We start from the raw sequence: 237222 nt of genomic DNA, 5'->3' as shown, positions 1-237222 counted from the left end.
AAGTAGGCAGCTATGCCATCATTGTGAAGAATGTTGGTGTACAGTGATGTAACATCCATGGTGGCAAGGATAGCGTTCTGAGGCGGTAGTTAATGTTGCGGAGTTTGTGGAGGAAGTAGATTGTGTCCTGGAGGAAGCTGGCCCTTTGTGTTGTGAGTGATTTGAGGACTGTTTCCCAATATTCCTTCAGTGAGAGTGCCATGGCCAGATATAATGGATCTGCCTGGGTTCCCTTGTTTGTGTGTCTTGGGAAGCATGTAGAAGGTCCCTGGGGTGGGTTCTTGGGAGATGAGTTTTGTAGAGTTTCTCTTGGAGTTGTTTGGGGAAAGATTTGATGATATCCTTAAATTCCAGGGTAAGTTGTGGTGTAGGGTCTTCTTTGAGTTCTTTATAGTAGGAGGTGTCGAAGAGTTATTCGTTGGCTTCATTTGTTTATTAGAAAGTAATAACCTATTATAAACTATTTGGAAGCATGGGTTGTGACCTGAGGCACTGACAATCTGCCACTCACTCTTTTGAGTGTAAAGGGGAAAGTATATAATTAAAAATGTGATTGTACATTAAAAAACTGCCTTTTGGCGACAAAGCAGTGAGCACGTACGCACTGCGATGTGAGTTTTGTCAGGAAAAATGCCCCATTTTGGCGACAAAATACTTCCACCCCATGAGAGACTTTTTTCTTTTCCCTTTGTTGATAATAAAGGAAAGAGCCACTGTAGACACCACACCTGTTTTAATCGCTTTATTTAGCCTCCAGGAAGTGTCCCACAATGCCCATCCTGACCATTCTTGTCAGCAGTTTGAACTCAGCTGGCCTGCAGCCAGGTAAACAACCATCCGCCCCTCCCCCTTGCAAGCCCCAAGAATTTTAAATTCCATTTCCTGCTTGCTGGTTCGGCCTGGGGAGGTCTCATCGCGTCTTCCCAGGTGACCATGGCTGGCTATCACACCAAACACTCTCCTGTCTGGACCACCATGGAGCTGTTAGATCTGATCAGTATATGGGGAGAGGAGGCTGTGCAGTCCCAGCTGCACTTGACCCATGGAATTGGGATACCTATAGGCACATTTCTTGAGGCTTGTGCAAAAAGGCTGAGCGGGACATGCTGCAGCGCAGAGTGAAGATAAAGGAGCTGAGGCAGGTGTACCATAAAGCGAGGGAGGCAAACTGCTGCTCCGGTGCTGCACCTAAGACCTGCCGTTTCTCTAAGGAGCTGGAAGGTATCCTCGGTGGCAACCCCACTTCCATCACCAACAGCCCCCGGGGATACTTCAGAGGGAACAGAAGCAGCGGAAAGAGGACCTAATCCGGAGGATGAAGTTATTGATGAAGAGGTGGAGTTAGACGAGAATGTGCAGCTCCCGGTGGGGTCGCCCGGTGGGGCAGGCAGCCAGGAACTTTTCTCCCCTCCTGAGGTGCCTAGCCAGTCTCAGCAGCTGCTCTCCAGCGAGCAAGAAGCAGGAGATGAGACGCCTGGTAAGTAGCTGTGGCTTGTGTAGTGCAGAGGTAGGTTCAGGGCACAGAAATGTGGGAGGTTGGCTGTGTTTCTGTGAGCTGGATATTTCCCTGGGTAGCTGATCAGTACGGTGGAACAGGTGTTGATGCACGCCGAGCTATCGCAGGAATCCTCCAGAGAGATCTCCAGGAAAGTTTCCTGTGGGTACTCAGTAATCCTCTGCCAGAGGTTGCGTGGCAGTGCAGCTTTGTTCCTTCCCCCATTGTAGGACACTGTCCCACGCTATTCGGCAATCACTTGTGCAGGGACCAAAGTAGCACATAGGTGAGCTGCATATAGAGCAGGACGGAAGCTGCAAGCATGCAGTACATGTACCCTGGTTTCCCTGCTTACCCTCAGCAGTGACATGTCTGCTAGAATGATCCCTGCCTATGGAAAAGTTTGGGATAATTTTAGAATTAGTTCCCTGTAAAGCTGTACCACAACCCCTACAATGTCCTTCTGTCCAGGTGCAGCCCCCTCTGGTCAACACTCAGCATGTTTTGTGTGCTTGCAGAGATGTGTGCCTGGCAAGGGTCAGTGAGAAAGTGATTGGTATATTGCAAAAGGTGCATATAAGTGAAATGTTTCAATGCTGTGCGTGAATTTAACAATCCTGCTTCTGTGCATTGTCCCCTGTGCTTCACCAGATGTGGCCTTCAGGAACACCACACACACTCTTGCCAACCATCTCCACCAGATAAGAAAGAGGCCAAAACACAGCAAAGAAGACATGTTTCGGGAGGTACTGCAGTCCTCCACTACAGAGAAAAGGGAACAAAAGGAGTGCTGGGAAGCCGAAAAGTAGGATAGAAAAGAGAATCAAGCATTTGCTAGGGACGCAACAGAGTGGATGATAAAAGTAATGGAGGAGCAAGCAGAAATGCTCACGTCTTTAATAATGCTGCAGAGTGAGCAGGTCCAGGCTCAATCTCCACTGCAGCACATGCACAATTCTTTACCAGCCCCCCTCCACTCTGCCCACACATTCCTTTCCACTTTCTGGGACTCCTCAGTTTCCTCTTCACTCCACCCCCTCACATAACTTTCACGATGATAACTGGACCTACACACAGTTGTGAGATCTGCCCTTTCCCAGTCCCTCCTTTCCCAGCAAGCATCTGTGTTTTGGTGAGTGTCACTGTGCTTTTACTTGATCAATAAAGGCAAAGTTTTATAATGGTAAATCATCTTTATTTTGTTTTCTACAAATTCACATTGCAATCACTATGAGTACATGTACAGGCATTTTAATCATTTTTTTACTGGGATATGTGGCCCCAGATGTCAACATAGCCCCCTAGGGGAAAAAAATGGAATGCACCATGGAAGCAACTCTAAAAAAGATATACATTACTGCTGCTCATTGTCAAAGTGCTTCCTCAAAGCCTCCCTGATTTCAATTGCTGCCCTCTGGGCTCCTCTGACAGCCCTGGTATCTGGCCGCTCAAACTCAGCAGCCAAGCATCCTGCCTCAGCACTCCACCCCTGAGCAAACATTTCATCCTTCACAGAGATTATGCAAAGTGCAGCACACAGCTATGATCATGGGAATATTCTCCTCATTAAGGTCTGACCTGCCATAAAGGCAACATCAGCATGCTTTTAATCTGCCAAAGCACATTCAACTGTCATCTGGCACCTACTCAGCCTGTTGTTGAAACACTCCGTACTGCTGTCCAGGCGTCCTGTGTAAGGTTTCATGAGTCAGAGCTGTAAGGGGTAAACCGGGTCTCCCAGGATCACTATGGGCATTTCCACATCCCTCACTGTAATCTTGTGGTCTGGAAAGAAAGTCCTCGCTTGCAGATTTCTGTATGGCTGGTGTTCCTGAAGATGCGTGTGTCATGCACCTTTCCAGACCACCCTGCGTTCATGTCTGTGAAACTCCCATGGTGATCTACAAGCGCCTGCAACACCATGGAGAAGTGCCCCTTCCTATTGATGTACCTTGTTGCGAGGTGGTCCGGTGCTAAACCTGGAATGTGTGCCATCTGTCGCCCCTACACAGTTAGGGAAGCCCATCTCTGCACAGCCGTCCACTATTTCATGCATATTTCCCAGAGTCACAGTCCTTCGTAGCAGGATGCGATTTATTGCCCTGCACACTTGCATTAATGCAGCCCCAACTGTTGACTTCCCCACTCCAAATTGATTTGCGACTGACCGGTAGCAGTCTGGAGTCGCCAGCTTCCAGACAGTGATTGCCACAAGCTTCTCTACCGAGAAGGCAGCTCTCATTCTGGTGTCCTTGCACTGCGGGGCCAGCTCAGCATACAGTTCCAGGAAGGTAGCTTTACGCATCCGAAAGTTCAGTAGCCACTTCTCGTCATCCCACACCTGCATGACAATGCAATCCCACCATTCAGTGCTGGTTTCCCTAGCCCAAAAGTGATGGTCACCCTATGCAGCTGCTCTGTGAATGTCAAAAGCAATGTAACGTTGCTGCTATCCATATCATGCAGAATCATCTTCCTCTGCCAGTAATTTCACAATTAACTGCAGTACCAGGTGCCCTGTCCTCATGACACTTAACAGAGCATAAAGGAGAAATGCGGGATCCATCCCTTCTCATTACAGATGTTGGGGTGCACAGCAAAGAATGGCCATTGAAAAAATGGCATGAAAGAAAGTCAGAAGCCAATGGAGGGCAAGGACACAAAGCAATGCATGACAGGACATTTAGCATGATCCCAAGATGCGCCGTGATCTGCTCCGCCTTTCCACAACACCTAGCGACAGAAGGTGTCACCCTGCACTATGGGACACATACCCACAATGTATTGCTCACACTGTCGATGATGGTGCCCCCAATGCGGATGATGTGCCGCCAGAGGGGGCTAGTGTGAATAAGCTTTTCCGATTTTTATCAAGTCGACTTTTGGGTGTTGATGTAAGTGTAGTTGACAAAACTGGGTAGTGTAGACAAAACCTAAGCCAGCCCTGGTGACCCCATTCAAAGGGGATTGCAACCCACTTTGGGGTCCCGACCCACAGTTTGAAAACCTCTGCTCTAGCAGGTTAACATATCTTGTCATATCTTCTGTTTAAATGAACAAGATTTATTTTATCAGCAAACTCACCCTGGCATCTGAGAGTTAAGATGGGTTATTTCCTCTCATCTTTATTCTCAGCAATTAAGAGCTTTAGGTCAAATGATTTCCTTAGTAATACACTAGCCTTCATTGGGATTGCACTGGTATAATTTGAGGCATAAATTGGTGAACATTATGTTTATTGATGATTAAATTGATGTTTATTAATGATTTAGTTGGGGTTGGTCCTGCTTTGAGCAGAGGGTTGGACTAGATGACCTCCTGAGGTCTCTTCCAACCCTGATATTCTATGATTCTATGTTTCTATGACTATGCTGGGCTGGCAGGTAGAAAACACTATATTTTTCTTGTAAACTTTGCAAATTTGATCAGTGGTTACTGAGATACAGTAAAGATTGGGACCTTCAAGCATAATTCATTTCATTCATCCATAGAGTCATTTTTCAGAATAGCATCACTCTTCAGACAACCTGTCCTAGTCCTAACATTTTGTTATGAACTAATGAAATTCTATTGCTGATCACTCTTTGAGACAATATGAAACCCTGGATTATGCTGTCCATCAGTGCCAGTCTGCCAGGGTCATCTTTATTGATCTGGGAAAACAAACTCCAATCTCAGTAGCTGACCTGACTTTTTAAATATTTGCTATGGCAATAAGCCACCATGCTGCCTTTTCACTTTTTGTAGAGAGGATTGTTGTGCAAAAGCCAATCTATTCCAGTCTTGGACCGCAAACATGTGATTGTATGTGCAACAATGACCCCCTGTGTAGTCTGCTGAGTAATCAACCCTTGTGAATTTACATGCACTTGCGGCTGTTGACGGCTTTTTTCTTTCTGAGACACTTTTAAAAACAGAGGTGAAGGGTCTAATAAAGGAGAGCAAAGATGTATATGCCTTGCTTTCTAGGCTGGCCTGACCTGTCATGAGGATTCTTTATCCATCCTAATACCACCTCTGGAAAAGCAAATTGAAAGTAGAAATTTCTCCCTTACTTCAGCCTACCACAACTCATTGTTATTAATTCATTCTATAAAGTTAGACATGGGTTTTTAACCTGTGTGATGTGAAAATCCCTTGCAGAAGGCAGTTGTTTAACACTGTGTGCACATCTGCTCCACTGAGGACTAGTCTGTCCCCTCATTTCCCTTCTTCCTTACTTTTGGAAAATATGTCATAAAAACATTCATCGGCCTTTATTGAAATCTCCTCCTTCTTTCCCTCCTCCAAGATCGGAGGAAACGCTCTTCCCAGTTCAGAATGGCCATTTGCGGGTAACTTTTTTCAGCGTGTTTCACTATTGCTAGCATTAACAGGAGTAAAATGACCGAGTCCCTGTGCAACGTGCTGAAAAGCTTGGCATGACTGTCAAACTGCAAAGACCCTGGCTGGACATTTTGGCTTTTTATGCTTATGTTCCTTCTTTAATTTGAAAAACACACCTCTTGAAAACGCCCATTGACTTATTTATAACAAGGTGCCTCTAAGTGTCTGGCAGTGGCAATAGCAAAGTATTGCCACTGGTTTGACTAATCCCCATTAACGGGTTCCAAATGGGCTACACTGACAGCTCAGCTTGAGCTTCTATTGGTTTCTCCACCACTAATTATAATTCTTTTAGGGCTCAACATTCAAGAATTTAGCAACAAACTCCCTGAAGAAAGTACCTATACTGAAGGATGGAAGCTTCACCTTCAGAGAGAGGTTAGAATGCAGAGGTAGAAACCTCACATCCTTATTGCAGTATTTACAACCGTAACACTTCTGAGCGGCATGTTTGTCTGCTGCAGTCCGCCTCTACAAGGATCCTGGGATGGTGTTTGGTCTTGCAGTGTGCTAGGACATGCCGGTAATAAGGCTGGTTTCAGATTCCCAGAGGCACTGAGAAGAGCAGGCTGGCTGAATGTTCTCCTGGGGCCCCAGATTGGAATCTCACCAAGGCGTGGGAGTGTTAATGCCAATCTGTCTCTCAGTAAAACACACCTGGAGTGTATTGAGAAAAAAGTTGTACGTGCAGGGGGCAGTGTGGCACTAGGCATTCCTTTTTCATTCAGCCTGTGACCCGCCTGAAGGGATCTTAGCACCTTTCCTGATACTAAGATTCACACAAATGTAGGTGGCTCAAGACCATAGGCGCCAACTCCATGGGTGCTGAAAAAAAAACAGTGAGTGAAGCACCCACCGGCCACGCCCCCAGTCAGCTCCTCCCCCATCCCCCCAGTGCTTCCCCTGCCGACAGGCCCCGCCAATCAGCTCCTCCCCCTCCCTCCCAGTGCCTCCTGCCCACCGAGGATCAGCTGTTCAGCAGCATGCAGGAGGTGGGGGGGAGCGATGGTGGAGTACACTCAGTGGAGGGGGCGGTATAGGGCAGAGCGGGAGTGGGAAGAGGCAGAGCAGGGGTGGGGGCTTGGCAGAAGGGGTGGAGTGGGGGTGGGGCCTGGGGTGGAATGGGGGTTGAGCACTCCCCCGGCAACCTAGAAAGATGGTGCCACTCCTCAAGACTGCAAGTGAACAGAGAGCAAAATGAGAAAGCAGTGTTTCAAGAAGCCAAGGAGAAGGGTTCCCTGAAAGCCTCATTAGAATCAGTCTGGTTCTGAGAGAGCTTTGATTTCCACAAGGCTTATCTTCTTTGCCAGGACACAATCTGCAAGTTCTAAGTTTGTTTATATTTGTGGGGTGGGGAACAAGTGGTGTATTTTTGAGAGAATGAATTCTCTGAGCCATGTCTTTGTAAGGAATGTGTGCAATATACTTTTCATAGCAACAAAAAACTGACAAAATAAAGGCCTGGTCCAATGTCTGTTGAAGTCAATGGAAGGTTTCCCATTGACTTCATTGGGAATTGGATCAGGCCCTAAAACAGCTGAGAGGGAAAAGGAAATGCAGAAAACACTACATTATACTGCATGATGATAGTTTTATAAAATATCTGTCTGTGTTAAGGTCTGTGGTTCTTAAAGTGTAAAGGTGCTGTGGGTTATCAGCAGAACAAGCAGTGCTGACCTTCTAGCTCCTGCGCTGTTCTCTGACCCCTAACATTACCACACTTTCTAAATGGAAGCGATGTAAGGAGACGAGGAGGATGTAACTGTTCTCTCCTTAGCTCACAGACCTACTGTTTCCCCTCTTATCTGGGCAGCACTGCGATTCTTCTGTACCTGAGCAGGAAGTACAACTTGCATCCAAGAGTTTTTAAAGAGTTGGCTGAGGAGCTCTCTGGACTATTGATGTTGCTTTTCAATAGGTCTTGGAGTACTGGGGAAGTGCCAGAAGACTGGAAGATAGCTAATGTGCCAGTTTCTAAAAAGGGTAAACAGGATGATCTGGGTAATTATAGGCCTGTCAGCCTGACAGCAATCAGCAAGATAATGGAGTGGCTAATCATAGAATATCAGGGTTGGAAGGGACCTCAGGAGGTCATCTAGTCCAACCCCCTGCTCAAAGCAGGACTGATCCCCGACTAAATCATCCCAGCCAGGGCTTTGTCAAGCCTGACCTTAAAAACTTCTAGGGAAGGAAATTCCATCACCTTCCTAGGTAACGCATTCCAGTGTTTCACACCCTCATAGTGAAAGTTTTTCCTAATATCCAACCTAAATCTCCCCCACTGCAACTTCAGACCATTACTCCTTGTCTGTCATCTGCTACCACTGAGAACAGTCTAGAGCCATTCTCTTTGGAACCCCCTTTCAGGTAGTTGAAAGCAGCTATCAAATCCCCCCTCATTCTTCTCTTCTGCAGACTAAACATCCTGAGTTCCCTCAGCCTCTCCTCATAAGTCATGTGTTCCAGTCCCCTAATCATTTTTGTTGTAATAAGGGACTTGATTTAGAATTAAAGGAGGGTAATGTAGTTAATGCAAATCAACATGGGTTTATTGAAAACAGGTCCTGTCAAACTAACTTGATATCTTTTATGAGATTACAAATTTGGTTGATAAAGTTAATAGTGTTGATAGGACATACTTAGACTTCTGAAAGGCCTTTGACTTGGTACCACATGACATTTTGATTAAAAAACTAGAATGATATAAAGTTAACATGGCACACATTAAATAGATTCAAAAGTGGCTAACTGATAGGTCTCAGAATATAATTGTAAATGGGGAATTGTCATTGGATGCGTGTGTCTCCAGTGACGTTCTACAAAGATCAGTTATTGGCCCTACAATGTTTAACATTTTTATTAAAGATCTGGAAGAAAACATAAAATTAGCACTGATAAAGTTTGCAGATGACACAAAAATTGGGGGAGCGGTAAATAATGAAGAGGACAGGTCCCTGATTCAGAACAATCTGGATCACTTGCCAAATGGGATGCAAGCAAATAATGTGCATTTTAATATTGCTAAATATAAATGTATAAATCTAGGAACAAAGACCATATGCCATACTTACAGGATAGGGGACTCTATCCTGGGAAGCAGTGACTCTGAAAAAGATTTGGGGTTGTGGTGGATAATCAGCTGAACATGAGCACCCAACGTGACGCTGTGGCCAAAAGAGCTAATGCAATCCTGAGATGCATAAATGGGAATCTCAGGTAGAAGTAGAGAGGTTATTTTACCTTCATATTTGGCACTGGTGTGACCACGGCCGGAATATTATGTCCAGTTCTGGAGCCCACAATTCAAGAAGGACGTTGATAAATTGGAGAGGGTTCAGAGAAGAGCCTCTAATGATAAAGGATTAGAAAATATGCCTTATAGTGATAGACTAAAAGAGCTCAATCTATTTAGCTTAACAAAGAGAAAGTTAAGGAGCAACTTGATCGCAGTCTATGAGTATCTACATAGGGAACAAATATTTAATAATAGACTCTTCAGTACAGCAGAAAAGGGTATAAAATGATGCAGTGGCTAGAAGATGAAGCTAGACAAATTCAGACTGGAAATAAGGTGTAAATTTTTGACAGTGAGTAATTAACTACTGGAACAATTTACCAAGGGTTGTGATGGATTCTTTTTAAAATCAAGATTGGATGTTTTTCTAAAAGTTATGTTCTAGGAATTATTTTGGAAAAGTTCTGTGGTCTGTGTTATATAGGAGGTCAGTCTAGATGTTCACAATGGTTCCTTCTAGCCTTAGAATCTCTGATTCTTGCCTTGTGTGCTTTGGTTTGTTGGCAGACTTCCTCCGGAGACATTCTTGCTTCTGTAGATCTCTTGTTCTGGGGACCTCCCCAGAGAGAAACCAGTTTAGCCTTTGTAGCAAGTCATGGGGCAAGATTCCCTACTTAATCCAGGCTGCCAAGTACCACTCCCCGATTTGGTCATTTGTAGTTAGTTTGAGTATTAGCAGCACTCCTGAGTTCCATACAGAGCCATGAGGGGCATTTAACGTCTTTATTTTTTTAAGTGCTCCCACATTTTTAAGTGCCTGTGTGAGGTTAAATAGCTGCATTTTGGGGGTGGTTGTCCATATGTCTTGTGACCATAACCAGCCAATTGGTGAACATACAGAAATCCATATTTAATATGTGTATATACAATATACATACACATACAAATCACTTACATGGTGCTATGATAATACAAATTATAATAAAAAACCGAGGAGTGCTTGTGGCACCTTAGAGACAAACAAATTTGTTAGTCTCTAAGGTGCCACAAATACTCCTCGGTATTTTTGCTGATACAGACTAACACGGCCACCACTCTGAAACAAATTATAATGATGATGCCATGTGGTAAACTACATGCACCTGGCTCTTTTCTCCCTCTAGTGGTCTCATGGAGAACAGCAAGATCATGCAGGAAAGCCAAGAGTCTTTGGGAGATTTGGTATGTCTCCTCTTAGAGGGTAAATTAATGAAACCAAACTTGTAGGGATCCTAGCGCTCCACTTAAATTAAAAGGTTACTTCACCTACTAAGTAGGAGCAAAAGACAGTACGAGAAGTGGACTATGAAACCTGATGCATATGCTGCCAGCATTTGATGTAAGGATATCTGAGATCCACAGATTATTCTCAGAAATGCAACAGAACAACATCCAGCTGTTTGGAGGATCCCATTAAGTCTCATTCTGATTGCTGATACTTAGAGGTACAGAGAAATAGAGGATTCATACAGCTGGGTTCCAGATTAGCTCTCCTGTAAATCTATGGAGCAAATTGTGCAGTTCCCCATTTGGTGATGACTAAATTTCATTGCATGTGTATGGAAGCTAATCCTATTCCTTCCTCCTCATGCAGATGGTGATTCCCCTATTCACAGGAAAGCCAATACCTTTACAGAAGCTGCAGGAGGCTTTGGATGAGCTGAATAATTCCCTGAAAAAGTTCACAGAGAAGTTCCTGCAGGACAGGCCCTTCATTGTGGGCAGCGAGATTTCTCTGGCAGACCTGGTGGCTATCACAGAGCTCATGCAGGTGAGTGTAGGAGTGTTGTTAGTGAATTTTCAGCATCATGAAAAACTGGTGTTGTCTATACTGCCTGAAGACCAGCATGTGGTGCTGCTGCAGTTTCCCTGGAGATGGGAAGGGGGGGGTTGATGCAGCACCACATGACTGAGAAGGGAAGCAGGATTCAGCTACCTCACAAAGATGGCAGATGCTATAGAAGAGTCTGATCCAGTGTAGCTCTGCCCTGCCCCCAAATCCTATGTTTTCATTCATGTCGTTCCCTCCTCATTACAGTTTTCTATCCTTCTTGTGAAGAATTCAAATCCTAGGAAGGATAAATGAGGAGCAATGGGGAACTGATGTTTAGATTAAAATAAAGAGCCCAGCCCAAGGGGGGGCAGGCTTCCTCCCCAAGTAATTTCCCTGCTCTCAGTCTGCAAAATACCAATCAGTGACTTCACAAAATACAGCATGTAAAATGAAGTGGCTCCCATATGGATCCATCACTTGCCTGGAGTACTGTGTTACAGCACTTTCCACCTCTCCTCCAGATGCTTTACGGGGCAGCACTGCCTCCCTCCAAAGAGCAGGTCACCCTGCAGATAAACTTTTGAGAGGGCAAGAAAAACTGCTGATGCTGCAATTCTGATCTTAAATGATGATTTTGTGTTCTCTCATTGATCATGCCTTAGTGCATGTGAGAACTGTTACAGCTATTAAGCCAAACTCTCTGCTGATGTAACTTCATTAGCTTCAATGGTATTATGCTGCTGGAGAAATTGGCTCATTATCTCCTGACTTAACCTCTAGTGGCTGAGGTTTTGCAATAAGCACCACGTGAATTGCAATGAGGATGTACCTCACCCTTCAAGTCAGGCTCAGACATTTAGGTGCTGGAGCAGATTGAGGATGACACTGACACTAGTCAGCAAATTGTCTTCCTACTTGTGGCAGATACATGGTAATCCAGGGCAGGATTCTGCTGTGCACAGTTACTTGAAATGAATCCCTCTCCTTTTCACCATGTTTGGCTGTTGTGTCTTTCTCTCTTTAAAGTCCGTAGGTGCTGGTTGCAACATCTTTGAGTGCTGACCCAAATTGGTGGCATGGCGCAGCCAGGTGGAGGAAGCTGTGGGGAAGGAGCTCTTCCAAGAAGTGCATGAATGGATCCTGAATGCACAGGATTTGAGGAAAGTCCAGATTGACCCACAGATGAAGAAGGAAATGAAACCTCTGCTGCTGAAGATGCTGAAGTAGGAGGAAATGTGAAGTATTCCCTCACTGCTAGACTTTTCTGAATGTATTTCTAAATCCAACCCCCAAATTCCCCTGTTATGTGCAGTTACCCTGTGCCAAGAAGAAAGAACTTTCCACAGGTTTCACTTGAGTAGTGGAACTTTTCCGCATGTTCTGTCTTTATCCTCTAACAGTGAACCACTGAAGGGCACTTTAAAATTAGAACTTTTTTCCCTTAACCATTGCCTTTTTGTCACTTGAAGGAGACAGTGTGTGGTCCCCAGGAAATTCACCCATTACTATCTCTCACAGGGCTTCCTCGTCGCAGTCCTCTTAAATATCCTCATGCTGACTGTCAGCTTCTCTGCTCCTTGACAATTTTGAAAAACTCAAAAAGAATGCAGACTTCTAGCAGAGAGTCTTCAACCCCTTTCCACACACATGCTCTGGATTTCTCTCTGTGAAAGCTTACTAATCTCTGGGACATTTTAGCTTCTTTGGGCAGCACACGTTCTTATTTTCCTCTCGTCATCCTGTAATTGCCAGTGCCACTCTTCACAGAGAAGTGACTCATCCCTTGGGGAATTTTCTGTTCTAACCTCCTGTGCCCCATCAATCCAGGATTTTGTGCTCTTAAAATATTGCTAGAAATAATGATGCCATTGGACACCCAAAGCAGTGCACTTTCTGTGCAGTTGCATGCCCAGAATACCAGCCATCAGGTGTCTTCTATCATGGGAAGTGCCAAATCTTTTGTGCAAGTCTTGGAAATGCACTGTCTGATATGTTGTTACTGCTATAAAATAGAAATTAAAAATAGAAACAAGCATTTACTGTAGCTTATTCACACGGATAGAACAGTCTTTCAGCCAGACAAGTAACTCTGGCATTCACAGTAATGTCACTGCTTGTGCTTCCTAGACAGCTCAGCGCAGGAGTTGTGTATTTTATGTACCGATATTTTCTGAATCTGTTTAGACTATATCAGACATTTACCTCTCAGATTCATCAGCTGCCAGTGTGCGTCTTCAGAATATTGCAAAGTATACGTTCAAAATAAAAATGCAGCAGTCTTCTGTCTTTGAGTGTTTCATTATCTTTGCTTTTAGAAGATCTGGGTTTGAAATGCCGTCAACTTAAAGCAGAGCTTTGTTCCCTTCTCCTACATACACACTTTCCTTCCTTAAGAAGCTCTAGTTAGGGTTAGTGGGTTTTGTTTTGTTGTTAAATGCCCTAATCTTCTGGAAGTGTCCATTTTTACTGAGGTTTTTCCACTCAAAAGCTGTACATCATTAACTCCCCATCACAAAATTCAAACCATGGGCCAGTCTCAGATTTTGTAGCTGAACTTTTTTATAATGATAGTGTTACCCATTATCACAATTACCACTTCAGCATAAAGAGTCGGGTATGATAATATATATTATAAATAGCCACATCAGTTGGACAGTAACGTGGGAGACGTAACCTCTAAAACAGGCTTCTTGGATTTTAGCAACCACACATGGAGCAGCTGTTAGTGAAAAAGAGAATATTTTCTTCACCCCATTTCTCCATGTGGAATATCTAAATAAGACGAGATATTGAAGTGAGAAGAAGCAATGAACACATGGAAGGCAGAGAGCCCCAGCCAGCTGTAGGCCCATCAACCCCTCTATCCATCTTCCAACAAAGAGTAGAAATAATTCCCCAGTCTTTAGGGAAGGAAAAGCAATATGAAAAAGGCTGCCAAAACAAGAGAAATTAAGTATCACAATAGGTTGCATTCACGCAGTCACATGCATATTATTACAAGCACTCTGTTAGCTGGTAGGGTGTGATAAATCAGTCGTGCCATGGTGATCATGCTGCCCATCAAGACTTACTGTTACATTTCAGTGTTCAGGTTATTAGTGTGTGTATGTGTTTTATGCCTTTCCATCCCCTCACCTCTATTGTCCTTCTCAGGGCATTCAGGGTGCGAAAAATAAACATTTGTTTCCAGCAGACAAATGAAAGCCAGGGTAAACTCCACTGGCATATTTCCATTTGTGGCTTTGTTAAGGACACCCTTGATCAGGGAATTGCATGAAGCAGGTGAACTGCCTTCCTGATAAGCAATCCATATAGCCTGTTTGTATACCTTGCCTGCCAGTGTCCCAGGAAATGAAAAGAATTGAGGGTTTCCTTTTGTCTTACTCCTTTCCCTGGGGGGCATGGATCAGCGTTCACGTCATGCTCCGGGTCAGTACCTGGCCCAGGCTGGGAAAACTAATGATCCAACCAGCGGACCAAATTCAGTGATGAATCCTGGTCACATGCCACTAGAGGCACATTGCACGTATGCTAAGGCAGACTCCAAAATTCCCCTAGCAGAATCAGATTTCTCTGCCACGTGGAAATAAATCTCACAAAAATCAGGGCACCAAATCCATTGTACTATGTTTTATTGCACGATCTGGTAAACAGGACACCCAGCTTTGGAGGCTGGGGAACTGCTTTTCCTGTCCTGTCTGGGCAGGACCAGCGCTGCCTACTAGGCAGCATCACCGTGACAGCTGGCACATCCGTGGCTGTGGCAAGGTGTTCATAAAAGGCCAAAGCAAATCTTCCCCCCCATCCCCACCCCCAGTCACCGGGAGAGGAGCGAAGGTGGGCCAGGTTGCCCCTGCTCCGCTCAGGGATGGTCCCCAAGGACCAAGGGGTCAGGGCGGAGAGACAGGCAGAGGAGGGTGTCTCCAGACGCAGCCAATCGCGAGCCCCGGCGCTCGCTCCCACCCCCTGCTCTGCAGCCCGCGCCGGCCGCGCAGGGAGTGACCCAGCAGCCCGCGCTAGCCTCGGCCATGCCGTTCCTGGAGCTGGAGACCAGCCTCCCGGCCGCTCAGCTGCCCCAGGGCTTAGCCGGCAAGCTGTGCGCGGCCGCTGCGGCTATCCTGAGCAAGCCCGAGGAGGTGAGTCTCCTGCCTCGGCGTGCGCAATGCTGAGGCCTTTGGGCCGGCCGCGCTGGCTGCGTGCGCCCTTGCTGCCGGCTGCCCTGGGGGAGCAGCGGGGCCTGCGGCAGATGCGCGGAGCTTGTCCCTGGCCCCGCACCCCCTGCGGGGTATGGGCTAGATGAGAGGGGGTCCTGGTCTAGGAAAGACAGAACCACTGGTCTGGGGTCCCCCTGTGGGGGCCGTGAGCAGGTTGCGGGGGTGCCACCAAGTAGAGCCAGCCTTGGGCTCACTGGGGCCCAGGGCAGAAAGCCAAAGTCCTGCTGCATGGGGCTGAAGGCTGGGACCCTGCTCCCCGCCACCTGGGGCTGAAGTTGAAGCCTGGGCAATGTAGCTTTGCGGCGGGCCCTGCAGCATGGGGTCCCGGACAGCTGCCCTGCTTGCTACCCCCTAGTGCCGGCCCTGGCTTTTCTATGCAGAAAACTAAGTTATTGTGGCACAGGTGGGCTGTGGAGTTTTTGTAGCATGTTGGGGGGAGGTGTCTCAGAAAGAAAAAGGTTGAGAACCCCTGGACTAGGGCAAGGCAGGGTTCCCCTGGGGTGCACGGGGTGAGTGGCCCAGGGCACCAGCGCCTCCTCATGACACACACTGCTCATATCTGTGAGGCTTGTGTCCTGTGTTTCCTTCCCTCCCATGGCTGTTTCCCTGGGTGTGCCCGGCATGGCAGAGGATAAACGTCACGGTGAAGAGCGACTTGTCCATGGTGGTTGGAGGCTCCGCAGCGCCCTGCGCTCAGCTGTTCATCTCATCCATTGCAGTGGTGGGAACTGCGGAGCAGAACAGAGGGCACAGTGCCAAGTTCTTTGAGTTCCTTACCAAGGAGCTGGGGCTCGGTGCAGACAGGTGAGTGCAGTGCAGGGAGAGTAGGAGGAAGGTGTATTCAACAGGTAGAGGGGAGTTTCATACAGCGTCCCAGTGAGACCCAGCTCAGTGCTGTGGAGCTTCACTAATCAAGGTTTGTGTTTAAGTACAAATAGGGGAAGCTTACAAGAGGCCTTGGCAAGGAGGGTCTCTCCTCCAGTCCTCCTGATTTCCCCCCCCTGCCCTGTCAGTAATTTCCTGCACTCCTTAGACTGGGCATCTTCCTTCTTGCTCCTCTCCTGGCTTTCTAAGGCTGAGCCTAATTGTGAGAATGCGGGGTGAAGTCCCAGGTGTAGTCAAAGCAGAGTTACCCCCAAATGCCCTGAGAGCCTGGTGGCACATGAGCAAGGATTTCAGAGTAGAGGATTTAGAAGCAGAGCTGCATTGGAGTGAAACCAGAGAAAGAAGAGAGATGGCAATTGAATGTCATCATTGTTAGGGCTGGATGAATTGGGGGTTCCCCTATTCTGGTACTTAGCAGCTCTGACTCCACATCCCCACCATGTCACATAAAGCTTGCTACACCATTAGTCATCCTTGATCCAAATAACTCCTCAGTAGGGCTAATTACTGTCTTGGCTGTCAGAATTTATTTAGTACAGGAAAAATAAAATTTATTTTTTTATTTAAAGGCCAGACATGTCCACCATCACCCATCAGTGCCAGGTGGTAGCAAAGGGGTTAGTTTGCCTTTCAGGTGGATTTGTCAATCTTTTTTCTCTGCCCCTTTCTCTCTTGTTCTCCCATTACTCCAACAGTAGCAGAGAGAGAAAAACTCGCTCCATGTGTATTTCATAGCTCTGGGGAGAGGTGAAGTCTTATTTTTCCCTTTGTGTTTATATGGAGGAGAAATTGTCTATTGAATTATTTATGACTAGCAGAAATTTTTTTTAAAAAGTCATACAACAGAATAAGAGAGAAATATTAACTAGGTTCTAGGCCAGTTGCCTAACTGGCTGCCCCTGGAATCCTGCTGCTACTAGGTCTTGCCTCCTAGGCAGTAAGGCTGGTAAACAAAAGCTTGGTGGACATGGATGGTGGTTATACACTGGTTATTTTCAAACAGCTAAGGGGAATACAGAAACACAAATAGGGCAGATGCCTGAAATGAAAAGGCAGTGAATTCCTATGGTTTCCATGTGACTAAGGTATTTTCTACTTCTAAGAATAGCTCTAAATTCAGCATTCTGTGTAGCTGCACCAATGCTGGCACTGTTTGAGCTGCAAGGATAGCCAAGGACATCCAGGACTTTGCACTGACTGAACTGGGTGGGGCGTACTCTATTCTGACCAGGAGTAACCCCATTTAACATAAGCAGCGCAAGCCCCAGTGCAGCTTTCTCTTCTCTGTGTTTGGGGTCAGCAGGCGCTCAGATACAGCAATGAGAATTTACATATACAGCAATGAGAATTTACATATAAGTACCTTGGATAAATAGATAGTTAACAGTTTAACTTTTTGCGGGTGTGGACAGGACTTTAGAACCCGTTCACACACTGTCCCATATAAAAAAGCCTGCTCCTATTACAGTCAGAGCGTTTAAGTCCCGACCACTGAGAGCTATGTTTAATGGTGTGTTTCTGGGTTGTTGAGAGAACTTACTGGAGATAATGTTCTATTATAAAATAATAAGCTTTCCTTTCCTCCTCTGTTCTCTCCTCTTTCACACGCAAAGGATTGTTATCCGTTTTTATCCACTGGAACCTTGGCAGATTGGCAAGAAAGGAACTGTCATGACTTTCTTATGATCTCTTCAAGAAACCCATTAAAAAGAAACCCTTGCGGAGGAGGGCACAACCCAAGGATGGCCAGCTCTACCTGTTTATTTCTATGCAAGATCTGATATGTATCCTTCTGCACCTCCACTCATATAGTTCCTTTCTGTTTCTGCTTCCTATGTGCACACATCTCCAAAGCGGGGCTTACCAGCCAAACTCTTTGACAGTAACAGTTGGAGGTCTTTGTCTCACACCTGTCTTGTGGCCCAGAGACAATGCAGTTACCTATGATCTCAAACAAAACTTGAATTGTGAGCTTTGTTTAGCTGGAAGTTTGTTTTGTCATCAGCAGCGTCATGATGGCCTTCCTTATTTGGATCCAGTTAATCCAAGTTCTGTAGTCTTTTCCTTTAGCAATGAACAGTTCTTTCTTTCTGTTGCGTGACTGGCATCATTGATAACTGACAGGGGAGGTTCTCCAGTTTTGTTCAGCCCGAGGGCCGCTTTGCAAGAGAAAGACAGATCCTGTCATGTGCCAGCCTTTCCTCTTCCTTGTGAAATTCTGTTCTAGGAGTCCCTGGGCCATAGCTTGAGACTTTATGGGGTTAACTTCACCACCAGATAGAATGCTGACTGGGACCATGTCCCTGTAGACTTTTCTACACCAGAAGTCACTAAAAGTTGCTTATTAGTCTGGCAATAGGCACTAAACTAATTCATCGAAGTTAGCCTACTCGCTGCCAGTGGAGGGCAGAGAGAGTCAAGGGGACCTGAGATCTTTCACTTCCAACTTCTGTGACCATATCTTCCATGCTAAACCTCCTACCCCACCCCCATTTCTGGGAAGAGAGAATATTGGTCTGAGGGAAGAACCTTTTAACTTGTATGGGGTGGCTGGGCTAGGGCTCCTTTCTAATCTCCTGCTCTGAGCTCTGCTTCACTAGGATCATTCTCTTGCACTGGTGGATGTTCCCATGTTCAGTCTATAGACTCCTGTAGTTTAATATCAGTGTGCATATTGTGCACTGGGGTATGTGTGGAAGAGGGCTACTTATTGCAGAATCATTTCATACCCTAGGGTGTGGAGCCCAGGAAATTGTTTTAGAATCATAGAATATCATGGTTGGAAGGGACCTCAGAAGGTCATCTAGTCCAACCCCCTGCTCAAAGCAGGACTAATCCCCCATCTACCAGATCCCTAAATGGCCCCCTCAAGGATTGAACTCACAACCCTGGGTTTAGCAGGCCAAAGCTCATTTTGCTGGTTCTGGTAATTGGTTTCAATTCCTGTAACTTGCCTCCTTGTTCACAGTACTTTTCCTCAACCCTCTCACTACAGTGAGCAATATCAGAACACTTTTTCTTTTACAAATGCTTTCAGTGTTCTGTGGGTGGTGGAGAGGAGCCACGGCCTTGCTACATCTGCTGTAATGCCCATTCTCTTAGTAGGGGAGTTTTCCCCTTGGCACCCTTCTAGTTGGTCACTTTTTAACTGGATTATACACAATATTTTATTACAAAAATCCCCTCAACCCCCCTAGTTATCGTCTATGGGATTTTCTTACTTTTGCATTTCACTCAGCAGAGATAATGAAGATAGAGTTGTCAGTTTCATTTTCATTTGTAGTCACTTTTTAAGGTCCAAATCCTGCAAACATTTAGGCATATGAATAGTTGCACTGAATTCATTGGGATTACTCATGTGAATAAGTGTTTTGAGGGTCAGGATTAAATCTTTCATTTTCTGGTTCTGATGTACCACTACAGTGTTTAATTGTCAGGTATTTACAGCATTGCAAGGGAATAATTACATTTAAAAATGAACTAATTTCCTCTTTCATTGCTCACAGAATACTTTTTATTCCATTAGGTTTTGTAATTTTTTTTAAACACAATAAAAAACTGTGGGTGTCAAGTTGGAAGTGTCTTTCATTTATTCAAAAATAACTGAAACCAATTAGGTTATTCAAAAATAATTAAAACCAAATGATTTATTAATATCTGAAGCTAGTTACTACACATGCAGCATAACTTTCTTCCATTGTTGCAATATCACTGTCCTCTAAATAAAATCTGCACTAAGTGCAGATTTATGTGTTAGTGTCATGAGTTGGGTGTTTATCTGGTCAATAGAAGTTGTATCAAAATATTTTTAGTGTGTGTCGATTCACTAGATTATCGCAATACTTTCACTCTGTTTCCCTTTCTCCTTGTATCTCACTCACTCTTAAGCACAGTTGTAGATAACACAGCTATCCACGCTGCCTATGTTTATTTTTCTCATGAGATCTTTTCAATTAAATGCTTTTAAAACTAGGATAGTAAATGAAACAATTGTGTATCACTGAGCATATGACCAGTGACCTTAGAAATCCGTTTGTCATGGAAAAAAAGCTGAATTTGCATTTTTACAAAGAATCTTTAGTTTTTACTTTTTGTGAAAAAATAGAATTAAATTTTACTGCAAGTACTTGTCACTTATTCAGTGTGTGCAACCTCCTCCTCTTGTGGTTAATTTTTGAACACGCTTTATATTTACATAGCTAAACATATTCCAATAAACTGCTTCCAGCGTTTCGAGGTTATTCAAAGGCGGGGGGGCGCTTCATTTTTTAATGTATCTCAAATTTCACTTCAGCCTCCAGATGTGAGTGATTAAAGTTATGAAAATATGCCAAAAACTTTAAAAATCACCCCAAAGACTGTCTCTCCATTTGGCAAGGACAAATTTCATGTTGATGGTAATGTTCTGTCTGTACTGTATGCAGCAAGGCTGTAGATTACATCGAAGGCAGACAATTGTAGAACACATGGAAAACGATAAACATAAACTGAATGAAAACAAGACTGAAACAGCAGGTCCATCGACAACAGTAAAGAAACAATGCATTGTGACTGGATCATACCAGTGTTTTTGTGCATTTAAAAAAAACTAATTTTCTGAAAATATACCATACAGACAGAACTATTTGGTATGTGTATGAAATACAAATTGCAATGCTGTTAATTTTCTTATAATGATTGATGGCACTGGTAGGCTTCAAACTCACTTAAAAATTGTAAATATATCAAAATACTGTGTTCAACTGTTACGTATATATATTGTGGCTCGGAAAACTAAAGTTCAGCATTTCACTTTAATCATGGAAAATGTGGATTTTTATGTTTTTTATCAGAGAACTTAGGGAAGTTTACTAGGGAAAACTAGGAGCCCTCCATAACTTAAAGCTTAACTGATCCTATTACTACCCTCTCTCCTGGCAGGGGGACGGTACTGCCCATGTCCCTATGAGTGGCTCAAAAAAGTGGAGGTGAACCCTTTGTGACAATCTGAGAAAACCCAGTAACCTCAATGTTAGCATTACAGAAATGTAGCTTTAATTATGGTTTGTAAAGGACTTCCCGTCTTGGAGATGACAAGTTTTGACTTCCCTTAGGACAATCCTGTTTTTTGCCCTATGTCCCAGCTCGCCTTGCTGGCTTCCTACCACTAGTTGCTTTTAGAGGCTGTTTCTCCTTCGTTGCTTCTCCCATTAGCTGCTTCCTGGCTTTGCGTGTCTCATTGCTATAAAAGAGCAGGCACAAGAAGAGGCAGGAGCCTCCACACACTCTCCAGCTCTCAGCAGCAGCTTCACTCCATTGCCCTGGGGTGTAGAGATACACAAAGGAGTGGAAAGGGGATAGATACCATCTGGAGGAATTAAAAGTGGGGAAAGCTTGGGAAGGAGGTTGCCATGCGAAGATAGCACAAGAGAATGACTTCTGAGCTCGTTCCAACTGCTGGAGGGGATTGTAGGCGAGAGGGCTCCCTGCCCCCTAGAAGACAACAGATAAAGGGGGAGCAGGGCATATTTAGAGGAGTGGTACGTTTGTGGGAAGAAAGTCTTGGGTGTTGGCGGGAGTCTCAGTAAGTTCAGACAAGCACCTGAACTACCATTACTTTGGTTTCTCCAGTCACAGACTTTCTGTGCAATGTTGACCATCTCTTTCACACTCCCAGTATGTCTGTGACATTATATTAGTGACAAAACATCCGTACTAATGCAAAATCATAAAGCAAGCTGGGGCAGGGAACTTTCTGAGAGCTTCGTTGCTCATGGACTTTGCATCTTTTGTAAGATAGCAGTTAAAATATTAAACCAAAGTGAGTGAAGGGCTGGGACAGATTGGTTTTTCTCAGCCAGAGCCCTCTTACCATTTATTTGGCTCTGGCCAATGCAGGGGGTGGAGTGGGATCAAAGCAACTGTTATGAGTTGGTACTATAAATCACTGTAGGCTCTCCTACTCCACTAACTGCTAGTGCTGAATGTTCTCTATGATCATGTTGGCTAGGGAAACAGCCATTTAGCTCCATTTCAGAGTAGTAGCCGTGTTAGTCAGTATCCGCAAAAAGAAAAGGAGGACTTGTGGCACCTTAGAAACTAACAAATTTATTTGAGCATAAGCTTTCCTGAGCTACAGCTCAATGTTTTGGGGCTTGAGGAGGAAACTGGCATAGGGAGGTTATGCAGGCCCCTTAAATCCACAAACTGAAATAAGTATACAACCCTGCATAGTACAGTATAGAGAAACCAAAGGAAGCTGTAAGCATTTGTTTACGCTGTAACAGCCCAGTTGCTTAGATCTGTTACTCTGGGTCTAAGAAAAGCAAATGTATCAACTGCATAGTTCTCAATAGGAATTATTTAAACTTCTGTTCCCCCAAATTGTCGAGCTTTTCTTGTACACAGCTTGCCAGACATCTGATCCCCAACATCACCCAGCAAGAGATCTTTTTACAGTTTCTAAATATTTCAAGCCTTGAACGTCAAATAATTTGGCTGCTGTTTCTAAGGGTTAGTGATCTTTATTGGATTGCTCAAAATCTCTGTACTAACATGTTTGTATGTCCAAAATCTTAAACAGACTGATTTAAGGGCTCCAAGATAAATTCTGAGATTCTCAAGTCTTTGGGACAAGGATTGTGTATGTATTTAACCAGCACAAGGGGCCTGATCCTGTCGAAGACCTTTGGACACTATTGGGATATAAATATTAAATAATAACTTTTGAGTTACAAGAACAACCATGTGGGGAGATTGCTTTAAGGTGTATGAATATCCCATCCCCAATTATCAGTTTATACAATAGCTGGTGGTGGGGATAGTCTGCTTTCTTAAACCTGGAGTCAAAGATTTTGAGATAAATATGTGTACATTCTACACAAGGGGAACTATTCTTTATATCACTGAGGGTTGGAGATTTCCTTGTAGTACGAGGTGGCATGGCTGCAGACTGATATGATTCCCTGAGATTTCAACAATATAAACTAGAAAGCAATATAAGTCATCTACGAAAGCTTCCTCCATACAAGCTCTCCAAATGCATCTGAAACTTGACTTAAAACACCCCTGCTATTCCAGATCTGTCTTCTCTGCCCATCCCTGAGATGTTTCTGTAATAAGCACAAAATGGGAGACTACAATAAAATATTTTAATTTGACAAGCCAGTTTGAACTCAGACATACATGGGTGGCAAGCCAATGCACTAACCCACTGCTCATTATCTACACAGCCTTTTCCACATTGTAAACAAATGCCCATTCTACAATCAGATTTGCAATTAATATGTTTTAATTGTAAAAATAATATACAAATGAAAATACCAAACCCAGACTGATGAAACATATTAATTTCTCCTTACAATCATGTTCTTAATAGGTTTCCTACATCACCCTGCCAGCATACTTCAACACAAACCCATGACTGAGAGGGTACTTCAGTCTCCACACTTTCAGTCTTTGGGTTCCACTGCAGGTTGTCAACATGGATGCTTGGTAGACATGTCTACCAGGACTGACAGCATCAGCTTATTCCACTTTGGTGAGCAAACAGCTATCAGATGGTAACATCTGGTCACTGTAGTCCAATGATCTGCTTGACAGAGTCTCTTCATCCTATTACCAGTCCTCTACTCTCTCCAGAGTCTCCCTAAACAGATATCTTCATTCTCTAATAATTTACCAGATGATTTTATCATAAAATCATCACTTTAAGTTTAGTGAACATATTTGATACACAGCTACAAAAATGCCTTTTAGGGGAGGTTCATATTCTGAAAAAGATCAAAGATCTAGCACCAAAAAATGACTAAAGCTTTGATGTGTATGTTTCAGCTGTATGCATCCAATGAAGTGACCTGTAGCTCAGGAAAGCTTATGCTCAAATAAATTGGTTAGTCTCTAAGGTGCCACAAGTACTCCTTTTCTTTTTGCAAATACAGACTAACACGGCTGTTACTCTGAAACCTTTCAGCTCTTGTTAGACATTTGACTATAGGGTGATTCAGTGTAATGCACAAGTTATGATATGCCCTTTAGTGACCATCAGAGTAACTTGATAAATTGCTCACTTTGGTTAAAGTGATTGTAATTAACTGGACTTTGATAACTTATCAATTGTTCTTCATGTCCACAGAAACTAGGACAAGAAGTAATCAGCTTAATCTGCAGCAAGGAAGATTTAGGTTAGATATCAGGAGAAACTTTCTAACTAGAAGAGCAGTTAAACTCTGGAATACATTACCAAGGAAGGTTGTGGAATTCCTGTCAATGGAGGTTTTTAAGTACAGGTTAGACAATCACCTGTGAGGGATGGTGTAGGTATACTTGGTCCTGCCTCAGTGTGAGAAGAGTGGACTAGATGACCCCTTTCAGGTCCCATCCAGCTCTATGTTTTTTATAATTCTATAAGAACAAAGCATCATGTTTATTATTACAATCCATTTACATAGTGCTCTAACTCTACACAATACTATATACATATAGAGCAAGGGCTTGTCTTCATTGCAATGCTTAGCTTGAGATATAACTCAGGCATTACACCCAACCTGACTCCAGTTCATAGACAAAAATCTCTACCTTGAGTTAAAGTGATGCTTTAAACTTGAGCTAGCTGGTCTGTCAGGTGGTATATGCTATTAATGCGGTGTGGATGCAGCTACAGCTCAAGTTAGCACAATTTATCAGATGCTAATCCAATCACTCTTTGCTGCTATCACAATCATTCTCTGCAGGTGAAGTGTGATGCTGCAATATGGCCACTCTCCCTTGAGCTTAGCTAGCTCAAGTGGAGTAACTTGAGCCTGTAACTCAAGCTAACTGGTGAAAACTGAGCAATTGACAGGGAAAGGATTTTTACTCACACTTTTTAAAACTCTGCTTTTTGTTAGCACAGATTTAACTTAAGTAAATAACATTTTGGAGAAAGGACAGTTTTGTTAAAGATTCAACAGCTCACTTTCAGTTAAGTTGTGAGAACATACAATAAACACTGGAATGATGGGCTGGGGAAACAGGGAGGATTGTGTAGTTGTCTGTGAATACATAGAATAAAGGAGGGCAGCTGAGAAGGACTGGAAGGAAAGAAGAAAACTTCAGTGTTTGAGAAAATGAGTTTCAGATGAAGCTAGGCATCCATGACGAAATGTCAGAAACGCACCCAGAGAGAGAGGACTGAACAGACCGCTAGCACAGAGAAAAGGCAGTAGTTGAATGCATGAGCGGTAAAATCCCAGAGATGGGATATAAAAATGAACCTGATGGGCACTGGCAGAAAACAGACGGCAGCAGGAAGAAAAGCCAGGAAAGGAGATAGTGAAGGAGGGCCAGCAACATGCCGCAAGCAGCACCAGGGCCCTGGTTCAACAAAGCGCTTCGCCGCTGCTTTACGTTAGGCATGGTTATGTCCAACCCCTCAGGCAATGCCCTCAAGCTGACGTGTGGCTGCTCCAGGCCGGGGGGTGAGGACGGTGCAGGGGGACGTGGCGCGCTCTGGAGAGAGCCAGGGACACAGCACCTGGACCGATTCGGTGATTTAGACGCACGGTGACAGGAGCTCCAGCCGGGCCGGCTCTGGTCAGTCACTGGTCGAGCCCCGAGGCCGGGCGGCGGCGGCGGGGCCGCGTGACGGCCCCGTGCGCGCGCGGGACGGGCTGACAGTGACGCGGTGAGAGAGGGAGGGCGGGACGCACCCCGACGACACGAGAGAGCGGGCAGGACGAGTCATGGGACGGTGGCTCCCGAGGGCCAATGGAGGGACAGCACGGCGCGCGCTAAGGTCGTGACGGCAACGACGTGCCGCGGTGACGGCATCATGGCAGTCTCCGACAACGGGGTCCCGTGACGGCACCCGGGGGTCCCGGAAGGGGCGGGGCGGATGTGGGAGGCACAGCCCCCGGAGTGGGGGGCGTCACTGCGGGAAGCTGCTCCGCAGCCGCCTCGGCCCCGCCCGCTCCGGAGGCAGCCGGGCAATCTGTATCCAGCATCTCTATTGGCTGGGTAGGGAGCCGCAGTTCAGCCAATGAGCGGCCGTTGTATTGGCCTGCTGGGCTCCAGGGGCCTGGGAGGAGGTTGCCGTGGAGACTGCAGGTGAGGCTCCCCCCTTCCCTGTAGAACGGACTCCTCTCAGCGGCGCGTCAACCCCCCTCTCCCCGTCTTAGGCGGGCCGCTCTGCCCGCCGTTTACCCAGCCGGCCCGGGCTGCACGCCGGGCTGGGGCGTGGGGAGCTCTCTCGGGGAAGCAGCGGGGCCGGTGCCCGTGGGGGGGGGGAGTGCGGGCTGGTACCTGGCGCCTCTGCTGAGGGAGCGGAGGGCCCAGTGCTGCCGGACACCTGTATGGAGAGCGGGGGTGCAGCCCTGTCCCCGCCCGGATGGGGGATCGGCATTGTGCGGGGAGGAGGTGCCGTGGGGGAGCGATCTCCGTGGGCCAAGCCTTGCTTACGTTAAAGCTCCCCGGATAATTGGGGAGCCCTCTAGTTCCAGAACCCACCGACGTCCCAGTTTCCACGGAGGGGCCCCGTTCCGCCCCTCTGTCTGCAGTTGCCTCTCACAGGCCTATGGCTGGATGGAGCCTCCTGTGACGATTCTGCCGGGCTCTTGCACCCTTTACAACAGGGTTTCTCAAACACTTGGACGCTGAGCTTCTTTCAGGAAATGTAACAGATCTTCCCCCTCCCCTTGCTAAAAACCTACCCATCATCATTTATGCATCTACCTCTTCCTCTTCAGTCACTCCCTCACACCCGTGCTCTGGAAAGTGGCATTGTGTACACGATAGACCGTGAAAACGATCCCTTTAGCATGTGGTCAAAAACTAGTTTTGGAAGAATGAACTTTTCTAAAACCTAAATCTAGTAGAAACACTTTTACAACTTTTTTTAAAAAGTCACTGAAAACTGCTGACTTTAAACAAATATTTCCTTATAGCGTTTGACACCTAAACATAACTGCAATGAGAACCTACCGTGAAACTCACAAGAACAATGCAAAATGAAAATGGAGCATAAATAGTTAAGTAAATTAGAATTAGAAAATTATTTTGGTTTTAATAATCTAAGGAGCTGTGTGAAACAAGTAAATTTATTTTTGCAGTACCTGTATATGGTTTTTAAGTTGGAAGGCTTAAAGTAGCACTATTCTATTAAGTGTCTCTGTCTAGACATAAAGTTTGCAGGTGCCTAAGGCTTTGTCTTGCACATAAAATTTGCTTTAATTGTACTGGTATATTACGTATACTGGTATAGCTAAAGTGGTACAAGCCACTTTCTATGGATACAGTTATACTAGCGTTAAAATGCTTATACTGGTATAGTTTATTCCTGTAGAGTATTATTTTGCTATAAAATAACTGTGTCCGAATTAGGAATTGTACCAGTAAAAAATCATACCCCTAACTGACATAGTTATGCCAGTACAGAAACTCTGCTTTCTATTTTACTGTATTTCTCTTCTTCTGTCACCATTTGACTGTACTAGAGCTAAAAGTAACTTGACTCTTCTTTAAAAGTTTCTATTTGAGCAAAATGCAGAATTAAAATTGTTGCCATCCACATATTTTTCTTTCGCTTTGGTTGGTCTAGTCCAGGGGTCACCAACGCGGTGCCTGTGGTGCAATGGCACCCGCCGGGGCAGTTGTGTGCGCCCGCAGGACGCTGCACTGCCGAAATGCCGCAGCCGAGCGCGGCCGCCGGAGAACCGCCCACCGAAATGCCACCGAGAAGCGTTGCCGTATTTCGGTGGCGATGCTTCTTACCACTGCCGCTTTTCCCACAGAAAGGTTGGGGACCACTGGTCTAGTCTCTAGTGCAATATCAGCCAAGCTACTGAGTTCTAATCCTGTGTCTACCAATAGGGTGACCATATTTCCCAAAGGGAAAGTAGGATACCATGTGAGGCTGGCCTGAGGATCCCTGTCCCCAGGATGGGGCTGGGGTTGACAGCCCACACCCTGTTGTCGCTTGCCCACCAAACATTCCCTTGGGGGCATGCTCCACTTTTTTGTTAAAACTGGGCATTTGTCCTGTTTGTTTGCTCTTGCCCTCTGATGATCAGTTGACAAGAGCAGATGGGACAAATGCCTAGTTTTGCCAAAAAAGTCAGGACATCTGGGATAGAAGTTAAAAAGGGATCTGTCCCATCCAAAATGGGATATGTGGTCAACCTATCTATCAATGACTTGCTGTGTGAGCTTGAGCAAGTCACCATGACCCTGATTTAGTCCGGTTCTTAAGTATGTATTTAAACTTAAGCTCAAGTAAACTTAAATACTTACCTAACTTTAAGTATCTCACTGAAATAGGGCCATGGAGCCCAATGTTTTTTTCAGAGCTGGTGATAATTTAATTTGGAGTCATGGATGTTCAGTAGGTGAAAATTGGACTTTTGGTTTCATTAGCAATTTAAAAAAATTAAAAAAAAAATTGTTTAAGGTCAGTCCAAAAATGAACATTTAATTTATTTTTTAACAAATTTAAAAAAAACAACTTTTTTGGGTAAAACAAAATATTTTGTTTTGAAATAATCAAAACATTTTGTTTTGAGCATTTTAAAATGTTTTTGAATTTTTAAAAGTAAAAATAAAGGAAATTTAGAGACAAAAAGTTTCAGACTGAAAATTTTGCCCAGCTCTAGTTCTGTAACTTCTGAAAATCAGGCCTCTGTTTCCTCCATTTATAAAACGGGGAAATTACGTGCATGTCTTGCAGGGATTTTGAAGCTTTGTTAACTAATGTTTATGAAATGCTTTGAAGACGTAAAATACTTTATATTATTGTTCAATTTTCTGTATAATTTGGATGCAAGTGATAGAAGTTTTAGTTGAGGAGGGAAAATCAGTGTGTGTGAACCAACAAAATGTGATCACTTCTGAATGAGTTAAATTAAAGTAAAAACATGCTTTCTTTACACGTGAAAGTGCTCATCAATGATATCTGAATTCATTCAGCTCATAGTTCAGCACTCCCACTGCTTCCTGCTGTGGTTAATTCTGGAGTTACCTTGCTATTAATATGGTCTACAATATAAAAGACTGTTTTTAGCCTGCTGTGCACATGTCATTTTTTTGTATGTCTGCTGATGTGAGGGATTTGTCTCATGGCAGTGAACATTTAAAATAAAACATGTACAAATTCCTTTCACGTTCTTTTGCCATTACTTGCATCATACTTCAAGAATTTAATAGAATGAAAATTATAGGTTTAATTTAAATGAAAAATAACTGGTTTTAAATGTGAATACCAGTTTTCAAATTTTCTATCAATGTTAAAATTGCTAGGGATATTAACCTCCCTCCTTTCAAAATGGAGAAGTTTTTATCATAGAAGTTTAGCTTCTTTTTGTTGCCAAATATTTACTTCATAGACCTCTATGGGTATGCAGCTCTAAAGTCCTGCCTTTGCAAGAGAGATGAGAGACACTGTGTTGTCATTGGCCCACCTACACTCTGTATAGGGAACGTTTTAAAAAAAAAAAAGTGCTCCACTGATACTTGCACTAGTTCAGCTTCGTAAAAGTTAGCAACAGTAGCTGGGAGCACTAGTATAGAGGGCCTGCCAGCTTGCTTTGAATAGTAGACCAATTGGATGTGCTCTGAAAGAAGCCATGATGGCTGCCTCCTCTGACACTCAGCACCAGGACAACTTTTTCCTTGATTTCTGTCTTGTTCCACAGACTCTCGTTGTGGGAAGGGCATTGGGTTCTAGCCCCAGAAATGCATCTGTGAACAGGGATTCTGGTCTTGTGCTGCTGATACAGGGGCAGGAAGTCAGCCCTGCTCTGAGAAGGGACTTTTTCTATAATTTTAAAAAATGATGCGATGGTGCAGGTAGACTATAGCAATGCACCGCAAGGAGGCAGAATTGAGGCTACACAGGCAACTTTATCTTCGTCATTGTCTGACATTTAAAGGAGTACTTGTGGCACCTTAGAGACTAACCAATTTATTTGAGCATAAGCTTTCGTGAGCTACAGCTCACTTCATCAGTATGCATCCGATGAAGTGAGCTGTAGCTCACGAAAGCTTATGCTCAAATAAATTGGTTAGTCTTTAAGGTGCCACAAGTACTCCTTTTCTTTTTGCGAATACAGACTAACACGGCTGCTACTCTGAAATCTGACATTTAAGTGATTAATGTGGCAGCCTTAACATTCGTTTAGTGTAATGTTTTTGGATGTTCTCAAGAATATCATATCTAACGTAGGGATTATCTTTAATATTACTGTTACAGTACACATAAATCTCCAGCTGACTAATGTACCATAGTTATAAGTGCATTGCAAATATTCATTTTTTTCTAGTGTTTAAAGTCTTAAAAGCAAAAAGAAAATAAGGAACAATTGCATTTCCTTTCATCTTAATTATTTTAGAACTTTATTTACAATTGTTTTTAAGATTGTTATTGTCAATTCTCATTTATATTGTAAGGTGCTATGACGCTTGTAAAAATTTCCAATTAAATTGTTAAATAATGATTATATGTTTTTAATAATAAATGTTTTCCATTTATAGTAAATATAATTGCAATCCCTGTTTGCTCTTCAGACCTATGTGACTGGCCCTCCACCTGACTCTAGTGGGAGAATCTTTCTGAACATGGTAAGGTGGCAGTCCAGCACAAGCTGCTTATCAGACATCTTGGTGGTATGGCTCTCTGAGAGAGCAGCGAATTCTCGGTGCCACATGTTGCTTGAATCCTTTCATGTGTTTGATGTGAGAAACCAAAAACAATTTTCCATATTTCCTTATCCCAAGACTTAGCCGCTCTCTGTGGAGTGTTAATTGGCACAACTAGAACATTGCATTTTCAGTAATTATCCTTGTAGTGATTGGTAAATTAAGGAGCTTCACTGTAATCCATATGTCCATTCTACTGGCTCCAGGATTCCTAGGGATGGTTTAAATGTCCTCCCCTGCCATTAAAGGAGATTCCTTTGTCTTGCTTGTCATATTCTGCAGTTAGTGGGTTGATAAAGTAACCATTATATACTGAAGTAGTAATAATTTCTTACATTTGCAGTGCTAACCTGGGTTTTATTGTGAGATTTTCAACTAGAGAGAGAAATGATAAAAATTCTGGTGGCAAGAGTGAGATGAGGAACTGAGCCAGATATGAATTTCATGTATGTAACTGTTTCTTGATTCTCATTCTTAGATCCGAATTGCAGCATTGAATGCCAGCTCCACAATTGAGGATGAGCATGAAGGTACCTTCAAAAGTCACAAAACACAGACAAAGGAGGCTCAAGTAAGTAAAACAATTTTAATAATGTGGAAAATTGACATTGAATCTCTTCTGATATGTTCTAATCTCCCAACATTGGGTCTGTTCTCTCGTAATTTTTGGTTCTAGGGGGAAGAGCTACATTAATATTCTCATCTCCTAAACTCAGCCCTTAGCATACCATGACTCTACTGAAATGGGGTACAGTGCATCTGTGTGGCTTATTTGTGAGTAGGCTGCATTAGTTTAGGAGCTGAGTTTCCTGTCTGCTTACTGAACAGATGAAGAAATATTAGCTGTTGAAAGAGAGAAGTTGCCTGACTCTACTTTACGATACAAACTGAAGACATTTTGATAGGAATGATCTCAGTGTTTCAGCTTTGTGAATCATTCCAGTCATGTTAGTTAGGTAAACTAAGCAAAGATAATCTACGGAGGCCAAGTTCAAGGTGCTGATTTATCTGGCTGATTATATCTCATTCAGAAATATAATTATAATTCATTTAATTATAGACAACTAATCTGAGCACAGTTTGTTTCTGTATAATACTCTCCTGATTTACTAAGAATGTCTCATGGGTACAGATTATTGCAAGAGAAAACATAAAGAGTGTGTATTTTTAATTGATCTTGCAAGGCCTTACACTCAACTTGGTGGCTTTTCTCTGTTTGGATGTAATGTGATAACTTTTCAATACTGCAGCTGATCAATTTGAATGTTTCAAGAATGATCTAGGCTTCAGTAGACAGAACCTTATTGACCTTGGTGAAAATCAAAAGGAGAAAACTGGGGACAGCGGGAACCACAGGCATCTTGGTTAGCAGAAGTAGCAGATTAAACCACCTCTCTAATTGTTTATAGACCAAAGATCTTGTTGATGGCAGCTGTCAATCTTCCTTCTTCTCCAGACATCTAGAAAGACTTATGTTCAGTGTTGGAGAGGAGTCAAGGGTTGTGATACATGTAGGTACCAATGACACAGGGAAAGGTAGGAGAGAGATCCAGTCTAAATTTGGCCTCCAGGTAGGTTAGAGATTAAAATAGAGGACCTCCAGGGTGGCATGTCTCTGATATGCTATCAGAATTGAGAGCAATGGAACTGCTCATGTGGTTCTCTCAATATAAATGAGATGGTGCTGCTGGCAGGGCATTCTCTTTGAGAGATCCTTGATTTTGGAAGTCCCTTTCCTTGGTCTACCAGAGCCCAGGTTTGTTAACCACCTGAGCATGCTGCACACCCCATCCTTTTCCGCTCCTCTTTGTTTTGCCTGTTGAGGAGGCAATGAATTATTTAGCTAACATTATTGATAAATCATCATATTTATCAGATAGAAATATTTAAAAGAAAAGAACGTGTATTTATTGTTAAAACCTTAGATTTTACAGCTTCACTTAGGCCTTGTTCATACTGTTTATGAAACCATTCTAGCAGCTGCCATATTTAAGTAGAGTCGTTACTAGCAACAACTGAATTAACTTTCCTGACCAGTGTAGACTGGGTTTTTTCTATTGTAAAACTATGCTGAATACTAACCACTTTGACAGGTAGCTTTTAGTATGGTTTTATAACTAGATTCACAAAAAATATTTTACAAACTGCAAAGGTGATAGACTCCTAATAATAACAACTGCGTTTAGCCTGGTTACAACTATTGGACCCAATTCAGAAAAGCCTACCTATTCAGAGAGGGTGCTTTATTGTTCATATTAATGAAGAAATATACTTATTCCATTGAAGCCCAATGGGACTTAAGTATGTGCTTAAAGTTAAGTATGTGCATGAGTGCTTTCCTGAATAGGATTGACAGAAATGCTTTCCTGAATAATGGCCATGGTATGCACATTGTTTTAAGGCTGTATTAAACCACCTTCCCCCCCACCTCCCTTCTGCCCCCCCGGCAAATTGCTTTTGACTTCCACATATTTTCTTAAAATCTCTAATTTTATTGCAAGGATTCTCCTTGGTTGTTCTAGTATTTTTTTCTTTTATTTCTGAAGACTATTAAATAAAAAGTTAATAGAAAAATCAGTAGAGAAAATCCATTATATAAATCTTCTCTTATTTAAGTGTTACTTCTGCATAAGAGTTGTGATGATTATGTTGTTAATTTTGTTACTTTGACCCACAGGAGGCAGAAGCTTTTGCTCTGTATCACAAAGCTTTGGACCTTCAGAAACATGACCGATTTGAAGAGTCTGCCAAAGCTTACCATGAGCTGCTTGAGATTCGTCTTCTGCGAGAGGTCAGTGAAATTAGCCACATCTTTACTGCATTTTGTGCTATTCCATTGTGTCTTGGCCATGGATGACTCAAAAATGTAATGCTGGTTGTCAGTTGGCTGGTTATTTGCTGCTGTTTATCACTAGTCTAATTCCTGATGTCAAGGGTACATTTGTTTTGTTTACCATTTTCAGGCAGTTCTCTCTGGTGATGAGAAAGAAGGGTTAAAACATCCAGGCTTGATGTTAAAATATTCCACCTATAAAAATCTAGCGCAATTGGCAGCACAGCGAGATGACCTGGAGACAGCCATGGAGTTCTACTTAGAGGTACAGTACAGTCTGAGTACAATATGAGAGTCTCAATATTTACTAGTCTTGCTGAAGTAGATGTGAGAGACCCTCACCATATTTTGTATAAATGATTTGCATTAGGGCTGTCAAGTGATTAAAAAGATTAAGCGTGCGATTAAACAATAATAGAATACCATTTATTTAAATATTTTGGATGTTTTCTACATTTTCAAATATATAGATTTCAGTTACAACGCAAAATACAAAGTGTAGAGTGCTTAATTTATATTTTTCTGATTACAAATATTTGCACTGTAAAAAAACAAAAAATAATATTTTTCAATTCACCTAATACAAGTACTGTAGTGCAATCTCTTTGTCATGAAAGTTGAACTTACAAATATAGAATTAAGTACAAAAAATAACTGCATTCAAAAATAAAGCAATGGAAAACTTTAGAGCCTACAAGTCCACTCAGTCCTATTTCTTGTTCCGCCAATTGATCAGACAAACAAGTTTGTTTACATTTGCGGGAGATAATGCTGCCCGCTTCTTGTTCGTAATGTCACCTGAAAGTGAGAACAGACATTCTCATGGCACTGTTGTAGTCTGTGTCACAAGATATTTACATTGCAGATGTGCTAAAGATTCATATGTCCCTTCATGCTTCAACCACCATTCCAGAGGACATGTGTCCATGCTGATGACAGGTTCTGCTCGATAACAATCCAAAGCAGTGCAGACAGATGCATGTTCATTTTCATCTTCTGAGTCAGATGCCACCAGCAAAAGGTTTATTTTCTTTTTTGGTGGTTTGGGTTCTGTAGTTTTCGCATCGGAGTGTTGCTCTTTTAAGACTTCTGAAAGCAGGCTCTACACCTCTTCTCTGTCAAATTTTGGAAGGCACTTTAGATTCTTAAACCTTGGGTTGAGTGCTGTAGCTATCTTTAGAAATTTCACATTGGTACCTTCTTTGAGTTTTGTCAAATCTGCAGTGACAGTATTCTTAAAATGAACATGTGATGATGGGTCATCATCTAAGACTACTATAACATGAATATATAAGGCAGAACGCTGGTAAAACAGCAGGGGACATAAAATTCTCCCCCAGTGAGTTCAGTCACAAATTTAATTAACGCATTATTTTTTTAATGAGCGTCATCAGCATGGAAGCATGTCCTCTGGAATGGTGGTCGAAGCATGAAGGGGCATACGAATGTTCAGCATATCTGACACGTAAATACCTTGCAGTGCTGGCTACAAAAGTGCCATGCAAATGGCTGTTTTCATTTTCAGGTGACATTATAAATAAGAAGTGGCAGCATTATCTCCCATAAATGTAAGCAAACTTGTTTGTCTTAGCGACTGACTGAACAAGAAGTAGGACTGAATGGACTTGTAGGCTCTAAAGTTTTGTATTGTTTTGTTCTTGAGTGCAGTTATGTAACAAAAAAATTTGACATTTTTAAGTTGCACTTTCACAGTAAAGAGAGTGCACTACAGTACTTGTATGAGGTGAATTCAAAAAGCCTGTTTCTTTTATCATTTTTACAGTGCAAATACTTGTAATAAGAATAATATAAATTGAGCAGTGTACACTTTTTATTCTGTGTTGTAATAGAAATCAATATATTTGAAAATGTAGAAAAACATCCAAAAATATTTAAGCAATTTCAATTGGTATTCTGTTGTTTAACAGCGCAATTAAAACTTCGACTAATCACAAATAATTTTTGAGCTAAATGCATGAGTTAATTGTGATTAATCGACAGCCCAAATTTGCATGTATTGTGTGTATGTTTAGGTAATAAATATGGTATTACTTGCTCACCTTTTCAGTCCCAAAGAACAATAGTGTTCCATCATAAACCTCAACTCTAGCAAATACAAACTATATTAGGCAATGTGTACAGACACACACATGCATGTGTAGACATGTGTATATGGTGTGATATTTTTGTTTTCTAGGCTGTAATGTTAGACTCTACTGATGTCAACCTGTGGTATAAAATTGGTCGTGTTGCAATAAGGCTAATCCGTATGCCACTGGCACGACATGCTTTTGAAGAAGGGCTCAGATGTAATCCTGATCACTGGCCTTGTTTAGATAACCTCATCACAGTCTTGTACACGCTCAGTGACTATACAAGTAAGTACAGTTAGTTTTTGTATAATTTTTCTTAAAATATGCAATTCAAGTAAAAATCAATATGATCAGAACAGTACAGTGATGCAGTCTTTCAGACAATATCTTAAACAAGCAATGTATTGAAATTATAAGACACTAATGTGTAAGTTTTTCAAGGTAAAGTACAGTGATTTGTAACCGTTTTTAATTACAGGAAAAATCCCTATCTGCTGCTTTTATTTATTGAAAACCATCATTGTGCTCATTTATTTTTATTCAGTTCTTTTCTCTTTTAGAATTCCTATGACTTTTTTAAATAATGGAAATAAAATTAAGTTTATATCATTTTATGTTACAAGGGATCCCAAACAGAACACACAGACGAGGGGCAAGGAAACAAAAGTTCCAACCATGGATATTGAGTTGAAATGCGTTTTGTCCCCTGGTCCCCCCAAAGGATTTGCTTTTCTGTAGGAAATGTTTGAGGTGGACTATGAGCAAGATCCTTTTGGGGGAGGAATTTCTTGAATTCAGTATCCCTGGTTGGATTCATGAGTCTGGATTCAATTAAAAATTCACAGAAACAGCATTTAAATTGTTTGTTAAATAAAATAATCTTAAATATGTTGTATACATAAAAAAACATTTTTATCAAAAATGTTTTGCATTTAAAACCAGCTGATTTATTAAACAAAGGAAGTATTATCTGCAGTTAGTGACTTGAACTGATTATCTATGGTCTCTAGGTCCTTTAAGATTTTAGAAACAGGAGATCTCATTCTCTCACACCTAAGTTTTATTCATAGAGTGGAAGAGGAAAACAAGCCTTTACTGGTTTTTCAACTCCCAACTGGTTTCTTACCCTTGCATGAGCTAGTCATTGAGCTGAACTAGTTAAATAAACTGAGGAGAAGAAAATATTCGCTCTGCAGCACACTGTTTTCCTTCCTCTATAAATAGAACTACAGTACAACAGGATACTCTCTAAGCTGGTTCCATTGTAAATATTGATCAGTGTGTGGTAGTAGTTTAACTATTAAGGACCAGGTAATGCACTCCATGGAAAAATACATGTAAGGAAGTTTGTGTTGTAGCTTGTGGAGTTTCTGAGATACCTTGTCAGTAGACAGGGTTTCTGTGGCCACAAAGGGAGCAGGGGACGAGGCCCAGCACCTGTGTAAATGTCTGAAGATCTGTGAGGAAATTCCACAGAGGACCAGGGATCCATACTACTTCCTGAGCCACTCCCTTTTTTCCCAGCAGCACAGCTTCCTTAGGAGCTGCACCTTACCGCTCTACCCACCTAATGGGAAGATAAGGTGGAATGGGTTTGTGCAAAAGTTCCAGCTGATAAAGTCACCATTAATTTCTTCTGGAATTTTAGCAAAGGATGATGCCGTGAAGAGCAGCTATCCTTAGACATGCTTCCCTCCAGAAGGTCACACAACTCCAAAAAACCTTTGGAGTACCAACTACATGCTGTTTCTGAGGAAATTTCTCTGTGATCTCGGAAGTTGGAAGATGTAGCATTAATTCCCCTCTCTTCTGCAATTTTAGTCCATAAGGACAGGATATCCACGTCTTCTATCCCCTCTGCCTCATGCAGCAAGAGAGATATGGCCCTGCACCAGTCTGAAGTTATGAATGGCACTCTTAAACTCTGCTTAATCAGATAAAAGGATGAAACAGCAAACATTTCAATTAAGTTCTTTTTTAATCCATACTTTTTTTTTCTGATGGGAAGATGTTTGTCTCTATGCGGAAGGACATTTAATTCTTTGGGTAATAATCTATTCTCCTCTGCCCCACAATACTTAAAAAATATCTGTAGGATTTAGAGTGAAAATATGATCTGGAGCTGTGATCTATTATACATCAGAGTGCATGCAAGAAGCTTCCCTGTAGACCTCTCTCTCACTCTCATGCATGTTCTTTGTCTTTGTTGTCATTTCTAGCAAGTTACCTCCAGGATTTGAGTATAAAACTACAATATAGTTCATAGTTATGGTTAATTATGCAGCAATTGATATAACTGTCTCTCAACTTTCAAATTCAGGTTTCATGTGGTAGATGAACCAATACAAATTAAGGTTAATAGGTGACTCCAAGGTAAATTAGAGATGTAGGGCCTGATCCCGTCGTCCTTCCTCATGAGAATAGTCTTAATGGAGTAAATGGGATTACTCCGGTGAGTAAAGAATGCAGGATATGGCCTTTCCTGCTGTAATGCAATTTGTAATGCAGTGATCATGATAAATGCTGAGGAATGGTGTAAAAACACTGAAGGATTCCTGTTTTTCAGAAATATGGGGTTTGAAACCAAAACCTGATAAATGACTTTGTTAAGCTGTTTAGCAAAGTTGTAGATTTGTTTTTAGGGGCTAAAACTTGAGAATGTGGGGTTATGATTAGGATGCCCAGGTAAGTTATTTTATTTGTATATCTATGTGTTTAACCATTTGCAGAGAGAATTACAAATCAATGATTGTCGAAATGTTTCATGTCCAGTTGAAGATTTTAACAATCTTGTTAGTAGTTTATATTTATCCCAGAAGTGGGAACTTTTGAATGATCCAAAGTGTCAAATTGCCCATAATTCTTATTTCTGTTTCCTCTATTAGCATGTTTGTATTTTATCTGCAAAGCTCTGGAGAAAGACTGCCAATACAGCAAAGGACTGGTATTGAAGGAGAAGATTTTTGATGAGCAACCTTGCCTCAGGAAAGACTCGTTAAGGATGTTCCTCAAATGGTGAATCTCATTCTTAGTCATCCTATAGTTCTTACATTAGAATTTTAGGATAGAAGTAGTTCAGAAAGCCTAGTGAGGTCCAACATTTTAAACTAATATAATTGTACCATGTAGTTTTTGTCTTCTGAATAAACCTTATTGCTGTGTTAGGTACTATTTTCCATGTTAATTACTTGTTGCAAGAAGAAAATTCTAACTTTTTCTTTGTAGTGTTCCAAAATTATTTTAATTCCCAGACTTTTTTAAATTCCCATTATTGTGTTTTGCTTTTATATATAACTATAATTGAAACATGTACATCCACCTCCCCTGTCTGTTCTTTTCAGGATTTACTTTCCTAATTGAAATCACTTCTTAATTACCACCTTTCCATGGCATTTGACTTGGGACCAGCTCTAGCTGTCCCTGAAATCAATGTAAAGACTTGCATTGACTTCAGTGAGAATTGTATATGGTTATTAGTTTTGTAAGCTTCTGTCGTATCTGAGATGCAAGAATCCTGTAAGATTATGTGAGCATTTGGATTATTTATTTCTGAAAACTGTTATTGAAACATTATGGTTGAGATTTGTTGTTTTTTATTTATTTATTGTTTATATGAAGTTTGGGGTCCCGTTGTGCTAGGCATTGTACAAACCTATAGTTAGAGACTTCCCCCTTCCTTGAAGATTTTATAATCTCAAAGGTGGGAGAAACAGTGACACAGAGAATTGAAGTGATTTACCCAAAATCACCAGCAGATCAGTAGCAGAGCCAGGTCTCCTGACTCCCCATCTAACATTGTGTCCATCAACAAAACTCAAGAAATTGAAAATTAGGATTTTAATTCAACTGTAACTCAGTCCCATTGTGCATCTGTAATATTTTATATTCCTGCGCATGTGGATAACATCATTGCCTTAATATGTGTGTGCTATGTGGATGAAGTAAAGTGGAATGTGAATCTTGGTGCACATCTATTGATTCTTTGGTCAGACATGCAAATAGAGTTTTTCACTGTATCAGCACTGTACTCTACACAGCCTGCAAATTTTGAAACATGAAGTGTGGGGGATCATCTGAAGGGATGCAGATGTGTATCACTGGCTTTCTATAGTATCCTGAGAGAGTCATTTTAAAATTTCATTTTTTAGAGCATAGCAAACTCTTGAGTGCTCAGCATCTGAACATGTGAAACTTGATTTGAAAGTTAATTTTTTGTGGACATACAGTTACAGACTCAAATAATCCTAGGTAGTTAAGGTGGAGTGTGTGTACTGGCAAAGAGCAGAAAGGCTGCCAGACCTATTTGGGCTGCTGATGCATCTTAAGGTAGAAGTTTAGTGTAGGGATGGCTTTATAGCTTGCAAGGAAGGAGCTAGCGAATCTTAAAGGAAGGACAGTCTTGTTTTTGACTTGGGCTAGATATAGAAAATAAGGGCCTGTGACGTAGACTTTTGGTTGGTTAGTTACTTAGGCCATGATTTAGCAAAGCTTTAAGCACATAAATTCAGCAAAGCATTTAATGATAATTTTTTCCCCACAGTCTGATATTTCAAAAACAATGGAATAGATATTTTTCAAACTCTCAAAAAATTCACTTCTGGACTGAAAACATGCAAGAGAATTTTCAACCCTAGATGTTATTTTTGCTGAAACTTTGAGTTGCTCAAAATGGGACCCTGGAACAAAAGGAGTTTCTCAGCCATAACAATAGCATTGCTGTAATCGATCTCACTGCTTTCCTATTCATTTCCCACTTTTTAGAAAGTGAAAGAGGAGAATCTGCCTTGAACCATCTAATTTTAGAATGAACTGTGAACAAATGTATATGTGCTTTTATATGTGATTACTGTTTTTGTACCCTACATTAGAGGAGAATCTTAAATTAATCTCTTTGATATTAAAAAAATAAAACTACCTATGTTGTCTTCCTTTCTCACCACCTCTCAGTGACATGTCGATCCATGATGTGAATGTGAGTGTAGCTGAAACAAGAGCAATCATAGATGAAGCATTGGAGCTACGTAGAAGGAGGCAGGCTCTAATGGTGCGAGAGAGAGAACCAGATCTTAAGCTTGTCCAGCCAATTCCCTTTTTCACGTAAGTCATCACTGTTTCTGTTTCGGAAAGTCATGGCCATAGTTCATTGGAATCTCTTCAGCATGTATTTTTCCTCATTACATGTATTTATTTTTTTTAAGTTTCAGTAATCCATAAGGAGTGTGGCTCTGTTCATGTTTCCAGATTAAAGTTGATACATACCAGTTAAAACATGCTGAAACAAAATTGTGGTGTGAACTAGGAACAAGTAGCTAAATTCAGGATATCTTCACAACAGAAAATTTGAAATTTTCCTGCATTGATTGGTTTGCATCTGAAATTTAAAGCTTTTTTTTAATTTATGTTTTTAATATTTTTACCATTTGGATAATGGGGATTTATAAACTAATTACTATTCTACAAAAATGTTCTATTGTGCATTTGGATAGTCTAGGAATTCTGTTAGAATACATTGTGTGTTTTAAATACATGTGTTAGAGACTTCTGTGATCTTATTTAGGGCCTGTTTCTGCCACCCTTATTTGCACTGAATAGTTTTCTCTGCAAGTAGTCCAATTTCAGAGCAAGTTACTACTAATTGTATAAAAGGCTGACAAAATCTTGCCCTTACCCATTGAGTATAATGCTAGACCTGAAAATTCATATTAAACTGGGTTAATGTTTTTGTTTTTGAGGTGCAGCAATTTCCTCTGCAATGAGTGGTTTCTCTTGGGGTGAAGCATATCGTGAGCTCCATTTTCTGTCTATTATACTTAAAGCCATTGTTGGGAACAGGAAAATTAATGACTGTGATAATGTTAATCCTACTCTTTGGTTCAACAGTATGTTCCAAATAGGAAGCAAGACCCATGAGACATTTGCTGCTGAACTGAAATCTCTAGGGGACAGGGTGCCAAAAATCGTATTCTCCAGCTTTTCTAGTTGCGTGACAGATTTTGACTCCATGAGGAATCTATTCCTCTTACACTGATAAAATCGCTTTTGATACCCTCAGTAATTCTAACCTTCTATAGAAGAACATCTTCACTGTAATTCCTACATCCTGCAGTTTTTAACTGTAATATAGAAGGTTATGTGGCAAAAGCTAATGAATAAATGGATAAAATAAGTGTTTGTGTTTTTACATGCAGGTGGAAGTGTCTAGGAGAAAGTTTACTTGCTATGTATCATCACCTGACAACATGTGAGCCTCCTCGACCTAGCCTGGGGAAGAGAATTGACCTCTCAGAGTACCAAGACCCAGTCCAGCACTTGATTCTTTCTCCTACCTCTACTCCTGTCAGTGTTATCCAGCCCAATCCTGTCAGCACTAATCCAGTGGTTACAATGAGTGACCCATTATTAACTTACACTCCAATGACACCCAATTTTTCCGGTCATAGTGAGAATTTACTGGAACCAGTAATGCCTATAGGTGAGCAAGGTACTTTAGTCTACAATTCCAGATGACACTGTTGTCTTTGCAGACATAAACGAGACTGGAAAATGTCTGTTGTCTTTAGAAATGAGTGTTTTCTAAACTGTCTTCTAGCTGATCCAATGCATTTTCAAAGTACGTATATTCCAAGTCAGAAAAAGAAAAGTTCAGTCATATAAAGCTGTGATAATCTGTAAAACAATTACTTTAAAAAAGAGAAAGCTGTCTAAATGATCTAGGAGGTACTGGATAATGATTAGCTCTGAGTTCTATCCATAATTGATTTTCTATAGCACTCATCACTGTAGTATTTAATCCCTTCTATTCTTGACTGTGCTGCTGTCTCATGCCTCAGTTTCCCCATCTGTAACATAAGGATAATAATGCCTGGGTGATATGTGGCTTAATCTGTTAATATTTGTAAAGCGTCCTGAGGCTGTCAGATGGAAGGAGCCATAAAGAAAAAAATATTATTACTATTAAATAAGATCAGCTGCTTGGCCTGTTTAATTCTCTGCCTTCATATGTACTTATTTGTTTGCAAGATGATATTCATATTCTCAGATGTTCTAAGGTATATACTGTGTAGGGAGGTGTGCGTGTGTATATCTATCTATCCTATCTATTGCTATTGTTCACAAGGCTACCAGTCTTTGGTTGATGTTTATAGGAATTTACAGGTGTTAGAGCGCTAGCCAGAGTCCTATGTTTTCCTTAAAAACCACAAAATTGTGCTGAAACTTAGAAGATTAAAAGAAAGTATATTTTAAAAAAAATCAGGTTTTCAAGCAGTCTGCTTCTTAGTTCTGACCCAGAATTTACATGCATACAAAATGTCATGAGTATCAAACTTAATTTACTTTGTATTCAAATTAAAAGAAGAAAAATTAGAATGTGAGCTATGCATTTCTTAATGAAGAGATGCAGTCATTTTTGCACGTTGTAATAGAATGAGTAGATTTGTGTAAAAATAGTAAAATCATAATGCTTGTTGTTGTCAGGGCAGTCCTCAGATTCCCCATCATGTTTGGTCCTGTAGAAATACAGTGTAGGGTTCCCTATCTGCCTTGACTCAAGTTACTACTGTGACTCTTCCTATCTGATATTTGCTATTTTTTTATGGTAACTGTTCTGTGAAACAAAACATGACTTAGGCCTAACTGTAGTTTGATCAGTGATAAATATGGTTCTGTTTAAGGGGCTACAAGGCCAACATCAAATATAAGCTTTGAAACCTGGTCACTAACCAGACTGCTGTTTAAATGATTCTGTTCCCCTTTAAGTTAAAAGGAATTTTGCCATTGTCTTAAGTAGGAACAGAACTGGGTTCTTGATGTTGCCATAGAATAAAGTAAATTTAAAATATATTTCATAAATCACCGTGATACTAAGCAACATTATCCATTGTGTGTTATTTGGCAATTTGAGTTTTGAAAACGTTTGATTCTGTTTTCTAGGTGACACAACTGTTAGTGATAAATCCAAGAAAGGGGTGAAGCGGAGGAGAATCACAGAAGATAGTGGTGAAACTGCAAAAAGGCGGTCTGCTCGAGTCCGAAACACCAAGTGTAAAAAGGAGGAGAAAGTTGACTTTCAAGAGCTGTTGGTAAAGTTTCTTCCTTCAAGGTACAGCAGACCTTCACTTGCAATGAGAGTTGTTGTCATTATGTGAAGACCACAGGCTTTTTTGTTGACCTGCTGGTTATCCACCCAGATCCTCAGAGGTACTGGACTCATGTTGCTTATTGACAGAAATGTGACTCAGTATCTTTTTATAAATTGTATTAAAACTATTAAAAATAAAACTGTAAAATCAATAAAGCAACAAGTTAATCTCAGTGGTGGATTGAATTAAATCATCAATTTAGTTAAATCATCAGATTAATACAAAATATAACCAATCCTTATACATTCTAAGGAGGTGGCTATACCATTTGGTTAGAAGTCACAACTAAAGAGTTTGACAAAAGTCCATCAGTTCTCTCATTTGAATGGTTAGGTATCTCAATATCGAAACTGAATTATTGTCTAACATCTGGGGTACAACCTCAGATCCAGTTATCAAACTTTTCCTCCTTAAAATTCAGTCTTGTGTGGTGGCTAACCTTTACCCCCTTCCCCTCCCACTCCCAAAAATGAGACACATTATAAAAATACAGACTGCTACAGAACAAGAGACATTGGACAAGTAGTCAACTTTGACCAGAAATGACGGATGACAATCTCAAATCCCTTAAGACTTCAAGACATAGAATATACTCTAATGGATAATTTTTATGAGACAGTATTTAGGACTGTTTATCTGAGGCACTTTTCTTTCAGGTGCCTTCCTTGCTTGCGTGTTATGGGTGCTCTCACACACATGCATGCACACAGCTACACTTTTCATTTCCACATCCTAAAAATAAAAAGTCTGAATTGTCTGGGTCATCTGCCAACTAATAAGAATAACAGATAAAAACAGAAAAAGGAAAAATAATGTATTAAGGTAACGGAATTTGCAAACTCCTTCAGCTCTCACAGTCTTCTGGACACTCTTAGTAGGAGCTGGAACTGTAGTCAAGGAATTAAACGATGATGTTCTGCTGGCAAAGTGCTTCTCACTAGCGGGCCTCCTTCCAGGTGGGAGTGGCCTGATTATTGATGTCATGAATTGTTCTCCTCAAGTTGTTTAGTCTTGAGGATTCTGAAATGTCAATCTTTCCTCTGGTGTCTTGGAACCCAGAAGATGAGAATTCTTGGCCTTATCCTTGATTCTTACAGTTTATAAACTTTACTTACTCTGTCTTACAGTGCCTCCCTCAAGGTCTTTGAACAAGACATGTGCGAGGCCTGCCTTGCAGCCATGTATCTTGATCCAATCAGGTTCAAATGAGGTCATCCTTAGCCTCAGTTTTAGGAAAAGTCCTGTTTAGATCAGCAATTTTAAAAATACTCAGTGTTTTACATATTACACCGACTAAGTCTATGACCCCCCCCAGACACACCCCCAAATATAAAAAAAAATCTGGATGAGACCACTTGAGGAAGTTGGTATGGTCTTATCCTGGTAAAAGGGCATTGAGATGACATTGTCATTAGTTTACAAAAATTTCAACACTAAATTCCTGTAAAAATAGCTGTTTGGAAGGGATGTTCTTCAACAACCAGTCACTCAACATTCATTCATGTGCAAAATTAAAAATAAGTTCAGATTTATGATCAGTTTCATCATATCCATTTCTCATTCTTGAAGCAAGGCAATTAGAATATTTTCCAGTTTCAGAACTGGGTTTTTATAGGTCAAACAGCTAGTCTTCTAGAATCTATGCCTTGATAGAGAAAAGTAACTTGAAAGTAAAGAAATGCTTTTTTTTTTTTAAGTTTGTCAGGTATTCTCATGTAGGTTATTTCTCTCACTGTTTTTTCTAGAGAAGAAGCAGAAGCAAGTCATAAACTTTTTTGCATAGTTAAGAAGTGGGTATGATTTACACTGTATTGGGTCTGTATGGACCCCAGTGTCATTGTCAACAAATCAGATCAGCGTTTCTCATTAAATCCGAAGGCATATTTGTTTTTACATTGATTATTGATTTGAGTGGGATGATTTCAAAAACAAAGATCCTTCTGAAAGGAAAATGTTAAGTTGCATTGCTAAAAGGGTTTGGATCTGCTCATACTTAAAATAATAATGCTGATAACACTGTTTTTTTTTTTTTTAAAAACAATTCCAAATGTTGTGGAGTAGTCTTGTCAGTTTCTGAAGCTTATTTGCTAGGATTTGCTCTTTTCTGTAGGCTGTTTCTTTCCATTTTTAGGGATAGCATGCTTGAGGCTTTTTACTCTGATGAAGTCTGGGAATAAATTTAAATTTCTGATGATGAACTCCAACTAGGATACTTCCATTGTGAAAATATACATAACACCTACACCCGGCAAGCTATTTGTTATTGAAAATAATATTCAGACTCTCTCAAGTACTGTTCTTTTACTTGTTTTCACCCCTTTTCACCCAGGCTGCGGAAACTGGATCCAGAGGAAGAGGATGATCCTTTCAATAACTATGAGGTGCAATCAGAGATCAAACAAGAGAATTTCCAGCATATTGGACCACATAGAATGTCATTTGACTCTACAACATTCATGGAATCTGGTAGGGACTTCAGCATATCCATTTTTCTACTTGTTTTCTTTTTTCCCTTATGTCTGCTTTTTTACTCCCACTTCTGTTTTTTTTCTTTTTGTGCACAAAAGAATGTTATTTTAAAGGATTTATTTTAATACATCAGTTGACTGAGCTTCACTGTATTAATAAATTATTTTTGTTTTCATTGGGCTGCTTATTTACTCTGTGTGATCTGTGTTGTGTGCATGATCTCATTTAACCATTTCAGTGTAGTCACTTTATTCTGCATAAATTCAAGGCTACTCCTGCAAAAGGAGAACCACTGTGTCATAAAGGTGTTATGGGTGTTCTTTATGCGAGATGTATGCTAAATGTCACAAAGCATTAAAAGTAGTATTCTCAGAAGCGAGGCAAGGAATTAAATGTGGTTAGTTTCAACAAACAGGTCTCTGTGCTCATCTGCTTTCCAGAGAAGCAGGATGTTCATGAATTCCTATTGGATAACCTGAACAATGGTGGCATCCTAGAACTGATGATGAGATATCTGAAAGTAATCAGCCAGAAGTTCCTGGTGAAGTGGCCACCTGGCTTGTCTGAGGTGGTCCTTAGTATCTACAATAGCTGGAGAAAGCATAGTAGTAATTTGCCCAACCCGTTACTGAGGGACTGTAGCAACCAGCACATCAAGGTAAGGAAACGCTCTATTTTTTGAGCTTCTTAATTTACCACATCCACCGTATATTACTCTGTGTGTCTTGAATGTGCTGCAGCCTCAGCTCAACCCTTAAAAGCAGAACACAAAGCTGTGTGTGCACCATTTGAGATGCAGGAGGCAGCTCCAGACACAGAGTGAAAGATCGAATTATGTGTAAGTACTGTAGGACGTAGCAATTTAATGACAGAAACAACAGTGCCAACTGCAGTGCACTCAAGTTGTGGGGGGGTTTGGTTTGGTTTTGTTTTTTGTTTTTTTTAGCCAATCAACAGTGCTGCACAGACCATAAGATTTTTGGGTACAGAGATTTTTGAACCCATGTCAGGAGCCTTCACCCTCTTCAGATGGAGCTGCAGTTACAACCCTGGTTACTGTGGAAAAAATGTAAAAATAATTTTCTCTTTAATCCACACAACCACATCTGTAAGAGCTGTAACAGAACATCCAGTGTTACTAGGAACAACTCATATCCAGTTTTGTTTTTTTTTATCCACCCATCTTTATGCAGAAAGCATTAATGAGCTGGCAAAACTAGCATATGTGTTCATTCTCCTTGATTCCTACAATTTCTTGAGTATTCATCTCAGCCTTTTGATGTTTTTTTTCAGATGTTCTAACATAAGGTATTAATGATGAAGCAACTTAAAATGGTTATATTTTAGGTTGAGGATGTTGCTCTTTTTCAAGACTGGGCCAACTGTTCCCTTCTTATCTTCTTCCCCACTAGATCGTCTTATCTTCTCATAAACAGACTTTTTTCATTCCTTTTTCCAGTTGTAAAAGGCCAGGGGAGTCTCTTTAATCCTACTGAGCATCATAGAAAGAGGGCAACCTCCTTTCCTTAGACAGAAGAAAGCCACGATGGGTGTAGGTTGGAAATGGAAATCACAAAAGAGGATTAATTAGAAAGCTTCCTTTCAAGTGATTTGTTAACTTCTTTTTACTTTCCAAACAAGGTTCTTTGTATTCTTCCCTGACCTTTTCATACCTTCATTGTAGGATATGATGCTGATGAGTCTGTCTTGCATGGAATTACAACTTGACCAATGGTTGCTGACGAAAGGGAAGAGCTCTACAGGTGAGAATTGGTTTTTCTCTGCTAGCCTATTCTTACAGTGTAAATTAAACTTGTAAGAAATTTTGTGAATCATTTATTAGAATACTGAGCTGTTACTTCTCCAGATGTAGGTCTGATCAATGGATGTGTACAACAGTTCATCTTTTTTTTTATTAGTGTTTGTGTTAGAAGGGTGAGCTGAGTGTTTGCAGCTGCTGCACATGGAACTGTTTGCATAGGGAGAATGTGATTTTATACTAAACTGTAATAAATTAATTTACAGTTTCCCCTCGAAATTGCCCTTCTGCCACTGTGAACGGAAAGTTTGGTCCTGATTTCCCAGGATCCCATTTTCTGGGGGACTTGTTGCAGCTCTCATTTGCATCCTCCCAGCGAGATCTGTTTGAGGAAGGTTGGCTGGAGTTTGTGGCTCGAGTGTATTGGCTGAAGGCTCGCTTTCTAGCACTGCAGGTTTGTTTTCATTTTGAGTTCAACAAATAGAATTTTTCACACTTAGCACAGTTTTTAAACAAATGGACTTAAGAATTATTATAAGCAGTTGAAGTGGTGGGTCTATGTTAAGTCATCAACACATTGGAGTCAAGTAATTCAGGAATAGCTTGACCTCTTTGAAGACAAAGTAGAGGTTACATTTGTCTATTTTATTTAGTTTCATTAACTGTCCCTATGAACGTTCAGTAATTAGATGCAAAGGATCTGGCCAAAATCCTTATGCATTGTACCAGAATTCAGTCATTTTGGTACATACAAGTGTTTAAAGTAGTTTGTCTTCTGTCCCCAGAAATAAATTTCAGCTGGAATTATAATGAACAGCTGCAAGACACAAATTCACTAACAGACTGAAGCCTGGATTCTAGCTCGTAGAATCTGTAATAGAAGCCCAAATAGCATGTCCAAAATGCAACTGTGCATTGAGTCAACATTTATATATTGTGATTGATTCTTTTCTTCCAATGGAGCTTGATCCTTCTGTTGACAACAGTTATTCATTTCATGTACAGATTTTCAAGCAGTTTGTCCTAGACCGATTGCTCAAGTAAACAGTCCAAAGAAAAGTTATTTATTGGATCCCAGACTTCATCATTATTTTATTTCAAGCATCGGTTTCTTAAGGCAGCGAAGAAAATGTTTACAGATTGTCTGTACTTAAGTCTAAACTTTTGAGAAGAAAAAAATGTGGGTTTGACTAATCAAACTTTAATCTTCAATTGATAACGTACTATATCAGTTGATTTCATATACACACACTGAGTAATTCATTTCCTTTTTATTTTCATATCTCAAAATCCTTCTTTAAGAAATCCATCTAATGAAAAACTGGATTGTTCCATAGAAAAATTAGTGGGGACAGAACCTTCTTCTCATTTATGAAGTATGTTTAATCATTTTATACAACTGAAGTAGAGACTCCTTTAAGTCATTTTATTTTCACTCAAAAATAAAATTTCTTTAAGTTAAAAGGATCTTCTAATTCCTTTTTCAGGTGAAGACCATTCAAAATCAACTGTCACTGCACAGTCCCAGTAACAAAGAAACATATAGACTAGACTGAAAGATAAAATTTTTATGATTATGACACACATGTAACTCCTCTGTTTCACAATAGATCTAGATATTTCAATTAAAAAAAACAAAGATGGAAGTAGAAGGATAATCTGAAACATAAATATACGTTTGGAATCAGAACCAGCTCCGCTTAAACTGAATGCAGGTTGTCCAGTCAAAATGTATTGATCATCTTTATTAAACAGACTGTCTTTATGGCTAGTGCTGTATCTCTTCAGCTTTAGTGAGTTATATTTTCTCCCTCTACAGCCTCTCTTCCTGTCCTGATCCTTCCCTTTTAGGAAAACTCAAATCTGTTTAAGATGAACAAAGTGGGTTGTTCACAGTTTTACTTTCTCTTAACTAGTTAGCTGTACATCTCAGTAATGTTACCCAAATTTATGGTTCTGGTCAGCATAAAAGGAAGACTTACTTCTGGATTTAATCTGCCTCCCTTCACTTTCAGAGAAAGGGAATGTTAGTCAATTTATACAAATAAATTTTCCTGTTATGTAACTTGAATACCTAGTGTCCGGTTTCCTCCCCTTTTCCCCCCAGTGGTGATGAAGGTAGCAGGTAGAATAGACTGGTAAACTGTTGGTGATGACTCTTTTGGTTGATATTCTGATTAGTTAAGTACCCCCCCAAATAATTTGCCTATCTCTCACTGACAGTGTACTCACAGAGTTAGTGATTCAACATTGCCTAGCTGCTTTTGAAGAATCTCAGGTAGCATTGTGTGATTTCCTCAAACTGTTTCCACAGGGTGACATGGAGCAGGCATTGGAGAATTATGACATCTGCACTGAAATGCTGCAGAGTTCCACTGCACTCCAAGCCAAAGCTGGCAATGAACACAGCATTGTGATCCGATTACCTAACCTCCATGTTGATTCTGTTGTTTCTCTAGAAGAGGTAGGGATCAGTTTGTTTGTTTGTTTGTTTGTTTGGGTTTTTTCTGTTTCTAAGTTCATCCAAAATTGAGGATTCCAGTCTACTTAGTGTGGTTTTGATACATTTCTAAAGAAGAGCTAAGTCTTGTGAGAAACTAGAGATTTTATATGTGTGCGCCATTTTCTTGTTTACATTCCGTTTTCCTTTGGGCTGTAATGTGATAATTCTGGAGGGAATCTGAGATAAAGATGCTAAGGGACACGTTCCCTTTGGGGATAAAAAACACGTTTTATGATTTAAAAACAAACAAAAAAAACTAGTGCGGCTTCTGTATCAACAGTGCTCAGAAACAATGCCGTAGCTGCAAGATTCATTTCAAAATTACTAGCACTTGCCCTGATGGAAAAGTAGCATGTATAACATCAGTAGCAGCTGTCTTAAAGTGAAGAATATTTTTACAAACCAGTTTAAAACCAATAATGATTGTGTTTTATAGTTAATTGATTTGAAAACCATCCTTCCCTTTTTCAGTTAAATGCTTTCTTTATCTATTACTGGTCCCTGCACAATTCAGTCTTGCTTAATAAATAGAATGAAAAATATTGCTATCAGGGTGCTGCATATACAGCTGTTAGTCATTAGACTAGAGCTTTGTTTCAGAGGGTTTCTTATGCTTTAATTTCACTGTTCAAATGAACTCTTGCCTTCAGCAGTCAGAATTTTCCAGTAAAACATGCAAATGAATTTATAAATAAAAAATTAGACATCATTGTTGTTTTTCTGTTACTGCTTATGGGGGAGGGCTTCAAACGCAGGCAATGCCATCTGATGATTGCTCTTTCTCATAGTTCATCAGAAAAAATGTGAGGTTTTGAGATTTATGGCTTAAATACAAAAAACGATAGTACTAATTTTTTAAAAAATTAAATACAAGTTGGGGTAAGTGATAATGGTTGGAAGCTTGTCTACTTTCTTCCTTGTCGTTTCTCTTCCTTCCAGTGCTGTAAATTTTACACATCCTACAGCTATAGTTTTGTTGTTCATAAGAAAAGTCAGTCATTTGCACATGAAGGTGAAATGTAGGTTGGATTGCACTATTTGTGACTTTTGCAGATTGACAAGAACCTCAAGTCTCTGGAGAGATGCCAATCTTTGGAGGAGATCCAGCGACTGTATGAGGCAGGGGATTACAAGGCAGTGGTGCATCTGCTTCGCCCAACCTTGTGCTTTAGTGGATATGGTAGGGCTAAACATCTGGAATTTGTTATATCTATACCAGAGAGACCAACACAGTTACTTCTGCTGCAGGTTTGTTATGTTTCTTTAAAAAATGCTGTTTAGTGAGGTTTTGAAAGCCCTGCATCTGCTTTATTTCCAAGAGCAACATAAAAAAGATTTGGAGGGTTAGTGTTAATGATGAATAGCGTTGACTCCATTTAAGAACCAAAACATGGGGCCAGTGTGTGTGTGTGTGTGTGTGTGAATCCACTCTCTATATATGTGTAGAGAGAGAGAGTGGATTCACCCAAACCTCTAAAACTGATCCAGGTTCAGTCTAGTTTGAAAACTTTAAGACTATATAAACTTGAGTGAACTTGGATCAGTTTTAGAGGTTTATTATGGATGAACCCACTTTACCAATGGCCTGCTACTAGGACTTGGAGTTTTTGTTGCCCTTGACTATTTATATGGTGGCTCCCAAGCATCCTATGCACCTGAAAGTTGTTGGCCAACTGGGTGTGAGGCAAGAAGCACTGGTGTGATAACTTCTCATTAGTCTGTCCTGCTTCATAGTCAGGTTGCTGCACCAGCTGTAACCTCCAGGGTGGCTTCACAGGATATTACAAGAGTCCAACCTAGAGGTGATAAAAGCTTAGATCACCATGGCAAGATCCTTATCTAACAGAAAAGGGTGCCAGATATTGCCCAGCCATAGATTTTTTTTTTTTTAAAAAGTTATTGATCGCTGCTGCAATCAGGAAGTACAGGATAGGAGATTAGTCTAGCAAGATCAAAAGATTATGCACTACCATGACAATTAAGGGACAGATGTCCTCTGCTGAGGGAGCAGGATGCAGTCTGTCAGTTCCTTAGTCTTTCTCTGTGCTGGCTATTTTTACTGCTAGTTTGACTAGAGTGAGCCTGGGCCAGTTGCTTTTCGTCCACATTCCTATTTTGTTGTGATCGTGGGACATCAGATCTTGTTTTCCATACTCAACAAGAAAGAATCTTAGAGCTGGGGATCATAAAAATACGTTGGGCATTGTAACCTTTATCATTGTAGAAACATAGCTTGTTTTCTAAACCAGCAATAAAATAGTAGCATGGCTCCACAGTGACTCAAACTCTGATTCTGTTGAACCTCCATACACAGCAGCATATGGCTAGAGAGCAAGAGGCTCATTGCTGCCTCTTCCCTGCAAAATAGGCTCATGTAGAGTCTCTTTGTATTCAGAGAATGGGACTCAGTGTTGCTTCCCTGATGACACTCAGTTGAGGAGCATGGGTTCTGGGGTCTCTTGTATTGTCCATTTTAATGCCACATTTAGAAACTTCATACTGAATTCTCAGTAGAGTAAACATGAGCTGCTAACTGTGTACCTTCTTCCATTCCCCTTTCCCCTTTATTGTGCTTTTATGCTTTGAAATAAACATTAGATCCATATAAAAAAAATTTTCATGTTAACATTCACTAGGATTCCCTGCTGAAACAGAAGGATTACAGACAATGTTTTGAATGCTCTGAAGTTGCCTTGAACGAAGCAATTCAGCAGATGATTAACCTGACAGTAGCGTCTGCTAAAGAAGAGTGGGTTGCTACAGTAACACAGCTGCTCATGGGGATTGATCGCTCACTGTCATCAGACAGCAGCATCCTGAAGGAATCTTCTGTAACGCTGAGCCTCATTCGACTAACAAACAACCTCATTCAGGTAACCTGTTCACCTACACTAGCAAGCAGCCACTGTGCACGACAGATCTTTTTTAGGCATGATACAGCTGCTGCCTGAATTGCCACCCACTTGCAGAGTCTCTCTTGGGTTACATTTCTGTGTGGGCTGTTTCCTTTCACACTCCTAGTTTTCACTGCAAGATGTCGGATGCATTGAGAATCTCTTCTGAAATCAGTAATGGCTGCTAATTCTGAGCACTGTGTCTGCTGAAATGAGCAAGGAATAGTAATAAGGTGGCTCAGGAAGAAGTACTGCTGGCTATGACTCTGTTTCTAGGGGCAGCACTGCAAGGTTTGGTCCAGCTGGCTGGGCGGGCCCAGTTTGTTTGTGGCACAGATCTTGCTGCATATTCGCTGCATGTGCCATTCGCATGAGGGATGGTAAGAAAGATCCTATGAACCTGAGGAACAGGGTACATACAGTCAGTTGGTGTTGTTGGTATGTTACATCATTCAGCTGAGATTCTAGTAGCTGTGGCCGCTGGTTAGTTCTTTAGATTCTTATACAGATATAGGACTTAAGTCAGAATTGGGAATCTGATGATTATGAAGGGTATTTTCATCCTCATTCCTCTTTTCCTTCCTCTTAAGGACAGAATTAAGTAAAATGATGGTTATTACCTCTTTCCAGTTTTAAAATTATGGGTAATATTTAGCCTTTTTGTAGAAGTTCTGAGATTTTGAAAACTGTTTACTTTTCTCCTGAACTTCTCATTTAAGTGCCAGAATTGTAAACTACTTTCAATATTATTTCCTCTTTAAAGACCCAAGCTTGATAATTGCTATCTGCAACATTCTGAGTGCCCTCAATTTTCATTAACTTCAGTGGGACCTGAGGTCACTGGGCACCTTGCACAATCTGACCCTAAGGTTTTAGAGCAATGTGCACAATGATGCCTGTATATATTTGTTCTTATCTGTGAAAATATTTATGGTATTACAAGAAATTTTTGCAAGAAGTGGCACTAAGGGTAAGGCTATTACAGGGAAATTGCAGGAATTTCTTGTAATACCATAAATATTTTCACAGATAAGAACAAATATATACAATTTATATGTGTAAAATATATCTCTAAGTGTAATATAATAAAATAAAGAAGGAATTTCCAGAAGTTTTAGAAACACCTGTCATTGTTTCAGTAACTGGGGCTGTTACCTTGGAGTAAGGTTAGGGCTACTGTTTTATTGATGGGGCATTGTAGTGCTCGCCAAGAGGCTCTCTCCCCTGAGGTAATTTGGGAGTGATAAATCAATTTCCCATTTTGGGTGGGGGGAAAGGAAAAATCAGAGAATTTCAAATTAGCTAGAGGTAAATTCCTTAGCAAAAAAATGGTTTTGGTTTATAGTAGAGGGTTTTCCAGAAAGTTTCTAATAGTCTCTGAATTTTCTCAATCTTACATAATTTCAAAAAATTGTCAAAATGCTAGCTTCCTATTTATTTTATGCCGAATTGATTACTTCTTTTTTTGTTTGTTTTTAATTGCTGCTTGATTGTCAGGGGGTTTATTTTTTTAGTTACTGATTAGACAGTTAAAATTGTGTAGGGGGACACACTCATTTTGAAATAGATATAGCTGTTGGAATACCTTTTATGTTACAGTGGAGTTCTCCTTCCAAGAGATTTTAATATTAGAAGCCAAGAGTTGGGTTTTATTTCTTACATTAACAAAAAATAGAGGTGATGATAATACTCTCTTATATAGATCTTTTTATCTGTAGCTCTGTGTCCTTTACAAAGGATTGTAAATATCATTACTCCCACTTTTCAGTTGGTAAAACTGAGGCACAGAGAGTTGATGTGACTTGGGGTATGTCTACACTACAAAATTAGGTCGGATTTATAGAAGTCGGTTTTGTAGAAAGCGGTTTTATACAGTTGATTGTGTGTGTCTCCACACAAGTGCTCTAAGTGCATGTAGTCAGCGGAGTGTGTCCACAGTACCGAGGCAACCGTCAACTTCCGGAGCGTTGCACTGTGGGTGGCTATCCCACAGTTCCCTCAGTCTCCGCCGCCCATTTGAATTCTGGGTAGAAATCCCAGTGCCTGATGGGGCTAAAACATTGTCGCGGGTGGTTCTGGGTACGTATCGTCAGGCCCCCGTTCCCTCCCTCCCTCCCTCTGTGAAAGCAAGGGCAGACAATCGTTTTGCGCCTTTTTTCTTGAGTTACCTGTGCAGATGCCATACCACGGCAAGCATGGAGCCCGCTCAGCTAACCATCAACGTATGTCTGCAGGGTGCTGGTAGGCATGGTACTGCATTGCTACACAGCAGCAAATTGTCTTTGGCGGCAGACAGTGCAGTGGTAGCCGTCATCGACGTAGTCCTGGGCACTCTTTTAATCGGGCACCTGGGCAAACATGCGAGTGACTCAGCCAGGTCATTTCCCTTGTTTCGACTCGTGGCGATTCAGTCCTACCAGCAGTGCACTGTGTTTTAACCTCCATCCAGCAGAAGATGATGGCTAGTCGTCATACTGCACTGTCTTCTGCTGAGCACCCAGGAGATGATGATGGCTAGCGGTTGTACTGCACAGTCTGCTGCCAGCAAGATGTATAAAGATAGCTGAAGTGGCTCAAAACAAGAAATAGACCAGATTTGTTTTGTATTCATTTTCTCCTCCCTCCCTCCTTCCCTCTGTGAAATCAACGGCCTGCTAAACCCAGTTTTGTGTTCTGTCCTTGAGGTTTTGAGTTCTATCCTTGAGGGGGCCATTCAGTTTTTTGCAAAGCCACCCCCTTTGTTGATTTTAATTCCCTGTAAGCCAACCCTGTAAGTCATGTTGTTAGTCGCCCCTCCCTCCGTCAGGGCAACGGCAGACAATCGTTCCGCGCCTTTTTTCTGTGCAGACGCCATACCACGGCAAGCATGGAGCCCGCTGAGATCACTTTGGCAGTTAGGAGCACATTAAACACCACGCGCATTATCCAGCAGTATATGCAGCACCAGAACCTGGCAAAGCGACACCGGGCGAGTATGCGACGTCAACGTGGTGACGTGAGTGATGGGGACATGGACACAGACTTCTCTCAAAGCATGGGCCCCGGAAACGTGGGCATCAAGGTGCTAATGGGGCAGGTTCGTGCCATGGAACGCCGATTCTGGGCTCGGGAAACAAGCACAGACTGGTGGGACTGCATAGTGTTGCAGGTCTGGGACAATCCCCAGTGGCTGCGAAACTTTTGCATGCGTAAGGGCATTTTCATGGAACTTTGTGACTTGCTTTCCCCTGCCCTGAGGTGCAAGAATACCAAGATGAGAGCAGCCCTCACAGTTGAGAAGCAAGTGGCAATAGCCCTGTGGAAGCTTGCAATGCCAGACAACTACCGGTCAGTCGGGAATCAATTTGGAGTGGGCAAATCTACTGTGGGGGCTGCTGTGATGCAAGTAATCAACGCAATCAAAGATCTGCTAATATCAAGGGCAGTGACCCTGGGAAATGTGCAGGTCATAGTGGATGGCTTTGCTGCAATGGGATTCCCTAACTGTGTTGGGGCCATAGGCGGAACCCATATCCCTATCTTGGCACCGGAGCACCAAGCTGGCGAGTACATAAACCGCAAGGGGTACTTTTCAATAGTGCTGCAAGCACTGGTGGATCACAAGGGACGTTTCACCAGCATCAACGTGGGATGGCTAGGAAAGGTACATGACGCTTGCATCTTCAGGAACTCTGGTCTGTTTCAAAAGCTGCAGGAAGGGACTTTATTCCCAGACCAGAAAATAACTGTTGGGGATGTTGAAATGCCTATATGTATCCTTGGGGACCCAGCCTACCCCTTCATGCCATGGCTCATGAAGCCATACACAGGCACCCTGGACATTAGTCAGGAGCTGTTCAGCTACAGGCTGAGCAAGTGCAGAATGGTGGTAGAATGTGTATTTGGACGTTTAAAAGCACGCTGGCGCAGTTTACTGACTCAGTTAGGCCTCAGCGAAACCAATATTCCCACTGTTATTACTGCTTGCTGTGCGCTCCACAGTATCTGTGAGAGTAAGGGGGAGACGTTTATGGTGGGGTGGGAGGTTGAGGCAAATCGCGTGGCTGCTTGTTTCGCACAGCCAGACATCAGGGCAGTTAGAAGAGCACAGGAGGGTGCGGTGCGCATCAGAGAAGCTTTGAAAACCAGTTTCATGACTGGCCAGCCTATGGTGTGAAAGTTCTGTTTGTTTCTCCTTGATGAAACCTACCGCCTCTTGGTTCACTCTACTTCCCTGTAGGCTAACCACCCTCCCCTCCTCGCTTCGATCACCGCTTGCAGAGGCAATAAAGTCATTGTTGCTTCCCATTCATGCATTCTTTATTCATTCATCACACAAATAGGTGGATAACTACCAAGGTAGCCCAGGAGGGGTGGTGGAGGAAGGAAGGACAAGGCCACATGCCACTTTAAAAGTTTAAAACTTTAAAACTTATTGAATGCCAGCCTTCTGTTGCTTGGGCAATCTTCTGGGGTGGAGTGGCCGGGTGGCCGGAGGCGTTCTTGGGCATCTGAGTGAGGAGGCTATGGAACTTGGGGAGGAGGGCAGTTGGTTACACAGGGGCAGTAGCTGCGGACTGTGCTCCTGGAGCTCAACCATATGCTGGAGCATATTGGTTTGATCCTCCAGCAGCCTCAGCATTGAATCCTGCCTCCTCTCATCATGCTGCCGCCACCTTTCAGCTTCAGCCCTCTCTTCAGCCCACCACTTACTCTCTTCAGCCCGCCACCTCTCCTCCCTGTCATATTGTGCTTTCCTGCACTCTGACATTGTCTGCCTCCACGCATTTGTCTGTGCTCTGTCAGTGTGGGAGGACAGCATGAACTCAGAGAACATTTCATCGTGAGTGCGTTTTTTTTTTTTCTTTCTAAGCTTCACTAGCCTCTGGGAAGGAGAAGATCCTGTGATCATTGAAACACATGCAGCTGGTAGAGAAAAAAAAAAAGAGGCAGTGGTATTTAAAAAGACACATTTTCTAGAACAATGGCTACACTCTTTCACGGTAAACCTTGCTGTTAACGTTACATACACAGCACATGTGCTTTCATTCCAAGGTCGCATTTTGCCTCCCCACACCACGTGGCTAGCCCCTCCCCCCCCACCCCCCCGGCTAACAGCGGGGAACAGTTCTGTTCAGCCACAGGCAAACAGCCCAGCAGGGATGGGCACCTCTGAATGTCCCCTTAGGCAGCCTTGGGTGGGTTTGGGGGGTACTGGCTCCAGGTCCAGGGTGAGAAACAGTTCCTGGATGTCGGGAAAACCGGTTTCTCCGCTTGCTTGCTGTGAGCTATCTACAACTTCATCATCATCATCTTCCTCATCCCCAAAACCTGCTTCTGTGTTGCCTCCATCTCCATTGAAGGAGTCAAACAACACGGCTGGGGTAGTGGTGGCTGAACACCTAAAATGGCATGCAGCTCATCATAGAAGCGGCATGTTTGGGGCTCTGACCCGGAGCGGCCGTTCGCCTCTCTGGTTTTCTGGTAGGCTTGCCTCAGCTCCTTAAGTTTCACGCGGCATTGCTTCGGGTCCCTGTTATGGCCTCTGTCCTTCATGCCCTGGGAGATTTTGACAAATGTTTTGGCATTTCGAAAACTGGAACGGAGTTCTGATAGCATGGATTCTTCTCCCCATACAGCGATCAGATCCCGTACCTCGCGTTCAGTCCATGCTGGAGCTCTTTTGCGATTCTGGGACTCCATCATGGTCACCTTTGCTGATGAGCTCTGGCCAGCGTGGTAAGCTGCAGGTGACCATGCAAACAGGAAATTGAAATTCAAAAGTTTGCGGGCCTTTTCCTGTCTACCTGGCCAGTGCATCTGAGTTGACAGTGCTGTCCAGAGCGGTCACAATAGAGCACTCTGGGATAGCTGCCGGAGGCCAATTGCGTCCACAGTACCCCAAATTCGACCCAGCAAGGCCGATTTAAGCGCTAATCCACTTGTCAGAGGTGGATTAAGGCAATCGATTTTAAGAGCCCTTTAAGGTGAAAAAAAGGGCTTCATCATTTGGACAGGTGCAGGTTTACATCGATGTAACACTGCTAAATTCGACCTAAACTCCTAGTGTAGACCAGGGCTTGCACTACTAATTTCTATCAGATTCAAGAGATTAGCCTTCCTTTCCTAGGCCTTTGTCTCTCCATTCCTGCTGAGACGTTCAGTAGGACATAAAAATCAGAATAAAATATGACAGGTTTCAGAGTAACAGCCGTGTTAATCTGTATTCGCAAAAAGAAAAGGAGTACTTGTGGCACCTTAGAGACTAACCAATTTATTTGAGCATGAGCTTTCGTGAGCTACAGCTCACTTCATCGGATGCATACTGTGGAAACTGCAAAAGACATTATATACACAGAGACCATGAAACAATACCTCCTCCCACCCCACTCTCCTGTTGGTAATAGCTTATCTAAAGTGATCATCAAGTTGGGCCATTTCCAGCACAAATCCAGGTTTTCTCACTCTCTGCTCCCCCCCTCCCTCCCCCCCCCACAAACTCACTCTCCTGCTGGTAATAGCCCATCCAAAGTGACCACTCTCCCTACAATGTGCATGATAATCAAGGTGGGCCATTTCCAGCATAAATCCAAGTTTAACCAGAATGTCAGGGGGTTTGGAGGTAGAAAAAAGCAAGGGGAAATAGGCTACCTTGCATAATGACTTAGCCATTCCCAGTCTCTATTTAAGCCTAAATTAATAGTATCCAATTTGCAAATGAATTCCAATTCAGCAGTTTCTCGCTGGAGTCTGGATTTGAAGTTTTTTTGTTGTAAGATAGCGACCTTCATGTCTGTGATTGCGTGACCAGAGAGATTGAAGTGTTCTCCGACTGGTTTATGAATGTTATAATTCTTGACATCTGATTTGTGTCCATTTATTCTTTTACGTAGAGATTGTCCAGTTTGACCAATGTACATGGCAGAGGGGCATTGCTGGCACATGATGGCATATATCACATTGGTGGATGTGCAGGTGAACGAGCCTCTGATAGTGTGGCTGATGTTATTAGGCCCTTTGATGGTGTCCCCTGAATAGATATGTGGGCACGGTTGGCAACGGGCTTTGTTGCAAGGATAGGTTCCTGGGTTAGTGGTTCTGTTGTGTGGTATGTGGTTGTTAGTGAGTATTTGCTTCAGGTTGGGGGGCTGTCTGTAGGCAAGGACTGGCCTGTCTCCTAAGATTTGTGAGAGTGTTGGGTCATCCTTCAGGATAGGTTGTAGATCCTTAATAATGCGTTGGAGGGGTTTTAGTTGGGGGCTGAAGGTGACGGCTAGTGGCGTTCTGTTACATTTTACACATACACATTTTAAAGAGAGTGGTCACTTTGGATGGGCTATTACCAGCAGGAGAGTGAGTTTGGGGGGGGGGGCGCGGAGGGTGAGAAAACCTGGATTTGTGCTGGAAATGGCCCAACTTGATGGTCACTTTCGATAAGCTATTACCAGCAGGAGGGTGGGGTGGGAGGAGGTATTGTTTCATGGTCTCTGTGTATATAATGTCTTCTGCAGTTTCCACAGTATGCATCCGATAAAGTGAACTGTAGCTCACGAAAGCTCATGCTCAAATAAATTGGTTAGTCTCTAAGGTGCCACAAGTACTCCTTTTCTTTTTGAGAATAAAATATAAATGTTCTGAGTTTATGGACATTGGTTCATTTTACTTTTGAGGCCAAAGGAAAAGCATAAGTTCCATAAAAACATACTATCTAAATAATATATGGAATGTGTTACTAAAGCCTATGCTTCTCTGAATATCACAGTCCTGAATAGCAACTCCACCATGTGAACTAAAAAAGGGCACTATTTTTAGTAACAGATTTGTAAAGTTGCTGTGTGGTCCTCAAGGTGTGATTTTAGTAGACACTATAGTGTAGTCAAATATGCTTCAGTAGATGAAGCTTTCAGTAGGGCTCTTCTAGCATATGTTCTGGAGAAGTAATCTCACCCTGTTGGTTAGAGGGAGAGCCATACAAATCCCTTTTCTTTGAGTTGTTGTCTTCTCTGTTTCAAGAATAGGCAATTTTTCATAGGTAAATGATACTGGTATTTCTCTACCAGACTGTCACGCACCCACCCATCCCTTATTTCTAGTCTGTTATGCATTATTCACTTGTTAACTACTATCTCTGAAATATCTCTCTTCAGGAGAATCTCTGTTCATAATTCCTAGTTGGCTCTATCTGGCTACAAGATTTTCATTGTATTTAAATTTGTTGGAACTAACTTTTGTCCAGTTTCATTCTAAGCAAGTATGTCTCACCTTCCAGGATGTAAATACATCGCTTTATAGTCATCACTAACAGGAGCCTTGATTCAGCTTCTGCTAGTGCTCAAAAATTCTGCTATTCCCTTAGTCATTTGTGCTTGTTTTAGTGTGATATTAGGACAAACATACCCAGTTAGAAAACTACCTTACAGGTAAGAAAAATGGGCTTTTCCCATATTATCAAATTCTGGAAATTGAGAGTGTCTTCTCTTTTTAGTACTTTCAGGCCCAGCCAGCACAAGAAGCAAAGCTACTTAAATTTAGATTTTTGTTTGTGTATGAATAGGATGCAGTACCTGCTGAGTCATCTGGACTTGTGTAAATTATTTTTCTAATATGTATATCTTTGTGTGTATAATGGGTATCGTATATTTCTTTATTAGATTATAGATTGCAGCATGGCAATCCAGGAGGAAGCCAAAGAGCCATATGTCTCGTCAGTGCTTCCCTGGATTATTTTGCACCGGATTATCCAGCATGAAGAAGATGCCTTCCGATCCCTTTGCTGTCAGCAGCAGCAGCTCCAAAGCCAGGCCGAGGAAGGTAATAGTTTAATTTGTCAATGTTATATGTTGTTAAACCATTGCTCCTTATCCTTTTCTTCTTTGGCATGTGTATGGGAAATGGCTAGTGTTCTTTTGTCCCTCTCACTTAGGGAGTCTCCAATCTTCATTCCCTCGCCACAGTGGACAGTCGTTCTGAGGAAAGGTTTCCTTACCAAAGCATGGAGAAATAAGTAGCTAGGTAGGTTAGCTCAGTTTTGTACTTAGGAGATATAATTACTGGCATCTTTCTTCCAGTGAGTCCTGACACACCTATGCTGCCTCCTTCCCTCATGTTACTGAACACCGCCCATGAGTACTTAGGAAGAAGATCTTGGTGTTGTAACTCAGATGGCGCCCTTCTCAAATTCTATGTGAGTATTGATGCCTAAATATTAAAAATATTTTTAAAAAAATCTGTTTTTTCTCCTGTTCCCTACCCCCATATACATGTATTGGAATGGCCATTTTATCCTAGGTAATGAAGTATTTAAGGATTGTTCTTCCCAGCTGTTGTCTATCATAACTTTTTCAGATTATCTGTCTTTCCTAAACAAACAAAACCATGTCATTTGCCTGGGATAACAGACTGTCTTATGATTACTCAGTCACTATACATTTCTTTGAAACTGTAAAGCACTGTATAAATGTTATTACTGATTTGCCTGAAAAAATTATGCTCTTGTATCAGCCTGTGTTCTCAGTGGTCAACACAAAGTTTAAATTATGCAACTTAAATTTTAATAAAGCAATGGTGGTTTCTGTAATTTTTTTTTTAAGAGAGAGGAAAAAAAGAATTAATTGAACTGAGGTTTTCTGAAGTTAGTAGAAACCATGTTAATGAATGGTATCGTCAGCATCCATCAACATTACTTGTAACCTGATGACTGATCATGATAATTTTTTTTTTTTTAATTGTGCTCTGGTCCAGATATCTGGTTCAAAGGGCACTTGTTGCTCTGCAGTGTGGGAGCAGAACCAGACCTGTCAATCACTAGCTGCAAGGGAATACCGTGACCCTGAAATTTTTATCTGCCTTTGCAGCAGCCGGTGGTTCATCCAGATCTTCGTGCTGCAGAGCTTTACTGAAACTTTGTTTCAAGTTTCTGAATAATTTTTGGCTTAGTAGTGTGTCTTATTTTGCTGCCATCTCCTTGGGCTTCTTCCCTCCTTTTGGGGGAAATTGTCCCCCAGCTCTACTTCTCCCTTTGAGGCATTTGCAGCAGCTGGCACCCCTACAGGCTTCAGGGGAGACAGCTAAACCAAGGAAAGGCAAAAGGCGAGGTCTGTATCCTTCCTCTGTTTATTGAGTGTCGCGTTAGGGAACTCAGCCAGCTCTGTGGACAAGATGCTCAGTCTGAGCAGGTTTGCCTTTGCTGCTATTCCCTGGGCATGAGGGATAGATGAGACCAGCTCTGCTGGGCAAGACACACGCATTGTCTCAGCAGCTTAGTCTAGGTGAGGTCACTTTGGTTCCCCTCCCCCAGGCAGGAAAGGAGGCAGCTAGGATTAGAAAAACCAGCTCCAAAGGTTAAGCAGCTCTCCCCCCCCCCATCAACTCCATGAGGGGAGTAATGCCAGAATGGCATCATGACTTTGTCTCTAGAGCCCTCACCAGCAGCATGCTGCTGACTGCAGAATTCAGCCACTTCCTACTCCTCAGGCCATGGATGGAGGACACTGGATACAATAAGGATGCTGCTGACACCAGACAGTGTGATAAGGGACCTTCATGCCCAGCTCCCTTCCCCTGCTACTGACTCTACAACAGGCTTCCCAGGGGTTCTATACTGCGGGCTGGAGCCTCCTAGGGAAATATAGACCTGTCTGGCCCATGTGGCTCCAATGTAACAAACAGGAGTCCAGTCCATCCTGAACTCCAGGCCAGTACTGAAAGAGGGCTCATACGGGCTGGGTGGGGAGAGACAATCAACAGAGGGAGTGCTAGTCACTAAATATTTTTGAAACCGTATTTGAGCCCAGATTTGCATCTTCCTCTAAAGCAGGATCATAGGAAAAATACCCAAAAGGGAAATAAATAAATAAAATTAGTGCTGTTTTCCCTGCTCATGTTCCTGGGGTACAGCAACAGATAATCCTCAGCACCTAATTCCCTTGCTCATATTCACAGAGTTCAGCACAGCAGATCAATGCAGAAAAGACAGGACCACAGAGATGCACTGATTCCTGTGGGCATGCACACATACTTAAACGCGCACACACAGGAGGAAGTCTAACTGTCCACATCAGAATTTGAGGCTCAAAAAATAAAATGTGTATATTAAGACAAAAAAACCCAAAACACTTTCAGGTGGAGTTCTTTGAAACTATGCTAGGACTTCTGCAGCTGCCCTAGACAATTCTTTAATGATTCTAGGTTGATCTGAGGAGGAAATAGGTTTTGTTTACCTTGTCCATGCATCATTGCTTAGTGCCTACTGTCTTACTGGAAAGCTTTTCTTCATTGCATTAATGTTACAGCTAGATAGTATTATAGAATCCAGGAGTGGATTTTAAGGCACTAGTACTGCAGTATTAGTAGATGAAGGGAGGGCTGTCAGATCACTGGTGACTTTTATGATGATATATAGTGGTTTAGTTAATGCTGGGGAGAACAAGTCTCCAATAGCCAGCAGTAGAATTTTTGTCAGCAGATGCTTCCTCTTATCCAACTAGAATTTAGAAGGTGCATCGCTTACATTTAGATTAGCACCCCACATGTGTTAGTGTGCTCTGAAACAAACCCTAATTCCAATACTTGAGTCATCAAGTACTTTTAACAAAAGCCATATTTAACATTTTGTAGCTTATTACAAGTAGTCAGTAGCAGCTTTCAGAGCCAAAAAGGAGTTGAAAGGCTGAAAATCAGGAAGATATTCCAGTGTGGAAGAAAACATTAGAAGAGAAAATGGGCTTCACAAACATGCTAGACACAGGTGTGTGTTTTACACAGTATCCCATCATAGTAAATTACCACCATCTGTAGGTGAACCATCTGCTGGCACACATTGCACTGCTGGTGGCTGAAGGATATTGTGTAATAAAAAATGTTAATATGGCATTAACACATCTACTATAGCCACACTTTGAAGCATTCATTACAAAATCATTCTGGATTGTTGCTAAGAAAGACTATTATTAAAAGCTGAGTAAGGGCACGGGTTGTACTTGTCACTGTTCAAATAATTTTGTCAAGTGGGTATTTTAGTGTTTATACACTTTGCATTGTGTAGGCATGTCATGCTTTTACTACAGTTTGTGGTAATAATTTACTCCTTCCTTTCATCCTGGTCACTATTTACCTCCATTGCACACTTTTAATTTTCAAAAATTGTTAATCACATTTCCTATGACACACTCTGCTGTGATAAAGTGACTACTGTGACTCAAAGCTTCATTGAAATACATTCTAAAATTTCTCATTTCACCCTAATATATGTATTCTCAGCTTCTAAAAAGCGCTGTATGGTTTGTAGCACAGTTCTGCTAATAGGAAAGCCAGGCTGTCAGGAATCGAGGCCTGCAACAGAGCCAGTCTCTGGGCAACCTAACAAGTGCAACTGGCCATAGTAGGCTGCCTGATCGGCTACAGAGCCTTACTTGTCGGAAATGTCAGAAGACCAGCTCTTAAACCCAGCAATAGCTGCAGTTCGATGACTGCTCAAAGCATTCACCTAGGATTGTGATAGTTCCTGTGACTGCTTGTTGCCAGCTTTTGTCCCTTAATTGTTCCAGCCCTGCTTCTGCCTTGGATCCAGCCCTGCTCCAGCCTTGTCTCGCTCCAGGTAACCTGGCTCTGATCCTCTGCTCCTATTTCTGACTGTGTCTCTGCCATCTGGCCTCTGACGCCAGCTCTGACCCTAGGCTCCTATTCTTGGCTATGGACATCTGCTTTAAGTGCTGGGCCTGAGTCCTGCTCCAACCACTAGGCACGGACGTCCACATCCCATCCTTACTGCCCTACTGCTGAGTCATCAGGTCACTCATATTTTCTCTTGTATAGCAAAGGGTTTCTGATATCCCTTTTGGCACCGTTGTTTCTCTACTTTCTTGTACCCAAATGACCATTTCCTCTACAATCCAGTTTCACAGCAAAGAATAATGAAAAGCCTAGACACACAAACTAAGAAAATCTAGGCCACTACTCAATTCTTTATAAGCAGGTATGAAGTTTGCATTACAAGTACAATTTTGTTCTGTAGCCTTTCACCTCTGCTACTTGCTTTAGAGTCTCTAGGAACACAAAGACCAAGGGTAGTGACCACACATACATTCACAAGTATGAGGTCTGGTCTATTTTAGAAGTTTTATTAAAGTTACAATTAAAGTTATTACCTAAGCATATAGAAGTTCTATACAGACCTCTGCACGAGTTACAAATATAGTTACACACACCTCATTAACAATAGTGTTAGGGTCTGATGGGTCTCTTATGGATTGATCATCAGTAGAGGGATGGTTCCAGCTGGAGTGTCCCATAGGGAGTACAATTTTCCCACTCTGGGCACCCTCTTTTTATGTGTCTATATCTACATTCTGCACATGTGCATAAAAATGTGAACCCTCTTTTTCCGTATTGGTCTGATGTCCTGAAGAAACTACAGGGACCCCAATTTCTATAGATTGTGTAGGCTCTCATTATTCTCATTAGCATTGACACACAATCTGTATCATGTGGTTAAGATACATGTTGGAGACAAGATTTGCCTTTACAGTATTTTTATGATTTAAAATTAATCTTCTGGCTAATTTTTTGCAATATTACCACTTGGTACCTCTTTTCCCATAATCTAAGGGCATCGGGTTATTCTTTGGTCACTTATTTGGTCAGCATTTCTTAGCTCCAAAACCTAAAATAGCTAAGCTAAAATCTTGCAGGCCTCCGCCTATAGGCCTTGAGTTTCAGCCCTCCTTGCTTAGATTCCTAATACGTGATTATTCCCTCTACATACCAACCAATCTTGTACTTCTGTAGTCCTACAACTTAACTCTATTTAGCATACGATTATGTATAACATGTTAGTTAATTACACACAATAAATGAACAATAAACTAAAATCATTGGCTGTAGTTCCTGTTGGGGAAAAATAAAGGATCTCATCGCTTCCAGTGCTAATTCTATGGTTACCTTTCTTATTTATAGTATGATGGCATTTTGCCTTGTATTATTATTACTAGTTTCTATTGCAGTAGTGCTTAGAGCCCCATCCTGATCCCCAGACAACTTGTTGTCACTGAAAGGTCTATTTGCATTTTTTGTGAGAACAGAGGTATTAAAGAAAAGTTACCGATCATTATAAAGGAGGACTACAAATGGTGTGAGACTTATACAAAGTAGAAGCAATTCATAATGGAGAACATAATTCTTCCGTGCCTGTAACCTCCCAAAATGATTTCACTAGCAGCTTTTCTTTCTTCTTATCCCAAGTTAGTCTTTACTTAAGCTCATAGAGATGCTTATTTCCCTCATTTTTACTTCTGGTACTACAGTGCCTCTTACAGAGAAGAAATGGAGTAAAGTTTCCAACAAGCATTTGACATATTTTGAATGTAATTTCCATTATCAGTATGTATTGAAATGTGATTTATAAGATTTCAGTTCAGCGGCACCGACTTTCTAATGTGCTGGGGGTGCTCAACCCCCCCAGCTCTGCCCCAACCCTGCCTCTTCCTGCCCCACTCTGCCCCCAAGTGCACTATGCCCTCTCCCCTCCCCTCAGCGGTTTTTGCATGCTGCGGAACAGCTGATCCGTGGTGGGCAGGAGGCACTGGGAGGGAAGGGAAGGTGGTGATCTGCGGGGCAGCCAGCAGGTTGGAGATGCTGAGGGAGTGAGGTTGGAGCTGGCTGCTGGTGGTGCTCAGCACCTACCATTTTGTCCCTGTTGGTGCTCCAGCCCTGGAGTCGGCACCTATGCTTCAGTTGGTGGTTAAACCAGTCTTTCATACAGGGGCAGAATCAAAAACACAGATTACTCTTGGTGAAAATGCCTGTAAATGACACTGAAAAAATCAAGACCTTCACAAAAATGTTCCCTTTAGGGATCTTATTAAAGATCTCATAGAGCCACCTTTTTTACTCTTCAGCCTTCTATTGCAGATCTGTCCCCAAAACGTTGTAGAACTAGGTGTTATCCTTTTTAAAAAAGGGGGGGGGGAAGGCAGCTGATGGCTACCCTCTTCTCCCCATAACTGTGGAGTGAGAGCTGATCAATTGTAGCCAAGATAGGTACATTTGCAACATATATTCACACTGTGCATTTTGGGGATAATATTTGTGTAAATTTTATATGCAAAACTGACATTGCCTTTGGCCTCCTGGTAAACTATTAATGCAGCCCTTGGTATCCTAATATGTGAGCATCCTTACCTGGTACATAGTTAAAGTTTTTCTTTAGAAAAGGCTTTCCTGTTTTCCATTATTTGGCCTGCAGAATTACAGAACTTCAGGCTGTAATTGGTATTACTTTTTCAGTGAGAATCTATAAATGATTTTTTGTAGGTTCTAATGGAACTTCCAGACCTAAGGGGATTTGTAAATATGTAGCATAAACTTTGAGATCAAGCTTAGAAGCTCTTTGTCCAAATCTCAGATGATATATCCTCTTATCAGTCAAGGTTAGGTTTTCCCATCTCTAAACGTTCACTGGGAAGATGGAGAATTTTCTCTTTTAAAGAGAATTATTTCATATAACATGGCTCCTTCCCATCTGTAGTGGAGCTCACTCATCCAGAGCTGTGGATGCCTGTTGGGTTGAGATTTGGAAAGTTCTGTTAACTGATGTTTGTGAGATCTATCAAACTTTCAGTAGCCATTACAGACTCCTCTGAGGTTCAATCTTCTCAGCAATAATCCAGCTGCCTTCTTTGACCCCTAGTGTATAACTAGATCATGATATCCTACATGTGTAGTTGAAATGTGGTAGAAAAGAAGGGATTACTGTGCAAGACAACGCCCTTTTTTTTACTTGCATGAATTTCATTAATTATTGCAGGTATTCCTCCACATCCTTTGAACTGGGGCCTCTTCTTTCTCATTTTTCTGTGTCTTTGGTGGTGATATTCTTCCTGAATGTCAGGGCTGGTAAAATGTAATGCATTTGTTAGAGTAAACCACCTAAATGTGCAGAGGGAAAGGTAATGAGAGAGCTTTTCAGTGACTTTTAGAATTTGGGAACATCAAGCTGAGACACCAGTCTTCAGTAAATGAAACTGGAAGAGAACATAAGTATCACAAATACAGAAGGTAAAAGAATGGTATTAGGTTACAGTGTAATGGAAATGGACATATTGCAAGAGTGATGAGCATGCAGAGACGTGGAGAACATTTGGGTGTGAGTAACAGAGAAACATTAAAGTTGTTTTCTGCATGTTCTGTTCCATATAGGCTTTTATTCTGTGTTCCTCGCCGTAGTATCTGAGTGCCAGGGTTAGGAAAATTAAAAATAGGAAGCATTTAATTTAATGTGAAATTCAGTTATCAGACCTTGTTTGACTTACGATGCTTGTGATGTTCTAGGTGTGGGTACTGCAAAAGGAGCTTGCAGTGTCTACCTCTGAAGATACTCATCCCTACAAAGAGGAACTGGAGACAGCCCTGGAGCAGTGTTTTTACTGTTTGTACAGCTTCCCAAGCAAAAAGAGCAAAGCAAGGTACCTGGAAGAGCATTCTGTGCAGCAGGTAAGATAAGCACAGTTTACCTTTAGTGTAACACCTTAGAATGCTGAAGAACGTGGTTTTCTCCTGTGTCAATATGTTGAGCTGAATTAATGGGAAGGAGTCATAATTACTAGGGCCTTTTTTCCGGACCTGAAATTCATTTCCTTTATATATGGTGAAAACTCCCTGGATCCCTAAAATAAGTATGGAACAAGAGGGCTAGATGTTGGAAATAAAGCCAATTGTAGCTTTATCCATGCTATAAAAAAACCCCTAAACACCTAAAACACCAAACACCTGATCTTACAGTTGATGAATATGGAAAATGCAGGGTAAAGTGAAGCTGGTAAAATATTAAAATTTTTATCTTGCCAAAGCTCCGATGGAAAATATTGGTTAGTACTGATTATTAAAACTTATAAAATTCAGTTTGGGAGAAGCAGAGCTGTGTCCAATGTCCCGAAGACATTTCACTCATTGTTAGACTGTATAGCTTTACAATTTACCAAAAAACAGATGGTCATGAAACTGTCTCTTGTGTCTGGATTTTACCCAAGAAAACACTTAATAGGTTAGTGCCTCTGAAACCATAACATAATGAGCCTGTTAAGAATTTTGTAGTGCAGTCTGCTGAGTGTTAGTATTTTCTTGCTCATAGTCTGTCTGTGAATTATTCTTCTCAACCTCACCTCGTCCAATATGTATGATATGCTAGAGGGCCAAAAGAAGTGTCTCAGATAGACGATTTTGTAAGACTAATAAAAAGGAGGAGGAGATGAATGGGAAGGGCAAAGAAAGGGAAAAAATAAAAGGATTGTGGGAAAAGAGAATCCCTCCTGCTGGAAATGGCACTTCTTGTCTAAAGAAGGTGGGAGACTCTGGGTGAAATCCTGGCCCCACTGAGGTAAATAACAAAACTCCCATTGACTTCATTGAGGCTACCATTTCACCCTGTCTTCAGAAGAGCAGATTGGGGAAATATGACTCAATTAGCTTAAGATAGGAAAACTACAAACACCTGAACATTTTTTTAAAAATGAAGAAAAAAGGTGATGATGCAAGGATGTGACTGGCTATTTTATTGTTTGATTTGAAAATGCTTCCAACTCTGTAATTGCTGGGGACGCATTTGGAATTTTCCTTCTCCGTTACCGGGATTTGAGTTTCAAAATCTACAGCAAATGTAGCTCTTTCCTTCTATCTCTTCTCACATCCTCCATGTCAGTCTCCAAATCTCCTGTTTCCCAGGCAGGTCTAAGCAGACTCTCCAACTCTTCCAAGTAAAGCTATCCTTATTAAAAGCATTTGTTAAGTTACAGTTGAGAGCCTTAGCCTGTAATCACTGTGATGAACATTATATCTTAATAATGCCTTTGGGTGTTCCATTCTGGGAAGGTTGCACTGGTTTTCAGCTGATGTAATGTTTTTTTTTATCCTATTCTTAAAAAATGTCCCTAGCTTTTGACTTTGAGATAATTTCGCTCTCTCTTTCTCCCACCCTCTTCCCTTAAGGTGGATCTGATGTGGGAAGATGCGTTATTCATGTTTGAATATTTTAAGCCCAAAACCCTCCCTGAGTTTGATAGCTACAAAACCAGCACTGTATCTGCTGATCTGGCCAACCTTCTGAAGAAGATTGCTACGATTGTTCCTCGAACAGACAAGCCCATGTTAAGCCTAGATGATGTCTCTGGCTATATTGAAGGAACCTTCAGCAAGGTACAGTTAGTTGTGTTTAAAAAACTTCAAGGGAAGGAAATGGCTATATTGTTTCATTTTCACAGTAAGGGATTGTTGGCTGGTGTCTGATTTGACATTCAATGCTCACAAAAATCACATTTTAATTGGATTAGAATGGCCTTTCCAAAGCTTATAGTTTTACAAGGAAGAGGTACAATGTAGATGAATATGGATAGATTTAGGGATGTGGGGAAGTAGTATATACAGAGCTATTTTAAAATATGTTCCTGAGTCATCTAAGGTTTTCTGTGTTCAGGTACCATCTCTCCCAGAGGGTGCAGACTACTCTCCTCCAGTGGTGACTGAGCTGTATTACCTCCTGGCAGACTACCACTTCAAGAACAAAGAGCAATCTAAGGCCATTAAATTCTACATGCATGACATCTGTATTTGTCCAAACAGGTCAGTGTTGTTCATTCCCTTCAGTTTATCAGTGCTGAAATGAGGGACAAATCAGGGGTTTTGTTCTGTTTGGAAAGAAAGAAAACTTTCTGGTGTTTATTATTAGAAGTAAGTTTATCTTAAGGAGCATTTTGGGGAAAAAACCATATTAATTATTTGACATTTTCTTTTTGGTTTCTGAAATGACCAGAATTCAGAGAGAGTGGAAGAAATTGAATTATAATTAGGAAGAGCAAGAGGTATGATAACTGACTTGACTTTCTTTTCTCTTTTGCTCATTGGTTTCCCTGGGGCAGTGAGAAATGGAAACTATATGTCAGTGGTTAACTGCATAAGAAACACATACCTCTCTCGATGGATTAACTGCTTGGGCTGAGTTTTTTAAGTTCATTTAGATTTGCTGGCAGAGAGGTGCTCTAAAATGGGTCAAAATGGACAGAGCTGTATTGTTCTGATGACCACTAGTTAAACTCAAAAATATTTCTCTTGTCTGCCTTTTCAGTCTTCACCATCTCAAAGGAATTCTTTCTAAGGTGAATAAGCTTCACAGTCCCTCATTTTAAAAATTGTATTTTCTATTTTAAAATTCCTCCAAAAAATGAGCTGTAATAATCTTAAAATACCAATCGATAAACCTAGGACATGCAAATTAGGCTTTTTCCTACCAGTTTCCTTCTAATGCGATGGCAAAGGGATTGAAGTTGACTAAAACTTATTCTGAAGAGCAAAAATATTGTTAAATTAAGTCATATAACAAAGCAACAGGGAGATTGTAGGCACAGAACAAAGTTATATGTGTAAATCTGCAGTCAGAACAAACCTAGCATCAATGGTTGGTCATGGTTGAGTCTTCCAGCTTAGGAACTGGGATTTTTCAAGTGTTGAAATCTTGATTTGATGGCTTATGATAAAACGGCAGGAACATTTAATACAAAATGATGATTTTTTTGGAGGGGGAGGAGTAAAGCCTGTCAGCATTTGAGAGTGTCACTTTAAAATTCTGCTCCACAGGCTGCATTAATTTGTTACAATTAATTACCCAGCAAGGAATATCTTATATAGCAACATAGTATTTTCACCCCAGTTACTTGGCACATTATCTTTTCAAAATATCTAATTTTTAAAACCCCATGGAATGTGGGTCTTCAGATCACCTTTCAATCTGGCATGGAGTGAAGTTTTAAGTCAATGTTGGTAAGCAGAAACTTAAAAGTATTATAAATATGATTAACCATCTGGTGCTAGAATCACATTAAAAAGTAGAAGCTCTATACCATTGCTAAAATGTTTTAGCAATTTGGGTTCATCCAATATGGAGAATACCCTTGAATTTACTGTCACTTATAAGTAAGGATATGATTTAGTCACGGAGGTCATGGATTTCCTGACTTTAATGGACCTCTGTGACTTCTTCAGCTTCAGCCCCCTCCACAGGGGCTGCAGGCCAGGGCTGGAGCTGTCCTCCCCACAGCAGACAGGGCTGTCAGTCCCACTCTTGGCAGTCGGGGCCGGAACTTTTCCCCCCACAGCAGCAGGGGCAATCAATCCCCTCCTGCTGGTGATTTTTAGTAAAAGTCATGGACAGGTTGCAGGCTTTTGTTTATTGTCTGTGACCTGTCAGTGACTTTTACTGAAATAACTGTGACAAAATCTTAACCTTACTTATAAGCATAGTGCTGAATCTTGAGGTAATTCATTGCAAGGTAGCTTTTACCCTACCATAGCATGGCATGCACTCACCGCCGCAGCGCCTCCTGCTGGTTACCTCGGGAATTAGCTCTTCCAGCTCCAGAGCGCCTCCTGCTGGCTGGTGTCTTCCTACTGGTACCTGCTTCCTTTCAATCTCCACCACTGTACTTCAGGCCCCGCATTCCCACCCCAGCCCTCGGTGCCCCTTCTCTGGGGTACTGCGCCACAGCCCTGCCCCCAGACCCAGGGGTCATCCCCTTCCTGGGGAACCTCAGTCCTAAGCCCACCTCACCTCAGTGACCTACTGCCAGTCTTCATCTACCCCTTCCCTCAAGGGCAAACTGCAGTCTGAAATGGCCGTTCATCATTGGCAAGGGGGTTGGGCCTGCTGCTGCTTCCTTCCCTGGCTGCTTCCCCACAGCCCTAGTACCTCCTCCAGCCCTGAAAGCAAGGCCTCTGCCTGCGGGTTTGCCAGGCTGGTGCTTCCCTACCTCCTCCTGTCCTTCCCCAGAACTGCACTGTCCAAGGTACCCTTTTCTCTATCCAGGAGCCAGGTCCATCTCTTTCTCCAAGGCTGGAGAGAGACTGGCTACCCTTTCTGGTCTACCTTCTTTTATACTGGCTTGGCAAGCCCTGATTGGCTGCCTCCCAGCCTTTTCTGATTGGCTCCCAGCCCCCTCCAAGGGCTGGGTTTTAACCCTTTCTGAGCTGAAGCGCGGTGACTGCCCCACTACACATACATCAACATTTTCCTGGAGGGAGATTTTTTGGTTCCTACTAAGTCATGTTTCCATCAAAAAAGTATAATGATAGTAAAGACCGAGTGCCATCCAGTCCTGCCATCCAAAATGTTGTTGTGAATACCGGGCTGTCTGTTAGACAAGATTTGATCATGTTTAGAGGCTAGGATGAAAGGTGATGTGTACAGTGTCTCTCAGAATGTCACCACCGTGGGAGGATGTGCAGCGGGATTATTGTTTTGGAGAAGCCTGTGATGTAAGAAGGAAACATCTGGAGAAATAGTAAAAGGAATAATCACACTCGTGATTCAAAATGCTTTGCAGCGAGTAGTTTATTTGCCGTGTTTGTTCTTTCGTGCATAGGTTTGATTCTTGGGCTGGCATGGCGCTGGCTAGAGCAAGTCGAATTCAGGACAAATTGAACTCCAATGAACTGAAGAGCGATGGCCCCATTTGGAAGCACTCTACTCCCGTCCTCAACTGCTTTAAACGAGCCCTGGAGATCGACAGCTCCAATCTCTCTCTCTGGATAGAATATGGCACCATTTCCTATGCCCTGCACTCTTTTGCATCCCGACAGCTGAAGCAGTGGAAGTTAGAACTTCCCCCTGAAGTTGTGCAGCAGGTGGGGGTCTAAGTTAGAGCTGTGTGAACTTTTTGAAATGCATATTTAAATCTTATAATGTTTCTGATTAAAGCATTCAGTACTATTGGTGTGGAATTGCTACACTGCATGGTGACTTAGCAGCATTGCTAGTCACAGCTTCCACCCAGCTCTAGTAAAAATAAACATGTAACTTGCCAGCGTGAGCACTTTTTGAAATTTTTGTTAGTTTCTTCTCAAAATTAGTCTGTCTGAGATTTGAGCCTACTTAGACTCTTCCTCCAAAGATCACTCAAAAATGGCAGAACCAGCAGGAAAAAAGCCAAATACTTATGAATTTGTAATGAACTGCAAGTATCTACAATACATTTACTTTCCCTGTTACTAAACTTCATACAAATTACTTCAGAATAAGATGAAACACCTCTTTTTAAATAGGCAAAAGACCAGAAAATTGGGCAGCTCACATTTGTACCCACACATCATCATTTCTCTTGTGTCATAATGAGGGTTCTCTTTTTGTTACATTTGAGTTATTTACTTAAGCTCATGATCAAAACTGTTCAATGACAAACATCTCAATAGCATTTTCAAGGAAGTAATTTATGTGATAATTGACCCCTGACCAACAGCCATGCATAAATTATCTTGATTGTGAAATTTTCTGCTGATCCAAGGCAGAAAAGCAACTTTAATCTTTATAAACTTGGTCACTAGATATAGATAGTGTTGTATCCCCCTCTTTCTGACTGATACATTTATCTTCCATCCTGACTCTCAAGTATCAGATTACAGTGAAGGAATGGAAATTTGAAGGAAAAAAAAAGAAGGTGAATTGTCTCTGGTCTGTGAGCTGTTAAATACTCAACAAAATCTAAAGTTCCCCAGTATATGAATGGAAGAGAAGGTGCAATGAGAACACCTTCTCCTCTTGCCTTCTCGAAGGCTCTCGTCCATCCTGCAAAGGTTCTGAGAAAATGTGCTCTGAATCCTATTCCTCAGCATGAAGTTAAACCGTAATTACTTTTCCAGCAAAGGTAACTAAAGAATATGCCAGACAAAATATGGAAGAGGAGACTCAAAGAAACAGTACTGGTGTGAACCACTGTGTGGAATTAAAATGAACTTTCTTCCATGAGCTGAGTGGAAAAAAGGTCTTAAAATATCCTGTTGCAGACAAGTAGATAAATCACAATCTCTGGAAACAGAGAGAGACTTTTTTTTAGATAACTTTAAGCATCAGGAATCATGTAGGGATATATGGCTTAGTTGATCTTTCTAACTGAAAGTTAGATGGCTTCTCAGTGAATAAGATGAGCACCTTGAAGTGAATCAGTATAAAGAGTACTTGTCTCGCTCAGGAGCATAGTATGTCACTGGAGAGATTTGGAAATCATAGAATCACTTGCTGTGTTCAGACTGCAATAAGAGGCATGCAACGCGAGCCAATCAGAGTTTGTTTTGAATCTCTCCCCCACTTTTTTGTTGCTTTTTTGTTGCTTTTTTTTTTTTTGAATCTCTCTCCGCTTTTCCATGTAGTTTGTTCAGAGGCATATCTTCTCCTAAATCTTACTGGGGTTTTACTTGCGGAATGAGATATGAATTACTCAACTTAAGAAATGAGGCACTGTCTTAAAGACCATTGTTCCACCCAATATCGCTACAGATGAAGACCAAATGGCCATTACTTGAGTTTCTGAAGAGATCCATTAAAGTAATACTGTGAAATGGAAGGTGTTTGTGTCCTGAAAGCAGGAAAGAGTTAGGACTGCCTGATAACTTAACTGCACTGAAAGTTAATTGGTTATTTTCTAATCTTTTATATTGTCAGAATTTTAAAAATACCATTTTGTGATCACACAGTGCTAGATGTGTGAAAACCAAACTCTCAGTTAACTCAAGGTAGTGAATCATTTTCTTCAACACTTCTTGAGCTAGGCACAAAAGGAGCTGAAAATCTCATTTGGAAAACATGGGTCTTGGGAGGATCCCATGTTCAGAGAAAACGTATCTCAAGAGGCATAGTCATTCTTCTTGTCTTTTATTCAAAAGTCTCTAAGAGGCTCTAATCCTGAGTTAGGTGAACTGCAAAGAAAAATAAAAACTTGAGCTGAATTTCTGTGTTGAATGCCCCCATTAAGGAAGTTCTGAGGGATGTTCAACACAGAGTGGTGTTCGGCCGTCTTGGTAGATCTTGGTTCATGGAAGCTATCCCAGATGTCTCAATACAATTCATGGTATTTGTGATGTCACAGAATGATGCATTTTGGCATGTCTTCAGTGAATCAAGAGGTTATAAAAAGGTTCCACTAAGGTGGGGAAAGAACGTCTAAAAGGTTAATTATAACGTTGAATGTCTCCCACAACTTGGTTAGTGCGGAGCTTAACAAATAAATCTGGACTTAAATTTTTGCTTTGCAATTTGTCTTTGTATATAAAATGTTTTCTAGAGCAAATTTGCCCCAAGGGTTGGAATTCAGATTTTTGTCTTGCAGTAAAACAATCAGAAATGAACAAGGGTGTTCCCATGAAGCAAAATGAACATTATATGAGCTGTTGATAATTTGGATTATAAACAAAGTGGTGGCTGTCAGCAGCCATACTCCATAGCAACAGATGATTTACTGAAATAGCATCTCTAAACAAACATGTTTGTGGAAAATGCGCTGAGTTGATTTGAATTCATGAAGGCTAACTTCAGTGAATCTCTGTGCCTCCCAGAAAAACAAAATAAACATACAGTCAAATTTACTCATCCAGGTTCTTGCTGCTCTTTAGTGGATGCTATGAAAAGTATCTTAGCGTGTTCAGGATCTCAACTTCTCAATTCCTATTTATTCATAAAATATTAAAACTAATGGTGAAAGGTCAGACACCTAACCAAGGAGATTACACCAAATCAATTTTTCGGATCCTGTTTTTAGATTTCTTGCCTCTTCTAACGATAATTTGGGAAGGTGGTCATTGTAGAAAGGGAAAGAAATCCAGGGCTCTTTCCTAGCAAAATTGTGCCTGATTGGCATGAGTTCTCGGATACAACAGTGCCAGAATTAGTTATTTATTTATTTGCAATTTTGTAGTTAGACAGATTCATCTTTTTAGTTGGCCACATACAAATTGTGATGTAGTTATTGAGAGGTGAGAACCATAGGACATGGTGATGTTGATATTAAGAGTATAAACATTTGCTAGCACCTCTACTCCCATCTCTTCCAAAGCTCTCGAGGTGTTAGCATCCCAAATGTTAATGGGAGGAGATTAAATTACATTTTCACCTTTCTCAGTTTTGAATGTTCCCAGGTTTGAATATTTACCACCTTCCCATTCTGTATTTATATATGTAGTACCACCATAGAAGTGTGCAGAGCTTTACACACATAAGAAAAAAAGGCTCTTGACTATGTTACTGCTCTTAGTTACATTGTAACCATACAAGGTTTACTGTGGACTGCCATGTAACAGTGTGTTATTACATCTCTAAAGATTACTTGGTAATGAAATCTAAGAACTCCAGAATTAATTACCTTGAAGCCTCAAGTCATTACAGTCCATGCCATTCTTCACAATAAAAACATGCTCATTACTGTCTTGTAAACCTATCACAGTAAGGTACTTATTAAGGAATTGAATGGACAATACTTTAATTACCATTTGTAACAGAGTTATAATGTGGGTACAGACCAGCCAACTTAAGTTTCCATGCACCAAACCAGAATTTTTTTTTTTAAATGGTTTCACTCTTCTTTTTAAAATGAATGTGTTATAAAGGTATAAACCTTTGAAAAGGCTAAGCTTTCAGTGTAACAAAAGGTGAGTTAGAACAGCATGATTCTCCCTTTTAGGGATATATCGGTTTAAAAACAAACACAAAACCACTGTTGTTGTATACCAAACCATAATCAAAGGGATTCTTCTTAAATTAATTATGTAAAAGGGGACAGATGTGTTTTCTGTTCAAGTTCATAATTAATATTTAACATTATATTTAAACTCTGTAAAATAAAGCAACACGTTTCCAGACAGTACTTAAGACGCTGTCATTACTTTATATTCTTAAATATTTTTTAGTTCATCCTCGGGGAAGGCTAACCTTAATTTATGCTGTTTCATTTTGTAAAAATCAATACTGCTGCCCTGCTTATGAGGCTCAAAATCAGATTCTTACCAACTATTATAAAATGTATTTTTTGTGAATTCTAATGGCCTGTGTTCTAGTAGACTATTAGTTGCAGAGTTAGGTAAATATCCTTAATTCTTATTTTTAAATATATGTGTTGAGAGAATTGCTTACAATGATGGAAAAGAAACAGAATCACTGTCTGTTAATTTCTCCACAAGTGTTTTACATTTATACATTTTTTTTCCTTACCACTTTATTTGAGTCATTAATGTGAGAAGGCCTTTAACCGAATGAAACACAGATTCATATGCACCACATTTTATGAGTTTTCAGAAGCCATTTGGGTAGTTGGATACATTTTATATGCTCTGCCATTAAATCCAAAGGATTTTTAAATAACCTATTGCTTTTGTGAACTTTCATATGCAGCAGAATAAATTTCAACATTGTTCATCCCAGCTAAGGGTGAACTCATGTTTTCAGCATCTTGTCCCATTGCAGATGGAAGAGCGTCGAGACAGCATGTTGGAGACAGCCAAACTCTGCTTTACTTCGGCATCTCGCTGTGAGGGAGATGGAGATGAAGAGGAGTGGCTTATTCACTACATGCTGGGAAAGATTGCAGAGAAGCAAAAGCAGTCTCCAGCTGTCTATCTGCTTCATTACAAACAGGCAGGTCACTACCTCCATGAAGAAGCTGCCAGGTATCCAAAGAAGATTCACTACCATAACCCACCAGAACTGGCCATGGAGGCATTAGAGGTAAAATGGAAAAACACACACAAAAGCTTGGTGCCAGGTCTACTTACTAAACTGAATCAGAATTTAACAGCTGTTACCATGTTTTCAGTGTGTTGAAAATGTTGCCACACACGCATAGTTTAACCAGTAGACACCATTTTCTGTTTTTAAACCTCTGTGTTTTAAAATTTTGTTTTTTTCTCCCATTAGTTGAAATAACGATAATCATTATTATTAGAGTAGTGGCAATAGATGTGCATTGTACTTTCGAGATGGAAATATATTCAAGGCAAAAACCAGGAATCAAATGGAATTCCTAAATGCTTGCATTATAAAGCCAGTTTATAGGTATGGTACTGGTATCAGATAATGCTATTATTTATCACTTATTTAATAAGAGTCAAATTCACTTTACCCACATAAAACTCATCAGTCAGACTTTGAGGTTGAAATATAGGTGATTGGGGTGAAATCCATCCCCTCGCCCAGAGGCAGGGCATGAGCCCATGGGCTGATGTAGTAGTCACAGACCCTCTGCATCCATGGTGCAGCTTGTTAAGGACATTGGCTGTAGTATGTATCCAATGACCTCCTCCCATGTCTGTCCTCATTGCTTCATTCCATTGCCTGGAGGGAGCACATTTTTGTTCTGAAAACCTGTGCCGTTTACTTGACTGGGATGAACAGGAAATGTCCTGATGGGGTACATGTGACAGCAAATAACTTGCTCTGCAAATCTCAGAAATTTTTGTAGAGCAGGGCCTACTTCTTGGAACTAGTTTCAGAATTCTGAGCTCTCTCCTGATTTAATGGACTGTGTTTTGTTTTCCTAGGTTTACTTCCGGCTTCATGCCTCTATTCTGAAACTTGTGGGGAAGCCAGACTCTGGGGTGGATGCGGAGATATTACTTACTTTCATGAAGGAGGCTTCTGAGGGACCATTTGCCAGGGGTGAAGAGAAGAACACTCCAAAAGTTACAGAAAAGTGAGTGCTAACTTCCAGAAAATACTCTGAAAACATGCTTTTTCCACAACAAGTAGGCTTTTAATGTAAAGATTATTATTTGTGTAGACATCTACATAGATTCAAAACAGGTGTGCCACAAACTATTACAGTAACAATGAATGTGCTGTAAACCAACAGAAGTCCCAAATTGTTAAGACTTTAACTCACTCTTATGACATCTAGTGTTCCACATCATAGAACTTACATTATTGATTTTTCTGAGATCTCTGCAATATATAGGCACAATGTAAGGAGGAAGGTTAACAAGAGACGGGGACAAGCTCATCTTTGGATACACTGGTGAAACCATTATTTTTGATTAATTAGCAGATGCTTTACTTAAAAATCCAGCTTAATTTATTGACAGGAGCCCTCTAGCTTTGGTTTGTTAATGGCTATAAAGTAAGATGTCTTGACACAAACCATTGATGGGGATCCAGTTTGCCCTTTTTCATTTCTTTCCTGTGTCTTATGGTGAAAATCCATCTTGTTGATGTTGCTCATAGATTTGATTATATACAGAAGATAATGATGCAAGAGGAGCAGTCTGTTTCCATTTAATTTACATAGACACTGACTATGCTAATACTCTTCCTTTTCATTTTTGTCTTCTTCCCATCTACCCAGGGAAAAGACTTGCATGATTGATGAAGACTCTCACTCTTCTGCTGGAACAGTACCAGGCCCTGGGACTTCCCTCCCCTCATCCTCTGGTCCAGGTCTGACATCCCCACCTTACACAGCCACTCCAGTTGACCACGATTACGTCAAATGTAAAAAACCCCGTCAGCAGGCAACGCCGGATGGTACAGTCCCTGTTCTCAATACTGCCAGCACAGGGAGGTGCTTTAATCATGGGGGGCTTGACCTGGGAAGATCAATCTGCTCATTTCAAGGAGGGTGATGGGTCTGTGGTAACACGGGCAATATTGCTGCTCATTAACTTCATAAATTCACAGTGGTCAGAGCTTTAAATAAAACATTCAAGGTCGTCACCTCCCACCCAAACTAAATGGGAATGGGAGTGGGATGGAGTATGTGGCTATTAAATGGTCCTTCAGTAATGTGGCATATCTCTAGAGCCAATCATGTACTACTTGAGCTTATGAGGAAAGACTTGGGTTTAATTGATACCTGAGGTTGTACCATTTCAGTGCTTCCTTGACTTGGTGAGAATCTGAGCAGTTCAGTTAACTTTTTGTGATGTTCCATCCAAAAAAATCTCACCAGAGTTTATCCCATTTGGAATGAGGCAGGTGGCGACTGTCTGAATATATTGCTTATCAGCACAAGGTGATTTGCATGGTGGTCTAATAGACTTCATCTTTTAATTTTTTCTTTATTATTTACAACAACTGGCTAGCAGCACATTTCTGTGGATCATAAAATAACAGCTGATTGGTTTAGAAAGAAAAGTAGTAGGGCAGTGTAGTGGTGTCGTTGCAATACAAATTAATAGAAATCTACTATTTAGGAAACCTGACACTATCTTTTGGCAGGCAATTTTGTTTCAACATCACCACACTGGTGACCAGCTTAGCTATCTGTCCCTCTAGATTTGTGGCTACCAACATTCATGAATAAAGTACATATTCTGCAGAGTGCTTCTGCAGGTGAATGTTGATGGATTACAGCATCCTCCTTGAGGAACTGCTCTTCCTGATCTGAACTTATTTCTTTTGGGTGGGCTGCTTCCATGCCTGTCAACATTTCAAAAATATTTAAACCATAAAAATGTGACCCAATTTTGAAACCAGTAGCTAAATGTCCAGTACCCGACAAGGTGTATTTGTTTGCTTTTCTTCCCTACTAATAAATAACTTCTCGATTAAAACCAGCAGAGGGTTTTTGCATTTCCTTCACTAACCTGAATATTTAAAAGTTTGTTTTATCCAAACCTTCATTTCAGTATGCAGTAATTCATTCACGGTTTTAACAGAGAGACGGACAGAGAGTGTGTGTGTGTGTGTGTGTAATATGTATGTACATACACACGCACATTAGTGTGAATGAGTTGTATATAGGTAGGCACTTATACTGCTTTAGCTGCTCTGTGTCCTTTCTCTACCAGTCGTGTGTGTGTGTGTATATAAGTAAAATATAAATGAGAGAGAGAATAGGGATAAAGATTTAGGGCCTGATCCAAAGCCTATTAAAATCAATGGGAGTCTTTGCATTGACTTCAGTGGGCTTTGGATCAGATCAGACTCATACAGGATGTGCCTGGAAAGCAAGAAGTTTCTTTATGTAGCTAGTATGCTTTGGAAATCATTGGACAGTCACCTCTATTTGTTGGCAGGTACATTATTTACTTCTCTGTTGTCAGCCACATTCATTAGCAGATAGTTTTTGCCCTGTTAGTCAAAGATTCTTCTCGAATAATTCTGCTGTTACTTGGATGTGGGGCCAGTCATGACCTGCTTTTTTCCCCCCACTCGTTGTGGAGACTGACATTGCAAACGAAAAATGTAAAAAAAATTAAAAAGTATCCTAAAATAATATGCACTGTGCGATCCAATTCTCTGTCAGACTTCATATGCATAGGCCCTACAGCTTGCTGAAATGTTTTGTGGAGACAAATGAGTTGTTGCAGTTCATGTCATGAGTGCATTCACTCACAAGAAGGTATAATGGGTGATGGCATACTAATTTCCTGATGGGAGGAAGGTGGGCTACTTAGCAAAACCAAAAGGTGCAAGCTAAGGAGCTGCTACATCCATCAGGGCTGAAGCAGCAATTATAGGAGCTGCAAGCCTGGCATAGCATAGCTGTTGTCACAGCTATAGAGATTGTCAATTTGTAGAAGAAGCCAAGTTAGGGTGACCTCTTGGAAGGTAGAGTGTGACTATTACAGGTAGAATTGCAAAGCACTGCACCAATCATAATGCCTTATAAATTGCTGGCAAAGCCAAACTACAGCAGCAGCACACTGAAGAGCCCCAGGAAATTAAAATGTTTGCCTAGGGCTGCTGTTGCAGATGGAGGAGTGCTAACAGGTTGGGAAGCTCAGAAGTGACTCACCTTTGTGTGTGTGTGTGTGTGTGTATTACTAATATTGCATTGCTTTGCATTAATTTGCATAATACTTTTGTTAAAATATGTACTTTTTAAAGTAAAGTGCTACTGACATCTTTAACGCAACCTAATTGCCGCAGAAGTGTGGTGTCTGCATTTCCATTATACTGTTCCTAAAAATAGTCAATTGCTTTCTTTTTTTTTTTTTTTTAACTTACTACTTTGGGGAAACTTTTTGCTATTCTGACACCAGTTGAAATGGCCCACACTGGCATTGTTTGTGAATGAAATAGTTTGGCCCAAATTCAGTTCAGTTATCTACCCTAATTGTCTTAGTATTTTTATGTACTTTTTACCATGGCACCTGATAAAGGACAATAATATAAGTGACTACAATAGATCCCCCACACAAAAATCCCCTCTGCCTGAATTGCCAAAAGCGAACTTAGTAAATAACTCAGCAATGGTCCATAGTCAAACAAATGCTTTACCCAAGATATCTTGTACTGTACCCTGAGGTCAGCAAACTGGCTGACTTCTAGAGAGAGTGAGTTCATCCACAGACAGGAGCCCTTCACTGAAAATCACTGGACTCCAATCCTCAAGTGTGCACCTCTACACAGCTAAAATGTAAAGGGCAAGCATTTATTTTCAGGTGATGTAGCTGTAATGTCCATATAGTACTATGTAGTGTAGTTGTATCCATTTTGGTCCCAATATATTGGCGAGATAAGGTGCGTGAAATCATATATTTTAGTGGACCAACTTCTGTTGGTGAGAGAGACAAGCTTGCACCTTATCTCTCTCATATTGTACTATAACTGTCCAGCATATTTCTATATCTGTGAAAAGATGGACACGAAATTTGGAAATGACTGCTATAGTGTAGACCGTTTTGAATCCCTTTTGCATTGGTTTAGAATATCATGCTTTAGACAAACTGGAAAATATAGAGCAATAAAAGCTTGTAGAGTAGTACAGTACTTTACTGTACAGTACAGTACATACATTTCTAGCCCTGTCTCCCTATGGCAGCTGCTGACCTGCATCTTTCCTTCAGGAGGCAAGAAATATAGCTGAGCTGCAGCTAGTGTTTGCTGGCAGTTGTGCATGCACAAAACAGGTGGCTGCTTCTCTGTGCTCTTTCTTACTCATTCACCAGGCAACATCTCCTTTTCCCCTTTGTTGTGTTAGCCCAGTCTCTCCTTTTCCCTCCCCTTCACATTGCTGGTTTTGTAACCCAACAGAGTAAAAATCTGAATTTAACAGTGGATGAACCAAATGTAGACCTCTGTTGTTTACTATTTTAAAATAGCAGTCTGGGATTAAATAGGACATTTGCCTCACCTAGGATATCACTATGATTAACTTACCCAGCTAGAGGGCCAACTTTCTACTGAATGCACAGTGATTAAGCCGTGGATATGTGCAGCTCTTCACAGAGAGATGGGGAGAAAATACAGACTCTCAACAGTTACAGTCTCAATGTATTCAGCTAATCCCTGTTTTAAATATTGAAGTTAATTCAGAAAGAGAAAAAATAAAAGGTGTATCTAAATAAAAACAGTTATCCAAATAAGAAATCTAGTTCCCAGAGAGAGAACTGAAAAGTTTGTCCTTTTGCTGTGGCATCTGTCTTTTGAATATGTTGATGTTCAGCTATGTATGTATCTATCAATGAAGTGTTGTGAGACAGTGCAGAAAATGCATGGAATGCCCATTGCTACTGTAATGCTGAAACATTATATTATTGTTGTCTTTACCCTTGTCATTTACTGCCTTCTGTTCAATTATATGTGATTATCCTTTTTTTATGTTTATCTTTGCTTGACTGCTTTTGCAACCAATATTGCCCGTGCTGCCCCTAACCTTTATACAGTTCTGTTCCCTAGACATTTTCTTCCTGCTTTTACCTGTCACGGCTTGCTTCAATAATTGGCAAAAACTGCATGTTAAGCTCACTGGGAAAGGCTACTTGCTTCGTGCTGTGGGAGGAGTCCCACTTCATAATCCGCTGGTCCTGTGATTCTGCAAATGATGTAGAGGTGTGCAGTTTCTGTGAGAGTGGGATTCTCAAGATATTGATGAGTCAAAGGTGATCCATGAGGATATTGTGCATCAACTTGTCACTGGTGCCAAGAATTTAGTGAGACTCAAAGAGAGCGGACATTTAGATGGATAACCAGAATATCCAGAGTTATAACAGTTAATACAAACAGAGTTTTGGAAGGGATACAAAATCCTCATGCATCAGAGTTTAAACCAATCTCTCACTATTAGAGATTAGAATGAAACCTTCATGGCGGGAGATAATTGTACATTTGACTACTGTTGTGATTTGCACCTGCCTCTGTGGCATCTGGAACTGGATGCTCTTGGAGACAGGACATTGGACTAATGGATCCAGGATGGCAATTGCTATTATCCTGCTTTTTTATCCTTTCTGTAATTTAATCTATTTAGCGCCCCTATTTTAATGGGGTTGAATGAGGAAAAAATCTGAAATTGATATTCAGTATAAAAATTTATAAGAAGAACCTGACCAGATAAATGGAATGTTGATGAGCCTCTGTGCTCTGAGATTGTTGATGGTAGAAGTATAGCAGTTGTTAGAGTTACTAGTTACTAACATGTATCTAATGATTTGATGAAACTAGACCCAATCCAGGATTACATCTTTGACTCATTTTGTAAGGGAAGTCCCTTCTGTACGTGGAGAGAGACACTCTGCCTCAAGTGGTGAAGCTGCTCCAGTGCAAAACTCAACTTTTTATCTTTTTCTTTTAAAAAAAAAAAAAAAATTAATTACATGAAAGTGCATTTTGATTCCAGATTTGTGTAGTGTCAACTATTATGGCTGGGGTCTATTTCAAGAATCACAGTGGTATGGGGCCAAGTAATCCCAAATGTTTCGACTGCATACCATTGAAGATAAACGTGTGTGTAAGCTAGAGTTCTTTGAGTGATGGTCACTAAGTGTATTCCAGTCGAGGTGCATATGTGTTCCATGCACCTGAGATGGGCAGATTTTTTGCTTGTGCTGCGCCTTTCTCCTCCTCCCACTCTGAACCAAGGGCATAAGGGGTGGTGCAGACCTACCACTTTTCCAGTTCCTTTCTACTGCATGTGGTCTGAGACAGAACTTCTCTAGTGTCCGTAGCTTTAGCTAGTGTTCCTGTTCAAAAAAATCAGATGCTGTTAAGTTTTAGCAGTTTTAGATAGTGTAGTTAAAGTAGTTCAGAGGTCTGGGGGCACCCCCACACAAACACCTCTCCCCCCATATGGGGGTGCCCTGTATGCCCAAGATCCCAGGGTGTGCAAGTCCTATCCCTGGGTCTTCCTGGTCACCGACTTCCACACTGCATGCCTCTATTGCCTTGGGGAAGCTCATAATCCTTCTAAGTGTAGTATCTGCCCTTGCTTTCCTTGCTGAACCCATCAGTCTCATGAATTCAGGCTTTCAAGATTCCTGATGGACAATTGTGTGAGACTTCAGTCTTATTCTGGCCCATCACACTCTTCTGCACATCAGACAGAAGCATTGAGAAGCACCCCTTTGATCATGGTGGTCTCCGCCTCCAGGGCTGCTCAGGGCAGAGTTAAGGACTCTTCCAAACAGAGACATGAGGAGGGTAAAAGCAAACACTCTCACAAGACACGTGCGAAATCTCCTGCCAAGTCCTCACCGAAAAAGAAGACCTCCTTGCTGACAACTTCTAGGTCAGTAAGACCCCACACCTTGATATGGATGTGTCTGGAACTCCTAAGGAGCATGGTACTGGTTCCTTGACAGGGAGAATCAAGAGTCCCCCAAAACAGTTGATAGCCAAAGGGACAGACCTATCTCTGGTAGTGACAATGGAAAGAAGAACATGGACACATCCTACACTGATGGTACCAGCATGAAGAGATAAGAAATCATTGTTACTGAAAACCACTGTCCTTCTGAAACCAGCACTGCTAAGGGACAGAAACTGGGTCCACTCTCCATCAACAGACTAGATACTCTATCCCGGAGGACCTTACTATCTTTGCAGATCTGGAATCGCTGATACTGTCAGATCCGGTCCTAACCACGGACCTCCTGACACCATCACTTCACCACTCTCCTGTACTATCAGCCAACCAATACATAATGAGACCTGGTACTGATGGCGCCACCCATCAACATAGAGGCCTTATTTTCTTCCACTTAGTCTAGAATTAGCGGGAGAGCTTCACCAGCTTTAAGGAGGCAGGAAGTCAGCCCTGACAGAGTCTCCAAAATATCATGGGTGCCTTCATATTCTCATAGGAAGGACTGCCCACCTCAGGACCAATGGTACCCTCCTCTCTGGAATCCACCCCATTACCTCTATTATCCCTCGCACTAGCCTTATTAGTGTCCCTGAGATCCGTCTTTGTGACTCCCAAATTTTTGAGATCTCAATGAGAGGCAAGGCAGGATTGCCACCTGGGAAAGAACCTCAACTTAATCAGGAACACTCTGAAGAAGAGGAGAAACCCATATAGCTGGAATCATTCACCCTGGTGGGATGATTATCATTGTCCTCATCAGATGAGGTGATCACACAATCACCATCACCACCTGACTATAGGCAGTTCCAAGACCACCTTGGGAGAATTGCAGACACGCTGCAGATACCTCTGCATAAAATGCAGGACATCACTCATGAGCTGATAGATATCTTCCAAAGAGCTGGTCCGAGGAAGGAGGCACTGCCTATTAATGAAGCCATTTTAGAACCAACCAGAATGGTCTGGAATACTCCAGCTACTTGTGCTGTCATTCTGAAAAGAGCAGAGAAGAAATATTTTGTACCATTGAAAGAGATGGAATACTTACTTACTTTTCATACTCCGAACTCTGTAGTGTTGCAGGCTGCCACCAAAAGTGACAAGCAGCATCAAACCAGATTTACACCCACAGGTAAGGAGGCCAAATGTGTAGACCTCTTTTGAAGAAAGAACTTCACTTTGGTGAGTGTACAGTTTCATTTAGTGAAATAGAACCAAGCTTTAAAGTTGAAATATGGTTGTATTAATTAATTAGCCTCCTAGTCAATGGCAGCATCTATAATTATGAGAAGGGATTCATGGCTCCAATCCTCCATATTTACCAAAGAAGTCCAATCTACTGTGCCTCTGGATCTGCCTCTTGAGAGAAATAACCCATTCAGCATGAAAAAAGATAAATTTGTTACATACCCTTAAAGACCCATGAGCAATTCTTCACCCTCTGGGTATCTATACCCTGGGGCCACAGAGGAAGTATCTTAAACCTCAGTCTTACAGGCAGCGTCCAGCCCCATAACCATTCTACCATCAAAGGATTTATGAGTTCCTAGCAAACACCAAAGATTACAACCCAGTAAGCAGAACTTCTCCTCTTCATTCTCCTTCCAGCCCTAGCCTCCCACCAGGAAATCCTTTTCATGGGGCTTTCAGAAGCCAAGAATCAGGCCTCTGACACATACACAGGACTCCTGCACCCTATTTGAAGGTCATCTAGTTCACTTTTTCTCAGCATGGCACCGAATAACGTCAAACAGATGGGTTCTAGAGGTTATCACTACTAGTGATATGACAGAGTTCCTGTCTGTTCTCCCTTCAGAATCCCCTTCCATGTCCCTCTTCAGTGACCCCTCTCAGAAGAAGATGCTCAGAAAGGAAGTAGAGTCCTGCTCCATCTGTAAGCCATGGAACTGATACTGCTTCAGCACAAGGGAAAATATTCTACTCAAGATATTTCCTCTTCTCCAAGATGAATATACCAAGATTAAAAACTAGGAACAATATAATCCACAAACTAGTTTGGACCAGTTGGGGAACAGATGCTCACACTTTGTAGACAGCCACCTTGGTCTCCATCTTAAGAACATAAGAACGACGTACTGGGTCAGACCTATGGTCCATCTAGCCCAGTGTCCTGTCTTCCAGCAGTGGCCGGTGCCGGATGCTTCAGAGGGAATGAACAGAACAGGGCAGTTACCAAGTGATCCATTCCCTGTCATCCAGTCCCAGCTCCTGGTTGTCAGAGGCTTAGGGAAACCCACAGCATGGGGTTGCATCCCTAATCATCTTAGCTAATAGCCACTGATGGACCTATCCTCATGAACTTATCTAATTCTCTTTTGAACAGTTATTCGTTTGACTTTCATAGCATTCCCTGGCAATGAGTTCTCCACGGGTTGAATGTAGATTCAATGAAGAAGTACTTCATTATATTTATTTTAAACCTGCTGCCTATTAATTTCATTGGGTCAACCCGGTTCTTTTGTTACATGAAGAGTTAAATAACGCTTCCTTATTCAATTTGTTCATACTATTAATGATTTTATAGACCTCTAATATATTCCCCCTTAGTCGTTGTCTCTCTTCTAAGATGAACAGTTCCAGTGTTTTTAATCTCTCCTCATATGGAAGCTGTTCCATACTCCTGATCATTTTTGTTGCCCTTCTCTGTACTTTTTCCAATTCTAATCTATTTTTTTGAGATGGGGCAGCAAACAGAACTGCAAACATTATTCAAGGTGTGGGCATACACTGTGGATTTATATAGGGGAATTATGAACTTTTCCATCGTATTACCTAACTCTTTCCTATGGGATCCTAACATTCTGTTCATTTTGGTGTTTGTTTTGTTTTGTTTTGTTTGTTTGTTTGACTGCTTCTGCACATACAGCAAATGTTCTAGGAGAACTATCCACGATGACACCAAGATCTCTTTCTTGAGTGGTAATAGCTAATTTAGACCCCATCATTCTGTATGTATAATTGGGATTATGTTTTTCAGTGAGCATTACTTTGCATTTAGCAACATTGAATTTCATCTGCCATTTTGTTGCCCAATCACCCCGTTGTGTGAAATCGCTTAGTTAAATAGAAAGCTGATTGCAAAGAGTTACAATCTTGAGTAATTTTGCTTTCTCGGCAGTTGAATATCTGGCTTCCTGTCTTCACCCATATTTTACTATTACTACTGAAGAGAAGCAGCAGTAATACAAGGGTACAATCATGCAATAACACTCATCTATGGTGATCTCAAAACTCCTCCAAAATGCTGCCTTTGGTCCAGGAATCTTTTCTGGTTAGTTGCCAAGCTCTCAAAACCTTGGGACTATCAGCAAAAACCAAGTGGTGCAGAGGCTTTGGGGAAAGTAATGGAGGTAAAGAATCAAGGCCTGATCACAGATCCTATAGACCAGCCATCTAGCTTCACCATGGCACAAAAGCTTTGGATCACAGCAGACCACATCAGAATTTCAAACAGATGTTTGTAATTACCACTACTCAAATGGAAAATGAAGTATAGCCTGATATGTGAATGTGGAGAAGACAGCCAAACCAGGGAACAAACTAGTGAACCACTGCCCTCTAAGATCTTTCTCTGAAGGGAAAGCCTTGATTTATTCCAGGTCACCTGAAGCCACAGAGCAAATGACAGACTTGGATGTTGACCTTTTAATGTTGCTTTTCAGGTTGACATACAAAAGAAAAAGAATCCTCAAGAAGAAAGTAGGCTGGAGGCCCATACTAGATTTCAGACAGCTGAATGCCTTCATCTGCCTCCTGTGGTTCAGATGATCACCCTGGCCTCTATATTTCCCTCTCTAAACAAACGCGACTGGTTCACAGCTCCTGATTTAAAGAATGCTTATTTCCACACCAACATCCACCTAGCACACAGGAGGTTCCTTCAGTGCACCCTCTGTTTGGACCATTACCAGTACGGCGTGATCCCCTTCTGTCTTTTGATGGTGCGATGAGTGTTCACAAAGGTGACACTGGTAGTGGCAGCACTTTTGAATGATCAGGGCACGCCGCTATTATTCCGGTACCTTGAAGTGCTGGCGACTCCTGGGGAAGCTGTACCGAGACGTTCAGAGGGCAGTCCTATCTTTAGTCCAAGTCCTATGTTCATTAGGACTCCAAGTAAATAAAGAAAAGTCCATTTTAGCTCCTGTGCAGATTATACATTTTATTAGAACAACCCTGGATTCGATCAGAGCCAAAGTATACCTGCCTCTGGACAGATTCCAAGCTATGAAGGAGCTCATCATCAGCTTCAACTGTGCCCTCAGACAACAGTATGATGCTGTCTCTTCCTCCTACATCACATGTCCTCTTATATGTATGTGACACTCTTTGAGACTTCATCTCTGATATCTACATGTGTGGTTGTGGACAAAGCAGTCTCATGTCCCCACAGTGTTCTGACTTAGCTTATCTGGTAGGAAAACAGATTAACTGTGTGTGTGTGTGTGTGGTAGTGGGGTCTCTTCGTCCCTCCCCAACCCATGAAAAGATGGGTCACAGACACCTCCGTACTAGGCTGGGGAGGCCATCTGAATGAACATGTAGCACAGGGTAGTGGTACCCAACAAGAATCACAGTTACACATCAACCTCCTAGTTCTGCAGTCTGCATGAAGCCTTCACACGATTTCTACCACTTATTCAGACCCTACATGTTCAGATCATGTTAGACAACAGGGCAGCAGTTTATTATATCAATAAATAGGCAGGAGCAAGATCCAGCCTTCTTTGCATAGGATCTGTCAGTGCCCTCCTTCCCCTCTGCTGAAAATACTTCCAAAGGTTATTTGTGGTACAAAAGGAACTGGAGGGGTAGTAAGTTTTCACCACCCCTTATGCTCTCAGTTTGGAGCATGAGGAGAAGGATGCAGACCTGGATCAAGGGACATTGCTAGCAAAAATTTCTGGTCTTCAGAAATGGAGCGCACACATACCTCAAATGGAATACACATAGGGGCCACATATCTCAAAGAACTCCAGTTACTGCCAAGGTAAGTAAAAATACTATATTCCACATGCAGTAAATCTGTGAAACCACAGCCTTTGAACAACTATCCTTATGGAGTGGGAAAGACTGAGTCTGACACTTTTGATAAATGTCATCAGTTGCCACTCCATAAATATGATTGTTCAAAGGTTTTTCTTTACTTTAAAATGGAATGGAATACATATGTCACATACCAGAAAAGCTTTGTGTACCGCTCACCTGTGTTTAAGGCTCTTAGTTTTAGCACCTTTTTCTACTGCTATCTGAATGTCTACCCCAGTTGAAAGATCTTATAACTACTAGAACCCATGCCCTTCCTTCCGATGTCCAGGATAGTATTCTAAAGAGGAAGTTGTATGTTTTACCCTTTCTTCTCTTTGAACCTGGTATCTTCCCACAGATATAGCTACACCTAGGACCTTCTCCCCATTCTCTCTCATCTCAAAAAAGAGTTTCATGGGGTGGAGTGTGGGGAATCTGTCAATCAAGTTGAATAGCAACTTCATTGATAAAAACTAAATACCTCATTAATACAACTGTAAAAAGGCTTTACTTTCTTACTTTTCTCAGTTACTTACTACTTCCTTTGCAAGGACCTTCACAGTTTCATAATGCAAAACAGATTCTGCCAGTCAACATGCTATTCTAAGAGGTTTACTACATTATACTTATGCCTTTGCATGTAGCCTCTTGTCCAGTGCTATTGTATACTTGCTATTTCAGGCCAGTCTCACATTTTTACACACCATTGCCCTCTTCTTTTTTCATTCCTGCCATGCTAGTGAACATCCACAGTTCAGATGACAAGGTATATTCCATATGTATACTGGTATATGTAAAGAGTTCACATCAATGGAATAGAGTGTTGACATAGAATAATGATCTCCTGGTCCTAAAGAAGTGCTGAGACAAAGAGAGACACTGATCCTTTTTCAAAGTTACATTAAAACATCTTTTTTTCCAAATAACTGATAGGCACACACAAGTGTTTTTATTTGGATATTAGTGAAATAGAGTGGCAATGGCTTCCTGTGCTATTATAGAATAGCACTATTCTACTTTGGTTTATGGATCAGCCTTGTGAACTTCAGTCAATCAGAAACTAGATTAGCCTTGGCATACTTTTAAGAAGAGAACTGAGATCTAATAGAAGTTCTAGTTCTTTAAAATGTCATAGGTAAATACTTTCTCTTCTGCCACCTGAATGACTAAAAAGGGTCTTCACCAGATACAATGGAATGGAAATTACTGCAGTGTTTATGAAACCTCCCTTCCCTTCCTTGCAGTCTATGAACAGTGTTAATTCCTAAGTTTGAAACTTGTCTGTAAAGGGTCCATCTGCATTAATTTTTCAAATCCTGAAATTATCTTTCTAGCAAGACCTATATTCAGATATGTTTCTGTAACAATACGTAAACAGGACAAAAGGCACTTTTCCTTTCTGCTTGTCCCTCCTGCACACTGGGGCTCAATGTCCGAAGATATGAGGAGAGAATTCTTTGCTGGAGCAAAGCAGAATTTTTAAATATTATTTTTATATGTAAATGTACATCTGAAGTCAACTGTAAAAGTTTAACACAACTTTGAGGTCTGCTGAATTCCTCTACTAAACAGCTGTGTTCACTAAGCAATATACGGTGTCCTCTGAGAAAACATAAATTAATTTTAACTGGTGGTGTGTGGAAATAATACACTTATAAATTTTCACTCAATACTCTTTTTCATTTTGTGACCCAGATAGTTTTGGAGTTTTTGTAAAAATGTCTAAGAAATGGCCATTTTCATATTGAAAACAGATGAAATTTTAAAAATTGCATATTTTTGTTAAAGTTTGAGGTTCCTCTCATTGTAAAATGGTCATATTTTCAAGTAAAAAACAAAGTTTACAACTTTCCTATTTGAAGTTATTTTACATTTGGGAAAAGGAAAGGGCTTGTTAGTTTTTGTGTTTTGAAACAAAAATTACTTTTTTACTGAGGTAAAATTTTATTTTAACTTTTTTACATCCTTCTAGTCTTAACCAACCAATTATTTTTCTTTTGTTTCTGGAGGATAATAGTAAACAGAAATCTTAACCCTTCTGGTATGTGTGATATCCCAAAATTATGCACTTTAAGATGTCTCTAGTGTTGCGAGATTAGAGGATTTTCATGGAAGAATAATTGTCCTGGATTCTTCATTTGCAACACGGCGGACATCTCTCTGTTTCCTCTCCTTAGCCTCCTCCTTTGGACTCTGATTCAACAAAGCACGTAATTATGATTGGGATTTAGTCAAATTTAGTGGGACTGTTCACAAGCTTGAAGTTAAATACATGTATGTTTGCAGGATTGGGGCCTGGGTCTTTACCAAACACTGCTTGCTCTCTGATGTTTCTACTGTATAACTGAAATCTTCTCTCTGTCCCTCACTTGCTCTTGATTCACATTTTTAATGTTTCCTGCCCAACTGTACGAATTAGACATTTAAAAGAGTTCTTATAATAAAGTTTAGATTTGTGCGCACAATTCTGCAGTACTTACCAGAGCTGCAGAATATATGGCGCATTGGCAATTGTTCTCTTCCTCTGCTGGATTCCAACCACAAGGCTCCCCTCTTTTAACAGAATGTATTAAATTACCACAAGCAGTAGATAACAAAAATTTATCTCAGCTTTTATTATAGAAACATAATATCAATAAAAAGACACAGCCGTTTTAAACTTCAGTCTTCAAGACCTGGGCGTGTGTTTGTCACATATCTTGCCTCAAATAGGCAGAAATTCTGTTCCTTTCAACGTTTCTTCTCATTCACCTCGTCACTCCTGAAATGTCTCAGTGTAGAATTACCCTTTTCCCAGTACGCTTTTCTAATAGGTGGCCTTTTAAATTTGGTGAAATTTGACCATTTGGCAGTCGGGTGATGCTTGCTGCATATCTCTACCTTTCAGCTGGTAAGTGTTCTGATTATGCTTTCCTTTTCTCATACCACTGAAGAGAGGACACCGCTCACACTCCCCTTTGCTCTCTTCTCTTAACCCATCAATTTAAATTCTTAATTCTAATCCTTAAATAACTTATTTTGCCCCTTTCTACATTTCTGCTCTCCTCCTCTGGCACACACTCTCTAAATGTCTTCAAACGCTTTTTTCTAAGGTTGGTACCTTCACTTTTACTACCCCCATGCCAGGAATTGGCTCCCTCTTCTTGTTTACCTAGACTCCCTTTCCTCCTTCAAATCCCTCTCTAAAGTGCAGTTCTACTCCAAAAGGTGAATATGTAAAAAGACACCTTCATACTCCGCAGATCTGCTCCCTTTGTCATGTCTACTGAGTTTAGTGACAATGGGTAAGATTTTCTAAAGTACCTAAGTGACTTAGGCACCTGAGACGCAGTGATTTCTCTCCCACCCCCCATTGACTTTTAAAATTTTACCCTATAAATTTTTATGGTCTTGTACTACTGTTAGTGCTGCAGAGACACTACAGTTGTTAGGATGTGAGTTGGATTCCATTCCTTTGCATGCTCATCAACAAATTGATTCTTTCCTGTCAGTTACACCTGTGCAAACATATTGAAGGCATTTGGTGTGATTCTTTGCTAAGTCTCTTCGAGGCACAGCCCAGAACTCACAACCTTGGAAGTGGGAGGGCAAAGGTGACTTTACCCCACCTTTTCATCCTCCAATTCTGGGCTGCTGAGAGGACTGTAATGGTCCTGTAGGATAACATTGGGATCCCCAGGGGCTGCTTTAAATAGAATCCCCATAATGACCCCATCCTCGGCATACTCCCTTCACCAGGCCTTACAGTGGGGACTACACAATTGTGTGTACATTGACTGTAGCAAAGGAGAGAATCTCTCACATTGAGTTTGTGCAAGTGTTGCTGAAAGCATAATTTGGAGTTCTATAGGTGTCAAGAGTGCTTAATTTGGGACCTTCACCGCTGGTGCTGGTGGATGAAATAGAAAGAACACAGCTTGATTCGCAGATTCTAGGCTGAGTTTGCGGGACTGGCAGTCAGACAGCATGCCTTTGCTTGTAAACTGAGCACATTTGATATAGAAGTTATTGGAACAATAAAGAAGTAGCTTTACAATGCCACATATGCTTTACATAGTCACTTCTAAAGTTGTTTGAGAAATGGAAAAAATATTCATGAAAAATGTATCCCTTCCTATCAGAAAAATCCTGAAACTTTTCAGTCAGCTCTAGTCATTTCTCAGAATAAAACTGCATTTTAAAGCTCATGTATTGTTATTACAGTTGTGCCAAAAATGTATTAGGTACTGTACAAACATACAGGAATGTACAACTCCTGCTCTGAAGATCTTCTAGTCTAAGCTTTCAGGGGTCTTTCCAACCCTTAATAGTAATCCCCTTTCCTAAACTACTAGGCCATATGTTACCTTTTTTCTTTCTTAGCTCTTAAGACTTTTTTGGCAGGGAATGTTTGTAAATTTCTAGATAAACGTAAAGCACTGTATATGTTTTAATTATTTCTTAATAATCAAAGCTAATATAGTCTTGACACCAGTCTCTCTCTCTGGGCTCCTGCTCACACTCTCAAACTGAACCATGCAGATGGCTAGTCTGGCAGTCTGACATCACAGTAAACTCTCATGGAAGGATCACAGTCCAGAACCTGAAATTGTTCCTGGCATGGGAGAACTGAGAAAGTGATTCGCTTGTCTTTTCTGGGGGGGAGAGAGTTCCTGGTGTTGCTCTCTAGCAGTCATCTCTGCTTGATTAGAGGAGTGACACTGATAGGCTGCAAAGAGAGCCATGTACAGCCCTTCTTGACAGTGGGACAGTTGCAGCAATAGGAGGCATTTGAGGGTAGGTAAAGAAGTAAAAGGAAGTGGGGGGAAATGGGGATTCCTGGAAGACTCCCCCTTCCCAAAATTATCCATACAGTCAGTGCTGAGTTGTCTAGTTTCATGGTTTCTCCTATCAGTAATGCATGCCTGTTTCCATAGCACTGTCCTACAGATTTTAATTACTGCTAAGGTAGTTCACTTACATCATGACTCACAACACCCTGTCCAGAAGAACTCTAAGTCTGGAGTCCTTTTATTCGTAACTAATGTAGTGTCTTTGGAGAGGCCTAATTTTGGAACCCCTCGCTCTTGTTCCCATTGTTATTTGCAGTGCAGGTTCAAAGTGTGTCCAGTTTAGGAACTTCTTCAGATGGCGGCTGAATCTTGATGCACTAACGTATATGTTTTAAGGTATTTTGAGCAGAGAATATCTGTAATGTGTGAATATTAGCACTTCCCAGCCTCTGAATTACTATTAGTTGAATCCTGGCAACAACCTAATAATCTCAGACTCTCATTTTACAACTTTTATGCTGAATTTCAATAGCAGCTGGGGGTGGAGTGCATTGAATATGTAAGTTTTTTCATTTCTATTCAGACCACCCCTTATCTTATCCTAGTGTCACCTTGGTGTGTACTCCAAAGTAATGCACACCACCATGTAATATATTAATGGTCAAAGCAAGTGAAGGAAAATAGCCATGCTCACATGCCCTCTACACAGTAACCCTCTCTTCTGTGGTTGCTTTGGAGCCCATGAAAAAGAAATGATGACACCATATTTACCCATATCTTCTACTTAGCAGTCTTGATTTATTTAAATATTAAAAAAATCAAGTGCCAATCTTTCTAAACATTTTTTGGAAATGTACACTGAAAATGAGGAAGTTGACTCAGAAGAAATCATTAAAAATGTCTTAGATGCAACAGTACAAAACATCCTCTTTCTCCCCTTCCCCCCTCTCCCCCCAAAAAAGAAGCTTGGTCTACACTTGCTTTACTTCTGAAAAAATTTCTGTTGTTGCAGCCCACCATCTCAGCTCCATCAGCAGAAGCAATGTTGAGAGTCATTGGATGGATGTTTGTGTTTTTACCACTATGTTGTGTGCTCAGAGCAGGGTTAGATGATGATGTGGTTGAAATATTGGGTATCTGTCTAGCTAGTGTAGGAATAGCCCAAAGAGAGAGTGGCACATACACTCATGCATACCTACATATGTACACTTCTTTTTAGCAGAAACTTCAAGCTGGGATTGCTAGTTAGGATTTGAAAAGGAAGACTTCACGTTTGCTCCCTTGGGATGAAAAACTTCATTGATAAGCGGGTATTTGAAATATAACATGCTGGCTCAGAGCATCTGAGCATCATTTTTTATGCTGAGAGAGGTTAGTTAATTTCCTAGTAACTGATGTAGCCCTCACAAACTCACTGTACACCAGCCATTCTTGATTCCCATTCCAACATTTTGACTTTTTATCTGTCACAGGCTGAACATCAAAACTAACTTCAGTGCTTATGGGATAATGAAACATTTATAGTCTCGCAACTGCTGTATTTTTGCATCTTCAGTCTTCTAACTCAACCTCTAACCTGCTTCTGAAGCAGATGCCTGAGTTTCTACCATTTAAAAAAAAAATCTGTCAGATGAATTGCTGTAAATGTGGAGTGTGTTGGTTGTCTATATCAGGGTTTTTGTTGTTGGTGCTGTCATTCAACCAGTCTTTCTGGATGTTACAAAACTGCTAAGAACCACTGTGGACAAGAGAAAATATCTTTTATTTTATCCCCCAAAACTTTGCAATCAATTTCCAAACCTTGGAAGTTTAAAACATAACTTCTTTCCCCCCTGACACCGACCAGGCGTTCAGCTATATCCACATATATCAAAGAACATTTTTAAAGCTCTACAAATGAGTCATGAAAGTTTGACTGACCTCCGTTCAGAATCTTTCCTCTCCCATTCTTTTGTAATGATATCATTTCTATATAAAGTCTGTCATCACTAACAAACTGTAAAACTTTCTATTAGGAAGCCAGGAATGCCCTCCCCCAGTTCCTTTTTCCAGGTGCAGTTTCATAGGACCTATTCACTGGATAGACAGGTTTTCTTCATGTGCCAAATGAAAAACCCGTAGATTGAATCAAATTGCATTATAATCTTTCTGGAATCAAAACTAGTAATACCTGTACTATAAGTTGAGGTCTGGGGAGAGGGTTTATCTGGTTAAGACAAATCCATAAGGAGCGTCTCAGCACTCTATTTGTACTGTGTAATTTGTACAGAAAGGGAAGGAGTTATTTATACTGTCAGCTCCTCTCTGTTGAACCTCTCTGTTGGTGAGCATTTTTCATTTTATTCTTGATCATATCATGAATAAGAATACAGAGAGACTGCATTGGTCTTCAGTGTCAGATACGTGTCAGCCTTTCTGCATGCTGTTAGTTGTATGCAGCTTTTTTATCAGTTGAACTAATCCTGTCCCTGGTAAAGGGACTAAATTCATCCATGGGCTTTAGATATAGAGAGAGATCTGTCTGCTAGGATTTCACATCAGATATTGAATTTTGCTGGTGGAAAATTGTAGAAAAACGTGTTTTTTCCCATCTGAGGAAGAAAATATGTATCTTTTTCTGTAGTTGTGTTGTAGTTTTAGAGCCTGCACATGGATGGGCTGTTCCAGTTCCAATCATGAAGATATGCTAGGTTGTCTCTGCCAAACCCTGACATAGTGACTAAGGATATATTAGACTGGTCTCAGAGGTATCTGAGAAGTTTTCACTTGTTCCTTTATTCTAGGGTACAGTTTTTATCCCACTGTAATCACCACCTTTTACAACTGTTTCATGTGCTGAAACAACTATGGCTGAAAGGGCTAACAACCCCCTCCAAACTGTAAAGCAGTCAACAGGTGCGATACATTACTCTAATCAACTGTACCCACCAAAACTGAATCACTTCCCTCACACTTCTATCTGCTAGCCATTGCTTTATTTGTGCAAGGGCTTACCAGGGCTGAGCCCTGGCACCTCTAGTCTTGGCAGTTCATAGCCCTGGCTCCCTTGGGTTTGCCACATCAGTTATCAAAGTAAAAAAATTGCTTGTGCCCCTGCACCTCTTTCATTACTAATTAAGGTTTGCTGCTAGCCTGAAGTCCAGGAATCTTGATGTCTATCTCAAACCGAAATCTTAGCAAGATGCTAAGCAGATGACCGTTCCGTGGACTGTATCAAACTCTTGTCAAGTGGATGATGTCAGTGATCATTCTGTTAGGTCTTTTGCATCTCTAATTACATTGATCTTCTCTCCTTTGCAAGAACTGCTTCCAAAAATTCTTAGAAATCTTGATGTTCAAGGTCTTTCCCTAGCAAATGAGTTCTGGTGGACTCAGATTTTTACCTAGTGTACCAAAGTTATCCCACCTTCCTTTTGAGATGCCACAAGTGGCACAATAAAACTGCTGAATGTTATGAGTGTAAAGAGTTGGCTACATTCTGTCCTAAAGGTGACTGCTTATCAGGGTTATGCATCAACTCCCTTGTACGAGGTTTCTAACGTGCTGAGATATCCCAGGAAATCATTCGAAAAATGAAATCTACATGAATACTTAACAACTGCTTATGAAAGAAAACAATTACATATTCAGTTCTTGGAAAAAACAGGTGAGGAGATGAACATAGCAATAAATTGTAGAAGACAGATTACAAGAAAATAAATTTATCTTTTAGACAATAGGCACATTGGTTGGCATAGGTCCATGTGTTACAATAGAGAAAGTTTACAAAATGGTTGAAATCATTATGCTACTTAGATTGAGGAGAAAGCACTAACGCATGGTTTAAGATGGAGGTCTGTTTGGTCCTAATGTCTCCTGTGGTGTGGATGAAGTAGCACATTCATTCTTTACCTCGTTCTCCTTTTTTTGCAGAAAGGAGTCAGGACAGCACAGCAGTGGTGCTCTCTGATTCTAGCTCCACACAGGACATCTTTAATGAACCTGCCAGTTCTCAAGACAGTTCGAGGAAGCCTTACTCAGAGAAGAGGATTTCCACTTCCTGTTCAGATGTGATGGCATCCTGCAAAGAAACTCTAGGATCTGAAGACGAAAGAGGTAATCATTTTATTATGTAACTCACAGCAGCTTGTGTGATGATGATGACTAGGGCTGTCAAGTGATTAAAAAAATTAATCACAATTAAAAATATTTATCGCGATTAATTGCACTGTTAATAATAGAATACCATTTATTTAAATATTTTTGGATGTTTTCTACATTTTCAAATATATTGATTTCAATAACAACACAGAATGCCAAGTGTACAGTGCACACTTTATATTTATTTTTGATTACAAGTATTTGCACTGTAAAAATACAAAATAGTATTTTTCAGTTCACCTAATACAGTACTGTAGTGCAATCTCTTTATCATGAAAGTTGAACGTACAAATGCAGCATTATGTCCAAAAAACCTACATTCAAAAATAAACAATGTAAAATTTTAGAGCCTTTAAGTCCTCTGTCCTACTTCTTGTTCAGCCAATTGCTCAGACAAACAAGCTTGTTTACGTTTGCTGGAGATAATGCTGCCCGCTTCTTGTTTACAATGTCACCTAAAAGTGAGAACAGGTGTTCTCATGACACTGTTGTAGCTGGCGTTGCAAGATATTTATGTGACAGATGCGGTAAAGATTCATATGTCCCTTCATGCTTCAACCACCATTCCAGGGGACATGCGTCCATGATGATGGGTTCTGCTCAATATCAATCCCAAGCAATGCGGACTGACGCATGTTCATTTTCATTATCTGAGTCAGATGCCACCAGCAGAAGGTTGATTTTCTTTTTTTGTGGTTCAGGTTCTGTAGTTTCCGCATCGGAGTATTGCTCTTTTAAGACTTCTGAAAGCAGGCTCCACACCTCATCCCTCTCAGATTTTGGAAGGCTCTTCAGATTTTTAAACCTTGGGTTGAGTGCTGTAGCTATCTTTAGAAATATCATATTGGTACCTTCTTTGCGTTTTGTCAGATCTGCAGTGAAAGTTTTTTTTAAAATGAACATGTGCTAGGTCATCATCCGAGGCTACAATAAAATGAAATATATGGGAGAATATGGGGACATACAATTCTCCCCCCAATGAGTTCAGTCACAAATTTAATTAATGCGTTATTTTTTTAACGAGCGTCATCAGCATGGAAGCATTTCCTCTGAAATTACTCTGCACAGAATTGATGTCCCCTGCAAATTTCTAGGCTTCCCCACAGAAAAATGACTTTCTGTCAGGGAAGCAAAGGGAAGCTGCAAGAGCAGTCACACACCACTCCCTAGCAGCTCAGGTACATTGTTTCAGGCACCCGGAGTAACCAACAGAGAGGTAAATCACCACAGGGCTGGAGACACCCTAACCAGTGTCTCCTACCCTGAGCTGGGATCAGCTGCTAGTCCTGGGGGGAGGGATAGCTCAGTGGTTTGAGCATTGGCCTGCTAAACCCAGGGTTGTGAGTTCAATCCTTGAGGGGGCCATTTAGGGATCTGGGGCAAAAACTGGGGATGGGTCCTGCTTCGAGCAGGGGGTTGGACTAGATGACCTCCAGAGGTTCCTTCAACCCTGATATTCTATGATTCTGGCTGGGCTGGAGTCAGGAGGGGATGGGACTTACTCTTCCGTTGCAAGGAGTGGCTGGGTCTGTGTCAGACCCACACCCAGAAACCTCCCCCAACTGCAGGAAGTTCAGCATCCTCCCCTGCTTCCTGCCCCCATCACTCCTCAGCTGTGGAGGGAGAGGTCACTGTATGGGAAGATGCTCCCCCCATCCTCTCAATCCCCATGCAGCCAGACCTTCCATACCCAGACTCTCCTGCCAACCCTCACCCCATACACCCAGAACACCCCTAGCACTCCATACCTGAACCCTGCCCACTGAACCTCAACCCCTGCATCTGGAGCCACCCTGCCTCCTGACCCCCACCCCTGCAGCCCAGACCACTGCCACTCTGCTCCCGGCACTCAAACCCCCACCCTGATGAGCCTCACCCCCCCCCCCATCCAGAGACCCCACATCTAGACATCCATGTCACTGATCCCCAACTAACTGCACCCAGACCCCCACCCCACCCCACCACACTCCCCTTGCATCTAGACTCCCCCGCTGAGTTCCAACCCCCTTCACCTGGAAGCTGCTGTAGAGTCCCATTGTCCCTGAATCTGGAACCCCCTCAACAAGCCTCTATGCATCCAGATCCCTCCACAATCTGCCTGCATCCAGACTGTCCCACACAGAACTCTCTCACCCCACACTTGTATCCCCCCACACTGAGCCCCTTCACACTTGGATCCTGCCTGGTTGAGCCTGCCTGCCCCACACCTGGTGTGCCTGGCACAGAGGGGCAAGGCAGGGCCCCAGGATGTTTCTGGGGCAGGCCCTGGTCTTGTGCTGGGGCAATGTCAGGTGCAGCCTCACCACTTAGTCCGTGTCCCAGGGGTGGGGGTGGGGAGGCTGCAGGGTGGTCTCTGAGCTTCATGCAGCCAATGGCCTGTGCTCCCCACTGCCATGCTGGAGCCCCTGTATTTATTTATTGACAAATAAAACTGGCAGAATTTTAAAATATTGTGCGCAGAATTTTAAATTTTTTGGTGTAGAATGCCCTCAGGAGTATGGAATGGTGGCCGAAGCATGAAGGGACATACGAATGTTTAGCAAATCTGGCACATAAATACCTTGCAATGCCGGCTACAAAAGTGCCATGCAAATGCCTGTTCTTACTTTCTGGTGACATTGTAAATAAGAAGAGGGCAGCATTGTCTCCCATAAGTGTAAACAAACTTGTTTGTCTTAGCAATTGGCTGAACAAGAAGTAGGACTGTGTGGATTTGTAGGCTCTGAAGTTTTACATTGTTTTGATTTTGATTGCAGTTATGTAACAAACAAACAAACAAAAATCTACATTTGTAAATTGCACTTTCACAATAAAGAGATTGCACTACAGTATTTGTATGAGGTGAATTGAAAAATACTATTTCTTATGTTGATCATTTTTACAGTGCAGATATTTGTAATCAAAAATAATATACACTTTGATTTCAATTACAACACAAAAAGAAAAGGAGTACTTGTGGCACCTTAGAGACTAACCAATTTATTTGAGCATAAGCTTTTGTGATGCATCCGATGAAGTGAGCTGTAGCTCACGAAAGCTTATGCTCAAATAAATTGGTTAGTCTCTAAGGTGCCACAAGTGCTCCTTTTCTTTTTGCAAATACAGACTAACACGACTGATACTCTGAAACCTGTCAATTACAACACAGAATACAATATATATGAAAATGTAGAAAAACATCCAAAATATTTAATACATTTCAATTGGTATTCTATTGTGCGATTAAAATTGGGATTAATCACGATTAATTTTTTGAGTTAATTGCAAGTTAACTGCAATTAATCGATAGCTCTAGTGATGACATTAAAATGTTTTGTCCAGCATGCAGAAGTATTGGAAAGATGTTGAGCTATGCTTTTGAACTTTTGTTGGATGCCAGTGGGGTGTATATGTATAGTTTGTGTTTTTTAAAAATGTGTATATATAAACTTTATATTTATATCACCCATGTGGTTGTGATACCACTGACATAAGTGATAGAACCCTCTCATAACCTGCAGAATAATGTGGTAAATCAATTTTTATCATGGTCTTTTGACTTCCTCACCTGTACTCTGGCTTCTAATATTTCAAAGTCCTGAGCAGTTGAAGGAGCTGTTATTGTAAAACAATCACAAACAAAAATTTTTCTCTCTTTTGCCCATACTTAATCCTGGGCTAGTGATAGCTTATTATTCAATATCTTGCGAATCATAAATACTGGAATTGAAAGCTTATTCACAATGGAGAACTTGAAACCACCTTCTGCCATCCTTTTCCCATGGAATACAGCGGTTATTTGAGCTCCAATAGATCATTTGATATCAGATGTTATATATGGAAAAGTGATTTTAAATAATTTTAGATCTTCCAAAATCTATTAGTTAGAATTTCTCTCTCCATCTGAAGCCTGTATAGTTGAATTCGGTGCTGCGGGAGCTGGGCTTTACAAGTAGAGGGATATGAAAAACAAAACCAATACATTAGTTTAAAACTCTCTAAAAGTTAATGTTTTTTTTCTGTAAAATGTGAGGGTGTAGCATAAATATTATTGGCGTGTAATTTGTTCACCTTTGTGAGTAATGCTGCCATCCAAACTTAGGCTCATAAAACTTTCCTATCACATCACACCATTGTTTAGTCTCTCCTTCCATAATATCATATTTTATGGATCCACAAAATTTGATGCTTAGCAGGTCCTGATCCATTCCCTTATTCTCATTGGAGAGAAATGTACAGTAAACGTTTATTTCAACATTGTATGTATCATTGATATTTTGATAACTTGTTTTCTTCTTTTGAATTATGCTTTTTCTTAGGGTTTGTCTAAACTAGGGAAACTTGCGCCAGAGTGACTATACCAGATGTGGGCAAACTATGGCCTACCCAGCCCATAAGCTCCCGGCCAGGGAGGCTAGCCCCTGGCCCCTCCCCTCCTGTCCCCCTGTCCGTCGCCGCTGTAAATTAATATAAGATTTGATAACATTATTTTGTAATATGTAATATGACCCAGTATTAGAGGCGGGGTGTATGTTTTGTACTTCCACTTCTAACTACACCCATTGCTTACAACACAACACAAACCCACAATTCAAAAATAATTCAAAAATATTTGAATTAGCTTTCCTACAATTAATTTAAAAAAGCCTATTTTGAGGGAAGGGACATAAACGTTTGCTTTGGATACTTTAAAAAAAATTAAAACAAATTTTAAGTCCCCCAGATGCTATGGGTATAAATACAAAATAACATCAGCGAAGCATGTAAAAGAGTTTTGCTCGTGTTAATTTTGACAGCTTTTTTCCTCTGCTTCTGGGATGATTAAGGCATTGGAATGACTGAAACTTTTTGAGTTGAGAATTAAAACATTCTGGTATTACTGAAACATTGTATGAATATGCTGTAGCTTGAAAAATCTAACACTTTTTAAGTTAAAAATTTTAAAAGGTCTTCCTCAAACTTGGGATGGCTCAGACGCATCAAGTGTGCTAACAATTCTAGGTCAGAAGGTGCTGATTGTAAAATATTTAATGGTTTAAAAAATTAAATAGAAATATTTTCCCCAGCCTTCAGAAGTTTCTGAAAAACATAGTACATCCTGCTGGAATACTGTGTCCATGTCTAGTGTCAACACATTCAAAAGGCTGTTGAAAAATTGGAGAGGGTTCAGACAAGAGCTTCAAGAATGATTCACAGTGAGGAAAACACACCTGAAAGAGAGACTTAAACTCAGTTTATTTAGCTAATCAAAGAGAAGGTTAAGAGGCGATTTGATCATGGACTATAAATAGCTACATCAAGTGATAGTAACTGATATGAGAGGGCTCATTATTCTAGCAGAGGGCTGTAACAAGATTCAGTGGTTGAAAGCTGAAAAAATGTTAATTGCAATAGGTTGCAAATTTTTAACAGTGAAGGTAATTAACCTTTGCAACAGGTGACAAGGGATATTGTAGAGTCAGCATTATCTGATAAATGAAGATTTATCTTGTAAAAATGTTGGCCTGGTTGAACCACAAATTATTGGACTTAATGGAGAAATCCCTGGCCTGTGTTATTCAGGAAGTCAGATTAGGTGATCATAATAGACCCTTCTGCCCCTAGAGCCTGTGACTCTAAAGTTGCCTTCCTCTTGATAGATGGTTATATATATGTTTCTCTAGGAGCTTGAAGGTGTCTTGTTCATTGAACATGTAGAACAGAACAGTCACACGTATATTGGGAAGTTCTGGAATTATTCTGAATGTAGTTTAATGGAGAAAAAGTTTTAAGTTTTTCAGTATACATCGGTTCTAAAACACAAATGCTGAACCTTTGTTCATTTGTAGGAAAGTCAGAAGAACCCTTGGAGAACTCTGAATCTTATCATGCAGCTGAGCATAGTGTCCAGAAAGTTCTTTTAGATGCCCAAGTATCATCTGGCATCCCTATCAAGGCTACAGTTCCCCCACCTTCACAGTGGGACTGTAAGAAGAAAGCTGAATCTTGTGGAGACGCATCTGAGTTTCCCCAGTGTCTTCCAGCAGATCTTGAAGAGCAACGCAAATTCCTGACAGAACAATGCATCACCTCCTTCCGTTTGTGTCTGAGCCGTTTCCCCCAGCACTATAAGAGCCTCTACAGACTGGCCTTTCTGTATGCGTACAGCAAAACACACAAGGTAAGACATAGCACTGGCACAATGACTGGCCAGCTGTGTTTAAAACTATTTATTTCTTATAAATATAAAAAGAATTATATCTTACCTGTAACTAAATAAGTGGACTGAGCAAATGGTTAGGAACTCCTCAGTGTTGACATGGACCTGCTGTGTGACCTTGATCAATTCACTTAGCCTTTGTGGCACCTCAGATTCCTCATCTGTAAAATGAGGATAATAATGCTTACCCACATCCAGGGCATAGGGAAGATTAGTAAATTGGATCTAAATTTTAAAAAGTACATGTGCAGAATTGGACAACTACATTTGCATGCATATGTATGGTATGCACAAACCAGTTGATGCACATACACATGCTGAGAGATCTGAATGCAAAAAGATATACTTTGCGTGCACACTTTTTAAATTTTAGGACTTTGTGTTTATGCAGCTTTTTGAAAAATAAAAGCAGTAGATTTATTAATAGATACTTACTGATACTAGAAGATTACACATCCTTAATATATTAAAACAAGAGGAGCTGTGTTCCAGAAGGTCCCCTCAGTATGGTAAGAATTAGTTCTCTTCCCAACTCCCTCAGTTTCTGGCTTGTGGCATCTCGGGGGCCAGATGTAAGATCACTATCAGATAGAAGACCAGGTTTGGTCTCTGACTCTTGTGCTGCCTTGTCTTGGGAGTACTGCAGAGGTTGTGTTCTCCTTTGGGGATAGGGAAATCTTGTCTTCCTCAACAGTGATATTTTCTAATCAGTCAAGAATAGTTTTAACAGAGCTCTGAGAGGAGCACAGTTCCTCCTTACTGAAGCATTTTTATGGAATGATTTGGAAAGGGGAAGGTTATATAAGCTAAATATGAAGACAGAAACATTACCTCTGCCTCCCTTCACACAGCTGAAAAAGTTCAAGATTTTGTAACCGAACACATTCTTCCTATCTTATAGGAATGCATGTTTTCTCTAATGGCATTCACTAGACGGGTAGGGTAGTCAGACCGTGGCTATATGGATGTAGGATCCTAGCTATCACTAAGTGAAGGTCAAAATAAGAATTAAGGCTTGACGGAAATTTCTTTTCCCCACTTGATACTAAACCCAAATTGCTGTGCTAGGGTATTGCGTTTCTAAATCTCCTGCTCCTGTAATCTGTCATTACTTCCCCCTGAGTAGACCAGTTACTGGCTGTTAGAAATCACTGAGTGAAAGTCACTCAAGGATCCTACTGCAATTCCAAAGCAGACTGACGCACAGGCCTGTGGTCTTGGTTTAAACGGGGCAGAAAATGTCTTGGTCGCTGTGTTGGAATTAGTGCACATTTGGCCTGAGAGAAGCAGAACTTTCCTCCTCCAGCATGACCTAAATGTGTTCTTCATGGTTGAATTACTGTGAAAGGACTTTAACTGTCATGAGTTATCTCTTTCTCTGTTTTGAACTGTAAACCTCCTTTATTTTAGATTTAGCATGTTTATTTTGCACCCAAAACAAGTATGTTTTGCAGAGAACTGTCTCCCACATAATCAAGCAGCATACAAAATGTATTGAGCATTGATCTTTGCAACTATGGATGTTTTGAATAACTCTTGCATGTTGTAGCTTCTTTTTTTACGAATTTGGTGCTCATGAAAATTATAGATGGATAATTCTAGCCTAGACTGAGGCAAAATGCACTACAGTCAGGTTCTGCGAAAGTTTCTTTGTCACAGTTCTGTAGTCCACCTGAGTTTTGGCCTGCAACACCACTGCTATTCTAGCCCTGGGCCTTTCTTGAGCAGCAACCGCCTATCATGCCAGCTTGTAAAGTAAGTTGTAAAGTATCCATGAGTAATAAGTTGAAACTACCAAACTTATTTCTCTGTTGGTCAAAATCAGCATTTGAACCCAAGTCTCTTGATTTGAAAGCCTAGTGCAATGACACACTGTACTACCTTACCCCCCTAGTATTCCTTCCCCACCTACACCGTACCTTCTATTAATTGAATTTCCACTATGCATTCTAATAGCAGTGAGGGTAATGGAAAAGATAATGGCAAAGAAATGGAAAAGAAAATTATACTGCTGATCATAATTATCGACCTAACTGCACCTCCAATAACTTATGGCTTCTTGAGCATGCCCCCTCTACCCCTCAAGCTGTCACCTTTTTCTTGTGATGGAAACACACATTTCTCCCAATCTCAGACTAGGTGATTCTGATGGCAGTTCCCTGTGTCTCAACTGTGATCACCTTACCAGGTCTGACTTGGGCTCAAACCTGTAGTTTTGTTCCCAGTGACAATGGGGATTAGTGACCAAACAGCTTCCTTAAAGCAAAATCTTTATTTAGAACAAAAGCATTTCAGAGGAAACACATCTTAACAACAATAAAGCATACTGTCTGCATAGCTAGTTCTTCTCTAAGGCTTGCCATTCCCTAGATCTGGGAGACCCATTTCCTTCATACTGCTCCACTTGGAAGCCAACAGCTGTCTCCCTTGTCTTTTTTGTGTGTACCTATGTATTCTCATCTGGGAAGCCACTGTATTGCCTTTATGTACAGTTCCCATTGAATTCAAGTATTATAGGCATGTAATAAATGTTCAGCTAATCCCAAGACAAATTAGATCAATGCATTCACACAGGAAAGTCTTATAACCCAATATAGGATAAGTTTCCCTCATTGCTCTGGTCATATACAGTGTTCATGTCATTATTACATATATGTATTCATAGATTAATATATAGCAATTTCTACAGTGTTCATAATCTTATTACATGTGAGCTCAATTTCTGTCATACTGTAGTACAAAAATATTAACAGCACAAAAGACGCCAAATTGATCTGTAACATGTATTACGAATCAAGTGGAATGTGTCCAGCATTCAGACTGGCTATAAAGTAGTCATTTTCTAGCAAAACATGACCAGTTTTTAAACACAGGCAGTTTTGAAAATATTTTCACACTGTTTGTATATGACAGCCATTAATTTCTTCATAAAAATCCAATCATTAAGAGCAGCAATGGATTTTCACAATCTGTCATTACTGTTGCTGACAAACTGGTTGTATCATCTTCCAGTAAGAAAGCCTGTCTATCTTCAAAGCAGTTAGTCAGAGGGTAGCATATCCTTGCCTGAGGAACTCCTCACAAAACGTTTTCTTAATGTTTTTCCCTTCTTTTTTTCTTTCTTTCTTTCTCTCACAAACTAACTATTTATATGCACTTAGTTATTCATTATGTTTGGCTATTGGCTGGGCAGTAGATAGCATAGAAGAGAGAGGATGGGTACAGTAGTCTAAATATCGTGTCAAATACCTGTCTTTCCTGAAAGCCATAGGGTTAAATCTCATCTTTGCCAGTTCCTCCCTTCCTCATTTCTAGTAGATAGGTTAATTTCTGTGCAGTCTATAGAGGGTTATATATATTTTTTACATTTGGTGCATAATTAACTGTCACTCAACTTCCCAAAAAACTTCTATTACTTTCTGCTATTATGACAGGTTTCAGAGTAGCAGCCGTGTTAGTCTGTATTCGCAAAAAGAAAAGGAGTACTAGTGGCACCTTAGAGACTAACCAATAGCTATAGCTCACGAAAGCTTATGCTCAGATAAATTGGTTAGTCTCTAAGGTGCCACTAGTACTCCTTTTCTTTCTGCTATTATGATTGCTTATACCACAGAATTTCCAGAGGACAGAATTTTCTGTCTTGGACCATTGATTCATATTCTTTTAAACAGTTGCTGCCTCTGGTTAGGTAGTGCCAAAGAGTTAAGATATCTGTCTGTCTATTATGCCCTTTGTGGGAGTTTTACCCATAAATAAATTTAGAAAGTAAAATATATCTGAGCATATGTAGTAACAACTGGACTGAGAAGGATACTTAGATACTTAGAATAAGGAAAAGTTATTTACTTGTTCCCATAATATAAGAACTAGGAGCCACGAAATGAAATTAATGGGCAGCAGGTTTAAAACAAATAAAAGGAAGTTCTTCTTCACTCAGCGCACTGTCAACCTGTGGAACTCCTTGCCTGAGGAGGTTGTGAAGGCTAGGACTATAACAGGGTTTAAAAGAGAACTGGATAAATTTATGGAGATTAAGTCCATTAATGGCTATTAGCCAGGATGGGTAAGGACTGGTGTCCCTAGCCTCTGTTTGTCAGAGGATGGAGATGGATGGTGGGAGAGAGATCACTTGACCATTACCTGTTAGGTTCACGCCCTCTGGGGCACCCGGCATTGGCTACTGTCGGTAGACAGGCAACTGGGTTGAATGGACCTTGGTCTGACCCAGTATGGCCATTCTTATGTTCTTATACCATGGTGACAAGCGTGGTCTGAGAACCTTGATAAATAGATTAGGTACAGGTGGGTTGCTGTGTGGCTTGAATAGATTTCTGGTGAGGTTTCAGAGAGCTAAGCGTAATTTTAAATTGCATAAAATCTTGTTGTGAAGTTCAGCATTTGTGTCCATTGCCAAAAATTTGCATGAAGAACCAAGGAGGGCCAAAATTCATGGCTGGCCAGAAGAGACGATTGTCTAGCCTCCACAGTGCATAGAAAAGTAAGTTTCTCATGCACTGGTTCTTTTCACCCTTTTCTGTCATGTCTCTGTACCATTGATTTTGCTGAATCAGGATGTTGGTAAAGGGACAAGCTTTTTTACCAAGTCCTTTTCAGGATCTGTTCTACATTTTATTTGGCCAGACACTCCACTTTCCACCTCAAAATGTTGCCTCAAAATGTTGGTGGTTATTTTCATCTCATGTTGTCATCGAAGCTAATCTGTGTTTAGCTGCTAAATTTTGTTAGATGGGACTTTCATACTGGTGGTGGGGGGAATATAAAAGTGAATTTTCAAAAGCTATTTTTTCTCTACAAACTTGACTGCCAGTTTTATTCCCCCACTAAACCTGCTTCTCTGCCTTGCAGTGAAGTCCTAATGCTTCCTTTGTGACTTCCATCTTTTACCACAAAAATGAAGGCAATGCCACAATTTGATCTTTATAACTTAATCCAGGGTGAAATAGGAAGGACAAGATAGGCAGAGAAAAAGTCAAGGCTTTGTTCACAAATACGGATAGCAAGTACTACCTAAAATAAAGTGAAAGTGAATAGTTCTCTTATGTTGTGGGGGTCAGTCCAGGCAGGGGTATAATATCCTCCTACCCATAGGCAGTCAGGAAGTGTTTTAAAAAAAAAAAAAAAAAAAAAGTTGTGTATGTATAAAATGTTTTAGGCATATCTTTCTTATAATGTCTTTCCCAGGAGATGCTTTTTTTCCTGTCCTTAGGTTTTTTTTAATTTATTAATGCTCATACATTATCTATCCTTAACAAGAACCCTTAACAATTTTTAACACCTGTTTGCCATTAGGAGAATGTAATATGAGCCGTAGTTACATCAGGCCGCCACCGGACATGGTATAAAATGCATGAGTAGTAATTTAAAGCCAGAATCTTTGATAAAGTGATCCACTACTGAGTTGTTCATCATCACCGACTTTGTATTTAACAGACAAATTAGTTTGTGGAAGTAGGAAGTTTTGACAGTTTTCAGGAACTTTGTAGTACAAATCCAGTAATACACCAATATTACAGCTGCTCTGGGTCTAGCTTTCAACAGCTTCAGGGACTACTCTTTGCTACATTCCTGCTGCAAGATGACATCACAACTGTGGAATCAAAAAAGCACTTTGAGCTAGTTGCCTTGGAATTCTGTCAAATACTGTGTATAAAGGACATACATCAAATATTAGGAACAAATTCTGACAATGTAAACTTGCATAGCTCAAGGCTGCAGTTGATTCACATTCCACTTTGAAATCTAATAACCTTGGAACACTTTGGAACAGATGTTGCATGGCTGGTCTACATTAGTATCCCAATTATGTTGGCAAAAGTGTGTTTATATGTCATTGTAGCTAATAAGTTGCTAACAGTTTCTCTGATCAGTGCTGTTCTTTAAAACTCTTTCCAACACAAACAGTACAGCTCAGAGAAATTGTTAGTATCCCATTAGTAATAATCATGTATATTTGCTGCATCGTCATATGTTAGGTCAGTGGTACTAATTTGTTTAAAATGTCTCCCTCCAGGATCTTTCACTTCTACTCTATCCCCCTGCATCTTTTACATCTATGCAGCAGCTTTAGTCCTTGATAAGAGAGAAGCTGCTAAATAAAATGGAGCTATACAGAAGTTATTCATAAAGATGACAAACTGGACTGCCACCTGTTTGCAAACGGCAACTTATTCTCTTACCTGTTCAGAGCTAGTATTTCCATTAGCAATGGAAGCTAATTTTAAAATATCTATTGTATGGCCTATGCGTTTAGATCAAACAATGTAACATCACTTTTCCTAATATAATGCACTTGCCAAGCCTGGCATATTGGCCGATCTCAGCCCATAACAACAGTACTAGGGATCCAATAAAATCCATCAGATAGGTTATATTGGTGCTTCTCATGGTTTTCTCCCAATTTCTCTTTCCAAAAAAGCCCCCAAACAAGCCCACACAACACATCAACCTACTGCATGAAATACATAGTGGAAATCTTCACAAACAAATAATCAATAAGGAGGAAATGTTTATAGACCAAAAAAAGGTAGATTATGTTTTTAAAATAGCAAGGTGCATTGGAGATGAGGTCTTGTAAAATACATAGCTTTGATGCAAAGTAAAATGTTGTTGTTCACTTGGGGAACTAGAATTTTCCTATTAAATATGCCTTCTATTCTGAGTACATTCAAAAGTTCTAAAGAACCTTCAGACTACTCAGCAGTCTGTTACCTGCCACCACATATATACACATTATACCCTTCCATATCAAATAATATCTTGAAGAGCGAAACATAGTTTGTTTTAGGGCTGTCAAGCGATTAAAAAAATTGATCTCGATTAATCGCACTGGTAAACAATAACAGAATACTGTTTATTTAAATATTTTTGGATGTTTTCTACATTTTCAAATATATTGATTTCAGTTACAACACAGAATACAATATATATGAAAGTGTAGAAAAACATGCAAAATATTTAATAAATTTTAATTGGTATTCTGTTTAACACTGTGATTAAAACTGCGATTAATCACAATTAATTTTTTTAATCGCGATTAATTTTTTTTGAGTTAATAGCGTGAGTTAACCGCGATTAATCAACAGCCCTAGTTTGTTTATATACCGCTTAAGTTTTAAATATGTAAAAAGGAATAGAATATAATCCTTAGTCTTAATTTGTTGCATTATTTGGATATTAATTTATGGCAAATTTCAAATGTGAAAAATGGCTGCCTGGCGCTCCTGAAAGCCTGGTATTAAAATTAAAAAATATAACTACAGTAAGAATGTTTTCAAATCTGTACGCCATCGGAGGATCAGAACCGTGTATGGCTCTGGGAGACATTGGAATGCACCTGCACAAACACTGCCACTGCTTTAAAATCAACATGGCTGCATGTTCTCCCATAATGGAGGAGGGTCAACTCCAGGCTTCCTTAACAAAATCAAACTTGAAAAAATGTTTTCTACAATGAAGAGCAACATTTGAAAGTGTTGTTAGAGCATCTACATTGATGCTAACCCTGCAGTGTTCTCAATGAGAGCTTTCTAGGTCTTCTCTTGGCCGTATGCTGAAGGAGGAGTTGGGGGCTTGGCTCTGAGGAGTATTAGTTCTTGTAACTAGTAAAAGTGATATTTTTGGGTGAGTATCATAATTTTTAACTAATTACAAGCATTGGCAGTGAAACAGATATTTAAAAATATTTGGGAGGGGTAGGAAGTAGCAGATCATTTTATGCAACTCACAGCCACACTTCCTGTGGTTCCTTCCCTTGTGGAAAGGTGGCTTTTGACACCTTGGAGTTAAGAGGTATCCACTTCTGAGGTGACTCAGATTTCTAGCAAGATGATCTTTATGGTAGTCTTCTTTTCCATCTTAGTAATATAGGAAAACAGTTCTGCAAGGGACTGTAACCTGTCAAAAGGAAAGGAGTACTTGTGGCACCTTAGAGACTAACCAATTTATTTGAGCATGAGCTTTCGTGAGCTACAGCTCACTAGAGACTAACCAATTTATTTGAGCATGAGCTTTCGTGAGCTACAGCTCACTTCATCGATGAAGTGAGCTGTAGCTCACGAAAGCTCATGCTCAAATAAATTGGTTAGTCTCTAAGGTGCCACAAGTACTCCTTTCCTTTTTGCGAATACAGACTAACACGGCTGTTACTCTGAAACCTGTAACCTGTCAGTTAGTCTGCCTTTGAATCTTGGAGTGGTGAGGGAGTGGGAGGTGGTTGTTGAACTGGAAACAGCTCTTTATAATTGGTCTGAGTCACAGTTAAATCCAGTGCTTCAGACTGGTAAGAATAAATCCCTTTTGCTTTGTCCTGAATCCCTTCTTCCGCTCCTAATGACTCCAGTTTAAAAGGTAAGCAGAGCAGAGTCTTTGAAACCAATGAGTTCAGATCCACTCAAGTGTATTTACTGGGAATTACTGATTATCCTGATTTAAGGATAAGGACAGTGTAACATCTCTAACTTCACCCTTTACTCTCATTACATACAGTTGTGTGAAGATTACAGAAAAATGGCATTATTTGTCTGGATGACCTTTTTTGCTTTTGGCTAGATCATCGTCATCACTTTGCAAAATATGTGGATTTCCCTAGGAATAATATATTCAGTGTACATATATCATACACTACTTGAGCAGCACGAGAGCATGCCACTACAGTTACAGCTCTGTCAAACTATCTGGTGTAAATCCTGGTTTCAGGAATATATCTGTAAGACACCTCCTAAGAGTCATTCAGGCCTGGGATTTTATATATAAGGTTACAGCCGTGTGATGGTGGCTTTTCTGTTTTTGTTTGTTAAACATATTAGATTGAGGGGTTTTTTTTACTGTAAGTAAAAATCCACACGGCCATGTGTGTTGAGATGCCCTGAGATTGCATGTCACTTTCATACACCTCAGATCATCACAGATTGGATTGAAACGGATGCATGCAAGCAAAGCAGAAAGTACAATATTTAAACACTTGGCTTTTTTTGGCCTTATTTAGCCTTGAACTTTGTGTCTTTCCAGGAGCAATGTGAAGCACTAACCACTGAAACATGGGTTGCCCCATTGTTCTGTTGTTTGATAGACTGGCAATTCTGGTTCACTGCTTTTACAGACTCGGCCATTTGTGAGCGAGTCTTTTTGCTGCCAGAATATTTTTGAAGTGTAATATAATACAGCAGTCTTCTTACATTCTCTGCTAGGTAGCCAAATGCTGGTGTCTTGTTCTTTAGAGGAAGCCAGTCTTTTGATGTGCATGTAACCCAGTGTAGTTTCAATGTATAAATCAATAGAGAGCTGACATTGCAAAGTGACAGTTTGGGCTTGGAGGATGTAGACTGGTCTATTAGGGAAAATAAAATCTATGATGGGCATTGCCAGCATTTAGAGTAAGTAGAAGTGGAGTTTAAGATCAGACTTGAAAGCACCTACTTTACTATGGTGGCTGGTGCTATTAAATACCAGAGATAGAAAAACAGGCCGATATATCTGAAAGGGAGAGCCCAGAGTTGAAATGGACAGGAAACACTAGGTTTGTTGTTTTCCTGCTCCATTCACAGCTTTTTGCATTTGATGTGTGTGAACAGTGTAAAAAGTATTCATGTGCCTGCTTCTTGAGAGATGTGAAGAGCTGATTGTAATAATTGTCACTTGTGCTGTATGCTGACTTCATTCAGAACAGAATGGTCAGACACCACACAAACTAAACCTTGGGTGTAGTTATTGTTCACATGGCTTATCCTCTGTTTCACTACCAAAAGCAGTAAATGAACTGTTCTTTTTGGAATTTCCATATTGTGAGATAGATCTCAATCTTGTGCGGCTAAGGAGAGGAATAATGTAAGGGGGCCCTCTGTGAGGCCCTCAGCCCCTGATTTTGGGGGCATCTGGGTGCTGGGAAGTCCCTGGCGTAGATCAGAGCTACCTGAGACTACTGCCAGTAGCCCCAGAGGCCGTTGTCACCTGGGGATTGCCCAGGCATAAAGCAACCTTATCCCCAGCTCCTTTTTTCTGGCCATGATTCCTTTATCAGGAAATGTGGGAGAGACATAGAAGGTGACCTGGGAGCCAGTATAGTGGCTCAGTGTCAGCCCAGGATCCCCTAAATTGTGGGAACTCTCAAGTGACCAGTTATGTTGACTTTAGTATTGTTTTGCACCACCATAGCAGTGCAAAGCAATCTTAATGCAGGGCAGAATCTGGCCATAAATGTTGTCTTTCACAGTTCATTGGAAAGCCAGGAGTTGTTCTGTAAAGCATATATTGTGAGATATGCTGCCATCAATTATTTTAGGTTCTACAAGAGTAAATTTTAAGACAAGATTCACACAATCGCAACACCTTAAAAATTACTGTGTCCTGAAACATCAGACACTGTGATCAGATAATAGCATTGCTGCGTGACTGATATGTTATAGAAACCTTCAGATGAAATTTGCAAGAGAGAGGCTTTAAAAGAAAAGGTACCTTCTCTCTGATCATATTCTAAATGTAATTATGGTATATCCACCTCAATATGACAATCAGCCTAGTCCATAATGATAAATTGCTGCACTTTTATAAATTTTCTGTTAGCAATGCAACTTTAAGACTAATCCTTCACCATGCTGAAATCAATGATTGTTTTGCCTTTTTTTCAGTAAAAGCAGGAGCAGGCCCTTTTTTGCATAGCTTTTTTTATATCTTTGGTTTTCTACTGTCTGTAACTTAAAAGGTTTTACAGATTTAGATCATAAAAGTCAGTGAGTGGTTATGGTATAAATTGCAGAAAACAGTGCTATGGAGAGAGAGCATGGTGAGTCAAAGCATTTTATTTTCCAGTCATAACACCAGTGAACCTTTTATTATTCATATGTCTCTGTGGTAATAAATGTGTGTATTAGTCCTCATAAAAGCCAGAAAATGCCTAATGGTATTTGTAAAGTAACATGCATTTATCTCATACTCAAGGTAAGCTCATCAAATTCTGTCCAGTGTCAGATGCTGTAATTACAGAGGCCCAATATCTGTTTCTCCCTAATTTCTAACAATCTTTCTAGTTTATCTGGAAGTGTTTTGACCCCTAGCAGCAGCTGATTGGCATTTCCAACATTATGCTTTGTTACACTTGATTCTAGAAACAGTAAGTAACCTGTCCAGAGGTGAGACTCCAATTCTGAAAAGACACGGTGGGTTTCTGCATGACTACTATAACTGAAGGACTGAAAAAGTTTGCAACTAGATAGGGTTTATATATGAGTTATGCATATTTCAGCAAACACTCACAGGATGGAAAGGAAAATCAGCAGAGAAATAAGGTAAACATCAGTCTAGAAAAAATCAATAATGTTCACAGAAGATAAAGCAAGAGGAGAAAGGTTAAGGTGGTATCATAACCAGAATACAGTTTCAGGACGTACATGGGTTAATCAGATTTATGGTTTATAGATGCAGCTCCCAGGTCCATAGAAAGAACACCACAGGCAGGTTATAGCATTGTCACTTGCCTCTCAAGAGATATCAGTGCATTCTCTTCCTTGTTCTCTGCCTTTTGTTTGCTCTACAGCTTTAGTGCTCTGGGGAAAAAACAACCCAGTGCTCAATGCTAAAGAGATCATGGAATGATTGAAGGAAAAAGTAGAAGTAAACCAGAGATTTAGCCTGTCAGTGAAACTTTACAATTAATAATTGTCCCTTCTGTTAGTACTCCTGGGTGGCAGGTTTGCTCAGGGCCAACAGCTGCTGTTCTTCTGACCAAAATAAAGCCTTGATAAAAGCTTTCATATTCATATATTCATGTCAGGCATTGAGTTCTCTTGAACCATATTTTTTTCTTCCTTAGGAGACTGATCCTGCAAGATCTTACTCTAGGAATATTTCTTATTCTCACATGTTAAATGTTTCTGTGTAAATCAGATATGACTGGTGCTTGCCAGACCAGGCCCTAATTTCTTAATTTATAAAGCCAATTTATGGCTTATCTACACATAAAAGGTGTATTCCTTTAACTATACTGGTATAGCTAAGGTGTTACAACATACCTAGTGTGGGAACAGTTATACCAGTATAAAGTTGCGTATAGCAGTATAGCTTATTCCCATAGGGAAAAAGGGGGAATAAACAACATTCATTTAAGGCACCTTTATACTGATATGAATGTGCCCACACTAGTGGTTGTACTGGTATAATTATTTCAGTTAAAAAAAAAAAAACTATCCGAAATAGTAACAACAGTTAAAAAAGAAAATCTATCCATAGACCAGGCTTTAGTTGACAGAGCAATGGTGAGCTTTCTTGCCATCTGAAAGATGAACATTTCATTCTCTCACTTGGTCTCTCATTTTTAGGGCTGACAGGGTTTGCAAGTGTAGTCATTGAAGTATGGTGATTAGGCACACAGACACACATCCTAGGCAACCAAAAAAAGGGCTGACGGGTAAACTGCTATATATTCAAGGGATCTGGCTAGCTGTTTAGTATTTATGGACAAGAAATTGGTATTAGAAATCAGTGACTTTTTGTTCTGAGTTTGGTTGCTATCTAATCCTTTTATATTGTTAATGAAATTATGACAATTATTCCATAAAAAATACATATAGTCATTTTTTTAAAAAACAGGTAGAAAATGTGTGTACAACTCAGGCTGCTCTAAGTGACAGGAAATGGAAACAGATTTCAGTGGCATTGAGGAAGCACAAAAATGAGTCTAAGTCAGCGCAAACTATGAGGGTTTGAGACTGAATTTGAAGCTTTAGGGGGATTTAGTAATCCTCTGCCTAGTGCCAGGGCCAGTCAGTCTTAGGGCTTGTGCTGTTAAACCACCGTGTTTTCTGTGTAAGGGTTTTTTGGGGGAGATGGGATAATCTCACCTCTGAATTACATTATTGCCCAAAATGCACAAATATTAGCTGACCTGACTCTGGCTGCCATTAGACAGATTTCTCTGGAAAAATTATAACTGGTAATGTATAAATAAAAGCAAGAGAATGTTTTGTACTTTTACCTGCATTAACAAACCGTTCCTGTCTCCTACTCATTTTCTTTCTTGCTTGCTTCTGTAGAACCTCCAGTGGGCCCGAGATGTGTTGCTAGGCAGCAGTATCCCATGGCAGCAACTGAAGCACATGCCAGCACAGGGTCTCTTCTGTGAGAGGAACAAGACTAATTTCTTCAATGTAAGTTAATACTGTTGACAAACATACCACTACTTGGACATTTTAACACCTGCTTCCCATATGGAAGGTTTGTTGAGAGAGAATGTTGGGGGAATTCAACAAGAGAGGGTTGAAGGGGCGACACAGAAGGCAAAGAAGTTGGATTTGTACTACAGCAAAATTTACCAGTATTGTCCCATCTAAGAGGATGCATGCATAGTGCTTATTCCTTATAAGCTTGAGAAGCTATCATCTTACAGTATTAACATGAATGGGGGGCGGGAGAATCAATGGCTTACCATCATGTGATGGTCACTAAATGCTGCTGGGATGAAAACTGTTTAAAATTCTAATTCTGTTCATTTCTGCATGTGCTCTCTCTCTCTCGGGTAAGTCCTTTTGCACTTTTTGGAACAACCAAAAATAGTACTATTTGTTCAAAGGATTTTTGAGGTTGGTGGGGAGTACTGAAGTACTGTATCTAAATGTGAGCTACTTTATCAGCAAGAACAGAAGTTCTAGGTAATCTCATGAAGCCCAGTCTCTAGCAGAGTCTCACTGTATGGCAAACTAGCTGTCTATACATATGTAGCCAAGGAGTCTTTCAGGCCATTACAATGCTCAATGTTTGTTATCGCTGTTTAATATTATTATTTCCTGTATGAAACAGTTTTCTCATAAGAATTGATTTCTGGTTTGCATCTGTTTAAAACAAACAAAAAGGCCTCTTCTGAAGACCATTTGGTGTTTTGTGCATTTTGTTCTGAGTAGTCCTCCTGCACAAATTTCTTTTGATGTATAGTATACGCTCTTCTCCCACTGTAATCTACTGGAAGAACATTAAATGAAATTTCAGGTGTTTCAAAACTGTATCATGGACCAATCCTAAATTCTATCTCCCTCTCTGCTCCTGAAGAGAGGTTTTTGTTATAAAGACTGCCATGTCTGGGAGGGTGTAGACTTAGTAGTTGTGATGTAGTTGGTGAGCATGTGCCTCTGTGCCATGCTAGTCTCCTGAGTGCCTGCCTGCTTTTCCTACAAAAATCTTGCTCTGTAAATGCTTAATCCTATAAACTGTTGAACACTCTGGCTCTGATCTAGCAAATAGAATCATAGAAATGTAGGGCTGGAAGGGACCTCAAGAAGTCATTTAGTCCATCTGCCTGCACTGAAGCAGGACCAAGTATATCTAGACTATCCCTGACAGGTGTTTGTCTAACCTGTTTTTAAAAACCTCCAAAGACTGGGATTCCACAACCTCCTTTGGAAGCCTATTCCAGTGGTTAACTAGCCTTCTAATTAGAAAGTTTTTCCTAATACCTGATCTAAATCTCCCTTTCTTCAGATGAAGCTGATCATTTCGTGTTCTACCTCCAGTGGACATGGAAAACAGTCCTCTTTATAATAGCCTTAAACCCATTTAAAGACTGTTATCAGGTCCCCCCCTCAGGCTTCCTTTCTCAAGATTAAACATGCCCAGTGTTTTTAACCTATCCTTATAGGTCAGGTTTTCTAAGCCTTTTATCGTTTTTGTAGTTCTCATCTGGATTCTCTCCAGTTTGTTGGCATCTTTCTTAAAGTGTGGTGCCCAGAACTGGACACAGTACTCCCGCTGAGGCCTTACCAGTGCCGAGTAGAGCAGGACAATTACCTCCCGTGTTTTACATACAACACTCCGTTATCTAAGTCATTAATTAAAATATTGAATAGTACCAAACCCAAGATAGACTCCTATGGGACCCCACTAGATACATACTCCCAGTTTGGCAGCGAAACATAGATAACTGGTTGAAAAACTGTACTTAAAAGAATAGGTATGTACCCATCTTACAGTGATTTAAATTAGACCACATTTCCCTACTTTGCTTATCAAAATGTTATTGGGACTATGTCAAAAGCCTTACTAAAATCAAGATATATCATATTTATAGCTTTCCCCCATCCACTAGGCCACTAACCCTGTCAAAGGAAATTAGGTTGGTTTGGCATGATTTGTTCTTGACAAATCCATAGTGGCTATTACTTATTACCTTACTATCCTCTAGGTCCTTAGAAACTGATTGCTTAATAATTTGTTTCAGTATCTTTCCAGTTATCGAAGTTAGGCTAACTTATCTGTAATTCCCCAGGTCCTCTTTGTTCCCCTTTTTAAAGATATGTACTATGTTTGCCCTTCTCCAGACTTCAGGGACCTTACTCGTGCTCCTTTTGCTCTCAGAGATAATCGCTCACGGTTCTACATTTGCTTCAGCTAGTTCCTTAAGTACCCTAAGATTAATATCATCAGCCCTTTCTGACTTAAATGCATCAAATTTTATTAAATATTTTTTAATTTGTTCTTTCCCTGTTCTGGCTTGTGTTCCTTCCTTCTTTTGTTAATGTTACTTTTGCTAAGTATCTGGTCATAATTAACCTCTTTAGTGAAGACTGAAGCAAAAGAGGCATTAAATATTTCATTCTTCTTGCTTCATGCTTAGCTTTAATCACATGAGTGTTCCTAAAGAAGTCAATTGGACTGTTCATATGCTTAAAGTTAACCATGTTCACTGGTGGATCAGAAGCAGAGCATTCAGCACCTTGCAGATCAAATCCCAATGGGTGCACTAAACAGACTGGAAGAGCCAGTCAGGAGGGAACTGTGCAATTTGTGTGAGAATTGATTTCTACTTAAAAACAGGGATTTACTGTATAAAGAGGTGAGTGGTCCACCTAATTTAGTATCTAGTTTTTGAATGCCAGTGTGAGATACTTCAAAGGTAGGTATAAACCCTCATAATTCCCTAATTGTATGGTGCTGTGCCATGTGAGGGAAATTTCTTCCTCACCCCCTGATGAGGCTCTGTTTATGCCCTGAAGAATGAGAAATGATAGCCTTGTTAATTTTATCCTAGATATTATACATTTACATATTTAGTAAATTTTTAAAATTACAAAAATAAGTTCCCACAGTTTAGGATGTTCATACATTATTAACAACTTAAACGTTATAAGAAGAAAAATAAGAATATAGTCTCCAAAAGAAAGCTATGCTCCAATTCAACACAACTCTCAAAAAGTAGCATTAGAAAAGTGATGATCCTTGTCCAAAGGACAACAGACTCCACTAAAGCTTTGCTTCTGCTGTTGGTGTGCCTATGCCAGTTAAGAGCCCTCATTTAGGATCCTGTCTTCAACCATGAGAGATTTAAATCTAGGGACTCTTAACTCAAGTGCCCCAGCGTCTCTCAAATGCCATGATGGCACGCTAGGGTGGGGTGTGTCTTGGAGAGCTATAATGTGAGCCATTTAGGGGTTTATAGATCAGTGCTAACACCCTAACACCTACATGCAAATAAAAAGTTAATACTATTATTAATATAGGCATAATATTAATCTTGGTGCTAACTCCGCATAACAGGCTGAGAGTGCGTTCTGCACCATCTGTATCTTTCTAGTCCTCTTCAGGGGGATTACCATATAGAGCAAATTGCAGTAATCCAGCATAGAAGACACGCAATCATGGACCACAGTGGCAAGATCCAGATCCAAGAGAAATGGTTATAGTTACTTTGATATAGATGAAAAAAGACACCAGTGGCACCTGAGATTCCAAGAGTGAATAATGTTCAAAGAACCTCCAAATTGTGAATCATTTGTAAAACTCCCTCCATAATTGAAATAAGAATCACCCCTCCCACCATACCCTAAAAATCAAACCCTCTTCTCACTAGCATGACATCCATCTTGTCTAGGTTAAGCTTCCGCCCTCAGCCAACTTTCTATCTTGGCCAAGCACTAGGAAAGCAAAGGTGCTGCATTCTCTGGGTCTGGCAAAAAGGAGATACAGAGCTGCATGCCATCTACCACGTACTGATATCTTTACAGCCCACTATCCTCCTTAATAGCAGCACATATATGTTGAATAGGACAAGGTGGAAACAAAATAGAATTTTGCAGAACCCCATAAAAATAGGCAGTTTTCCAAAGCTTCTCTCACACGAACTTTATTCATATGTCAAATATTTTTAATCTTACTGAACTCAGTAATATCCTGCAGCAGTGATTTCCACAGGTTAATAGTGTTGCTTACCGTATTTACTTGTATCCACTTAAAGTGTATGCCCTTGACATAGCGTGCTCTTTTGTTCTCATCATAGGAAAGATTAAAATGAATGCCTGAGTGAGTTTCTCCATATGATTCACTGTTTAGATACCATTTCCTTCCAACGTGAATAGTCCTACTGTTTTTAATCTGTTCTCATATGGAAGAGTCAGAGCTGCTGAAATTGTAGCTGATCTAATTTTACATATACAAACAACCATCGTGTGAGAATGAGAGCTAGCAGCTCAGAGATTTTAGTAGGGACCTTGCCAACCTGCTCTTCCAGACATTTTATAAATCATGCATATTCCTGGTGGAATTATTTATGAAATGAGTGAGAGCAGTATATGAAAAGGAATAAACAGGGTAGTGCTGTCTCCTATTAAATTTTACTGCAGGACTACAAGTCTGAATCTCAGGATGTCCTGTTCTGTTACCTAATTCGTTAGCCCTTGAGCAGCTGTGAGTGAGATCTCTTTGTATTATGCTCTGCTGCCTTGAGGAACAGCAAGTAAGCTTTGTTTGCTTAGCCTTGATGTCACCTCACTGACATTAGACTGAGCTTCAAGGTACTTAAAATTCAGGATTCTAAATCTGAAGGAAATATGCTTCTTTGAGTTGATACAGATGTGTATTCCACTTAAGTGTGAGCACACCCCGTGCACTGGAGCTGGAAAAATTTGCCTAGCAGTACCTGTAGAGGGGCAGCTCTCATGCTGTAGCCCCTCCCCTGACTATATTCGGCACCGCTGCCCCAACCCTCCGTCAGTTCCTTCTTACCATTTGTGGCTGGAATCAGAACTCTATGTGCTTTAATCCCACATCTCTCTCAATTAGTGTTTCCTGTTTTACAGTTGTTGTACATAGTTAGTAGTGCCTTTGTGTACTGTTAGCTAAGTTTTCCCAGTGATGCCTGCACCAGGGTTTAAACATTGTCCTTCATGTGGGGAAGCAATCCCCAACAGCAATTCCCCACGTGGTGCTTACTGTGTCTTGGTGAGGCCCATGTTAGAGGGTGCTGTGCAATCTGCAGGTCATTTTAAAAAGCAGACTCAAGTGGCTGGAGACCTTCCTTTAAAGCAGCACCTATTTGAGCAGCCCATGTGGCTTACTTTGGTACTGAGGCCCTCATCTGGTCGGAGGTCACCCTCGGGTTCTGAGAGTGCTCTGGCTTCACGTTCTGGAGCAAAAGTCTCTCCCATGAAGTGGAGTCATTCCTCATTGTGTACGCCAAGGAAGAGGTTGCATAAGACTAATTGTGAAGGTCCCAGGTCCTGTGGCGACACTCCCACCTCCCCCAGAAGGAGCATGGATCAGCACCGGGTCAATGCCGACATGCAGGATGGCACAGGTACCTGTAACACTGCCCCGGTACTGATAGGGGGGGTTAGAAACCCTGTACCATTGACTCCAGTTCTGGCTTCTGGGTGTGCATTGAGTCTGGTACCCATGAAGGACTGTTCCTTCATTGGTGGCATGTCAGGTGGCTACAGACCGCTGCCTTTCAGTCCCGACCTCTCCTTTGGTCCTGGACTTTGCCAGGACTACATCATCTGTAGACTAGTTGGCTGATTCGGTTGAGTCTGTCAGCACCAGATCGTAATGTTCCCCTCCGGCAAGTCATGGAATTGGGGCTTGTATTAGGATTGGTATGGGACACCTTTGTACCACCACAGTTGGTAATGCAAATGTTGCTATCGCAGTTCTCACTGCCATCGGACATGTCGATACTGTTCCTGACTTCAGGGTTGACTTCATTCCCACTGGTGTGCTCAGCACTGACGGTACCACTTCTACTTTGTTTAGTTAATTTTGTATATTTGCCTATATTATATTATATTACATTATATTATATTTTTTTACTTATAGTGTCTACAGAAAGGTTTCTATAGTAACTAAGTCAGAGATTAATCCACAGGGAGGAGAGGAGGAGCATTTTCTTTATATAGCAGGCAGCTTTTTCAATTCAGATTCTATGCCACTATTAATAATAAAAAAAAAATTTCAGCTCAGTGCACAGAAGATAGTATTCACCAACATGTGGATGGCTGGTAACTACATTTCTTAAGTCTGAATGGAAAGGAGCACTATGAGGGGTTGAGCTCCGTGTATCAGCAGCTGCCCATACCACGCAGTCTGATGTCCAGGATTTGCAGTTTCACTGTATATCCCTCACAGCATTAGTAAGTTTAGGGACTGAAAAGGCTTGCAAATGTTCAAGGTAAATGCTCATAACATTTTACAAAAATGATTTCATGCTGTTTTTCACAAGTCTGAATTTCACAATAAAATTCATTAGCCCAAAATATCTTTACATATTGGCTTACAAATGTCTAGTTTGAAATATTGGGGGGGGGGGTTATATTCAAAATTTAAGAACCCTGATAGCCATCTTTGACAATTTTTACTTGGGAGGAAAAGACAGGAATAAAGCACTGTATACACACATACAATGTACTATGCATAGGGAGACAGGTATACCAAGTCATGTGGGGATGGAAGCTGCCAAGGACTTCAGCACTCTTTCTATCTCCAAAAGTGACACAAAAATGTTACTGGGTTTTGTGTCCCCAAGGTTTCCCATTCTTCCTTCCATACTCTGGCAAAGCAGAGCCAAGCATAGGCATCAGCCTTCATAGGGCAGCAGCTGTCTGATCATTCCGGCATTCTGAGAGGGAGCAGGTGATGGCTCAGATTAGTGATTTTTTTTTTCGTTGCTTTGGGACTGTTCACGCTAAGTATGATTGGGCATTGGCACACTGTGAATTGGCCCTGCAGGACTGAGAGTTCTGGCTGCTATGCAGTCAAAGAATGAAGTCCTCTATGTGTTGGTGCTCTATGTGTACAGGATGCTCGTGGGGGCAGAATTAGTCAACATAGGCCCTCTGCTGTTGCTCTGCCAGTCGTGGGGTTTCTCTGGCCCTGCTACTGGTCCTGCCTGCTCTTACAGTTCTGTAAGGAAGCAGTTGGTTCTGAAGAGGGGATCTAGTAAGGAACCATGTGACTTTGGACTGGAATTTTGAGTAACCAGAGCTGGACACATGAATTTGAGGCTGATGGCATTATGATTGTTGTTTTATATGGTTGGGCAGCAGGGAAGCCAGCCCTGTTCCCACCAGCATTCCACAAAGTACCCAAAGCATTATTGACTCACATGGTTCTAGAGACAGGGTGTTGAACATACAGCTGCAGGCTGGCTCCAGCCCTCATGATATATTTATTAAAGTCAGATTCTCCAGAATCTAAACTTTCATTAAAAAAAAAAAAAGTTAATTTCTAGACCGTATGGCTGCAGAGATAACCTTTTAAATGTGAACTGAGTGAGTGATGTAGATATTTGCCTGAGTCTGCAGACAGCTGAAATGATGACTGTGATGTGAACTGTCCTGTCACCTATTAATCTGAAAGGAATATCAACTTTAAATGACACTTGGGTCAATATTAGCTATTTAGTCACCAGTATAATGGGGAAGAGGCTGAGAATGAAGCTTGCAATATATAGTTTATAAAAAGACTTGCTGCAGGAAGCGCACAGTGTGGAAGGGGATGCTGAATGCTCCGAGATCAGACCCAGGAAGGTCGAAGCTGTGTAAGCTTCTTGCCCTGGTGACAGTGAAGGCATGTTACCTCAAAGTCCTGACTGGCTCCATATGGAGTAGTTCCAGAGCATCGCCCAGTGACTCCATGACAATGACACCTGAATCTGGGACAGTTCCTCAGATATGTCACCTAAAAAGAATGGCTCAGGTTTGGAAATCTCCCTCACATCCTCAGCCGTGAAAACCGATGCAAAGAAGTCATTTAGTTTCTCCGCAATGGCCTTATCGTCCTTGCGTGCTCCTTTAGCATCTCGATCATCCAGTGGCCCCAGTGTTTGTTTAGCAGGCTTCCTGCTTCTGATGTACAGTACTTAAAAAAAAAATTTTGCTATTACTTTTTAGTCGGTGGTTCTTCACATTTTTTTTTGGACTTCCTAATTTTTTTACATTTCATTTGCCAGAGTTTTTGCTCCTTTCTATTTTCCTCACTAGGATTTAACTTCCACTTTTTAAAGGATTCCTTTTTGCCTCTCACTGCTCTTTTACTGCTTCTTTTACTTTGTTGTTTAGCCACGGTGGCACTTTTTGGTTCTCTTACTATGTTTTTTAATTTGGGATATAAATTTAAGTTGAGCCTCTATTATGGTGTCTTTAAAAAGTTTCCATGCAGCTTACAGGGATTTCACTTTTGGCAATGTACCTTTTTAATTTCTGTTCAACTAACTTCCTCATTTTTGTGTAGTTCCTCCTTCTGAAATTAAATGCTACAGTGTTGGGCTGCTGTGGTGTTTTCCCCGCCACTGGGATGTTAAATATAATTATATTATGGTCACTATTACCAAGTGGTCCAGCTATATTCACTTCTTGGACCAGATCCTGTGCTTCACTTAGGACTAAATCAAGAATTGCTTCTTCTCTTGTAGGTTCCAGGACTAGCTGCTCCAAGAAGCAGTTGTTTAAGGTGTCAAGAAACTTTATCTTTGCACTTTATCCGTCCTGCTGTGACATGTACCCAGTCAGTATTGGGATAGTTGAAGTCCCCCATTATTACTGAATTTTTTATTTGTATAGCCTCTCTAATCTCCCTGAGCATTTCACAGTCACTATCACCATCCTGGTTATGTGGTCGTAATATATCCCTACTGCTATATTCTTCTTATTAGAGCATGGAATTACTATCCATAGAGATTCAATGGTACAGTTTGGTTCCTTTAAGATTTTTACTTCATTTGATTCTATGCTTTCTTTCACATATAATGCCACTCCCCCACCAGCACGACCTGTTCTGTCCATCCAATATCTTTGGTTCTCTGGTATTACAGTGTCCCATTGATTATCCTCATTCCACCAAGTTTCTGTGATGTCTGTTAGATCAATATCTTCATTTAATATGAGGCACTCTAGTTCACCCATCTTTATTATTTAGACTTTTAGCATTTGTATATAAGCATTTTAAAAACATGTCACTTTTTAGCTGTCTGCCATTATCTGATGTAATTGAATGGGACTCTTTTGCATTTGACTGTTTCTCATCAGATCCTACCCATATTTTATCATCTTCCATCCTCTCCTCCTTACTAGGACATAGAGAATCTCCATTAATAGATCCTCCCCTAAGGGATGTCTCTGTCCAAACCACGTGCAACTCTGCATCTGTCTGCTTTCCGCCAGCCCTTAGTTTAAAAACTGCTCTACGACCTTCTCAATTTTAAGGGCCAGCATTCTGGTTCCATTTTGGTTTAGGTGGAGCCCATCCTTCCTGAAAAGGCTCCCCCTTTCCCAAAAGTTTCCCCAGTTCCCAATAAATCGAAACCCCTCCTCCCTACACCGTCATCTCATCTGTGCATTGAGACCGTGCAGTTCTGCCTTTCTGACTAGCTCTGCACGTGGAACTGGAAGCGTTTCAGAGAATGCTACCATGGAGGTCCTGGACTTTAATCTCTTACCTCACAGCCTAAATTTGGCTTCCAGGAGCTCTCTCCTATCCTTCCCGATGTCATTGGTACCTACATGTACCACGACCACTGGCTCCTCCCCAGCACTACACATACATCTATCTAAATGTCTTGAGAGATCCGCAACCTTTTCACCAGACAGGCAAGTCACCATGTGGTTCTCCCAGTCATTGCAAACCCAGCTATCTATGTTTCTAATGATCGAATCCCCCATTACTAATACCTGTAATGATATGTCATTTTACAAATGTACAGTGAATAAATTCTATAGTTTGTCTTTGCCAGCTGTGAACAGAGGATATCAGTAGAAGGAAAAGAAATTAAATGGTGTGGCGTCTGTGTCACTTTAAGGAGAAACTGTTGAGCAGTTTACATTTAAACTACTTCAAATTCCCTCCTTTAAAAATTTAACCTAATGGGACACCTTCAAATTCTGAAAAATGATAGTTTCACTGTGACTAGAATTTTGAAGATAATAATGTGTGATAGGTCTTGGTCTTTTTAAAATATATATACTTTTATTTTAATATTAGATTTGTATGCCCACTCTCTACCTGACAGACAAGTTCTCTACTCTTCCTACTAAGTGAGCTACTTATTCTGGTTTACAGCAGAAGTGAACTATGGCAATGATTTTCTCAGAACCTTGTTGGCATCAGTGGAACTGGTGCATAAGCAAAGAAAACAATAAAAAGAACCACATTAATCTTTCCATATTTTTAAATTAACATTTGCCAGAAATAGTGTATTTTTAAGCTTTTATTTGGGTGTTTTTAAAAAGAGAATTAAGAAAAAACAAGCAAGTTTTAACTTTTTTTTTTTTTTTTTAAGTAGCTGGCATCAGCATTCTTCTTTCCCCTATAAACTCTTCTAGCCTTTGTCTGAAACCCCTAACATAAGAGTTACTCATTTGTTAAATTCTATAGCATCAGATGTGAGCGCAGGCAGGCATGTGGCTGTGTATGAATGGAGAGGAAGTGAGTAACTTTGCTAGGTGAAACTTCATTGACTTTAAATATGCTTGGCTTTTTTTACTCCTTTTTATGAGGATGATGGCAGTATTCCCTGTGGAAAGGGAATTTAATGGATGCACAGTCAGATTCTAACAACATAAGAATGGTCATACTGGGCCAGACCAATGGTTCATCTAATATCTAATGGTTCAGCCTAATATCCTGTTTTCTGAGAGTGGGCAGTACCAGATGCTTCAGAAGGAATGACCAGCACAGGACAATTTTGATTGATTCATCCCCTGTCATCTAGTGCCAGCTTTTGGAAGTCAAAGGCTTAGGGATCATGGGGTGGCATCCCTGCCACCTTTGCCTTTGTACATTGATGCACCTTTCTTCCATGAACTTATCTGAGGACTGTTCACTGCAAAGCAATTTTCTTCCGTCCATTTCTAAACAGAAGTACTTTTTTCTCTTTGTGAATTTAGGTTGAGATGTTTTCACTAGCTATATGTTGGTTTTAAGAGGATTCTAAGAGAGTAATCAATGTAATTCAATGTCATTTCCACTACGCATTCTGTGTGTATTGTAACTGTGAGAATGCTTTTGAGGCAGACTTGAGCTTCTGTCTGAGCTTGCATTGAAGGGAACTGCAAAGCCACAGCCAGTTTAGTATTCTTTTATTTTGTGCTCAGAATTTATCGGCAAGATTTTTCAACCTTGCACCTTGTCGCTGTAAGAACTGGTTCTATTTTGGGGGCTAAAGGAGCTGATCCTTAGCAAGTAGATGCAAAAAACATCCACGATTGGGCAGATTGTATTACCTTTGTGAAATCCTGACATGACCTGGGGCTGCAACTGGGACTATATCCCAATTTACTGGGCAAATAGGTCATTTATTGGAATTTTCAGCCTTTGAAAGAGAAGAGGACCTGTATTGAAAAAGTATTTTCCTTTATTAAAGCAGCATATGCCATCAGAAATATTCCTGGCACTGCCAGATCTTGGCTGAATGTTTTAAGCACCTGCCACAAATAAATATTGTCTAGTGTGAGGGAGCCTGGGAGACTGTGTGGGCAGAAGAAAGCATAATGATCCAAGACAGGATTGTTCTGCTCACAGTACTTTGGGAGTATGTATGTATCATAATGTGAAGGGCCTAGAGATGAGTGAATTTTTATTTAATGGCTTTAAGATGATGTGACTGGTCATATGGTGAAAATTAAGATGGAGGAAAGAGGAGATGTGACAGAGCAGAATATATTTTGTTATTGTGAAGTAGTCAGAGAGCCTTTTTGTGGGTGGATGCGTTACACATGTAAACATTGAAGCAGAAATACGCCTCATGAGTGGAAGTGCACTGGCTTTGGCAGCATTGCTGAAATTAAGAGAATAAAAAGTTTGACAGTTGTGTTGTGTGTGATTGTTTCATACTCTTTGGCTCCTGAGGAGAAGGTGGGAATTCCTGCCATAATATGCATACATTTTGCAGCTTGTATGATAACTAGTAGTTGGAGCTCCAAAGGGTTAACAAATCAATCAGATAACTTTGTGAGCCTCTTGGAAAGGGGATTGGGGAAGGTGTAGGAAGAGAGGAACAGAGAAAGAGTCCACTTGTGGTCAGCATTATACATTTACTCGTATGAGTCACTAAATTGGTTACATCCTCTCATTCAGCAAGGAAGTTCCAAGTACAGCTTGAGTGAGAAATGGCTCATTTCCAATATTTTCATGGCCATACTAATTTGCAGTACTTCTGTCAGTGCTACCACTCAGCAGGTGTGTGCACACACCTCCTTTCAACAGACAGTTTCACAAACTTGGCTTTTGTGGATTTGCTTTATTTTTCTGTAGTTCAAAGGAAGCAAGCTGAGAAAAACAAACTCCTTCTACGTTAAACCTTTCCTAACAGGTTATTCAGAATGAATTGGGGTAGTTGGCTATTTTGCTTTTATTTGCTGTTGAGGTTTGCTGACACAGAATAGAAATTAGAGATGGAAGGTCCTCTTGGGGTATATTGTTAAGATCTTTGCCAGTGAAGGCGAAGTATCTCTTAAGAATTTTGTCCAGTCTAATTTTAAATAAACTGATGGGAATTCCTCTAATTCCCTTGGAAGACTATTTGTCTGATTGAGCTCACTGAAACAATTTTTCCTGATAGTCAACCTAAATTTTCCATGGCTTTCAGTTACACTTGTTTGGACAAGCGAGTATGGACAGAGACATCTAAATCTACACACAAAACTGTCACTCTGTCATCTCTTTGGTTCATTGGTCTACTGAAGCATTTGCTCTGACAGTCCACAAAGAGATAGTGTAAACCATCTGCTCTGTGAGAGCCTGGATTGTATTCAGATTGTTTGGATTGATATGTGACTTCTGAGTTGCTTCATCGTTTGCATTAGTGACTTGCTGCTTTGCATTGCGAAATCTGTTTCAGATTTACTAATCTAAGTACTGCAGAAATATGGTTTAGGGGAATGCTTATTCACAATTCTCTATTTTTCTTATGTGTTCATTGTTTGAGATCAGAAGGAGCCTGGATAGTGGCTAAAATGGATTCTGCTTACACATACACAGTGCATTCCTTCTGACAGAATGTACCAAAAAATGTGCAGTGAAATCATAGAATCGTAGGACTGGAAGGGACCTTGAGAGGTCTTCTAGTCCAGTTCCCTGCACTCATGGCAGGAGTAAATATTATCTAGACCATCCCAAACAGGGGTTTCTCTAACCTGCTCTTAAAATCTCCAGCGATGGAGATGCCACAACCTCCCTAGGCAATTTATTCCTGTGCTTAATCACCCTGACATGAAGTTTTTCCTAATGTCCACCCTAAACTGGCCTTGCTGCAATTGAAGCCCATTGCTTCTTTTCCTATCCTCAGACGTTAAGGAGAACCATTTTTCTCCCTCGTCCTTGTAACAACCTTTTATGTACTCAAAAACTGTTATCATGTCCCCTCTCAATCTTCTCTTTTCCAGACTAAACAAGACCAGTTTTTTAAATCTTTCCTTATAGGTCCTGTTTTCTAGACCTTTAGTCATTTTTGTTGCTCTTGTCTGGACTTTCTCCAATTTGGCCTCATCTTTCCTGAAATGTACACATACAAAATGTGCTGGACACAATACTCCAGTTGAGGCCTAATCAGTGTGGAGTAGAGCAGAAGAATTACTTCTCATGTCTTGCTTACAGTACTCCTGCTAAAACATCCCAGAATGATGTTTGCTTTTTTTGAAACAGTGTTACACTGTTCATTCATATTTAGCTTGTGATCCACCAGGACCCCCCAGACACAGGCACTGTCTTCCTCCGGGCCTTGGGACTGCTCTGCTCTGCCCCAGGCCCTGCCCCCATCCAACTCCATCCCCCAAGCTCCCACCCCGTCCCGTCTCTTCACGCCTTTACTCCGCCCCTGCCCCACCTCTTCACGCCCAGTTACAACCCTCCCCCGAATGTGCCCCATCTCCGCTCCTCCCGTTTCCCCCAGTGCCTCCTGCATGCCGTGGAACAGCTGATTGCAGGAGGCACTGGGGGGGAGGGAAGGGGAGGAGTTGATCGGCAGGGCCTCTGGCAGATGGGAGGTACTGTTGGGGGAGGGAGGGAGCTGGCTGCCGGTGTGTGCTAAGCACCAACTATTTTTTTTCCATGGGTGCTCCAGGGCTCAAGCACCCACGGAGTTGGCGCCTATGCCCCCGGATCCCTTTCTACAGTACTCCATTTTAGGTGGTCATTTCCCATTTTGTATGTGTACAGCTGATTGTTCCTTCCTAAGTGGAGTACTTTGCATTTGTCCTTACTGAATTTCATCCTATTTATTTCAGACCATTTCTCCAGTTTGTCCAGATCATTTTGAATTTTAAGCCTATCTTCCAAAGCACTTGGAACCCTCCCAGCTTGGTATCATCCGCAAACTTTATAATTGTACTGTACTCTCTATGCCAGGGGTCTCCCAACTTTATGAGATGAGGGCCATATTAGATTTTTGAAGGGGCTTTGCAGGCCAAAGCGACTGGGAAAAGAAATTAAATATATGCAAAATTGTTAAAAAAAACACTACTCTGCTGTGTCAGTGTTGCATTAAATTAGAAATCAGGCTCCCCTTTTTGGGTCTGCTCTGCCCCGTGCCTGCTCCCTTCTCCCTGTGCCTGCTCGGCTGAAGAAAATGACAAAGGATTGAAAGTTTGGCTGTACTTTGGTAAGAGAAGCTCCAGGTTCCCATTGTTGGTTGGGACTGTTTGGTTCTATTACTGCTGTAGTTAAAATTTAACCATTGTGAAATTGTTAATTTCCATCTTCTTTACTCCATTTATTGGAGATGTAATCAAGCATCTGGCTTGTATTTTTACTCTAAGGCAGGGGTCCGTGCCTGCTCGGCTGCAGCAACGACTCTCCCCTAAGTTGGCTCCCATTTTGGGGGGACACTGGCTCCCGGAGGCACTCACTCCTCTGCACAGCTCAGCTGTGCTGCCGTCCCGCGTGAGCTGCTGCCGGCAGTCCCTCCCCCTGCCTGCTCGGCGCACCTACTCAGCTGTTCACTTCTCCGCTGTTGGTTGGTTGGAGGGCTGGACAAATGGAAGCCCCGGGCTGGATGCGGCCTGCGGGCCGTAGTTTGGAGACCCCTGCTAAATCATGGATGAAGATATTGAACAGAACGAGACCCAGAACTGGTCCCTGCGGGACCCCACTTGATATGCCCTTCCAGCTTGTCTGTGAACCAATGATAACTACTCTCTGGGAATGGTTTTCCAACTAGTTATGCACCCACCTTATAGTACCTCCATCTAGGTTGTATTTCCTCTAATTTCTACTTTTCCCTAGAAGTGTGTTAAGTTTTGTTTGTGTGTGTGTTGCTGTACTGTACTTGGCACTGGTGAGGCATCAGCTGGAGTACTTGTCCAGTTTTGGGCACCACACTTTTAAGAAAATTATGAACAAATCGGATAGAATCCAGAGGAGAGCAACAAAAATAAGAGGCTTAGAAAGCATGACCTGTAAGGAAAGAGTTGGGCATGTTTAGTCCAGAGACGAGAAAACTGAGGGGGGACATTAGTCTTTACATATGTAAAAGGTTTTCATAAAGAGTGTGGTGATCAACTGGTCTCCATGTACCCTGAGGGTAAGAGTAGTAGTAATTGGCTTAGTTTGCAGCAAGGGATATTTAGGTCACATGTTAGGAAAAACTAACTATCCTTATAGTTAAGCACTAGAACAGGTTACCTAGATAGGTCAGGAAATGCCATCATTGGAGGTTTTTAAGAACAGGTTAGACACACACCTGTCAGGGATGGTCTAGTTAGATCTAATCCTGCCCCAGCACAGGTGGATAGGCTAAAATGATCCATTGAGGTCTTTTCCAGCCCTGCATTTCTGTGATATCAATGTGTAGGGTAGATGGACACACTATATACAATATATGGTCATGAAAGCCAATGTATTTTATACATTGTTTCAAATCCATGGTATAATATTCAGCTGCAACTGAATTCAATGGGAGCTGTGCTTTGAACAGATAAAATGCTATATTATGTTAAATATTCCAAAAAAGCAGGTCCTATGTGTCTCTAACTGGACACCCAAAACTATTGCATTTTTTTAACCTTAATCTTGCTGTGCCTTAGTTTGCCATCTGTAAAATAGGTATAATATGTATCCCCTTCTAGGGAGGTAAATAGCATTTAAAAAAGTAATTGTTTATTAAAATTGTATGGGTTAACTGTTTAACTGTTAACGAGTTCACAATGACTCTACCCCACATATATATTATCTTTGTCAAGTGCCTTTACTAACAACAAAAACAGACAGTCTTATGTGTAAAACCCACTTTTTTGTTTAACCTTTTACATTGTATCCCTGAGGCGCCAAAAACACAAAAGGTCCTATTAGAATTTCAACTCTACTGCTGATTTTTGTTAAGAAAAATTAACATGTTTACATGCTCTGGTTTCAGTCTTGTATGCAGCCGATTAACAGGAAGGCCAGCATTGGAAAACACACTTTCTGCAGGCACAGATGATCCTGGAATGCACAGGTAACTCTTTGCCAGTTTTCCAAGCCTTGGAAAACGCTGTGCATTGATCTTCCACCACTCCCAATGGACTGCATTTCAATGAAGGTCAAGGCTCCTTGAAGTAATTTTCCAGTTCATTTTCTACTGCATTCTCCTCATTCTCCTTTTTGGTATAATCTTCATCTGAATGCATCATTACAGCACTCTTCTCAGTTTCACACATTTTTTGGTGCTGGCTGTATCGGCTCATCCAGTTCAGCACTTCTTGGTTCAGCCCTAGCACTTGGAGGTTCTTCTATTTCTAACATCGATGCAAGTTGCAGAAGCTTTGATTTAGCAGCAATCTGGACACAGCCTGCCAGACCCCATTTTTCCACCGTAGCGTTTAATTTTTCAGCAAGGATTTCCACTGTATGTAGTTCTGCCATACTTTTGGTTTATAGAACTGCGGATCAAAGCTCCCAATTTTCAATATAATGGCAAGTGAGTCATGTACTTTCTGTAGTTAATGCTGTCCAGCAGTCAGCGGTGAAAGCTACTTTAACGGCGTTCTCCAGTTTTTCCCAGACAGACCTCACACAGTCTTCATAGCACTTCTCTAGTTGCGAGGTTATAGTCTGTCGCACAGGCACACAGTATTCTGGTTCTACAAAACTCATCAATGCACAGAAACGTGTACCTCCAACAACACTTACAGATAGCATATCTGTAGTGATCATGGTGCACAACAACTCTTAGTTTTTCATCACATTGTGTGTGCCATTTTCATGAACTGCCAGAAACAAACGTTATCAGTGTTTGATTTTTTTGCCGCCTTTTTCACACGAAACAGAGGGATGCTTCAGCTTCAAATGGTTCAGCATTGCTCTGCTGCTGTTTACATACCTCAGCTGTGTATTACACAGTTTACATTTAACAGTGTCATCTGTTGTTTTTGTGAAATGATTTCAGGCATTACTTCTTTTCGATCGCTCCATCTTCGCTATGGACCAGTAGTTACCAAAAATCACGATAACCTACATGATATTGTTTGAAGGTTTAATGCTACCAAAGTGTGACATCAGTTCCATATGGTCAGCAATGGTCCTGACAATGTGGAACCTAGTTCCGCGCACTCTATGAAATGGCATTGCTGCAGCATTTTTAATGTGCACATTAAACGTTAACTGAATACATTACCGGTAAGACCGATGCTTATCGGTGAACCGGTTAACATTTTACATCCCTGCCCCCTTCTCTCACAGGAATGCCATGAAAATAAATTCATTAATGTTTGTGAAGCACTCCGATACTATAGTGATGAGCACACCATAGAAAAGCATATGAGGAAATGTAATAATTCTGGCTTCAGAGTAGATTTTGGATAGTGTGTAGTAAATGAGGCATGGAGCCACACTCTAAACAAGAAGAAATCAAAATATTGGATAGTTTGTTTGTTTGTTGCGCTCTGTCCATCCTGTGCACTGAACCGGGTATGGGTCCTGTAGAAAAAATAGCATGTGATCATGTAAATAAAGACTATCATCATAGTGCATACACACAAGGGAGCTGAATAAAGTTGCACTTAAAAATTCAGAAATGCCACTACTGAAGTGCTTGACTTTGGAACCTTAATGTTCTTTTAATGTAGAGTTTTTTGTGTGTAGTTATACATGACATGCACAAAAACATATACCCTTACCATTTATCTCCTTCAATGTTCAAAGGTTTTAATGTGAGTGCTATGTAAGAGCTTTGAGATAAAGTATCCTTCTATTTACCAGACTGTAAAATCCAGTGGTTCCCAACAGAACCCCCCTAGAAGAACTTGTCTGAGAAAACACTTTCTCTTCAGTACAAGATAAAAAAACTAGTAATTGGAACTGTTTCATAGACACAAACATTAAAGCAAGAATGCTCTGAATACCTCATTAACTGAAGTACTGGCAAGGGAATAAAATTTAAAATGACAGTTTCTCTCTAGCAAGACTAAAAGCTGAGGTTTCCCCACCTGTAATGCAGTTGCTGTTCCAACAGGCTTAAGAGAGGATCGTTTGGTTGTTTTTTTGGTTGTCGGGGTGTTTTTTTGGGGTTTGCCTTAACCTGGCAGCCCCATGCTAATGGATGGCTGTGTTAAAATTTCCTTAGCTAACTGAAGATTTTAATTCTGATCATTTTTCTTTTGATTTCACACTCCTCCCCACAGAAACCAACAATGAAAAATGTTTTATAAGATGATAAAACTAACAATACATGGGTTTCAAGACTGAAACATTTTTTACTTTAAAAAACATTAAGAACATACTTTTGCAATTTTGTAGTATCTTTCATCTCAGGATCTCAAAATGTATTACAAATAGTAAAAAGAAAAGGAGGACTTGTGGCACCTTAGAGACTAACCAATTTATTAGAGCATAAGCTTTCGTGAGCTACAGCTCACTTCCTCAGATGCATATCGTGGAAACTGCAGCAGGCTTTTTACTCTGAAACCTACAAATAGTAAGTAATCAAAGAAATCCTGTCAAATCCAATTAGGCCCAAAATTTAGATTTTGTAAAAATAAGGTTTCACGGAATTAAATGTCAAATAAATATTTTCTGGTTTGTTTTTTAATTCCATTGGCAACAGCTTTCTGTGAATAAATAATTGCTATCCTACATTGTTTGCAACCTAAACACTGCAGCATAAAATGAGTATAAACAAAAGTGACCTGACTAAGCTCTTTTCATTATCCAAGCTGAAAAACTTGTAAAAAAATAGACAATAAAAAAATTTAGAATCTTTCAGTTATAATATTCTGATGTGTTACCTGTCATAGAGGTAAGAAGCTTTTGGTTTTGAATTTTTTTTAACTTGGAAATGCCCCTTTAAGCCCCATAACAATTCTGTAAAGTGTAAGGCACATTCATAGCAGCATAGCCATTTTATAGCAAGGTATGCAGAGGCACAGAGATTAAGATCAGTATTTTCAAAGCTGACTAGTGATTTTGGGTTCCTTGGTGTTTGGATATCTAACCTGAGATACCCAAAAGGGTCGGTACTCAGCACTTCCTGAAAATCAGGAAAACTTTAAGGTTTCTCAGGAATTAGACACTGAACTTCACTATTCACTTTTGAAAATATTGACCTCAGTGTCTAAAGCTCTGGCAGCAAGTGACTTTTAGAACTAGGAATCGGTGTGTTCAAACCATTAGTTCCAGTTTCACAGTCCCTCCCTTTTCAAGGAAGAAAATGTATCTCCTCCACCATTTTTAGAGTGGTGTATGTTTGCTGCTTTGGGTTTTAGCTTTTATATTCACTTTTACAAAATGAAATTCACCAGCCAATGCAAGTACATGATGGGTTACATTTTAAACTTTGTCTGCTTCCTTCAGGTGCTTTTGCAATTGTTATGTGAAGCTGTTTCCATCTTACTCTTGCAATAGCCACCTCTAATAACAATAGCACAGAGGGATCCTAGAAATGTTTCACAGTCCTGTAACAGCTCTGCGGCCCTTGAGCACAATGGTTCCATATCCCAGGGAGAAAACATCACTTTCTCCAATTAAAAAATGATAGAAAAATATATCTTTATTGCGTTGGCATCCACATGAGACAGGTTTTTCCAGGCTGTGAGTTCTTCTCCTGCAGAGATGAAAGGAGGAGCTATGCAGGAAACTAGCTCAGATTTACTCCCACCTTCAAGGAAAATATGAAAGTATGTGTCCATCAGTAGAGAGCATGGAAGAGTCCTCTAATTAAAGTTTGGGGAAGGGAGTGAAGAAGACATCTCTTCTAAGTTAAAGATGTCAGAAAAAGTTTGAATTTTAATGGAAAAGGAAATATGTAACCCCTAGCTGGTAGTTAGCTAGAGAAATCCTGAAGAAGAACTGTACAGAGTTAAAAGAAAAGGAGTACTTGTGGCACCTTAGAGTCTAACAAATTTATTTGAGCACAAGCTTTCATGAGCTACAGCTCACTTCATCGGATGCATCAGAGTTAAGAGGTTCAAACCCCAATAGGATTATTACAAATGATTCTTTTTATAAACTATATATTGCATGTAAATTTCTCTAGAAGTGGGTGTCATAGCTGATCCTAATTCTTATATATCTGCCCTTTCATGTGACTGGCTGGTCTTCCGTAACTAAGTCTCAGCAGAAGACAATAACAGGATGATGTGATCCTGCCTCTTCTTGAAATCGTAGTGTGCCTTTAACAGTTCCTTTGATATTATTACTGTGATGAGCACTATAAAGCAACCTAAGACAATCTGTTCTTTTCTAACCACTGATGGTGAAGGAACTCTCCATAGGAAGTTCAGAAAAACTTAGGTCCTGTGTTAGGACTAAATGAACTTCTTTAGAAGGAAGTTAGAAGATAGGTTTACAAAAGCTAAAAATAATAGGTCACGCTTCATTCCTTTGGCTCCATTGTTCAATCCTCAGCCGTTTCCCAACACAAAGGAGGAAAAAGAAAGCCACTTACCCAGAAAAGAATCTATACTTTAGCTTTGGCTTCAAGGGGCACCCAGTATTCCCAGAGTCAGGTCACCAGACCTCACTACAAGCAGAGGAAGAAGGGTCCAGATGTTCCAACTGGAGAAAAGTTAACGGCCTTTGCTTGCCTCAGACACATGGATTATCAATGTTGTAAAACTGGACTATGGAGTTCGGTGTAAAAAAAATCCTTCAAACTGACTCTTTCATGAATGCTCTTGAGACCTTCAACATTAGGATGAGAAACTTTAGGGAATTCAGTCCAAACCTGCAACTCAGAAACCTCAGAAATACTGTGTGGCAAAAACATGTGAATGAATCCATGCCACCCAGCAAAGGAAGGAAGGGGTTTTATTCTGGGTAATTCGAAGTGCCCAAAAATGTAGGAGACCCGAGGCCCAGTCTGAATCTCAGAAAACTCAATTACTGTCTGATAGAAGAAATACTGCAAATGATATCTCTTGAAACAAACTGATCTCATCTAGATGATGATAATGGGATGCGCACTCTGGCCCCTAAGGAAATGTTTATGGATGATGAGGGTACATCTAAACTGCCAGCTCTATATCAAATTTCTTAGAGTACACTATCAGTGCAGAGCATAGCCTTTTGAGCTGGTATCAGCATGGCATGTGTTTACAAAATGTTTTTGTAGCTGTAGCATTTCTAGAAAGAAATGGAGTTCATTGAACCATATCTGGATGATTGGCTGGAGCAAAACAGTACTTCAGAAGGGAATGTGACATTGCTGCAAAGTCACCAAGTTTATCTTAAACTACCCCAAAATCTCATTTTGTTCTCTAAAGACAATTGGAATATGTAGAAACCCTATTGGACACAATTTGCCCCAAAGTCTTCCCTCTTCTGGAAATAATCCATGAATCTTAGTGCAGTGCTTGAAAATTACTTGACACCTAGTAGCCAAAGGACTACATCTAATATCCAGAGGTAGATATGACATATTTGTTGGTAGAGGACCCCCACCCTTAAAGTCCAGGGTTAACATACCAGTGAACAGTCCCCTTACCTCTCCCAGCTGCTTAGAAGGGAGAAAATGTTAAGATTTGTTTCAGGGAGCTTTACCTAGACGTCGCTTGTGGATTCCATTCTTATCAGTTTTTTGGATATTAAAAGATTTGATAAATTTTACGCTCTGCCCCCTCTGGCTACATGCGTCTGAGGAGAGGTTCCCATTACTCTGCGTCTTCCTCAGTCTCCATTTTTGGGGTCCTCCATCTTCGTGAATAACTCCAATGCTTGCTTCTCAGAGCTTTTGGAAGCATCAACAGCGTGAAGTGGATATGATTTCTGACAGTTTTGCTGCTGCCCATAGGGTTCAGAAAAAGAGCAAAGAAACTGACCACCAGAGTCTTGTTAATTTCACTCAGGTGCTTGGCAAATCTATTATATGAAAAGTTCCTTCAGTTACTGCTGCCTCTGGCAAATTATACAGCCCTTGGAATATCCATCAGCTTGTCATTTCTTTGACCCTGGATCAATAGGTCATTCTGTATTAAACTGTAACAAAAGGGTAGTCTGGCTGCATCTCTGTTTCCTAAGCAGACCTCCAATGTCAGGGTCAAGTTAGGTCACATTCAGTCTGTGGAATGTCAAGTATCATAGTGTGACACTTCAAGGGTTGCTTCATTGTTGCTCATTTTAAACTTCCTTTTTCTATTTCCTCACTCAGAATAAACAGAAAATAATAAAATTGTAACCTTTCTCTAAAACCGTTCCCAGCCTTTTCACTTGAGAATCACTTAAAACTATTTTATCAATGCTTGAAGCATAAACCTCAGTTAAATAGAAAGGTCTGTGTAAATTCTGTTCGATTACACCAATGTGGCACTTTGGGGGTTCACACAGAACAGTCGGGGGTTGTCACTGCCTTCCTTGTAACCCTGGATGCTTCTTGCTATGCATCTGTGACTCAGAGCCCTGACAGCAGCAGCCTGCTCAGAGTACAGTGACCTCACCCTGGCTTCCACCAGCTTGATTACTCCTTGCAAAATAACACCAGCAGCCCCTCCAGACCCACATCTACTCAGAACCATCTACTTTGCAGTGCTCAACCTCTCTTGCTGTGGCACTCACAAAACCTTTTCAAGATCACTGCTTTTTTAAAAGAGGTAGTACACAGCACCAGCCTGTTAGTTTGGCGAAGGATTTTACTCTTCAGTTTGAAACACTGCTCTGAGATGGTATTGTAATAAAACAAGATTAAGTTTATTGACAAAGAGCAGGTATTTAAGTGATAACAAATAGAAGGAATTGAGATGGAAATAGTTACAAAAAACAAAAATAAAAATATGTTTCTAAGACTAAAATCTAACTTAACAAACTAGAGCCTTTTGTTCAAAGTAGTTTACTCACCACAGTTGTTCTTCCAGCATCACTGGCCAGTTCTTCACCAAGATCCAACACAGAGCTCAGAGCACTTGGTTTCTTTGTTTCTTCAGGTGAAGGATGCCAAAGTGGCTTTCTCCCTCTGCTTACATCCTCAAAGTTTATCCTTGTTTTCAAAGTCAAGGAGTCTGTCTTTCTGTGTTCACTAGGGAGCTGACACCATGTTAATTTTTGCAGTCTCCTTCCCCTCCCCGCCCCCCCATCGAATTAGTTAAGTTGGTATTTCCCCTACTGTGTAGTTTGATTTTGTTTACCTTTTATGTAAAGATACTTCCATCATCTGTTTTTGCTCAGTTTACATTGGAGACAAATTCAAGCAGGCTGGACCACATTTTTCTGTTTAGGACGGTATACCTTTAGCCCTACCTGCCAAACACATTTTAGGAACATATTTCCAGCACATGTTTATGATTTTTTATATATCACCTGTACATACACCACGCAATAATATTAATGCCCAGAGTATTACCAGTTTGCATATGTTACCTTACATGACACCTTTTAGATAGTTTATGAGTTGGGGCACACTGAGCTGGTCAGGCCAGCTGAGACTCACTGAGAGATAACAGGGAACCTCTTGCCCTCTGGCACTGGGGTGCTCTAAGGGAAGTGGTCCCCAAACTTTTCAGGGTCAGCCCCCTCCACTCCCCCGGGAGCCAGGGCTGGGAGCGGGGCGTGACGCAGACAGAGGTAAGGGGGCCAAGGCTGGGGCTGCAGCTGGGGGTGGGTCTCAGGCTGGGGTCAGGAATGGAGCCAGGGGCCGAGGTTGGAGCTGGAGCCATTGCCGGGGCTGGAGCAGATCTGGAGGTGGAGATGGGCTGGGTGGTGCTCCCTTCCTGCCCCCAGTGGGGGCTGGCCTGGGCCTACCACACACCCCAAATGTTCCTCCATGACCCTCTAGGGGGACAGCATGTCCCACAGTTTGAGGACCACTGTCTTAGGGTCATACATAGCCAGCTTCAGGTTAGTTCCCAGCCAGACTTGCAGAGTAGCCACATGGAATTTTCCAAGGCATCATTAAGTAGACTCTCTGTACTGTGTTGTATTTCCAGGATTGCCTTTCAGTTACAGAATCTGTTCCAATTATTTTATTGGTTTAGTGATTTGTCTGTGCTTTTTTACATTATTGTGTTTCTATTTTGGAGAAGCTTATCAATCAAGTGATATGTTGTATATTTTTCTTTTTGGGAGCCTGATGTTCCATCGTCCTACAAAAAGAAAAGGAGTATTTGTGGCACCTTAGAGACTAACCAGTTTATTTGAGCATAAGCTTTTGTGAGCTACAGCTCACTTCATCGGATGCGTACTGTGGAAAGTGTAGAAGATCTTATTATATACACACAAAAAGCATGAAAAAATACCTCCTCCCACCCCACTCTCCTGCACCTGGTAATAGCTTATCTAAAGTGATCACTCTCCTTACAATGTGTATGATAATCAAGGTGGGCCATTTCCAGCACAAATCCAGGTTTTCTCACCCCCCCCCTTTTTTTGTGTGTGTGTGGGGAAAAAAGAATTTTAGTTATAAGCTAGGGACGCATCAACTAGAAGTAACGGAGGAGGAAAAGGACCTTGGAGTATTGGTTGATCATAGGATGACTATGAGCTGCCAATGTGATATGGCTGTGAAAAAAGCTAATGTCGTCTTGGGATGCATCAGGAGAGGTATTTCCAGTAGGGATAAGGAGGTTTTAGTACCGTTATATAAGGCACTGGTGAGACCTCACCTGGAATACTGTGTGCAGTTTTGGTCTCCCATGTTTAAGAAGGATGAATTCAAACTGGAACAGGTACAGAGAAGGGCTACTAGGATGATCCGAGGAATGGAAAACTTGTCTTATGAAAGGAGACTCAGGGAGCTTGGCTTGTTTAGCCTAACTAAAAGAAGGTTGAGGGGAGATATGATTGCTCTCTATAAATATATCAGAGGGATAAATACCAGAGAGGGAGAGGAATTATTTAAACTCAGTACCAATGTGGACACAAGAACAAATGGATATAAACTGGCCACTAGGAAATTTAGATTAGAAATTAGACGAAGGTTTCTAACCATCAGAGGAGTGAAGTTTTGGAATAGCCTTCCGAGGGAAGTAGTGGGGGCAAAAGATCTATCTTGCTTTAAGATTAAACTCGATAAGTTTATGGAGGAGATGGTATGATGGGATAACATGGTTTTGGTAATTAAATATTCATGGTAAATAGGCCCAATGGCCTGTGATGGGTTTTTAGATGGGGTAAGATCCAAGTTACCCGGGAAAGAATTTTCTGTAGTATCTGGCTGATGAATCTTGCCCATATGCTCAGGGTTTAGCTGATCGCCATATTTGGGGTCGGGAAGGAATTTTCCTCCAGGGCAGATTGGAAGGCCCTGGAGGTTTTTCGCCTTCCTCTGTAGCATGGGGCACGGGTCACTTGCTGGAGGATTCTCTGCTCCTTGAGGTCTTCAAACTACAATTTGAGGACTTCAATAGCACAGATATAGGTGTGAGGTCTTTTTTAGGAGTGGTGGGTGAAATTCTGTGGCCTGCATTGTGCAGGAGGTCAGACTAGATGATCATAATGGTCCCTTCTGACCTAAATATCTATGAATCTATGAATAATCCATTAGAGGCACTGTGGGTCCCCAGGATTCCAGACAAGGGCAGGCATGGGCTGTCCTGCTGATGGTTAAAATTCGGCTATGGGATTCCCACTATTCCCATACAAAGGGTGCAGATCCAGGTGTTTGCCAACCAGGAGACAAAATCCCTCCCCCAACTCTCTGACATGCATGTGGAATGTGCATGTAATGCCGTCTTTCAGAATGGTGTAGCCTGCATTCCCCCATGTACCCATTCATCTCTGTGGGCCCATTGGAGGGATAGGGACAGGGCTAATCCCTACTTACCCCCTTCGGGACAATTTACCCATGGTTGTTCCTGGCCATTGCCTGGAGTGCACAGTATGGAAGGAAGACTTCTTGCACTCTGCATTGCCATCTGTTGTTGAATGGAGCTGTCTCATGGCAACTGGAGGGTGGCAGCTGTGCTCCAGAATCTGTTTCCAGCTAAAAGAAATTAATCCTCTAGCTACATGGTTCTGAAGATCTTCAAAATGTGAATTGAGTATAAACTGTGAAGTCTGCAGGCAACCTGCTGTAATAGTTCTGAGAAACATGAATTGCTCCATTCATCCTAGTGTGATGTCAACTTGGAAGCCTAGTGATCAACACTGAAATAGTTAACAATGTTGGCATTTTAATGATGATTAAAGTGCATGAAGTATAGAAAAAACAGGACATTCTGAATATGTGACCAGTCAAGTATTATTATAATTTATTACTATTGTAGTGACATTAAAGACCCCAGTTGGAGATCAGGACCCCATTATACTACAGACTGTACAGAAAAATAACACACAGTTCCCAGAGAGCTCACAATCTAGGATTTAGACAATACCCAACTGGCAAATCAACTAATAAAGGATGGGGGAAAAGAGGGAGGAGAAAGTATACAGACATATTTGGTAAATTAGTAACTACAGTGGTATCAGTAGTGCCCCCCTTTCAATAATCCTTGCTAGTGCTCACAGGCAGCATATTCTGGGCACAGCATTGCTGTGGCAGTGTAAGTAGAAACACCATTTACATGTAGTCCTATTTTGGGGGGGTTGTTTTGGTACTGTCCTTTCAGTGTGTCACTCTTCTCTCTTCTAACTCTGGCAGGTTGCTGCATGTTTTTTTGTAAATAATAGAGTTGGAATAAAATTTCCTGACTCTGTATGTTCTAAAATTGATAAGCTAAAGCAGTAGAGAAGGAAAATGTTTTTTTTCCTGAAAAACTTCCATCTGAAACCTGCCTCCAATGGTTGTCTGAAGCTGACAGAATGAAAGACCCACCAGGAGACTAGTCTGAATCTGAAGTTCTTTAAATATTCAGGCAGCAAGGTGAAGATGGCACGGTGATATGCTACAGATTTCTGTTCTGATTCTACTTCTATCATCTCTACCTTTTGACCATATTCCTCTGCTTATTTTCCCATTTGCCATTGGGTCCTTTTTCTTGTTCCCTTTGTCCTTTAATGAGCACATTTTAAATGCAGTATATAGACAAATAATTAGGCACCTGAATATTGGAGGTTCTATCGGTAAAAGAGACAGCACACTGAGCATGTGCAATTACCAAAATAATGACTTCATCCTTAGAAATAGCTGCTTTTTAACAAGATTCTGTGATAGTTTCATGGCATTTATCAAATAATGTTGTAAAACAATGCTGAACTGGCTGAAATAATAATCACTTTGATGCAGAAGTTGTGGTTTCCAAATACTAAACACCAGTTGCCATAAGAAATTAAATTATCACCAGTACTGAATGGGCATACCAATAATAGGGCCAGGTATTAAAAGGTTACCTCTCCATTACAGGCCCAAATCTGGCTTTTGCTGGCTCTGCTAGTACATCTTCATCCTTGAGACCCAAAGGGAACATAATGGAAACAGAGAACTTCTGGATCTGCATATCTTGGTGACTCATTTAAGTGGCAAAGAATAAAAACTTGTAGATGAATTTAAGGTATTAGAGTGCAGACTGAATAAAAAGGACAGCCATTTCTTCAAAGCTCAAAATCAGTGCAGACTTCACTAAGAACTGCATTTGTTGTTTTCTGAGCTGTTTCTGTTTCCACTTCCACCACCTTTTAAACTATATCCTCTGTTCTTTGCTGTCACCACACAGGCTACCTGTGACTTTTAGCTCAAAGGCAGGTGTCCTTTTTTTAAGGAGCCATAGTGCTCCATTTTAGATCGCAGCAACCCTTTTTCTCTGCTAGCCAAGCACTTTACTTTCTTGGGTCATTTCTACAGCTGTCCCCAAGCTGCTCACCTTATTTTAGTAGGACTCAAACCCTCCTATACTTCTAGGATCCAATCCTGCAAGGTGCGCTGCTCAGCAGGACTGAACTTGTAGTGTGTCTCAATACTGATAAAGGGAGAAATTGGGCTGGAAGTTACTTCTATCAGAATATAAAATGTGCCATGCTGGATCAGAGCATTGGCCTCTGGCAGTAACCACCACCTGATGCTTCAGAAGGAAGGTGAAAAAGCCCCTTATTAACCAAGCCAGCTGTGCTGTGGGGATAGGAGCGGGGATTTTTTTGAACTCCTACTGGTGATCAGTTATTCCCCTGAATCTTGAGATTTGATTAGCTTTATCTCTAAAAGAAAACAAGAACCTCTTACTACTTTAAAACAAAAGATCACATCATGTCTTTTTAATGGAAGAAGAGTTCATGTTGTACCTGTAGTGAATGTCTGCTGACCTGAAGAAATTCCATTGAAAGTAGGAAAGTTTATCATATCCATGACTTTCATAAGCTATTCCATAACCAACAGACATGTTCTGCTTATGTGTATAAAGTCTGTCTCCTTATCGCCTTAGTGCAGAGAGGTGTGGAGATCTCATCTTTCTGAACTTTCATATTTTAACCCAGAAATTTCATCAGGAAATCCCAATGCAGAAGGGTTAAAAGTGCTAAGAATCTAAAATAGGTTTGCTCTGGCTCCTGCTATTGTGGACCTGGAGATTGAGGGCTAGAGTTCAAATCTCAGCAGGCGATTCTGGCTCACTAAGACATTCCATATTCTTTCTTATATGGCTATTGATTTAAAGGATGCAGAATGCTAAACCCAAAAAAGAAAGCTATTTGAATAAGAGATGATTTTAAAGAAAGCAGTATCCAAAAAACCATGAGTGGGACTTGAGAGAAGAATGGCGTTTGAGGGATTACAAGTTTCCTGTGTCGTATGCAGGTATTAACAGTTGCACTATTCTTTCAGTTCAGAGAAGTGTTTGTTGAACTGAGGGTGTTTACTTTAAATTTTTGGTTTTAAGCCAGCTGTTGTTAGAGCCCTATTGCTGACCCTGGGAGTGTTTAAAGTTCTTTGTAATTATCTTGTTTTCTCCGCCCCCCCATCATTTCCCCCACACTTTTGTCTTTCTATATTGCAGTTGACAAGCCTCAAAAGCAGCAGCTCTGTCTATCTAAGCTGTTTAACTGAGGCCTCTCATCTCTGTAGTATCTGAGCACCTCCCAAGTAATTAAAAATTAAAAAATAACAAAAGGGATCTCTCTTTCCTTCCCAGCCTGCCAGAAGAGTAAGGAAAGGGATCCCAAATGCAGTATTAAGTGAGAATCAGTGTAAAGGCCTCAAATACTACATAGGCTTATGCTTCAGGTCCCAGTGGTAGAAAGGTTCGTTTAGAAGTACAGTGGCACAAGCCGTCCACAGCCTGTTTCAGCAGGGAGCATGGAGCCAGTTGGAGAGGGATCAAAGTCAGTCAGGAGATGTGATGAGTCAGTGCATCCCTGGTAACAATACCAATGCCTGTCCCCACAGGCATAGTGGCTGCCATTTGCACATCACTGAAGCTTCTGTATTTCATAGAATCATAGAATATCAGGGTTGGAAGGGACCCCAGAAGGTCATCTAGTCCAACCCCCTGCTCAAAGCAGGACCAATTCCCAGTTAAATCATCCCAGCCAGGGCTTTGTCAAGCCTGACCTTAAAAACCTCTAAGGAAGGAGATTCTACCACCTCCCTAGGTAACGCATTCCAGTGTTTCACCACCCTCTTAGTGAAAAAGTTTTTCCTAATATCCAGTCTAAACCTCCCCCACTGCAACTTGAGACCATTACTCCTCGTTCTGTCATCTGCTACCATTGAGAACAGTCTAGAGCCATCCTCTTTGGAACCCCCTTTCAGGTAGTTGAAAGCAGCTATCAAATCCCCCCTCATTCTTCTCTTCTGCAGGCTAAACAATCCCAGCTCCCTCAGCCTCTCCTCATAACTCATGTGTTCCAGTCCCCTAATCATTTTTGTTGCCCTTCGCTGGACTCTCTCCAATTTATCCACATCCTTCTTGAAGTGTGGGGCCCAAAACTGGACACAGTACTCCAGATGAGGCCTCACCAATGTCGAATAGAGGGGAACGATCACGTCCCTCGATCTGCTCGCTATGCCCCTACTTATACATCCCAAAATGCCATTGGCCTTCTTGGCAACAAGGGCACACTGCTGACTCATATCCAGCTTCTCGTCCACTGTCACCCCTAGGTCCTTTTCCGCAGAACTGCTGCCTAGCCATTCGGTCCCTAGTCTGTAGCTGTGCATTGGGTTCTTCCGTCCTAAGTGCAGGACCCTGCACTTATCCTTATTGAACCTCATCAGATTCCTTTTGGCCCAATCTTCCAATTGGTCTAGGTCCTTCTGTATCCTATCCCTCCCCTCCAGCATATCTACCACTCCTCCCAGTTTAGTATCATCCGCAAATTTGCTGAGAGTGCAATCCACACCATCCTCCAGATCATTTATGAAGATATTGAATAAAACCGGCCCCAGGACCGACCCTTGGGGCACTCCACTTGATACCGGCTGCCAACTAGACATGGAGCCATTGATCACTACCCGTTGAGCCCGACAATCTAGCCAGCTTTCTACCCACCTTATAGTGCATTCATCCAGCCCATACTTCCTTAACTTGGTGACAAGAATACTATGGGAGACCGTGTCAAAAGCTTTGCTAAAGTCAAGAAACAATACATCCACTGCTTTCCCTTCATCCACAGAACCAGTAATCTCATCATAAAAGGTGATTAGATTAGTCAGGCATGACCTTCCCTTGGTGAATCCATGCTGGCTGTTCCTGATCACTTTCCTCTCATGCAAGTGCTTCAGGATTGATTCTTTGAGGACCTGCTCCATGATTTTTCCAGGAACTGAGGTGAGGCTGACTGGCCTGTAGTTCCCAGGATCTTCCTTCTTCCCTTTTTTAAAGATTGGCACTACATTAGCCTTTTTCCAGTCATCCGGGACTTCCCCGGTTCGCCACGAGTTTTCAAAGATAATGGCCAGTGGCTCTGCAATCACAGCCGCCAATTCCTTCAGCACTCTCGGATGCAACTCGTCCGGCCCCATGGACTTGTGCATGTCCAGCTTTTCTAAATAGTCCCTAACCGCCTCTATCTCCACAGAGGGCTGGCCATCTCTTCCGCATTTTGTGATGCCCAGCGCAGCAGTCTGAGAGCTGACCTTGTTAGTGAAAACAGAGGCAAAAAAAGCATTGAGTACATTAGCTTTTTCCACATCCTCTGTCACTAGGTTGCCTCCCTCATTCAGTAAGGGGCCCACACATTCCTTGGCTTTCTTCTTGTTGCCAACATACCTGAAGAAACCCTTCTTGTTACTCTTGACATCTCTGGCTAGCTGCAGCTCCAGGTGCGATTTGGCCCTCCTGATAACATTCCTACATGCCCGAGCAATATTTTTATACTCTTCCCTGGTCATATGTCCAACCTTCCACTTCTTGTAAGCTTCTTTTTTATGTTTAAGATCCGCTAGGATTTCACCATTAAGCCAAGTTGGTCGCCTGCCATATTTACTATTCTTTCGACTCATCGGGATGGTTTGTCCCTGTAACCTCAACAGGGATTCCTTGAAATACAGCCAGCTCTCCTGGACTCCTTTCCCCTTCAAGTTAGTCCCCCAGGGGATCCTGGCCATCCGTTCCCTGAGGGAGTCGAAGTCTGCTTTCCTGAAGTCCAGGGTCCGTATCCTGCTGCTTACCTTTGTTCCCTGCGTCAGGATCCTGAACTCAACCAACTCATGGTCACTGCCTCCCAGATTCCCATCCACTTTTGCTTCCCCCACTAATTCTACCCGGTTTGTGAGCAGCAGGTCAAGAAAAGCACCCCCCCTAGTTGGCTCCTCTAGCACTTGCGCCAGGAAATTGTCCCCTACGCTTTCCAAAAACTTCCTGGATTGTCTATGCACCGCTGTATTGCTCTCCCAGCAGATATCAGGAAAATTAAAGTCACCCATGAGAATCAGGGCATGCGATCTAGTAGCTTCCGTGAGCTGCCGGAAGAAAGCCTCATCCACCTCATCCCCCTGGTCCGGTGGTCTATAGCAGACTCCCACCACTACATCACTCTTGTTGCACACACTTCTAAACTTAATCCAGAGACACTCAGGTTTTTCTGCAGTTTCGTACCGGAGCTCTGAGCAGTCATACTGCTCCCTTACATACAGTGCTACTCCCCCACCTTTTCTGCCCTGCCTGTCCTTCCTGAACAGTTTATAACCATCCATGACAGTACTCCAGTCATACGAGTTATCCCACCAAGTCTCTGTTATTCCGATCACGTCATAGTTCCTTGACATCACCAGGACCTCCAGTTCTCCCTGCTTGTTTCCAAGGCTTTGTGCATTTGTATATAAGCACTTGAGATAACCTGTTGATCGCCCCTCATTGCCAGTATGAGGCAGGAGCCCTCCCCTCACAGACATTGCTGCCTGTGCTTCCTCCCGGTATCCCGCTTTCCCACTTACCTCAGGGCTTTGGTCTCCTTCCCCCGGTGAACCTAGTTTAAAGCCCTCCTCACTAGGTTAGCCAGCCTGCTGGCAAAGATGCTCTTCCCTCTCTTCGTAAGATGGAGCCCGTCTCTACCCAGCACTCCTCCTTCATGGAACACCATCCCATGGTCAAAGAAACCAAAGCCTTTTATATCATATATCTTGGTCAGTGACACCAGATATTCTGACTGGCTACAAAGGCAGTAATAGAGGACTAATTTAGTTTGCATGACCCAGTCTCAGCCAGTTGGATTTTGTTTGGAATTCCAGTGGTGCAACACACATGCACGTAACTCAAGTATGACCCTAGGACCTCTTCATGCCAAGTGATAGAGGGCACAGAGTTACATAACGGTTACAATGATCCCATAGGTCTGATACCTACATACTAGTCTCCCAAAGAATATCATGTAAGGACTCTAATGAAAGCCTGTGGCGCAACAGTCATCATAATCACTATGAGATGTATGTTCAGAAAATATGTGGGGAGGGGTGTGTGTGTGTGTGTGTGTGTGTGTACACACACACACACACATACTAAAAATTATGTTCATAAAATGAGAGTTCAAACAGGTCCTCAAAAGGTGATCCCTATACTCTTGTCAGGCAGGGGGGAAGAGATGCGTCTTTCTCTCTCTCTCTCTCTCTGGGTGGTCATATGCAAATCGAGTATTGTATGGTTCCCAGTGGAGGCCCATTTACAGTCTGAACAGAATGCTAATCAAGAGTTTGCAGGGTCTGCGGGAAAAAATAAAACCAGCTGGGGGTATCCAGTTTAGGACTGAGACAATGAACTTTTGGAACTATATCTGGCGTACATATGAGCCTTCAGTCTGTGAGGTGAGGTTACCGGGGGATTGATCTTGTGAAAGGGGGATCTCAGCCAAACTGGTTGAAAACACTGGGAAAAGGGTAAGCTATCTGGTAGGAGATAGACGAAAGCCTTGTGAGTTAAGTTTAGGCTTTAGAAAACGTTATGATTCTGTTTTATATGTAACTATTTGTTTCCAGTATTCTTACTTTCTGTCACTTGAATCTCTGTTCTTTGATGATAAACTTATTCTTGTTTTCATACATAGACGACCTGTGCCTCCTGACAGTGGGGAGGGGGAGCACAACCCCAGAAATAACAGCTCGAGGCACACAAGTCCGTCCCTGGCAGCCCCTCCCAGAAAGCAGCAGCCCCTCAGTGCAGCTCCCAGATTTTCCTCTGCTTCTCCCAGCAGAGTTAAAGCAGCAGACATTCCTGCAGCTCTGCCTTTCCAGGCTGGGTCCGCAGGGAGGGGGCATTGTGACTCCGCATGTCCCCCCCTCCCCACGTGTCACACCTCTGTGTGTGTGTGTACATTTTTAAGTGCCGTGTGTTAAGTAGAGTGATGATCCTCAGTTAAAACAAGTAAGAGGCTGTGTACTATTCCTTTGGGAGTGGAATCTGAGTTCTGTGACTGCTCAGTGGAACATGAGTTGGGCATTCCAGAGGGACACTCAGAGAGTTTGGGGGTTGGTGTGTACCTATCGCTTGCCTGCAGAGGGCCAGCAGAACCCGCAAGGGCTGAGAGGGCTAATTGTGCTGCCTATGGCCAAGGTTTTCGGGCAACTGACCCTTGGCAGGTACAGACAGGGTTTGCTCACTCTAAGTGCAGGTGGTAGGTAGCAAGGTGCCACACAACCCTAGAAAGAATCACAACAAGCAAGGAAGGGAAATTTCATTACAAATAAGCAAAATGCTAATTGAGAAAAAAGATGGGAGGCTTTTGGTACTAGATCAATGGGAGGATCATTTGTGAGGAGCACGCCATAGTGTTAAACTTTAGGCAGATAGTGTTTGCCTTGTATAATTTGAGTGAGTGAATGACCTTTGCCAAAAATACTTCTCCTGTTTAAAAAAAAAAATCATCAGTGTATAGTAAGTATCCCAGTGAATAAGATAGGAAATCAAACTCTTAGAGTATATGTAAAAAACAAATGTATGATGTAAGTTTCTCCATCTGTAAAGTGGGGATAATGATATTTGCTCTGTTGTAAAGCTCTGTGAGACCTACAGAAGAAAAGTGCTATGTAAGAGTGAGGGTATTATTATATTAGTCTTAGTAGTGATAATCATTCATATTTACTTATTACCAACATTTAAAGTCACATATGTTGTTTTTATGGCACCATAACTGTTCACCACAATAGGTAAAATGTATTAATTAGAAAAGAAAATCTTTGCACCTCCAAGCTTACAATATAAAGGCAAAAAGCCTCTGCAGCATTTCTATATGACATAATTTCCAGTTTCTTGAGCACCCAATCCCTAGGCTATTAATTTTTAAATGTTTTAAGGTGTGTTTAACTCCAGGTACAGCAACCATTTAATTTGCATAAATAAATGACAACTCAGTAGGAACAAACTCCAGTGCAACAGAGAGAACAGAGGCTCTACGAATAAACCAGTAGATTGCCGTTTTTAATCAGAAAGAAGCTCAAGTACATTAAATACATAGAAAGTAAATACATATTTTGGATCTGTATGTAAAACATATGTTTATGCTAAGCAGTCTAAAGATTAAAGGTTAACAGATTTTTGGGGTGGACTGCCAGAGTTGCTCTGTCATAAGTGCAGAATGGGCAATTGTCTCCAGTATAGCAAGATATTGGAGGCAACAAAATGTGTGGTGTTTATTTATGGCAGAGTGCTATGAACTTTCTAAAGAAAAAAGGAAAGAACGGTTCCTGCTCCAAGAAATGCACAATCTAAAGAGAGTCCGACCAACAGGACAATTTGGTATGGGCACAACATGTAAAGAAGCTAACTTTTAAAAAAGATAAATAAAGTGTATAAACCAGTCCCAGCTATTCTTCAAATGTGCCATTATCAGCTGGTTAGTTTCATGTAGGTATCATGTCAGGAATAGATTCCAAGTGTGGAGAGGGTAATGACCTTGGAGATCACATCAGGAAGGGTATTCAGTACAGTGCATAGGGATTAACATAGAAGAAGGCACAGATATATATCTTAAAAGCTGTCTTAAATGGGCAGACAAGGCTGGCATCCTTGGCAGAACTGAAGGGGCAACACAAACGAAGATAAGGATGAAGAAAAGGAGTACTTGTGGCACCTTAGATGTCCTTAGGCACCTTAGGATGTCCGATGAAGTGAGCTGTAGCTCACAAAAGCTTATGCTCAAATAAATTGGTTAGTCTCTAAGGTGCCACAAGTACTCGTTTTCTTTTTGCGAATACAGACTAACATGGCTGCTACTCTGAAACCTGAAGATAAGGATGGATAAGTAAGGAGGGGCAGACATATGCAGGGTTTTTAATATGACAAAAACTTAGACTTGGGAAATGGGAAGCTAGTGGAGGGATTCAAAGATGCTGGAAACTGGAATGTGGTTAAAATGACTGGAAGGAGGATGATTTTATCTGTTGAATTTTGTAGGGACAGGAGGGGGCAATATGGGCATCAAGCAGTAAGTAAACCTGTTTCAGTAAGCAAGATAAATTTTGAGTGCCTGAACCAAGAGGCTTAACTATAGAGAGAAAGAAAAGGAAAGTTCTAGGCTGTCTACACTACCACTTATGTCAGCAAAACGTATGTCGCTCAGGGGTGTGAAAATACACCCCCCCAGCAACATTATTTATATCGACAGAAGAGCTAGTGTAGACAGCATCTCCCGTCGACATAGCTACCGCTGCTCGTTAGGAGTGGTTTAATTATGTCGACAGAAGAGCTCTCTTCCTTTGGCATAGAGTGGCTGCTGGAGAGATCTTACAGTGGTGCAGCTGCATCAGTACAGCTGTGCTGCTGTAAGCTCTCTAGTTTAAACGTAGTGATGTTGAGGAAGAGGGAGAACTTCAGCACAGCTTGAATATCTGGAGCAAGGCATCAGGAGAAGCTAAAGCTAAAAGCAGGTTACAGGCATGGGTAAAGGGAAGATGGTGATGTTGGTGGCAGTGACAGACTGATGGGAGTAGAGAGGCACTGGAGAGAAGATGAAGAGTTTGGTTTGGGCTGTGTTAAACATGAGCTGTGAGTGAGACACCCAGGTAGGGATGAGGGAGTTAGAGATGCAGGATTGGATTGATGGAGAAAAAGTCATGAGTGGACAAGTAAATTTGTGAGTTGTCAGCATAAATATGGTAATTTATGCGGTCACTCACAGTAAGATGTAAAGATGAGGGGGAACCCTTCATTTCCTGCACAGACAGTGGGAGAGAAGAAAAGGAGGACTCACCAAACAAGATGCTAAAGGAATGGACAGAGAGGTAGAAGACCAGGCTATTACAGTATTGCAGAAGCCCTGGATTGATAAAGGAGGGGGTGACTGACATTGTCAAAACCAGAAGGATGGGGAGGGAGTATAAACCCTGCAATTGGGTGATTCTCATCTCCTTGGTGAGAGTAGTTACCGTGGAGTGAAGGGAGAGGAAGCCCGCTTGGAGGGCATCAAGAATGCAGTTGGAAGAAATCTGGCAATGGTTTTAATTGGCTCTTTCCATACGTTTAGAGGTGAAGAGAAATGGACCACTCTTAGAGGGTTAGGCTGGGTCAAGGGATATTTTGGGAGGGATGGGGGACAGATAACTGTTAAGTATCAGTATGGGCATACCTGTGGGGGTGAATGCATACTCATTTGCTACAGGGCAGCAGACCCCTTGGAGCTGGCCCTGAGTAATATTCTGGTCTAATATCCTCTGCTTTAATATTAGGAAGAATGTTTATGCTTGGCAAGCAGGTCTCTACAGCTCGTGCCATTTGCACATTCTTTCTCTGGCCACCTTAAAACAAGTGTTGCAAAAAACCATGCAGCAGGAAATCTAAGGTATGTGGTTTCCAGAGGCTGATCTACTCCCATGTAGAGAGGAAGTATGTGAAAAGTAGGGGAGGGGGAGTACAGGAAAGAGACGGGCGGTTAACACCAGGGTACGAGGCTGTGTTTGTCAGTGCAGTTTCTTTTCTTTGTTGTTGTTGTGTTGTCTTGGATCACTCTGAGTTCCAGTTGTACGCTCTGCTTGTGCAGTCAGGTGGGTTGGATTTGTTTAGTGCATTTTATGTGGGTGGATGAGTGGGTGGATTTAAAGTCCCACCTGATTGGCCGCCTTCAACCTCAGGGCGGCCTTAAAAAAAAAAAAAAAACCCACCGAGAGAGAAACACGGTGGCTCTCACACACACTAACGAAAGCTGGAGGAGTCCGGGGTCGGGGGGGGGGAGAGAGCGAGCGCAGGGGTGCGTGGGTGTGCGATGGAGGGCTCGGAAAGAGAGAGCCGAGTGTCTGTCAGAGGCTTGCTGTCTCTCCTAGCCGCTTCTCGCTCCCTGCAAACACCGGGATTGGCAAGCCCCCTCTGCGGGCCTGGGGGATTTTAATGAACTTTCTAATTGCAGTATGGCTGACTGTACACGCGGGTGAAGTAAAACCCAGCTCTGGAGGTGCCCTTTCCCTTTGTAATGGTGAGTTACCTGCCCAGACGCAGGGCTTTGGCTGGGCTGTCCTGCTGGAGTGCTTTTATTTTGAAGGCTATAAATAGCACTTATTAAGGGGGAGGGGAAATGGAGCGAATCCTTTGTATGGCAGCAATTCATTAGGGCAGGAGAACCGCCGCTGGGGCTTTTCCTTTCCCCGATTGTTATGTTCCTTCGCCTGAACTTGTTGTGAAGGTGACAACGAAGAGGCTGCAGCGAAACTTACCCACGAGGGGGAGGGGAAGAGAGGCTGAGAGCCAAGCAGAGTCATTGTATCGAAATGGTGTTTATGTGCCGCTGCGAGTATGAAGGGGAAAATGTGTCCTGTTCCTTAGCGAGAGAATATGTTTGTGCTTCTGGTTTTAGCCTGAATGTTTTGCTATTTACGTATGCCTGTGTTAGAGACAGAAGGAGACGTGGGGAACTGCTGTTCAGAACAGGGAGAGATGTTTGGTTAGAAAATGAGAGGAGAAGAGAAATGTAGTATCTGATCTGCCCTCTCATGGGGGCCTATAACCTGCAGTAGGAGAGGAAGAGACTTTATGCTTTGCTAACGTCTTTTCCATCTCTTTATGACCCTCTAATGTAAATAACTACTAGCTTATTTACATTTCAGGTTTCTTACCCCATCTTTGTTCTAGTTGCCTCTGGTTATTAATACCTTCCCTCTTCTAGCTATTCATTACCTGTGGATGTGGCAGGGAATCCCTCCTCTTAAAAAGCTGGGAGAAGGGATGGGGGAAGGGAGATCTATGTGTGCCCTGAAGATTTCTCCACAGTACTATGTGCAGGCAGCCAGCGGCATAAAGAGGCAGGGAGTGCTCTGATGACATTTGTTGTGATGGCTGGGAAGCACTTGTTTCAGTAGTTCCATATATGTTCTGTTAAAGGCTTTAGCAGAGCCTTGCTTGCTACACAGAGATCTTTTCTACAAAGGGATGGGAGAGTGGGAAATCAAGAATTAAGTTTGGGTGGGGAGTGGTTTGTTTTTGTTTTTTCCGAGTAGGATGAATTATTTAGCGCCATCATTTTCAATTCAGACCTGGAGCTTAGAATGGGAGGTCTTCACGTCTGGAAGAAGAGACGCAGTGTGCCCTGTAAAACAATGTCTGGCACAGAGCAACCCAGCTGTGATCTCTAGTGTGCACTCTGCTGTTTTGACTGTGACTGTCATGCTCAGACTGGAGATTCCCCCTTTTTAACAGTGACCTAACACTGTCATCCAGCATCTGTTTTGCACAAAGTACTGACCTGTAGCAGTCACAGTTTCAGTCATCTGAAAGGAATGAGGATAAGAGGATTCCAGTTTAATTAGCAATTAGCTAAAATCAGCTAGCTTTGTCTGGTCATATGTTTACAATTTTTGATCTTTCTCTTGTAGGTCTTAATTGCAATAAATTCTAATGTTGTAAAAGAAGAAAGTGCTACCGGCTATTTTGGCTTCAGCATCTTCATGTTGCTAATTTTTTGATACGGTGTTTGGTGTGTTTGCTTACTGGTACTGCAAGATGTGTATCTGCTGTGGATATTTAACTTAAAGCAGAACCCTACGTTAGAGCATCTGTTTCCGAACATCTTTATCACCCTGGAGTCTGGAAGATGTGCCTTTTTTATTGGGGGCATATTGAAGCTGACATCCTGAACTGTTTTAGTTAGGGTTCAGAGTAGCCTCAACAGTATGTTCCAATTAGGAATAATCAGTTGAGGGGTTGTTTTTACCTTTTCCAAGGGACAGTAAAATACTGAGAGTTGAGCACTCCCCCACTCATACACACATTTAAGTACTCTGTCAGTTGACATGCATACAGTTCCGATCTGACAGTATCCCAGAAATCAAACAGCAGCAGACAGTATGCTCTCTCCTGCTTAGCCAACTGAGTCACTGTCATGCCCTGTGCCAGATGAAGCCATTGTAAAATCACTGCTGGCTGAATTTTGAAAATCCCTTGTGTATACTGTGCATTGCATTATTGTAATTAGGATAATTCAAGCATAACTACTTTGCAGTACCTTTCTCTCCAGTATTGCCAAACAGTAGTTAACTTTAGCTAGATGGCTAGGCAGTCCTCATTGTTTACATGAGTTGTGCATTTTCACCAAATCCCCTAATTGGATAAAAAGCCTTTTGTTAACTCCAAGTTATGGACAAAGCCCTGGAAAAGCAAATAAATGGGAACAATGTCAGGGCATGATTTTTCTTTTATTTTAGTAGGTCTGATAAAGTAGCTGAAAAATGGAGGGACGAGCGCAATAAATAACTCTCGTGTAGCGAACTTTGTTTTCAGCTGTAGTAATTGCAGTAGAGTCAAAGAATTATATATTGTGAGGTTAGTGATGGGATGTATAGCCATTAGTAGAAGCAACATTGTTTGCTTTGTGTAGGAGTCAAGATTTCTGTTTAGAGCAAGGGCGGCCAAACATTTTGGCCCAAGGGCCACATCGCGGTTGCGCAACTGTATGGCGGGCCGGGTAGGGAAGGCTGTGCCTCCCCAAACAGCCTGGACCCCACATTCTATCCACCCCCTCCCACTTCCTGCCACCCCCTATCCAACCCCCCTGCTACCCGTCCCCTGACCACCCCCATCCAACCGCTCCCTGTCCCCTGACTGTCCCCCGGGACACCCTGCCCCTTACCGTGCCGCTCAGAGCAGCAGGAACTTGCAGCTATGCTACTGCCCTGCTGCGCTGAGGCTGTGGGGGAGGGGGAAGAGTGGGAGAGGGGCCGGGGGCTAGCCTCCCGAGCCTGGAGCTCAGGAGCCAGGCAGGACGGTCCCGCAGGCCAGTTTGCCAACCTCTGGTTTAGAGCCTTGACTTGCTTGACAGGAAAGGGAAATGTTCTATAGACATTTCAGTAGCAAGTGGAGAAGGAGGTAAAAGAAATGCTTTAATAGCCACCTATCCCTTCTGAAAAGTACATTTGGTGAGCTTGGAATGTACAAAATTCTGTAGAGATTTTTAGCTCTTGGAGGGGATTATGCCTCTGTGTAGACTTAACTCCTCTCTAACAGTGGTTACCCCGTGTGTGTCTTTCTTATTCCTAATCGCTAATGTGTAGGTATTTGTTTCTCATTATCTATCTTGTATAAGCCTCTTCCTCCTCCTCCTTCTGTCTGTTCCTGCTAACAGTTTATAATCCAGGATGCACATCACCAATCTTCTAACAGATTTTGAAACCTCAGACAGAACTCTGACCTTCAAATATGGATAAACTTATCTGTGAACAAATGTGCATGTTTAATAATTTGGCAATAAAGAAGAGGAATAGAAAGCCCTAGTCACAGACTCCTGACAAAGATTCTGACTCAAGATTAAAAGGCTTTTCCACTAACCTCTGTCCTCATTTCCCCTTCTGTTGAAACACAAGAATAGGAGGAAATTTATTTATAATTTACTATCAATTCAACTGTCCAATAATTCTACACTGATGAAAGGGATTCATATTCCACTATATCCCCCCCATCCCCACCCCACATGCCTGTGAATACCCTGCACACTGGCCATGGGATAGGTCCTCCTCATTCCCTTCCAGAAACCCTATGTCAAAAATCAGTGGCTCTAATGTTGGATAGCCAAGTTTTGATTTGTTTACATATTGCTTGTTATTAATAACACTTTTTATAGTTTGTGGTCCTGCTGAATAATACAATGCATTCATTTTTATTTAAAAAAAAAATTAAACTCCAAAAAGAAAGAAATAAAAATAACCCTGATGCCAGTTCCCGCAACCCCCCTCCCCCCAAAAAAAGAATCCTCTATGTTTGTAAATCATATCACAATTTCTTTGGTGAAATCTGTTTGGCATGCTCCAAGGCCCCAACCTGCTACCAAACTTAGCAGTGAACTGCAAAAATAACTCTGTCTTATGGTTTTGGAGGCTGGGGTGTTCACATGCTATTTTATGGGTGACTTCCTTAGTGAGTACTCTGATGGTAACCTGCTGGAATGATTAGTTTTGTTTGGGGCCTGTCAGTGCTATAGCTATTTACCAAGGTCAGAGCTGGTTGCAACATGGCCATCTCCTGACCCAGTTACCTAGGGTGACCAGATGTCCTGACTTTATAGGGACAGTCCCGATTTTGGGGTCTTTTTCTTATATTGGCTCCTATTATCTTCCACCCCCTGTCCTAATTTTTCACTCTTGCTGTCTGGTCACCCTACTATTACCATAATGTTAAAAGTTTTAGCGTAGACAGGATCTAACAGTGTCCACACAGTACCAGCTCCAAGCTTTGTCAAGAGACAGGGAAGAACTATTTTTTTCATGCCTGCCCCCTCGGTCAAGAGAAACTGCATGCCTACAGGGATTGGACTGAGTGAGGAGGAAAGAGCCCCAAAGAGATGCTCCCCGTCCAATTTTCAAAAATTAAAGGGCAACAGCTCTACAAGAGCACTGCAAATCCTTGGAAATAAGAGCAGCCCATAGATGGTATAATGGTATATCTCAGCCAAAGGGTTAAATTACAGGGAGAGATGTTCTTATGCAGGCAAAATGTTAGTCAAGTTGGAATTAAGCCAGAACACCAGCACCTGTGCAGTTTGTAACTGTTTCTAAGGGTACATCTACAGTATGAAATTATTTCAAAATTATTCTATTTGAATTTTTAGAAGCGATTTTATACATTCGGTCTTGTGTGTCCCCGCTAAGCATGTGAATTTGGCGGAGTGCGTCCACAGTACCAAGGCTAGCATCGAATGTCGGAGCGGTGCACTGTGGGTAGCTATCCCACAGCTCCCGCAATCCCCACTGCCCATTGGAATTCTGGGATAAGCTCCTAGTGCATGATGGGGCAAAAACATTCTCGCAGGTGTTTCTGGGTGTGTGTCGTCAGTCACTCCTCCCTCCGTGAAAGCTACGGCAGACAATCATTTGGCATGCCGTGCAGACGCCATACCTCTTTCAGCAGATGGTGCAGTACGGTGCGCCGCTGCTCTCCTGCTACTGTGAATCCAACTCGCATTTCCTCTTGTCTTCCTATGTAATCTCTATAATATCTACTCTTTCTCTTCCTCACTGACCGCTTCCGCTGCCAACTCTGCTTGGCCATCGTGAACCGAGCAGCACAGCTTCTACTGCAAACCCTGCTCTCATGCTCTTGCCGTGCTACCAAGCCTCTCCATGTTGTCTGTCCTGGGCTCCCGCTTCCTTGAAAGCTACAGAAGACAACCATTTCCCACCTTTTTTCGGCTATCATGAACCAAACAGCACTCTTCCGCTGCCACTCTGCTCTCCTACGTTTCACGCCATTTTTCCAGGATTACCCGTGCCGGCGCCATAGCACAGCAAACATGGAACCCACTCGGATCTCTGCTGCAGTTTTCACCATTGTAAATACCTTGCTCGTTATCCAGCAGTACCTGCAAAACCGGGCGAGGAAGCGACAACAGCACAATTATGATACTGATGGGGACATGGATGCAGGCATTCCTAGAAGCAGGGCATGTGGTGATTGGGAGATCATGGTGGCGTTGGACCAGGTTCATTCTGTGGAACGCCAATTCTGAGCCCAGGAAAAAAGCACAGACTGGTGGGACTGCATAGTGTTGCAGGTATGGGATGATTCCCAGTGGCTGCGAAACTTTCATATGCGTAGGGCCACTTTCATGGAACTTTGTGACTTGCTGTCCCCTGCCCTGCAACGCAAAGACACCAAAATGAGAGCAGCCCTCATGGTTGAGAAGCGAGTGGCCATAGCCCTGTGGAAGCTTGCAACTCCCGACAACTACTGGTCAGTCAGGAATCAGTTTGGAGTGGGCAAATCTACTGTGGGGGCTGTTGTGCTGCAAGTAGCTAACGCAGTCATTGACCAGTGACTATGGGAAACGTGCAGACCACTGTGGATGGCTTTAATGTGCTGGGGTTCCCTAACTGTGGCGGGGCGATTAAACAGAATGCATATCCCTATCTTGGCCCCGGCACACCGGGGCGGCCAGTACATAAACCACAAGGGTATTTTTCCATGGTGCTGCAAGCATTGGTGGAGCACAAGAGACATTTCACCGACATCAATGTGGGATGGCCAGGAAAGGTGCATGACACTCGCATCTTCAGGAACTCTGGTCTGTTTGAACAGCTGCAGGAAGGGGCTTACTTCCCAGACCAGAAAATTACAGTTGGGGATGTTGAAATGCCTATAGTTCTCCTTGGGGATCCAGCCTACCCCTTAATGCCGTGGCTCATGAAGCTGTACACAGGCACCCTGGACAGTAGTAAGGAGCAGTTCAACTATAGGCTGAGCAAGTGCAGAATCGTCGTAGAATGCGCTTTTGGATGTTTGAAAGTGCGCTGGTGCAGTTTATTGACTCGGTTAGAACTCAGTACAACCAATATTCCAATTGTAATTGCTACTTGTTGTTGTGTGCTCCACAATATCTGTGAGAGTAAGGGGGAGACATTTATGGCAGGGTGGGAGGTTGAGGCAACTTGCCTTGCAGACAATATTGCACAGCCCGACAACAGGGCGATTAGAAGAGTGCAGCAGGGCGCGCTGCGCATCAGAGAAGCTTTAAAAGCCTGTTTCATGACTGGCCAGGGTATGGTGTGACAGTTGTGTTTGTTTCTCTTGAAGTTAGCTACCCCTATATATATATATATATATATATATATATATATATGTGTGTGTATATATATATATATGTATATGTATATGTATATATATATGTATATGTATATATGTCACAGTTGTTTAAAAACATTCTTTATTATTTATTGCACAACACATTGAGAAAAATGAGAAGGTAGACCAGCGGGGGGAGGATTCGGTTATGGAGGAGGAGGGAAGGACAAGTCCAGAAACCAAATCAAAATTTTATCATATGCCAGCCTTCTGGTGCTTGTGCAATCCTCTGGGGTTGAGTGTGTGTGTCCCCATAGCCTCCCCTCGTGTTCTTGGGCGTCTGGCTGAGGACGCTGTGGAACTTGGGGAGGAGGGAGGGCGGTTATACAGGGGTTGCAGCAGCAGTCTGTGGTCTTGCTGCCTTTCCCGCATTAGATCCACCATACAGCAGAGCCTGTCTGTTTGCTCCCCCATGAGCTTAAGCATAGCATCCTGCCTGCTCTCATCGTGTGCGTCCTTCCTCTCTTCATGTTCATTGAACCCTTTACGGGACTCTGCAATTGTTTGCCTGCACACATTCAGCTGGGCCCTATCATTGCTGGAGGACTGCATGAGCTCAGCAAACATGTCGTCCTGAGTTCGTTTTTTTTCCGTCTTCTAATCTGGACCAGCCTCTGGGACGGAGTAGATAGGGGTGTTGAAACATTTGCTCCTGTGGGAGGAGGAAAAGGGAGGGTAGTATTTTAAAAGATGCATTTTAGAGAACAAAGGGGACACACTTTCTCAGTGAAACAAGCAATTCATAGTACACAGCACATGTTCTTTCTGTACAAGGTCGCATTTTGTCTCTTATACTGAAGTGCCTGCCACTTTGGTGTGAGTAAGCCATCACACACGGCCAGGCAACAGAATTCAGCTTGCAGGCAGCCATGGTAAGCCCTAGGGGCACGCAGGGTTCTGCTTCTTCCACATTCATTTAAATGCTTTCAAACTGCCGGGCCCCCTTTCCCATAGCAAGCAATGCCTGGTGGATTTGCCATATAAAAGGAGGGCCTGCGGGCTCTCTGCGATGATCGTTTCACACAACCCCCGCACCCACCACATGGCTCCGATGAGGCTCTGAGCAGGGATGAGCCCTTTAAACTAAATGCGAACAGCCCAGTGCGGCTGGGTTTCCCCCCACCCTCACCACATGGCTCCGATCAGGCTCTCCCTCACCAGAAGTGTCTTCTCCAGGGTCATGGTCCAGGAGCCCGCCTTGGGAGTGGGGGGAGGCTATTAGATCCAGTGTTAAGAATAGTTCCTGGCACTTGCCGCCTGTGCACTGTCGTCGTCGTCATCCTCCTCCAATAAATCTTCCTCCTTGCTCCGTACAACTCTCGCCTTGCAGGTGTCCACGGACAGTGGTGGGGTAGTGGTGTCGTCGCCCCTCATAATTGCATGCAGCTCACGGTAGAAGCGATATGTATGGGGCTATGACCCAGAGTGCCCATTGACCTCCCTGGCTTTTTGGTACGCTTGCCTGAGCTCCTTGATTTTTGTACAACACTGCTCCGTGTCCCTGGAGTAGCCTCTTTCCGTCATGGCCCTGGAGTCTTTAGCGTACGTATTTGCATTTGTTTCTTTGGAACTTTAGTTCTGCCATAAAAGATTCATCTCCCCAACATGCAATGAGATCCAGTACCTCCCGTTTGGACTATGCTGGAGCTCGTCTACAAATCCAGGACTGCGTGGTTTCTTGTGATGGTGGACTCTGCATGGTCACCTGTGATGGTGGACTGTGCTGATGGTCACCTGTGCTGATGAGCTCACCACGGTGACCAAACAGGAAATGAAATTCAAAAGTTCCCGGGGCTTTTACTGCCTACCTGGCTAGTGCATCGGTGTTGACAGTGTTGTCCAGAGCGGACAAGGGAGCATTCTGGGATAGCTCCCGGAGGCCAATAATGTCGAATTGCGTCCACAGTACCTGTAACCCGGAACTGCAATCTCTATTTTAGTGGTACTCCACTTGCTGAGCTGGAGTACAGAAACCGAATTAAAGAGCCCTTTGAATCGAAAAAAACAGTTTGGTCATGAGACAGTTTTATTTCAAATTAACTCAGCTAATTCTGAAATAACCTCGTACTGTAGACCAGGCCTCAGTGCTGATAATTTGATTGAGTTTAGTTATCAGATGCTCTGTGACATTGTTGTGGAGGATGCAGTATAAATGTTTTTCTTTCATGAAAACTGCCATAGAAGCTACTCAGGACCTCTGTTTTGTGTTTTATCCAAGGGGTAAGACCTCCTCCAGTGCAATCCATAATGTGTTGCTGTGACATTCCTTTATTACTGATTCAAGAATCAGTGACTGAATGATTATCGCTTTCTACAGCACATGAATTTTCCTTTGAGGTCTCCCATACAAGTACTGACTTGACCCAACCCTATTTGGCTTCCGATATCTGATGGGATCGGAGCCCAACTTGGTGATACGTTTATATAAGCATACAGAAGAGATGAAAACTGTAACATCACCTGAAATGCTTTCTTTGTTTTCTCAGACCTTCATAATCTTGCGCTTCTTTAACTTTCAGAGTAGCAGCCGTGTTAGTCTGTATCTGCAAAAAGATGTATTCTATGCATCTGATGAAGTGGGCTGTAGCCCACAAAAGCTTATGCTCAAATAAATTTGTTAGTCTCTAAGGTGCCACAAGTACTCCTGTTCTCTTTAACTTTGTGTCTTAGAGTGTTCACTGTTATGCAGAGGATGTTCTGTAAATTTAGGGGTTCAAAGCTGGCCTGGCCATACAGGCTCCAATATAGGGATTCAGGATATTGGCAGATGGGGGGGAAGAGCATTTACCTTAGAAAGAACATTTTGTTTGATCAGAGGGGAGGGGTGTGAAAATGGCACACCAAAAACCCTACCTGGAAAGCTTCTGTAAAAGATGACTCTTCTAGGCATTCTGGCAACAGTACACAGGAATTTCTTAGTCATTTCACTGGTAAAATTTTCTTTGTCTGTTACAGCCTGTGTACTATATTAAGTAGCTCAAATAGCGTGTCAAAAACTCAGATATTCAAGGTAATAAAATATGCATTTGACAGTTTCTTCAAATCACATGTGTTGGAACACTTTCTGATCCACTAGATTGACTATTATAACAGGAAGAGGTACTCCCTAATAGTGCAATACTTACATTGCAGTGTTTGAGGATGAGGGGTTTTGCATCATTCAAAGGTTCAAATTAAAAATTCACTTTAGCTCTCAATGAATAATACTGTTCTTCATGCTGATAAGTACTTCTTTTACCTCTAGTATAATAGCACTGAGACTGGATGGTTTCAGTGAAATATGTCTAGATATGATGGTGACATGCACCTTTATATAAAGCTAAATTTATAATAAGTCAATATATTTATTACTATATTGTTAATATATTATAAATGATCATTGCTGCTATTAATTATAATTAATATATTAATGCATAAATTAATCAAGCATTTTCTATTAATTGATCTGATCAAATCCACCTGAACATGAGCTGATTTTTTTGCAAAAAAAACAATTCTTCCCTTTCTTTCTTTACAGGTAATTGTGTCTTCCAAATGATGCTGGAAGCAAATTGACCCCAACATTCCAAATTTGGAATGTTCATGCTATTATCTTAAGGCATCTGTCCTCAATAAGCAGAGCAAATAATGCAGTATTGTGTGGTGGTTTTGAGATCTAGATTAAAGTTCTTTAGGAACTAGGCTGAGGCAAAAAATATATTTCACTTGGGACTTAATTTACATTTCAGCCTGTGTCCCAGGCAAAAGTCCAGTTCATTAATCCACTAATTGTTGGTTAGATTGCAACCTGTAGGGAGGAGGGGATATGCGACTAGGTGATGAGAAGAGAAGGAGCAAAGATGCATGACCCTGAATGGCACTGTGTCTCCCTCCACTGCATGTTTCTGTGGAACCACCAGTTTCCTTCCATGCCCCTGTGGTGGCTTTTAATGTAGATAGATATGGGACTAGATTGCATATATGGTTTCAGTGTAGTCTGGCAGCCCAAGCTTCCCTTCATGGCTCCCTTTGTGGCCAGTGCAGCCACAAGAATGTGACCCTCCCCATGTCACCAGGGGAGTCCCCACTTCCACTGTCAAGAGCACTGTAGTCTTCTGTAGACATGGAGGAATGGGGTGGGAGAGCCATCAAATCCGGGTTTTTTTGTTGTTTTTTTTTTTAAATTCCTGCTTGCTTTTTGTTCATTCCTTCCTAACTTCCTCCAGTGTTGTGACAGCAGATTAATCCAGCACCTACAACTTGATGTCTTGGTCTAGAGTTAATGATACCTGCTGAATTGCATGGATTTACCATTTGCTACACTAACTCCAGAATCACTCTGCAAAACATCTTTTTCTCCTGATTTTCTCAGCTTATGGGTTCATTGCTGTAAGTGCAGCATAATCATACTGCCCTGTCTTCTTTCAACTGCCTTCACTACTTCTCAGGTGAAAGATCAGAGGCAGATACAGCAGTACAACTGGAAACTCTTTGTTGGCACATTCTTTGTGGTTGCTATATTTTGTTGGGGTGGTTTTAGTTTTAGTTTTTTCCCCTGATATACCATTAAAAAAAACCCTTTCTTACTGTCCTTAAGTCTGCTGGCTATAGATTTCTCCTTATGTCCTTTTGCTTTCCTTGTCCATTTTCTCCCATTCTCTAGGTACTGGATTATAGTTATTACTACCAGTTTCCTCTTTCTTCCATTTTTTATGTATGTGGGATGGTGGAGGGGAGTGTTATTTTTTTATAGCCACCTTTACTTCCCCTCCAAGCCCAGCTGTGTTTTTAACCAGTGTGGCTCCCTTTCACAACTGTGGGATTGTGTGCTTTTTGGGCATGTAGTAAAATGTTCTTAAACAATTTCCAATTATCATTCACATTTTCTGTTTAAATTATTCTCTCAATGAATTTGACTCCTCATTGTTTTCAGCTTGGTGGAATTGGTCTTGTAAAGCAACAAGTGTATATGTTACTGGTTTGGACTTTATTCTGTTTACACATAAGAAATGTGATCAAGTCATGATCACTTGTACCTAAGTGACCCACCATTATTCCTCAGGCAAAAGATTCACATGGTGGGCTAAACTTCAACAGATTTGGACTGTGAGACCAACGGGATAACTGAATTTCAGTGCATATGGCCATGAATTAAAAACACCCTGCTCCTTGAGTGATTGTCTACATGAATTCCATTTTTGGTGTAAAAGTGTCCCCTGGGTCCCCATGCACCCAAGGACATAAAGGGCAGATGGGGCTCAAACTAGACTCCTTGTGGCTTTTTGTTTTATAAAAGGGTCATGAGAATATTGCCTTACACTTAAATATTATCAGAATGAGTTTCCAACTATATACGAACATGTTAGATCCAGCTAGCTGCATTAGAGCTCATTCTGGCAATCTTTGCTGCCTGTTTGAAAAATGTCCTTGTGATGAATTCGGAGCTACTCTAAGAAATTAATAACAGTCTACGTTGACCTGGTTATTGAGATGTTTATATTTTGAATATAATAGGTTATCTTAATAAGGGGGTGGAGGAAGCAGGAAAGCAAAAATGGCTCAAGATAAGCCAGGATAAGAAAAGGACCAGGATTTCAAAAGAACGATAGCAGAAATTAAACTCTCTCATTCGGGGGGGGGGTAGTTTTGGGGGGAACCAGGCTGAGAGACGGAACCATCTGGGGTGTCTGAAGAAGTTAGGCTATCATGGTTATCAAGGGATAGTAAGTCTGTAGTGTTTTTAAGTCTTGTGTTTTAAAATCCTTTTTTTCTACAGGGCTTTTCCCCATGGTTTAAAATAAACAATATTTTTATGTTAAGAAAGATGTTTTGTCATGGTATACCAGTCAGACTGCTAAAGAGAGGAACAGCAAGTGTCTGAACTCATTTGAACTTTTAGGGTGAGAGTACTGGGTAACGTAGCCCAGGGCCCTGTCTAAGAATGTGAGAATTGTGGAAATCCATCCTGGGATAGGTAAAGGCACAAGGCCTGACACCTGAGAGGTTGCATTCAGAATGACCAGAAAGTGGACAGAAGTGCAGCTAGCCCTGTTACTGTGACAAGTCCCTATTTTTGAAATTTGTGGGACAGCTACATGAAGCTCAATCACATTTACAAGAAACTATTTGGCAGAGGCTACCAGATCAGATTCTGTTTTGGTAGCGACTGTCCTGCAGTCATTGGTTAAGAAGAACTTCTAGTACCCATCTGTATGCAAACAGCCAACTGCTTATTAGTCACTAAGAGTGGAATCTATGGTAAATAACATTTTCTTCAAGTGATTATCCACCTAAAGTACTAGTTCTTTGAAATGGGTTGTGGAATCCATGTGGACAACCCATCTTCCTCTTCTGGAATTCTGTATTGGCCAAGGGATAGTTTATGCCCGTGGGTGGGGGTGCATGAGAAAGCTTGGGGTACATGCATTAGGTAGCCCTAATGGACCCTGCTGGTCAACAAATCTATAAGAAGCCTAAAGCCTTGGCAAGAGCTGGCATGTGGCCTACCAGTGCACAACAATAAGGTAAGTAACTATTCTTTTTGAGATGTTCAAATCTAGGGACAATGAGTGAGTGCATGTCAGCTGATCTTGGCTGTCTCAGCCTCCCTTTGCGAAAGAGTTGGTCTGTTGTAGCTAGAACCCAGACAATATAATAATTGCTGTGAACACCTTTAATTGCACTCAGAAGTGAATAAGAAGTCTTTGGAGCACCAGTATAATATGCTCCCTGTGGCTAACACTGCAAAGCAAGCAGGCTTTTACATTCTCTGTCACCTCCACGGTAAGCAGTTTTCAATGGCAGACTAGTATAGAGCATACTACAGCAATCCAATTTGATGATGACAGGTGTGGAAAATGTCCATATTAAATATAGAGTGATGTTAGAGAGACAAAGTGTGTGAGGTAATATCTTTTATTGGATCAAATTCTGTTGGTGAAAGAGACCAAGCTTTCAGGCTTACACAGAGCTGCTCTTTAGGTTTGGGAAAGGTACTCTGTGTACCTGAGAGAGTCTGTTTACCTTTCCCAGACTTGAAGAAGAACTCTGTATAAGCTTGAAAATTGCATATGTTAGAATTATTTTGTAGGGAGTAAAGACTAGCTGCATAGCAAATATGTTGCTATGTTGTGATTGAAATCAGTTTTGCATAACTGAATTTGTGTCATATCAACTGATTTCATCCATCCTTCTCATGAGGTCTCAGTGTGCATGTTGTGTTGCTTGTATGACATGCACAGGACTGCGATATTACTAGATTCATGCAGAATGAAGAGTACATGCTTTTCCCCCATTATATGACTTCCAATTTGTCTTAAGGCCTAACCTATAGTAGAATAGATTTGCTGGTATAGTTGTACCACTAAAAGAAAAGGAGTACTTGTGGCACCTTAGAGACTAACCAATTTATTTGAGCATAAGCTTTCATGAGCATCCAGTGAACTGAGCTGTATACAGTGAATACAGACTAACACGGCTGTTACTCTGAAACTTGTACCACTAAAACACTCTTAGAGGATATGTTACTTGTATAACTGCCCCTATGCTAGGGCTTTTACTTGTATAAAAATTTAATTTAAAACATCATATGCTGGCAAAAATCTTTGATATTGTCCTGCCCTAAAAGGTAGAAGGAAACAGCTCAGAGATAACTTTGTATCAAGGAGTCACAGCCTGTAGAAAAGAATCAAATTGCACAAGAATATGTTGTTTAGCAGTCTTAATCCATAATTCATCCTCTGTTTGAGGAGGTGTTTACCAGTTGCCAAAAAGAAAACATTGCATATACAAGAGAGAAAGTTGTACAGTCTTGTCACACTATTTTATATGTATACATCTTCTCATTTCCCACTCCCCCATCCCAAATGGAAGTGAGGGGGAATGGTGCAAGGAACCAAGGATTAGACACAGTAGTGGTCCCTGTATTCCTCTAAGCACAGGGACTACTTCTTAAGGCTCTCAAGAGGTTAGCCACCTCACACACGCGTTGGCCTGTGGCACTGACCTGATGAACTAGTGGGGAGCAGTCTGCACCATCCAGAGAATGGTGTAGTGTGCATACTGCTCCTGTGTTCCCTAAAGTTCTAGGAGGGATTATGCCTGCCTGAGGCATGATCCGCCTGAGGCACGATCCTCCTGAGGCAGTGCATCTCTACCACCTCCTGCGCTGGTCAGTGTCTTCCAGGCACGTTCTCACTCCAGGTGAACAGTTTGACAGGACTAGATATGTTTGTTCTGTGAGTGCTACATTTAGTTGCACATGCACCCCTGCACCTTTGATTGGAGATTCCAGGACCTGATGAAGCAGGTTGCTAACACTCTGCAAATTCCCCTAGAAGAAGTCCAGGATTCCCATCACAAGCTGCAGCACACTTCTTCCTCAGCACAGGTGGCACTGCCATTAATGAAGCCCTCCTTCATTAATGAAGTCTGGCATACTCCATCATGTGCCTCCCTACATTCTGAAGGGCTGATGTTTAAAAGAAAAAAAATAAAACAGAAACTATTTCTTGGTCAGGGATTCTGAGTCTTTATTTTCTCATCCAGCACCAAACTCTCTGGTCGTAAATGCAGTTAATGAAAGGGGCAGGTTGCATACTCAAAAAGCCACCCCTTACAATAAGGACCAGATGCATCTGGACCTGTTTGATCACACGAGCTATTCATCAGCAGCACTTCAGTTCAGAATAGCTGCCCACCAGGTGCTGATGTCAAAATATGACTACCTGAACTACGAGAAGTTTAATGCTTTTATTGACCATTTGCCACAGGAACATTGAGAATAGTTCAGTGCCATAATAAAGAAGGGTCAGCTTTTGGCTAAAACTTCACGGCAGACTTCACTTAGTGCAGTAGACACTGCAGCTATGTCTACTTCCTCAACAGTAGCGATGAGGTGAGCTTCCTGGTTTTAGTTCAGATTTCCACAGGTGGTGCAATCAACTGTGGAAGATTTACCTTTCAGTGGCCAGAAGCTGTTTGCAGATTCCATGGACAACTCTCTTCATACCATAAAGAACTGAAGGGCAACAATTAGGTCATTAGGGATAGAGAGGTCTCCAAACAAATAGAAATATAGCAGGTCTCAATTGGCACAAAGATCCCACCTGGCTCAATTTTCTACCTTCCGTAGGCTACTGGAACCACTGGCTAAGAGGTCAAGGTTTGCAAAGAAAAAGCCTGCAACTACCTCAGGTGCTTTATCCCAGCCTGCAACATTGTCTAAATGCCAGTTTTGATGGTTTGATTGAGAATCCAGACTACCCAATGACCTGGTTTTATCAGCTGCACAAGACAGCCCCCATTCCTCAATTTGGACACTGCCTCTTTCTCTTTCATCAAGCTGGGAGCCCATAAGATCAAACAAATGGGTAGTGGAGGCTGTTACTTCAGGTTATACAATCCAATTTCCTTCCACCCTGCCCTTTCAACTTCCTTCCCTGTCACTCTTCAGGGACCTTTTTTACGGACAGTTGCTAACATAGGAGATCTCATCACTCCTAAGTCTAGGACCCCCTAGAGCCAGTCCCGCTTCAACACAGGGGGAAAGGGTTCTATTCAAGATATGTTCTCATACCCAAGGGAAAATGAGGGTTGGAGGCCAATATTAGGCATGTCAGATATCTAAAATTCAGAATGGAGTCCCTAGCGGCTACAGTTCCCTCCCTGGAATTAATGGACTGGTTTGCGACCCTTGACCTCAAAGATGACTACTGCCACATAGCGATTCATCCTTCTCGCAAAAGATTTCTTCATTTCACTTTCAATCACAGTCATTACCAGGACCAAATCCTACCCTTTGGCCTGTCATCCACCCCAAGGTTGTTCTCAAAAATCATGGTGGTCATAGCTGCCTACCTCTGTTGTCTAGGAATAAGTCTTTTCTCTACCTTGACAATTGGCTCCTCAAGGGTCAGTTGTATCAGGAGGTATGGTTGGCAGTTCAAACAGCTTTACTATTCTGAAGTCTAGGCATGCAGATAAATCTTGAGAAATTAATCTTGACCACTGTGACGCTGACAGATCAGGTGCCAGCTCTTACCAAGGCCCCGAGACCTCAGCTGAACACTGACTAATACAGAGCCAGAAGAGTACCCAGAAGTCAACTACTACAGGACAGGCCCAACAAAGAAAATAACAGAATGCCAATAGCGGTCACCTTCAGCCCCCAACTAAAAACTCTGCAGCGCATCATCAAAGATCTACAACCTATCCTGAAAAATTATCCCTCACTCTCGCAGATCTTGGGAGACAGACCAGTTCTCGCTTACAGACAGCCCCCCACCTGAAGCAACCTCACAACAAAAACACTAACCCAGGAACCTGTCCTTGCAACAAAGCCCGATGCCAACTCTGTCCACATATTTATTCGAGTGGCACCATCATAGGACCTAATCACATTAGCCATGCAATCAGGGGCTCGTTCACCTGCACATCTACCAATTTGATATATGCCATGATTTGCCAGCAATGCCCCTCTGCCATGTACATTGGCCAAACCGGACAGTCTCTACGTAAAAGAATAAATGGACACAAATCTGACATCAGGAATCATAACATTCAAAAACCGGTAGGAGAACACTTCAACCTCTCTGGCCACTCAGTAACAGATTTAAAGGTGGCATTTTTGCAATGGAAAAGCTTCAAAAACAGACTCCAGTGAGAAACTGCTGAGCTTGAATTAATATGCAAACTAGATACCGTTAACTTGGGTTTGAATAGAGACTGGGAGTGGCTGGGTCATTACACATATTGAATCTATTTGCCCATGTTAAGTATCCTCACACCCTCTTGTCAACTGTCTAAATGGGCCATCTTGATTATCACTACAAAAGTTTTTTTTCTCCTGCCGATACTGGCTCATCTTAATTAATTAGCCTCTTACGTCACCTTTTCATGTTCTCTGTGTGTGTGTGTGTGTGTATATATATATACACATCTATCTTCTTACTGTATGCTCCATTCTATGCAATCTGATGAAGTGGGCTGTAGCCCACGAAAGCTTATGCTCAAATTAATTTTTTAGTCTGTAAGGTGCCACAAGTACTCCTGTTCTTTTTGCGGATACAGACTAAGACGGCTGTTACTCTGAAACCTATGTGGCTCACCTGTGTATTAGTATTGTTAAAATAGATATTAAGTTTATAAGCATGTGTTTAGTTTTTATGAAACGCTTGTAGGATGCTGAATGTATCAATCTCACTTATAATATCTGTACCACATGTTATAAGGTGACATTAAGTGTTTGCATTGTAATCCTTTGTGATTGTGTAAGTAATCAAACAGGAAAGAAGCACTAATTAATGTAAAATGCAGGCTTCCTACAGAAGGTGTTAGGTCCTGCCCATCAAGAAGACCCATTGAAACCAAATGAGCCATTGTGGAACATCACATAACAAAGACTTTGTTAACTGGATTCCTTTCTCCCTCTCCCCACATCGGTCCCATGGAATGAAGAGGAGACATGCATGTAAACTCATCACGTCAGCTTGAACTTTGTGGGAAGGGAGATAAAAATCTCTAACAAGAAGGAACTGTCTTTATTCTGCTTGGAATCTGAGGGGCAAGGGTTACTAAGTGTAAGCAAAAGATCCCCAGTGCTTGGCATGAGCTACCTCGAAGGACATATAGAGCTTGCTTATTATAGAAACTTCTATTACCTTTTGAAAACTAAGACTGTAACTCATTTGTGTGTGTGTGTTTACCTGCTTTAACCTTGTAAATAACTCTCATTTTTCTTAGTTAATAAATCTTTAGTTACTTTATTATGGGATTGGCTACAAGTTTTGTCTTTAGTGTAAGATATAGGGTGCAGTTGACCTGGCGTAAATGACTGGTCCTGTGAAACTGGGAGTAACCTGAATATTGCTGTGATTTTTGTTATAAGGGACCATCTATCACAAAGGTAAGCGTGCCTAGGTGGCGAGATAGTCCCTTTGGATACTCCAGTCTGTACTCTGTGGTTAGGCTGTTAAAGTGCCGGAGGAGTTTTCACTTAATACTTCGTTGGAGAAATCTAAGTATAGAATTGACAACCAATGTGGGGGGTGTGCCTGCTTCTTAACAGTCTACCCTATGGTTGATACTCATGCTCTTGAGCCACTTGACAACCCCAATACAACAATTATTCTTTATAAGAGTTCATCTGGATTCGATAATGGGTGGAGCTTATCTCCCTCGGACAGGTTTCTTGCTCTAAAGAATCTTATACAGAGTGCAGTTCAGCCCTCAAGTTCCAGCAAGGACGTGTCTGCAACTTCTGGGACACATGGCAGCTTGTGTTTTTATGACACAAAATGCCAGATTTCATCTTTGATGTCTCCAGGAATAGGTCGGATTGTTTATGTACCCAACAAGCACGTACGTGTACCCAGACAGGTCCTACAGTCACTTACCTAGTGGATTAATCCATCCAAAGTTTGTTCAGGAATCCTGTTCAGCCAGAATCCCCATACAATCATATTAACGTCAGACGCTTCCCTCTTGGGATGGAGAGCAAGTTTGATCCCTCACACTGTCTAAGGCAAATGGTCACAACAGGAACAGCACGTGCACATCAATCTGTTGGAATTAAGGGCAGTCAGAAATGCTTGCCTCCGCTTTCTTCCCCTAGTCAAAAACAAGTCCATCAGGATCATGACCGACAACATAGCATGCATGTATTAATCATCAAAGTGGAGCGCATTCCCCTTCAATCTGCACCAAAGTGATAAAGCTTTGGAACTGCTACATAGCCAATCGGATGGTGGTTTCGGCTTCTTACCTCTTGAGTGTACAAAACACCATGCCAGGTGACCTGAACAGATATTTCTCCCTAAATTACAAATGGGAGTTGGACTCAAGTCTTCAACAAAGTATTCCTATCTTGGGGATTTCCAGACATCGACCTTCTTGCCATAGCAGCCAACACAAAGTGCAAGAAATTCTGTTCCAGATGGGGGCTCGATCCCCGATCTGAAGATGTTTTCCTAATTACATGGATTAAGGGTATTTTTAATGCATATTCTCCAACTCCATTGCTCTTAAAGTTCCTTATCAAGATTAGACAGAACCAGGCCAAAGTCTTGGCCAAGTTGGTGCAATCAAAATGACAAGTTTGGTTTCCTTACCCCATCTATCTCACCTCTTGCCATCCATAGCAGCTCCTGATCAAACCTTGATTGTTGTCTCAGGATGCAGATTGGAAGCTCCATTTGAATGTCCTGTAACTAGAAGCCTGATTCTGCAATGGTTCTTGGGACTAGAAACCACATGTTCATCAGAAGTACAAAAGATACTGATAAATAGCAGAAAGGAATTTACTAGGCATACTTGCCTTCAAAAATGGCGAAATATAACACATTTCATATAACCAGCACCATTTTTCTCCTGTCCAGTTGTCTCTTTCCTTAATCTTGGTTTACCTGTTGGAAATAAAAAAATCCGGCCTTTCTATGAGTTCCATCAAGGTTCATTTAGCGGAAATAACAGCTTTCCAAGCGTTGTTAGAAGGCTGCTCAGTATTCACTCATCCAACCACACTGAGAATTCTTCAGAGGATTTATCAATCTTTTTCGTCAGATTGGAGCCCCTGCTCCACTTTTGGATTTCAACCTGGTTCTTAACCTCTCATGAAACAGCCCTTTGAGCCACTGATTACATGCTTGCTGCTACATCCGTCTATGAAGATTGCCTTTTTGGTGGCCTTCACTTCTGCAGAAATGGTTAGGGAGATGGAGGCTTTAATGGCAGATGCTCCCTTTCCTTCCATCCCCAAGGAGAAAATATCTTTGCGACCTCATCCAAAATTCTTATCTAAGCTGTCCTCTGAATTTCCTATCAACCAAACTGTTCATCTTCCTTTTTTTCCTTCTTCTTCTTAGTGGCATCAGTCTATACAGGAGTTGGCTCTACATACTCTAGATGGGGGTTCTCAACCTTTTTCTGTGGCCCACCTGTGCTACAGCAACTGTTTTTCTGCATAACCAGTAGATTAAAAGCCAGGGCTGGTGTTAGGGGGTAGCAAGCAGGGCAATTACCCAGGGTCCCAAGCCACTGGGGGCCCCGTGAAGCTAAATTGCTCAGGTTTTGGCTTCAGCCCCACATGGCAGAGCTTGGGCTTTGGCTTTCTGCCTTGGGCCCCAGTGAGTCTAACACCAGCCTTGCTCTCTGGTTTATTTTGGAGGACTCCCTGAAACCTGCTCGCAGCCCCACAGGGGGCCCTGGACCCCTGATTGAGAATCTCTGCTCTAGATGTTGAGAGCCTGTTAGCCTTTTACTTGGGCAGAATGAGGCCTCTCAGGAAGACACCCCCCCCCCAAAATGCTTTGTTTCCACTGAAGATAGGTCTACAGGAATGCCTGTCTCCTCTCAAAGGCTTTCTAAAGGGATCTCTGGATGCATTATTGCCTTTTATGGGTTCCCTGAGGTTCGACCTACCCAAGAGTGACTGCACACTCTACTAGATCACATTCTAATCTGTAGCCCTACTCAAAGATGTTCCAGTTGCTGAAAACTACAGGACTGCAATATGGTCCTCAGTGCCCACAATTTCCATGTGCTGTGGCTTAATTCATGCAGCAAGATTAGAAGCTGCAATAGGCAACGCAGTTCTTTCTTCAGCGATGGACTCTGTTCTGAAGCTGCCACCTCTTTAAAGGGGTACTGCTAGGGAGTCACCTAAAGTGGCGCACCCACAGGGACATTGCTTGAAGGAGAGATTACTCCCTTTGTGCAGTAACTGGAGTTCTTCAAGATGTGTCCCTCAGTGGGTGTTCTGCTCCCCGCCCTCCTCCACTCTGCTTTGGAGCCGCCTCTGTGGGCTTTGTGGTGGAGAAGGAACGGAGGGTGGTCCGCCTATGCAGCCCTACGTAGCCTCGGTATGGGGCATGAGAATCTGTAGGACTTGTGCATAGGCAAAACATACATTGCTACCAAAAAATTCTGACCAAAAGCACATGGGTGTATATGGACCTAAAGAGGAGCGGCCATAGGGACAGCACTTGAAGTTACAGCACAAGTTGAATTATTTTTCCTTTCCTCCTCCCCCTGGTCTTTGTTCTACAGCAGCCACTGAGCAGAATGGCTGCATTGTCCCCGTCCCTTACTGATCGAGTGCATTTCCATGAAAAGAGTATATTTTAGTATTTCCGCTGAGATCCTTGTGAAATTTCACAAGGATGTTGGAACATTTTGGGTAAAAACTCCAGCCTCCTGCTTCTGTGAGCAAAATACACCTAGATCTCAACTGTGGCAAATGACCAAAGCCAGTATTCACGAAGGCTACCAGCAGACTTCAGTTTGTGTTTCACTAATTTTGCCTGAACCCTTAGCTCATCATCTTAACAAGGCATTTCTAGTTTTAGATAATTGCTTATTCAGGAGGAAATGACTGTTCATCTTTTCTTACCCTTTTCCCCCCACTGTCTGATCTCTCTTTCTCTCTCACATTCTTTGAATAGATAGTTTGGATGTGCTTTTCATGTGGTAAAAACCAATCTAACTCCATGTAAACAGTGTGTTCAGCTTTGTAAAATTATGTTAATTCTAGGAAGTGAAAATATTAAATTTAAAACTCATGTTAAAAAATTGCTGTTGTTTGGAACAGAGAAGCTCAAAATGTAGGTTCTCTGCCCTCTTTCCTTACTATTTCCTTCCCACAGACACTTTAATGTGGGAGCAGGCTGAGCATTTTTTTCACACCTCCGTTTTGGTCCGGCAGCTCTTCTGCAGAATTAATGCTACTGGGCTATGCATAATCCTGACCTTCTAAATGCTGAGAGTAAAAGTACAAGAGTAGCAGTGTTTACACATGTAGATATGGATGTACTGCTTGTGATCTGAGGTAGGATATGGAATGGTAGTCCAGTTCTCCTGTGAGTTCTTAAAAAGGAAATGCAAGGAAGAGGGGCAATTAGCTGTGTCCTCTCTTCCCCTGCCACAGGCTGATCAAATGCCGTGTTTTGTTTCATGACACTTTTGATGTTCTCTCACTCTTCCATATCAGGAAGATAAATGGAAAATTGGAAGAATTTTTCTAAACATTCTAGAGGGGTTGGCAAGCCTTCTCTGAGTCATTAACCAGAGAAAACAAGAGAGTCCTTACAAAAACAAAACACAAACACCAGGGGGGTGGGGTGTAAAACTTCATATAATATGTTTTTAATATACACACTAGAATTGTTTCAGCTTTTTCTCTGCCTTTGCTGCACCCACCTGTATTTCCATATTACAAAAAGTGGTTCTGGTTTGCAAAATAGATGAAGAGGAATAGGAGCAAATGGAAGAGGAGAATCAAAAGAGAGAGAAGCAGTAGATGAATTATGAAAGAGCTTGTCATAAATATAAAGGGAAGGGTAAACACCTTTAAATCCCTCCTGGCCAGAGGAAAAACCCTTTCACCTGTAAAGGGTTAAGAAGCTAGGATAACCTCGCTGGCACCTGACCAAAATGACCAATGAGGAGACAAGATACTTTCAAAGCTGGGGGGGGAGAAACAAAGGTTCTCTCTGTCTGTGTGATGCTTTTGCCGGGAACAGAAAAGGAGTGGAGTCTTGGAACTTAGTAAATAATCTAGTTAGATATGCGTTAGTTTCTGTTTTGTTTAAATGGCTGATAAAATAAGTTGTGCTGAATGTAATGTATATTCCTGTTAGTGTCTTTTTGTAACTTAAGGGTTTGCCTAGAGGGATTCTCTATGTTTTGAATCTGATTACCCTGTAAAGTATTTACCATCCTGATTTTACAGAGGTGATTCTTTTACTTTTTCTTCAGTTAAAATTCTTTTTAAGAACCTGATCGCTTTTTCATTGTTCTTAAGATCCAAGGGTTTGAGTCTGTGTTCACCTATGCAAATTGGTGAGGATTTTTATCAAGCCTTCCTCAGGAAAGGGGCTGTAGAGTTTGGGGAGGATTTTGAGGGGAAAGACGTTTCCAAGCAGGCTCTTTCCCTGTTATATATTTGTTAGATGCGTGGTGGTGGCAGCAATGAAGTCCAAGGGCAAAAGGTAAAATAGTTTGTACCTTGGGGAAGCTTTAACCTAAGCTGGTAAAAATAAGCTTAGGGGGGTTTCATGCAGGTCCCCACATCTGTACTCTAGGGTTCAGAGTGGGGAAAGAACCTTGACAGAGCTAAAAGGAAAGATGACTATAAGAAAAGCTTGCTGCAGGAGACAATGCAACTGGAAGAAAGGATTAGAGAGAAATGTTACTTTATCAAGAAAGATTAGGTGTTACCAGAGATTCTGAACTTGAGGACTCTGCTCTCCAAGCCAGCAGGAATTTATCACTCTTGGAGCAAGCTCACTGATGTCTTCAAGACCAACACTATATGGAGTAATGCCATTAACAAGGATTAAGGATACTTCTATTTATTACCCTATATTGCACTTTGTTGGCTGCAGGAAGTGGGTTGAGCTAGAGAAGGAAAAATACAGCCAGTCATTTAATCCACAGAGCTCAAACCTGACTCCTTTACTTTCCAGACCCTGAATCCAAGGTCTTATCTTAATCTAGATCAGGGGTGGGCAAACTACGGTCCGTGGGCCACATCCGGCCCACCAGCACATTTAATCTGGCCCTTGAGCTCCCACTGGGGAACAGCGTCAAGGGCCACTCCACGCATGTGTTGCAGCTACCAGAAGCAGTGTCATGTCCCCCCTCCAGCTCCTACGTTTAGAGGCAGCCAGGGGGCACTGCCCCCACAGCTCCCATTGGCTGGGAATTGCGGCCAGTGGGAGCTGCAGGGGCGGCAACTGCAGGCAGAACAGCGCGCAGAGCCGCCTGGCCACACTTCTGCATAGGAGCTGGAGGAGGGACATGCCGGTGCTTCTGGGAGCTGCTTGAACTAGGCGCCACCCAGAGCCTACACCCCTCCCGCACCCCAACCCCCTGCCCCAGCTCAGAGCCCCCTCCACACCCTGAACTCCTCTTTTCTGGCCCCACCCCGGAGCCCGCACCCCCAGCCGGAACCCTCACCCCCTCCTGAACCCCAGCCCCAATTTCATGAGCATTCATGGCCCACCATACAATTTCCATACCCAGAAATGGCCCTCGGGCCAAAATGTTTGCCCACCCCTAGTCTGGATCATGTTGAAAGTCTTACTGTAAAAAGATGCCATGGGGGGCAAGAGGGGGGGTTGTGGAAACTTCATGCCAGAAGTAGATTTTTAAAAGTAGCTTTAGGATATGAATATCCACAGAGATGACCCACACTTTTCATAATTGGACAGGGGCATCTTTAATGCAACCAGAGGCCACTCCTTTTGGTTAAGAGAGTTCAGTTCCTGACTTTAAGCTGCTATGTAATAAAGAACAGTGTAGATCTGGATTGTTGCAATATTAGTCAATGGCTTCCCTCCACCTAGAGTTTGCTATATTGTTATGGACTTTTGATTAGTCCAAGGACAGCGTGCTTTCATTGGCAAGGATATTATGCAGGTTGACTAATATTCGTCTGTTCTTTTGCCCCCAATGTTGTGTCTGTATGTTCTTATAATTGTGGGTGGGGTGGGGGGATTGCCACTCTTTTGTGCACTCTCTGGGTCTTCACAAGATTTCCACTTGCCTGGAGATTAATCCCAGGCATCATCAAGAGTCCCAGATGGGGAACAGAGCCTTCTAGTTGAGGATAAGAGAAGTGCTTAGTGAAACAGGTGGCTGTAAACAAATAGTGTAAAACAGAAATGAGAAAGGGAAATGAATACCAGAAAATATGTAGACCTGAAAAAGAACTTTGTGCAAGTTTGACAACTTGTCTCTCTCGCCAACAGAATTTGGTTCGATACAAGGTATTACCTCATCCACCTTGTCTAAGGAAATATGTATGCTTTTCCCTCTGGATGCTGCTGTAGGTTTTATTAGCTGACATGGCTTTGAGTTTAATCTTTCTATTTCATCCACATCTCTTAAAAGCTTTGAATATGATTTCTTTTTCTTCTTTCCTGCTCCTTCTCAACTGAGCACTTTCTGAAAATACTAGAAGTAACTTCTGGATAGAGGATGTTAGTTAAGACGGTATGAGAGATGGAAATGTGAAGAACAAGTTTCCTTGCTCACCCATACAAAATCTGCAGGGCCAGGGGTTGATATTCAGAAGGAATATTGTCCCTTGCTAGAAAAGGACAGATGTGGGAAGAAAGAGCATCCTTTCTACTTTTCCTATACTCTGGAATCGTATGCTGAAACAGAACAGATTTTCAATTTCTGATGCCAGCATCAAACAGCTTGTCATTATCTGTTTTAGCTGCTTCCATTTTAGGTGAGTTTGGGCTCTCAGTTTGCTTTGTTTAGTTAATAGTTTTATTGTGTCTTAGTTTGTATCATAAATAACTTAAGAAAAATATCTCCCAGAACTGTGGTCAGAGAGCCTGTTTGACTCAGGAGTCCAGTATGTTTCCCTCCTACCTGATATGTATGATCTCCTCTGTGGGCCAGTGCTGGGAAAGGGCCATGACCCTATCTCTGCCCCCTTTTGGAGTGATTTGCACTCTTGAGAGGTTCAGGGAGGAAGCAGGAGAGACGACCCTAATGAAATTTGAAGCGCCCTGACTTTGTTATAGTTATAGTGTAATTGTTCCGGGGATTGCTTTTCACAACTGGATAGGAACATCTTGAGTGTGACCAGGGCCACTCCTTTCATTTAAGAGCTATTGCCAAGAACAGAAATCCTATAGCTAATCCAGTAACTTGCATACTGAGAAGGTTGCCTTGTGCCCAGAATACTCAAATACTTAATCTGTTGGAGTGCTTTTGTATAGTGTCAGTAGAAAGCCACAGAAGCCTCATTTTGTTGAGGACTGTCAGCTTTTTCTCCCCAAAGAGATATTCCTAAACCCTAGGGAATCCCTTCCCTTCAAAAAATGCTCAGATAAGCAGCATGGAGCAGTTAGCACTCCCAGCCTATCTGTTTTCAGAATGGCTGAGATGGGCACAATGGATACTTTCCAAATCCTGTCTAGAAGCCTTCGTGTACCCTGCATTAAGCTGGAACTGAAGACTGCAGCAAGGTCCTCCCTCTTGCTTCCGTGCTGAATTCTGCAGCAAATAGAAATTCTGCAGCAGCTTGAAATAAATGTGAAAATGAATAATGCAATCAATACAGTATTCTTTGTTGTATTTATTTTGATGTAAATTTCAGTTTATTTTATGTTGTCCTCAGATTTTCACTGAGCTGCAGATTTTTATTAACAATGCAAAACAGAATTGTAAAATTCGTTGGGGGATGCAGAGTATTAGTTTATGGAGGTTTGGAGTTCTGGGGCCCTGGAGGCATTTGAAGCTTTTTAAAGCTTCTCGCTCCTTCTCTTGGTTTCATATAAGCAGCTCGGTTGGCTGTAGCAGAAGGGGAGGAGAGCCTTAAGGCTGAAAGAATGGTGGCCAGCACACACAAGCTGTGCAACAGAGTGGTGTTTTGAACATAAATTCCATTCAGTGACTGACTGGGTGGGAGAACCTCTGCCAAGTGGCCTGGATAGTGATTATAAGTAATAGAAACCCTGAAGAGGACTCCAAATGTTGTCAGTCTGTGCTGGGTCTAAAATGTCTGCACTGTTAAGTATGAGTACATTAAAGGGGATATTTGGTTAAAAAATTTACTTTTCAAATGATGTGAAAACATAATGATACATCAGTCAGACTGAGTAAACTTTTCCTGTCTGTTCCCCAGTTAGTTCCATGGCAGCTCCAGCAAGTGTATCTATATGGTGTGTTTTGTTCTAGTTAAGAGTTCCAGATTCTTTGACTGCTGAGATTAGCAGATTTTTTTTATTGCAGTTCTTGTGTTCTGAATTGAGAAATATATTTTCCCTGGAGATAGATGACAGCCAGTGAAGGCTTGGCTAGATCCTTCTTTATGTATATGTGTGGGATTCTTCTGGGAGTACTCTGGATGAGGATGTATCTTTAACTCAACTCAGATTGGGAGATTGAGGAGGATTCAGGTTCAGCTGGAGGCCCTGGTAGGATTCAGGTTGACTATTTAAACATCTGGTGTTTTTTCATGTCACAATGCAAAAGGACAGTTGAGGGAAAGCAAGCAAGGTAGTTGGTTCTTAACGGCAAATTCCTTTATGCTTTACGATTGGGTCTGAAGACCAGATGAGTAGATAGCATAGGGGAGTAGTCATGGTTAATTAAGTGCACTTGTATAAAGCTGTATAGTTCATTGCAAGACTATGAAAAGTCAGTGCAAGAACTGATGAGGAAGCTTCCCTTTAAATCTCTTTCTTCATCCTGTAATTGTAGAACATTGAAAGGAGATGAGTTTACAGGTAAGTGGCACCTGGATTATTTTCTTCAGCACAGTAGCATCTGTATGTATGTAGGTAAGATTACGCAAAGTACATGAATAATTAATTTTTTTTTCTTGTTTAGTACCAAAATATGGTAATACCATAACTGTAGAAATGTAACACTGTAAACTGTGCTCAGTTGACCTTGAGCATTCTGGAGGCTTGAAGTGCGTGGAGGTGAGCCTTTCTCCACAAGCGGCTAAATGCTGCCTGAAAGTTATTTCCCCAATAGTAATTTTGGTTAGATGATTTGATATCATAACCTGTTGCAAGATAGTTTACTGAGTGGTAATCCTGCCGCACACTTTAGTTTTCAAACAAAGCGTGCTTGGAGACCTGTAAAATGATCATCCTCTAACTTTCCGGATGATACTCAGTGTGTGTGGGAAAGTAGTTAAAATGTTTACTGGGCAGATGGGAAGAAGCTGGAGGAAAGCATTGTCAGCTGATTTCTGGTGTCATGTCCTAAAGTTTGCTCTGAGCGAGCTACATAATGCAAGTGAAAGATGAGGTAGAGAGTTGTGGACTCTGTCAGAACAAACCAGGAGATTACATAGTTAGCTGCTTTCCATTCGAACGATTCATTTATAAATGAACAATAAATTGACTTGTAGGGCTGCATCAGCTGGGAAGACTGTTTTTATCTACTTGTGTGTTGCCATCGTTGAGGTCAACTAATCTTTTGAGGATTTGGTGGGAACCAGTTTGATGACTTTGCTTCTTTGTGTATCCTCTTTAGAATTGGTGCATCCAGGTGCAGCCAAGAAGCATAGTCACAGGACTTTAATATTTTTAAAATATTTACAACCAAGAGACCTTTCCCTCTACCGTCTTATTTTGTGCATTCAGAAAGCTTTCAATGCAATTTTGCACTTTTAATCTACAAGGTCAATAAGTGTTAGATAGTGAGCTGCTTGATAAAGCTGTGCTATCAAACCTAGAGGATGCTTGTGAAAAGTAACAGTTGTGGGTGGAGGGAAGTGACAGTAGTGCCACAAAGGTCAGTTTCAGAACAATTATAGTTACTATTCTGTGTATATAGAATAAATAAACTGTAATAAAGAGATTAAGTTTGCTGATAAAGTTGGAAGAAGCAGAAGGAAGAATGGGGAAGTGTTGATATAAAAAAGGATGGCTGGAAAAAAGAGTACTGTGGAAAGCAAGAGAATCATAGAATCATAGAATATCAGGGTTGGAAGGGACCCCAGAAGGTCATCTAGTCCAACCCCCTGCTCGAAGCAGGACCAATTCCCAGTTAAATCATCCCAGCCAGGGCTTTGTCAAGCCTGACCTTAAAAACCTCTAAGGAAGGAGATTCTACCACCTCCCTAGGTAACGCATTCCAGTATTTCACCACCCTCTTAGTGAAAAAGTTTTTCCTAATATCCAATCTAAACCTCCCCCACTGCAACTTGAGACCATTACTCCTCGTTCTGTCATCTGCTACCATTGAGAACAGTCTAGAGCCATCCTCTTTGGAACCCCCTTTCAGGTAGTTGAAAGCAGCTATCAAATCCCCCCTCATTCTTCTCTTCTGCAGGCTAAACAATCCCAGCTCCCTCAGCCTCTCCTCATAAGTCATGTGTTCCAGACCCCTAATCATTTTTGTTGCCCTTCGCTGGACTCTCTCCAATTTATCCACATCCTTCTTGAAGTGTGGGGCCCAAAACTGGACACAGTACTCCAGATGAGGCCTCACCAATGTCGAATAGAGGGGAACGATCACGTCCCTCGATCTGCTCGCTATGCCCCTACTTATACATCCCAAAATGCCATTGGCCTTCTTGGCAACAAGGGCACACTGCTGACTCATATCCAGCTTCTCGTCCACTGTCACCCCTAGGTCCTTTTCCGCAGAACTGCTGCCTAGCCATTCGGTCCCTAGTCTGTAGCGGTGCATTGTATTCTTCCATCCTAAGTGCAGGACTCTGCACTTATCCTTATTGAACCTCATCAGATTTCTTTTGGCCCAATCCTCCAATTTGTCTAGGTCCTTCTGTATCCTATCCCTCCCCTCCAGCGTATCTACCACTCCTCCCAGTTTAGTATCATCCGCAAATTTGCTGAGAGTGCAATCCACACCATCCTCCAGATCATTTATGAAGATATTGAACAAAACCGGCCCCAGGACCGACCCTTGGGGCACTCCACTTGATACCGGCTGCCAACTAGACATGGAGCCAGTGATCACTACCCGTTGAGCCCGACAATCTAGCCAGCTTTCTACCCACCTTATAGTGCATTCATCCAGCCCATACTTCCTTAACTTGCTGACAAGAATACTGTGGGAGACCGTGTCAAAAGCTTTGCTAAAGTCAAGAAACAGAAGGAAAAGTCTGCAGAACAACCTCTGTGCGTTATGCATAGCTCGGGTCAGTGCTTCTCTTTTGAAAACATGGAAAGTTGGCCCCCAAATAGGGGGAAAAATATAAGAGGTTTACAAATGTCTAAATAAATTATATGGGGTGGCACTGCAAATTCACCAAAAAGGAGTAGGAGGCAGACCTACCGTGGACAGGCTTTTTACATAGCTGGTTTTGATGTTCAGCTCTTCATGTGTTCTTCACTTCTGCCTTGTAATAAATTCTAAAGAACTTTGCTCACATTTAGAGTACAGCTAAAATTAGCAAAACAAGACCTTTAAACAAGAATGAAAGATTCAATATTTGTACATCTTGCTCTCTGGACAAGTTTGGAAAGCAGGGTTCACTCTTTAGCAGGTATTCTCAAATCAATGAGATTCTTCCTACAACCTTATTAAATGGCATGAGGATTCCATTCTGCAGATGTACCCCTGGAGAATTTCTGTCATTGAACAAGGGAAATAGTGGGAGAGTTGGTATTGGTATAGCAACAGTAGTATTTGTTATTCAGATGGCCCCAGTCCAGACAGTCAGTGATCTCTGCCACCACTACTGATGTATGGATATTATTTGAACATAATTTTTAAAATCTGGTTAACATCCATCTTAAACATATTTTATTAATATTGGGGGAAAAGTCCCCTCAGATTTGTTAAGCATTGCAAAATCCATGCTGACTAGTCATAATTTAATTATAACTGTCCAATTGTCGCCAGTGTCTTCCCAAAGATTCCTTTGGCTCCCAAGATTTAGTTAGTGTTCAGGATGTGAGCACAAGTGTGTTTAAAATTTGCCAGTGGGGAAATTGAACTGTAAGGAATCCCATTATTTGTACCAGACCAAAGGTTGGTTGCTCCATGGCTAATGCTTGGCAACCTCCAAACAGGTGACGCCTTTATGCTAACAATCTATTTGAAGATACACTCCTACAATAGCTGGCTGACAGTTGCGAGTATCTGAATTAGATCAGGAAAATTTTATTCATGCATTCAAGGATAGGCTAACTTGTCTTGTTTGATAATGGGATTTGGTTTCTGTAACACCAAAACACTAAAACCTTTGAACTTAGTGAGGTTCAGAAAAACCCCTCATAATAATTAACCTTCTCTTGCCTTTTTCAGGAATTCGTTGGCAAATATATCTAAGGTGCGTACTGTGGCTTCTGTAAGACTCTGTTCCTTATCCAAATTTCCTTATTTAAAGAACCATTGCATTAGTTCATTCATTGTACCCCGTCTCATACTGAAACAGTATCCAGAGAACACAGAGGAACCTGGTCCATATTTTTAGTTTTCTATTCTGTCTTTTACCATGGATCCATCTTTAGAGGCTGCTTCTCTTCATTTCTTTGCAGGGAATCTGGCGAATCCCCGTGGATGAAATCGACCGCCCGGGCAGCTTTGCATCTCATATGAACCGCTCCATTGTCTTGCTGCTGAATGTGCTGTCTCAGCTCAAGGATTACAACACCCTGCTGAAAGTCTCCTCCATGCTGCAGAGGACACCTGATCAGGGAAAGTGAGGCCATAAGTTTAGTCTTCATTTAACAAACCTTTTCTTTCCATTTTGAATATTCCCCCATCCCCCCATTTTTCTGTCTCTTTGGGAAAATACTTAACTGCTTTAAAAAATAAAAACAAAACCCTGATCTATAACACCATAAATTATATTTCTGTTGAAGGAAGAACATATTTCAAGAGAGTGAATTAATATGGTTCTGAGGAATTTTGACGATGCTTAAAAATGGTACTGAGGCCTATGACTCTAGGGGTCAGATTCTTATCCCTACTAGAGCTGCTTTACACTCCTCCAGCACAAAGCAGCCAGTGAGCTGGCTTACCTGACCTGAGGATTCCTCTTATATGAGGAGAATCATAGGTGTCATAGAGGCACCATAGTAGCATACACCGCCCCTTTCCTCACCTCTGACACAGGAGGCATGTTCAGGAGTTGAGGCTCAGGCACTCCTGTGTCCCTGCAATTTCTGAGTGACTGACTAGCCTCTAACTGGCTGATGGCAACTGCCACCATATAGGAGTTGATCTAATTACAGGAGTGATCTAATTTTAATTACATTAATTTTATTTGAACGAGTGTCATTTTAATGTCAGCTGCATATATAGGTAGAAAGGCCAGAATCTAAATATTGCAGGGTAAATTAAAAACACAGTAAAATTCCAGTTGGTTACTGAGAAGGAAATATGTACAGGATGAAGTTTTTAAGAAATTGAAATTAAGGTGGATGGCAACAGGCTGTAGTGGCTGGAAGCATTACACAGCTCACTGTGTGAGACCCTGTGAGTTTGCATATGGTGCAGTACATTCATGTATATGTGATCACATGTTCAGCAAAGTTGCAGCCAAAAATATGTTAATTTTTAGCATATCAAAAGTACTGGAGGACAGAAAGCTTTAAATTTATACCAGGCCAGTCCATGCTGTTTTCAAAATACAGCATAATCATTTACAGTTCTAAACTGAAGTTTAGAGTATTCTCAACTTATCTAAAATATGGTCCGCTTGTGCCAACCAGAGCAAGCTATAGCCATGTGAGGCGTCTGTAACTGAAAATATTGGGGTATATATAGCATGTACCAATTACATTTGATATTTTTTGTTTTACTAAAGAGGGTTTTTCTTTATGACTTTAACTTAATTCAAATAAACTGTCAGTTGTAATAAATCAGAAAATTGTCATCTATTCAGTAATCATTCATTTGAAAAAACAAAACAGAAAAAGGTTTGATTAGGTAAATACTATAAAAATACACATTACAGTTGGTGCATTTCTGACTAAATGTAGTTTCTGCATTTGTAGCCAGTTCTGGTTAGAAATAGTCAACTTTGAGGCTGAAATGCTGTTTTTCATTACCGTGGATGGGTGAAGCTGGTTGCTGAGAACACTTTCTCTAAAAACTGTTTCTTTTAAAGTGAAATACACAATTATGAATTGCAACTCAGTGAGGCTTCTGTGGCACTTAATGTAAATAATTAGGATTTAATGTAAATAATCAATAGGAATTATATGCGTTAATTCACTAGCTTTTTAACTCTAGAAATCTGGATTCAAAGGCAACTTGGAACACAAGTCAAAATAATCTACTGATCCTCCCTTTAGCCTCAAATGGACGCTTATCCATGTTCCAAAAACCACCTCACAATTCAGCATAATTGACATCCTCTGCTCAGGGGAAGTCCAGATTTTGACTAACAGAGTTGTTGTAGGCCAGAATTTGAGGGATATTGAAAGAGTTGTATGGGAAAATTTGTACACCATTTTCCCACATTTTTCACACCTATAGATAATAGTATCAGCGTCTTGCCAGTACAAATACCCCTCTCCACAAAGTGCCTCTCAAACTTGGGAGGGGTATGGGGGAAGTTTGAAGCAATTTAGTGTAGAAGTGTAAATTTTTGCTGGCTTTTTTTCCTGCAACATCTGTTCTAAATGGGTTTTATCTTTTTTAGAAAGTTTACATTTATTCTTGTTTTTAAAACCCTAGAACTTTTTGATGCTTAATTTGCTTTCTCATCTTCTCATTGTGGCATAGAAAGTACTTACGGGATGCAGATCGCCAAGTTCTTGCACAAAGAGCCTTTGTTCTCACAGTGAAAGTATTGGAGGACACACTTAACGAGCTGACAGAGGTAAGAAAGCATCTGTGCAACTGCCCAGAAAATTTCAGTGGTGCAGTACAGTTGTGGCCTATTGCTCAGTGCTGAAAACCAGAGACATTCATGAAGAGTGGGTATAATTCTGCTTTTCCTTAAACTTGTGGAAGTCGGAAATAACTGCTCTTACCCCCACGTAATTCCATTAGTGTGAAAACAATGCTAGTGAGCAGAATCTGGCCCAGGATCTTTCGTTAACATGACCTGAGGCTCTGCTAGCAGAATAAACCTAGACTCTGTAGGTCTGGATTTGTTTCTTTAATACTTTTTCTTCAGAGCCACATGCATGTTATGTTGGTATCATTCAGATTCCAGTCATGTTGTGAAACGAATAAAAGAATAGCCATATGTCTCATGTCTCTCTGAAAAAGAGCTAAGCGGCTGAATCAGTGAGCATCCAACATTCCATATTGTTTGCAAGTTAAATCAGTATCAGGGCTTGTCTGCATGGCAAGTTCTATGTGGCAAGCCAGGGTGCCAATCTACAGCACATCAGCTTTTCGGTGGTAATATCCCATGTGGACACTGACACAGTGCAATGAAAATCCTAGAGTAGAGCGCTCCAAGCTGCATTCCGGTTGCAATGTAGCAGTGTCCACAGTGATGTTACTGTGCAGCAAGCTAGTGTGCTGTAGATTCACATCCTGGCTTGTCATGCAGTAATTTGCTGTGTAGATAAGTCCTGGAACTTGGAAGCATATTAGGCAAACAAATCAAGGGAAGAGCTCTGGCCTAAGGATTTGTTTGGTTAAGAAGAGTACAAGCTCATAAACTTACTGAAAACAAGTTTGAAGGAGTTGGCCCTTTCATGTACTGCAGTTCTTCCATCTGGGTGTAGTAAGAATGCCAGCAATAGCAGGTTAGACCAGCTGTGGCCTGAAAGAGGGGAAGGTGTCCTCTGGTGACATTCCAAAGGCAGATTTCACTACAGCAAAGCTACGACATTCAAATGTTAGATCAGAGTCCATGATACTTTTCAAGCTTCTAACCATAAGAGAAGGTTATGTCTTAGAAACCAAAATGAAGATTATGAAATTGATGTTCGTGTTTAGGTGCCAAAAGAAATGTTGTGGTTGCAGTACGATGGGGGAAATTTCTAGCTATTCTAGACCCTGATTTTACCTAATCAAATATATGGCATAGACTGAAGCCACAAAAGGAAATGTAAGGTTAAAATAAACCTGCCATAGCAATTTTGATCCAGTTTGTGCTATTGGTTCAACTGTGATCTTTTCCTCAGAATATTATAACCAGTCTTAAAGCTAGTGACTTGAGTTAATTTTAACCGATTTTTTTTTAAAGGACTAAGCAAGAATGAATACTAAATAAACTCATTCTCTTTAGCACCAAAGACCGTAACACAACAATGGTCCTTATTGTCAGCCTTCGTGTTACCTGTAGTTAGCTTTTCAAACACTAAGCTGCTTCTGATTCAGTGTTAATTAAAAAGGATGCTCTTTTTTTAAGGTATCAGAAGATCAAGGTTCCAAATCTTGTAGCCTTGCAGTAGGAAAGATGACAACAGACGTCTCCAACAAAGCTAGTGCTGAAGAAGGGAAGGAGGTTCTTCCCAAAAAGCCAGGCTTCTCTGATGGAGCAGTATGTGGTACTGAGAATGGAGTAAAAGAAGTGACCCAGAGACAAACCCTCAATGCTATGGACACATTGGAACAAGAGGATAAGAATGACAAGGAGATGAAAGAGGGCCGCAGGCCTGGCTCAGTTGAGCCCATGGATTTTGATGGATATTCCAAAGACCCTGAAAAAATTGATTCTTCCTTTAAACATACTGAGCCAGATCGTGTTCAGTCTGGCAGGAACTCAAAGGACAAAACCCCTGAAAGCAGGACTGCAGAACTCTCCCTGGAGGAGTTAAGTATCAGCTCAAAACAGCAACAACAGCAGGCAGCTAAAGGAACAGTTCAGGCAGCACCTGTGGAGGAAGCTGTCCAGAGAGCAAACAGAAAGAGGAAGTTAATAGATGATGCAGAGTCTGGGAAAACTCTGTTACTGGATGCCTACCGGGTGTGGCAACAAGGTCAGAAGGTCATGGCCTATGACCTGGGCAGGATTGAGAAGATCATGTCAGAAACATACATGCTGATTAAACAGGCAAGTGATTTTACTATCAGTTCTACTTTCTCTGTAGATTTTGGGCAAACAGCTTCCTGTGTTACCTGAAGAAGAGCTCTGTGTCTCTCTCAAAAGCTTGTCTCTCTCATCAGTAGAAATTGGTCCAATAAAAGATATTACCTCACCCACCTTGTCTCTCTTTTACCATTGCCATTTTATGAATCAGGTGGCAGGGAGTGAATATTAATCAAAATATGTCGTCTATGTTAGGAACATAAATCCCTAATGCATCCTTACTTCGGAGCTCTTAATTTTTTGGAGTTGCATCATGTCCTATCTATAAGGTAAAGTATATTAAAACAACTGCTTTTTAACAAACATTTCTGATTTATGATCTTGCCAGAGAGGGTGCAAGGGGAACTTTTTTTTTTTTTTTTTTGCTTCCTTGGTCAGTAAGGTTCACTGATAGTAGATGCAGTTGGGTAATAGGGAGAGTGGGCCTTCAGCACTTCCCTGCTTAAAATTTTGCAATGGCTTTGTTAGCATAGAGTCTGAATCTGCCTATTGCACTGGTGACAGTTTAATCAGTCAGCTTAAACCAGAGAGCAACAGTGAACACCATATCCAACAAAATATAAAAGGCGCCACATATTTCAGATGGCCTCGTACCATCCCACCAAACTGCCTCTGGGCAAGGGGGCACTTTGCTACAGAGCCTCTTGCCAGAACAAGGGCATTGTTTGCAAGAAGCAAAGTCATACCCACACTGTGTTGGAACTCAAAGGACTGCTTCTGCTCCACTGAAATCAGTGATAGATTTCCTGCCAGTTACTAAATCATACTGGCTTCATCAAGTGTCCTTCTTTATTCAGGTGGATGAGGAAGTGGCCCTGGAACAGGCAGTCAAGTTCTGTCAGGTACATATGGGAGCCTCAACACAGAAACAGGTAAGCACTAAACCGTTCTTTCTTCCCTTTACCATCATCAACACTGTTATTTTATGGTCTGATAGTTTAGCAGACAAGTGTCTGTAAGCCACATAAGAAACATCTACTTCCTCTTAGCATTGTTTTTGAGGAACAGGTATAATTGGAGATCGGGGGAGGAGGCTTCACATTTTGAATGTTTAATCAAGTGTTTGTTGCTAAGGATAATTCAATTCTTATTTGTTTCTTAACCCTTGTCACATTTTCTTTTTCGTTGTCCATTGGCTGAAATGTATTTATCTAACCCTTTATACTCTTTCCCCTCATCAGTTTTTATGATATCAGTCATTACAAAGGCTGTTGCAGGATTATGATTACCTGTAATCTGTTGCACAATTGAGTTGAGCTGATCTAAGATGAGAGATGTAGGTAGCTAACAGTGGAAATCAGAGTGATTTCCATACCTTTACAATGACTCCTCTATCTAAATCTTCGCAACCTTTGGACCAGCAGCAACAGATCCGAACGTATTGCTACATGTAAAGGTCTCGTTTTTCATGGTCACCCAGCATCTCTGTGGTTTCTGGGTTTCTACTCCAAGCAACAGCTGTGGAACCTGAAGGGAGATGGTTATTTACCTGCCCTTGGAGAGAGACCTAAAGCCAGGAAGAAATAGCAAACGGGTCAGTAGGTGTGTCCTATGGTGATTCATATTGCTGGCAAACCATAGAGTTGACAAAACCACAGGATTTTATGGTTCCTCGCATCAGCACACATGGATTAAGAGCAGAAACAGTGACTCAAAGTCCAACTAGAGAAAGTAAAATACATCTTGGAAAAATCCCAGTGCGTTTACTCAATAGCCATTACTCAGCTGCCTTATACGTTCTTTCAAAATATAAAAATCTAGCTATATTGTAGATTGACAGCCCTCAAAAATGTATTTACAATAAAACCAAATTTGTTTGAAATATTTAGAGTCCAAGTTAGAAACTTTTTATTGCTTTAGTATGATATCAAGTGGTGGAGATATTTTAAAATTGTAAAACTAGATACAAAAAGTGCTGCTGGCTGAGATTTTCTGCACCAAAAATGTAGAACTGTGCATACATACTGAGCAAAATTCAGCCATGACTTAAATATAATATATTCATCATTCATAAGAACTCTAAAAAATGGATGAAAGTGGTAAAGTTGAGTATTTTGTATTAGTTTGGTACTTAATGGGGGGGGCAAAATGAGTATAATTTTACGCACCAAGGAGTCTGGAGCAGGAAAAGAACTAAGAAGAGGATGAAAGGTAAGCTGGAGGGCTGCTTTCTCCTACACTTTCCCATTTAGTTGCTTTTCTTGCTACAATCCACACACATCTCCTAGATCGGTAAGCTGCACTCATTTTCACATCTACTGAATACCTAATCAGTACAAGTTACATCACCTGTTTTGCAGTCTACTTAGACCACCTGTTAAAGTTGCTGATTTTGACCCAGAGACTTCCATTGTGGGTTCATCTACTTAGTCTCCTTACCTTTATGGCCAATTTTATGTGCGTGCTTGTATGTCACAAGCTATAAAGACAAATTCCCCTGTTCTAAATAACTTTGAGACCCCTAGTTGTTAATTTCTTTCATCTATTCCACCAGTTTTGCTTATGATGCTGCCAAGGTATGTGAAGTGTCAGACCTCTTGTATGTCAATCCCAGAATGGTCCCTTAGCATATATGCTAACTATTTTTGCTAAACTATCTGTTTGATCTTGTATTTAGCTGTGGCACTCTAAGTACCTTTCCCAGACCTGAGAAAGAGCTCTGTGTATCTCAAAAGCTTGCTCTCTCACCAACAGAAGTTGGTCCAGTAAAAGGTATTACCTCCCCTAATCCCAGAAAGTGTTATTGGGGTTGATTCTCAAGGTTTTAGTTTTCTTAGTGTTGATTTTCAGCCCGAGTAACATATGTCTGGAGATGGTTTGTTTTAGCTTGCATATCTTTGTGGGTATGGAACAGCAAGCTGATGTTATCTGCAAAGTCAAGGTCTTCTAGTTTCTGTGTGAAAGTCCGTTGCAAACCCCTGGGCTGTTTGTGGTTTTTCTCATGACCGAGTCTGTTACTAGTAGGAAAGTCATCTGTGACATAAGATGTACTTGTCTGATGCTGGTAGTTACCTTGAATGGCTTAGTCAGTTTGCTGCTATGTAATTCTTTGCATGTTCTATTTTCATAAAAGCTTTTGAAGAATAATCACAGATTTCTGGGAGATTCCATAGTGACGCAGCAATTTCCAGTAAACAGTTCTATCCACTGTGTCAAAGGCTTTTTAGAAATCTATGAAATTCATGTAGAGCAACGACTACAATTCGATCAACAGTTCTGTGATGATACGTGGGGTTACTGTTTGATCTTTGCATTACAGCCAGAATAACATCAAACTGCACTCTCTCTCAAGAAGGCCACAAAGCTGTCACAATAGGAATGGGGATAAAGGTCTTTCTGATGAATGAATGGCTAACATGAAGGCAGGAGGGCTTCTGTGTCATTCATTTAGGGCTCTCACTAATTCTGATTCCTCAAAATAAATGTTTTGCTGTCCTTGAGATGGGACTTTTCCTATAACTTAAGTAATTTCTTCTTAGCCCTAGGCAAGATAACCAGAAATTCGCTTCTAGAATTAGTGTTAATCTGTAAAAAAGAGAGGTCAGACACTAGAAGACAACTGAGCATACTGCACTTCTACAGTCACACCACTTGAGGATCTTTAAACCTTGGCTTCTATTCAATTTTTTTTAATTAATCATTCCTTAGATGTAAAGTGCCATAACCTAAATTAGAAAAATGAAGACCTGAAGCATTAGGATTACAGCAGCACTCATTAATTAAAATCCCTTTTCTTGTCTTGATAGAAGTTTGCCCTCTTCTGCTTGGTAGTTGTATTAGAAACACACCTTTTATTGTGCAGGTGCACTTGTAAAGTTAGCATGTCAAACAGTGCCTCCGAGTACAATTGGTTTAAGGGCTTAGACCATTTGTCTTCACCTAGACCAACTTAATTTTTTTTTTCAGTATGGGAGTTTTGGTGAAGATACTGGTTTAATCTTTTATGCTGTAAGAATTCTTCCCATTCTGCTGATACACAATACTCCCTAAAAGTATATAATCTTAGAAGTGATAGTAGTGGATTTTCATTATTGGCATTATTAGCATTTATTAAAACAATTTTGTTATATTCACAAATGAACTCTTTCCTTCTCCTAGAAATATAAGCAGACAAGAGAAGTAGGAGCAAATAGTCCAGTGGGCTAAATGTTACACTTCTCATATAGTTACAAGGATGCTACATTTTATGTTCTATATCCAAGTTGTTAATGGTGTATTTTGCAATGCAGCTTCATATAAGAACCAATTTGACAAGCTCTTGAGAACTAATTTGATTTCTTGAAGGAAGGAGGTAGAAAGAGGTGCAAGAGTCTCTCTTGATTTGATTTTTAGTGGAAGATCTTGGTCTCCATATTGACCCCATCAGGTAGCCAGTAACATTTTCCTGTTAAAACTACACAAATGACTACAAATAGTGCAAGTGGCAATACAGTGGGGACTTTTTCTCTTCCCATATAATCTACTCTTTAACTTGTTTCTTTATAAAGAAATCTGGGATCAGAAGGCAAATCATGTCTTTATTTTTCCTTTAAAACAAATAATTTTATAGTCATCACACTGATTTGTGACCTGGATTGTAAAACTAATATGCTGAGTAGTGAATTTCTTAAAACAAACCATGCTTTTGTTCAGAGTACATTGATTTAAATCATGATTTAAATCACCAAGTGGAAAGCCTTGATTTAAATCGTAAATTTTAATCAACTTTTCCATTTGTACTTCAGTTATTTTCTAAAGAAAGGTGCACACTCGGTTGTTATAACCATTAAAATATGTTGATTTACAACTAAACAGGGCATTTACACTAGATGTGATACATCTTTTTGGTGTCTACAAACCAAATATAAGAAATTATATAGGTCAGAATATAAGAATATATACTATATATATAATACCAGAATATAAGAAATTATATAGGTCAGTATTTTCAGATTCTTATTAACTGTACATTTTTAGTGTGTTAGAAAATGGTGAATGATATATTGCTTATTTACAAGCTTCTTGTTTGTGATTTGTGTGAAGCCTCATTGGGATGGTAACTGGAATTTAATTAATCACATAAAATGGCATATCAAATTTATCTTTATTAAACAAAACAACCTTAAATGTTTTGAATACATAAACTTCTCTTATCAAAACATGTTTCACATTTACAGCTAAATGATTTATTAAACTGAGGGACTAATTGTAGTCAGTGAATTTAACTGATTATTTCAGATCAGCCTGGGAAAATATTCAAATATACCTAAGTGAAAGTGACTGGAGTTTATGTTGCTAGTTTTGCCTAGCTCTTGAAATGAGACAATCTCTTAAATTAGACTGTCCTGTTATGCTATATTTATTAAGCTTGACCTCAAAAGTTAGATGTTTTTTCCTTAATTCTTTCTTTATATAGAAAAGCAGCCTTTAACTCAAAGTTTTATAGAGGCTCACGGATTCAGCATATTTATTTTTATTTAAATGTTTTAAAAGATTATAATATGTTTTGTAAAACAGGTTTAATTTTAAAAAGAGAAACTTATAATTTAAATGACAAAATTTAAAAAATCTGATGTAAATAAAACATTTTTTTATTTTTCTTTCAAAAACAGTTGATTTTTATCCATCCTGCTATTGTTCCATACTGGAAATAACTTGCCGCTAAGTAGAGTTTTGAGAAGATTAGCATGACTAACTGAGTTATATAAGGAGAGTGATCACTTTAGATAAGCTATTACCAGCAGGAGAGTGGGGTGGGAGGAGGTATTGTTTCATGGTCTCTGTGTATATAATGTCTTCTGCAGTTTCCACAGTATGCATCCGATGAAGTGAGCTGTAGCTCACGAAAGCTAATGCTCAAATAAATTGGTTAGTCTCTAAGGTGCTACAAGTACTCCTTTTCTTTTTGCAAATACAGACTAACACGGCTGTTACTCTGAAACCTGAGTTATATTAGTTTTAGGATGCTAAGATTCTGGGAATGTGATTACTTTGCCACCAGATCCTCTAGCGAGGTCATTCATTATTCAGTCATGTAGCTAAAGTTTGAGATGGGAGAATGTCAAGGTTCCTCCCCCACTCTGAACTCTAGGGTACAGATGTGGGGACCTGCATGAAAAACCTCCTAAGCTTATCTTTACCAGCTTAGGTCAAAACTTCCCCAAGGTACAAAATATTCCACCCGTCGTCCTTGGATTGGCCGCTACCACCACCAAACTAATACTGGTTACTGGGGAAGAGCTGTTTGGACGCGTCTTTCCCCCCAAAATACTTCCCAAAACCTTGCACCCCACTTCCTGGACAAGGTTTGGTAAAAAGCCTCACCAATTTGCCTAGGTGACTACAGACCCAGACCCTTGGATCTTAAGAACAATGAACAATCCTCCCAACACTTGCACCCCCCCTTTCCTGGGAAATGTTGGATAAAAAGCCTCACCAATTTGCATAGGTGACCACAGACCCAAACCTTTGGATCTGAGAACAATGAAAAAGCATTCAGTTTCTTACAAGAAGACTTTTAATAAAAATAGAAGTAAATAGAAATAAAGAAATCCCCCCTGTAAAATCAGGATGGTAGATATCTTACAGGGTAATTAGATTCAAAAACATAGAGAACCCCTCTAGGCAAAACCTTAAGTTACAAAAAAGATACACAGACAGAAATAGTTATTCTATTCAGCACAATTCTTTTCTCAGCCATTTTAAAGAAATCATAATCTAACACATACCTAGCTAGATTACTTACTAAAAGTTCTAAGACTCCATTCCTGGTCTATCCCCGGCAGAAACCCGCATATAGACAGACACACAGACCCTTTGTTTCTCTCCCTCCTCCCAGCTTTTGAAAGTATCTTGTCTCCTCATTGGTCATTTTGGTCAGGTGCCAGCGAGGTTACCTTTAGCTTCTTAACCCTTTACAGGTGAGAGGAGCTTTCCCCTGGCCAGGAGGGATTTCAAAGGGGTTTACCCTTCCCTTTATATTTATGACAGAGAACAACAAATTTAGTCTTGAAAACAACTATTAGAGCAGATTTGATATCCGAGTACACTGGAACAAAACTGGTTCTCCTAATAAGTCATTTCTAATAAAACTTTACTTTCTAATTTAACATATGCCTTTCTTCAAAGCCTTCTAGGAACTCCCTTTTGGGAAGGTGGAAATCTAAATTTTAGAGATTACTCAACCCTGTAGTCTGTTTGACTCTCTTCTGCTGGGGATATGATCTTGAGTAGCATGGAGATAACATATTATTGCTAGTACAAAGCCATGAATTAATATGCAGGCACTAGAATATTTACTCTAAGGGACATCTGTCTGGTTCCAATAGAGTGAATCCTGCTTTATCTCAAACCAGCAAATATTCACCTCCTGTAAACAAATGGTGCTATTGTGTAAAACAGCAGGAGCCCAAGGAGAGAGGGCTATGTTACTGGAGGGTTTGGATGGGAAAATAGACTTACAAGGTTTGTGATTTTTCTGTTTTTATCAGTTTTTAACAAGCCAATATCTTGGTTTTTTCCTTTTATGACCACAGGTAGCACAGATTTTATGGTCTATGATGACCAGTTAAAATAATGTTTTTGGATGGATTCCATGTGGTGGTGGCAAAAATCATGGCTCTGCAATATATAACCTATTATCTGTTAACAAGAGCTTTGCAAGCTTTCTCCTTGAGCCAGTCTCAAAATCAAATCAGTCACTCAAATTGTACTATCAATGGATTTACAATTGGTAAATCGTCATGTTAGAGTTTATATTCAAAGTGGCTTTTTAAGTTTTGCTTGGAACAGAAGAAATTGTCGTGCAGGGGCAAAGCAGAATGTGAACTGAAATGGTAGGTTTGTAAACATTTTTTTCTTCAGGGAGAAAACTGATGAGAGGATATTGTTTGATCTGGTTTGGATGTCCAGATTTTCTTTTCATATTCCCACATTTTTACGTTGTTGATCTGTAAAAGAAACTGTTAAAAGCCCTTTCTCGGGGGTGGGGAGAAATAAGTGAAACATTAAATAATTAGAAAATAAGCATCTCTTGTTCTGCCTCATATGGTTCCCCCCCCTCCTTTGTTCTGCCCACTTGCTGCTAATTTTCATCTCCTCATTTTCTTTTCTTTCTGCACATCAAGACGTCAGAGACTGCTTATGGAGCTGAAAGTGTTTTTCCTGAGTTGTCTATAGATTTTATTTAATGCAGCAGAGAGACAACAAGAAAAAGGGAAAGAAGAAGGTGGGAAAAGGGGGACAAAAAGACAAGTTTTTTAGATCTCACTCCTACCAAAGAGTGACCATTTTGTTCACTGTTGCATTCACCAGTTACCATGGCATCCCCCTCTCACTTTATACTGGAGGTGTTCTCTCAGCGTAATTAACAGCTCTCCTCTCTCAGCCTGCAGCTGAAAACAATTGTTTAAATGAACAAGAAGGAAAGAAAAAAACCACTTTTTTCCTTTTTAATTTATTAATATTTTTCACCTTACCATTTTACCTCTCTTGATCTGATAATTCTGTTTGCATATCAGAGCGTCGTTGGAATATGTAGTAGGCCGCCTACTCAGAATGGGAGACCACATCTTTGAATGCATGCATTACATGAAGGAGTTGGCTCGGCTGGAATACAATTCAGATGACTGTGTGTATGTTATAATTTGCCCTTTACAAAATGTTAGTTATAGAGTTTCAGGCCACAAAGGACAACTAGATCATCTAGTCTGACCTTCTGTATATCCCAGGCCACCAGCACCCACACACTAAACCCAAGTTGGGGGGCCATGTTGAAGTTGATATATGGTTCTTCAAGATATGGAGTACAGTACCATATTATGGGCATCACTGCTAGTTCTAAAGGTACATTGGAAAAAGCTTAGACAGAAGTCTTGTGTCAAATATCACTTTTTATCACTTGTTGTCTCAACACTGAAGTGCCCTACAGAAAAACTGCAAGGAATTTTTTACTGAGCTTATACTCCAGGAGAAGGTTATTCCTCTATCTCTACTGCTTTCTTCCCTTTAAGGCTAGGTCAGTAACTGCTTTTCTGCCTCTTCTGTGCCTTTATATTTTCTTCCTGTATAAGAAGGGTTTCTCCATAGATCCTCCAGTTCCCATGAGGCCTAAGGATTTTTTTTGAAGAGGAGGGGGTTAACGCCTCTAGAGTCCAAAGAAAGTATAGAAAAGAAAGAAAAGAGTAATCTGTTGATGGCTATAGAAGCATAGAAAGAGTCTTAGACACCTAGCTACATATAGCCCAAAAAGAGATCTCACCATCTGCATAGCCATATACCTTTATTTATTCAGTTAGGTTTCAGCCTGATCCCATACCAAAGGGCACCTTTGCTTTAAAGCTCTTTTGATATATGTATAAAAACACAAAGAACATAGGATATGACCAAAGCAGATATACTTCTTTCTATTATACATCATTTGATCACCAGTCATGTGACCAGTACAGCATAAAAGCCTCAGGCTTTGCTGGTTCTGTCTATATGCTGTGGTAGAGATGAGGCGAAAGCAGAGTTCCTGCATACTCTTCTCTTTAACAGGTGAGGACCTACAGGAAATCCCAGCCCCTAGTGGGGAAACTAGAGGTTTTCCACCAAAATGATCGGAGGGGGAATGAGAGGAGAGATAATTTTCCTCCTTCTGTACCAGTTCCTCATAGACACCAGTTCCCTCTGAAACTTGCTACCTTTATCATGGAAAAAAGCATGAAGCCTCTTCACGTTGTAAAACACATTTACATTAATTTTAAAGGCAGTGAGAATGGGAAAGTTTACATCCTGCCATGGATTGGGAGAGAATAGTCAGAGCTTTGACTCTATGTACCACAACAAAGTACAGTAGAACATTCTCCTCATAGAAGCCACATCAAACATTGTTATGCAGACAAAACTACACAGGGTCGTTTCAGGGGACAAGACAAGATGTCACATTTATTATAATAACACAATTTGATTTATGACCAATAACTAATATCTAATACCTATGTACGTGTGCACACACACACATTATATATATATATATATATATATATATATGTTCTGCAGCTGCTGTATAGTTACCAGTCCTGAATGTAGCTTGAGTTCATGGCTTGGGTTCGTAGCTTGTGGCGGCTAACTGGCCAGGAAAGCTGGGCACAAGGAAGGGCTGGGTCTCTCTTGGGCATGCACGAATGCCCTTGCATGTTGGCAGCAGAATGTTACCCTCCAAAGTCTTCCATCTCATCCATACTTTTTTATAGGCTTTAGTTTGAATCCAGAGTTTATAGGTCTTGCTGTGTCACGCTGTGTCTGGGTTCAGTGTGATTGATCACCCGTCAGTTGCAGACATGACTTTCAGCCTAGGACCTGGCTTTGATGTTTCTTCAATTGTATTTTTGTTCTTTTCTTTTTAGGGTGGACTCTTCTTGCTTTGTCAGGGCTGTTGTCTGCATCTTCAGCCGTTGGTGTTTACGCTTTATTTCATCAGGACAGGCTGGGGCTGGAGGTTGATTCCATCATCCATACATACCTCATTCACACATCTAAACTAAACTAATAAGGTCACAGCAGGGTTTGCAAAAATGAAGGTTGCAGCAAGCTTTTACAAAATGTAGTGAGCATTTTAAAATGGAGTTTGGGACAAGTTAAAATGGAGTTTGAGTTACAATATAGACAAGTATATGAATGACAAAAAGTGAGCAGAAGTTACAATGTTGAAACAATGTAAGTTTCAGCAATTTAAGCAGCAATTGGATTGAAAGTGAAACTCAGTTAGCCAGTTATTGGGGTAACCAGTTTATGAATGAATGTTATTTCATTCATAAAACTTTGCTTATGAAGTTATATTAATAAAGTGAACAATTAAAAACAATGTCATTGATCAGTTCTACAACATGGGTAGAAGCTTGACACTAATTCTCAGTTTTCTACTGAAGATGAATGCGGAGGGGAGGAAATAATCAAGCCCCAGAAAGACATGGAATGCATTCATCCACGCAGAACATCATACCCCCTCCTGATTTAAAAAAAAATGTGCTGTAGAAAACTGGTCCTCCTTCTGGTGCCCTTCTCAGTGTCTTGTCTTTACCGTGCCTGGTTATGATCAGCAGTATGATCATAGATAGAATAGATAGGTATGCATTAGTTCTGATGCACTTAAGTCAGTTTCTCTACTATGTATCTTCCGGGTCTGTTTCTCACGCAAAGTGTAATAGTCCTGTGTTTTTGCTGCTAGGCAATCACCTGCATGACATTAAAATACATGTGGCCCCATAGACCTTGACAAGTATTACTGCTAGTGGGATCATGCACACCTGCTTTGCATGTAAGTTGGCATCAGTGGCTGATATAGAAGTGTCACAACTCTTGTCTTCACACTAAAAACTAAATATTTTCAAAAGAGGTAATCCTTCACACCGATTATAATTCTTCCTCAGTTATTTTTGATACTATTCCAGCTTCCTTGACTTCAATAAAATGTCATATAAATTTCAGCCTCTCTCAAGAGGGCAACAGTGGAATTGCAGTGGGGGAAGGATATAGTGATAAGGCCAGGATTCTTTTCTGTGTACTGTGGGAGATTTTTTGTTTTAGGACAGTCTCCTTACCCCCACTTTCACCATCAAAGAAAGTTATCAAGGTTATGTTCACCTGCTAACATCTCTGTTTCATTGGAGAAGGGGATCTGATTTTCTCTATCTCGAGAATCACTAAGACAGCCCTTCACCAGTTTACATTTGGAAAGTTTTCTTAACAGCCATTAAGATGAGAAAATTCTTTCAAGTAAAACCTTAAATCACATTGAAACTAATGGAGCTATCAGATTAGTACCAGTACAGGATAATGCCATGTGCTGATGCATTATTACCCCTACTTTGCACACATGCACGTTAATGAGCAATGGGTGAACCTCAGGGAGGGTAGCACCTAGCCTGGCCTGCCCTTTCTGCCTGAGGCCCCTCCTCGCCCGCTGAAGGCCAGAGTGGGCCCCCAGCCCCAGACCTCCCGAGTGCCAGGAAGGCGGCGTGCCCCCTCCCAGAGCACCAGGCAGGCAGCACGGCCCCCACCCAGCCGCGGAGCTCCAGGCAGCGCCCTTCCTGCCCCAACCCTGGAGCTCAGGACAGCTTCCAGTGCCCCAGAGCGCCAGGTGGAGTCCTTAGCCCCAGGATGGCCCCCATTAGCCCCAGCCTGGGGCCCTGGACACGGGGGAAGAGCCCCCTGCAGCACAGTGCCGGGAAGCAGGAGTGGGCCTGGGGGCAGAGCCATGCAGGGCTGTTTGGGGGGGCTCTGCCCTCCCCAGCCTTTAATACTCACTGCCCATGTGCACATATCTACTAAAGTTCAGATTTATTACAAAAAACTATTGCCCTGTAAAGTAACCAATCGTTGGATGGAATACCTAAATCCTTTCCAATTCGCACACCCATAGTTTCCATTATACACTAACAATTGGAATCTTGGTTTTGTTCATGCCCAAGCACTCTGTCAGCTTCAGTCAGGACAGTGGCTGCAATATTTAAGTGAAACATATGTTGCACAGTGCTGGCCACGTACACATGAAATATGTTTTTGTTTATGCCACCATTGGATGCCAACATCCTCCTTAGAATGCAACCCTGGCAGTCTTAGGCTGCCAAGGAAAAGTATTAGACAGACCTTGAAATTTTACATGAACGAACAACTTGAAAAACACTGGGCCAAATATATTCCTGTTGACTTCAGATTTAGTAGGTATGAATTTGGCCTTTTATACATGCATGGATTATGTCAGTCAAAGCTCTGTCCCCGCCCTACACACCCATTCATCTGCAATTAAAAACCTTACTATATTCAGCTTTCACAGTGGTTTCCTTCAAGCTCCAATTAAGTGTTATATGGGAATCTGACAGTGACTCCTCTTTCATGTACCTTTCTCTTTCTGTTTCTTCTTGCCTCACCATCTGTTTTCTCCTTTACCTCTTGTATGTCCCCAAATCTTGCCTTTTCCTTCTCTCTGACCTTTCTATTCATGCACTCCTTTTCCCACCAGTCATATAAGCTGCGTGTCTCCTACAATCCATTTACTAATTTAGTCCCTACCTGTCCTCTTTTTTTGTCACTCCTCCATTCTCATTCCTCTCTCTGTGCTCACTACCTATATAAATGTAAGGGTTTTTTTATTACTAATAGTGTGCCTGGATTTTTTAATATTTGGATAACTTTGACTGTCAATAGCATCTTCAGTTGTCTATACTAGTTTCAGAATTTAGGACATTATGTATGCAGGAAATTTGTCTTCTGTGTACAGAATCTCATAAATTAGGTGCGTTATGAGTTTTTACATCCTCTAAACCATCAGAAACTGGACATTGCTAGAGGCACAATAGATCTTATCTGATCCAGTATGGCAATTATGACGTAAAAACAGCTTTTTTAAAATTAATTGGCAGTGAGATTTTAACCATATCCATTAAATACTGCGACTGATTAAATATACGCACTAATAACACAGAAGTGACTTTAGAAGTTATACTACACGAAGTATAAATAGGTCCAAGAGCGCTCTCCAGTATTGAATTTTAAATGTATTAAATATTACAGATATTCTGGTACAAATTCACTCCAGATTCTGTCAGTGGAGTTCAACCCCTGCTTCTCACACCATTGTAGCAAATCTGTAGACACCTAGGACACCATGGTCCCTTAGAACATTGGTAGCAAAGATAGAACTTTGATCTTCTTGCTCCAAAGGCACAGGCCCTACTGCATGAACTGGGCATAAATCTCCTTTTACTTTAGTGGTTTAGGGCCTATGAGACTGACAGGTGAGCAGCTTGGAGTCTGTCTAGCCAGTTCATTACCACTTAATCTGAATTAATGAAGATTATTAAGAACACAAAGGTAGTCTGTAGCATTAAAGACCAGAATATCTATTGGTATGGAATGTGGGAGGGGTTTTATTTTATTTGAGCTGTCTTTCCCTTCCTTGGTGAATTTAAATCACACTTCCACCTCTTGGTTACGTAACTAGTAGCAATGCTTCAGATTCTTAGTTGTGCCCTTGGGACGAGAGCCCAGCTGTTAGTATTGATATTTTATCCTCCATATTAAGGTCCAAAGGCAAGAGTGCTTCCAGATCAGTCATTTCAAGCATTATTCACTCGCTGCCACAATTGATAATCACTTAGAATAAGCACATTTTTATTATTTTACAAATATAAATACTCTCTTATCTCCTCGTTTCTTTTGTTCTCTTTCATAGCCTTACATACAGTATTTTCTTTTAATAATTTGGGGTTTTGAAGCTCAATTCTTCCCAAAGCACTAACTATCTGCTAGATTAAACCCAGAGTTTGCCAGCAATTCTTTCTAATTGAAAGAGCTTCTTTCTATTCATAGGAGTTTGGAACATTCCTGAATTTCATCCTGTTTAATAATAAAGTTCCGCTGAGTATATTATGCTTAAGGAGCTTTCTATACAAAGCAGCTCAATTAGAGCACTATAACTGTGAATATGAATAAGTACTCCAGGTGGTGCTTTGATAAATGAACTGTAAAGTATGGAAGATAAATACTCACCTGGGGGAAAGATTTTATTATTATGTTTAGTATATATGTGCACAAGAGAGATGCTATTTTTTTGCATTATGCAAGTGACCACAATACTTGCAGTTTCCATTCAATAAGGTTACACATATGAGCTCAGTAGGCCATATTTTCTCACCATCTTTCCTTTTTTTAATGTAGTCCATAGGGGAAACGCCAACAACCCCAAAGCATATAAAGGACAATAAAGAGAGCTTCTTTCCAGCAACACTGCCTCCTACACCAGTAAATCCAGACACTGTGACTTCTGAAAACCTCCTAAAACTGAACGACCTTCATTCCAAACCCAAGCCAGCATCCTCTTCCTCCTCTTCCTCTTCCTCCGCATCTTCTTCAGTGCCCCCACCGCACACACCACACAAGGACATCGAGCCACACCAACGCCAGAGTGCAGAGACTGCTCCCAGCATGTCTTACATTGCGCATGGTAAGTCTGCACCTAACAAAATGTCTTGACAGTCTCTAGTTGACTTGCCCAAGGGCACATAGTAAGTAAGTCAGAATTCTGCCACAAGTTATATTTTTTAATCGCTAGACCATATGCAAAAGAACACAAGAGGCCACACAAACTGAGATTTGTCTCTGGTTCTGAAAGGGACATATATATTACTGGAACTGATCGAAGAGTTGTCCTCAGTGTACATGTAAAATATAAAAGTGCTATAGCTTATTGAAAAGGAGGGTTTCTAACTCTGCTGTGGTATAAAATAGATATTTATTTTTTCAATAGTTGACTTAAAGAAATAGTGGTGGTTTAAAATTGCTTAGAAGTTTGAAAAGTTAGACATAATACCAGTGGAGATGGATTAGTCGGCAATGTGTATGTGAAGTAGTCAAAGGGGCATGATTAATGTAACTTATTATATGGGTATCACTGCCACGTGTTTGTGTGTATGTGTGTGTAGAAATCCCAAACTTGTACAGTAGTGTACTAATAACTTTTTTGTAGGGTAGCATCATCTTTATGCCACAGAGAAACTATTTTATAAGATATATTCATCAGATATGCTATTGATATAAATATTTCTGCTCTGGAAAATGGAGGGTTGACTTAGTTACAATGAGCCATGGTAACTACAGAATGATAGTTGTATGAGGCAGAATAAACAGTGGCTGAGAGGACTGGAATGTTAGAATTACAATATTTGTAGCCCTAATGTAGTTAGATGAGGACACAGGGTGCAGATAAGAAGGTCAAAGATGCAAAATACATACAGTTTAGAGTCCCTGGTTGGCATGAGAACATGACTTATTTGGGACCATTTTATATAGTTGGTCCTAGACAGACAACCAAGATCAGAGAATTTAATGAGTCTTATCACCCTTGCATTTTTGGTCACAGGCCAGCCACAGCGTGGCCAGTAGGCAAAGGGAGTGTGATGGGCTCGCACCCTCAGTATTACTAACCTCCACAGAGGGCATGAAGTAAGGCTGAACCAGCCCAAGCCTGCTCTGTACTGGCCAGCAGAGCCTAGTTGTGCTCATGTGTGGAAGCGTAATGATGCACCCACTTAAAAGATGGCAGAATTCTTGCTGAAGTGTACGCTACGGAGCTCCAGGAGGAATTCTGTCTGAACCAACCACAATTCTTCCTGTGGCTTCTGTTAACAGCCTAGCCCCTTCCAGCTATACAGACACCCAATGTGGGACTGTGCCTTAAAGGCATAATCTGGCCCTGAAGGTTTGTGACTTTTATATGAAATATATACAGTGCAACCTCAATGATCCAAAATTATCATCTGAAACAAGATCATGTCATTTGATGTCTGTTAATTATATTGAAAATTCCCACAATTATTCAAAATTCTTTAGTCCTCTCTTGCACTCAGATAATCAAAATTGTAGTTAATCAAAAAACTGTAGAGCAGGGTTGAACAAACTTTTTGGCCGGAGGGCCACATCGGGGAATAGAAATTGTACGGTGGGCCATGAATGCTCACAAAATTGGGGTTAGGGTGTGGGAGGGGGGGAGGGCTCTGATTGGGGGTGTGTGCTCTGGGGTGGGGCTGGGGGATGAGAGGTTTGGGGTGTAGGACGATGCTCTGGGCTGGGATGTAGGGGTTTGGAGAGCAGGAGGGGTATCAGGACTGGGGCAGGGGGTTGGAGCGTGGGCAGAGGCTCAGGGGTTCAGGCTCCAAGTGACACTTACCTCAAGCGGCTCCCGGAAGCAGTGGCATGTCCCTTCTCCAGCTCCTACGTGTGGAGCGGCCCCCGACCCTGCTAGAGCGCCGGAGTGGGGCCATGCAGCTGCTTCCAGGAGCTCATGATGGGGCTCCCAACCCTGCGCCCCAGAGTGGGGCCAAGCCCCAGCGCCCTAGCTGAAGTGCCAGAGTGGGGCCATGCCGCATGGTGTGGCCCCTGACCCGGTGCCGCGGCTGGAGCGCCGGAACCCACTCCCCAGCGGGAACTGATGAGCTGGCTTAAAAGGTTCGCCGGCCAAGTTTGCCCACCCTATTGTAGAGTATGAATGTTTCACAAATGAATATTTACATTATGGGCATAATGGTCAAAAGTGCCTAAATTCTTTTTTTAGAAGTGACTTGGCCCCTGTATATCTAAAGAAAATAATCAAACTATTTTCAGATAATATTAAAAGCCAGAGAGAAATCTACACAAGCCTGGTATGTTTACTGTTAAGAATGAAACCTCATATATCCATCCAGGCATTGTAGAATGGAGCAAATCAGAATAGTGTTAAGGTAGTGCCAAGCTATTGGAGGCATCATCATCAATACTTTATGAGCTAGTCTCAAACTGGTTTGTTTGAAACAAATTTTGCTTTGTGACTGAGTATCTTTGTATAGTTTATGCGCACATACCTACTGTACATGGTTTTTTTTCCTTATGTAATCAGTCTTGGCAGCTAAATGCAGATAATCTTCTGAATACATCAGCAACAAAGAGCAAACCAGGGAGAAATCAATTTTCCCAACGAGCTAATCTCTCAGAGAGTACAGGATTAAATTGAAATTTAACATCCGCCACTAATAGTCATTTTATAATCACCTCACATTCCTTCTCCACAAATTTTGTAGTGGGGAGGGAGAAAATGTTGCAGTCAGATTTGTCCAGAAATGGAATTATATGGTATTATCATGGGATGTCTTTCCAGGCTTGTTCAGCAGGGAATAATTCAGGTCCATCCCTGGAGGAGGAAAAGAATGAAGCCTCTGCCTTTTAAAGTTGTTGTGATCTCACTGAGCAGAGAGGTAGGAATGACAATGCAGGTTAGCGCTCCCGTGTGCCATTGCTTTACACATAAAACTCATAAGCATTTCTGATCTACTTTCCTCTCTCTAATTTTCCAAGCCATCCTGCAGTGGCAGAAACATTTATTTTAATCTTTTGACTCTCTAGGCCTTTTAGGGATTTGTGAGGCTTCTGATGGCTTCTTTCATGGTTTCTGTACATCTTCTGGTGGTGGGAGAGGGGTGGGTTAGCTACCAAAATTATTGCCCTGAAGTCTCCTGTCTGAAGATCAAGAGGCTTTCTCTGTACATCTCTCATTTCAGTGCTGAGTGCATGTATCATTTCTGGCTGTCTGGATCTCAGACACACCTGACAAGATGTTTCTCTAGCTGAGAGTGACACCAATTACTGTCCTTTGCTTCTTTTTTCTTTCTACTCCTCCCTCTAGCCACACCCACACTTTTTAAAGAATGATTGCTAAATTCATAAGTTTTACCCTTTTTTTCCTCTTTTCCTCCGTTATTTCTCCTTTTCTATGTAAAGTCTCTCCTCTGCCTCATTTTCCAAGTAATCTTTTTATTCTTCACCCTTTTTCCTTCCTGCCTTTCCTTTTAATTGCCACTTTAATACCCCCACCATGTCTGTTTGTCCATCACGGAGGATTCCCTGTCCCCAAGTATTAACTACTGTAATTCTTCATGACTTCATAAAGGAATTACACAACCATTTTCCAAGCAGTGTTGGTGTTCTGCCAGTCATTCCCCATGTCAACATTTTAATGAGATCTTGCGACTGGTATACAGCACCTAGTACAGAAACTACAGGACGATGAAATCCAGTGATCAGGTGCTAATGACAGCATGGAAACTTCCAACATTTAGGTATAAATTCACATGGGGCTGCCAGCCTTTTTAGCTCAGCATAGAATTGACTCCGGGGAGAGCTGTAAAATAGGTCAAGTAGGTTAAACCCTCTCCAGCTCTGTCACACAATTCCAATAGCTGTACTATTCTATCGCTCTGAAAATCTTACTAGTATGGTTGGTTTTTTCCCCAGATGGTATCCTTTTTTTTCCCCATTTCTTAATCCAGTGATGATTATTAGAAGGAGTGGTCAGGAAAACACTAACATGGATCCAGGCAAGGAGGTGAAAGTGAGGATTTCCATATCTGGATTTATTCAGAAGTGAGGATGACTTTGCTTGAAGCCAGTTTATTGCGCTTGATCTGCATGTAAAATGAACGGAGGGGGAAATGGGATCCTGTCCCGCTAAATAAATGCTAAGATTTTTAAAGGGCATTAAAATGTAAGGTTAAGATTTTAACTGGTGAAAATCTGCTGTTTTATTATGAGTCTTTTGACATGCCTTCTGCCCTCCCTCCCTGTCCCCTCATCCCAACCTGCCCCCAACACACATCCACACCCCTTCCCAGGAGATCACTGACAATTGTATTCTGGTCTCGATTCCTTCACAAAGGAGTCACAGTGCAGTATATGGAGGAGAGCTGGGTCCCCCTGGTGAGACTAGAGCAGAATGCACTAAGGACTTTAAGATTTAATTACGTGCCTTCAGCTGCCTTATTTTTACCTCTACCTTAGTTACTGCCTGTTATGGTGATAGTCCTCAGTGGTACAGATCATTATCGCTTTTGACTTCCAAATACATGAAATTGTTTTAGTTTGCCATGATGCATTCTTCCTGAAACTTGTAAATGACCCCTTTACTCACATGCAAAACAGATTTTTATGAAATATTGAAGCTGTGCTATAACCCTTCCAAAACTAGGAAATTCAGAGTTAAGACAAATACTCCACCCTTAGTTCTTTCTGTAGTGTCTAAGTATTGCAACATACATACTGTATAAATATCCTTCTTTGATCCCAGATATTTGGGCCCAGTTTGATCCCAGATATGTAGTGGTGATTCTGGAAGTACTTAAGCTTTATATCTGTTGAAATATAGTAAATGAGATGCAGCGATGGTTGAAGAAGGCTACATAGGGCCCGGGAGGTTGAGTGACAATATGATGATAACTATAGAGAAGGAACTGGCACTAGATTTGATTCAGCATGAGAAATAATTGACAGTGTCATGGGGTCATCCACCACTCTGGCACCATCTGCTGGGTGTTTCAGGAATTAGCTCAGTCCCAGCAGGTGCACCCTGTTGTGGTGGTTGCTCTTCCCTCCCTGCTTCCACCTGCAGACCCATTACGGTTCCTTTCTCTTGGCATCTGCTTCATGGCACAGCCAGGCGGTGTCACCATCCGGTTCCCCTTCCGGGGTGGGGGGAAGGGGCCCAGGCCTGCCCACTACTCTGGGCCCCGGCCCAGGGATCCTGCAAACAGAAACTTCCTGCTGCCTCTTCCTTCCAGCTCACTGTCTCTATTCCTTGCGCCACTTTCCCGTAGCCTCAGTTCCTTCTGCTCCTGCCTCTGGCTCCAGCTCCTTTGCTCTCTTCCCAGGGCCTCGAGTCTGTAAATCCTGGCAGCCTGCCAGGAAGCCAGTCTTCTCCTTGCAGCAGATTCTCTCACTCTGGTCTGCTGATCCAGCCTTATGGGCTGGCTGGGCCCTGATCAGCTGATCCAGCTTTCACCCTAATTGTCTGCAGCTTCTGCCCTAATTGGCTGTTTCCCCTGCAACCACACCTTTGGTTGCCTGCCACTCAGCCTCGCTAGACTGATTTTAATCCTCGCAGAGCCAGTGCGGGTTGGGCGCCCCGTCACAGGCAGGAATAGTAATCTCAAGAGCAGAAGCTCAAAATAAAGGTGGTTGTAGGATGGGAGGTCTTTGACACATGTTAATACAGCATTTAATATGGCAGGGTGTGGAATTTTGCTGCCCCACTTCAGAGACATAGCAGGATCATGCTAAGATGGTTTCACTTATATCTCTGAGACAATACCCAGAGAGTCACAATGGGCACTTGCTCTTCCATCTCCAGAGTTCTCAGAGGGATCCCACCTCCATTTTTCATGTCTTTTTTTTCAATCCAAATCTATATAAAGCAACAAGGAGAGATTGTGAAACAGCATGGACTAAAATGCCAGATGTTTACAGAAGACACCCAGCTGTATGTCTCCTTCACATCAGATACAAATAGCACAGTTTCCCAGCTGTCCTCAACTTGCTTGAGTTCAGCAGTTGGATGCACAGCAGCTGATTGAATCTGAAGCCTGAAAAGACTGAGGTGATGCAAATAGAGTGGGAAGTACTTCAGAGAACTCACCAACTCTCTTAACCTTACCTTCCATTGAGGGCATCTGCCTTCATATTAATACAGTACACAGTGTAAATGTTCACTTTGACTCCTCACTGTTTCTGAATACCTGAATAGCTACAGCCACCCAAAATCCCCTTTTTCCATCTATGGCTGATTAGATGGCACCCCCTTCTGTTTTGTTTGGACTTAGCCACAGTGATCCACAGCGACTTCTGGGTTTGCTTATTGTAATTTTCTGTAACCAGGGACAAAATGCCAACCTTTGTAAAAGCTACTTTTAGTTCAGAGCATAGCAGTCCATCTGCTCTCCAACACAGAATGCCAAGATCACATGACCCCATTTCTCATTCTCTTCTCTGAATGCTGAATTAAAGTCAAGGTTTCAGTCCTTGTTTCAAAGCCATCCTTGGGACAGGACCAAGTTAACTTGGGGACTTCCTAACCCTGTGTGATCAATTATCTGCATCGACAGCTATATTCCACTGGAAAATGGAACTGTCAGACCTAAGAATGGTACCTGGTTGCAAAGAAGATGGAGCTTTCTTAGTGACTGGCCAAAAAAACTGAAACTTGCTCCTTGTCTTCCTTCTGAGTGAAATGCAAAACCTAAGCCTTCCCACAGCATCATGTTTTTAAAAAAAACATTTTTCTTGCATGCCTTCTGGTTTTTAGGGACTTCTTTTCCTTTATTTCTTTTTTTAAAATGTGATATTATTTTGGGTAAGCTCTACAAAAGAGATGGGTTTGGCATTTCATTCTGAAGCTGCTGAGGTTCATGGTTAACAAGATCTCTTCCAGGAGTGAGTTTCAGCTTTGTAGGCAATCCCATCTTAAATCTTTCTATTTTTATAACTCCTTATGTCTTTTCTTTGTTGTCTTGTCCCCCTCACTCACTTCCATTTTCCATCTCTCCCTCCCTTATTTCCGTTTTTTCTCTTGACCCTTTACTGTTTTTTCTGAGCATTCGTCTCCATTTTTCACAAGGTTTTCTGAAATAGGGCAAGCACTGTGGTATCTGTTAGTTGTAGTGTACTCCAGGGTGAGATTTTACAGTAGATGGATTTGCTAGCAGGAATAAATCAGACAGCTTCTGAGCCAGTCACAAGTAGTCTGTGTTTACTCTTTCTAATCTCTTGCTGTACCCACCTCCTAAGCTTGGCCTTGGTATACTCACTTCCCCTTGTCTCATCCATTAAGATCCATGCCTTTCATGTAGGTTTTTTTCCTCTCTTCACCACAGGTGCACTCTGAGAACAGCCTCACTTTTGAATGTCAGTGGGGTTTTTCCTGTTTGTGAAGGATCTCTTAATTCCCTCTTGCCTCACATTCAGACAGCACAAACTGATCACCTGATTCGCAAAAAGAAAAGGAGTACTTGTGGCACCTTAGAGACTAACCAATTTATTTGAGCATAAGCTTTTGTGAGCTACAGCTCACTTCATCGGATGCATTCAGTGGAAAATACAGTGAGGAGATTTATATACACACAGAACATCAAAAAATGGGTGTTTATCATGCACACTGTAAGGAGAGTGAGCTTAAGATGAGCTATTACCAGCAGGAGAGTCGGGGGGGGGAAGAAAACCTTTTTGTGGCTGACTTAGAACAACGCTTCCTCAGCTCTCGTCCCCTAATGCCCCTACTCTACTTGCGCTATATTGATGACATCTTCATCATCTGGACCCATGGAAAAGAAGCCCTTGAGGAATTCCACCAGTATTTCAACAATTTCCATCCCACCATCAATCTCAGCCTGGACCAATCCACACAAGAGATCCACTTCCTGGACAATACGGTGCTAATAAGCGATGGTCACATAAACACCACCCTATACCGGAAACCTACTGACGCCTATTCCTACCTACATGCCTCCAGCTTTCACCCAGACCAGACCACACGATCCATTGTCTACAGCCAAGCTCTATGATACAACCGCATTTGCTCCAACCCCTCAGACAGAGACAAACACCTACAGGATCTCTATCAAGCATTCTTACAACTACAATACCCACCTGCTGAAGTGAAGAAACAGATTGACAGAGCCAGAAGAGTACCCAGAAGTCACCTACTACAGGACAGGCCCAACAAAGAAAATAACAGAACGCCACTAGCCGTCACCTTCAGCCCCCTACTAAAACCTCTCCAACGCATCATCAAGGATCTACAACCTATCCTGAAGGACGACCCATCACTCTCACAAATCTTGGGAGACAGGCCAGTCCTTGCCTACAGACAGCCCCCCAACCTGAAGCAAATACTACCAGCAACCACACACCACACAACAGAACCACTAACCCAGGAACCTATCGTTGAAACAAAGCCTGTTGCCAACTGTGCCCACATATCTATTCAGGGGACACCATCATAGGGCCTAATCACATCAGCCACACTATCAGAGGCTCGTTCACCTGCACATCTACCAATGTGATATATGCCATCATGTGCCAGCAATGCCCCTCTGCCATGTACATTGGTCAAACTGGACAGTCGCTACGTAAAAGAATAAATGGACACAAATCGGATGTCAAGAATTTTAACATTCATAAACCAGTCGGAGAACACTTCAATCTCTCTGGTCACTCGATTCCTGACCTAAAAGTGGCTATTCTTCAACCAAAAAAACTTCAAAAACAGACTCCAAGGAGAGACTGCTGAATTGGAATTAATTTGCAAATTGGATACAATTAACTTGAATAGAGACTGGGAGTGGTTGAGTCTTTACACAAGGTAAAACTATTTCCCCATATTTATTCCCCCCCTCTCAGACGTTCTTGTTAACTGCTGGAAATGACCCTGATTATCACTACAAAAGGTTTTCTCTCCCCTCCCCCCCCCACTGTCCTGCTGGTAATAGCTCATCTTAAATGATCACTCTCCTTACAGTGTGCATGATAAACACCCATTTTTTCATGTTCTGTGTGTATATAAATCTCCTCACTGTATTTTCCACTGAATACATCCGATGAAGTGAGCTATAGCTCACGAAAGCTTATGCTCAAATAAATTGGTTAGTCTCTAAGGTGCCACAAGTACTCCTTTTCTTTTTGCGAATACAGACTAACACGGCTGCTACTCTGAAACCTGATCGCTTGATTGGATATGTTCTCTCCCTCCTCCTACTCCTCACGATATACCTATTTGGAGTACAGCAAATTTGAGTTAGCCAGCTAGCATGATACGTTAATGCCAAAAACATTTCAGTCCATGTAGTGGCTTTACTGCCTTTCTTTTTCTGATAGCTACCATTTGAATTCCACTTGTATGATATATATTACAAACTGTGTCTCCAGAATCCTTTGATAAAATTAAACCTGTGTATGAGATCTGTTATGTGTATGTATACATACAATTAAAGCAACAAAGATAGACGTACAGTATACTAAATTGTGATGATAGATATTGGGATGTATCTTGCTGAGACAGGGTGATGATCTAAGAGGAGTGGGTAGTGAGACATTTCATATGGACTTCTGACTGTACATACATTTCAGATTTATACTATGGGCTAAATTTTCAGTTGTTGGCCACCTCTTTTTTGTGTGCAAAATTGCAAACATGCAAGTACGCTAGTCTTTGCATGCACCCTTTAAATGGTGTAACACCCTTGTTAATTGAAATGTTAGTAATTGCACCCACAAAATCCATTGAGGTCAATGGTGTTTTTGAGTGCAAATGCTAACTCTTACATTCACATTGCTGTTATACTGTTGCAAATGAAATAACAACTGTGCACATGCAAGTGATAGAAATTTTAGTAGGCGTGATCGCCTGCAAGTGCGCCTCTTAACCATAGTGAAGGCTGAATAGAGGCCTAGCTGAAAATCTACTCCACAGCTATTGCATAACTTATTTATACAATGCTTTTTTTAACCACTCATCGATCTAATGGTAGCTTTCACTAACCTCTACTGTGTTTAACTGGCTCGGGGGACAAGAAAGGATTAAATATTGTCAGAGAAGGGAGAGACTTGTGGCTTTTTCCAGGCAGCTATTACATTCAGAGAACATAACGGCCATTCTGGGTCAGACCAAGTGGCCAATGCCAGGTGCCCCAGAGGGAATGAACAGAACAGATATTCATCAAGTGATCCATCTCCTATTGCCCAATTCCAGCTTCTGGCAAATAGAGACTAGGGACACCATCCCTGCCCATCCTGGCTAATCGCCATTGAGGGACCTATCCAACAGATTAACGTACATCAAATTCATCAGCAATGGACTACAAATGAAAAACTGCTGCTGTACTCTAGTAGAGCTGAGTACAATGTTGTTCTCCCCAAGTTATTAACTACTGCCGAGTCAAGTCAAGTTTTAGTTAAGACGCAAAAATCAGTTAGCTTACTGTTTTTTAAATGGCATTGTAAAGAAATCATGGAACTGGACACCAAACTTTAGTCTTCAAAAAATATTTAAAAACAGATTTAAAAGTTTAATAAAAGAAAAGGTATTTGGGGAACAAAACGTTCTTTTTTAGGATTTCCCCTTCCCCCATGTGCATCTGAGTTTCTAAGTATTCAGAGACCTAGATATAGATACTCTCACCTTTCCATTAGCGTGCAGTATTCTCTTCATGATGGTATCTGAGCATCTTTCATTCAGTCAGGTCACAGAACTTTGTTCCAAAACTTTTTACCTTGTTCCAGGTTTCTCCAAAAGGAATTTTTATCACTGTGGCTTTGTGCTTCATTGTTGGATCTAGTTTCTTGCACGCTGCACTTCTGTTCAGATACTCATTACTTGTCATTTTGGTCACCGTCTGTGCACTGATCTCCATCACAGTGGTTTTAAGCCCTCTTTTTGCTTCCACATGCAACATTTTTTTTCTCTTCATCTGTTCCAATATAACTTTCTCCACTCTGTGTATTTAAGTGGGTCTTCGTGCTAAAGACCTAGACTCCTAGAGATACAAAAGCCCTATTAAGTCATCTAATCCATTTCCCTGCAGGTACAATATTGTTCCCTTTAGAGAAGCAGCATAGACTAAACTAAGCACAATACCGTCAGCCAGAAATACCAAAATGCTAATCCTACCTCTGTGACTTATTTGCTGTCTGGTCTTGGACATGTTCCTTTACTCTCTGTGGAGCACTTAACTCTTTTCCCTTTTATAGGCATGGAGCTCTCCTCTCCTCTCTTCAGGCTGAGGGTAGGCAGGATGCAGAAAGATTTTCTATAGTGTCCACATCCTTAAACACTAGCACAGCTCTTTGAAGACTCACTGAGCACTTCCCCCACCACCACCTTTTTTTTTTTTTTTTTTTTTGGAAGAGGTGGAAATGGGGGCATGGAGTTCAGAGCAGAGGCTTTGTCCCCATGTCTATGCACCATCTGAAAAATGGGGATAGCAATACTTACCTACTTTGCATGGTGAATTAAGCTTCGATTCTGTAACCCTTTGCTCGAGCTGAGAGTGGTACTTGCATGCAATTAAACCCATTGAGGTCACTGAGACTAATTATGTGAGTGCTATTCAGTACAAGCAAAGATTGCAGAATTGGGTCTTCACTGTGTCTAAAGTGTTTTTATGATATAAAAGTGCTATAGGACTACTTAATAGTATTATAGTTTCTAGTGTTTCCTTTCATAACACAATACTTGAAGGGTTTTTTGTATTGTCTACTTAAGCATTTGATACTCTTGGCCGTGGGGTTTCTCCCAGTCATGCCTTTTGGAAACCCAGGTATGAATCTGTTTTGGAGTTCGAGTTCAGAGCTCAGCTCTTTCATCTTTCCTATGATGAGATGATATTTTGCTCTTTCTCTCCCTCTCTTTTAGTCCTTAATATGCCTTTATGTGTGTATATATTAATAGTTGCCTCCTTGAACAGCTGGAAAGCATTTGCTTAAGGTGTTAGTCTCATTATCCAGTTTGTTTTGTCAGTTTTTGTGAATAAATAAAGGCAGGTGTTTGATTCTGATTAACATTATAGTGTTGGTCTCTTGTAATACCTGACGGTACAAGGAAATCAAATGACACTGTACAGAGCACAAGGAGAGCAGGGCAGCAATTTATCACTTACAGCCCCTCTGCTTGTAAACTTTCTGTGCATCTGTAAAATGCAGGGAGAATATTTGCCATTTTTTCATTGTATACATGTTAGATTAGCAAAATAATGTGTCGTATTTGTATATATGATGCTCACTGGAAGTGTATAATATATATATCTACAGTTGTGTATATATGTATGTAATGAGTTCTCTGTATAAAGAGAGGCAGTGAGAGAGAATGTTAACTATAATGAAGTCATGAACCCAGGCGCCCGCTATAGGCATCTGCAAACACTGGTTACCCTGGCAACAAGTGGAAAGAGGTTGGAGAGGAAAGCTGGAGTAGGTTGTTGCACTGAATTGTTTTCAGCTTGTTTCCTCCTCACTAAAGCAGGGAGATGCTGAAAGGTATGATGTGCCTCTTTCTATTGTGTATGTTATATTATGTATAATAGAGCGCTGTTGGGAAGGGGTACGCAAAAATTTTATCTTATTCAGCTCCATTTTGCTCAGACAGACATGAACTTTTCTGTTTAAATATTAACATAAATGTTCTGTGTTGCAAATCTGTGTTTTCCCATTGTGCTTACAGTTCACAAGTTGCACTACAGTGTTTGAGTGCCAAATAAATCTCTGTACTGTATCTGTCCCATCTTCTGCCCAGGGATGGGTGGCTATTGCATCTCCTCTTAATGTCTTCGAAAACTGATTTTATTTTGAAGCTGGGTTTATAGAACTAACGTTTGAAAATGTACCAGGCTTGTACCAGTACTGTGTAATATAGAAAGATCTAGTTGAACAGGACTAAAAATGAGCTTCTGAACACCTCTAGACTGTGCTGTATCGATTTCCTTGTGCTGTTGTGCTGATGCAGAATATTGTAGCTCATGACTTAGTGGAGTCCTTGCCTCCCTGGGGAAAGTTTTTATAAGAAGAACTAGGACATTATGTTCATCGGGGCTGTAACAGTGTCTTCCACAAAGGCAAGTACCGTGATATTTTCTTCAGAATCTGTTTTAAGTGGATAGGAGAAAATTGAATTGCGTGTGTGTCTTTTTTTGTTTATCCTACAGTCTCTTGCTTTTTCTGTCTGTTCAAGGAGAAGAAATGTAGTGAATAACTCCACATTATATTGAAGTATCATTGGTACAAATTATGACAGGGACATTTGTATATGTATGTGTACACACCTGCGTGCAGTGAGACCACAGGTTAAGTGAATTGTTCTTAGTATTTTGTTTGTAAATTCAGTTTTTAAACTTAGAAAAAAAGATGTCTCTCTCAAGTAACCATGGCACAACACATCATAGTCACAAGAGAATAAAGAATCTCAGCCAATATAGGGGCATAATTCAGTCACTGGGCATTTAACACCTCTGAGAGTCGAGTTATTGATTGATTAACTTGACATTGGCTCCTTGTTCTGGTTGTCTGGAGCATTCATTACAATATTATATTAGAAATCGCTGTTTCCAGAAAGGTCTCAATAAAAATTCATATTTAGAGTTATCAGATTTATGTCCTTTCATTTGTATTCTCTTAAGAGTGAAAGGGAGCTGACAAATTAAATCTAATTTTATTCAAGTGAAATCTGATCTTATTCTGTAAAACTAGATATACAAGACATTTTCAAAAGAAATTAATAAAGCAGATTATTGAATATGGGATGGGTACACTGATAGACTATGTATATTTCAAGCTAGCACCATTAGGCTAAAATTTGATTGCTCAGAAGACCCAATCAATCAAGTCACGTGACACAATCTAGTTAGACTCAAAACATAGCAAATCAGTCCAAACAATGAAATACCTTATAATCAAACAAAGCAAATAATCAGCATTAAAGGATAAGTATTCAGTCATTAAGCAATAACACAAATCACAGCTCTTAATGTGAATGAGTGGTAAACTTAAATTAGTTGCTGACTTATTAAGCCCCTGATATGGCTTAGCAGTCAGTTACATGCGATTTCTTCTTAGGATACAGTTTAGTTACAGGATTTACAGCACACTCATATGTAGTATTTTATCTAATGAAAGGAACAGTAGATGGCAAACCTAGGTGAATAAAGACCACTTTATGCTTATCCCAAATTTTTAAAATCTGTCATCTGAGATGTTGCAGCAGCAAGGTGGGATTTGATAGCCTGTCTGTTGTACAGTATAATCCCTCAAAATTGTCATTGTTCTCCTGCTTCTCTTTTGGGGAGGCTGGGCTGTTCCTTCCTCTCTACCTCAGAGTCAGAAGAATTTTTTTTGCAATCATTTGATTCTGGAAGTCTACAGTGTCTAGCCCACAGCTTATCCTCAGAGGCCAGCAGCATAGAGGGCATTCGTCCTGTCTTCAGTCCACTTCAGGGCTGTTGTTCTTTTGGTACACAGCCTCTGGTACTCTTGCTTATTGTTAAACCACACTTACACCTGGTGTAGAGAGAATCCAAGTTAGGAAGTTTGGGAAATAGTAACACAGATGTCTCTCTAACTCTGTTTCTTAAACTAAAAAAGCTGAATTGTGTTTCTTCAGGATCCCTGTAGCTTAAACACCCCATTTTGGTATTGTTTCAGGTTCTTCTTATCTGTTCACACAAAGCGTATTTATATTTGACTGTTATCAAATATTTTTTTTTTATCTTTGTCATAGGATATATGTTACCTTTGTTATAATGTTATATGTGCTGCCATACAGGATAAGGTACAGAAGAAGAGCTCTGTGTAACTCAAATGCTTGTCAGTCTCACACCAACAGCAGTTGGTCCAATAAAAGATATTACCTCACCCACCTTATCTCTCTAATATCCTGGGACCAACAACACTGCACAGAGTACGATGCAGGAAGGAATATGGAGTAGAGTGCTGAAATGAGTGAACATATTCCTCTTTTTCAGACCTTTCTGCTTTATGGTTGACGATGAGTGGAGCATCACAGAATACATTCTGACTGTGTTTCACCTGATATCTGAACATTCATATGATGGAATTGTTATAGAATTTTCTGCCTGCAAACTCGTTGATTCTCAGGCTTATACAGACTAGCAGGCATAAGTTTAGGTGACATTTCTTTTTTTCACCAATTAGCATTTGCAAGTGCAATAATTTCATCACCACCCGGCTTGATAAACTTATTCTCACAAACTGTGTTCAAGAAATTTAGGAAATGTAACTCCTTGAAGAATTCTACCTAGATACGGAATCCCAGGTAGCTAGGTATTCCTTTTAATAGAGTTGGCAGGTTGTTCTTCAGCCATAAAACCTTCCTTTCAAACTCCTGCTGCAAAGGCAAGAATCAAGCAGCAGAACCTCAGTGTAACAGATTGTGAGATCTTAGCTACATTGGATGGAGATGGAAAAGTGATTTTCTCATTGCAAAAATACTGTTTTCTCCATAAATGTGGCAAGTTGAAATAGATGTTCCTTGGATAGTAACCATTATCAGTTAGTGAATCTAAGAAAGCTCACAGCTAGCTATTTCAGCCTGTCCTTTCCAGAAAGGACTATGATCAGGGTCTCATGGTAGTCAGTGAAAATTATACTACTCATGTCAAACATGCAGTCCTGGCCTTGGAATCTATATTTACATTCAGTAAAATATTTTTCTAATATAAATTAGCGTGGGTATGTGTGGGGGTTGGGAAGAGAGAAAGAGAGTGTGCAAACCAGTACACACACTATAAGGATTTGAGCTGTACGTGTATATACTTTTGAATGCCAGACTCTGGGAATTTCACAATGCGTTGATCTAAAAAAACGCATTAGTAAAACTACAGTAGATATGTCATAGATTCGTAGATTCATAGATATTAAGGTCAGAAGGGACCATTATGATCATCTAGTCTGACCTCCTGCACAACACAGGCCACAGAATCTCTCTCACCCACCCACTCCTGCAAAAAACCTGTCACCTATGTCTGGGCTATTGAAGTCCTCAAATCATGGTTTAAAGACTTCAGGGAGCAGAGAATCCTCCAGCAAGTGCCCCGTGCCCCATGCTACAGAGGAAGGCGAAAAATCTTCAGGGCCTCTTCCAATCTGCCCTGGAGGAAAATTCCTTCCCGACCCCAAATATGGCGATCCGCTAAACCCGGAGCATATGGGCAAGATTGACCATGTCGCTAAAGTTTGAGCATTTAACTATAATTCTTCGTCTCCAAATAGGATAAGCCAAGCTGCTGCTTCCACTGTGTCTAGATACTCATAATAAATAAACCTTATAGCTTGCTTTAAGGAGGTTTTTAATATAGTATCTATCTTTTGTCACCAATAATCAGATATAAATCTCTTGGATCAGTGCTGGCATGGCACTCCAGCCAACTATTATATCTCTGAATTGTCTGTGTAACGGTGCTTATGACAGGAGTTCCAATCCCCAGGTCTCAGAGGTTGGTGATCACATATACACGTTTAGGGAATTCACTTGGTACATGGATGTGCCTTTGCATATGCGAGAATTATTTATCGCACAGTGTTCCATCCAACTTTTAAAAATGCTATGTTTTTAAAGGCTTCATGAAAATCTGTGCTTTAATTGATGGTACCAAGTGTCAGAATTGTAATATTGCCACTTTAAATTCCCAGTATTTAATTTTCAATCATGGTGTTGTTGAATAGTGGCAGAGTAATGAAATGCCCACCAGTTATAAGATACACACAAAATAATTAGAATTAAGAAAGGGATCAGAAAAATCTCTTAATCTGTGAATTATCTTTTGTTAATGAAGAGGAGGAGGAGCTGGAAGGACCTTTGGAAGGGCTTGGATTTCAGCAGCAAGAGTCCCGACTTTGCCAACAGATGAAAATGGCTACTGTTGCTCCGTCAGCTGAGGCTGCATGCTGGCAAGTGGAATCAGTGACCAGCACAAGCTCAGGACATATCTGTACCCAAGGTAAGAATGTTCCATTCTCCATAGAAGCCAAATGGTCTTTCTTTTGGTTTAATTTGTGAAAGTTTGTTTTAATGAGCAATAAATCCATCTGTAGCAATCTTGTACCCAGCAGGGGCTATGCTTTCCCCAGCCTTCTCTCCATGCCTTCAGTCTTCCAGATTTTATGGACATTCATGGCAATGGCCCAGCTTCCTGGAGAAGTACCTTATAATTCTTCAGTGGCAATTCTCTTTGGCATATGACTTGCATGCTGAATACCCGTGGCAGCATAGCCAAACACAAAGCACCATTGTACCTGGCCCTTACTCTGTAGTCTGTACTGCTTTTAAAATAATAGTCAGTTTAAAAAGTAAAAAGCTTACTGAGATCACCTAAGATCTGCAGTATACCAAATCCAGAGGAGCTTACATGTCTAATCCTTTTGTCACTGCATCAGTTAGGCACTTTCCTAACAGGATTCCTCCACTGTCCCAGATAAATCGGATACAATTTGAAAGCAAAATCGGAAATTCACATTTATTACCTTTATTTTTTCCATGACTCTTCTCTTCTAATTAAACAGCTGGAGTACCTGCCTCGTGGAAAAAGATTTTCAGCAAAATTCAAAGAGAGATTGGACATTTATGTGGATAACAAGAATATTCATAGTTATAACAGTTAATGCTTTTTTTAAAAAAAGGTTTTGGAAGGAATATAAAGCCTCATGCTTCAGGGGTTAAGCCTGTCTCTCTAACTGTTAGGGATTGGGGTAGGGACTGACTTCTTGTTCTGTGTTTGTACAGCACTGAGCACTTTGGGGTGCTGGTCCGTGATTAGGGCTCCTAGGTGCTATAGTAATACAAATATAAATAATAAGATGATACCTACATGGGAATCAGATTATCCTGCGTTTGCCTATTGTAGTGTTTCTTGCACCTTCCTCTGAAGCATCTGGCACTGTCCTCACTTGGAGACAAAATACTATGCTATAGAAGGACCTCAGGTCTGATTGAGAGTGGCAGATCTGATGATCCTCTGCAGTATTAAGGAGACACCAAATTCAGTTTTACATCATTTTATAGGTGATGATGTGTCTGCTTTCCTGTCAGGCATTCGTAAGTGGAGTTCCATTTGGCTCTGATTAAATAGCCCTGCCTAATCCCAATAAAACTGCCCTGGCTTTACAGGTTTCTAGAGCTGAAAGTGTTTAGTTTGAAGAACAGGAGGTTGGAGTACCTCTTGTTATTGTACCCCTTACAGAGGCTCACATTGTGGGATCAGACTTGCATAATTTGATTTTATTGGTTTGTTGTTTTTGATGGAGTGTTTTTTGTCATCGTTCCATATAGAACGAGTAGCAGTATGGCTGAGAAATCTCTATTGGTCTCTCTCCTCTCTATGGACTAAATAGGTCAGCTAAGAGACAATGTCTTGTACTGATCATTATTACAGAAATATTATTTTAATTTGTATTACTGTAGCTCCTAGGAGTTCTAATCATAGATCAGGGCCCCACAGTGCCTAAGTGCTATGCAAGCACACAACAAAAAGATAGTTTGTACTCCAAAGAGCTTACAGTCTAAGCGTAAGAGAAGACAACAGTTGGATACAGACAAGACAGATGGGGAGAGTACAAAGAAACAGTGAGACAGGAAGATAATGTAGCTGTGCAGATGTTTACAGGGAGCTCCTCCTAAGCGGAAGAGGCAAAATGGAATAAGGTGCTTGTTTGAACAAGCAGACAATGGATGCGGGCACCACTGGCTGATTTGAGGTGGGAGTCAACACCTCAACAGTGAATGAGAGATGATAGGTTGCACAGGGTAGACCATGGGAGTGGTCTTGACAGGCAGCTTAAGTTTGATGCAATAGAGAAGAAGGAGCCTGTGGAGGGCTTCAAAGAGAGGAATGACATGATCAAAGTGATGGTCTAGGACGGGGTGGACAAACTTTTTGGCCTGAGGGCCACATTGGCTTTGCGAAACTGTATGGAGGGCCGGGTAGGGAAGGCTGTGCCTCCCCAAAGAACCTGGCCCCTGCCCCCTCTCTGCCCCCTCCCACTTCCCGCCCCCCTCAGAACCCCTGACCTATCCAACACTCCTTGTCCCCTGACTACCCACTCCCAGGACCCTGGCCCCTAACCACCCTCCAGTATCCCAGCCCCTATCCAACCCCCCCTTCTCCCTGTCCCCTGACTGCCCCAAACCCTATCCACACCCCCACCCCTAACTGCCCCCCGGTACCCCACCCCCATCCAACCTCCCTGTCCACTGACTACCCCGACCTCTATTCACACCCCTGCCCCTAGATAGGCCCCCCCGGGACTCCTACACCTATCCAACTCCTCCTGCTTCCTGTCCCCTGACTGCCCCCTGGAACCCCTTGCCCCTTATCCAACCCCCTCCTTAACATGCTGCTCAGAGCAGCAAAGCCCTGCTGCCTGGCCAGAGCCAGTCATGCGGCCAGAGCACTGGTGGTGCATCACACTGAGGCTGCAGGGGAGGGGGAACAGCAGGGGTGAGCCTCCCTGGCTGGGAGTTCAGGGGCTGGGCAGGATGGCCCGCAGGCCATAGTTTGCCCACCTCTCGTCTAGGAAAAGTAATTTTGCAGTGGCATTTTGAATGGATGTGAGTAGGGCAAGATTACATTTGCCAAGTATTGTACTTGTCAAGGAAAGCTTGAGATATTGTGTGTCTCAAGAAATGTCACTGCCTTTTTGCTGTTACCTAGAGCATGAACTGCAGAATCCTGAATCGGTTTCTAGCACTTTGCATCTCCTCCTGCTCTTCCATTTCCTTTTCCATTTCTGAGTCTTCATACAAAAATCTTTGCAGTGAAATATATGACTGGCTCAGATGATTTCTTTTTAACTAAGATATTGTTTTCTATCCTGTGACATATGTAAGCATGGAAAACCCCTGAAGTTCTCTTCCTGATTCTTTTCTCCTCAGCCTCCAGTTCCAAGCCAGAAGTCAGTTCCAATTCACATTCCTTGGGAAGCCAGCAGAACAAAGCAGACAGCACCAGAGTAAAAACCCGCATTCTGCCCACTATGCCAAAGCTTTTTATCCCTTCATCTATCACCAAATTTCCACCTGAGATCACTGTCACCCCACCAACACCAACCTTACTTTCTCCAAAGGGCAGCATTTCAGAAGAGACAAAGCAAAAATTAAAGGTAATTCAAGAAAAAGGTCATGTTTGGGTTTTACCTTAATTCTCCCTTTAAAATGAGATTTTTCATGTCATTGGAACAACTTCTCCTGTCCCCAGCTCATCACAGGAGATGAGGTATGATGGTATGAGGCCCTAGCTGCTCCCAAGTGGAGTTACTTTAAGGATTAGTGAAGTGTAGGCTGTAGGTGAGCTCATAGATATCATGGTCCCAGTGCTTGCAGGAGTTCATAGCTACTGCAGTCCTAGCAGTAGTCATGAAAAAGGACGAAGTAGAAATGCAGTCTGATTGGGATATCCCAGCTGTTCCAGTCTGTGTCTTATTATAGAGAGAACTTCAGGAGTACTGGCTGTGAGGAAGCTTACTGATGATTCAGTATTATGGAGCCGCAAGCTGGGACACACAAAGTTTTACAAATAAGGAGACTCATACATGTTGAGGAATAGCAGACATTTGTCTTTGAGCCCTGTGATCGTGGGTTTATTCTAACTATTCAGCAATATATTTCTCTTTTTTCTTTTTTCTTTGGGTCAGTCTGCTATTTTGTCTGCTCAGTCTGCAGCAAATGTAAAGAAGGAGAGTCTTTGTCAGCCAGCATTGGAGATCTTAGAAACCTCAAGCCAAGAGTCCTCACTGGAGAGTGATACTGATGAAGATGACGACTACATGGACATATAAATAGATTGCAGTGGTCATCACCAACAACACCAACCATATAACCATTCTTCTGTTGCCAGCATCTCTGCCAGACAGTACATCTTGCTCTTCGTTGGCATTGTCCTCCAATTAATCTTCATCAGCATTTTGTCATTCACCTCCATTATCTTCACCACCATCACTGCCTCTGTATTGCCTTCAAAAACTTCTCCATTCTACCTATCATGGTGCTTGATGGAAAGAATGATTGGTCACCAGCCAGTTAATTCATCTGGACCAAAACACCACCTTTAAACTCCAGTAAAGCCAGTCTTGTGAGCTGCAAGCATTTCTTTCTACTTGCTCTTGCTTCTCCAAACCAGATCCTTGGGAGCCATTCCAGTGGCTTTTTCTTTAAACCTTCCCTTTAGCTGTCTTTTAGCATTTCTCCCTAGTTGACTTTTCCTCCAGATAATTTAGCAGCCCAGGCTCCTGCTCTGTGTTTCCAGCATCTCCAGCAAAGATGAGTGGAGGGAAGAAGTTGGCAAACCAGCAAAGGTTTCTCCTGCCATCACTGATTTCCTATGCCTTCTGGAGAGAATTGGTGAGTGTTTGGCTTCTTGGCACAGCCACAGGACATGTCAGAAGTTGGCTGGATGACAGATAACCAGGAAGTTGGGTTTCCAATGTGGGCAGAAGTTTTGTCCCTCCCAAATTGTGCTCATTTCACCCTTAAGTGTTAAGTCTAATAAAATATTATTTACCTGAATGTTGGCTCAAAGAACTGGACTGAAGACACATCTTCCAGCATTGTCTTATGGTCCCTTCTCTTCTAATTGCCTTGGACAAGCATTTTGGGCCAGGGGCTAGATGATATTTTTATGGTGATATTGGGGAATGTTATAGATTTCAATACCATTTCAGTCTGTTTTTTACAGAATGACACGAAAAGGTGTTTTTTATCTATCTGAAGAGGGATTGCTCACAGTTATTTATATGGGAAAATAATGGTAACAAACAGCATCTTTTTCTACTGAATGTTAACTTTGTAAAATAATGAATGCAAACCATGCAAAAAATATATACATGCCACATATATAATATGCATACAGCTTGCCATGTTAGATTGCTCTTTGTGTTTGGGGGGAGGTGTGTTTTTGTGCAGTGCGGAGCTTTGTATAAACATTTTTTCTAATAAAGTTAAAATGTACTCACAGTTGCCTCTCTTAACTGCTAGTTGGAAAGAGCAGGACATCTGTTCATCCTCCCATGATTCTGGAAACAGGTGCCCTTTGTGGTTAGAGGAGGGATGCGGGGGGGGGATCCATTATTTTGTAAAGACTGGCCACAAATCCATCTTAAATACACCTGGTCTCACATCTCCATCTCCTCAAGAACTGACCAAGGCCAGTTCAGACAATGTTGCCAAACATGCAGCCACAGGAAGCCCTGCTACAAAATCCATTCTAAAATTTTTTCATGACATATCTGGGATATTATTTGTATTATTGTAACACCGAAGAGCCCTCTTAATGGGCCAGGACCCCATTGTGCTGGACGTTGTACAAACACAGAACAAAAAGACAGTCCCTTCCTCAGAGAGCATACAGTCCACTCTTTGAACACTGATGGATAACATAAGGGAAGAGAAGATAGCCCAGTGATGACAATGGCCATATTGAAAGAGTATTTGACTGTACAAACCTGAAATTCATACACTATCATAGCAATCACTTTTTCTCGTTAGGAGGAAGAACTTGTTTTTAACATGAATCCTGAACAGATATGAGCCCAGGTCAAAATAGAAATTCAAATATTTACAAACTTTGGAAGTGTTCAGATCCAATTTGCATCTCAGATCCATCATTCAAAACTTTAACTACCACCACATAGTTTAGTTTGAATAGAGTATGACTGGGAAACCGTGACGGACAAGTCCACTGATCAGGACATCAACAAATTCTAATGAAACTAGGTCTAGTTAACAGAAATTACAAAATTATCTACATGAATCTAAGAGAGAGAGAGAATATTTGTCAGGATCAGTGAACTAGCAATGCAGATATATTCATTTTCAATGAGGAAAGTATCCAGTGCTGTCTTGTTCATTAATTTGGCCTGCTTTTTTATAAACCAAATGCATAGCAAACTATATTTTGTAGACATTAACTGACTGGGTTGTTGTCTGTGTTTTTGTTTTTTTTAACATCTTGTGGTCTCTGTCTGTTTCTATGTAACATGAGGTCACCCAACAGGAGTGGTACAGTCTATCGCAAGAAATGGAAGACAGTGAACAGTATGGACCTCAGGGCCAAACTTTGAAGGATCATGTAATTCTATGTAACGTTCATTCACGCAAATGGACTTGACCATGTAGGTCTTTGGTCAATATATACTCTCAGATGTATGGTTAAGTTTAGGATAATCTGAATTCTTGGCTCCATGGTTTGGTGATACTATACCAAGACTGAGGATTTGATTGGATCTTTGATAGCCTATTTTCATTGTATTCCTTATATAATATATATATTACAATTTTTCAGTAAAATTAGACTGGGTATTTTGTTTTAAAAACATTTAATTCCTAGTCTATGACGATTTTTGTCTGCATAAATCAAAAAAGTACCTTTTATTCAAAGAATTAAGTTTGTAAGTGCAAAGTATTATATTTACCTTTATGTCTCCTGAGGATTCCAAGGTGCTAGAAATTCTTCAGATAGATTTTCCATATTTTTCCAACATTTTCTAAACTGTCTGGGTCTTTCTTTCACTCCAACCCCACCTCCTTTTTTATGAGATGTGTTCTTTTTTGTGCTCATGAAAGGGTGTAACAAGGCTAGAGATTGCCATTTTCTGTTAGCAAAGCAAGTTGAACGTTGCAGGTCTGTTTTAAACACAGTCTACAGTACTGTGTAATCTGTGCTTTGGCCTGGATTGAAAGCTCTCAGTTGCTTCTCTCCTTTCCTTTTATCTGTTATGCTTAATTCCCATTACCCTCAAGTGACTTGAGGACTTTCTTCTTTATACACATGAAGGTGGTTCATACTGATTTGGTACATGTACTGCCTCCTCCAAGCACGAGTCTTCAGCTACTGACTACATACTGTTCTGGCAAGATTCCATGCCATCTTTTATAATTGTATTTCTGCTGACTTCAGCCAAAGGAACCACATACCTTCCTTATACCCCAAACCGTGCCTCTGTAAGTGATGATTATTCAGTCACTGTTCAACTCAGTGAAACTTGTTCTGAGGCAAAAGATGCCAGTAAGGATGCATTTTGTGTGACATGCTTGTCTTAAAACCACGTGCAAAAGGGACCACGTAGTGAACCCCGACTCTTTTAAAAACCAAGAGAGAGTAACTTCCCCTCATTATCGCTTTTTGGGAGGCCAGTCAATAAAGTCCAGTAAAGTGAGATTTGTTCCAGTTATAGCCACTGGAGTAGCTGCACCAATGTAAAACCCTAAACTAGACAGGTAAAACTGATATTAGTCATACCTTGCACTGGTGTAGTTTACCTCAGTTTCAAGCAGAGGTAAGCTGTGGTGATGCAAATCATATTTTATGGTAACTTGAAATCCCCAGTGTAGATAAGACATAATTATCAAGCTAACATCACTTCCCGCTTCAGACTTGCATATCAAATATAGGCAAGTAGCCCAACTTCACTTATCTACCTCCTGTGATGATACATTTTTTAGGGGAACTGCTGGACCACCATCACCTCTGACATCTGTGGAAAGGTTCCCGGGTTTCTTCATAAGATTGTGCCAGATAAAGAACAACTAACAAAAAAAGAAAAAAAGAAAAAAAAAGCTGGTGAGAGCCCCCTTTATTGTAAAGGAACATAGGGAGGAAGCTCTGATGCCAAATATGAGTTTAAAGGAAAAATTTTCTTTATACTCAGCACATGGAGTAAGAAGCTCTTCTTGCCATTTGAAAACACTACTGTATTAGAAAATGGACTGTTACATCGTTCTCCCTGCTTTAACAATGGGAAGAACTTTAACATTTAAACATGAAACTTTGTTTACCTGGTAAAACATATTGTTGGTGGTCAATGTCGTTTTTCAGCAGAATGGCTGGTGCTAGCACAAGATTCCAAATCTTCAGACAAAAGGCATTATTTCTGTGTAGCAGGAGATGATTCTCCGTATATAACACTGAACAAACAAAGTGGTAACAGCTTTCTTTGCAGCTGCTCCCCATGTCTCCTTGGATCTTCTGTGCTAGCCTTTGTTACATTCATAGCATTCATGTACACTAAGTGACCAGCCAAAGGAGGTCAGACCAGTGTTTTCAATTTCAGCACACAAGCATCTTCCAAAACCAGCAGGATCCCTAATGAAAGAGTTTTTTGTCCTGGTTATTCTCTCAGTAATTTCTTAAAAGAGCAAATCCACAATTGTTCCACTTCCACTCAGATTTTGATATATCAAAATACCCTTAAATTTAACACTAAAAACAGAACAAAAAAGAACAAACCCAGACTTCTTGTATAATCACAAAAGTTTAGCATCTTGGAGCAAGGGGAAAATATTACTATTTTGAGTCTGAGGTTTAGAAGAATTTCTGAGGATTTCTAGTGTTTCTGCACCCTCATAGTGTATGTTTCTTTGTACCTGCAAAGATAACTGACCTATTATTATTAAAATTTAATATTAATATGGTAGTGCTTAGAGATACCAATCCACATTTGGCATCCTGTTGGGCGGAGTGCAGGCTCGGTGCCTGGCCCAAAGAGTTTATAATCCAAGACCAGCAAAAATTCTGATCTCCCAGGTTGGATCTGTGCCATACTGAGACTTACATGCTAATCACTGATTTCCTTACTAGTGTTCTTCCTCTGTGTCAAAAATATAATTTTTTAAAAAGTGAATAAACTTTATTCCACAATTAAAATGTGGGATCAGGTAATACTGCAAAAGTCTTCATTAGTCACATCAAGTATTAGTATATTCAGATGTTTTCAATTCAGAGTGAGAGTCTGTCCTATGGATAATGACATAAATGTGTCTCTTGCAGCCAAAGGAAACAAGACTTGATAAGGGACTGGTCAAGAGAAGGAACCAGGAAAGGATGAGGAAGGTCTGTCAGCAGAAGTGGAGGCTAAAGTAAGGAATCTGAATTTGGTCAGGTTGGACTCAGTGGAAGCAAAGAGGTGCCAGGTGAGGATAGAACATAGGATTCATTTTGTTTGATCAGATCAGTCAGCTGTCAAGTCCAGTGTGCTGCCTTTGGCAGTGGTGATGACAATTCTAGGGAAGGTTAAAAGTCTATAATGCACCTGGGCAATTTGTGCTAGGCTATACACAGGGCAGAGCTATGCACCTACTTAGTCCTATAGGTGATCGTCATACGTCTTAAGGCCCAGTCCACACCTAATTCTTAAATTGATCGAGCTATGTTGCTCAGGGGTGTGTGAAAAATTCACACTCTTAAGAAGCATAGTTTAGCTGACCTAAGCCCCAGTGTAGACACCGCTAGGTCAATGGAAGAATTCTTCCATCAACCTAGCTACCGCCTCTTGAGGAGGTGGATTTATTATAGCAGGGAGAAAAACCTTTTGGTTGCTGTAACAAGTGTCTACACTACTGCATCATAGCTGCATCACTACAGCTGTAGTGCTTGTAGTGCAAACATCCCCTAAGGCCAGGGCTAAAATAAAAAGTTAAGTCAACCTGGCTACGTTCCTCAGGGGTGTGAAAAATCCACACCTCTGAGCATCGTAGTTCAGGCAACCTAACCCCTGACGTAGACAACGCTAGGTTGATGGAAGAATTCTGTAGGCCTACCTACAGCCTCTGTAGCACTTCAGTGTAGACACTCGCGACAGTGACAGGAGGGATTCTCTCATTAATGTAGTTAATCCACCTCCCCAAAGGGCAGTAGCTAGGTAGATAGAAAAATTCTGGAGGTTAGGTCGACTTCACTATGTCGCTCAGGTATGGATTTTTCACAACTCCTGAGTGACCTAGCAGGGTCAACCTAACATTTTAATGTAGGCCTAGCCTTAGAGAAGATAAGGGCTTTAGGCAAGAAGAGACAGGGTCTGCAGCAGGGATTTCCCTACAACCCTCCCTCCCCCCAAATTTCCCCAACCATCCCCCTAGTAGTCAACTAGTTACATCAAGGAGTGTTGCCAGTTTAGTCAGCTGGAAATTTGAATTGAAATTGAAACATAAATACACACTTTAAAAGCATATATGGTATGTGATAAAATATTTGTACCTGGTGGAAAAGCATAATAGGTTTGAAAAGTATGAACAAAGACTAGCTTCCTCACACAGCTGTTGTTTTTTCTGACAGTGTGGATGCATTCATTTTGATTGGTAAATAAGGTCTGAATGAGCTCTCCCCTGACAACTAGTGATGAGCCAGGTGTTCAGG

The 237222-nt window shown here is 41.3% G+C and overlaps 2 protein-coding genes and 1 long non-coding RNA gene across 6 annotated transcripts; all 3 read left to right on the top strand.

Moving 5' to 3' along the window:
* Positions 1–938: 938 nt before the first annotated feature.
* LOC140898906 (uncharacterized) lies at positions 939–2683 on the top strand. The gene is made up of 2 exons (XR_012155133.2): positions 939–1477; positions 2147–2683. It is a non-coding gene; the product is annotated as an uncharacterized LOC140898906 (long non-coding RNA).
* Positions 2684–14834: 12151 nt separating this feature from the next.
* On the top strand, positions 14835–18506 carry DDT (D-dopachrome tautomerase). The gene is made up of 3 exons (XM_073312845.2): positions 14835–15065; positions 15772–15947; positions 17642–18506. Exons 1-3 carry the CDS (start codon positions 14958–14960, stop codon positions 17712–17714), a joined length of 357 nt encoding a protein of 118 aa, XP_073168946.1. The 5' UTR covers positions 14835–14957; the 3' UTR covers positions 17715–18506.
* Positions 18507–25738: 7232 nt separating this feature from the next.
* Positions 25739–232046, top strand: CABIN1 (calcineurin binding protein 1). Of its 4 annotated transcripts, none has more exons than XM_073312662.2 (38): positions 25739–26093; positions 26930–27012; positions 30543–30596; positions 31153–31245; positions 33352–33465; positions 33638–33772; positions 35705–35885; positions 38486–38615; positions 40548–40697; positions 41789–42081; positions 43533–43701; positions 46071–46207; positions 46651–46868; positions 47895–47973; positions 48236–48423; positions 50284–50433; positions 51526–51720; positions 53109–53345; positions 61997–62156; positions 62414–62529; positions 69672–69833; positions 71325–71531; positions 71809–71954; positions 74747–75008; positions 79609–79869; positions 80682–80833; positions 81482–81660; positions 101401–101583; positions 107436–107767; positions 120850–120963; positions 190758–190921; positions 192955–193051; positions 194543–195187; positions 196021–196095; positions 209903–210188; positions 226876–227040; positions 229971–230197; positions 230729–232046. In XM_073312662.2, the coding sequence occupies exons 3-38, from the start codon at positions 30594–30596 to the stop codon at positions 230870–230872; spliced, it is 6549 nt and encodes a 2182-aa protein (XP_073168763.2). In that variant the 5' UTR covers positions 25739–26093; positions 26930–27012; positions 30543–30593; the 3' UTR covers positions 230873–232046. The 4 variants fall into 4 exon arrangements, with proteins under 4 accessions (XP_073168763.2, XP_073168765.2, XP_073168764.2 ...); XM_073312664.2 differs by having other exon boundaries at positions 25740–26093; positions 41789–42072; positions 81482–81573; XM_073312663.2 differs by having other exon boundaries at positions 25740–26093; positions 41789–42072.
* The last annotated feature ends 5176 nt before the right edge of the window (positions 232047–237222 follow it).

The sequence above is a fragment of the Lepidochelys kempii genome, chromosome 15 (assembly GCF_965140285.1).
Source record: "Lepidochelys kempii isolate rLepKem1 chromosome 15, rLepKem1.hap1, whole genome shotgun sequence".
Classification (NCBI taxonomy): Eukaryota; Metazoa; Chordata; order Testudines; family Cheloniidae; genus Lepidochelys; species Lepidochelys kempii.
Note: the sequence above shows the minus strand (reverse complement) of the source record. Positions and strands in the feature narration are given on the sequence as shown.

Bases quoted from the DNA above. Each gene is read 5' to 3' on its own strand.
- DDT (XM_073312845.2), top strand. From the start codon at position 14,958: ATGCCGTTCCTGGAGCTGGAGACCAGCCTCCCGGCCGCTCAGCTGCCC. The intron at 15,066-15,771 runs GTGAGTCTCCTG...CCGGCATGGCAG, and splicing joins TCCTGAGCAAGCCCGAGGAG to AGGATAAACGTCACGGTGAA. The intron at 15,948-17,641 runs GTGAGTGCAGTG...TCACACGCAAAG, and splicing joins CTGGGGCTCGGTGCAGACAG to GATTGTTATCCGTTTTTATC.
- CABIN1 (XM_073312661.2), top strand. The intron at 71,532-71,808 runs GTACAGTTAGTT...TTCTGTGTTCAG, and splicing joins TTGAAGGAACCTTCAGCAAG to GTACCATCTCTCCCAGAGGG. The intron at 210,189-226,875 runs GTAAGTCTGCAC...TTGTTAATGAAG, and splicing joins CATGTCTTACATTGCGCATG to AGGAGGAGGAGCTGGAAGGA.